This window comes from Amphiura filiformis, chromosome 9 (assembly GCF_039555335.1).
Source record: "Amphiura filiformis chromosome 9, Afil_fr2py, whole genome shotgun sequence".
Taxonomy (NCBI): Eukaryota; Metazoa; Echinodermata; class Ophiuroidea; order Amphilepidida; family Amphiuridae; genus Amphiura; species Amphiura filiformis.
Window position 1 is genome coordinate 61288621 of NC_092636.1, and position 208085 is coordinate 61496705.

General features: G+C 35.3%; 3 protein-coding genes across 3 annotated transcripts; 1 reads left to right on the top strand and 2 right to left on the bottom strand.

Moving 5' to 3' along the window:
* Positions 1-314: 314 nt before the first annotated feature.
* Positions 315-115780, bottom strand: LOC140160203 (uncharacterized). The gene is given in 17 exon segments (XM_072183481.1): positions 315-9350; positions 9898-9972; positions 17270-17378; positions 19670-19737; positions 20563-20678; positions 24545-24631; positions 26777-26915; positions 26918-27029; positions 67972-68099; positions 71401-71559; positions 74846-75025; positions 76632-76859; positions 94263-94346; positions 94349-94492; positions 94494-94829; positions 94832-95676; positions 115386-115780. Coding segments are annotated over 17 exon segments (2952 nt in total). The 5' UTR covers positions 115444-115780; the 3' UTR covers positions 315-9266.
* A 26388-nt stretch (positions 115781-142168) lies between these two features.
* On the top strand, positions 142169-150688 carry LOC140161272 (coiled-coil domain-containing protein 169-like). The gene is given in 8 exon segments (XM_072184744.1): positions 142169-142390; positions 145724-145810; positions 146445-146464; positions 146467-146597; positions 147589-147687; positions 148643-148696; positions 149349-149497; positions 150152-150688. Coding segments are annotated over 8 exon segments (807 nt in total). The 5' UTR covers positions 142169-142265; the 3' UTR covers positions 150294-150688.
* Positions 150689-172014: 21326 nt separating this feature from the next.
* On the bottom strand, positions 172015-201145 carry LOC140160204 (uncharacterized). The gene is made up of 16 exons (XM_072183482.1): positions 201026-201145; positions 197987-198207; positions 197137-197355; positions 195066-195170; positions 194062-194184; positions 193319-193420; positions 191749-191814; positions 187436-187531; positions 183977-184069; positions 183351-183685; positions 181753-181923; positions 178882-179086; positions 178397-178441; positions 177378-177641; positions 175480-175742; positions 172015-172140 (listed from the first exon to the last, which is right to left on the bottom strand). Exons 1-16 carry the CDS (start codon positions 201037-201039, stop codon positions 172102-172104), a joined length of 2361 nt encoding a protein of 786 aa, XP_072039583.1. The 5' UTR covers positions 201040-201145; the 3' UTR covers positions 172015-172101.
* Positions 201146-208085: the final 6940 nt, after the last annotated feature.

Consider the following 208085-nt stretch of genomic DNA (forward strand, 5'->3'; position numbering starts at 1 on the left):
GTGCTTAAGTACAGACTCATCATTCTCATGCGTCAGTCGAAGTACTTGCATTGTCCCATTACATGATGTTAAATGACCTTATTACATATTTCAGTATAATTCTATCCTTACAAAGTATTAGTACAACATTACAAACCGGTCATTTTTGACCTGTTTTGCACGACTGAACACACTGAATTAGGAGAACAATCTAATTTTACACCATACAAACAATAGCTTGTATGGTTTAAACACAAATTGTATAAATACCTTGTAAATGTTTCAATTTTTCACTTGATTTTCAACCACTTCTTGTAACAAAGTTTGTGTTTGGTCCTTATTATCACATGTATCAGAAACCAGCTCTGATTTTGGACTATTACCTAGATATTTTATCGAAGGTAATCCAAAGTTTTACTACATACAGTTATGTTTACGTTTCTAATACATCCTTCACTTGTGACTACATGCACCTGTAATATGGACTCATATTGGGCTATTCCATTTGATAAACACTCCCCTTGAGAAAAACTTTGGACAGCCAACTAAATTCAACAGTTTTAGCCATTTCAGATCAAACAATTTTCATCCCCCCAAAAGCAGAATGGTACAGATGATTTTGTAATTCGAACAAAGTTCCATAAAAAGGGGCCAGATTGTGTAACATTCAATCGGATTTCAACATTTGTAGAGTTTTCAACTGGATTTTAATATAAGCATGCACAACATTCTACTGGGATTGACCATATTGTTCAACTGGAATTCAGTTAGCAATGTCATCTTCAACAGGGAGTGTGGATGGAACAACCCATTGTGAGACTCTGAACTTGGCAACACACACTTTGAAATGTATATACCCAAGTTCATTGTATACAAGTAACTGGAGTCCAATTTTGAAGTGCTGAGTAAGAATTATTGGACTTTTTAAAAGATACATTTCCCGTTAAAGTCTTTGTGTGCTCAACATAATACACTTCTCAAGTTGAGCTTTAACCCAATCTGGCCGGACTGTATGAGCACAGTTAGCCGAGTTACTTATTGTGATACAAGTATTGTATACTGTACATATGTATGTTTATTGTACCCCTATACACTTCAAATTTACTCACAAATGTACCTGTTTTGTATTCTTACTCAAAGTTGCAGTTGAGTCAAATAACTCTTTGCATTAACTCCTAATTGCCTCCATAACTCACTCTGACAAATCTCTACAAAAGCACATCCCCCTCTGCATAGAAAAAAACAACTCAATTCATCACAAAAGAAATTCGTTAAATACCACTGAAAATAGCGTCGTCATTATGATACACATCTTGAAATACCACCTAAAAATAATATTGCTCATAACAAAATAAGGGTACTATATTTATAATAACATTTTATCTGTACATGTGTTTACTATTTTAAGCATGCAGCAAACAACAGCTTACTAAAGTTTTGATGGAGTTAAAATAAAAATTTCAGATATTTTTTTTAAATTGCCAAAAACATATGGAAGCAAAAACAACCTCAAGGTGCAGTAAACTTGCCGATAAAAGTGAGAAAAATTATTTAGAAAGTATTCCTTCCAACAATTGCCGTAACACTACAGCATTCTTTCTAATTAGCAAAATAGGAAGAGGAACAAAGAAATGACCATTCTGATGTCCAAATAAAATATATGCACCATGTACAAGCTTCCGTTTGGATGCAGAAATGGGGTCAACCGATATCTAAAATATGAGATATCATCTTTATATATTAAAAAAGGGTTTTGGCAGACCCTACAAGCAAGCGCACGCACAACAATAATACTCAATTCCGTCAGTTTTTCTCTTGTTAAAAAATACCGACAAGACATTTGCAAGAAGTTTTATAAGCCCAGTAAAAATGTAAATATATATAATTATATATATTTATATCATCTGAATATCTCTCTTAGTGCTAAAACTGAAATCTATCGGCTAATCAGTTAGTCTAACTACTATGTAGAAAATAACAATACTATCTACTTCCTACACATTTGCCATATTTCATCTTAAATTCCATCCAAAAAATCAATCGCCTTCTATCAACCAATCATTCCTAAACAAAAATAGTTTTCTTCCACACAAAAAAGTCTTGTTTTACTCTATTTAGCCAACAATTAAAAATGTTCTCCAGGACTATGTCTTTTATTTCAAAAATTCTTTGTCCAAATGCAGAAACCATTCATATATATATTAAGGCAAATGTAGATCTAGATTGGCTATGTGATGACAGTGTTCCTCTGTGGTATACAATAAAATCAACTAAATACCATCAACTCCATTGCTTTTCAGTTGGGTAACAAACCACATAAAATATACATGAATCAAGTCCTACTGTACATGAAATTTGACTATAATGCTAGTGATCGTAGACTATATTTGGCGTCCAATAAATATTCATAAAAATTTGTCGTCAGGTTAACCCACCATCGCACAATCTCTCCTGCACACATAATTTTGTATACCAGCAATTAACATACTATTAAAATACATGTATGTTTTTATTGTCATGATTTACCATATTCCAAGAAGCACCTGGGAGACTTGAGACAGTTGGGAGTAATTGTAAGCTATCTGTGACTAGGGTAACTTCCTTAACCATTTATGACTATATACTAACGAACACTATCTAACATATACTATGGGTAGTTGTGAATGACATACAATATAAAGCCAACATACGACTAATATTCATTGAAAAGTTTTACAAATATCTCACCTTACATACAAGTTTGGATAAAAATGTTACCATGGTGATCGTTGTCATGACAGCCAAATGTTACCAGCTGCAGTGTATAAATAGGCTGTTTTTATGTTAGATACTAATAAAGCAGCTAGAATCCTTCTAGGATACACCAGTGGTTGATATAATACAACATTAGCGATACTGTCTACAACTTTCTAAGATCTACTTTTAATTTTCTTATTCAGAGAATAAATATCTACTGTGCACTACAGAGACGGAGACTACGGTTCGAATCTAAGATAGTATATTGAGTCCTTTGGTGAAAGCCGTGATGTTGTAACATGAAGTGAACTACGATAATATTACAAGACTCATTTGCAAAGACAATATAATATATTCTATAAATATAATGCTACCTGTTATGTCTGTCGCTCTCTCTCACATATTACAAGTCTACATTATGGTATTAAAACAGCTCAATCGTCGCACTGACAGTTTTTATAAAATTGTACATATCGTAGTAATGGAATTATAATAATGGAATGATTTGGAGGAAAAATACCATTTAGATTAAACATACAGATAAACCCACCAAGCAAGCAAAGAAATCGTCATAATTAATTTATTGTATAAATGTGGAGTACACATCAGTTTTATATTTGTACAGATTGCTTGTTCAGGGGAAAAAGAACTTTTTTGTAATTGTTGCAGATTTCTATTATTTCACATGAAATATCTTAGTTTATCATGATAACGTCGACGAATATGGTTAAACCGAGGTAAAACATTTAATGGAGTACTACTTTGCATCCACTACAGAATAGAGTTGTGTCAACAAATAGTGGGGCTTATACAAAAACCTCCTTAAACAGATGCATTGAAGTATTCACCTCTACACAATACAAAATGAGTCTTTGTGTATATCATGGCGTACTTACTACATGTATTTTCAACAAATTTGGTGTTTCTTTTTTATTTTGTACAAAAAGACAGGCACACATTTTGTTACTCGCCAAATCACCACATCCTCATCATAAAAATCGGCCAATTTGTTTTATTTACATTGTAGTCCATTGCATCGAAACAAGCACATTCCTTCGAGTAGTATATATACAAATGTGACATTTTGGGGGTAGGGGGTGTTGTGACAGAACTTGAGCTGATTTTGGAAATGCACTTAAATCAGGTTTACCACTTCAGAATCAAAAAGACTATAAAATAAATCTTACCAGATGCAAAAGTTGATGCTCAGTAGCATCGTATGTAAAACATTCAACACCGGGCACAATGACCCTTCCATTTTATGCACTGCTGATCCAGGATTGGGTTATGCCAGTTGAAATTCATACACCCCCTATGGAAGACATGACCTTAATTGCCTACACAGTGAGTGTGAGTGTAGATTTCAAATGGAGTCATCCATTCAGGTAACCCCATTTTAAATTCATACTACCTGTGTGGACGATCAAGGTCATGTCTTCCATTGGGGGTGTATGGATTTCAACTGGAATAGCCCATATGACAAATGCTTAATTACCAAGCACAGAGAGTACCTTATGTTATAGACTTGATTGCACCTATCCTGATTACAACAGCTTACACAAGTTCATCGTCGTTAGTATTCACTGCCTTTTTGAAAGATATGATAAACACAATGATCTCTCAGAACTCCATCATGAATGTTAATATTAACATAAGAAATTTTAGCCAGCAGAAATGATTTGGATCTTCAGAGAAACCAAAATACCAGTGATGAAGATTCATCTTGCATTGATTACGATAATTTGATTCTTAAGAAGAAAATAAAACGCCCATAAATGACTAGATTTTCAATTTATTTACCTGAATAAAGAACAAGCTCAATAAGTACTATTTTGATCTACACCAACAAAAGGTAATACCACGGCTGAATACCAATCAAGTGTTATCATTCTTGCTTTACATAATTGTGTATGCAGTCACTCCTAAATCTATCCCAACAAAATATACACATTTCCCATGATGGAAACAATATGGTAGTGATTGAATAATATGATATTTCACCATCTACTTGGTTCTGCAACTTCTGTGAAGTGGTGGTGCTGTATCTGTTTGTATGATGTACATATGATTGGCAACTTGGTCTTCTTGACCAATTGAAATTTCAAAACTTTTTTAAACATCAAGCCACTCAAGACGATGTACTGAACATAAAATTTGATAGTAATCATCAATTTCAGTTTGTTTACTTTTACTACAACTCCCACCAATCAAAACATAATGTGGTAACTTGAGCTTTGCCTAACTCACTAAGTCGAGCCACAATGCAATGAGCAAGGGACAGAGAGATGGGTATTCTGTGATGCAAGAACCAGATCTAAATGAACTATGACCTTTAATGGCCTCATTCCCAGTGGCATAGTTCAAAGACCATTGAAAAATCATTGCTCACAAGTTTACATCGAATTAATTGTGGAGTAAATGAGTTTTTTTGTACCCAACACCTTCAAAGGTAATTTTTTTGTGTGCACAAACATATTGGGATTAAAGAAGTGTGTTTTAGATCCTTGTGATGTACCACCAAATTTGGATACAAACATGCTCATCTGTCATGCAGGAGGATACAGTTCTGTAAGTTTAACATCCAATGTTTGTGCATTCATAAAATGACTTTTTAAATGAGTTGGGTACAAAGTCTCATACTCCAAGGTCAATTGTTGAGCTATTTATTGTTAAACTGATGTTAATGAACTATGCCAATTAGAATTAGACCATTTTAACTCATAGTGTAATACTAAACTGATCAAGACCTAACAGTAAACTGCATACCCAATAATGGACCCACCAATATCTTATTCCAACATGTAGCACCTAGTGCCCCAGGCTCATAGTGCAATACTACACTGATCAAGACCTAACAGTAAACTGCATACCCAATTATGGCCCCACTGATACCTCATTTCACCATGTAACACATAGTGCCCTGGGTTCATAGTGCAATAATACACTGATCAAGACCTAACAGTAAACTGCATACCCAATTTTGGCCCCACCAATAATGTCATTCCAACATGCAGCACCTAGTGCCCCAGGCTCATAGTGCAACATTACGGATTACCTAATAAACTGCATACCCAATTGTAGCCCTACCAACATAACTTATTCCACCATGCAGCACCTACTGCCCCGGGCTCATCTACCAACATAACTCATTCCATCATGCAGTACCTAGTGCCCGAGCTAATCATTAGTGAAACATCGCACTAATCAAGACCTATCAGTAAATTGCACAACCAATTATGGCCCTACCAACACAACTCATTCCACCATGCAGCACTACTGTCCATATAATGCCGTAAATACTGATTTGTATCACTTCACAAACTGTAGTGTGCTTGATATTATTATGTTCTTTACGCTACACCTAGTTATTTGTAATCCCACGTCCCAATCAAGTTATTCTTTCTTTAAATATCGATTTCAATCACCTTCTTTTCAAGCCGATTCATACATACTCACAAAAAAAAAAAAAAAAAGCAATTATACTCTACTAATATAACAAATAGACTAAATCTACACATTACGTTATTCGTTGTCTTTCAGAAACCTCCATATAAGCACCGCGTGCTACAACGACTTATCGTCTGACGATGTTATATCCCGTAATAATAATACATAATTGTTTTTTTTAAATCCAATATTCGAGGAATAAATTACTGATAAAGAGTAACATATTATCATTAATATCATTATTTTTCTTCTATTTATATTTTTCACATATTTACATAATTTCAACTATACATATGTATTGAAATATTCTTGATTTTTTTGACTGCTGGCCATGATTGTTTTAGTGCGAGCACAATTTTTGCATGTGAGTTTAAAGTTAATGTTGTGCCTTGTATGTATGTGCAACATAAACGGCAAGTTATCAAAATCTGAGAAAAAGTTGAAAACCTTGACCCACACTGTTGACACCTCCAGTTCAACCAACAATGCAATGATGTATAATTCAATTGCACAACCTGTTGTTGTAATTAACTTTAATGATCGTTTCTCTTTTTTCAAAGTAGTGGTGCGCAATCTGTCGCTTATTGCATCACGGACTTTTGACTTCAGTAATCTCTCTCAGTGACATTTAGAATGATACATGTTTATTATTTGTTAATTGGAAAGCATCAATGCTCCATATGGCACCTTGTCCAAAGTGGCGAGTCTCAATGACCTGGTATCATTGAAACCTAAAATTTGAAATGTCTGTCAATATGAATAGCAAACCATTTTCATTTGAGCGAACAGAATCGAACTTACGTACGCGTACTGCTTCATTCTACACCACTATTTCTATTGGGCATTTTAAATATGGAACAACATTCAGGCATTTAAGAGTGGTCATTTGATGTCCATGTGATGTACAGTTAGTATACATGTGACGCACATGTGACGGCATATGTATTTGTCTACATAATTGTGCCCAGGGTTTCTCCTATTGAAAGGTTAATGATCTCTTTACATGTAAATCACATCATTTTAAGTGTCTCTTCTTGACTTATTCCTGTGGCAAATTCACATTGCACAGAAGCCACCCACAAAACATAACTTTGTGGGTTACAGTTCAACCTGAATACCATATCTGTGGTTTGAAAATGACCACTATATTTGACTCCTAAATGGACCCTTATTAGCATAGCATTAATGCATCTAACTTGCAATTATATCAGACTTGGAGAGAGAGCATAGGGTTACATATCTAATGGAAGTCCATACAGGCTGCACACCACAAAGATATAAAAGGTACCAACCAGGCCGCTAACTTGGACACTTCAATTAAGTTAAATGCTGAACTCGATCACCTGACTTAGCCTTCTTGACATTTAAATCTACATTGTGCACCGCTGAGCAAGCAAAAGAAATCAGCAATTAGAAGTGCTAAAACGAGCCATTTCATTTAAATCCAAACTACCTTTGTGGAAGATGTTAGAAATTCTTCCACAGGGAGAATAGAAATTCGAATGGAATGAACACATTTGGCAACTCCATTTGAATCTCATATGCTCTCTGAGAAAGATTCAACCTGAATCTTCCACAGAGGGAGACCGAGTTTCAAATAAAGTTGGTTAATGTGTTACTTCCATTTGAAATTCATACTCCCCGTATTAATAGAAGATATTTCCAAAATCTTCCACAGACGGAGTGTGGACTTTAAACATATTAGCCTAATCGAAGCATGCATATTTCCAAAAATTCAATTCCCAATCAGTCCCAATCCATAATCAGATAGTTGGCACCAAATTCAATCAAGAAAAAACAAATAAGGGTAAAAAAAGAATATTCTGATAGTTTTTATACTGGCTATGTAATCCCAGAGATTAATTAGCTCTGATCTTAATCACAACAAATCCGGTGAGGATTATCCGCAAGTGGGATAAATCCTCTTACGGCTGTTCATAAGAACAGGCTGCATCAATCGTTTGATCCTGAAACCTCAAGTTGCACTTGGGTTACCATGGCAACACCCATGTTTTACAAATTACAAGTTTGTAACAATTACTTTTTAAAAAGCCAATTTTCTCCTTCACCGAGCACACGTTTACACACACCAAATAAAATAATTGTGCAGTCGTAATATATAGCATCATAACAGGAATTCAAAATTTAATCGCTATTCAACAGCGACTAAAAGAGTTGTGTTTGCATCGATAACCAAATAGCATCATATTAGGAATTCAAAATTTAGTTGCTATTTAACAGCGACTAAAGTTGTGTTTGCATCGATAACCAAATAGCGTGTTTCCGTAAGTTAATTCATTGTGCACGTTTTCCTTGCAGAATTTAAACTCCAGCACCATGTGAAAAATTGCAAATTACATATTCTTTCGTTGATTAAACTGGGTAATGTAAATGCTTATAGTTATATATAATATGACGAATGGATAAATATATATACATACAGAAAGAGCCACATGTATCATACTGCTGGTCACATGTCACGCTGTGTCCCCATTGGGTTGATTCTTCTGCAGGTCAGGGTGATCCACAAGAAATTATACATGTATTTTATGGAACTTGGGTTGACACCCTATATGCTGCCAATTGTATAAAAACCCATATTGAAGTACATGGCTTATAAAACATGCCATATTTGGCAACAGCGCACCGATAAATTTGGTTTATACAATGGTTACAGTGGCACCTTCCTGCCTATAAATGCTGTTTTCTTGTTGCAAACGAAGTTAAGGCAGACCCCGTTACGGTCTGCACATTTGTATGAATACTGGGATAGTAGCACAATATAGGTAGCGGTCATCATATTTGCACTATGTTTATGTAGCAAAATCAATAAAATATCACCTCAATCTGGCTTCCACGCATTTGATCACCCTGTATTCACGCTCACATTGCTAAGCACACCGACGAATATCACACGTAAAATTTCAGGAAAGTCTCTTTGTTTATAAATACATTATATTGTTTAAAGCTTCCAAATTCGGCAACTTTGTTGGTCAGTTCCATTTTGTTTGTTTTTTGCAAAATATCCTCATCTCCAATGACAAAAGTCATTACAATCACTTTGCTGGCATAGCGAACCATTCAAGACATTTGACCTCTGACCTTTATACAGCAGCAATGGGAGCTTCTTTAGCTTTGAATTTGCTGAACAGATTTGAGACTCCACTTTTGAGTGCACCACCCCAGCCCTGAAAATAAAAGAGATACATTCTTATTATTGGAGATACATTACAACTAAGAACACGGTGTAGCTGATATTTCTTTGTAAATCACATACCTCAAGATCTAACTTTAAGCTTAATGAATTTCTTTTTTAGTACCACTCAAAATAATGATAAAGGAAACAACAAATCAAAGCAAGGGGATGGATGTATGCATCAAAACTGGCCTGTGTCAACACTGCCCATAACCAGGGATACATCTCCCCCATTACCTATTATTTGTGGGTTAACTTTAAGCATATATGTACCTATCTATTATTGAATGACAGAGATGATGGTAAGTGACTGATCAATGGGTATATCGGGTGGGGGTGGGTGGGAAATTCAAATTTTTATTGTACCAAATGTTTTGTTTGCCCCCACAAGTGTGCTCAAAAACAAATAGCATTTCCTCATTTGCTGAAATTTATATATTTAAGTTTTCATCATCCTGACAAATTCCTATTTTTCCTGAAAAACGTAATTGTCCCTACCCCACCCCATGTGACACATTCCTCCTGATTGGTTTCCTTACCTTGCCATTTGCATGATGATCTGACCGATAAGAATGGCCCTTGGGTTTTGCATCCAGGCACTTCTGGTATCTCAGCTAAAGAGAAAAAGAAGAAATAGAAACCATTACATACAACACACAACTACTTGAAGCAGCACTCATAGAATACATATTGTAGCGCAACTATTTGTGCTACATTTCCACATTTTCCAGTTTTCACACTACAGGCAGTTACCATGAAAATTCCAATGAGCAAATATATTCCATTTGTGTATGAAAAGATCTATGTAAGGAAGTTTAAAAATAAGTAAAATAGGTCAAATCAGCAATACGCATAAATATCATCACAAACATTTTCACTTTCACAGAACAGAACATCCTCCTCTCAATAACCAGATTTTCATGACATAAAAGCTTCACAGAAGTGGAAGTCATTAACATACAATATGTAAAGAAAGTATCTCCCTTTAATTTTCTTTAATCAGTTAGTTGCAGACAATTTAAACATCTCATGAGGGTTGTAGCTAATTTAGTACTCATGTTGTAGCCAATATTAAACATGGCTAGTCTTATCATCACAGATAACATCAATGTTTGGTGGAAAATGTAAAATAGCATGAATGGATTAACACATTTGAAGTAAGAAGTAAAAGAAGTAAAAAGAAACTAATAAAAGAAGCACAGATAAGGAGAAGAAACTATAAACCCCCTGAGCACTACCTGCCGACCTAACATTGCCTCTGATTGGTCAATTACATGATATTTTCACTTTAATCACCAATCAGAATTAAGCTTTGCAAATAATTCACCCCAATTTTTCTGTGTGGTGAAATTATTCTAACAATGTTGCTGATTGGTCCAATTGATAATGAAAACTTCTTTTTGGCCAATCAGCAGGTAGTTCTCATGGGTTTGGGTTTAAAGTCAAGAATCACAGATAAGGAGACATTCATTGTAATAATACATCAAGAAGGTAGAAGAATTAATGTCAGATCTGTGATGCAATCTTGCTAAATGAGTCGCTGGCCTAGCAAAATTTATTTCAATTTTTCAATTGATATTTTAGCCCATTCATCAATTTACAAAATGCTGATAATTCAATCAAAAATGGACTTGCTCTACCCAAAATAAAAATATTATCTCGCTACAGAAAACAAAAAATAAATTCTTTTGGTTGTATCTAAAAAACAATTATTTGTAACAAATGACTCAGTTTGCTAGATCGTATTGATTTCACTTTAGATATCAGTATAGAAACCCATCTCTTGTATCACAGATCTTCATAAGATATTTCAGCTGCTTTGGCCTCTCGCTAATCGATAAGAATAACATTACATTTTTTAATTAGAATTTTCTTTTCTTGTAAAAATGAATTGTCTGCAAATCTTCAAAATCTCAACAACTAATTAAAACTTCTACAAAATATTATCAATGTATTGTACAATGCTCCAGCAGGGTGATATACTCAATATTAAGTAACTATGGAATACTCTATACACCATAACACTAACTCTGCTACCTAATCCTAGCTCTAATCATAAAACACAGAGTAATACAGAGTTATGCCGTTTGTCAGTAAATTTTGACTGTCCTAATTAGCGCACCCTGGTGAATCAACGTTATATGTATAGCTATATGTAAAAACTGTCCTATTTTTCATGCGCAATGAAATAAAACACCACTTGAGTGAAAATTTGAATCTCAACAACACAATAAACTGATTGTTTCCCCATACCAACTCCTCAACTAGTATCCTATGCAATAGGATACACAATATGTAGTAATTTGAGCCAAAGGTAGATTACCTGATACCAATACTTGAATTCTATATCCATCTCTTACTAGGAATGATACACAATGACTATGCTATAAGGATGAGTCAATACAATTAAATAAATCAGAAAACTAGATCAGCTCATGTGTAATCCACATATATCTGCGCTGTATAAATGATTTTATAAGTATTGATATTAATTATTTTCCAATCCAATATATATATTGTCCTATTCTCAGCAAGCGGGACTAGCAGTCAGGGCCGTAGCAAGTGGGGCGGCTGGGGATGCCATGGCCACCCCACTTTTTGAGAAATTTGTTCTGTTTTTCTTTATATCTTCATTTCAATTTGGGCATATATTTGTATTTTGGCTGCTCCACATTTATGATGGCCACCCCACATTTTTCAACCTTGCTAAAGCCCTGCTAGCAGTAAAACTTAGTCACTCATTTGATGATATGCCCCCACTTGAATTGTGAACACTATGACATGTACACTGCCTACGGTAAATTAATTTATAGACCAATTAAATCAAAATGTTGACATCATCAGCTCAAATTGACCCTAATGAGACATAGACACATAGATGAGAACCAAGACTGAACGGGACATCCTCACCCATATCTATGGCAGTGACGACTATAAATTAATACCCAAACCGGCACTAAACCTATCAGAACCAAAAACAGCAGTATATAGTCATTCAAGACCCACTGGCACCACTTTGTGCCTGTACTAATATCCCCACCATTTAATATCAACTACCACTGCCCATCAATTAAGACCTATTGGCACCACTGTGGAGCCTCCACCAAAATCACATAAAAATCCATATATCCATATATACAAGTGAAATATCCACCAAGACTCTCTGGCACCATGGTACCCCTAGCTATCTATCCAAACTCCACTGGTATACAGGCTGGCTATGACTACTAATAGTCAGGTGACTACACGATTCATATTGCCTACACAACCAAATTCCTATCCACAGCTGACTGGAACAAAAACTGCAAATTGTCTGGGCAAAGACATCTGAAACTTGCATGAAACTACCAACTCTAGCCAACAACATCCAAAACAACACTCACAAGGAAAGGGACATACGAGGGGGTATCCAAAAGTTTTGACATCACCCAGAAGCGAAGGAGCTATATCGATGAAATTTTGTCAGTGTAATTACTGGTCCTTCTCTACATTATGGTCCAAAAATGGTTTCATAAGTATGTTTACTTTTTTTTTTACAGGTGGCGCTAGATGGGCAGTAGGCGCATAACCTGTAAAATGGTGAAAATTGAGGCACGCAGCGTGATTAAGTTCCTGCATTTGAAGGGTTAGGCCTACAATGCTCAGAAAATCTATGATGAAATGAAAGCTATCTACGGTGATGAATGATGATTGCTCATCATATGGCACTGTTGCTTTTTGTAAAAGCAATTTCCAAACTGGCCACATGTCCCTCACAGATGAGCCAAGAAGTGGGCGTCCATCACTTTGGGATGATGCCACAGTGAAGAAATTCAAGAAAGTGGAGGATCTTATCATGAAAAGGTTATGCGCCTACTGCCCATAGCGCCACCTGTAAAGAAAGTAAACATACTTATGAGACTATTTTTGTGAGTGTAATTACTAGTCCTTATGTACATTATGGTCCAAAAATGGTCTCATAAGTATGTTTACTTTCTTTACAGGTGGCACAAGATGTAGGCGCATAACCTTTTCATGATAAGATCCTCCACTTTCTTGAATTTCTTCACTGTGGCCGCATCATCCGAAAGTGATGGACGTCCACTTCTTGGCTCATCGGTGAGGGACATGTGGCCAGTTTGGAAATTCCTTTTACAAAAAGCAACAGTGCCATATGATGAGCAATCATCACCGTAGATAGCTTTCATTTCATCATAGATTTTCTGAGCATTGTAGGCCTAACCCTTCAAATGCAGGAACTTAATCACGCTGCGTGCCTCAATTTTCACCATTTTACAGGTTATGCTCCTACTGCCCATCTAGCGCCACCTGTAAAAAAAAGTAAACATACTTATGAGACCATTTTTTTTCCATAATGTAGAGAAGGACCAGTAATTGCACTGACAAAATTTCATCGATATAGCTCCTTCGCTTCTTGGTGATGTCAAAAACTTTTGGATACCCCCTCGTAACTACAGTTCTACACAACCAAAATAATCCTCTATGCCTGACTGGTATCCAGTAGGCCAGTATCCAATCCATGTATTATCATAAATCTACACAACCAACTTCATCTGTGTCAATCACTGGTACCAAGCCAGCACTTTAATGATAGTTGAACCAGACATTACAACCTCCAGCTGTAGCCAGCGAAAATTATCAAATTGATTCCTATAATAATAAAAATCTACATGATGACACTAAAGGTCGTTCTCATTTGATACCACTTGTACAAGCATCATTATCAGTCTTAGCTAGTGGCGACATCATCAATATATTAGCTGTTTACAATCTATAACGCATCACCATGTGAGAATAGGAAAATGTTATCGGTACAAGACCTATAGCTGCCTCAAGTTAACTGGTTCATTCTTCAGACACAAATACTTTCTATGGACACACTCCAAAGTACTGAAATTCAAACTACGTCATAAGCAGAAATGTCAAGATTCTCAACAAGACTCGCAATGCATAATGCAATATGAGAAGATTGTCATTTGGATTATCACATTGGAGACAAAATGCTTTTATCAACTTCAAGGCAGAAATGCTGAATTTGTATCAAACAATTATTGACATCTTTATAAGTATGAGTGTTACAAAATGCTTGTCATAAGTCTTGAGGTGACACACTGCAATAAAGCTTGGTATAGGAGGTATTTGTGGTTTGCATATAGGTGCCTACTGTTCAACTAAATGTAGCACTTATTGCACATTATTAGCACGGTCATTTTACATGCAGATTGCAAACAAGCAAGCACTAAAATGCCATTCCTAGCTTTAGTTTAGAGACATGGAAAAATCCAAACTTGTCCAGCATCAATTGACCTTTTCGGTAAATCCCATAAGCTTTTGCGAGTACACCTGAGCTGTCATCATTTGACGTCACGCCGAACTACACCGATGCACACATTGTTTAGCAAACATTGTTACTGTGCATTGCAAGTCGGCGTGATGTCAAATGACGACATCTCAGATGTACTCGCAAAGGCTTATGGGATTTACCAAAAAGGTCAATAGCCAGTAGTATCCAGCCTGAGTCAATCTAAGCTGACGCGTAGATGTAACGCTCCATACTCAGACTACGCGCTCGCGCTCACACTTTGGACATGGAGATCAGTGGGAGCTGAGCCAGTTCTAAGCAATTCCATGAGCCACAGCAGACGATAGCAAATAACCTGACCTAATGAGTTGTGGGAAATGTGCTAATAGTATTCATCATTTTAAGGTTGAAATGAACAGAAAGCAGCTATGGGTTGATACAGCTTTCTTGCCAATCACAATACACTCTCATAGGCTGTCTGTCCAGGTGTAGTCTAGTCACTACACCAACATAAAAACACAGCTGTGATTCACACACTACAAGATAACTGTCTCCACTAACCGGCATTTACGCTCAAGATTTTCATCATTAATTGAGCTTGCCTCTAAATAATACACATTTGACTTGTTTTCTACGCCTATTTAAGCAGCAGATGATCAAATGACTGATTTTGGGTGTGATGAAGAAAACACTAGGGTATACTTGGAATAGGTTAATTCTTATAACCTATATTACACATTATGCAGACCCACTCCCACTTATTAGATTTGAAACACATTAAGCACAGTAAGCTTGTTTTGATCACTTGATGTGAGTTTCCAACATGGCAACTTGAACTCATGTTACTGATTATCATTCAAATTACGTTGCTGAGGGAAAATGTGATTTTTAAAGATGAAATTCAGTTCAATTTGATAAATGATGTAATAAGTCTCTTTAATTTAAATGATTTATTTGAGTATTCATGACACGTTAATGACACTTGAAATAAGGCTAGACATGTGAAAAGGAAAGCAATCTACATGCTACAGGTAACAGGAACTGACACCTCACACTCTGCCTGCAAAAAATGGTTCAACTTCAAATGTACCTACAATTTATTGGTACTATTTTCCCTTTATATCAGCAGTTCATGCATTCTGAACCCCCTCCCTTTAGGTTGCTTACTTTTCAGCTTTTTAAAGGGCAACCATTATATTTGTCATCAAAAAGAAGGAAAATAACACTAAAGAAAGCTTAACTCCATGCTAGAAACACATGAAGGATTAAAAAATATACATTTATGGCAATTTATTTTTTATCCTTTACACCCACATCCCCATGGGAGGTTGCCTAATCAATTACAATTATAACCCCACATCCATCATTTTCTTGCAACTGCAGTAATAACAGATAAGAGACATCGCTTTAAAACGTCCCTAGAATGTCACAAAAAATGTATTATTTATGTGATTGATAGAGGCACTTGATCATGTTGTCCTGGTTTTCATTTTAGCACATCTTGTCTCGTCGTCGGCAGGTTATGTACGGAACTCCTTAATAATTCACCAGCGGATGTCGCTTGGCTGGTATGTGAAGCACATCATGTGCTGAATAATAACTAGGCTATATCCATAAGTGGCATTTATGCTACAATTAATTATGATGTAGAAATCACATAAATCTAAAATCTAACGGTCACTTTCAACTATGACAAATGGTTGATTGAAGTGGTCATGAAAAGGGATATTTTGAAATTACATTACCCCCTGGACACTACTGGTCATCTAATAGCATTTCTGATTGGTTGATAACTTGAAATGCTCATTTCAATTGCCAATTATGAACAGAATAACCATACCGGGTTGTGCCGCTAATGTGGGCCACATTATCTGCCACCTTGTATATGAAGGACCACTTAATCAAGGTCAAATTTTGTTTATAGATGGTTAATTTTTTCAAAATGTTCTCAAATTGTTGGACAAATTGTCAAATTTTGCCTCATTGAATCAAAATATACTGACATTACTTGTTTCCTACCTAGCAATGCTAGAGTAGCATGTTAAGTTTATTTATACACATTGGGTGGGAAGATGCAACCAAGATGAAAAACCTTCCCCTAAGCAGTTAGGATTGAACCCACCCCTGTCATTATGTCCCAGCACCATCACATTTTCAAAGGTTAGAGTCAATGAAAAGGTTGAAGATGGAAGGAAGGCAAAGAAGTTATCTTACACTTCCCAAAATGCATTTCTCCCATTTCAATTTTTTGTACTGATTTGCTATCCAGTGCAACGTGGGCCGATAGCGACGAAATGTCCCTCAATGAACAGAGCACATCCAGATCTTGCAAAATATGTTTATTTCTTATCTACCGACCCATGTTTAGCCAGTCTAATTCTCAAAATGAAAATAAAGGGAACCTCAAAAAAGTAATGGGAGTGTCATATGATGAAATGAGGTGATGTCCTATCATGTTGCAAAGTATCCTGGAAAGGGTAAGATATCTTTTGTGGAAAGAAGACAACAAGAAAGAAGTATTCAAGCTAAACAAAAGGTACATCGAATGAGATAACATAAGTTCAATACAATCTTTTTTTTTACACATAGCTCATGTTGTGGTTACCTACCTTGCATGCAGCTTCTATAGCCTTGGCCAACCCCCCAGCAGAATGCTCACAACAAAACACATGACTCTGAAATTTATTCTTCCCTATGCACATGATGTATCCAAATTGCCTGCAAATGAAAAACAAATGGGAAAGAAAAGAGAGTGTCAATATATTATATGTACTACCAGTAAGTCATGCAGTACAAGACAAAACTAGAAAATCGGTAAAAAAAGTGTGTAAATGTATGGTACTTGTGTGGCATAAAAGATAATGTTATTCAGTACAATGTTAAGTTACAATGACAAATGAAGGAAAAATCATATTTCATAGATATATATATATGATGCATACATTTAAAGCTAAGCCTGCTAAATTAAGTCCTTGCATATCACATGCACACTATGTAACATCGTACCAAAAAATATTGTACTGCATGAGTCCAATTTATTCCAAAAAACAAGCTTGACAAACCACAGAAATCATCATTTACCAACATATTTTGCTATGAACCTGTATTTTCTATATTGTCTGTTTGTCTATTTTTTGTTGCCTCTGGATGAATTTTCTCCCTCAATGCTATATCATTACCATGATAGCCACCAAAAAAAAAAAACCTGACTTTTTCATAACGTCATCTTCAACTTATATCAAATTAAAATCTGTCCAATTTGCCTTACCACAAAGCCTAAACACCATAAAGGTGTAGACAGATTAGCGATTTTAACCCAATCTCATCACACTAGAGACCTACATTTAATGTCATTTTTTGTACTACCACCCCCACCTGCCTCCACATATCTATGGCATGTGTGACTCATATACCCCCATTATTACATTACTCCCAAAAAATCTGGCTCTAATTGACGGGATTAGTCCTAAATTTCTAAATCCCAATCGCTATCCTTGTAACAATGTATCTAAGATTTCAGCATGTGCTGGCTTGTTACAAATGCAGGACAGAGTTGCTAGAAGTTTTGCAGACAAGGTGCATTTTAAGCAAGGCATGTGTCACACAGCACATGCTTAAACCTTCAATTTAGGATATTTTTACCTACTTACAAAAAAAATCATATTAAAGCAGGTTTTAAAAGCAGGCAGTATTTATTGAATAATTACATTTCCACTATTTGGCAGTCAACAAATCAGAATATACCATTACCAAATTATAACCAAATCATCATAAATCTTTTAAAACCTTTCCAACAAAATTCATATTCACAAAATACTTTAATCCATAAAAGCATTGATATTAAGCCAGTTGGGACTTCAGATAACACTGTCCCTGATCAGTTGCTGATGCATTCTCAATTACATGGTACGCAGACATGGCAGGAATTCAAAAGGAGCCCAATTGGGCTTGTTTGGCACTACCTGGCAATCCATTGAACAAGGTATCTATTCACCTGCTAATATGAATGTGTTGAGTGCTGCATAGATTATATGATTTAGGAATAGTTAACCCAATCATTGAATCCTGACAGACCACTCTGCCGTGTTTTGTATTTGATTTGAAACACCAAATTTTGTGTGTGACAAATCCGTAAGTAGTTTAAAAAACACCTACTCTTTTACCTACCCAGCATTGCACTGATCCTACATAGGAATACATATGAATTGAATTCAAAGATATTTAGGCAAATAGAGTATGATAAGTGGAAATCAATGAAATAATTCCTACTAAAGTAGCTTTTAATTTCAAACTCAAATTTCAAATAATCGTCCATCTTAATTATCTAATATTTATGATTGTCTTAAATACGTCAACATTAATGAGAGCATAAAATGGAATATTACATATTGACTCATTATGCTCAGACATTCTGGTGGGGATTATGACAAAATCAGGCTAAATTATGCAGACAATTGTAATGAACAAAATAATACCAAACATTAATGAATGAATCACTGGAATTTCATGTCTAATCATAAAATCCAGGCCAAATGAATGAAATAATGTTGCTAAAACAGAGCTTGATTATGCTGATGAAAAGTGACTCTTGGGAAAGGGATGACAGTAAAAATTGAAAACTATAATAAGAATGGTAATCTCTGCATTTCATACTTCATAATTGGAATGCTTTTGTGTAATTTAGGGGTTGTAAGTACTTATCTACAGATATTTTGTAAGAAATATAGAGAGAACAATTTAGAAAAAACAGACTGAAGACATATAGAGGAGAGATATGAAAATGAGAGAGAGAGAAAGAGAGAGACAAAAACAGTCACAGACGAGGAAGACAGACAACACTGAAATAGACACAGAATATAATAATAATGAGACACAGAGAGCCAGGGAGAGACAGACAGACACCCTGACATACATACAGACAGACAAACAAACAAAAAGGAACAATGAAAGAGACACAGAGATTTGGAAATGAAGCCAGTGATTACTGGAATTGATTAGCATCTGCTTACCTTATATCAGGTCCAATACCTAAGAAGGACAAGAATCGTATCCTATTCTCAGCTATCACCTCTTTGGTCTAAAATAAACAAACAAATATAACAAAGATACCATTAATGTTGTACACAAGATTGGAATACATCTTTTAACACATGACAATATAATAAAGATGTAATTCTAGACCTTAATTGGCAAGACAGCAGATGTTTAATAATTATACAAAATTGCGTCAATTAACTGTTAATCTATATCAAACGGAAATGAATATTGCTAACATTTGACGTAATGACGTGCACATTAAGCGTCTTTCAATTAAGGATTGTTGCAACATACTTTAATGAAAACACATTCTTTAATAAGTTTCACTCTGATAACTACAATATTAATGTATCGTATGCTATAAACATCAGATGGCAATGAAATCAAAGGGGTGTTACCTGATTGCTAGACTTGTCCTTGACGTTTTAGTTTTCCCGTAAGTAAATAGAAAAGTGGAAGTAGGCAAAAAGTTTTTTTTGGTATTTTATCAATGCAGAATAAATAGGTTGGCATTTTTGAGAAAAGTTGAAACAAAAAAGTTCCTTCGAAAATGTGTTTGTTCATAAGAACTATTGAACATCATTTTTTGTTCAATTTCTTTGCAGGAAAAATCATATTTGAGATAATACTTTGATGTTAAGTAGAATTTTATCAGCTTTATTTTGAGACATTGCTTGTCAAAAGATGATATAATTACTTTTTATGTTTTTATTTTCATGCATGATTTCAGCAGTTTTGTTGATGTGACATGTCATATTTTACTAACTTGTGGTGTTAGTGCACTCATACATATCAAACTTTTTCATATGGTACAAATGGGATCATTATGAATAAAGCGAAGATGACACAGGCATGTAAGCGTTACCTTGATATTTGTGACTGTGACCGTTGACACTGCTACTTCAATCCTTGCTGGTATCCAGTTCTCCTCTGGTATCGTCTCAAATGCCTTGTTAATAGCCATGTTCAGTGTTTCCATACCTATAATGGTACAGAGATCAAGGAGTGAATTTACCATCTGCTTAGGACAAGCTTGATATGGCCAAAAATAAGTACAAGTTACAGCCTTTTTATGAGAAACATGGAAATTTAGGCGTAACATTACTTGGCAATTGTAAGTGGTAAGAAAAAAATCTTCATATTTGTGAAATTTGTTAAAGCTACAAATAAATATTCGACCTAATTTGTTGTATGTTTGAATTATATATAATCTTTATATTCTTTATACATTGCATGTCTGCTACTGCCTCCCTGTACCTCTTCTCATAACAGACATTACTGTTTTCTTTGTAAGCATACATTACACTGACTCTCCTTGATCTTTAAAGCAAATACTAGAAATAAAGTTTTAAACAAATACCGAAATTGACTGTTTGGAATATGACATTTTAAATTTTGAAATAAACATTAAAAATGCATCTGCATAATGCATAAATGTGTGTGAAATTGTCTAGTGTTGGTATCATGCTTTAAGAGGTCTTTGTTGATAAATAAATGGTCATGCTAAGATTTCTTGAGCCTATATATTTATATTCAGAACATTGATAAAATGCTATGCTACATTTATATCTATGTCTCTCTCATACATTTTATAGCCATGAAAGAAGTCATGGTACATTGCAAACCTGAATCAGTTAAGTATGCTAACATGCTTCAAATATTCCACATATATGACGTAAACTGCACTTATTGAATACATGTCTGCTTTGAGATTTTGGAGGATCATTTCCATGTGTCTGCCTTGAATTTCAAGATTTGAGCATCAGCATTTGATTTTATGTTTGTCATGTTGTTTTGTTAACTAAATCAACATCAGAGAAGGGTCCATAGTTTTTCCTTGACTGCAGTACAACCTCAGTTCAAGCTGCTTGAATTCAAAGTAAACCAAGAAATGCTTGGTATTGACTTAACTTTTGTGTATTCTCCAAATGTTGTGAAATCATATAAACAGAATTTCTCTGCTTTCAGGTTATTTGCCAAAATATTGCAGCGGAAAATATGCTACCCTAAGCAGTTATCTCTTGTCTGTTGTATTTTAAGAATGCACCTCCACATTTTTGCTGCTATTTCAAACATCAGGGTTGTAGCTAGGATATATTTAGTGCTGGGTGGCATTTAATGAAAATCTTGCATATTTGGCAATTTGTTTTCAAAATTGATCAAATTCTTGACAAATTCGACAAAATTGTGTCATTTTTGACTCTGAGTGGTAGGCTTCAATATTACAACTGCAGCTTAGTGGTGGGCTCCAAAACTGAGTAGTGGGCTCTGTTGACCACCTACTGCAGCTTCAACCCTGTCAAACATGCATGCTCTTTACTTCTAATAAACAAAATAAATATCTGAGTCATAATGCTATTAAATCACATATATCTTTCAGCCCTCCAAACAGTAACACCATGGTAGTTTTATAGCTCACATAAATATAGATATCACAAATGTACGATGGTCCATATTTGTATAATATAATCAGCATAAATGCTGCTACACATTTAAACGTTTTAGCCTATATACATGCTGTAAAATGCCCTAGTTCTTTTCTCCCATGTAGACACTATAAAACATTAAATATGCTCTTAATTGGCTTTTCTCTATGGAAATTGATGTTTAGACCAAGCACTGATCTATATATTTGTCTGTTGCCTTGTATGTTACATGACTGAGTAGGCGGTGATAAAAATGGATTAACTTTACACCTGAATATCCAAATAAACCCTTGACGATATAACCCAGCATGCAGTATTACAGGAGGGGTCAGTATCAACAGAAGCATTCTTATCATTATGACATTAAAAAAAAATATTTTCACACTATTATAAAAAATTCTTATTTTTTATGATTTGTTTATAATGTTTATAATGTGGTTGTGCTTTCAAACGTGTGCACAGGACATGAATACCTATCACAATGCAACCACCTGGAATGGTGCATGATGGGATAGATGGGAAAAGGGTCTTTTAAGTAGGTCATTTGTGTGATATGATTTACGCTTTGATGATGCAAATTCATTAAGCTACCTCTATGTTTTATTAATAAATGTCATCAATTGTAACGCTCCTGCTAGGATTACTCACACGATTTGATGCTGTGACAAGGTATACTTTTGAGGGACATTGGTTGGTCACAGTGTTATTATAAACAGTATCAGGACATATTTGCGAAATTTATTTTTTGTACTCTTCTGATTTTGAACTGCTTCAGTTGCAAATTTGCAATTTTAAGCTTCCTCAAATTGACCGATACAAAAAGGAATAAATATTTGGGAATAATTCCAAAATATCCCAAACAATACCCTAAATATAACTCGTAACCCTACGTAGCTACTTGAATTGCGACAAGAACAAAAATAAATGAATTGCCAAAATTCCACCTTTACAGTATTCCGTTTCACAGCACAATAATAGTTATACTTCATAACCATTATTGTAACAAACAGCAAGCAAACCGAGATAAGCATTGAAAGCATTTCACCTCAAGCTACTCCAAGTCTGATATTAGTATCGATAATAGAAAGAAAGAAAGCATATTGTATTGGCTTGTTTATATAACAATATCTTGGAGCAAATAGCTTTACAAATGTTATAGATTGTACCAATATCTTTAAGCAAAGTTTATCTGACTTTCCTAAATCATATGACCTCCTTTACAGGAGACCCCGCCATGAAAGTACTGGTATAAATGTGTCATATTTATCAGAAAAATTAGGTCAATATTTTGATATGCAAGATTATTTTTTCATTCATCTGTACTTCATCCATATTCTCTAGCCTATGGGATATGCATGACCCAAGTACTACTTCAAATTTTATTTTGCATGAACAGGAGATATAGAGAATAAAATCTGGGACACTAGATGCTGACAGGAATATGATCAGTATGTATTTGTACAAATGCATATATTCTTTTCATTTTTCCTTTTACTCTTTTAACCAGAATATGATTTGAATTTCAGTTTAATTAATGAGTTTGCTGCTGGCTGGAAGAGCACACAGGGATGAAAGCAAGTACTGAAACTGCTCCAATATTGCTTGAAAATGTGTATTTCCCTATACTCGAATGTATGTGTATTTCCCTGTACATTTGTACAGGAAAGATCCAAGCAAAATGCCTGAAACTGCTTCAATATTGCCTGAAAATGTGTATTTCAGTATACTTTAGAACAGGAAAAATCCCAGCAAATGCCTGAAATCAAGCAAATACCTGAACACTTACATCCCTTATTATAAATAAAATTTCATTTCAAAGTTTCATCTCAATTTCAGTAGTGACAATAGAACCAACAACAAACAATCCTTTATGATACTACCAATAATTGATGAATACTGAAAATATCTTTTGGATGGTAAGTGGACATTTTGAGAAGGCCCATCTGCAATAGCTGCCAGGTGTCATATCTTTAGATGTGTACAATATAGAATGCAGAAATTATCAAATGTCTATAGGGCAGCTATTGCAGATAGGATCTTGATGTTATAGTTCAATCTCAAGAAGTTCTGATGAATGATGTGTATGCTGTCAAGATTATACTAATTTCAGTGAATTCTCCGTATAGGTATATCAAATATAGCTCACAAAATGCTTGGACTCTTTTTTTTCTGGAAAATTCTTATTCTCTTTGCTGCACCCATGAAAAGAAGGTAAGGAAAAGAATGAAAAGTATTGTGTTTCAAATATCAAAATTCCAATTATAATGAATCAAATTTATGTTGTATTGTGACATCTTCCTTTGATATAAATATGATAATTCCTGAATGCTGATCTGTCTACAAGCCGAGCTATAACAGGTACTTGTGTCTTACAGTTCCCCAAAGTGTTTGAGAATGTAATGTTTGATAATTGATAATTACCTCCATGTTTGGGGACGTATGCGTTGCCTACATAATGTGCTCTGAAGACCGTAATGGGTTCTGCCTTGGGTGTAGGAAAATCAATAGCTGAAAAAACAACCAGATAAAACAGAGATATTTATTAGTTATCAATGTCACATATAAAATTATGAATTCCACCAGTAAATCAGTAGACTGAACTGAAATTGAAATTAATGCTAAATACAGGTGATCATAGTCAGTCCAGTCATGAATTAACTTAGCTTCATTTTATACCAGCAATCAACTTAGTTTCATTTTAGTAAGATGCAAATTGAATTATCCACCTTTCTTGAAATGTACTAAATATTATGTCTGATTGGTCAAAAAACTCAAGTGTTTCTAGATGGCAACACTTAGTGATTCTATATATTACCACTCTTGAGTGTTTCTAGATGATAAAACCACCTTAACCATAAAAACACCAAGTTTCCCTGACATACAGTTTAAGTCCATATGGTACATAAACAGCACATACATAAAATAATGGCTGATAATTTCAAAGAATCCAGCGGCAACTCATCAGTCCAATCCATTCTGCCTAATAACTCATCAAAATTGTCAAACATGGCATCATCACATTCCATACTCGCGTCACATCCTGCTCCACTTTATATAATATTCCCATCTCAGTACATGAAGCTAATGAATTGTCTGGTACATATGGTGCATAATAATAGCCCTGGTATAGTTAACTCTTTGACTAGTTTCCCCATCTCTGTTTGTTGATGGTCTGGCAGTATGACAGACAGACAGGTAACCCTTCAAAGCATACGTTACATGACTGAGACACTACGCAGTTCATATGTATAAAACCCCCGTTGGCGGCCATACTTGTCTGAAGCAACTGTATCCAGTTGCTGTGTTCGCTTTCCGTTTGTATGATCATTCAAACTTACACTACTGAGGCACTACGAATTGGCAAGTTCATGAATTGTGAGTTGTGAATTCATGAATTGTGAGTTAATTTGAAGCAAGTCAACATAAAAACCCATGTTGTCAAATCATTCATACCATACAACACACAAGATATTCACTACATGGAACAAGCACCCAAACAAATCAAACTTGGAATATATTTCTTTTCAACTCAATGCTTGACATTCACTTAATATACAAAATGTTCAGTGCATATGTCACTAGAGCTAATATCAAGAACTCCCAGACCTTTCTTTCAATGGGATGTGAAAATATTTTTCAAAGACATCTCATCACACAACTTGAGATATTTACGGGCTCGCAAACAAGGCTTTTGATAAAGGATTGATGGCGGATGTTGAAAACGATCCATTTTGCTGATCTCAAAAGCCATCTCCGCTCAGTATACCTTGTGGCCTCCATGTTTTGAAAAGATATTCAATTTATTTGGTTAGACTCACATATACCTACATGAATAAAGTGAATCTGTTATGTCTATATTTTCTTTCAAATCGCCTTCTTGCGTGATGCGTAATATTTCTTTAAAATTTACACAATGGATGCCATTAGCAATAAACCTGTCAATTCATAGTGCCGCAAATACAATCATACATGGTATGAAACATATTTTTGTTGAAAGAAATTTTCACTTTTTGAAAGGAATATCTTTGATCGCAGTATAAAATTCTTACAAATATATTACAATTCATCAAAGGCAATTTTCACAATGGATGACATGAGCAATTAACCCCATATTTCATAGTTAGGAGTGGCAGTGGTGTAAAATATTATTTTGTCTGACATATTTACAATTTGAAAGAAAAACCTTTATAGGCATGGGTGAAATTTTCAAATATATTTTACACAGATATTAAAGCCCTATAGAACGAATAAAATACTTGTGAATGTGATATTGTTTGTGATATGCATGCATATTTGAGATATTTTTGACTTATCTTTAACATCTTCTTTTCATAAGCAATATTTGTATAGGAACCTATCAGTATTGGTACAGCTATGACATCTGTGTTTATAATGCTGATTGCTCTCTGATTTTCATCTCTCCTACTTACATATATTCAGATGCCCCAAGCAAAAAGATTCTGTCAGAGTTCAAACTTGCTATCTATAAATCAATAAGCAAGCGTTATGGCATGTTTCTACTGAGAACTAGCATTTCTTAGCTGAGAATTAGCATGTTTCTACAGAGAAACACCAAAATAAAACTTTCTCTAAGTAGGTTTTCACCATGTTGTATACCAAATGTTCAAATGTCAAAGGTCATAAATGTCTTACCTGCGGTTGGTGTAGGTGCTTTGTTGCTATCCAATGAAATACTCCTCATTTGCATTAGCTGTTGTTGTTGCTGTTGTTGGATCATCTGACCTTGGGTCACCATGGAGATAGTATGACCTTTCTGCCTCTCGCTCATCACCGGGCGCAGATTTCGTGTAGTGCATTTGCGATGGCTTTTGCGGGAATGTCGCAGCGGAATACATGACATTTGTAGCGTTTGGTAACTTTGTCACGAGCCACATAAGCAAAATCTCTGTAACAATCAAACAAAACAATTGCAAACAATTTACTGGTTTGTTTCAATTTATTTTCCCAATTTTCAGATTACTGGCATTAGGACACAAGTGTGTCTCCACATGGAGCAACCATTTAAACATACAAACAAACAAACCATATGCAACAAAAGCATTGATACAAAAAAGCATAGCATATTATTGAATATCAAATACAAGTATTTTACAAACACATTTTAGAGGTCAGAAAGCATCCCATGCACATAGTATATTCATACTTACCTGGTTTATACAGTGTAAAAACACAATCATAATATTTGTGAGGAAGAATTTTTGAAACAATTTGGGAAATCAAAACTGCATTGAAGATGAAATCCAATTACAGTTCTCCTACGAGAACTAGGAATTACAACCTGTGCTGCATGTACCTACAAGACATGTGTTATGCTTTGATATCAAATAGATTGAGCATTTAGGAAATGTAGTTTTTCATAACAATTCTTGAGGGGACATTGTAACAGGCATTTTTGACTTTTAATGGTGAACTGTGGGATTTGTGACTTTGACATGAATATGGTATACTGCATACACCTATAGCTATACGAGGTATGTTCATTGAGAGAAAAAAACCCAACTAGATAGGTATTGTCTCATAGCCTTACCAGAAGTGCATTACCGGCAATCAAGGGAAAACAGCATACTCAACCTTTTGAAAAGGAAATTGTGAATAGGAAGATGAAATGGGAAAAGATGGAATATGTTAATGTCTGGTGGTGAAAATTATCAGGTGCAAAAAGTGTTGCAAAGGAAGTCACATTTAAGCGAAAAATATGTGTTAAATTTAAGTCAAAAAGCAAAACGAAATCATTTTTATCAGAAGGATCACAATAAGTGGTGAATGGGAACCAGTAGCAGTGCCAGGGGATGGGGTACTCCATAGGGGGGGGGGGGTCCCAGTCAGAACTCTTGGCTTCTAGATTCCCCTCAGTAAAAATTTAAAATAATTTTCCCTTTTTGCAACAATTTTGCACAAAATTGTTTTATTTTTACCCTCCCCACCATCTTAAAACATTTTTCTGGTGTTAACCACTGATGGGCACATTTGCACAACTTTGAATTTTGACCCTACTCTGTGTGTGGGTGGGGTGGGGAGGGGTGTGTGCATTGTGGTGTATTCAATTTGTTTTGTATGTGTGTGTGGTGGGTGGATGTGCATTTGGGTATAGATACGCATGCATATGTGTGCATCCATACTTGCATGCATTGTCTGTAGGAGTATAAAGTGGGAGGATAAAACCGCAAAATCCTATCACCCCAAAGCTATGCGAGACAAGAAAATTGAATTTTTAAAAATATATAAAGCAAAGACTTGACTGACAAGAACCTGAAAATGGTAAAATGTTCAATTACATGACTTGTTTCATCATGTTACGTATTTTCATGAGGAGTGCTCTTCATCATTATCACTACAATTTGGCATTTAATCACTACTAAGATGCTACAAGCTACTCGGGGTGTTTCCTTTCCGCTTTCCTTCTTATTATGTATAATCCAGAATATATCAGTGTGAGGTGCAATACAAACATGGCAAGGAATCCTGAGCTCAATAGTAGGGATGACAAACTTAAATTGATGATACTCGACATGACAAGTAATTATTACAACAAAGATGACAGTTCAAAAACGCTCCACACAAGGAGTGAACAATCCTTCATCTATAAAACCATGTTTGTTTTGCACGTACAACATATTGTTGCTGCGAGTGTTTTGTGTTAAGTGCCTGGATCTTATGAGTACGGGACTTTATACATTGTTATTACATGTAGTATTATTCTGTACACTCTGAAATTGATTTTAAATTGTTGCCTATTGGATTGACTAGATTTGCAGGCTTTTTGCAGATTTAATGTATGCGAATATATAAGCAGCATATGGCAATTTAAAGTTTTCTTTCTGGAAAGAGCCTAGATTTTGGATTGAACATTAAATACAGCTTTTAGCTTTGTATTAGGTTGATGGATATAAAAATCGACATAATCCATGAATAATAATGTATCATTTAATAAAAATTTGTCATTAACATCTGGCGACAGTTTGTAGCAGCGTTTTGGTTTAGTTTTAAACACACATTACAAAAATGAAACATTAGCTTCACATGTTTGCCAATCTCAAAAAGCACAATAATATAGATAAACACATGCCATGACAGACAATACGAAGCATGCGTTGCATCACAACATTAAGCCGTGTTCCAGATGCGAAAGCCATATCTTAGATTAATGTCATAACACAGGCTTGGTAATAGCTGCACCATGACAATTCCATACATGTGACTATATAGGCAACAAACCACCCTGTTCTACAGACAGAAATACTTTCCAGGTAGAGTGGGTTGGTTGGTAGGCTGGTAGCAGTTAATTTTTCTAAAAGACACTAAAAACCCTACAGCAAAAAATCACCAAAATCTGACAATTTTCCAAATATGTTTGCAAACATTTTGGAAATTTTCTACATTTTTTCAACAAAAAGGAAAAAAAAATTTTTTTAAAATGTCAAAATCAATCCACTTTACAAGCAACTGTTTTAAACTGCATACATCTAAAAACAGATCCAAAAAGTTCAAAATCTGGGTTGGTTAGGCCCATAAAACAGGTTTTTTTCATCACCTTACATAACTGTAAAAATAAAACGTTATAAAGCGTCAAACTGCAAATATAAGCAGGTAGTGCTAACAGCATACTGTTCAACAAGTAGCAATAATCTGTATTCTTTTTGACTTTCTCAAAGAAAATATGCCACATGTGTTTACCTAATTTCATCATTCACTGAGCAGCAATACCTCTTCTTCATGGTACTCATGCACCCACATGTAACTGCCATATAAGAAATTGAAATATAGTATCCGGCAGACAATTTTTTACCACTTATGTTTCTCCCACGCGTGCACTCTACCATTATACACTAGTCTTTTCACCATGCTATAACATACACATTGGTGTTTTATCTGAAAATCAAACTGCGAGGAGACTAATTCCAAAATCGCAATCTCGTTTCAACTTTGCTTGGAAAGTAAAAATGGCTAATTTGGTTACTTCGAAATAAAAGCATTAAATGGAGGAACTTTCTAAGTTCATTAAAATCCATTCCATTGATTTTAAACAGGAAGAGCTCTGCACGTACCTGATTTCTGTTGCACTATAGAAAAGTATCAGTTAAAGTAAAGTTTGAATGAAGTTAAAAAATATATCTTGATTTAAAAATAAAAATTTGTCCATTAGTATCACTTTTGGTAGTCATACTTTAAACAATATACAAAAAATCATCTTTTAAGAAAACTGTATTACCCTTTAAAACAAGATCAAGTAGATGAGCAACATATTTGAAAGGACACTGTCGATTTAATTTTGCCCATGCAACGTTGGGTCAAATATCAATATTCTGAATTAGTGGGCAAATTTAACAATGTTTGGTTAAGTTCACCCATATGGAAGAACAGGGGAATACTTAAATTTTCCCCTGAATATGGACCCAGTATAAAGAAGAAATAAACAAACAAACAAACAAACAAACAAACAAACCCAACATGAGAGTAAACCAAATCATGCAACTGTTGGGTTAGTGTTTTATCTAATATTTAGACTCTGTTTTAAGGAAGCTTTTATTGCAAATATTTTTTGCAGTGATGACATTCACTATTAAACAAACAATTTTGTTTTTGTTGCATTTGAGAATGTGGGAATCTTTAAACCAGCCATTACATGATACCGCAGTAGTCAGCATTATACTTGTGATTGCCCCCACATCTTGTATCCACCCCTGCTTAAAACATTATACTTTGTTTGATGGACATAATAATGTTATCAAATTCTCCTCAATTCTGGAATAGGACTGTACGTTAAACCTGATGAGTTGACATTATTGTGCAGCAAATACTGCATATCTAACCCCCGGGATCTAACCCAAGGGATTCTCATAATGATCATTCATATTTTTATCTCCTTAAATTCCGTCCATTGCTAAAAGGTAACGCTACATGTCTGTGCCGACGACACGTTAAACAAACAACAGTCTAGTCCGGGCTCATAAAAAACAAGTCCCGTAGATGCGACATCTTGCGTTTTGCACGAAACCGATTCCCATGATAGGTTTTGGGTTTCACTGGTGGGGCACACCAAGGTGGACAAATAATATAGTTGTGAATAGATAGTGGAAAAAAGACTGTTAGTCACTGACCATGCTGCATGCGGGCTGCATGTTTGAAAGATTTGAAAGATTTGGTGTTTGCTTTAAGATATTTGGGCTAGAAGTCTTCAGGTATAACTTTAAAATTTTTAAGGAAAGTTGATTTTTCAATTATAGAGTACAAAGTTGTACAGCTCAAATTTGGCAAATTTGGCTCAAAATAGTATGATCTTGTTCTAAACAGTAGCATGTACAAGTGCTTACATGCATGTTCATTTTCACACCCAAATCAGGGTTTTAAATAGCAGGGGCAGAAGCTAAAATGGACTGATATTAACTATACAAAACATCAGCTGATTTTGCATAATTCTGGTAGATTTACCAGGGGCCCGTCCCTGCTATATATAATTATATTCTTCACATTAAGTATGCACAAAAATATGGTGGCAAATACCTTGCATGCCATGGAACAAAATTCAAAATGCATGATTGATAACTGCAGTCTAAAATGCACATTGTAATGTTACATACATTATATCAAGGCACAAATAATGTAGTGTGATCATATGCAACAAGAATCAGACAAAAGCTTGCATTTTGTCCCATACCAAATAAAAAAGCAAAGTTTTCATTCAAAACGATCACAAACACTGCTGTTGCTCAGCATCTTAATAATTAGAGTATGCTACACAAACAAGTTTCACGTTCAAAAGAATTCTTGTGGTGTCGATTCTTCTTCCAAAAGGGCAACATTTAATAATTTTGTTTCCAATTGGCGGTGCACTTTTTATTATTTTGCAAGCGGTTTACCACAATTTTTCGGTTTTGTTCAAGTTATATAACAGGATACAAAGACAGCATAAAAAGGTAGACAATTCTTCACATGAAACATGATCACTTGTCAGACACAATTTATCAGCACAGCGACTAGACTTGATTTTACGATGCACTGCTCAATGTGTTGTTCAAAATGCCACGTTTATGCATAAAATTGAAGGGAGACTCACACAAATTAGCGGTTACAGCATATCAGTCACTTTTTTATATTCAACAATTTCTTACTTTTTGTAGAAATGGAGTGACATAAAGAATGATTGAATGCAACCGGCGGAAGTAGACAAGATTTATTATTACTTCCATGGATTTTTGTGAAATTTCATCTAAATTATCATCTCGATTATTTGAAATGCTTAAGATGATCACATGCTCATTTGAAAGCCTGACATATGGTGGCAATATAATCGTTATATGGTAATATTTATAAGATAAAAATATTGAATTCAGTTGGTGCTTATTATCTACCCTGCAATTTCAAGTCAACAGGTGTCTGCAGATAATTTTATTGTAGGGAAGGGAATCTTTTTTTCTTGCTATTACAAGCAGCCCAAGATTAGATTGATCTCATCATCAGTTTGACTCATCAATTCACTTGTTTTATTCTCTTATTCAAGCCGCTTCTTCACTTTAGTTATTTATTATTCATTCAATCACTCTTCAATTTGCCGTAGAAGTGATGTAATAGGAGGATTAACTACCATAGCAATAGATGAATACAATTTTTGAATATATCGCCCTGCACTACAAGCAGGTTGCACTCAAGGCCTAATACTGATCTTTTCAAAGATACTAATCTTGCAGGTGCAAGTGATCAGCATGTTATGAATATTCTATAGAATTACAATCCAGGTCCTTATCCCTGTTCTTTGACATCTGTGGTTCAATGCATAGGTACCGCGTGAATGTTGTAGTGCAGGGCGATGCATTCAAAAATTGTATTCATCTATTTTGCTTGTTCATTCATTCATTCATCTATTCATTCAATCCTTTTCATTTCTTTACTAATGTTAATTAATTTGCATCCCTTACCCCTTCTTATACCCACTCATTTTCATATCATGTGTCATGAGAGCTCACAAATCTCCCCCTTCCCTAAATTCACACGCTAAAGCGTCAACAAAACAATAGCACATCCATGTTAACTTCATCCATCCACGACCATTCCAACCAAATCCCTGCAATTCCTTGAATGCTCACATCCAATTCATAACACTATCATTCAATATCGAACCTACCTCAATTACATCATACAGTAAAAGCGCAACATGAAAAGACTCGCCATGTTTGGAAATATAATGAAGTATTGATGAGTCTCAACTCTCCTACGCATAACATAGCAATTTAATATCGCATTGGGTTGCATTCAGGGGTGATTTAATATCATACAGTGGCCCAAGTCTATAACAATATCTGCAATCGATACAATTCTTTTTGCTAGAGTTTCCTGCCTATTTTTAAGGCTAAATATGGTTGTCGACACAATTTATTGATCCGATTAGCACATATCTGAATGTCTTACAAACAATTTATAGAAAAAGTGGAGAGGTGGGTACCGGAATATGCTGCAGTTTCACAATGCTTTTGTAGACTCTTGGGTTTAGAGTTAGGTTTCAGAAAACTAGTTTACAGAAGGGGTGCTTTTTCAAAATTGTCTCCAAATACCTAGATAAAGTACTTGTTTTTCACTTTTTTTAGCAAAATGTATCAATATTTTCCAGAATTTGGTCAATTTACCTAATTTTGATCAATAATTTCCAGAAAATTTGCATATTTGGGTCTTGTTTTCATCAAATTTAATATATTTTTGTGTCAAGTTTTCAGAATCCCAGCTGCAGATCTTCATCCCATCCAAAAGCAAGAATACCCCTGGGATAAAAATGCAGACACTAATCAATAGCTATTAAAGATATTTGTAAAAAAATGATGCTTATAAAAAATCATTCACATCTCAATGAATTTACTGTTAATAGTTTGCAAGCCCAAAGGCAACAGTCGTTATTGTCAATAGCGAACATCAATAGAAAATGATGTAGCTGGTCTGATCATGTGACTTATGTCAATTGTCTATGCTTATTTAATGTCTGGACATGATGAATTCAAATATTTTATAGTGCCATATTTTAGCGGCATTCATTTTTAGTCATTTGAACTATTTTGAACAATTTTGTGATTTCTTTTATTTGTGATTTATAACAGTTACACATAGGCCTATATGAGTCAAATATATTTTTGCAGACTTTAAAATTTGAAGTTCTGAAATTTCCTGCAAAAAGTGAGAAAATTAAAATGTCTCGAAATATATCCCACCAAACAGTATTTTAAATTCTATACATAATTGCCACTTCCCAAGCATGCTAAGAGAACCAAGTCTAAAATCAACATCAGTTGTATGGTTAATTAACACCAGTTTCAGTATGTTACAAACTGCATGTGTGAAAGACTAACTATTGAAAGTGTATAAATACTAATAATTAATTTAGTGACAATTTGTTTGCAACATTTAGCCCAACAAAAGCTAAAGGGCTGATGAACTTCGCTTTAAATTTGCATATCCACAGATACTTGAACATCAAGAAAGTGCCACTTACACTCAGGATTCAATTGATGTAATTATTCAACACCCTTTTTCATGAAAAACATGCTTTTTTTTTCATCACCTTTTTCACCCTTTCTCTTTTTTCATTGATTGGATGGTATAAACCTATAGGCCCACATTATGATATAGGAACTTTGTGCAGCACAGACTTTTATCTCAGCATCTAATTTGTTCTGCTATTTCTTGCAGCCATCAGCTGCATCGTCTGTCAAATAACGTCCACAATTTGCTCGGATTCTAAGGTTTCAGTTTTCGTCAAGTGTTCCTTATTTCCCCAAATTTGTCTTCATTTCAAAATATTCCCTCAGCAAATCAATTTAGGAAGTCTTTCACAATAAGTGACTGCAATGTTTTGTCAGAGTTTTCTTCCATTCACCAATGATTGAAAATGTTCCTAAAAATCTTTTAAAAATCCATTTTGTACTTTTCAAAATACCAATGTAAATTAGCAAAAAAATACATGTACTTATTATTTCTTTTATGCTTTTGGTTGCCACAGATTCTCACTTTTTCCACATACCATTGAATATAAATTAGCACAATATCTCGTAAATGAATTGAATTTTTGAGTGCAAAGATTGTAGAGTTTGGGTCATAGATTTATAATTTCAAGTGAACTTTTTTTGTCAAACAAATTGTCAAAAGGCTGGTATGCTAGAACAGCGACAACCTGATAATATTTTTGTAAAAGTGCAGAAAAATAATGATCAAATTGACCAATTTATGTTTGTTGATCAGTTCTTGGTGCATTTAAGCAAATTGTTGTATACAGAATATCTCTGATTGCACCTTTAATGCAATGTATAGCGACAGTCCCAGTAGTTCAGGAGTCTCCTATGTGTTAACTTCACAGAGAATATTATCTCTTTCTGTCTGTCTTCATTCAAGCCCAATAATGGTTATGGTTTCATCCATGTGTTATCATGCCTTAAAATGCAAGCAGAACACTGTCTATTTGGATGGGCCATAGATGTTGAAACTGTAAGGAAGAAAGCTCAGGAAACCACAGATTAAAGGATTTCAGGTCAAATGTAAATTTCAACATGATGATACTATTAATTTGTAAAATGTGACACTATCTTCAGAAGACAGGTCAACAACACAAAAGATAAATAAATTGCTAATGCTCATGTTTTATTCATCTTTTTAGTTTAAATTTCTTTTGGTCACTTTTTTCCTACACCTAAAGATGGTTTGAAATTGGCCAAAGGCCTAGGTCTAGGCAGCAAATCATACTTCACATATTATGTGTGAGCAGGTTTCAAACACAATTTCTGTTTTTGCTTGATTTCAATTTTAACTAACAAAATTCTACCTTGTCAGTAATACTGGATGACTAAATTGTTAATTGCATGGCATAAAACCTCAGAGCATGATTCTGCGCTCTGATCAAAAGATCTAAATTGTAATTTCATTTCTAATTGTTTCTCAATTTTTAATTTACTGGGAATTCTGTCAAAGAATATTTACTTTCCCATATATATTTGAGTTGAGTCACACATTTAAAGCTAAAACACAAATTGAAGTGAAAAATGTGCATAATTTAGCACAAAATCAAATAAAATTATTGATGAAACTTTCATTGATTTTACAGTTGTGTAGAATTAACATGACTAGCGCAGCAGCTAGCACATACCTTGATGAAAATGCAGTCTATTTTTTTTAGTGCGCGAGAAACTGCGACATTAATAAACCTGACCCTGCAGCGGAAATGAAAGACAAAACAACGTTGGTCTAGAAATATTGATTTGAAGTGTTCACATTGAAGGAAGGAAATATTTCATTTTATCAAGAGGTGACTCACTGCACCAGACCACTGTGTTATATGGCACCAGTGACAGTGTTGTCATAGCAACCATTGACATGGCGGGAATGCGACAATAACAGAATTGTGTGTAAAGGAAGGCTTTGGTCAAGATATTTCATGAGATATCAATCTTTCTATACTAAGTTTTGATACTAACACTGTAAACCAAAATAGCCTCATTTCAATGACACAGTATACAAATATTGACTGCTATGAGGGGCATGGTTAAAATTATAGGCCCAAGGTGATCTCAAAACCATGACTATGCCCGAGGCGTAGCCGAGGGGCATAGTCATGGTTTTGAGATCACCAAGGGCCTATAATTTTAACCATGCCCGAATAAAAAGCAGTCAATATTTGTTTTATATACCAAATCTTAAGATTCTTGTCATCTGTTTGGTTAAAAGCATCGATTTTGGGAAGAGAAATTAATAGTTTCAATGCGAACGGCACACAGATTACAATCTGCGATTTCTGCGTAATTATAGCGCGTGAAAACATTAACGCGGCGTAATCATTTTACGCTGGGAAAACGCGCAGTTTGGTGGTGACGACGTGACCGGTCCATAGTTCATTTCCATGGACCGGTCCATAGTTCATTTTGCGGGCATAGTTAATTCAATGACTGCACTTTCAACCAATCAGATGACAGGAATCTATATATGAGGTATATAATACATTATTCACCATTTGACCATCATAGCTAAAATATGACCAACATTGTGGGAGTATGAGTTTCTGTACCCAATACACTCAAAGGTCAATTGAATGATGGTACTAACATATTTATTATAGTTAAAGAATTGTGTCCATGAGCATGTTTGTGGTCCTCGCCATTCTCAAGCAAGTATAGGTACAACCTGCCGGTTTTGTTATGTGTTTGTTATCATTAAAATGATTGATTTTAGGGTTTGATTTACTTTGAAAAATTTGTGTAGCAACTTTTAGCGAAAACATTATTTAGGTGTTTACATTGTCAAAAATTGCTATACAAGCCGAAATTTGTGTAGCAGGATGTCCAAAATGGGGAGCATTTTGCTCTGCTACACCATGCAGGTAAATATCTCAAATATCTTCACCATAAAATGCTAATATGTCTGCATTAATAGCATTAAAATCTACCAAGATAAAATGAAATATTAAAATGTGCTAAAAATATTGGTAAGCAATAGAGCATCCTGAAATGTCAGGATTATTAGCCAATTTAGAATGTTTAATTTGAACCTACAGATTTTCAGTCTTTTAAATGAACTTTAAGCCACATCTGTATAAATTATATGTGTATGCCAACAAAAACTGCTTAATACACTGCTCCTGATCTCCTGAAAATCATCACTAATGTTGCCAAAAATTGTTAACAACATGTCAAAAGCATGGCACAAAATCTATGTCACTTGGGCGGAGGTCGTGTCAAACTGTTGCTCTCTTAATCACAACTTGATGCTGTACAATTACCCCTGCCACATCTTCGCACATCAAAAGCATCATCAAAATCCTTTGAGGGAAGAGTTGAAATGTAAATTAAAGGCACTAGCAGTGTGATCCTCGCAAGAGTATGAAGAAATTTGAATTTTTTAGGAACTGTTCAAAAAGGATAAGTTGGGAAAAAATCCCATTATAACTGTACATTTTCATATGAAAAATTGGTAGGAAGGAAACAGAAGTACTATACAAAATGTGCAGCCCCATTCAATTGTGTGCAAGTGTCCATAGGGACAGAGTCCTGACTATGTCATATTTTACCCCTATTTAATTAAGGTGCTTTTGATTGATGAGATTGCAGGGTATGTTAGCACACCTACATACAGTACACCCTTCATTATATGCAAAAATCTGATTTTTGATGATTTTTTAGATTTTCTGATTAAGCAAATCCCTGAGTGTCTTTAATTTAAGCAGTTAATAATGCACAACAAGTCATATCTGACAGCGATATGAGAACGTTTTAAATAAAGCTGAAATGTTTGATTGGATTTTCGGTTTGTTTACAGCTGAGAATTCTCCCCGGGATGAAGAGGATTTTCGAAGTGACATCACAACCGTACTTCAGTAGCTGGTACCTGGAAACTCTTGTCAACAGATACAGGTGAAGAAGACACTGGGGATTATCACAAGCCAGCAGAGGCTTACATGATATGAAGTAGATACAAGGTATTTGGATGGCATTTTAAAGAGGGGGGATAAATCATGTAGGGAATTCAAAATATAATTTTGTGAATGACCCTTTTTTCAACTTTCTCTTTTGAATAAAGGTTGCCTTTATTTGAATGTAATTTTTAACAAATACTTACACCATTTACTGCAAATACCAAATTGTTCATATAAATGTGCAAATACTTGCATAAAAACACACACTCTTGCGCATGTTCACCCCACACACGCAACGCATTCATCCAACATCAATTCATTTATAATCCACGCACTGAGAGTCATACAAAATTAATATGAACTATATATACTCAAATACGCATGCATACCCACATATACACAAACATCTACACAAATCACAAGAGAGTACATATTCAAACATGCACACACATAATACGTACCCCCACCCACACTCCCAACCTTCACACACAGTGGCGTAACCAGTGGGGTGGCGGGGGGGGGGGAAGCTGCCCCCCGGCACAAAAAAACTGGGAAGAAGAGCAAAAAATTGGGAAGGGGAAAAGGGGAGGAAGGAGAGGGAAAAAGAGGGAAGAAAAAAGGGAAGAAAAAAGGAAAGGAGAAGAGAAAGGGGAAGGGGAAGAGAAAAGGAAAGAAAGAGGGAAGAAGATCTATAGGGTCCTACATTACTTTCATTGTGGCTCCGCCCCTGAAGCCCCCAGACCGGGCTTTGCCCCTGGACCCCACTAGTTTAATGCTTCATGGCAAGCCGCCGCACATAAATACTACGATTTTTTTTCTTTTTTTGGGAAATTTTACGATCTTGCCCCCCCCGGAAGGTCAGGTCTGGTTACGCCCCTGTTCACACACCCACATAAACACCCCTATTTACACCTATTTTAAGGACCTTGCATTGCTATTCCCATTACATACCAGTATACATATAATGCAGTCCAAATCAGGCAAACATGCAAGCAGACTTATATGCAACGTGCATGTATTTAATACCTGTCCTGCAGTTCTTATTCCCAGTCGATTTCAAGTACCACTTTTTTCTGACAGTGGAATGGTTGGCGTGCGTGTGCATGTGTGCGTACCTCGGTGCGAGGGAGTATCCAGGTATATATATGCATACATATACTCCTGAATATCCAGGTATTAAATAATACTCAGTAAATATGTATGTAATCCAACCTTACAGCTCCATCATATTCATGTAATATTTACAAATAGATGAATGCTCTTTAGATAATATTACCATATTTGGAATATAAATATACCGAAATGATCAATTTGGATGAACACATTTAACCAATGCTTGATGAGGCGCTAAATTAAGTTATAATATTTCTAAAATAAGATTCATGTTTAATATAACAAAATAAATGAGTTATTGGAATGTATAAGGCTGAAATTTGCCAATTGGCCTTTTCGGCAAATCCTATAATTTGTTGCAGTTAGACCCGCGATGTCGTAATTTGATGCCAATGCGCAGTAACGATGTTTGCTGAACATTTGTGCGCATCGGTGTGACATCAAATGACAACATCTCGGGTCTAACCGCAAGGAATTATGGGATTTACCGAAAAGGTCAATTGATATTCTACATGGAAACAAAACAAGACACTGTCAATACACTTTCACATCAATTTTAGAAATACATCTTTTACAAATGATGGAGTTCGCAATTCTTGTAAAATTATGCTGGAATTTGTAATTCCTGTAAAATCCTGGGGAAAATTGCTTATTTTTCACCGTTGCTGGGATTTGTGATTCTTATAGAATAATCATGCACAAATTGTTATTAAGCTCTTTATAAATGATAATTAAAAAAAGCTTTAGAATTGCACAAAATATCCGCAGGGCTATTTTCATTGTAACAGCTTTAAATCGTGTTTCATTATATTCTTCTGTTATCTCTGAACAAAATCAAAGTGGTTATCTGATGATTGACTCGTCTTGTCTGACCTCCTCTGTCCCTTTATTCACCAGACTAATATAAGAGGTTCTTTGCCTTTCATGCTTCTATTTCCTTCATACTCAATGGGGAATATAGGCCACAAAAATAACAAAATATCAGGACTCAGGACATGTAGTTGAACCGGTGAAAGCATGCACTAGGCACTCTATGAATCACAGGACATTTCATATGCACATAATTCATTACGATGCACTATACATAGAGCATGCAGCAGGCTTAATCAAGAAGCAACATGAATTAGGTATACATTTTCTGCTCTCATTCACCACCGATCTAGGTTGATTGAGAAAGCATTGGACTTAAATGACGGCTTTGCATTATATCAAGCTACGACTTGTATTTCATCATTGGCAAACATGACACAATCTTAAATAAGATACAAAATGCACGGCATAAGGGAAATAGGGGTTGCTTCAAAACTGATAGTTCAGTCAAAATTATAATGGTAACCATCTAGCAAACATAACACAACCTTAAAAAAGATACAAAATGCACAATGACATTTATTAGGAAAATAGGGGACTGTTTCAAAACTCGACTGAAAGTACAGCAAAGATTATTGCGGTAACAAAATACACATGACTTGAGGAAAATAGGGGTTGCTTCAAAACTGGACTGACAGTTCAGCGAATATTGTGTTCAAGATGATCATTAAGATGCAATGACAGAAATTATTATTTTTCTTCAAATATTCAACTAAGATCAATTTGTGAAATTTGAATGATCAGATAAAACTAAACATTTTGTTGCATCTTAATCAACCATCCATAAAACTCTGGCTACAAAAGAAATCCAGTAGTCATTACGCTTGAACTGTAGCAACACACATCACTGACATCAGTCTTTAGCGTTGAAGCTTTCCCAAACAACATCATCCATTTGAAATGGTTCAGTACATCATCCATTTTTTTTAATTTAATTTTTTATGTCAATACTTGCACAAATATAATTAACCAACATCTAGGAGATAATGCTGATGAAACTTCGGCCAGGCACAAGTGCCCTGGTGAAGGGGGTCGCCGTAGATAGCTGGTCAGGGTATTTTTACAGGACAGGTAAGTGTAGCTGACAATCGGGCATTACCCTGATTGGAACCGATGGTTACCGACTGTAAATTGACCTCCTTTTATACGTCATTTGCATCTTCACATGATGCAGCATGCAATAATGATGCAAATTAGATTTGTTAATACTTTTGTTTTCATAATGCATTATTTACCCATCTTCTGGACTTGCATTATCCCACATCCTGTACCAAAAAGTAGTTGAGAATTTAAAATCTTAAGTTGAATAGCATTTCAAAATAAATAAATGAACAATTCAGATGAACAAAATGATATATCCAAAGGCTGCTTAGTGAATTAACCCCATGAGAATTTACTACCTGCCGATTGGCCAAAAAGAGGTTTGCATTATCAATTGGACCAATCAGCAACATTGTTAGAATAATTTCACCACACAAAAAAATTGGGGTGAATTATTTGCAAAGAGATACCTTTGTATTCGCTATAGTTTGTTTAGTTTATAATTGGCAAAAATTGTGGTTTTTTGTTACTGCGTTTGTCAATTATGTCCCAACTTACACTCACATAAATTCACATAAGCGTATGCCAGTCAGGCATTACACAACATGTAATTAGTGTAATGTTACACCTAACACCGTACACATCATTCTATCTTGTTTTTTTGCCAATTATAAACCAAACAAACTTAAATTAAGAAGTGGCACTATTAGGTTAAAAGCTCATTTTCATTGAAAAAAGAGAAGAATATGAAATAATATTGATAACACTAAGCAGCTCATAGTATATATCACCTTTTTCATCTGAACTCATCTCAATAATTCTGCATTTATTAAACCCTGGATGTAAATAAGCTGAACCATTCAAATGTTGACATTGTTAAAATATTAATGATTAAAACAGGGTTAGTTTACCTTTCTCTGTATATGTTAGAAGACGAGCAGTTAGATATCAAGAAAAAAAGAAGAGAAAAATCACAACAATCTTGGTTAGTTAAAGATTAAATGAAATCGTACACCAATGATAAAGGTTAGGTTATCACCTGTACAGTAGGATAGATACTGCATAATTGGGCCATTCCATGTGAAATCCACACCCCCTATGGAAGATGTGATTTTTAATTTCCACACAGGGAGTATATATTTCAAATTGAGTAACCTGAATGTGTGACTCCATCTGAAGTCTATACATCCCCTGTGTGGGAGATTACGGTCATGATATACATAAGGGGTGTATGGATTTCAAGTGGAATAGCCCAATTTTCATACATATAGGTCATATTATAGGTGTTTGTTATAGTAGTATAAGTTGCAGTTGCTTACACTCTTAAAACAATGGGTATTACCCAACATATGATTCCACTATGAACAACACAACTGCTACAGTAGGTATGACTTTGTTATGTTATTTTACAACATATTTTTACCCAGAAGTTGTGATGAACATATTAGCAGAACCAATGTTAGGTCAAACTTACCCAAAGTTTTAACAGTGTATGAAACATGAACATTACTAAATAATAGACAGTGAAAGTGCATTCTTTATGATAAGCACTTAGTTGATGCATTTTGCACCAAAAAGTATCCCATGTGTACACTGTTTCTAGCACACATTTTAATAAGAAGCCCTTACATCTTACATGCATATATCGGTACAAAATTATTTCTTAATTCACATTGACATGACCATATTCCAAGCAAATGTTTGTGATATGAAGCATCCAAATTGATTGAAATTAGTAGTTTATCATACAAGAAAGGATGATTGACTAGTCTCATGAACAGGTGGACTTGAATGGGACAAATATATATGTTATTTAATGGAATATATAGAGAATGCTAAGGTTATATATTAATCATGGCTAAATACATTAGTACTAGGGAATAAACTTTAACATTTCCACATTGTTAAGTCAAAGAGAACATAGTGAGGTTCAAATTCAGGGACCAGTAGAAATCTGATTGCAAACCTTCAATATATTGTGGTATTATGTGTGATATTTTTGCTTACTAACTATCGTAAATATTAACCAGTGGAAATTATTCAACAGCTATTGGTTCAACATGCAAGTTTATTTATGTAATGTATAATTTGTAATATATTGCTTTGCATTTTGTGGTATGTTATATTGTTAACTTATCTTAAAATAAATCCATATAGCCTACTGTAAACATGTTATACATATTTCCTGAAAACTGACACAGGCAATGGAAGATAAAACTTTATGTATGCTACATGTACTAAGTAAAATATGGTTGAGGTTGATCCATTCCAAAAGCTATGTTTGGAGAAAACCCCACCCACTATTTTATATCTGTATTTCATTGTTGCTTTGAAAAACAAAACCAAAGGAATTGAAGTCACTTTTCTAAATAAACAACTTTTTCTTTTAATTGACAATTAATTGTCTTATATAAAACAATAATTTACCAAGATTGTATCTATTACTGCACCTGTTAAGAATATGGATGCAATATCTTAACAAAATACCATTTGAGAAACCAGTCTGTAGTGAATAGTATACACAATGTAAATGTCAATGGAGTGATTATATTCTAATACAACACGGCGGAGTATCTCTGCCAAATCGGTATCGTTCATCTTAAATGTTACTTGAATATTTACTATGATGTGTAGTTAACTAAGCTAATACAGCCGAGCATAACAACTTGCTATTTTAATATTACCTCAAGCAAGTCAAGTGTTTTAACAGAGTAGTGGTATATTCATCAAATTGCTTTATGGTAAATTTAATAATATCTTGTATGAGGCCGCTTTTGCAATAAAATTCTATATAGCTACTGTAAGTTTAATTTTCTTGTTATAATTATTTTCATTTTTTCCAACTCAAAGAAGCGCAGCAAAATACCAATGTTTACATTTTATTTCATTTATGTTAAAGGTCCGTAACCCGATCGACAGCATCATCCCCGATTTTTTTTTCATTGTTGATGAGGTTTTGGTATCACATAATAGATACTATTTTTCTCATTACTATCCTGAAATTTGACGCCCAAGTCGATGTATTTCGGAGAAATCATGAAACACAGCGGTTTTACAGGTATACCAGTTGTTCGCATTTTACACGACACGGGAGTTTTGGGTAGTCATAGAATGAAATCGGAATAGATTCGGAAGACTTCACCCCAGTACCAATTAAGTCAAAAAATACATCAAATAGGCCCCTAATGTCAAACTATAGATGGCGCTATAATGATATAAAACAAAAACAAAAATAAAGAAATACATAAGAGGCGTAAATAAATAAGGAAACATGACCTATATTGTCAAGCATGATACGAGGAATATGAAAAAAATTATGAGAGCACCTCCCCCCCCATTGAAAAATTAGTTAAAAAATTAAACAAAGAAAAATCATAAATATGTGAAAATGTGCATCATGTAGCTAAAAATAAAGAAATAATTAAGCGAAGTAAATACAGCATGGGCTATCTTGTCAAGAATGATAATGAGCGCAGTGATATGTAATGTTTTTAAGATTAATCAGTATGAATAGAGGGTATAAAAGTGTACAGGGCGAGCCGGTTTTCAGTACCAAGGCGAACACTTCCTGTTTCCACCGGGACATGCGCTCGGCCGTTGTTTCGTGATGCCTGACCAGAATGCAATGCACGCGTGCCAGTGTATTGGCTTGCTAATATGCTAATTATTCACATTTATGCTGAAATTGTTCCCGTTTTCTCACATAGATTGATAAAGGGGACAATATTTGACATTGTGTGTAAGTTTGAAGAGAATCTATATCCAAAACCGATAGGGTTACCCCCCTTTAAGGTATAAGGAAGCTTAATATAATCACAAATTTATAATCAAGTGGAGCAGTTCAAAATGTATAAAAAATTAATTATGCAAAACTATTCAGTTTGACAGTACAAGCTATAATGCTGCATAAAAGTTATGCAGTGAGTATTCATATCATATCAATTTGTATTATAATAATAATAGTTGGGTAAATTACTGTTACAGTGTGGTATATTGCAATACAGTCATAATACATGTCACATTGGTCCATGTAAAGTGACACTTTTTTATGTATGTGTTCAGGGTTGTAGCTACAGTGGGCGGTGGTGGGCGGCAGAGTCCATGTCAATCAGTATTGGAGCCCACTACTCAGCTGCAATTTTGCCATTGGAGCCCACCACTTAAGAGTCCAAAATTGCCCAATTTTGTTGAATTAGTCAAAAATGTGATCGATTTTGACAACAAATGGTCAAAAATGCATGGTTTAAATGCATTGGCACCCAGCACTAAAAATGTCCTAGCTACAACCCTGTATGTGTTTGTAAACATCAGCGCTGCAGCAAAGGAGGACACACACATGACAAATATGTGCATGTGTAATTGCAAATGACAGAAACTGTGGATGTCCACAGATCATGGACAGTGTTTCTAGATTGAGCATGGAAACACAATATAAAACGACAACATTAAGGTGTAGTGTCAGTTCACATGCTAAGGTGAATGAAACTCAAACATGTGTGTCTGCAGTTAGATAGTAAAACTACATATGCAACTACAATCATAATATTACCTCTTTCAAATATAACTCAATATTCAATGGTGGCAAACACTGAATGAAGATTAAAAGCACTAAATGTATTTCATATAAAAAGTGTGATCATAATCACCAATCATGGTGATTATAACATAATAATTATATTATTTTAAATGATTCCAATTGCTATATCAGTTTGCTTTGAAAAGATTTTTGAATGGGATCACAATATTTCTGTTGAATACATGAGATGCAAAATAAAGAGATACATGTAACATTTAATACCTATGTGGCTAACATGTTTATTATCAAGTTATAGTAAGTCAAATTTCCAAACAAATTAGTACACATAACACTGCTTATGCATCTTTTCACAAAATGGACAAGAATTTCCAAAAAGGGGCTCCCTGAGTTTTTCAAGTCTATCTAGCACTATGTTATAAACACCTTTAAGTCTAGCCCATAGAGCAAAAGCTTATAGCAAATTATGCAACTTTTAATCTGACACTCCTATTTCTCCAACACCTCTCCTCTTCATCTCTCCTAAATTACAAAACATATGCAAATGAGCTAGCCGTCTGATGCATGTATGATGGATGGAAATCAACCCACGATACACCCAGGGGGCGCCGGTTTATGCGCATGACAGGCACACCGGCAGGAATGAAGCTAGGTCAGAGACTGTATTATCGGAACTGAGGCAGCAAGCTTGAGTACAAGTGCTTTTAGAAGAGGTGTTTGTGTGAGACCGGCAGCAGAAATGAAACCTACCCAGAATGCTTTGCAGGAAAGTGGGCTAGATTCACAGATAGGCTTTGAAATTGGCTATAGATTACAGTGCATTGACCATTTTTGAGTGCAGTAGCCCGGGGGGGCCACTGGTCATTGACAAGGGGGTATCATGCGTGGCCAAAAATCACGTAAAAGGGTCTTTTTCACGATCAGGCACTGTACGTACGTATCGTGAATAGGGTGTCAAAAACATGGAAATTAGAGAAAAAGGGTATCTTTTTCACAACAGATTTACGTATTTAGGGTCCGTCCAGACTCCAGTCCTTCATAAGTTTCATATCCTTCATGTTTATCCCTAGACTTGACTGTGTAGTTCTCTGTTTAGTCTCTTCTTTAAGTCCATAAAGATTGCCGACTTCGCCCAGCTGGCCCTGTTAATGTTTCCATTAACCCATTCAATGCTACACAACCCTACAACATTCAATGGTGATGTACACATGCAGTACATGTACAATGTACATGCACAGCACGTGTATACTCTGATTTTAAGAGTTTCTATTCTCCTTTATCATGTTTATAAAGTCCAAAGTTTCTCATTTCATTTAAAAATATTTTTACTATTATTTGAATTTTCTATCTTGTATTATGGATAAAAATAAAGATTTTCAAGCTAATTTTCATTTTCATACCATTATTTAACCACAAATATCTACGGTAGAGGATTGATTGATTTGACCTGTGACCTATTATCCACAAAATAAATAAATAAAAACATTGATGTTATTATCGTCAAAGCATCATATTTTTGTCAGAATTTTGTCACAATAAGTGATCTTGATTTTATTTAAACAACAAATTTTAAACTTTTGAATAAATTGTGAAAACATCAAATGAATATTAAAAGGTAAGATGGATATGGTGCAGAATTAAAATAGGTTTTTGGATTGGTATCAAATTCTGCAGTCATACATTTAATCCTGCAAGTCTTGGCTGAACTGATTGAGCACTATGCATCTCAGTCGCTATTTACCGACTTATTTTCATCCTAATACTTTATTCAACTTATGAAATAATACCACTATTATTCATCCGATTCCTTCCAGAAGTAGGCCTTAATTGTTGTCATTTTAAGCTTTTAAAATAAATTATTAATATTATGCACTTTTCATCTTTTCGCAATAAGGCCTAGGTCATAAAAAAAAAAATCTGACCACTATTTTATGATTTTTGTCTCACTTTGAAACATGATTTGTAGGTCTATAATAATATTTGGAGGATGGAGAATAAATTGTCGAAACTTTAATAGGGCCTACAAAAATGATATAAAAAACATTTCTTGACTTCTTTTTCTCTATTTGCTTTTCTTCATTGTTGTTTTTTCTTAGAGTTTTGTAAATTTTCTTTTCATTTAATTCCCTCTTAGGCTCTCTGATACTATAAATCAGCTTAAAATAATGTAACGTTTATTTTGTAATTTTAAAATAGCTCATATTCTGCCCTGGTAGCAGAGCCATTCTGAGTTACTATTAAAGAAATCAATGAAAATGGAGCTTCAAGTAGTAGGCCTATTACTTGCTTAGGGAGCGATCGTTATTTATGGCGGGGGGGGGGGGAAGGGGTAAATTTAGGGGGCAACATGAAATTTTTTTGTGGTCTTGAGGGGGAACCTGAAATTTTTAGTTGAACCAGGAGGGGGATTGTTAAATTTTAAATGGAGAAAATTGGGAAAACAAGGGGGAACGCAAAAATTTTGAGCGGACGCGAGGGGGGAACGCGAAATTGTTTGTCGATATTTTTGCCAAAACACCCATTCCCCCCTGCCGTAAATAACGATCGGTCCCTTAGGGTGTCGAAAATATATGTTTTACTTGCTAAGGGGTAAAAAAACGCCAATACTTGTTTAGGGTAGGATATTACACTTGTTATACTTATTTAGGGGTGTATTTTCAGTCGTTGCACATACTTGTTTAGGGTGCTTTTTGAAACTCCATGGCCACTTACGCATGATACCCCTTGTCAATGACCAGTGCCCCCCCGGTGCAGTAGTCACAGAATATCCACAACATCAGTTATACATCTCAGAAATACTACCTCATATTTGAAAACAATTATCTGTCTTTGACAATTTCACATTAGGTGATAAAAAAAACATGTTCTACAAGGTCCAACCGACAAAAGAGTGTGTATTTTGCACGTGTTTGCCAAAATTTTTTAGATTTTTTAAAGATTTAAAATTCAGCTTTTTAAAAAAGATTTTTCAAGCTTTCTGGATGTTTTAGGGTCATTGTTGATCATCTTCTAGAAAAATAAACAAGCAAACAAAACCGACTGACCCTATTGGCAAGTCTGTCTGCCCACGTGAACAGGGTTTGTATTTGTCGGCTTATGCTGGCTCTGACACAGGGCATGATGGGAAAACATGAGTCTCTGCAGGGATGTGGTGATTCACTAATAAGGGATGATCTTTCATAAATATTATGCTATATATTGATTTCATGGGTTGATAATTACTACCGTAATTAGCAAGTAATCTAAACAGGATTGACTTACTAATGTTTCTGAAAGGGGTATCATCTTACTAACATTTATGAATTTAATGACAGATATGCTACTACATAATAATATTGTATTGCACCAGGATTATTTGTAAATAAATTTAATTTGTTCACAATGAAGCCCACTTATTGACAACTAGTGAACTGACAAGGGCATAACAACTTTGATAATGAGAAGGTGGGTGGGTGGGTTTTAGCTGGCAGGCTGTCCCCCTTGGAAAAAATATCTGCTAAAATTGGGATGAAAGGAATGAAAAAGAATGAATGGTGTTAAAGTTGGGGTGGTTGTGTGACTGTATATTTTTCACCCTAACTTGATCCTTAAACCCTTTTCCATGCCCTTCTAGGTGAGTTTTAGGGATCGGACAATATTAAACATGGGGGGATTTTAGAGGGGCCTGGAAATTTTGTGGAACTTAGAGGGGAATCTAATTTGTTTGAACTATGAAGGGGGTGTGCTCAGTGTTACATGGAGAAAATTGGGAAAACAAGTGGAACCTGAAAATTTTGAATGCATCCAAGAAGGAAAATGGAATTTGCTACGGTATCACTTTTTTATTTCTCCCATCCCACAGCATAACCATTGAACAGTCCCTTAGAACATGACAAACAGACAGCAGAAAACACTAAAGAGTCCAAATTACACAGATCCATTTTGACAAATCTATCTCCTGGAGATGTCCAAGTTCTCATGTTCCAGTTGTGACAGTCTAACTGTAAGTCAAGTCCATGTCAACATTGTTTTCTTTCTATCTACTATCTATTGATCAAGCCATCAGTAAATGCAGAAAACACTTGACCCATTGAAGGCAACACTACTTTGTGTTGCTTTTTCCTATCGACCAAGTGTCCCTCTTGTATGTGCTTCGATTTCGGGCTTTCTTGCTGTTTAAATTTACTGCAGATAAGGAAAATTTAGGTCAAATTTAAATCTCGTAATATTTGGATAGGAATTGTAAGAGAATATTTAATATATTGAATTAAATCTGTAAATTATGAAAATTTCATCTATTGTAACTCCACTTTATTATAATGGAAATAAAATGTCTTTGTGTGTTTATTTTCGCAATCAAATTCAACATTCTTTCATTTTTAGTAACTGTTTCTATTTAAACAATAGAAAAAATACATGCTAGCCAAGCTACATTCAAGCTGTGAAAGTTAGAAGAAAGTGAAAAAAAAACCCAGATAAGTTTAATTATAGTTTTAATTTTTGTCAATTTCTATTCAAAAATGCTATATATTATCAAATTTAACCAATAAAAAATATACAATTTCAATATTTTTAACAAAGAAATTAGGTTTTCTTAAAATGGCTTGACAGGACAAAATGAAGGTAAAAATATCCCCCAAATGAGTTTCCCTAGTATAAAGCTTAAAAAAACATTTCCTGACTGTGTGTAGCTAAGATCTATCTATCATGACCAAATCTTCACAGTTTTGAATGCAAGACGAGCCCTGTGCTGACCTTTTGCTGAATTAATCATACACTAGGCATATACCACGGGTGAAATCTGATGCTTTGGAAATAGCCTCAGGCTGGAATAATTACTCACTGCCAATTGAAATTCTGATGGGTCTGAATTGAGAATAAATCGGCAGCATTAGCGATTCATCAGCAAAACTTTTTGTAAATGAAAGTGTGTTCTATTTGCCCCATTATGAGTTCAGATTCAACGAGGTACGCACATGACTGACACAAATGATGATGCATTTTGCACCAATTATCTCAGAAAATTCTCCATTTACTTTTATTAGTGGTCGATACACATGTTACATGTAGGCAATTTATTTGCAACTTTAATGTTTTTCTTTACAATGCTGACATGACAGGTTGTCCCTATGATTTAAGATTTGAGGGATAGGGGTGTAACTGGTTCATGGCTTACAGCGATGAAACTTGCATTTTTGAAACTCACCACGCAGATAAACACTAAAATATGAATACTAAGCTTTTTTGTAACACAATCAGGATGATGTATTTAAAGTCACAATTATGATTTGAGGTGCAAAAGGTAGACCAAATGGAATTGCTTACAAATGAAAAAAATATGCATTTTGCTATTGTTTCTTACCAAAGTTCAAGTTGGCATTTTATGTGATTTATTCTCTTTCTTTTTAAACTATGTAAACAATGTATAGGAGAGGAGAGGAATATTGGAAAAACCTAAAAAAATACTTCCCTATAGCGATCAAGGTACAAATCCATATAAGACAATATCTATATACGTCATATTAATATCTTGAACCAGTTTTCAGTTTGTCAAAAACAAAGGTCAGACCTAGTGAAATTGACTTCCTCAATATTACTAGCATCACCTCCTCCATACTCCCTAGGCTATGGGCCCAACTTCTTCCCCATCCAATATAATTGGCTCTAGCCGTACTATAGGTGCTCTCGGGTCAGTTGCAATTCACTGTCTTTGCAACTTATTTTTTTCGACAGCCTCTTGACTCTGGTTGTCCATTTTGACAGCGCTGATTCTGCGGTACCTCAAGTGGCCATCGTAAAAATACCTATGATACCTCTTTTCCTTCTTTGGGAAAAACAAGAAAGATGCTGCTCTCAATCCAGGGAAGTGCTCACTCCGACACCTCATCACAGTGGGTTATATATAATCTAGTTGATATTATTTTCATATTGGAAAGTCGGACAAGGTGTTATTATTATATGATGCTCCACTTGTGCATGTCTAAGACTAAACAAGTCCAATGGCCTGGTTTTAGACATGTGATGATTTGGCAAATAAAGAAAGGGATTTCTGTAACACTGGCTGTCTCTACTAGAATCTTAAAATTGCTAATCCAACTACTGGTGGAATATCTTAGATCATCATCATAGGTATCAGAGTACAGCACCTGTGCTAGGGAATTACCTGCACTTTGAATCAATCAGTCAAAATCTGTCATATGCAATATCACATTTGTAATACAGCCCTTACACCAGGCCTTACACTTGTTATCATCAATTTTTTTGAGGGAAAGTCTCCTTTTCAAAGTGAAACTGACAAATTCATCTATAGTGCCTTTCTAATAACCTTTCAGTGGCCGCATTCCCCGAGGCCAGTACCCTATTGACCGTGCATTAGCCAGCGTACAATCACGACTCTAATGGGCTTTATTTCTATAAACCCGTTATTTTCCAACCATACTCGCCAGCATTTGGCTGTACTTAGAATCAGGACGTTGTGGTCATGCTAATGTGGACAGTTGGATTCTCCGTCTGGACTTAATTTACTTTTTGAATTAGTTGCGGTTATGTGACATATTAAACAGGTCAAGAGAGATATTTTAGTCAACAATCTTAGCGCTTTATTTTGGTCCCTAATGTTTCACAACAGCAGGTGCTGTCCTTTTTGATATTACTTGATTTAATTACAAAGTCACCTAGGTGATGGAGTGATAGTCTGCTAACTTTGATTTCATTTTTCAATAGCAGGATCAACCTGGAAGCAAACTTTGGAAGCAACCATAGTGACCAGACACTTTCTTTATAAAATTGTTGTGGAATTCCTTGTAAGGCCTTACCTAAACTTGCAAAGCTTATACCCTAATGTTTTTGGTGTGATTTCAACATTTCTAATGGTATGAAAGGTAAACAATTTTCCTTTTTCTCTTCCTTGAGTTGTTGCTCATAGTTCAAAGATTCATGGATACTTCTGGCTCCCAAACTTTTTCCTTGTTTTTTGCACAAAACCACAAATCAATTGACAGATATTCATTCCATGATTGCAGCCACAAAGTTTCTACGCAAGTTAAACAGTCTGTAATGTTAAGTAATGCACCAGTAGAATCATAATACTGCAATTTTGTCACATGTTAGGATCTCTACAAGGATCATTACCATAGCAACACAAGTCTCCATGCTCATCTAGCTCATCTATATAATGCATAATGTTCGACAAGACGTTACATCGTGAGTGAAGTGCAACATCCCTGGGACTCTACCTGTCCACTTTATCATTACAAGCATAGATAAGCCTCTGATGCATATTGAACATTTTCATCAAGAATAAACAAAAGTTTTCATCTTGGCTAGCATTGATGTTGACAAAGTGAAATCAATGCTAATATTAAGACTGTAAAAAACAAAATCAATAGAGATAATTCTAAAGATGCAAAGCAGAATTAAAGAGATTCTTAGTGATCTGCCAAACCAGAACACCCATGCATTTTTGTACAAACATATCGATGTACAATGAAGCCAACAAAATCAATTAACAAAATAACATATTTGGTTGATTTTGTTCACTTTCTTATCACATCTATATCAAAATGTGAAAGCGATCTGATAAATACAAAATCTGACATAAAAAAACTGAGGTGGGATGCAAGTACATTGATACTTATATTAACGTGTGAATGAGGCTGTGGAATTCGGAACCCATTGTTAACCTACATTCACTAGCAGTTAACGTTAGGGACAACAATTTTTACTTACAGAGCAAATGATTTGGAATGTTTTATGAAAAAGACACGAGATATTATGTTGATATTGCCATTTGGTATGGTAGTGTAGTTATACAAAATATCTTGTACAGATCCCTGATAATCCAATAAGAGAACTTTTATAAGAGAACTTTTATAATAAGAGATTTTACATTTCAAGGAAGCCGCATGTTGTAATGTAATTTACTAATTGCGGCAATCGCTTTAGGTACTACATATTGATTCAAGATTCACTTTCATTACCATTTTTTAATTAAATATTTAATTACAAGATACTGAATATTTAAAACCATCTCAAGTAATCTTGAATCTTTGTGGTGATTCATTAACAAGGACAAAATCCAATGAGTTAGTCAAATCTGCTGATAGGCTTAAATATGTATAACTTTCCCCTTGTGAATTTACATGTAATATTATAGTAAGGATTTGTTTTAATACTTAAAATATTAATACATAACAGTGTGTAGCTAATAGCATTTATGCACAATTCTAACTTAAACGCCTATGGGATTAGTTCATCATCATGCTAAACTCTTATCGGCATAAATCACATATTGTAGAAGCGGATATTTTCATGGAACATTTATTTCATGCTTGTGGTACTCAACATAGCTGCCACGAAAATTAAAATGCCAAATAATTTTCTTTTAATGTATAATTATGTAAAAAATCTCAAAATCCAGAAGTTTAAATAGGAAAATAAGTTCAAACTGGGAAAGTGGGGAAAAATACAGGTGCAAAAATCACCACTTTTAAAGTAACTCCCGACTCAAGTCAATTGAAAGTCACTCTTGAATAACCATGATGAAATGATTTCACATAATTGGCCCAAATAGTAAATTTAAGAAGAAAGTAGCACAACTGGAGGCACTGATTCCAAGTTTTAATTTATAGACAAGTGGATTATCACATAACTAGGAAGCCAAATGAATCGGCAAAGCTCTCTAAAGGGTTGCGATCATTGAAAGCTATCTTCAGTAGATAGCATAAGAATGAAGTCATGTGGAGATAACCCATTTGTCTGCATTTCCCCAAGTCCAACATTACAAAATGTGTAAATGCTTCCTATTCTTCATTGAGGGTTTAAAGCAATATTTACTCTTGAATAAAAGACCTTTTCTTTTTCTAGGATCTATTTCCATCAGTAAATTCTTAAAAATGATATTAAAATTAAATTAAAGGTACTATCAAAGAAATCAAATGGTTCTTACAGGCATATCAGTGATTTGCTATAAATCATAAATCAATTGCATTTTTGTAAAGAGAATGGATGTCATAACATACCCTGCATGCCCAGCTAGTGATAAGTCAAACATGGCATCAGAGATATCACTCAGTTTCACTCAAAAAACCTGAAACTGGTGAGAAAAACCTGAAAAAGCAGGTGAATGCAGACCAAAAAGCCTCAAAATGGACTGAAAATAAATAAAAGAGCTGGAATTTGGACTAAAAAAACCTGAATTCAGGTTAAAACTGGAAAAGTGGCATTTCTGGGGCATAATAAGGATAAAATGTCACATGCTGGCTAATGTAAGGTAATCATGGTAGTTTGTTAATTAATGTTCCAAGAAAATGCCACTCTTACATTACTTCTATACATAATTGCCTATACATGTAGTTCCAATTCATGGTAATGAAACAACAGCAGCCTGCGTAAAGTGTATTGTGGAATATGTAATGAGTTAAATAATATATAAATAGCTTACAAGTGAGAGGCGTGTGTTAATTTCAGCACTCCTTCATTCTGTTCCATTATAGTTTCTGTAGATCGTGCTCAACTTATAAATCAGTACTCACTCCTCAGAATTGTTAATTTTTGGGGAAACACAGCATATTGTACCATAGCAAGATACAAACCTGAATAATATGGGTATGTTTATACATTCTTTTTGTAGCTGTACAACTGTTTCCCGTCTTCGTTTTTTTTTTTTTTTTATACATTCTTTTCATGTTAAGAATGCAAATTACATTATATAAAATGTTCCTTCAGGACAACTTTTGCATGATTATAAGACAAATACCAACATTAAAGTTGATTTATTTTCATTATAGCCGATTTCAAACAAGGGTTGGAATGGATTGCATTGATGAGGAATGCATATGCACTATAGTTCATTTAAATATTATTAATGCGTCCCCTCGCACATGGAAGTATGCCAGTGGCTGAAGATGATGCTCTTGAATAGAGGACCATGGTGATGTAATAGCCTAGCAGCAACACCTGCTGTTAAAGGCACTCTAATAGGTTTTTAATAATTGCCGCAATTAAAGGGACATTATTGATATACTTGTAAAACTAATATTTATGAACAGGATTGACAGGAGGAGTTTTAATACAGCCTGTATTGTACAGGGCATGAAGAAAGTGAGCAAGTAAAAGCATCTAAATTAAAGGTACTCTCAAATTTACTCTTCGATATTTTATACCTCATTTACCCTCTAAATTAAAGCCTCTCTCAAAATATGTATAGCATCCAAAGTTTTGGTGTTCTATAGTTTAGACCTATTACTATTGGTCTTAGCTTAAAATTTATCAAATTAAAGGCACTCTATTGTTCATTAAAAAACCGACAAGTGTACACAAACATTTGTAGATGCTTCCTAAAATAAAGGAACTACAGACTATAGACACCCACTAGCTACAGACATCCACTGCTAAAGAAATGCTTTGGCAAAATTTTCTAATAAAATTTGCTTTTGAAATTCAAATTTAAATTATATTATTCAATGATGAACAAGAGAAATTATAAAGAATTTATTATGAAATGAGGCTATATTTTTTAAATTTTCGATTGGATTATTGTCATTAATCCAATCAAGATGGCGGTACTTTACTATATCAGCATATGACATCTTTAACTAAGTCCAATAACCCCTCCTAGATTGTCATAAGATCACATATGTGAATATTTCAACCCTCGTCGCTCCCGTCACAAACATATGCAATCACCACTTACTAACACCCGTCACTGAATTGCCATACCCACGATGCCTCTCAGGCATAGAGCTTGCGCTGAAAATGTGCTGAACTCACGGACACCTTGATCACAAGTGCAAAATCACTTACTTTTTTTTACGTATTAAGTAATTTTATTTCACTTGCTATTATCATTTTTCTTGTAAACTCTCTGTATTATTTGTCTCATAGAAATATCACAAATTCAACTAGAAATATATCCAGTGCATTTGCAAAAATACATTAAACAAGTTTTGTTTCCACCTGCAAATTTCACAAATTCTATCGCATCAAAAATCACCATGTCACATGATTCCGTATCTCCAGACTACCCGTTATTCGCAATGTATTATTTTCCCAGCAGAAGAAAATGATGAAGTGTTGAAAACCATTTTTTAAATTAGGTCCAGCGTTATGTGACCGATTCGACACAAACATGAGCCGCATGGCCCTAGGATAAGGAACTACTTGATTGAAAGGGCTTACAGCAATAAGCGTATGTGATGGGCTATACTTGCATTTCAATACGTAATAAAAACTGATATATAGCTATGACAATAACTACCTCTGCGATAATTCATAATCATGTACACGTGAATCACCACCATTTTTATCATGCCTTTTGGCATCTTTTCAAGGGTATGCATATATGCATAATAGATAATTTTACTGTATGTGTGATTTTACATTTTGTGTCATAAGTAAAAGGATCTTGGAGTCTTGTGCTGAATGCAAAGACAACTATTACTTTATATTATGTACTACCAATGATTTGGAGGCAGTTTATGGTTTAGAATGCTGAAATGGCACTTTTTACTTTTAGATATTGATGCTTCTCTCCCTGAGGTATCGGTGCATGATATAGAAAGTTTTGATATGTTATGTATCCTTTCAATATATATGCAGCGTAGCCGTATTTGAACACACATATTTCAAGATACTTTTGGGTTTCATTAAAGTTAGCATTTTTCAAAGCAACTGAAATCTAACCAGCACCATACTATTAACCCTAATCCCAGTCTCTTATGGTGGCAGCAGGTATTAACAAGTCTTGCCAAAATTCGGTCTTGATAATGTCTGCATTTCTGCTGGATTTGACTAGTTCCCTCCTCCCCCCCACGTGTTTTTGTAAAATATTTTTGCATGTTATTGCATTATGTTACTGGCTTGAGATATATCATCCTGCATGATATGAAAAAAACACAGGTGGATCAAGTCATAATCTAAATTGCTCCTTCCTTCAGGCCTTTAATTTTCCAAGAAATTGCCCATCTGTAAAATACTATCTACAGTAGATGTACATCTGACTTTAAACTATGCCCCATCACAAGAATTCCTAACAAAATATATCGCACACTCTCTATCATACATCTTATCTCCTTCCCTCAGACAGAAAAGGTGAGCTTGCACTTATCAACCGTTAGACGTAGGTAAGTTGTTTACGATAAGGTAGATGATGATAAAGGACGGTGTAATGAAAAGCTTTGGCCAGTCGGACAGTCAGCTTTCAAACTTAAATTGAATATTAGCTTGGTAATCTTAGTCCAATATGTCTGGTTTGTAGCATGTATACAACCACGTAAGTAGCTACATAAAGCCTTTACAAAGCTAACCTGTATCCCGTGTTTATTGAATTCCTGTTGTACAGCAGCTACGACTTCAACATATCATGACATAAATTTCACATTCCCTTCTCTTTGTGCTATTAATTTTGTACTTTTCCAATTTAAAATTGAACTCCAAGTTTTTTTTAATTGAATATTATTAGTACTCTTATGACAAGGACCAATTTATATTTTTGTTTTCAGCAGAAACGAAAGTTGGTTTTTTGTTCATTTTCACAAAATTATTTGGCCTTAAAAATAAAGACTTGCAGCAAAAATACATTATGCACAGACTAGGTAGGTTTGTGTATGCACAGGGAGAAAGAGAACCGTGTTATTTACAGTGCGGACTTGATTTAACAAGAAAATATCTTGTCCCATGGCCAAGCAGCAAAGTGCTTTCATCTCTTCAACCGATATGCCGAACACCCAAGTGCATTTTATTTAATTATTTACAAGATATATCACCTGGACCATTAAACTAGTGCTCATGTCATGGAGTTAAGCCTATTTTTTCTTGCATGGGACATTACACAAAGCTACAACTCCGGTGTTCGCTGTGTCTTTCTGTATCTATTTGGTCATTTTCCAATGGTTTGCTTCATTCTACAGCAAATGTTATAAAAATGTTGGTAATTAGGATCAACATCCATCATCATTTATGAGGCAGGATAGCTCAGATGGTAGAGCACTGGACTCGCAATCTAGAATTCAATGGTTCAAATCGCTCATCAGAATCGCTCATGGAATTTGGGTGCGCCAAATGAAGCATTTTCCAAAAAAATTTGCCCACTTTTGGCTCAATAATTCCTCAAATTGACTAATTGTAATACAGCATTGCAAATTTGTGTGCGCCAAATATCATTTTCACTGGGCCAAAATTGCGCCATACAGCCTCTGAGTAAACACTGGCTATTAACTCTGATGTTCACTCTATATTTCTCATTATATTAATTAACATTATCAAAAGGTAGACAACAAAAAGCAGCCTTTAGAAATCCTGTTTTGCATCTGACCTCTTCTTCAATTGCATCTCCATTAACAAACAAGTTGGGTATTACTGTTTCTTTCATATAATGCACCATGGCAAGAAAAAATGACAAAAAATAAAAATAAACGTAAATTTGTCCCTGACATGATATTACCACATACGGTCAAAGCACTAACAATATGAGCAATTCTTAGAAAAGATATTTTAAAACCTGCCAATATGCACATTTCAATTTTCAGCTGCACATAATAATGGCATGGAATAACCTTTTTCCCTCTTAATTCACCAGAGTAGATAGAAGCCAAATCTCTCAGCAACTTGCCTATTGGGCTATTCTAGTTGAAATCCATACACCCCCTGTGGAAGAAATGACCTGAATCTTTAAAATAGGGTGTGAAGACTTCAAATGGAGTCAGGTAACTCAATTTGATATACATACTCCCTGTATGAAAGATTAAGGTACAGTCTTGCATGGGGGTGTATGTATTTCAACTGGAATATCCTATTCCACCTGGATTACATGTTCTATGACTACCAAATTTGGCTAAATGACTCGCTGTTTCATTGCATCACGCCTGTACATGAAATCATCAATACAAGATACGTGCTGGTGTGTTTCTAGCGGGAATATTGCACTTGTCAGTGCTTTTTCACAGGTGTTTTTATGTAAATCTACATCTCATTTTGGTTCTCAAAATTTGTAAAATGTGTGAAAATGTGTTTGGAAGGTGCTGATGACATCATTGATAACATGGCATAAAAAATATTCCATCAAAATGTGTAAAAGAAAGTTATGTTGTCAGGCAATTTATTACTTTTTCTAAGGAATTATATAATCATATCAGAACACACACTGATATGCATCTTCCGGGGCATCTTCTAATTAGTAATCAAATTTGAAAGCAACATTTCCCAAACAAAATTAACAAATAGTTTTTTGAATTCAGAACACATTTCATGCGCGGTGAGCATCAACACTTGTTCCAAAAATAACCATCACCACCACGCATCTCTCTACCGTACAATTTTAATTTGCACGTCTATCCTGGCATTTACACCTAGGATTTAGATATATATAAAAGCTTTTGCCAGGATTGTGAAAATGCGTTTGAGGCCTTGGATAAATAGACAAATCACATCCGAGAGAGTCATCTTATTGTCAGATTCACACCTGTCTTGCATCAAACCTAACTCTAATCAGGGTTGCCAAAACATTTCACCCCAAATTGCGAGTCAAATAATCTAAAAGTCACCCAATTTTTCTCTTAAATGGGTTTCTATGCGCTAGGAAACAGCTGAGCGTCAAAGGCGCCAATGTTGAAAAGTCACTCATTTTTTTTCTTAAACATTGTTTCTATGCGACAGGAAATGGTTAAAAGTCATTGCGAAAATCTACAAAAGTGGCACAATTGGGCTACCAAATCGCAGGTTTGACAACCGTGTCCCTACTCTGTCAAAAACCTGCAGGTGGGGCTGCTACAGAGACACCATACATGCATGTACATACACATGCATGTATGCATACCTACTGATGGGTTACTAATTTGCTATATTTTTATGCACAATTGTATTTTTGATTCAAATTGATCTAATCAAATTTTACACATTTTTTGTTTCATTTCAAGGGAAGAACAATATTTTTATGAAAAATTATTCAATTTTATATAAGAAATCTGCTTAAAGTGAATAAATGTGAGAAATTATATAAAAACTGCTAAAAAAAACAATAAGGCAACTATATCTCAATTTTTGTTGCTATAACTTTCAAAAATCAGAGCAACAGAAGCTCACATTTCATAACTTGATTGGATGTCTTAATCAGCTGTTGATGAAGTAATTTCTTAGTACATTAATCTTCCATCCCACAAAAAAAAAACCAGACCTATTTCAGTTATTTTGTGTAGACATCACGGCTAGATTTTAATCAGCACTAGTACTTTTCCGAAACACAAAGCGAATCTCTTTTGACATGCCCGAACTTCAGCACATAAACAGGCATCGTATCAATACATCAAGCTCCAGATTTTCAAAACAAAAATCAACACAACATGTCAGTGTCTGACATTTAATTTCCCAAGTAGCTTGTCATAAAAACTAGTCTCTTACACAATACCTTGGTTCCTCACTTCTATCCTCAGGAAACCAGTCTCTTACACGATACCTTGGTTCCTCACTTTTAACCTCAAGAGTCAGTTCCGCAGTTGTGATGTAATGCGAATAAAAGAAAGCATAGGGGGAATAGTCCCAGAGTTAACTGACTGTCGTTCACAGTACGACTAAGGGTGATGGGAAAAATTCTTGTCAAAATAACCCGAAGTTAAAACTATCCATTATGTAATTTCTACAAATGTATTTCCGTTTTCAAAAATTGACGATAAAACTTGTCTACAGACACATATAAATTTATATAGTCTACATGCTGCTACATACAAGTTCATAAATATGTCTGTCTTCCGACGTGAATAAAACTGAAGCAGAACAGTATTTTTTCCCCTTCATCTTAACTAATAACTAAAAGATATATTGCATATGACGAATATGCAATGTGTAAATATGAAAATGGAAACATTGCCAGTTGTCTTAAATGTCAATCATATTCAATGTTTATTTTCACACAATCTTGCGCTATTCTCTGCTTTGAAAAATACCCGCAGCAAATACTTGAAATTCTTATCCTCAGAAGATTCAAACACTTTTGATATTTGGAGTCTACCAAAAGCAGATTACTCAAGCATTGGAAAATGTCAAACAGTCCTCAAATAATATTTTTCTTCTTCTTCTTTTACTTCATCAAAATCATATTTTAAATATATATTCTTGGCACTTCAAAGAGCGGTACAATTTCAATTTGGTACAGCATTTTATTTTCATCATGAACGAACATATCAAAGTGCATTTAGGTAAGATTTCATCACAAAGCCCAAAGTCAACTCATTTTCGCTAGTTGACTGATGAATTTCACACATGAATGGTAGTTCATTTATGATGGCATTGAGCTTATTTATTATTACTATTTTGATTGATTTTGATGAAAAGTATATATGAAGATGATTTGTCATCAGGTTAAAGCCCTGCTCAGTACTGAAAGGATAAATGTATATTTTTTTATAGACACTTAAGTGGTGAGTTTTCCCACCCTTAGCTATTTCTTTTTGCCGTTGTCAATTTTGAACATATTTATATTGCTTTCAGATTTGTAGGAGTCCACTGAACCCTTGTTATTTTTCTTATCAGATTTGTATTTTATGCCATGTTTGAGATGTTAACATAATTTGTGAAATCCAATCTTTCCCACTGCCTTTTGCTGTTGTTTATAGATAAAAGTGTGTATGAGTGGATACTTTTGTAAATACCAGCAAACACAGACACACAAACATTAAATAAAAATCTTAAACTGCGCAGATGTACCAGGAACTTCAGAGGTGTTTTTAGATTAAAAGAGCCGAAAACGCATTATAAACAATGATAGTAGTTAGAGGGCCATATTAGATCACTCTGCATTTGGATAATGGACAATACCACAGACAGGCATATAAAGTACAAATGATAGTATAACTCAGTAGGTGGGTTGACATCCGCAGTTGTGGACAGCCCCCCTCCCCCAATTTGGAAAAGTATACAAAAGTCCCAAAATTTCATTAAAAAATCAGGTTTCTTACGCTTTTTTGGACCAAAAAAGATTCAAATTTTGGGAAGAATTTTCACAAAATTGCCCCTCCCCCCTGGAAAAAAGTCCCCTGTTTCAAAATCAGCACCCCCAAATGAAATCCTGCGTACGGGCCTGGTTGCAGATGATTGTAAGTATGTATATGCCTGTGATTGTATTGTGCTTGTATGTGGGTGAGTGTATGGGGGGGTGGTGGTTGCATGCATATGCCCCCTGTGTTGGGGTGTGTGAGTCCCTAGCTATGTTTGTGGATTGATATGTTGATGCCATTGATGACTCCATTAAAGAAAAAAACACCCCCAAATCCTCATTTCATACCAAAGTCTTTTCCATGCCAGCGTGATGTTCTGTCTACACATTACTGACATATCACTCTATCGCATCCTCATATTATGCACAAAAAATCCCTGCAGCCTCAAACAGCCTTGACAAAACAACACGCAAACATCAAAATACTCTGAGCACCGTATGCTGAACATGTACGTTATCTAAGTGTTTACACCTGCATGCTAAATGACAAGCAAAAAAATTAACCCATTGCATTATGCCTGCACAACAACCAACACTATATGTTAAATATGCAATTATCAAAGCTAAATAAGATGATTTGTGTATGGCTTGAGCTAATATGAATTGAGTATTATGAAAACGGCATCTTAGGCGTGAGACGTCAAGGGGGGGGGGGGGGTAGGGGGATGGGGGAGAGTATAAATCAAGAACTATTAATTCATTAATCCTGATAAAGGTCTTAGAACAACTCCACTAATAATAATTTGTGATTCAAATAATACACAGTAACTTATTTGGGCATTTAGGTGTAACACTTAAGGCACCATTTTGGATCCATTAAGAAGGGACCATTAACACACTCATTAAACAAACCCATGTTTAGATTTGACAAATATTTTAAACAGCGTATGTATCATCCTCTTCGTCATTATCATCTAGCCACGAGCAACTGGTTGAAGAGAAGGCATTACTAATACTTACAACATCGTCGTTGACGCAAAATGATTGCAGTTTTGGCACACTGCCAACCAATACTGACTAATGCTACGACCTTTATCAACCACTATATCATCTCACCATGCTTTTCCTCCATAATTTTTCATGGTCATGTCAGTGTCATTCTTCCTCAATATATTGCTTATGGCTTCTTTTAATAAAAGGCATCGGACTAAAACGACTGATTATTATTGGCTTCTTTAAGTGTGATGCCACAATTAACAATTAAGTATCAATTGGGCCAGTCCTAAGCTTGAATGGGTTCATTATATTCATATATTTGATATCAGTGGTTATAGCTAAAAGCTTTCTACATTAATTATTTTTGTAAAATAATAGGTTATAAAGATTTTTTTACTGTAAAAGATACAGCATCAGTCACTTATTCTTTTGGTTCTTTTTAATTTTTTGTTTGGTTTTCAAAACATTATGTTGTATGTATCTACAACACTTTATAGAATAGGTAGGTAGATAAATCGATTGATCAGTCAATCAATCAATCAATCAATCAATCAATCAATCAAGCAACTAATCAATGTGTAGTTTTAAGGCAAAGGCTATAAACATTTTTCCATCTATTGTTCATAGTTAATAATAAACATTGTCACATCCAAACCCAAATTAGTTTATTTTTTTATACCAAAACAAACGAAACAAGTAATTAATCAAACCGCATTTGCATTGAATGCATCAACCAGTATTTCAAAGAATGGTATCATTTACAAATAGATACCACCGTAAAGCTCTGGGGCACAATATATCCTTACAAATTGGACAAAAAAATTCAATAATTTTGCAATTTCTAGGGGCAATTAGCGGAAAAGAGGAGGGATTTGATACCGATTAGGACAATGGTAAGATCTATCAATTATACCGACATATACGGGATGGGCGGGCTTATTCAATTACATCATCAACCATTGTGCCTAATTTAGCAACTTACGGTATCTGTTGTTGAAAATCCATATGGACCCTGCAGCGGGTCTCTATCAAGACCCATGTCGGGTCATGAATTGAGAACTTACTCCGAGGCATGAACCACTCAGTGCATTTATAAGTGGAATTCAAAATGGTGGTGTTGTATTAATTTGCAATTGGAATAAAATATGATTAATCATTATATATGTAATTAGCTGAATATCTAGATATCTTTCTTGTTGAAATTCAACACCATTAGAAACATGAAAGGAGCTATGTATACAGAATATGACTGTTCCTAATTTGTGTATAGTTTTATTGATACATGTAGCAAACTACTATTAATTATGGAAAAAATTGTAATTAAAATAATGTTTACGTCACTCATGTGATTAATCTATGAGAATATTCATTCTTCTCAGAAATAATGTGTCTGATTGTTGATATTCTGTTTTGAAACTTTTTGTAATAAATGTTTCATACAATTTTGTAATTTCATCTACTTTTTAGTGTGGTTGTCATGTGTGGTTCATGTGATCTTTGTGATATGCAACAATGTCATGTGATCTACGATGATGTCATGCAATATACAAGAGGGTGGGTAGCCTATGTAGGGGTGTGTGTGTGTGTGTATACATGTGCACATTAAATGCATGTCATGTGAATGGTATTTATTATGATATGATATGCATATATTAAAGACTCGTGTGACAATATGTGGAATTTGTGTTAGATTCATGATATACACATTTAACATTAATATGGGATCCATGTGAATGTCACATGGGAGACACATGACACCTATGTGACATCCATGTGATTGTCACATGGGAGACACATGACACCTATGTGACATCCATGTGATTTACTCATGCAGGATCTAGATGAAAAGTTTTATGGGATCCAAGATGTATGAATACAACTGTTATATAACATGTTAACAACCATTAACTATTCCACCCACTTTCCTGATATGGTCATCAAAATTTGCCACTTTTGAAAACTGTATTTAATGAAAGTAACACCTAAACATAAAATCCTGAAAGCATTTCTCTACAAAACACATGCTACAAAATATACATATTTATCAACTGACAAAATGTCTATGAACGTGCTTGGATATGAAACATTGTGGGCGTCTGAAACATCTCTGATTACGTGTTAGTACCTTGCATGGCATTTCAACATTGAGTGGTGTCACTTAATTCTATCATCATCAATAAATTATTATATAGAGATTATTTTCTTTATATATTCTTAAACAACATATATGTGACATTGAAAGCGTTCTACTCATGCAAAGATTATATAGATAAATATTTAAGACATGTTAAGAATTTGCAAGATTACGAGAGAAAACAGTGAGGAGAAAAAAATATTATAGAGAGCTGAAGTAGGAGTGAATCTTGTAAACTGTTCTTTGCTTATTATAATCTTGGCATTGGGTGCAAAGAAAGAACAATTCTAAAAAGATACAAGTTTATGGGTCAATGCAAAGATACTCAAATAATAATATTTTTTTTTTTTCAAGGCCAAACTGCAATAATTTGATGCACCAATGCCGAAACATTCCTACGCATATTTATTTGTTTCACAAGTTTTGATGTTTGAGATTACCAGTTACCTCCTTTGAGTGTCTCAATTCAAATCTGAAAGTACTATATCAGGTTAACAAAACACCTGCCTTAGAAAACTCTGAAGAGCATAAATGGCACAAAATATATCATGGAAAAAGCCATTTCCATGTGGCCATGCAAACAGCAAAGAGTGTCATACAAGCTCCATCTTACTACTAACAGCCCGTACTATAGATTAAAAAAAAAGAGTTGTGAGGGGGCATGGGTTAAAGTGTTTCTAGAATGTTAGTACTCACACGGCAATGATCGAAGCATATCCTTTAGATTGGACTTGCTTGATGCTACATAGGTGATTGGAACTGAGCGCCTTGCCAAAATTGGGGTCTCTGATCTCCATAACAATACTGTGACAGAGGGAGTAACACAGAAAAGGGCAATTCCACGTGATCCACGCTGCCAATAGCCTCAACAATTTTTAAAAATTAAGTTTACAGAGTACGCTACGAGGTTTCACACACAGACTTTCGAGATTTTACAAGACGTGTGAGGTGCTGACTTAACATAGGATTTTTTTTAATATATTAATTTTTATGTTATTTACATATTACAACTAGAACTATTCCTGGGAATGGTGTACGTGTACATTACAACATAACGTTCGCTCACTCTCATGTACATGGATTTATACACGTATTTGTAAAAGTAAAAAGACAAAAACAATGTAATGATCAATCAATACAATAAACAAACGCTTTGTGCACGTTACTATAATACTGAAAAGCTATTCTATTCTCACAATACTATTATCAAAATGATTGATTCTCCTTTCGTCAAAAGTAAAATGTTCCTGTTTCCACTTAATTGAATATTCATGTACAATTAGCATACACATTGCAGGCAACATTACTATGCAGACGATGTCGTTGATGTATGGTTATGAATGTCTCGAGAATGCATCATGAATGTATAATCTGTTGATCAACTCCGTACTCTGCTAGTGACGTACATCACATGAAATCTTAGTGCTTTAAAACCAAATTAACTTACAATTCTTAAATTATTCACTTAATACTCGTTAATTATTTTCTTTTTAAGAACTAGAATCATCATTTAACAAATTTTGCAAAACGAAACATGTCACACTAATTAAAATGACTGATAATAAACAATAATACATACGTGGAATTGCCCAAAAAAGTGCACTCACAGTATCTACTAATAACTTGAAAACAGATGTCTAGCTAAATCTAAGTCAATTGTGTGACGTACATTTTCTACTTTTTCCACAATACTCCATGAATTGATTCAAACAGCTGCTGACAATCACTGATAGATTCTAAGCATATATGCAGCAATAACAGAGTGATGTTACAAGAGTGCGAGAAGTAAAGACAGACGACATAGAGCGCCCTCACTCAGTAAGCTTAAAGTAAGTTATGTACAAATTGCAATGCACCGTACCTTCCATTGTCTCGGCCGACACCCCAGACTCGGATACTGCATACGTGTTGAGAATTGAGAACTGTGCCGTCGTTTGGATCGGTCAACTTCAGGTATTCGTCTTCGAGGACCATGTACATATCTTTGCCCTATGAAGGGGAAAAAGAAGAAATTTAATCAAATGAGGAAGAGAGCTGTAGAAAGCTCTCCTTAAGTTTCCAGAGAGAAGTTAGGAGAGCTATTTGGACTAATGACCAAAGCAAATGAAGACCATGCAATTAACAGAGAGCTCAAATTCACTCTCACATACTGATCGAGTTTAAGGGCAGCTGTAGGATCATTCTTGTAACTTCATAAAAGATTGAGAATAATATAATAACAGTTTATACACACACTAAATCAGTTCAATTACAGATTTTTTAATGAATATTAACTTTGTTGACTTTGATTAACATAGCTGTTGTCACATGATGAAGATTCTTTAGTAAAACCATAAGATGTGCCATTGCACATGACATATTAGACCATAAACCATTGTGCATTAATAAGCCACATTTTAATTGTGCAAGAAAAAAATCACACTTCATATTAGCTGTCTAATTATGCATAAATATATCGAAATATAACTTTAAATATCCCTTTCAGCGTGGTCATGAGAGCATGTGATATGAAGAATATGAATTACTCAACAGTGTGAAATATCACTCCCACATATGGTATTTCAGAATTGTGATATTCTGTTATAACAAAAACCTGACTAAACTTCTTTTTGAACATACACAAAATTTATTTAAGGTATTAGTAGCATTTGACTGAACATCAGGCCCGTACGCAGGGGGGGTGCGGGGGGGTGCGACCGCACCTCCCCAAATTTGCAAAAGTATACAAAAAGTCCCAAAATTTCAGAATTTGCGAGCGTTTTTTACGGTTTGTTGGTCAAAAAAGGTCCAAATTTGGGGAAGAAAGTCCACTTTTCACAAAATCGCCCACCCCCCCCTTGAAAAAAATCCACTTTTTCAAAATCAGCACCCCCCCAAAAAAAATCCTGCGTACGGGCCTGCTGAACATCATGTGTGATTCACTGAATCATCATATGTTTCGTCCCATCTAATGACAAGCACTAAATGTGACCTTGACTTACAAGCAAGAAATCCACTTTGCTAAAATAGTAAGCCTGTTAAAATCAAGTAGAGTCGGTACCATTTAATTGCCGGTCTTTATTGATGATACAGCAATCAACTGTGCTTTGGGGCTTCCTCCCCATATTTTAGGATTCAATTTCCTAACAACATGTCAACGACATTCTATATAATGTAAAAACACTCTGTGCAATTCATAACCAGGCTTTTGCCATTCATTATGGGCCCCCTCGCAAGAAAAACAAACATCTTCCGTAATTTGCCTGGAAATGAAACCCCCTATGCATCCCTCCTCATAAAATTTATTGATGGGGCTTCTTTTATAAATAGATAATATCCAAGCGAAGAATGACATCCAGCAATAAGAAATGATTGTACAGGACTTGGACAAATTCTCCCCAGGAATTTTTGAAGTAGATTTTTACCTGTGTTCCCAGATCCCCAAGACAACAGCATGTACTGTACTTGAGCGTATGAGACAGACAGTTGTTGACGTCATACACCATCTCGCTTACACCAAGCTTCTATCATAACGGGCTAAATGGGCTATTCTGTTAGAAATTCATATACCCCCTATGGAAGACTTGACCTGAAATCTTTCACATTCACTCGGTCGGACATCCGGGAACATTGTCCCCTTCGTCCCCTTTGCACAAGCTCGCGCATAGCAACCAGCTCGAGAAAGGGGACCTGCACATGCGCACACTGGTTTTACAAGGCTATTTCCCCTTTGTGACGTCAGCCCAACCAAGAGAATAGGGAGTATGTATTTCAAATTACGTTACCTGAATGGGTGACTTCATTTGTAGTCTACCCCCCCATGTTAAAGATTAAGGTCATGTCTTCTACAGGGGCTGTATGAATTTCAATTGGAATAGCCCAATTTGCTCACAACTCAACACTGATTGGAATCAAAAGAACTTCACACACACAAAACAAATGTACACATGCTTACAAAGAACGAGAATAGGTTCAAAAGGACACATTGGAAAATGGTGTTTAGCATGCCGCATACTATGTGGTGCCATTAGTTAAATGTATACCAACCACCTTGTTTATGAGTATTGACAAGTGGAATAGACATTGTTTCAAATGAGATATTTGCATGCGTTTATGCGTATTACAAGATCGATAATCTTAGTTTGCTCATTTGAAAGTTAACTGTCCAGTCCAATGATCCAAACATCTCCATTTTGACAATTTCACGTAATGATGGCGATAGCAGCAGTGTGAGGTTGTCAGCATTGTTTCAATCGACATTCCGACATATTGTTTGCTGTTAAACACTCACACGCTTTCGAGCACGCACGAGCACTTGTGCTACAACATGGGATAGCTTGGTGCATTGATGCAAAGGTTAATTTATACCCGAGGCTTAGGATGGTGCTCAAAAGAAACAATGTATCATCGACGCTGCCTCAATGAAATTTTGTGTAAAGCTTATTGAATAAAACAACATATCCTTCACCTTATTCTTACACATACTTGGCAATGTTATATAACATCCTCTTCCTACATATACTTGGCAATGTTATATAACATTCATTCTTGGTATAGGGGGCATAGTTTAGCTGTATACTATGCAATTTTATTTGGTTTTTTTGGCTATTTTGCATCGGTGTGTCAACCTTTTGACATTGACACAATATTTGATCATGAAAGAAAAATATAACCCTGCATTCCTTTTACTAACTGAAACAATGGCCTCTTTTTGTTTTTGTTTTTTGGGTTTTTTTTGTAGAAAACATTTAAAAACTTTTGTAACTAAGTTACAAAATCTTGAATGTTAGTGGACTAAAGTCTTGATCCTTGGAAATCCAAAGGCATTTGTTTCTCCACTTGTTTTGTTTTAGAATGACAATTTGCCCTAAGTATAGATTCTGCTATGATCAAAAGCTCAAGCTCTTACAATGTTTTGCATTTTACCACAAATTCCTTTTCTGTGGATAAGCCTTATAAAACCAGTTTGTCTGTCTTATGCAAAGACGCCCGGTTTCTATGGCTACCATGCGTTTCTGGCGTAAATCATGTATAGATCTATGCAATCCCCCCAAAAAAATTCTCCCAAACTCCACTATTTGTAGACATGCTAAAATATGCCCCTAAGCTCCAAACGTTTACGTCACAATAGGTGGGTGAAATATTCAAAACGAAAGCAAATCTTTTGAGGAGTGAAAGTCCATTTTTACAAGGAAATCATTATATTTCCAAAACAAAAAAAAAGACATCACATTATGGAGGTCCTGCACCCCCTAAAAAATTCTGCCTTCAGGCCTGTCTCTGTCTCTTTTTTTCTATGCATCGTTCTTACCTCTCCCCAGATGCCTGCTGTATCTCTGATGTCATTTTTGCGATATGACAACTGCCTGATACAGTTATTGACTGCCAGACTACTCTTGCCAGGTGAAAGGTCAGAGTCCTCCATTTCTACCCATCCCAAGGATCGCACATGGAATCTGATGCCACGAGGCTGAAATGACAAAAACAATACATTGACAACTTTAATAGTTAACACAAGTGGCTGAACTATAATAAATGCTCTGTTAATTGAATTCAAGTAGTTGTGGTGGGTTACTAACTTGCACAAGGCACTTTGCCTCTCTTGCTGCCTTGTACCCAGATGTATTGGGTAGCTGTTATAAGATTGGCATAATCTGACAGGATGTAGACACATTACCATCTATAAAGGACAACATTAGATCACCAGCAATAACGTTTTTATGTGATACAATGGCCATCTTGGAATTGAACCTGGGATCTTGGTGTGTATTTTTTTTAAACTATTTAAATTGCTCTTACTATTTCACACCTTCACGTTTTAATAGTTAAAAAAAAAAGTAAAAATAGAAATATCTGTGCAATATTAACAATCAAGTTCTTAAGGGGTACTACACCCCTGTGGTAAATTTGTGACTAGTTTTTTATTTTTCTCAAAAACTAATAACACACTGGTAACAAAAGTTATGTATATTATTGGGGCAAGGACTCCAATTACTACACTGAAATTTCAGTGACTCAAGACAAGCGGTTCAGTATATATGATAGGAAATGAGGTACATCCTAGCGGTACCTCATTTCTTATCATAAATAACATACCGCTTGTCTTGGGTCACTGAAATTCCAGTGTAGTAATTGGATTCCTTGCCCCTATAATATACATAACTTTTGTTACCAGTGTGTTATTAGTTTTTGAAAAAAGTGCAAAAATAGTCACAAATTTATCGAAGGGTGTAGTACCCCCTTAAAGAGGACTATAGAAACAATTTTATTCTTAAAATTAATTACTTTTTAAGAAAATAATTACAAATTAAAGAAAAATGTATGCAAAAGAAAACATACAGTGAGCAGACTTCATGGCACCGACATAAAATAGGCGGGTAAATATATATAACGCCAGAAAAAGTCGTCTGCATATTGATATAACGACAGGACGCAACGCACAAGTGGTGTGTGTAGCAGACAGGAAGTGGTTACGAGTAAACCGGGAGGAGAGAAACGGGATGAGAAAAATCATGATACAAAATGTATAGATTTGGTGCAGAGTAACAAAACAGTATTGCCTGCCACACCACAGTTTACCCACACAATTGGGCTAAAAGACCAAGGTCTCAGAAAATGTCATGAATTAGAATAAATTTGGCTAACTTTGTCAGAATTGCGTGCTTCAAAAAGTTGTAATGCCCTTTTTAAGTCTACTGTTTGAAGCACAAAGATGATAACTGACAAGGTTGCTTTGAGCACAAAAAGGTTATCTGCTAAGGTTAAATAAAGGTGGTTAACAGTTCTGTGCTCCAAACAGCCTTAGCAGTTAACCTTTCTGTGCTCGAAGCAGTCAAATTATTTTATGTCCATTTTATTGATCAATCACTGATTAGGATGTGTAGTAAATCAAGTGCTTATACGCCAGTCGAAATTGTGCAAGAGTGGTCCCCTTTCAAAAACCTGGGTTCGCCCGGGGGGTTCGCCCCTGGGGTTTGCCCCTGTGCTTGTGTGCTGCCCGCCACCATCTTGACGGGGTGATCACCACATCTAGGTCTGAAAAATCATGGCAACTACAATAACTATCAAGATTTACAGGTATCTTGCTTGGTATTGACCTTGGAATTCTATCGCTGGCAATTGTGGTCTATGGCTGATTAAAATATTCTGCGGTTTACACTTCAAGGTCTTTATTTGATTAATTTTGTATCGCTTTGGATAATTTGTGCAACAGTTCTTGAAATATTATTCTCTATATAATCATCAAACTAGCGATTGCATTGTGGAGTACATGTACAAATGCACGTCAGACATTTGCGCTAGGGGGCATCATGAAATCTCACAAAGAATATACAAAAAAGCATCAACGTTTAATTATTCTTTGAGGCGTAAAATATGTATTTCTTCATTTTATGCTATCTCTACCTATAATTTATTTTTCCCTTCAATAGAGTAGTAATGAATTGTTGCTAAGCAATATGCAAATTTCTTTCCGCTTGCAGTAATATTTCAATAAAAGAATCCTTAATTGGTGATTTATCATATAATTAAAATGCTGTAGTTAATGATGACACCACTTCTGATTTTGTTGCTTTATTTTTTTCTTTGCCACCAATCACCATATTATCAATCTTTACATGAGATTGGGAACAGAATGGCACCTGGTAAATTCAAAGACATTTTGTACTTAGTGTATATAAAAATGATGTAACATGTGACAAAATGCTAAAAATATCTGCATAATGAATGCTGGAAACACTTTGCATGATACCATGTCTTCATCACACCTTACTATTTTCTGTTTTTCAAGTTGCAAAATTATAAAGATAAATTATCCTATCTGGAAAACAACTGGAAAACAACTGGGAAAACAACTGGGTACTACCCCCGGGGTACTACCGAGCAAAACAATTCACACTGATGCTAATATGTCCCATTTATTCATTCTATAAATTTAATAAATTTCTATTCTTATTACGATTTGAAAATCAATAAAATCTAGATTCCTACGAGAAAAAAATCAAGACATGGCGCACAAAAGCAAAATTGTGTAACGTTAATGTTAACGTCACTTTTGTTTCATCTGGATGTAAAAGAAAACACCTATGGGGCCAGCCACCATAAAACTAGCGGTTGTATTGTGGGGTACACATAGGTATCACGTCAGACATTCTTAGCCCCGGGGAGCATCGTCAAATCTTGCAGAGGATCTACAAACAGCCTCAACCTTTAATGTTCTTAAAATAAAGTTGCTGAATTTCATGGACTGGAGGCTAAAGGGGGAGGACCTTATCGCGATGTTGGTTGGTTGGTGATGATATACCAAATGATTTATTTGCTCTTATGCGGCTTCCTACCAAACACTGAGTAAAGTAACTTCTGGGGCTCAGATATTGAATGTTAAAATGGCTCTAGAAGCTAGACCACAGCTGTGTCTGTCGGAATTTATGGGTTATATTTTGTAGGTTGAACACATTCACACTAATTCCATCGATTGCGGCTTTGTCTGTTAAATGTTGCCGAAAATGATAAAAACAGTAGAACTTGAACACTTGTTGCAAACACATGTCCACAGAATCAATTTCAGTCACAAAAGAACATTATTTGCTTGATTAAACTACATTGAAACCCCCTTCATAACAGCCAGCCAGTACAAAAAAGTGGAAAACAAACAAAAATATAACCTAATACCAAGTTAATCCATCAAAATGACAACCCAAAGTATTTTCATTAATATGTGTTTCCTCCGATGAGGCATTGTAACCATGGTAACTTACACTGTCTGGTTCTTCCACTGTTGGCTCTTCTTCATCTTGACTCTGGTCTGGTACCAATTTAAGATTGGCATATCGCAATGTAGACTGTTGAAATGCTTGTAAACTTGTGTCTGGTTCTGTACTTGAGCTACCACGCCCTGAATCAGTTTGGTCTGATGATGTGCTGCATTGAGCATCCAACTGTGGAGGAGTTCAGAAAGAGAACAATCAATCAATCAATCAATCAAATCATATTTTATCAAAAACAAACCAATCTGGTTAATCAATCAATCAATCACATTTAATCATATCAATGTTTTCACTTATTGATAAATCAATTGATCAACAATCAATGACATTTTATCCAACTACAACTCAATGTTTGGACTGATCAGTCAATCAATCACTTTGTATCAAATAACAAATCAATCAATCAATCAATCAATCAGATGCATTATTACAAGAGCTCTTCATTATTACACCCTATCATAATATCAAAAATCCATGATAACGTGAAAGCAATTGGGAGAGCGTTAGGGTAATTGCCTTTAGTGCATGAGGTCCCTGGTTCAATTCCTGGTGGTGATTTGCTGGGATATTGACTTGGGGAAAAAATATCTGAAATTAATTGGCAACCTCTGTAGATTAAATTCACACTTCTGCTCTCCCCATGGTTCATTTAGAATTGAGTAAATGAATCATGAATGTACTCTGTCCTTCGGAGCGACATTAAGCCATCGGTCCAGTGCAAAGAAAGTCAAACCTGTACATGTATCTCGCAGCCAGTTTAGAAAAGAGTAGGGTGTTAACCCCTGACTGTTCCCAACACGTCCCGGTGTTCAAATGGACCCCAATGGAAATAAGATTCAATACAGGCTTTCTTGGGTTATCCAGGGTTGCCAAAATCCGAACAAATCAAATCAAAATCAAATCAAGAAATTTCAATTAAAAATTGCCATTCATACTACCTCAACATACAGGAAATGAACCTGGGGAAATGATTCATATGAACACAAACAAATCATTTGATTCATCAATACCCATGCAGCAATAACAGGAAATACCAGTGAGATGAAAACTATAAATAACAAAGGAAACTAATAATAACTTTGGAAAGAGATAAATTAAATACATCCTTGCTAGCAAAAACCATCCCCCACATTATCATCTGTTCTACCCCAAAATGATGTTTTTTATTGGTGATTTCAGTTTGCAAACATGATATGCCAATATCTTGCTTTGCTACTAAAACACACATTAGGTATGCTGAAATGGCATAGTAAAAAGGCTTAAATGTGGTTTGAAATAGCGTAGTTAGCATAATGTAGGGAGCGCTTGTGCTTACACGCTTTCATTAATATTAGTTATCATCATTTATAAGCATGCAATTACCATACTACTTGATATACAAACCCATATAATTTGCATGAGTTACAACACCAAAGTGTGATATTTATTCATTTGAGGCATTTAAATGCACCCACTATAAAAACAGATTTAATAATGAGTCCTAATTAGTACTTGTTTATCAATTCATTTGTATTCAATGTTTGGGATGTGGCACAGATATCACATCAGAATTACATAATCCAGTAACATTTCATATTATTATGTGTGCAAACGGTACATATGTGACAGAATAATTATTACTACTATTGAACATTGAATAATCCTACTGAGAAATGTGTACGTTAAGAGTAAATCCATAACATGAATCTGTTGTGTATTACTTGAGTTTTAAGATTTAAAATTAACTTTTGCATTTTTATCCAACAAGAACTTCTCTCTCCTTGTGACACTAAGTCACTCTCTTCTCCCTCCTCCTTCCTTTTTCTATCTCTCTCTTCCCTCCCTTTCTTTCCTTCTTCCCTCCCTTTCTTTCCGTCTTCCTTTCATCAATCTCTCTCCCTCTTCTCTCTCTCTCTCTGTCTGTGGGTATGCATCTCTCTTTCACGTCTGCCTGCACATCTGCATGTCTGTGTGTCTCTCTAATGATGTTAGGTAGATTGGTTATTGCATTACAGTGAATAGTAGACTAAAATGGCAAATTTAACAATGAAATAACCCACATTCTGTATAAACATTAATACAATCTGACAACTCCCACAACAAACTCCCACATCATGAAAGCATGCCCCGAAAACGTCCACCATGATATTCCTCATCATACCATATTGTATGGGCGCGGGCTGTTATTAGTCAATCCCACGACACATGTCAGCTAGGGACATGGGGACATATTCATTTCAGATATAGTTTATTATGCAGGCAAAATGCATAGCTAGGCCATCCTATGATCACAATATCATATCACACGCTGACATGAAATTATTATAGCTCATGAAGTTACACCTGCAAATATCTCATTTGAAATGTATTTTACTTGGTATTATTTAAAGCATACTATTAGTATCAGTAGAATCACCTTTAAACGTAACTAAATAATTGATTGGGAACTCAAATATGTATTTGAAATAACTACCATGTTTGCATGACATGCAGACATGCTACAACATAGGAATATGGAATGTATGTAAGCCAGGCAAGAGTGAACATAATAAAGGACTACCTCAATATTAAGATGGACTTATCAAAAGACCTAACTGAATAAACAATGGAAATCATCACTAAAACTATACTTCATGTTAATGATCATTGATTATTGCATAAAATGGACTCAATGTAACTAGTGTGATGAATGCAACTTAATTGTAAAATTGTATCAAGTCCATCTATGGTTACTATCTACTGATGATAGCAGCATTGTGTGAAGAGAATGTAAGAGTATCATAAATTTACAACCACTTCCACTACTCTTACATTCTGACAACAAAGGTAATATAATTATAATCTACATACAGCCACAGTAGTGACAAGTGTCTTGATTTTCAAATGTTTTTGATTTCCTATAAAATCTAACTTGATTTTTTTTCCTTTTAGGGCATCAATTTGGACTAATGTAACAATGCATATTACACACCTTTCACATGGAAAACCTACTAAATAATACTGTATTGTATTTCGTTATCAGAAATATAAAAGAAAAAAAATCAATGTGCATTACTCAAAAATTTTGTTGCATTAAACTTATTATGGAATATTTTACCTTATGTACATTGTATAATCTTGCCTTGTGTAGCAGTACAAGTACTGCTATCTACTGAAGATAACCAAATGTAAAATGCATCTAAAGTGCATCTTAACACCTTACAGTGTGAATAGTAAGAACATTTTGCAGTTGAATAATGTTTATGGTTTTTTGCACACACTTCTAAATTGGTATGGCAATATTCGTTTAACATGCATGTAATTTTGGGTATAAAACCTTCAGGAAAGGTGAATTTAAAATCCGAAAATATATTAAAATCATTGCAAAATGACATTGAAAGTAAATATACTTACAGTAAGCTAAGGGGTAATGAAAATAAAATGACATTATAATGCTAGTTTACTCAAGATGACCACTGCTAATTATACACCTAAAGTACACTTTCACACCAAACCCCCATGCAAACAGGTGATGCCTATTTGCAATGTTAATTCTATGTGTTGGTCATACTAATGTGCTATCTTCTCAAGATCACACATGTCACTTTCACAGTGGCTATTTTCTTTTAGCATATTCATGAATCATTAAGCTGAATTTACACTCTAATCTCTAGTGACTACTTTGACCAATGAAGTGGATTGTTATTTTCTAAGCAACAATAAACTATCATGCTCATTGGTCAGATATCAAAGGCTCATCCCTAGCAACTGCACTATAAATATTTTTACTTTATTTGCTATCTACCGAAGATGACCTAATGAAAATACCATTTGTTGTATGCTTTTACACCAAATGTTACTGCGCAATAGATGAAATAATAACGTCATGTTATTTATCCAGCCTGTGTAATGAATAATTACTACTATCTACTGAAGGTGCCCATGTAATTTATACATGATTCTAACACTTAACCCCATGGCATAGTGGCAAAAGATAATATTGACATATTATATACTTTTCCTGGCATGATCATGAATTATTACTGTATGTACTACCTGCTACATGTAAGATGAGCAATTGACATTTAACACCTTATGCTGCAACACAGCAGCTCCAATGAGGTAGAGCCAAAGAATACCAACTCCGCCATGTTTTCATATCGCTCATGGAGGGCAAATAGTGTACCGCTCAATGAGGTAGAACCAAAGAGTACCAATTTCACCATTTTGCACGTGCTCATGGAGGGCAAATGTACCTCCCAATGAGGTAGAACCAAAGAGTACCAACTCCGCCATCATATTTGTGTGTCATATATGGAGGGCAAAACAGTGTACCTCCAGACTTTTTGCTATGCACGCGGCACATTTCGATACTAAGTGCACGGCTGTTTGCGTTCTGCATGTAACACCGTGTGCCAAAACACATGCTAAGTACTGTACATGTATGCATAAACCTTTGTAATGCTCAAGCTAAAAGATGCAAATTATTGTTCAATTTTGAGCTCTTGCCGATAAATGTCAGAGATACACTATTTGCCTTCCATGAGCGACAAATCCATTATGGTGGATTTACCATAGCGTTACACACAGAAAAAAATTTTTGAATCTGTACTATTTCAGTATAATCTCTTTCAGTAGCACAGATAATATAGCCAATGTGTTTTGGCATTTGAAAAAATTATCACTTCTCTTGCTTCTCCTGAGGATTACCAAAATATCTAAAGTCTATACTGTTTTTTAGAGTTGTAAACATGACATGATTTTGCTGCTGATCCTTATTGCTAGCATGTGCTATCTACTGAAGATGGACACATTCAAATTACCTATGGACAGCATTTTCACACCTATCTTCATGCTTGTTTGTTTGTTTGTTTGTTTGTTTGTTTGTTTGATTTCATCTTTAAATGGCATACTCAAGCAGTGGATTATACAAATAATCCTCTGTTCTTCCATGAGGCTTAGCCACCTGATGTATAATGCCCGGGGTATAATGGCTACTTTTTTTTTTGGTATAGTCATGAATTACTAACTCAACTACTGGAGACAACCAAAATGTTAAAGAAGTTTAATTTTTGGACATAAAGGGTAAGATATATAAATGTTGCAATTTTAGAGAATTGTTTTTGACCAGAAGAAAAGGGATATCACCATTATATTTTCATTGGTACTGTGTAGCATAATGTTGTCCAAGTCAGCATTTTTTGTTATTGATTTACAGCTTTTGTTTTAAAGTGACAGTCAATACTGGGGCAAACCATAATTCACCTGCTCCAATTCCTATAGGCTACAATTCAAAGGATATTGATCACACAAACCTATAGGAAGGTACACCACCTAGGATTTTCTCTTTACTCTAAAATTATCATATCTTTTGATGCAGGTGCAGCTAATTGAGTGCTTTTATATTGTTTATAACGATGTAAAACCTGAAAATGCTGAGGCTGTAATTAATATATTACTGTATACAAAGCAGTAATGTGCTGTCTACTGATGACAGCAAATGGATGCAATAATAACAAGGCATCATCAACCAAATCCCTTATTATATATCATAACAGAAACAACCAATTAACGTTTACATACAATTTCATTGAAAAATACACTTAGTATGAACAAGAAAACATCTTTGCTATCTTAGGAAGATGCAATTACTCCCTAAAATGTTGAGACTTTGATATTTCAGTACAAGGCATTAATGTGCTGTCTACATGGACCAAATCCTTTTATCAATGGAAATTGCAATTTAACATTCACATAAACTTGCATTGAAAAATACACTTGGTGTGAACTAGAAACATTTTCAACTTGTCATCTCGCCATTTTAAATTTGCGATAAATAATTTGTTTTCAATTGGGCTCAATAGCACAAATCTCATAATGGCCTATTTTTTTCTTGATATAGTTACAGGCTTTTCATAAGAATATGTTGTGAGAAAGTAAGCTCCCACAGTACTTAAACGCATACACCTGCTAACACATTCATGTTTAATGAAGGTTTCATGCTTGAGTGCTCAGTAGATACTTATATCGCTTGAAAATGTATACATACATGTATTGATGTTAGCACTTTTTAATTAAAATTAGATGCGTGTGCAACACTAATAAAACCTTATGGTATCACCACATTATGTTGTCATTCACTATTGAAATCTCTGGCATTTTAATAAAGTAGTAATATTTCTAAGCTTACAGTTCCCGCATTTTGATTAATTTGAGTCAATTTTGATCTATATTGGCATTTCTTAAGCTTGATCAGAATCAGATTATTGTTAAATGCTCATGTAGGATTACTCTGCCAGGAAGATATTCTTTGTGGAACATATATAGTATAAAGTACAAGGTACTTCAACATGTTTCTTTAGTATCATTATTCTAAATATGACATTTTTGGTATTAGGTTCATGATGGCCTTCTTGTGTGACAAAAATGCCAAAATAAAGTAGATTTGGTGACTTTTACCTCTTTACCTTTGCAGAAAGTACCACAAAATAACTGATTCTACAAATGAAAAATGAACGTTGTTGGGAAGTATTTTTTCATATATGTATAATGTATGCCAATTGTAAAGCTAATTTCTCTTTAAGCAACACGATATCCCTCCTACTCCTAGCAAATTAATTGAAAATCCTTTTCAAAATAAATCTAAAATGACAGTACAATTGTTGAATACTACTAATTTGTCACCTGTCTACTACTTTAATTTCTTTGAAGTATTTTATATGTATATCAATTTGAAAGATCATTTCTTGATTAAGCATCACAAATGAATTGTCATCTGCTCTTGAAAATTCTTCACCTTGAAAATCCTTTTCAAGAGAATTTTTCCCCAAATGTCAGTAAAATTGCTAAATGCTAGTATAATTTGCCACCTATCTACTACTACTTTCATGGTCAAGGTCATGCCGACAAAATCTCTGGCTAGGCACGCCAGAGCTCAGGTTGTTGTAATATTAAAACCAAATACGGTGTTGAATTTGTGCATTGCTCATATCCTTCATAGTCTACTCAGACCATCCGTGCACGCAGCTAGCTAAACTATCATGCTTTATTAAACATTCACATGCGGTTTTGGAGTTAAATTTGCTAGGCGACACACTGTCGCCAACACTCATAATCTTTACAGATGGTAGCCTTGACAACCGAAAAAGGCAATTTTCTCCTTAAAATACATACATATAAGGGTTTTCTTTACACAGGCTTTCAATATTGTGCTACATTGATTCAGACTGATGGTATGTGTGTTGTGTAAACATGCAAGTAGGATTCTATGTGTACAATGTAATAACCGTAATTATTGCATATATTATACACCTTGCCAACGAGTACACTTTCATTTTAGAAGCAGAATAATACAAAATTTAAAAATTACATCCTAATTTTAAAATGCAAGAAAAAAGACTTAAAACATAATTGTTTCAGTAAAATTTGTAAAATGCAGACCTACAATAACTAAAAAATCCCAATAATAAAAAGTTGACATCATTTATTTCAAAATGATAATTCTTATACAACAAATAACAAAATATTAGTGTAAAGTGTGCTGAGGCTTGTGGATCAACGTCTAGGCGTTGTGCCTGTGAGTAGCACACTATAAATCACTGTTTTGGTTTTTTTAAATATGTTACAAAACAAATGTTGAAATGCTGGTACCAATTGAAGACATGGCAAAGGTTGTAAAAGGCAATCAAGTACATAATTGGGCCATTCCTGTTGAAATCTATACACCCCATATGGAAGACATGACCTTAATCTTCCACCTAGTCTTCCATAAAGGGAATGTAAATTTCAAATGGAGTCACCCATTCATGTAACCCCATTTGAAATTCACACTCCCTAAGTGGAAGATGATGGCAATATCGTCCACAGGGGGTGTATGGATTTTAACTGGAATGGCCCAATCTTTATGATGACAACCACTTCAATACTACTGTAACGACATAAAGAGCATGATTTGATACTAGCCAGACCCAAATGTTACTCTCAACACATTTGATCTCTTAGCCACAAGATAACGTTTCCCATGAGGCTATGAGGAAAAAAGTAAATTACTGCTGTCTACTGAAGATAGCTTTTGCCATTACCACTTTCAACCATAGTGGTTAATTCAGATGGCTATTATTAGGATTGGCACCATGGTTTCTACATGTAGGCATAAAAGAAAGGGTGCAGTTTTACGGCACAATTTATGTTTCACAGCTAACACTGGGATTGCAAACAAGCTCATCTGTCAAGACAAAGTTCTTTACCTCCAATTCGTTTCTACATGCACATAACGACCTTTGAATATATTGGGTACAAAACCTCATACTCCATAATTTGAGGTCAATTTTTGAGATATGATTGTTGAATGGAGGTGGATGAACTGTGCCCTTAGTGTTGATGTCATGAGTGTAATGGTTTAGTGGCTATTATCAGTGGAAGGGTTAGGGATCTATTGATTAGTGTGAGGGTTTTAAAGTATAAAGAGCAGTTTACTTTAAGGAATATATACATACTCAGTTGGCTAAGAGTTGACATTTCTCAGTATTTTAAACAAGATGGGTAATTGAGAAAAGCAAACAGATAATTACTGATATTAAAATGGCCGGTCTTTCGCTCATTGTTTCATTAAATTTTTTTAACTCAGCATGTTAACATTTTCTTGTCAGCTGGAATGGGCCAAAGATAAAATATTCTGAAAACGATGCAATATTTAATGACCATTATAAAATAGAATTATGCAATAAAATATAGAAAACATTACGGATTGCTGAAATATGTGCCTTTATTATGGTAAATTGGACAGAAATATTGATACACAGACACCAAACAATCAACACACCCATCTGCAAAAACACTCAAAATTCCTATGGCTCCAATTATTGAACTCTCTCACTGGTTTCCAGAGTGGCCGATGCAAATTATATCAGGAGCCAAATCATCCTATACATAATTAACCAATCTTGGTAACAAGTAATAAGCTACCTCGTTAACTCAAGACTATATGTCTACTAAGTCTACTAATAATGGTTCATTCTCAGCACTGGTAGGATGGATGTCCATGCAATGAATCCAAAAGAGGAAGAGAGCATTGATTGATTGGAGGTGGTCGTCTACCGATGATAACCGACTCAAGATTACATCAAATAAAAGGTCATATTGTTTTATTGATGATATAAATGCAAATGAAGCAATTATTTTGAAGTTAAATATTTCCATGCATCAAAATTTTTATTTGATTTATTGCAGGCTGCCAATGCAGACCTACTCATTATAAAAATATTTGGTAAATATGTTAACATTTCTTTAAAGCAGCAAGCAAAAATGTAAAAGAACATGTAGAAGTATTTAACTTTTTCCAGAATGATGAGAAGAAATGCCAATGATCATGAAGAATATTTTTTTTATTTAAGCAACTTTTTTCTTCTCAAAACCTGAAGTAATATGGGCTGCTTTGTAGCCACATGCTATGAGTGATTTCTTTTGTATTGCATTTTGGCCCAATCTTAATTTTCTTACACTCACAGACAAATTTTAATTTGTTTCTGACAATCAAAAAGGTGAACAAAAATGTACGGTAAGTACTAAATGTGAATTTGGAATCTCTGTTAACGGAACCCCAAGGCGTGACAAACCTTTTTTGGTCTTACCATAAATGGAACTTCTCCTCTATCGCTAAAGATGTATTTAGTTAATACTACAAAATGGTACATTTTCCCTTTTTCTTGTTTTCACATTATATAAAATTATTTTAGAGGGATAGACAAGCGAGTAAAATATCAAAATTAATATTTCACTTAACCACAAAATGTTGTTTTTCCAAAAAACAAATATTTTCCTAGTTCAAGTTACATGAATGTATAAATTTACAAAAGAATTCAATACATCATTATTACCGATGGGATGACCAACTGCATTTGGGTATTTTATTTCTTACTTTTTACTTTAAAATGAGACAAGCTAACAACTTTTAACTTTGCCCAAGGTCTGCACATGTTACAAGAGGAGTGCAAATTAAATTTGTGGTTGAAACTGTCTGACATGTAAAGCTTTCAATTGTCATCGCAGATGTTCAGAGGTCGGGAGGGAAAATATTGCAGCCACTAAATAGTTTGAATACACACTTAAACACTATGTTTTTATTCCACTGTGACTTTATACCTGTAAATATTAACCATAAGACACAAAACTCTGATCTATGCAAAGTACAAATGCCATCATGCAGGTGTTTGTAGGAAACAAATGTTTGCAATTCAAAGCGATTTGTCTGTGCTTCCTAGAAATGGTTCCAAATTTAGGTGATGCATCAAGCATCTCTAAACTATACTTGTCTCTGTGGGAATGGAATAGATATGGAAATCATCACTCATTTTTTACCATTTTCTGAATTCTATTTCTAAATTTGAACAAATTTAGCTAAAATTTGTAGCCTAGGGATGTAGCACACACTGTAAAAGTAATGCGATTATGAGCATGTGACTATATGTAATTTGAAATGTTTTGCTTTTGCTGTGAAGGCCCACAATTTAAAGTGAAATACATATAATGCTGACAAATTGTGTGTTAAGTAGTACAGTAAGCAATAACTAGACGGCAAAATAAAGAATCAATTTTAAATTAGAATTTGCTTCTTTAAAAAACAGCACAAATTATGTATGTGCCTGCACATATGTCAACATTATGCACGCACATGTGCACCCCTGCACGCACGTGTGCACATGACTTTGTTTGTTTGTCAAATGTGAGAACAACCACATACACAATGCCTTTGTATATTATTATTATCACACTTCTTTCTTTGGAAAAAAAAATCAGCAAAAATATCAAACTATCATCCACTTTCGTCATAGATAATATACAGGAAGTATAATCAAGTATCAAATTCAGTATTTTGGGGATCATAGTAAATAAAAAATTCCATTTTTTATTTATTGTACTTATTATTGTTTACTTATTCATTCATTCATTCATTTACTTTATAATATAAAGTCATATCTCTATTTTATTTACATCTATTATTTTTTATAAATATAATTCCATCCTCTCAAGTAAATAAAAGCGCATGATCTAAATTCTAAATGAAAAAACAGGTTGATGAACCAGTTTATCTGTGGCAGCATTTTAATGAAAAATTTTGTGTCTGTGAGGGAAGAAAATATCATATGAAACTTGCTTTGAACAAATACACCGCATCACATCAGACCATCACGTTGGGTTTACTTTAACATGACTCATTGTTTTCTTCATCTCCACGATTAAATTCACCATCTTATCCCTAGTATTTATGCCCACAAATCGTTTTACTTCCGTGTAACTAAGCATGCAGCGAGCTAAGGAGAGAGAGATCCAGCCATGGGGTTCAGTCATATAAACCAGCACTACTAACGCTACAGTACTGTATTGATTTTGGGCCCCAAAAACAGCCGTGGGCGAGTTTGAGCCGTGCTTAGTATGAACGGTATATTACTAACACAGAACAAGCAGGGATGCGATACAAAATGTGCCATTCTTCCAATAAATGTATTCAATTGTTCCACCTGTCCAGCAAAATATGACTTTTGTCTGTAAAGCTTACCTCACCGCCCCAGCACCATTAACCCTAAAAGAAACACGTTTTGCATGTCAAATTTCCTCCATTGTCTTTTTTGATTAAAACTGATATTTGTAACAATGATACTTTTTGAGATGGTTTCTAAGTCCTATCTGGGAGATATGTGAGTCACAGTTTTCTTTCAAAACAGCTACTCGATCCAAAGTTTCATTTGCGGTTATTGTAATAGCGATCCTTGTCCGGCATAATATGAATATGATTGCACTGATTGTGGCCGTCATGTCATCTCAGATTGAAAATTTACGTTAGTTCAAGGAGTTGGCATATATAAATTTAAGTCTGAGTAATATTGAATATGATACTGCTTGCATAAATTGCATCTTTGTGAAAACTCCGATTTGTCATAAGCTTTGAATTGAGAAATTTAGCATGGGATAACATGTCCAGAATACAACCTGAAATCTTCATCAGTGAAATATGATTAATTTTAAGGTTTACTGCAAAAATTAAGACCTTTAAAATGAAGGCAGTCCAATATGATGTTTTGCAGAAATTTCACTTCTTTCTACCAACAGGTATGATGTTTTAGCAACTCTTGTGTCCAATTCTATCACTTTTGTCCATCATTATAAAATAAATGTCAAAACAGATGCTTACACATTAACAATTCTAAAACAGAAAGTCAATTATCACACCCACAGTATTCATAAGAATAGATTTCATGTACTGATATACATGTACATATGCTTACAATTTACATTTCATCTTTTGAATATATACCGTAATCACTCAGGTATAAGCCCACCCCCCTAGATGGCAGATTTCACTTCAAAAATGGGGGTGGGCTTATAACCGGGGAAGGGCTAGTGCTTGAATTTAAAAATAAGAACAATCACCCTTATTTGTATATACCCAATGTACCAGTAATTTTCTATGTCAATTTTTAAAATTATACGTGTGGAATGTTAATTATCAACTGATGTTTTTTATATTTGTTCTTAAATATGAGAGCAAAACATTGATTTGATTTAAGAACTTGGCCAAAATTTAGTACTGGGCTTATACCTGAGTGCACCCTTGTTCCCAGAATGTTTTGAAAAATAGGGGGTGGGCTTATAGCCGAAGGTGGGCTTATACCCGGGTGGTTACGGTATATACATATATCTTCTTCCTTACACAAATTCAACACACATCTCAACTTCACGGCAACTTAAACACAAACATGGACACTTTATAATCCACGTTTAATGACATTTCAGCATCATTTGATCTGAAGAAGACCATTTTAAATGTTCGAAAGCTAATCAACTTCGGATGATTTTTTTGCTACCTTTCACCCTCATCAAATCTCTTTCAAGCATATATTAACAAATATTTCAATATGTTGTAGACAGATAAAAATGAGATCTTATAAATAGTGGTTTGACCTTTTCTATCTCTTTCTATCATCCAAGACATTACTGCTGATAGCTATCTACATGTGTTTTATTTTGTTTGTGTCTTCTCTCTCATTATCATCAAAATCCAGACATAGCAGCTTCATTATTACTGGCATTTTACCAGAGTCATTTGAGGTATATTGTGGGGATATCAATAAATGTTTTGAGATATAGCAACAAAATTAGTAATATTATTGCCTCCTTGGGTGTGATTACTTTCAAAATTGGATACAAAACTGACAACTAGGTCTTACAAACAAAACTGTTTACAAACAGAATATCATATAAATTTTATGGTGCACACAAATGTTGAACAACATGAATTTAATACTAGAAACACTCATTTCAAGATATTCTCAAATTAAGACTCGTTGACATCTACCAGGTACAAGTTTGACAAGCAGAAGACAGTTATAAGATAGTCTGAGATTTCTTTCTTAAGATAACTACTAGACTATAACAACTACGCCGCATTTGTTGGATTTAGCTGTAAAGCCAGACACTTTCTGGCGTTACTCAAATAAGTTACCACGTAATTTCATAACACCTGCATGCCTCCAGCTCTGGGTCGCCACAATTTGAGACGAAATATTGGATCTGTATAGTTACATAAGGTACCATACCTTTGCATTTTGTGTTTGCACAATAATATTCCTTTTGGTTGAGATTGCGAGTATAAGAAGATGGTGGTTGTATGGGTGTTGGTGTTAGTGGTAGCAGTGGTAACAGTGGCGAAGGTGCCACCAAAGTACTTTTCTCTTTCACTGAAGCAGTGAAGCTACATTGTATTACAACTTAATTTTGAAAGCCATCAATTTGAGTGACCTTTTCAAATTTGATATTCAAATAACTATTTAGAAACCATAAATATTTGGCCTCATTTCTACTTTTCTGTGCTACAGACCACACGATATAGGGAAACATTTGACACCATCAAATTTGACACATCCATTTCAACCTTCTTGCCTATTTCCCCCCATCAGTTATTTAAATATTTCACGTTTCCCATTCAAATATTTATCGAAAATGCCTGGCACAGAAACATTTACAACTGCTGAGTTTCAGTTGAAACAGAAACCTGTCTTAGCAGTATAAATTTTTCACTAGTTGGAAAGGATGTGAGAAGAACACAAAGAGGATTTCATTGTCAAGGGATAAAATACAAAACTAGTTTGCAAAGAACACTGATCAGTGTTTAAATGAGAATTAAGGGGTTTATGGTGAAGAAGGCCCCCATATGCAATAGCTGCCAGGTGTTTTATTTTTTAGATGTGTACAATATAGAATGCAAAAATTGTCAAATGTATAAAGGGCAGCAATTCCTTCAGGCATAAACCTCTCAAAATGGATCAGGTATGTATAATTCAGCACCTGAGAGCATCTTTACAGATATTTGTTTAGAACTACTGGTTCAATATTGCACAGTTTAAATTCAGATTCAGGAACAGTATAATAGGGAACGTATTCAATGCATTTTTTAGTATTTGTAATTGTAAGTTATACTGTACATGTATAATTAAGTATGTTGTATTTTTAAGAATTTATGTAAAGCGCGTTGTTCAAATCCCTAGTATATAAAGCACTATATACGTTCCTGCTGAGTTTAAGTTATGTTATGTTAGGTAAAACCTGATACATTATGTGAAATATTATACAGCAATTGCTATCTCGTCTTATGGTGACACGGCTGTGAAAGTGGGTATATGAAAAATATTAGAAATTTAAATAATAATTATCAAATCAATTCATATCAGGAACAATCAAATTTAAAGCTGGTATAATACATATCATGAAAACCAATAAAAATTTCCTTCTGATCTTATAAGCCATAATATGTGATTTGCTCACAACAACACCATCAATTTTTATTGAATTCCTACTTTTTGCATGATTGTCATACCCAATGATTATACTTTTTTTAATAATGTTTTTACTTGCATAGAGCTAAAAAACGCAAAATCTGGGTCGATCAGAGTCTCCTAAAAAAGTTTTTTTGTTGTTGCCTAAAAACAAGGTCTGCTGACAAGTTGCAGGTTTTGTAGGAATGGATCACAAATTATTTGAATATGTCTGAATTATATTAGGACCTCTGCTAGAATACCACTTAAAACGCATTCATTATCTCCTTATCCATTGATGCACATACACATCCACCCCTGCTGTGTTGAAACACCTCTCTGAGTAAATATCAACCTTGCAATTGCATACTGAAATTCAGGAAGGATGCTACCTATGAAATGATTACCTAATTGCGAAAAACTATCTCCATACTATCTTTGCCCATTCAATTAATGAGTATACCCCGCTGTCAATTATGTTAAAATCGTTGTGAGTGTGACGAAAATGTGAATGCAATTGCTGCCTTGGGTTCAAATGATAACATTTTCAGCACAAAATCCTTTTGCCTCTGATTTGTTATGTATTTTAATATAATTACAATAACCTCATAATTTTTCTCTGTTGGACTCCTTCAGTGTACAACCTTATTCGCCCTTCGCACAGATCAGCGACCAAAACGAGGTTCTCCCTGCAAACGCATGTGCAAAATGTGCATTTTTGTTTTTAGCAACGCCCCAGAAGGCTTTTGCAAAGCATACACACTAATTAAAGCACATGTTTGAGATGACCATGCGATCGGCAAATAGACCCTGCTTTCTTTCAGGAATCACTCTCCCCTCTCCCTCCTGCCTGATTAGCTAACGATTCTTTAGGTTTAACTCACGGCAGCCATCAAATGTCTGCAGGTCAAACTGAGAATGTCTTGGCTCCTGATCCTAGCATTGGTATTTCATTAGAAGACAGAGTAAACACAACCTGAATGATGTATGCTAGATGGACCTAGTGGCTTATTAAACTGAATCTTAATCAAATTTGGACACTTAATTGATAGTCCGAGCACATGCATAATTGCCAGTACACAACGACCATACAGGCCACTCAACTACAGCCATTTGAAATTCAATCCACACCATTTTTTGGTGCATTTTCAGATCTTTACTTCCAGTTGTTTGGTTTTTAATTATACCTGTCACACTCTATTGGTGATATTTCTTTAATCTTCTTTAGAATTTCACTCATACACTAGAAAAACTAAACAAATTGATTCAAGCAAAATCTTCTCCTGAATTGAATATTTGAATTTCAATATAGAATGACTCAAGATGCGCTGTAGGTATGGATGGAAAATTTTATCCCCAACAACAAATTTATCTTTCTTATATCTTAACTTGATATTATTATTAAAGAAAATAAAATAGTACATTTTCATGAAATAATTGACAATCTGTATTTTCAAATTTAGAAATATTCACATTTACATATTACAAAATGCTTTACAAAGATCTAGAAACATTCCAATTTCTACTCTGCTCAAAATTAAACACCGGTGTAAAAATATTCTGTGTGATCTACTCCTGCTATCGTGAAAGCGAGGCTAGGAGAATGAGTCATCGCTAGCTAGCTTGCCATCGTCGGGTAATTGAAGCGACATGGCTCACGGACTTGCGGTGAATATTGGTAGTCAACTTGTGGATTAATTATCAAGCTGAGACCTCAGGTGATTTTTTTTCTTAGCGTATTCTTCTTCTTTCCACGCTCCACTATAGGAAGTTTGCACGGCCGGAAAATGCCGGCAGAATCCCGAGCAACTCAATACCTGATTCTACATTTAAAAAACATGGCACATTTTTTGGCGGCTGGAATTGTTCATGTTAGTGAATTTAAGAATGAATTTTGAATGAACATGCTTTGATTTAATAATTTGGGATTTAAGATTTTACTTCTGTGATTTTATATTTTCCCTTTTTAATGCAAACATGTTTTGAATCAATAACTTGGGGTTTAAAATACTTGTATATATCTTCTTGTAATAAAAATGTGCTAAATAATCCAACTTGTTTTTACCCCTTTTTAACATCTTATTTAACCTGGGTAGATCATTCAGTGTTGAACACTGCTCGCACATCGTGCACAGAGAACATGATAAGGTTGTATACAAACAGCCAGGTGTAACCCTGATTGAGATCTACCTCATCTACTGTATCTGGCCTAGAATTCAAATGCGTACTGGGCCAAAATATTGCACACATGACAGAAGATTTTTGAAGTTCAAATTTAGCATTAATTTATTTTGTATAATGTACTATTTTCCTTCTGGAATGAAAGAATCTTCATCTAACATGTAAGCATAATGTATGCAATTTGCCTCTGCAGACCTTAACTTTCAACTTCATAATTCTGTGTGGATGCATGGTGTGTGGGTGTTATGGTGGGGGTGTGTGTATATATGTGAATGACATGGGTTGCATGTGCAATAGCGTGTGGAGATTTCTAACAGTGCATTTCAATATTCACACTTTTTCTGACACTAAACAAAACCTGCTATACCTGCTTTGAAAAGCATTTTCCATGCTGCTATGTATACATTTTGTATCGCTCAATGTACTTTTTGAAAATAATTTGATACACTGTGCAAATATTAGAATTTCATGACCCTTTCAAACACAACAAAAACAAAAATAAGGAAATAAACTGATCACAAAATATCCCTCTTTTTTAGTATGATTACTTCACCTACAAGCATGATTTTACAAGAACCTTATTCCATACCCAGGTGAATACATTAAAGTTGAACCTTTCTCCTGCCCCCTTTTTTAAGCGAGCATCTCACAAGGGTGTGAGTCACCCATGCTCGTACGTACATCTCAGAAAACCTGCACGGATGTAGGAAGAGAAGTAGCAGGAGCACTCTAACATTACAATGTCAAACATACTCAACTCCCCTGCCACAGTTCTGTAACCTCAATTCATTTGTACATTCATGAAATGACCTTTGAATGTGTTGGGCATAAAAATGAATACTCCACACCTTAAGGTCAACTTTCAGCCATGAATGTTAGCTGGCGGTTATATTGGACTATGCCTCTAGGAGTGAGATCATTTGGGGTCGTAGTGATGAGGTGCTTGGCATGGAGAGATGGAGGAATGCAAATGTATAAGGTGAGTAATGGGACTAGCAACCGTGACAGATCAACTCGGAGATGATGAGAATAAAATGTCACGCTACTTGTTGAACAAATGGATGGCTTTTAACAAAAGGTGTCAATGCATCGCTTTTTATCTCTTAAAGCAAATTTCAGTAAATTTATTCAAATGTTTTACAATTTTTGGAAATATCCTAAATAATTTGAACCAGGTGCCCTTAAAGTGCTTTCAACTGCCACATAAAAATGCAGGTACATATGTAGCAATAAAATAAAATATTAAACTTGGCTGATGCTACATACATAATATGTACAACACCCTGGTAGAATTTCATTTCACGATGTGAGAATCCACTTTGATTCTGGCAAGAGCATTTTACACAAATCTTTAGATTCACCCCCATTTACTAAGTGTGTACGCTCAAAAATATCTATGAGAATCTCTGTAGATTCACACAAGAGAATCTCTGCGAGAATGAGTTCTCGGATTTTCGCTAATTTCTAGGCATCATGAATAAGTATGAAATGGAAGAATGAAATTGGCAGTAAGTAGTACCCAGAAATCGTAAAATCCTTCTTCATCACAGTATTCAAATAAAATACAATTTAAGATAACATGACTTATTCTGCAAAAACAATTGAATTCTAAATGAGACATTATGTCTGCATTATATACCAAAAACATGATAATTAACACTTACCCTTTTGAGTGCAACACATGCACTTTCAAAACAATTGTCCTTCTAATGGAGTGTAACAGCTTGAAAAAGTAGTTATGTCATCAAAATATGGACAATTTGTTGTCTGTCTTGTTTGTTACCAGCACTTACACATACATTTGAGTATCTATATATAAGAATAATAACATCTAACCCAAGGAACTTGTACAAAAATCAATATTCAAATGACCCATTTTTTTCGGGGGCAGTGTTTTCATAACATTAAATGGAAGGTTATATAATCAAGGTCTTGAAAATGTTTTAAAATGTTTGGAGGAAAAAACACTACAACAACAGTTTTAAAATGCTATTGCAAAATATTTTTTACAAACATTTGTACAAAATATTTGTCAACACTAAAATTATTTTAGAATGTTTGCAGTAAGTTTTCAAAACATTTTTGAATGTTATTAAAACGCTTTATACCCTTTATATAACCCACTATTACACATTACACATACAGATAGACAAATGTGATCTGCTACCACGAAATGAGTGTTCAGTAAAGTCGCAAGTTGGAAGTTTTGAGATGTCCTGACTACTGCGTTGGTGTTCTTTGTTTCACACACACTTGTTCACTATGTATATGCACCTTTATAAGCCAGTAGTATGTCCTAAGTGAATGCCCCATTGTACCCCCATTCACAAAGGACAAACTACTGGCTAATAAAGGTGCGCAGCAAGCAAAGAACATCAATTTAGTAGCCAGGATGCCTCGAAACTACCAACATGAGACTTTACGCTCATTTTGTGGTAGCAGGTTACTAATAAATTACTTACCATGCGTGCAGGTTTCTTAGGAGGACTACTGCAATCATCCGAAGATGGCGACGGAGGGCTCCACTGTGTCGTACCACTAGACGTGCGTGCCAATAGTATGTCCCTGGCGTATCTGCCACTTCCCTCCAACCTGGTGGAAGAGATGTCGGTTTGGAAATTGCATTCTTTTTGTCCAATATAGGTTCCAAATTGCTTTTAGGTTCCGGGGTCACTTCAATTCCTGACTCTGCCCCCCTCAACAGTAGGCGACAATTTGGAACAATGTGAATCAGGCGAGGAAGCTTTGGAATCCTCAATCAAAGTACTGAGTGATGGTTTGGAGCTTTCATTGACCAAAAGTCCTGGTCGCTTGATGGGGGAAGTCTTATCATCTGTGGATGTTTCACTTGCGTAACCATGGTCAGGCTGACCTCCCATAGGTGATATAAGGTCTTTGGACACCACTTCCTCTTGTGTGCGGAGGCCAAAACTTTTGTACAACATATCATAAGTGGATTCACAATCAGTACTTTCCTCGTCCATAGTGGAAGGACCAGAATCATAAGGAGTCGGTGTGCTGCGGTGGTTCAGTATAATCCTTCATGGTTTTCGCTCACGTCAGAGTCACTTACACTTTCATTTAGCGATGCTTCATCATCATCAAGTTCGTCAACTCTGCTCTTTGCAAGAGACTCCAAGTTGGCATAGTAGCTGAGAAAGCCACCAAGTTTAGCTGCAATGACTTCGTCATCTGGTGACACAACGTCAGCATCTGGATCCTTTGGGGATCCAGTACCACTGACATCATCTTCATCAGAGTCTTCATCATCCTCATCGTCATCATCCTCATCATCATCTTCTTCGTATTCAATCACATGTACATCTTCTCCTTTGACTCTCTTAATGTCCTTTTCCTGTTCACAATCTTTAGAATTATCTTCCTCTTCCTCCTCGTCGCTTGATTCCTCAATGTCATCATCACCATCATCGATAAAATCAATATCGGCAAACATTTCCGCCGCCTTTTTCTTGTTCCTTTCTCGCAAAATGTTATCATCCGCTACAGTTAGTCTCCCTTCCCCACTGTCCGGTTGCGAGTTATCATCACTAAAACTTTCAAATGGATCCCCGACTCCCATCGCAGATAAATCAGTGGAAGCGTACTTTGTGCGGCTTTTACTGCCACTACTCGAGCCACTTGAGTTCCGCCTTTTAACTTCATTGTCTTGTTGGTTATCCACAGTCAAATTAGAATCGGTATTGTTGGACTCACCATCCAGTTTCATACTCATGGTTTTGAGTTGGTTGCCTAGCACATCGGTTACAATATCAGACACTGACACGGTGGTGTTTGCATTAACAGCGTCTACTGTCGGGGAATCTGCGTTGCTGTCGTAGGATGGATTGATAAGGGCCGTCATGGCTTCTTTGGAGCCTGTAAGCAAACAAAAAACACACGCAGGAGTTAAAATCACATTAATAATATACATCCACATACCCTCAGTTCTCTTACTTTCTTTCTTGTAAGTTCAGGAGTTAAAACTTGTGCCATTTGTGTATGAGTACAATAAAAGATTCAGCTAACATCATATCAATTGTGAAGTTCACATAAATTAATCAGTTATTGAACTGAGTAATTGGAAAATGGGAATACATGGTATTCAAAGTGTTTTGCTAGTTGGTCAATGTTTGATTCATGAGTAAAATGAGGAAAAAATTACACATTTTGTCCAAAGCAAATTCAGTGAATTGTGATGAGTAATGGGTCAATGTCTTTCCATGAGATCCTTACTTAATCTAAACACATTATACAGGAAGACATAATGCTTTAATAATCCAAACTCAGACAGACACTACAGTCATTATGCTCCTGCATACAAAAATAACAACAAGAATTACACAAGGAGTTAAAACTAATTTTCTTTCCCACAAATGAAGCTTTTGAATCCAATAACTAATAAAAATGTTAACTACCCAATGTACCTTTCCAAGCAAAATGTTAGGTCAACAATAATCCATTAGCTTCATATACTCATCATTTGTATGAGTGAGAGGTATGTTTAGGAGCTGAAACCTCATGTCCCTATTGTGTAAATATTGTATACTGCAATGTTGAGGAGTCATTTTGGTAAGCAAATTCCCTCATAACCCCAAGTCTAACTCTAATCTAACACTGGAATCTGTGTTCAAAATAGTTGGGGCTAAGGGCAATTTGCCCAGGCTGAAAATAGTCCTCAAAAATTAAATTACACAGGTGATTTTCAATAGAAAGTAGTAAGCTTCTGGTTCAAAATAAATGGGGATTGGGGGGATTCAGCCCTAAAAATACTGAAAATAGCCCCGAAAGTTAAATTACAGGGGAAATTTGTTTCAAAAGTAGAACCCAAAATAAAAAAATTATTTTGAGGCCCGAGTCATGAATAATTCTGGAATACCCCACACACAACCTTAATTACATGTATATAACCCTTACTCTAACCCTAATCTCACACACAAAGTACAAGGGGTAAACCAGAATTTATAACCACTCTCTCTTGCCAAACCTAAACTATTGTTCAAAAGTTTTCAAGCCTTTCTTAAAAGTCACAATATTGTGTATGTCACTTTTTAGTGTCATTCCTCTTCATTACAAATCCAGACATGACTAAAGTAATTCCATCCTCTTTTAGCAAGATGCGCAAATTCCAAGACAAAACTAAATCGAAGAAGGCATGCGTCAAAAAGCACAAAGGCTGCATTTAAACACGCAGAGATTAATTATCTCTCCACTTTGGACCTCACCAATCTATCACGCAGACAATCTCCTCAACTCATAAAATTGTATGCGTAACACGGATGTGAGCAAATTACTTGTGAGAGGAGAACGAAGGGGCAAAGTAAATAATCTCAGAAATGAAAAGATGTTATTTGTGATTGAACTGACATCATGCTAATAATTAATCATTTGACATTTATTGTTCACATTATTTCCCCTGAGATGTGGTCTTTACAATACGTGCGTGCATGTGAGCATCATCATGATGTTGTAAGTACCGGTAACACAGAGTTATATTAACAGCATTTTGAAAACAAAAAAGACTGACTACAATCATAATAAAGTGAACAGTTGTTTTAAATGGTATATTGGTAAATGTTATACTTTGTAATTTCATCATGCAATTTTGCATCTTAGTCATCAAATGTTAATTGAACATTATCCCATTTATTGACAAATTAACGCAACCTTTTCAGTATATATTTTCATCAGCATGTTGATTCCCAAAGTTAACCATCCAAATCTTGAACTTTCACGAACTTTCACTCCAAATGTTTAAAAAATTTACACTTTCAATATTACATTCCAAATCTATCGTAAATCGAAATTGAGTTTACAAGTTTACAAATGCCTCATAAATTAGTCGGGTGGTTCTTGCCATCATGCTCCCTTATTTTCAAAGGTTTAAAAAATGTGTCAATGCATGGTTAATTGTACAACACTGGCTAATTAGCACCATCTGCCAAATCGGCACTTCAAACATGCTAACATTTCACCAAAGTAACATTATTACACACTGCACATACTGATGATATGCGAAATAAAATTATTTTTGTTGATATTTTAACATAAAATATCATACTTAGATGCAACTGAATAAGACGAGTCATTTGATTTTGACACAGGACTTAATTATTCAACTTTTTATGAATGGATTATGTATGTTAAAATGTGCTAAGAAGTTTAAATTAAGAAAAATGGAAATTGGTATTGCTTGAATAACAACCAACTATAATTTTCCTTGAAATGTTTCAAATTCTTACATGTATTCTTACCGGTACAAAAAGTCATGCTCCACACACCTTGATTTTAAATTGTGAGCTATGAATAGTATGATTATTAATTCTATTACCCTGCGGGCCTGCTGTATATTAGCGTTGTTACACATTCTACGCAAAGCATTACGCTTGGTTGCGCGTTCTGCAATACTCGCTATCACTTACGCTTTGGCTACGCGTAGGCGCTCCACCTTGAGGTAAACAACTTGAGATATTTGGGCAAAAAATGTGATATCTTCTCTTTAAATCGCACTATTTTGTGGTAATAGAATAGAAATAAAGGGTGCAGCATTATCCTTTACGCATAAATAATGTGTCTCGGCAGTAAAAGCGTTTAAATAATGGGTTCGGCTGCGCCTCACCCATTATTTACGTTTTACTGCCTCGACACATTATTTTTGTGTAAAGGATAATGCATTACCCGTTATTTCTTAAATAAAGATGGCCACCTGGTCGATCAAATTTGATATGCAATAGCAGACTAACAGGTATGACAGAGATTCTTTGAAAATATTGTTCTAAAATAAGACTTTATAACTTCTGTCGGACTTTCAACATGTACAAAATGAACACAGCATTTGTTGTAAGCAAGATACCAGTAATGATGTGCTATATCATGCTGTCGACATGCCCTACTTTTGTACATAATGACTAAATACTTGAGGTCATCTTCCTATCATTGCCTAACACTACAAATAAATAAACAACTCATTCTGATCAAAATAGCTATATAGCAATAGCTATATGGCAACTTCTTGTGTTCACTCTGAAATAAAGTGAACCAATATAAAATTAGTAAAATGCAGCTAAAATTTAAAATCCTTACCATCAAAACCATTGCATTTTAAAAACTATAAGCTTTAATAAATTAGTTCACAACAATTTTAAATTGAACTTTTTATCAAATTTGACTAAGAAACCCTTTTTATTCTTTCTTTGTTTGAGACTGACCTAAATATAAAGGCAGTTCATTTGTGCATGGTTTGCCAAGTTACTAGTACACTCTGCTGAACTATTTCATTGCAAAATCGTTTTCTTGAAATAATAGCACTCTTTATTGAAAAATACTAAAAAATACCTATGAAACATCTTCAATTTTGCAACCTTGCCACACAATTTGTGTTTTTTTGTAGTAGATTATGCAATTGTACATGAAATTACTTAAAATATGATTAAAAATATATAAAACAAAGACATCTTCTTTTTCACAAAATTGCCACAGAGAGTGTTTGCAATAAACTAATCACACTTATGCCATATATCTGCTTATACAGTCAAGTCATAATTCCCAAGTTATAATTCCATACTTGGTTTAATTAAGTGTAAAAACTGACCCATATTCTTAATAAGAAGACCAATTAAGCTATCCTAAAATATCTCACGACAAACGAGCAGCTATGATTAGTTTAGAGCTAATTAACGCTACTATATCAATCACTGAACATTGACATCATTGTGTTTTTTTATTTGGTTTAGAATAAGCTATGAAAATAAACTTTTTGCTTTGATGCCAGGGGATTTTATCAGTTTGCTACTTCATGTTTATGCAAGGGTTTCTTTCTTTTTTCACAACATTGTCTTAATCACAGAGATCTTACGTAAATTCCCTCACAGGGCCTTGGTACCAGAATAAATCAAGACTTTCATTTGAAATCTACACTCCCCATGGAAAATTTAACTAAAGTCTTCCACAGAGGGAGTATGGGTTTCAAATAGAATAGACAATTTGGTAACTTCCATTTGAAATACCCACTCCAGTTGTGGAAGATATAGATAAAGCCATATAAAGGGGTATGGGTTTTGAAAATAATTAACCCAAATTCATTTGAAAAACATACTCCCTCTGTGAAAGACTTTTCTTAAAATTTCCACAGGGGAGTGTTGATTTCAATTGGAATAGCCTAATATACTGGCATAGATGAGCTAAATTAGGATAAGAGCGAGGCCATCCATATGTTTAGAATAGACTATGCAAATAGAAATTCAATCACAGATAATCAGGTTTTGGTTTCCAATGTTATTACCAAGCTCTGCTTCACTGCTTGTTGTATAATTTGTCCCAGAATTTTGCTTCAAAATATTCACAATAAACTGGAAAATATTTAGAAACCTTCACAGAATGATGAATATTCAAATCATGTCATTCTTTGTCGGTGTAATGTACTAAAACAATAAAAAATAATTATGGGATTATATTACAAATGATCATTATATTTTCCCTTTCACTGCTAAATATAAACGTGAAGATGATTTGATTGGTATTCATAATTCTTATCTTTCCCAATTATATTCACGCTAATGCACAGAGCCCTTCAAACTTCAATCTTCAGAAGAATCAATTTTCAAAATGCTCAACATTTCGTTATGTGTCTAAAATTATGTGAATTTCATCATTTATTAATTCAAATCAAAGGAAACAGAGAACCAAATTTACAGCTAAGCTTTAAATCTAGTTTTTTTTAAGGCAATAAGCAAATAACAGTTTTTGTGACCAAATTTATTGTTTAAAATTGGGAGAAAAATATATTTTATATCCCAAATTTAAAGTATTTGTAAAGAAAGTAATAACATCTGATATTATTTCTTCAATGGATCATGTATTTAGACTGCATCTGACCAGTCTCATATCCCTGATCTGACACTGCATCTGATTTGTGAGAACAAATTTTTTTAAAGATGGCCACTTTGCTTATATTTCAGCCATCTGTACCCAAAGAAAGATGTTTTGAAAGCAGCAAAACAAGTCTTGATCTTTAGGGTTTAGGTATCACCTGGCTTTTAAGGAAGCTAATTAACTATTCAAGACTTTCAGAGGTGTATTCACTGCAGGATGATGTGCATTAAAAGCACCATTTACAGACACACGATATGGTCCAATTTAGCTAGACTGTATTCTGTATGCCCATGACCATGCTGTAATTGCTCACTCACTGGCACTATAATGTATGATGAACGAATAACAGTGATCATGGTGATGAGAAAGAGGATCAACTTACCAAATTGTAATTGTAAATATTTTGTTTAGATCCTCATTATTTTCATGATCATCCGTGACTTGAACAAATATTTTGGGTTAAAACTTGCTATTATTTCCAAATATATAGGCCATTCATCATAAATTAGAGCATAGAAGAAGGTCAAAGACCAGTTTAGTTTGTTCACCACCATCATTGTGCGGTATAATTTATTTGTGTTGCTGTTATTTGGCTGAAAAATACTGAATACTGATATCATTTCAATTAAGTTCATGATATTTTTCTGTTACTTTTATCATATTAATATTATTATTATTATTATTATTATTACTATATCCTATATTTGCCCTTCAGAAGTCTTCCTGTTTACCATCATGATTTAGTAAATACTGTAATTTCTTCGAGACAAGGTACCACATCAAAAGCTACAAAATAACGGCCATTAAAACCAATTATCCCATAAATGTTTGGTAAGCAAATCAATCTCTGTCACCAAAATATGCCTTTTTATCAGAAAAAAATTCTATAAAATCCATTAGAAACAGATACATTAAAATTTTTCGCAACAAAATCCATCAACAAAACACAAGATGGTTGTAATATTATTTTTACGAAGGCATTTTACAGAATCCCATCATATATTTAGCGACGGACCATGCGTGACAAGCAAGCTGGTATGACTACTCTACCATGACCAGTTGTCACGGAATATGCAGATAGAATATGGCCACATGTCTCTGTATCAAAATAAACTATGAAATTGATAAAGGTTCATGTTATATTTGTAAATAAATGATAAATTATTAAATTATTGAATTTCTGAAAGAAAATTATAATAAGAATAGACTGAAATGAGTAGGTGAGTTAAAGGTGACTTACGAATTCCGCCTCCAAAGAGCGGGTCTCCTCTTGAGCTAATCATTTGCATCCTATCTGAGTAAGAATAAATAAATCCAGATAATCCAGGAAAATGGAGGGAGAGCAAATGTTAATGCTGCTGGGTCACACTGCAGATAGCTAGCCTCCCAAACAGACCTTTAATCCAATGTAAGCTTAAACTTGAAGCTGGCTCTTTACCTAAGTCGGCCACAACATACATAGCTAGTTAAAGGGCAACACATCTAGTATCTGCCCACCCCTGTTATACCAATTCTACACCACCACTGCCATCCGATTTCAACGTAGTCAACGTCGTCAAACCGGCCTCACGCTTCTTTCCTACCAGAGCTACGTACGTACGTAACGGCTGGCTATGTCCTCACTGAGGAAACTGCTAAACTAATTCAATGACATCATCTTTCTCCCCAACCTCATGAATATTAATAAGATGCAAGCTGATGTTGGCCTGTGTATGCCTGTTCACAGTGATACGATGCAGCAAAGCTTGGCTGCTGTATTACTGATGCACTCCAATTATTCATTAAAATTTATGGGATGTGCTCCATTTTTATGATGGGGTGGGAGATATACCACATTATGAAACTGGCAAAATGTATTTCAATAATTAAACTGCATGTAATGCTGAATGGAACAAATATTCATCACTGCACCAATAGCATCTACATGTCAATTCTTATTAGTTTTTAAAATCACACAAAAACTACCAGACAGAACTCTCCATCCATTTTCAGCATTCAACCCCTCTATTACAATAGTATACCCTATTTAAATGGCAATTGAAAAGTGCGGTGCTTCATCATTGCATGAAAATACAGACAATTTCCTGCATGGTAATGTATTAATGCACATATAGCAGATATCCTTCAGATCTTCATCAAAATACAGGAAGCAATAGTTACACTATAATTCACACTCTTTTGTCCATTCCATTATTGCTGATTATTTCAATTTTTTTTAATATTTGAAAAATTTGCACAACAGTAATGGATATTTAATTGTGGTGATGATACATGTACATGTAGAAACAAAATTTCAATTTTTACAGTATAGCGAATTTTGAAATTATTCTAAATGTTATTTTAGTTTTCGAGATATACTTTCAGATGCTCTAATGATTTCCCATTTTCAAATATCCTCTATTATTGCTATCATTTCAATAAATTATTTTCAATTACATATATGTAATTTATTTTCCTTTCTTTTTCTTTACATTATTTTGATCATATGTATGTAATTTACATCAAACTTTATTTCACTACTTTATCATTTTTGTCATGTTTCTTGCAAACAACAACAATATAATTTCTCTTGTTCACTATGTTATCACCAATTTATTTCTGCAAATATACATAAATTTTAAAAACATATTTTCTGAGAATTATGCAGGTATCAATTTGAGTATAAATTGATTTCAAACAATCTAAATATTAGGTTGTAAAGATTTACTGACTTTACAGATGCATTTGCAATAAATGAGTTCATAACTTACCATTTTAATTGATGTTTTATTACCTTATTTTATTTTGGTGTTAATTATATATATATATTACATACATTTTCTTTTTGCATGGTATATTTTTTTTCAATTTAGTAATAAGACTGAGGCTTATTACTCTTTAAGCCACCGGCCCATGGAGAAAAACAAAGACAATTTTATACAATATTGTGTTTGGAGGACTTGATACAAAAGCGATATAAAATGTCATTTTATGATTCAACTTCCTGCTAATTACATCCTCTGATTTCCACCTAATGTTCTACATAATTAGTTACTTTTAGTTTATAATCAGCTTATGAACCATGCACTGGAAATGCATCTAAATAAATTACCCATCATTCATTTGGACTAGAAGTCATACTATGTGTGCATAATTTAAAGCGCAGAAAAGGTTAGGCTATATCCTATCCATTTTATCATGCAGTATTTTTCTCAAAATTTCTAGGTACCCTATTCAACCAAATTAACACCTCTTCAGAATTTTTCAAATGACAATGGTCTAAGTGCCCCTATTCAATTCACCTGTACAACTAAATTCAGTCAAATCAGAATACCTCTACTTAACATAGGATCATGATGATTTGTATTTCAGATACACTTCATTTTTAATGATTATGTAATATTATTACAGTATATGTAGGCCTATGTAAAATTTCCAAGTTTGACCAGTTTTCAGTCCCATGACATGGCAAATTGGCTCACCAGATTGTGGTGAATGGCTCCAAAGTGTAGCCCAATTTGCAATACCGTATTCCAAAAAAGTACCTCTAGAATAACAGATATTTGGGTGGTTTTAGCCAAATTTAGAAATTAAATCACTCAACCTTAATTTTGAAAATACATTTTCAAAATCCAAAGCCCTGAACTACATACAAGTATAATACAATATGCCTACACATTTTGATTGTACATGTATGGCCAAGGCTAAGCTTACACATAACTCATTAACTTCTACTACAAATCAATGTTATATGATGAATAGGTCAAGCCTGTATGCCAGAATGGATATGTATTGTGATGCCAGCTTGCTCGTGTGTAAAAAAACAAAACAACAAAACTTAAATAGCAACATATGTGATAACTTCAGGCTATGGTTATAATAAAAAACAACAACCATGAATAGTAGTACTTAAAAATAGTTCCATGCGCCAGCTGATACAGCACATTATGTACAAGGTTATTTTTACGCTGAAAACTTTTCAACATAGACAAAGTACTCTACATACGTGGAACACTGATTTAGTCTTTAGGCTTATTTCAGGTGGAGAGTCTAAAAGCAATGATATTAATGCAGTGCAGTAACTTTAAACTGATATATATATTGGCAATGAAGAGCAAATGGCGATGTTAAAAATTTCAATGTGTCACTTACAGCTTTTAAAATAAATGCATATCACTTGTAAGTTGTAGGGAGAGAAATTGTACAAAATAATGCACATGTACTGAGATGTTGATGCATCTCAATGAACGAGCCCCGCAGGGGGAGTGCATTAGATGCATCAACATCTTCGTACAAGTGCATTATTTTGTATAATTTTTCGGCAACAAGTGATACGCATTTATTAACCTATTTCATACACTAGAAAAAAATCCTGTTATTTTTGTTATTTTTAAAACAAAATTGTCACTAAAAAGGTTGGAAAATACAAGCAAATAAATGCATCAACCCGCAAGAAAAATGAACATGCCCGAAAGCACAATGTGTGCTATGCAAAGTGCGCACCCGTGCAATTATACAATATTTATGCACACCTTGTATTTTACTAACGTTTGCTCTGATTCGGTTCTCACTAGGAGTGTATGAAATTGCCTTCAACATTTAGTGCATTTCACATGAGTTTGTATCCGTCTTGGTACCTCAGTCCCCCGTCACCGTGTATATCCATGGGTAGGCATACTGGCATACTTTATTTCATAAAGGTGATTTCTGATGAAGAAACACAATTTGAGAAACACACAAAAAGGGGACATTTTTCAAAACATTTATAAAATCGTAAGAAAAGGGTGTTCTTCATCTACGAATTAAGTAATTAATTTAGTAAATAAACAATTACAAATTTGCATATATATATAATATACAATTGCCCCATTTCAACCCTTATTCAGTTTTCAGGTTTTGATGCATTTGTTTCTGTCACAAAGAGGTATCTTTGAAACATTGTTTTGTTTTTTAAAGCTAAAAAAGTGTTATTGTTGAAGGGCAAACACCTCATATGAAAACTTTGCAAAAAGAGATGCAAAAGGGGACATGATTTCAAAATTCGAACATTAGCATGCCTACCCATGGATACATGGAGTTCTGGGACAGGGCTTGGTATACAGATTTACTACCCTACAAAATTTACTCATCTATAAACTAAATGGATTTGTCTGGTCGTTGACAATTATGATAAATGGCATGTAGATGAGGAGGCTTATATTTCCAGGAAGCGATTGGGAATTGAAATCACAGGACATCTATCCAGAGAAAATATCATACCCTTCCCAGAATCCTTTGCAACATGATACATCACCTCATTTCGTCAAGACACTCCTATTACTTTGTACAGGTTTCCTTTATTTTCAGTTTGAGAATAGACTGGCTGAACATGGGTTCGATTAGTCAAAGAACAAACATATTTTGCTATGTGCTCTGTTCAAATATTAATACTGAAGTACATTTCGTCTCTATCGACCCATGTTGTACTAGATAGCAAATCAGTACAGAAAATTGAAATATGAGAAATGCATTATGGGAAGTTTAAGCTATCTTCCCTACCATCGTTGCTAGCTTATGTAGTGATACACCATGCTTGGACATGTTGACATTTATAACATTAGACCAGATATGATTTATTATGATAAGCTGTGATATTGAGATGGCACATTGAATTAATGGGTATACAAATAATACAATATACATGAAGCTGCTTCTTTAGTTTTAAATAACAAAATAACATTTCATCAATTGTCATGTCATTGTTATATTGTCAAGATTTGTCATATTCATTGTTTTTGTAATTGGCATCTTTATAACCAATATCATCACCAAATACGATATTTCATCTTGACAAAACCAATTTGTTTTACTGACCTGACAGTTTCGACCATCTTGGACGATGGTCATCTTCAGAGTTATGTTTTTTCCGACTTCTGTACATCATGAACAGAGACGAGGGGGCCCATTACCTTAGTCATGTGTATGATCCACTTCTGGGCGCTGGTGCGCCCTCTGTTGGTGTACAGAAGTCGGAAAAACATCACTCTGAAGATGACCATCGCCCAAGATGGTCGAAACTGTCAGGTCAGTAAAACAAATTGGTTTTGTCAAGATGAAATATCATATTTGAGTTTCTACAAACCTAATGAACCTCTTCAAGAATAAGAAGAATACAATATCATCACCATCACATAAGCCTACATTATCCTCATCCTCATTGTAGCTGCCATCATCACCTTTGTCATCCTCCTCCTCATGTTCATGTATACTGTCTTTAATAGTTAGCTTTGATGAATTATGGTTTCAAATTGGCATCGCATTTCAGCTGGAAGATGTTTGCCAGCCTGTTAAGCATTTTGTCTTCATTTTCTTTCCTGAGCTACTTGATCCGACTCTTCTATCTGCAAATTTGTGCAGCTGAGAGAATGCCAGCTATCACCTGTACACATAGTTTTCTCTTTTGTTTCTGCCTCCTTTCTCAATTCTTCTCCAAAACAAACTTTTAGAGGTTGGATAAATTCTTCACACCCACCAACCTGCAGTTCTCTCTTTCTCCTCTTTTCTTTTGATTTTCAATATCTCATATTAAAAACTTTTTCATCATTTCTGCCCCTAGTTTCCCTCAAAAACCCAAGTCTCATAGACCTTTGCACGTACTACTCAAGATGAAGGAAAAAATGAATGCAATCATTTTGTAAAAATCAATCAAACCTTTTTCCCATCATCACTGTAATATTTAATACCGCTAATCATGATGATTACCACGTATAACTCACAACCTTGACATCTTCCATTACCATAGTAACAAGAATGTAATTAAAAAGTAATTATTAATGATACATTTTGCACACATTTCAATATTTTTGTGAAATACATGTGTTGGATGAAAATTGAATATTGTGCCAGAACTTTGTGTCATTATTTTTACGGCGAGGGCAACATTTAATGTGCTTTCTACGAAGTCCAGGGCAAAATATTATTAAATTTATTATTATTATTAATTATTAAAATTATTGTTATTATTTCATTAAAAGTTTTAGAAAAATTTTGTAAATAAAATATATATTTTTTACTTTGTTGCCAGTTTATTAACTTAGGTTCTACGAGCATTTTTCCTCAATAATTCAAATGCATAATTCACATGACAAGCCCAATTTATTACGAAAAAATTAGCAGAACTCACGTAAAAACGTGCTATATTCATGATTGATTCAAGGGTTTAAAGTCCTACAGTTCAGGAAACATAGTGGGCAATTTCCGTCATGCGCAAGTGCCCATAACATATTGAAATGTCATATACTGCACACCCAGCTATGCCTGACATGCTATACGACTGCAATATTAATATGCGGTCTGATCATCCTACTGAGCACAGTATAAGACACACGTTTTTATGTGGAGAATGAGATGCACCCCTGAGATGAAACCCCAGGTGACTTCACATCTCCGGTCATAGACACAAGTGAAATGTTACCAACAACACCTGAAATATTGGCATGTCATACAGTGCCGCCGAGAGCCATTACGGGCCTGAAAGTAAAATGATCGCATGGGCCCCCTTCTCTTACAGGCCCCCTGAGGTATCTTTTCTTTGCTTTTACGGACCCTTTTAGGTATGATTTCTTTATTTTTTACGGGCCCCCTAGGACCCCAGACCCAGGGGTAACACACCCCCTTAACCCCTTTGATGTCATATAGGTAGACATATTTACATGTGCTGCCCAAGAGTAATACATGTATGTACCTAGCACAATATCCTGCCGTTTAATTGGGATTCACAAATGTTTTAGGGGGTTGGCACATTTATAGCATTACCAACAGATTTTTAATAAGTAACTAAATAAAGATACAGACATAACAACAAACAACAAATTAAAAATGACAATGTTAATATTGACATTTTAGACTTTTGAAATATTCGCAGAAAAATTGGGATACTTCCATGCATGCTTGGAACACATTAGAAGAATCCCCCAGACTGCTCAAAATATGCATCTTTTAAAACATGCTCACGTTGCTTTTCTTTACTGTATTCAATGTATCCCCAAAAAAACCAACAAGATTTCAAATTAAATAACATGACGTATGATCAAATAAAAATATGTTCATTGGTGGGTTTAAAAGCTTTTGCAGGTGGATTGGAGGAGGTGAGCCAGCTTCTTACTTGTTCTCATGCTTCACAAACTTCATACTACTGTATCTTTTTTTTCTTAAAACTGTGAACATATGTGTCTTTAATCGCAAAAATTCTGCACTTCACAGTGCAAAGCCTTTTACAAAATTGGCATCTTTTCTCACAACAGCTATTATGCCTAACAGCTCCTAGTATCTATGGTAAAATGTCTTTGAAAAGTTTAAAAAAAATTCAGTTAAATATAATATATTTTCTGTTTGTAATTTTGCTTTACTGACATGTAATATGATGTATTTGTACATTGTAAGTATATGAAGGGTTTAATTATGCAAAACTTTATTTTCGCACTTTTGCGTTAAGGCCACCAACATCTGCCCTATAATGCTAGCTTAACAAATCCAATCCAAAGCACATTTTTGAAACTATGATCAAAATTAAAAAACAGCACATATTTCCATATTCATTATATTTGCCTAACCATAAGGTTAACCCAGGTTAAATAAGAAATAAATAAATAAATAAATAAATATCTCAAATCGAGAAAAGTGATTGGTTTTAGCATCTGAACTCTTCATATTCCAAGTTATGAATCATGTGTGAATTTCTAAGAATATTTATTTATAATGCTTGTCTGGAAAATAAATGCATTCTTAAACATAGAGCATGAACAGTCAATATTACGGGTTTTTTTTTAAAGATTTTTAATGGATCTCATTGTTTAGCCAAAAATAAATTCCATAAAAGAACCTACTACTTGGAATAGACAACAAAATCTATCAGAGTTGGATTTTATCTTACATAGTACCGTATATTAAAATTGGTTAAAGTGTAAATTTCTAGCTTGTGTTACTGTCTGGGTTTATATTGTTGGCACTTTGATTAAACTGAATGCAAACAAAACAATTATGAAACATATCACATCCAAACATGGCAGTTGCCTTCCTGATTTCTTAACTAAGCAAAATAGTTAGAGCTGCTATAAATACTGGGGGCACTCCCACTTTGGAGGTGATGCGTATGTAGGGCTGTTAAGACCCCTTTTTCAACATCGCTGTCACCCAAAGACCCCATATTTTTTTACAAACACATGCTCTGTCACCCGAAGACCCCCTATTTTTCCATTTGATCTGATACCCAAAGATCCTTACATATATATATTTTTTTTTCATTACTATCTTTAAATGGAGGCTTCTGATAACTATATGGATCACATGTATGGTGTGTACTTCAATCCCAAACATGATCAATGAAGTATTTTATATCAATCCCATTTAAAACCTTTTACAATATTCTCACACCAGTTTTGTAACAGTCACCAAAAATTTAAGTCAAGTCACATGGCATCGTTTTTGAGCTCAAAGTCAAGTCACTCAATTAACTGTACACATTCAATGGGTCAAGTCACTGAATATCACTGAAGTCACTGGCCTCATAAATGATACACAAGTACGACTTGTTATAATCACCGATTCACTTTATCATTAACATTATGCAGGTTCATTATAAGTCATGTACCTATATTGCAGGACATCATTTTGCCCATATCCTTTCCACTAAATTTATTTTAGAACACAGGTGCTTATCCAAAGTCTGGTGAGAACGATGATTTGCATAATTATTCGCAGCAGACAGTGTCCTGGTCAGATTATATAAACATTGTCAAGCATCTTGTGGTTAATTTTTAAAACTCGATTTTGCGAGTTTTATAACAAAACAGATGAATTTGTTTTAATTATAAACAACCAATTTGATTTAGATTTTTAACATATCCTAAATATATCTTCTCTTCTTATGCTATTAGCGATAATTAAAATTTTGTAAATTAAAATATTATGACCGCTTAACGTTACGACCACGTAGTAAAAAATAGTACACTACAAAAGTGCTGGTAAATGAAACCTAATGCTGTGCAGTAAGATCGTAAGTGGTCACTGTCAGGTTTCATTACACCCAACGTTTGATGGGTACTAATTTCCAATTACGATGAGATGAGCCAAGATAGTTTCATTGCTAATGGCAGGGTTCTATAACCTATATTGAATAATCATACCTCAAAATTTAACCTCCAAATGTGGAGTATGAGTTTTTGTACCCAAACCATTCAAAGGTCATTCTATGCCTATACAAACATATTAGGGTTAAAGAACTGTGTCTAGCAGATGAGGATGTTTGAGATAGTGATAGGATATGATGGCAAGGGGAAAGGCAACCTTCCATACTTGTACATTGTAACAGATATTATACATGTACATGTAGTAGTGTCTGAAATTAAGCAGACGACTTACCGTTTCATAAATATTGAATATAAGAGTGCTGCATCAATCGTATGAGAAAATTGTTGGAAATATTTCAATTCAAAGGGATAAAATTGCAGTAAGGCCAAAATAAATTGTTATGTTGCCAGCAGTTGCCCTGATGCACTCAGCGGCTGACCCTAAATCCTGAAAAAATTGCACTTATTCTTTTTTGAATGACAATTTTTGCAGATGTGTTCAAAAAATCAATGTTTTTTCACTTAAAATTACTATTTTATTGAAAGACTAGTTAATTATCTAACAAGTATCCAGTAGTCAAAATTAGGTGTCCTTAGTTGAGCACAACACAACAATTTTTATGGCCTAATTAAGAAAAGATTTACCATAAATTATCAAATTTTGCAAAGCAATGGATAGGTATCATCTTGGTTTACATAATGTTAAATTTTGTTAGACTGGTATTTTTATTACACATGGTTATGAAAATAATAATTAAGTATTAAATCTCAAATGAACTAAGTTAATGAAATCAATATTGCACCTAGCAATTTTCCTGGTCAAGTACCATAACACATTGGAAATCATTCAGTATCATCCAGTGACATATAAGTCTGCACCCTTATCACCCTATATCCAAATAAACCACCGCATCCTGAATCAGTATCCAGATGTCCATTTTTTTTAATGTAACTTTTACTTAATGTTCAACAAAAAATATTTTCATATCCTTCCAGACCATAATTTATCAAGCATTTTTAAATTATCACTTAAATGTTCAATTTATATATAGCAAGAGTAATCGAAACAAATATTAAAACAAATAATGAATGTCCAGGAGTGGATAAAGAATGCATGATTACTTCCAAACCAACTTCTAAATAAACCAATTCAATATACCCCATTGATTATCCACACTTTTGTTTTAATTATATCGACATTCATTAAACCCAAATAATAGGAAATGTAATCGGATTTCGCCAGAGGTTATTTCCACAAAACCTATTCTCCATGGACAATCCTGGGGCATTCTCCGCTCCAATACAAGCGACAATAAGTGCACCTAAGAAGATCGTATTCGGTGGCCATTCTGTGGCAATCAATTTCTGGGTGAATATCTCGCATGTTGAGTGGCATATAACCATTTGTGAAGAGAAAGTGCATATTTTTATCAGCATCAGTTTCACTCAAAAAATTGAAATTGTAAAGAAAAGGTGTGAATTTAGGTTAAACAGCCCAAATGGACTGAAAATAAATGAAAATTTGGACTCACAAAAGACCTGAAAAGTTCTCTAAAAATTAACCCATGGGTACTGTACAGGTGAAAAAGACTAACAATATATAAGTATATGATTCTGAATGAAGAAAATAACCAAATAGGGTAATACCTCTCCCCAGCTGCCCATACCCATATATACAAAATTAAAATGAGTCTGTTTCTCATGCTAACATCCGATTTCATGTAATTTTCAGCATTTTTAAATCCTGGACCCACCCCTGTATAAAGATGAGAAAGTGTGAGTAAGAATTAAAATAGTTGCACGTATATTGCCTCCTAATGTGAGCACTGGACCTGTTTTCCAGTGTTCTTGATACCTAAAATCATTTGGGTGATATTTAAAGCAATATAATACATCTGGTATTTTTTGCAATCATTTTCAAAATTCATAGTAGCAGGGTAAAAGGGGTAAGGTAATTAATATATGGAATATCTTGTATAGATCTAAAGAATAGAAATACTTCTTTTTAAATCTCAAAAGCTCCAGCATGGTAAGTGGTTAGTTCTTGAGACATTAAATCAAAATATGAAACTCAAGAACCACATAACCTTCAGAAATGCAAGTTTAAGATCCTTGATGGTCTACCCATTCCATTGCCAGAAATATTATTTACTGTCAAGAATTTGTCCCAATCATATATCATTAGAAACTGAGATTGAATTTAAAAGAATTTCCTTTCTCTTGAACCAAAATGTCAGTAAAATTGTTCATTTAATTTGTTGGGAGTTTCTGTCCTTTTCTCTTTTAGTCTTGAGCATCATCTATCACCTTGTGAAAATTGGGGGAAATTTGGAAAAAAAGGGGGAAATCCAGGTCTGATCATGGTTTTTGTGCAGTCCTGCAAAATAAATTTTATTCAATACTAAAAATTATAATAATTAATACTAATTAGTTGAGACAGACATATAGTCTACCTGTCTTTGACAACAGCTGTCTGCATATATTCACCCATGCCTGATTTCACCGATTAACTAAATCCATTAACGAATGCTTATGAAATATCATCAACATAATGACCAGGCCTTTGTAAGTGATCAATAAACATATTATTTGGTCAATATAAAGTCATTAGTCATGACTGGTATTGGTCAATATTGTGTTTATGTCATTATGCGTTAGGTATTGTTTCTATGACCCGAAGCAAGGATAGTGTTGTCAAAAAGTACACACATTGCACTGGATTGTGGGCGGTAGTAATATGTGCATGGTAATTAATGAAAGTAAGAATTGATCTATCTAGGTGACCTACATTAGGGTGTACTATTGTAACGATCACTAGCATTCTCACTAGGATCCACAACATGCTCATCTATCAAGGCACAGTTCTTTACCCTAATGCATTTGTACATTCATTGAATGACCTTAGACAATTTGGGTACAAAAACTCATACCCTGCAACTTGAGGTTAAATTTTGCACTATGAGTGTTTAATTGAGGTTATTGAACTATGCCATTGAGATGAGGCCATTGTGGTCCATAGTGTCTGATCAAAATGGAAATACGGCAAAAACCTCTGCCACAACAACATTACTTCGGAATAGGATCATATTTGAGTGTAAGGATCAGCATTCGGGTTGGGTTTTTGGATTGGGATTAGGGTTAGATAATAAGAGATTAGTACCAAGATAAATGTACATGTATTATCATTAGGCTTAGGATTCTAGTTGGAGCTAGTGACTACTATTTTAAACACTAGAGCAATAATGGTCTCAATCCCTACATTATTTCTCTCTTCTTCTCCCCTAGTTCTTGACATTTTCATTAACCTCCATTTTATCAATCTTAGCTCAAAATTTGACCCGAGGTCTAGGAGTAGGTTTAATTCTGAACTCACAGACCTGAAACAGGGTCTTTATAAAAAAAGAGGAAAAAAGCTGAAAATGCTCAAAATACGCTGAAAAACAGCATAAAATTGGGGTAAAATGACTCAATTTGGGCTGAAAATAAAAGAAAATGCGTAAATTTCAGGAATAAAAAAAGAGGAAATCAGCCGAACAGAGGAAAAGTTTCAGATCTGTTACTCAATACAAAGGTCATTACATGAACATAGAATTATATTGGGATTAAAGAACTGTGTCCTGATAGATGAGCATACTGTTTGAAATCCTAGTGAAAGTTACTCCCAAAATGGATAAAGCACTTTAAAATGACACAGAAATCCATATCTAGAGAAAACCTGTGAGACACAGGGCCCATTTGATAAAGATCTTAAATTTGATCAAACTTCCCGAGTAAAAAGATTGATATCCTGCCTTTAAGAAATATGCTTACCCTGGTAAATTTTCTTCATACACTAAATGATGAATATTGTGTAAAAAGCAGATAAGTGTAAGCATTATTTAGGTAACTGCTCAAAATATGAACATATAATTTATAGCTTGACTTTGAAGCTCGAAAATTACTTATTAAAAGTTTGTGCAGTTTTTACTAAATTTGTCCTGAAGCATCGGCAAATGTTACAGTTGGAATATAAATATATGTGGTCATCTTTGTAATACATACATTGTATGTTTAATTGTTCATAAAAATTAACATCTATCTCTGCTACATTATAATCCAATTTATAAGTAAAAAGCAAAACAATAAACAATTTAGGATGTAAATGTAATCACATTTAATTCAATTTCTGTTACAAGCAAACTGAACAAAATACGCTGAGGCATAGTGGGCTTGGCCAAGTGTAGTCAATTCATATAGCCATATGGAGAGTCACGCAACAGGAACATCCATCACATGACCTCGCTGACCACAAGAAAAAGGAAATGGGCAAAATTAACAACACCTTATATAACATTCTCCTGTTATGATTGCAAGAACGACTTATAAATTTAATCGATGATCACATCTGTTTTAAAATAATACTTCTGCATGAAATAAAATCTTTAAATGTGAAATTATATATGATTTGACCTTAAAAGAAGACACACTATTTCACAACATAACATCTTGACTCATGAATATGCATCAGCTTTGACGCGTCAATAAGAACCGTCTCAAGACGACGAAAAACCCATCCCATACCTGTCAAAACCGATAAAAAGCAAGTTTAGAGCAAAAAATTTCAAACATCAGCACGTTAAATCACAAACTCACCTAGTGTCTGTGTTTGATGTTCTTCATTTCTTGAAATTCTTTGGACATGGCCGGCCATTTATATGGCTGAGACAGATTCTGATGTTGTTATGGCTAGTCTGGCTGCCTGCCATACATGCGTTGATGACAGTTCTAAAACGCTGGTTGTACATGCATGCATACAGCGCTGCCTGTCAGCCCTTCGGGTGTGCCTATACCTGAGCACTATCCCACGCATACACGATGATGGCGTGCTGTGAATTACACATGAGTGCTATCCCAAGGTGCTTTGCGTGTGTCTTGCTGCTTATGTACCCACACATGCTAAACCTGGTCTTCCTTAGTGCTTTGAGACACCTCTTCCTCACTATGCCATAAGAGCTAGGGTGTTGCCATCCATTTCTTCACGAGCAAATATCACTAGAGAAGGGAATGAGAAATCACTAGATATTAGTAGCATGCAAAGAAAAATGTGGAGATCAATGGAAGAGGATGCTGGTTTTGGTTTTGTTACTTTGCCAATCTGTATGTAGGGGTGGGTGGGGGGGGTGTGGGCGGGGGGGGGTTGGTGCCTGTCCGTCTAAATTGTCTTGATTACAGTAAAACACAACATCATTCATTTTGTAGTTACAAATGTTATTTAAATTTACAATGTATGCTATTTAATAAATAGCTCAAGCCTATCCAAAACAGACATTTAAAACTTCCAAGGAAAACAAAAAATCACACACCGGTGGCTGAATGTTCATCACATGGCATGGAAAGATTGTTCACACCAATCACATATCGCGTTGCTCTTATTTGATGCGCAGCACGGTCTCACAGCATGATTGAATACGCTTTCAAAGCACCAGAAATTGATTGGTTGAATGTTTTGGCACACAAAATCTTTTCCGATCAGCTGCTGAAAAAGGTCTATTGCAAACCAAAAAAGTAAGGGGGTGTGAAATTCCCTGCTGCAAGGTTTGTAAATCAGATCAGCACTGAGCAGAATTTTGTCAAACCCAAATTGAGGTATAAATGTAAATTTAAGAGCCAACCAGTGGTTTGCTAAACCGGAATACTAGTGCTGGTATCAACAAGGCGTTGTCGACAAAATTGTTGACAAGAGCACTTCTGCCGATTGGTGACAAGAGCTTTGCATGTATCAACAAAAAGAACAAAATTGAAAAATTGATTGGCAGAAACTAATTTCCTACTTTTTTACCAGCAACCCACAAGATCTCATGCGACAAGAAAGTTATGAATCTTTTTTATCTAAATATCAATGGATAGTTCATAATATAGCATCCAAAATGGTCGAATCCAGCAAAATTGTGACCCCTTTCCATGCTTTCCCATTTTCGTCAATGTTGATTTGGCTTCAGCCAGCTTGTGTTTATTTTTAGAACAGCCGCCATGTGACGTCAGGGGGGCTTGGCTGAATAACGATCGTTGATTGGCCAAATGTCAAGGTCGTTCTTAGCGTGCAGTGTGCACGCTTGGGATGACGAAATTTATTTTGTGTGTTTACTTGGTTGAGTATTTGTTTATTTATATGTTTTTTTACGTGAAAAATATGCTTTATTTTCTTAGTTCCTCTCACCCCACATGCAAATAATATAAGCAACTATACCATGACTATAGCGTTGCCAGTATGTATCATTTTTATAGTCCTTGCAGCATGTTGACTGTAAATGTGCACTCTGTAGGTTGCCGAATTTTGAACCTTGATCGTCGGAATTTGCCATGGGGCGATTTTTTGGGACATTAATTAAGCCTGATTGTCGACAATTGTCGACGTCAGCTTTTTAATTTTTGTTGATTGTCGACAATGAAAATGCTTGCCGATACCAGCACTACGGAATACACCAAAATTCATCAAAACTCTGATCTTGGCATTTTTTGAACAAGCATGCTTAAAGTGTTTAACAAACCATACAAATGGCAAACATAACAGCTATAAAATAAAGCCAAATCTTACATTTAATTTAATGGGATGATAACAGACAACTTCTATAGTTTCTCAAGAACCCTTGTGGTGGATTTCATACATGTATGCCTCTTGTATGAGCTTGAAATCTCACATTTTAATAAATGATCTTCTTATTCTCTTTATTTCCAAGTATTCTTGCTCCTTTCCCCTGATCAGCAAATGTTCCTTATCAACAATAGATAGTAGATACCAAACTGGCATAATTGAATGAAAGCAACTGTCATAAATATAGAGCACTGGTAATTTGAAATGCTGTGTTTCCCCCTAACAATCTGAATTATTTTCGGGAACAGGGAGGAGGGAGGTTGTAACCTACAAGACATGTCGGGTACTGAAAACTTGTTACATGTGATCTTGGAAGTTGGTGGATTTTATGTCAAAACAGAATCTGTGGTCAACTCAAAAGAAACATGCCAAATGCACATATGATATTTTGATGAACCACAAGAACTAAACAGATGAGCAATGAATAATGGTACTCAATTGGACCAGCAAGTTGAAAAATTGGCTCAAAAGAATTGGACTCCTGTTAGACACCCTCTGATTCTTTCAAGACAGTGCATCATACATTTTAAAAACAAAGAGCAGCTCCTGGGTGGGTATACCTTATTGTAGTTGTACCCTAACACAAAAATAACATAATTTGAATTTTCATGGCTCAAAGGGCCAATCTAGGGTTAAAATTACTTTTGTCCCACCTGAAAATATGAATAAAAATATTTAAAATTCATAAAAATATTTGAAAAAGATTCCTCTTGCATGCATACATCATTTCTTGGGTTTAGTGACAGAAGGCCTTATCTGCAATAGCTGCCCTATAGACAATTGACCATTTCTGCATTCTATATTGTACATTTGTGACATGATCAAGGGGAATGAGTCACATGTTGACCAGACCCTGGTCGAAAATGAGTTTTACATAATTATGTTAATAAAGAGTACATTTATAGCTTCCAGAAACAGAAAACCCCTTGTTGATACGACTTTTCTTTGCAAAGTTATGTCAATTCATCAATCGCTGAAAACAATATAAAACAAAAGAATTTTAACTCTTTCTTTGCCAATATCTCAAAATCAATATTACTATTAGCAACATCTGACCCATTTCCCTTGAAAGTGTCACATATAATGACACAGGCCAGCTATTGTAGACAGGCCTTTTTTGCATTAAACCCTCGATTTGTTGTTTACTAGTAACTTTCTCTCCTTGCTATGAATATCACTGTGCTAAATCATCAATTATTCAACAACTAATGATTTGTGGTGAGCTGATGGAAATAGGATAAATATCATGGAGTCAATTGAGTTGCTAAAATGGGCTAAGGTGTGAAAGGCAATATCATTCACTGGAGCTGGATGGCTTGGGCTAAATCATCATGCCACCATCTACTTGGGCTGGCTATTCCAGTTGCAATACATACACTCCCTATGGAAGACATGACCTTAATTTTCCAAACAAGGGGTGTGAATTTAGCCCAGTTTGTGCAATAAATATTATTAGGTACCAAGCTGTACATATTTATTCATGATTGTTCATCCTGCAAGAGGCAAGTCCAAACTTAAATACACCCATATACATGTAAGCAAGCACCAACATGCATAAAGCGCACTTAGTGTAGGACTGTAGGTGCTGCACCAAACTGTGTGCATTGCCATTCTGTATCAATCCTTACAAGTCTCACAAAGAATGCAGTTTATGTTGCCAAATTAGTTTTCCAAACCAAGAGCCCAGCAAGTTGCCACTGCCTGGAATTGAACCGGGGACCTAACGAACCACAGGGGAAGTATGCCACACTCTATAAAGGAACTAACAGTTTAATTGATACATTTAGGCCTATTTGAGAGGTTGTGATTTCTTACACCAATGCTAACTATAAGCCAGAATCTCTGCCAGATACATCAACTCAAAATCACTCTGTAACTGGTCAGCATTGGAAAAAATGGCCTATTCCAGTTGAAGTACATAATATGGAAGATATGACATCCCACAAACGGGATGTAGATTTCAAATGAAATCAGCCTTTAACTTTATATGAAATTCAAACTCTCTGTGTGGGAGATTAAGATCATTTGTTATCCCATATTTAGTACTTATGACTTTCTGTGCAGAATTACACAAAATCCACTTCAGATTTTTCCCCTTACGCGACCAATGCTTGGTCCAAATATGGTAGGACAGCTAAGAATATGCAATTGCGTTGATATTTTTTGACATTTTTGAAAAAATCTAATAAAAAAAAAATGTTTTTTTTTTTCCAATTTATTATTTATTTTAATGATGGTAGCACTTGATGTTAGGTCCCCGGACTTTCCAAATCCGTGGAAAAAAATTAAAAATCCCCACCCCCCCAAAAAAAATTAGATTTTGCCTTTTTGGCGGGAAATCACAGATGTTTGCATTTTTATTAAAATCGGGGGGTGCAAGTTTTTACCTCCAAAATAGCGTATTTTTAGCAGCCCTACAATATGGCCAGATAAAGAGGTTGGACTGAACAGTCTACATTTGCGAAAACAAAGAATAGGAATTGGCTAAATGTAACTCTGTTTTTAGAGAAAAATGTTTATGGGATTTTGAGTTACTAGTACATTTCATCAGCATCTAAATTTAGAGCAATGCCACTCAACTAGGCAACAGCAGTGCAGCAAGCAGACTTTCCCTTTTCCACCGAGACTGGCCTCTGTAATTGAGTTAAGAACAAACCCTCTGGGTAAAAGACGCAGCAAGATTTGCATGCTTACTGGGAAGATACCATTATCTCATACAGGGGAGGTCATGTCATTTATGTCAACAAAACAAGGCTAGAACGATTTGTTTAGAATAAAATGTTAAAATATTTTTGCAGTGATAGTTTTTGTACATGTGTAGTATCGTAGATACATGATTTCAGTGACAAATATTTTTCATTCCCACATTTTTCAAATTTTTCAACAAATTTCACATATTTTTTAACAGGAATATATGCCTGTCAGAAAGAACAGAAGCCTGCAGTAAGAGGGGGTCTGGCACTGATACAGGTGGTGAATAGGAAGATCACCCCCACCTAAAAAAAAGGGTCTGTACTGATACATTTTATGTGTTTATGGAGGTACTTGAAAATTACACTAGTAACACTACACATGTACACGTAGCACCGTAGGTGTTCCCAAATACAGGCTACCCTGGGGGCAAGCCTCTGAGTATATCCAAGAGGTCGAGTAGCTGAAATGTGACAATATAGGATGATCTTTCAAAATACCTGAGGCTGAAACCTCTGAATCCACCCCCTGGATACGCAACTAGACACAGCCCCCCCCCCCTCTTTTTTTTAAAGGCACACTTTAATTCCGTTTTTGAGGGTGGTTTACTTAATCTTTTAAAATGTCCAATTGTCCATATTAGGACTTCATGATGTTTTAAATTGCTAACTTAACACAGAAAATACCTGCAGCCAATCATTCACTTTTAATTCCAGCTTGGCAAATGAAACAAGAGAAACATATAAGTTACAAACAAATCTTGTTCCTCTGACAGCTTAGAATAGTTCATCTTTTGGGTAGCTTTCTGTCTGCAATTCGCTAGACTTTCTTCAGCCCCTAATAAACATGTGGGAGCAATGTTGGATGTGCTATTGAGACTCAGCACTGTTAGACAGTGCATGACATCTCAATAGCGAGGTGTACACTGCTGGTAGGTAATACCAGCCTCCGGCCCTGTTCAGACTGCTTCTGTTGTGCCTGATGTGAGCCGCTTCCCGGATGCCTCTAACGACCCATGAAGAGTCAGTATCCAAGATTTTGACATCTGCAGTGGGGAGAGAGTGTCCAGTGTTCTTTGCATGTTCAGCTACCGGGGATGGCTCCCTCCTATGTTCTGATGCTTGAATTCTTAGGGCGCGTTTGGTTTCGCCAATATAAACGGTGTTGCAGTTCTGGGATTGAATGTTATACACGGTATGGCACTTCTCCTTCTTGTTGATTTTGTCCTTTGGTGACACAAGAAATTGCCAGAGAGTATTTCAGCGAAGTCCTTCCAAAACTCCCCTAACATAGGGAAGGGTGATGGATGCCTTTGACACAGCAGTAGTGGGGGGTTGATAGTTAAGAGGGAACTCTAGAACTTTGTCCACTTCTTCTACATTGTGTATGAACCAGTGTTCTGATGACTCCCAACTTAAGTTGAAGTGGGTAGTGCAAGTCCATGAGTAAGTACTGGTCGGTGTGTGTGGGCTTGCGGTAGATGGCGATTTTGGTAGAGCCGGTCTCCTTCTTGTGTGCTCTTAAAAGAGTGTCAAGCATACATGTAGGAACTTGATGGTTTCCTCCCGTTCCATGGTAAACTTGATAGTGGGCGAAATATTGTTGATGTGGCTGGTAAATTTGATGTATTTCTCGCATATTTATGACTAACGTATCATTGACTTATCAATGAATATGTTGGAATTTTTTGATATCATGTATGCAATTATGTAATCAATTATCAAATATAAGCGCTCACCCAAAATGACTTGCACCCTGGGTGGTTAATGGCATATATACGATACATAAAATAAATCTCTCACTCTGCTCACTGTTAAATTAAACAGTTATCTACTTCCAGAATAATGTAGAACGAGGAATAGGTTTGCACAATGGTGACAACAAGAGGATTAAATTGATGAAACAATATCCTGTGATGTTTGTTAGCTGCCAACAGTGACACTGGACTGCCCATTGCTGCTACAAATCGCTGTCTGAACATCTTCCTACAATAAGTTAAGTTTGTAGTAGACAAGATGAAATCCAGTAACTCCACCACATCTTCTGTTGTAAGATTGTAACTGTAGGATTTATTACATTCTTTGAGCAAAATCTCCTTCTGCAGCAGCGCAATTTTTTGCACCGGAGGTTATTTATTCTGTTAATGTTGAAATTTGGATGAAAGTTATTTCAATGAGTCAACTTTATCTTTTGAGCAAGATTTGCCTATTTTGGACAGTGACACTGTCAATCACAGTCTTCTTCTTAATAAGCTCAAGAAATTTGGCATCAGGGACATTGAACTCAACTGGTTCAAATCTTACCTAAAAAATAGAATGCAGTCAGTAAAAGTAGGTAGTCCCTTATCAGATTTAAAGCCAATTAACATTAGAATTCCACAAGGGTCTATATTAGGTCCTTTATTATTTATTATTTTTGTAAATGATCTTCCTGATAGTGTAAAACAGTAATGTATGCTGATGATACTTCATTGCTTGTCAGCTCATCAAATCCTTTGTGTCTTCAAAACAGCCACAATCTTAACATGTGTAAAATTGCCAGCTGGTTTAAAAAGAACCACCTCACTCTGAATATCAGCAAAACAAAATTGATGCTTTTTGGTCCCCCACAAAATCTTAGTAAGTACCAAAATATTTCTTAATTTATGATGATGAGACTATTGAGAGAGTTGACAACTTCAAATATCTTGGTATTATTTTCGATAGGCACATGACTTGGTCACATCATATAGATTCAATTGCTTCCAATGTTTCTAAACGTTGTGGTCAGCGTTCGAAATAGGGCCGGTCAGCCGGCCATTGGCCTGTAACTTTTTGGCCTGACTGGTAACTTTTCTGACTGGCATCTAGTTGCCGGCACGGGCTGGCCGGTAACTTTTTAAGGTCAAGCCCGGCTGGCCTGTAACTTTTTGAGACATATTTCGAACACTGGTTGTGGTGTTATTCGTCGTGTTAAATATTATCTTCCAAATTATATTCTCAAAAAACTTGCTGATTCTCTTGTCATGCCTCATTTTGATTATTGCAGTCATGTTTGGTCCAACTGCTCTCTTACTCTGTCAAGCAAGTTACAAATTCTCTTGAACAACCTTGCCAGAATTATTCTTTCTTCTGATATCACTATCAGAACTAATATTGATTCAATGATGTCTTCTCTCAAGTGGCTCAAACTAGATAATAGGTGGAATAATCATATTCTTATTATGTTATAATAAGTGCCTTAGAGCTCCTGATTATCTTTGTTCCAAATTTTCATTTACCAAATCCGCTCATGATCCTGACACAAGAGGTACTTCCTCCAATTCACTTGTTGTTCCTCAATTTTAAAACAATAACTCTGGTAAGAGATTGTTTCAGGTGAGAGCAGCAAATCTGTGGAATAGTTCTGTTGATGTTGACACTCGCAATAATTATATTTCCTTGAGCCTATTAAGTGAATTTAAATCAAGAGCTCTCACAAACCCCACTGTTCATCATTGATTTTCACTTTTATATAATTGTTCATGATTCTTGTAATTTCTTTATAATGGTTTTGTATGTTTTCTTGTAATATTGTGTAATATTTAATTAAATTACACCCTGTATGTCACAGGGCCTCCAAGTATAACATTGCTCTTACACTGAAGGAGCTACCCTGTATAAAGAAAGTTGAAATAAATAAATAAATAAACAGTGTAAATTTTTGCTGAACGGTTAGTGTAATTTTAGCAACATTTTTGATGCAATCGCCAGTCGTGATCGGCTGTGTTTACTTCTAAACTTCCATTGCTTTACACAGTGTCATGCTTCAGCGAATCCAACTAGATTTTGAATGCAATGGTTTCTAGCCTAGAATGTGAAGCTATCGGTGAGCAAATTCTTGGCTAGACTTCTCGAGCAAACTAGTCATTGTGTATTATCTCTGAATAGATGGAACAACCCCGACAGATATTCGCAATCGCTTCATTGGCTGGTCTAGCTCGAGATACCCTAGCTACAAATGTAAAATGCCGGTTTACAGTTTACTATCTTATTATCTTGCTGTATATCAGCTACACAGGGTATCAGCTAGCACCATAGGTAGAAAACATGTAGGTTTTTTTCTGATAACAATACAAGCACGTAATCTTTTCATGACTATAGTGACATGATCTCCATGGCCATCATTTCTATTCACCATGTCTACATGTAAATTGAAGTGAGAGAGAATTGAATAGATGCGTGTTCGCTGTTCGTCACAACAACAGAAATCAACACAATAGAAATTAGCATCTCGTGAATGCGCTACCAATCTTTGGAAATAAGAAAACCCACTTTTAGACAGTGATGAGCTCGTGTCTGGGTCAAGCGCTACGGCCTGGGTGACCTATAGTTTTCAGCATAGCACTTCAGCGGTCTGCCAATTTGGCGCAGTTTATATGACGTATAGTATACATACGGATGTGTGGTTCTGATTAGCTAATTGAATCATGTCATTATCACATCGGCACCTCATTCGCTGGTCAAGCTGTGTAGCAACGTGTGACCGTAGTTCTTTTTACGCGATAATCAGAGAGAGCAAACGAACACCGCTGAAGTAATTTGCTGAATGGTATAGTTCTTTTTAAGCGATAATCAAACAGAGCAGATGGACACTGCTGAAGAAATATGCTGACTATAATTATAGCATAGTCTAGATCTAGGTATGAGAGGCAAACCTCAGTTAACACATTTGCTAGTCAGCCAAAATGGCCTAAACCGGGGCCCAAACACAATATATATTTACATAGAAATTTAAAAGAACAGCTTGCTCAAGGAAACCTACATAAATATGTTGTCTATACTTCACTTGACCCAAATATATGATTTTTTTGGTGATGAGACAATCGCACATGGAATTTTAGAGGGATTTTGATAGCAGTTCCACATAGAAAAGCTTCATCATGAGACTAAGATCTAGAAACACCACCGAAATGCTGTTTTGTTAGCTGAATCTTTTTGATGAAAGTCAATCTTTGACAAGATGTAACTTTGCTACGGAAAGTTTTCAGTTTTGGCTTTCTTTAATCAAGGGCTGTAATTTGATATAAAATGATGTGGTTTGATGGCAAATTTGAATTCACCTTTCATACCTAGATCTACTAATTTTTAAAATTCTATAAAAGTTTAGGGACCGTTACGTTCACAAACACTTGTTGGGGGGACCTGATGCAAAAAATATTTCATCGCAAACATTTTTCGACCCCCCTCCCTTTTGAGATCTCAAAAATTTCAGTCCCCCCCTTTTGACATGAAAATTATGGGTCAACCCCATAGACTAAGAACACGATCATGTCAGAAATTTATATTTTGTTCTGGGACTGATTATTCGGACTACCCATAGACAAGCATATAAACTAGACTCGCTTGCCACTTGCCAGTCCTATATACGCTGTACCTATGTATATTTAGGACTGGCTTGCGCCATTTTGGATGTCAATGGGAAATACACACTTATAATGAAAGGCAAAGATAAAGACAATTTATCGCGTCTGACGTCATCTGTCAATCAAACTCGAACACGGTTTGTTTACAAGTGTTGTGATGATGACTTGCTGAACGCGGATTTATAACCGGTCGCCGTATTGTTAATTTTGCACCTTGAAACATGCAAACCATCTCAAAAGTTAGGTCTTTATAGTAGGAAACTTTCTTAACCGAAGGCACCATGTCCACAATGCCTACAAAATCTGCTTTTTGCCTTGTAAAAGTACGTAATTTTTCGCCATTTGCTGCTATTCCTTTTCTCCGATCAGCACCAGATAGATCGGTCTTCTTCTTTTACTGGCGCTGATTAACCTGTGTAAACCAATCAAGGATCGTAATTGACAGTGACATCAGACGCAATAAATTGTTTTTATCTGTCTTTAATTATAACGATTTGCGCAGGTTAGAAATTTGAAAAAAAATCTTTAAAATTTCATCAATGTAAAATTGTATACATAAAAGTGGTACCAACCTTATTGTGCTTGATAATTTAAGACTCGGTTGAAACAAACTTAAGGATCGAATGCATTTTAGTGTCCAAAAATGCAAAATTATCGTCAAGGTTGAGTTATGTACGTCATCCACCAGTGGAGCTCCTGCGCCCCTCCGCAGAACTTCCGGTAGTGGATGTTCTGCGCTTCGAGGCGCAGAGAATCCACTGTCGGAGTTGCTGCGCTGGGCAGTAAAATAATAGATTTTAGTATTATAATACTGGTGGATCATTGCTGCGCTCGGGCGCAGAACATCCACTGTCGGAGTAACTGCGCCGGAAGTAAAATAATAGATTTTCGTATTATAATAACGGTGGATCATTTCTGCGCTCGGGCGCAGAACATCCACTGTCGGAGTTCATGCGCCCGGGCGCAGTCCCTTATATGTAACGGTGGATCATTGCTGCGCCGGGCGCAGAGAATCCACTGTCGGAGTTGCTGCGCCGGAAGTAAAATAATAGATTTTCGTATTATAATAACGGTGGATCATTGCTGCGCCGGGCGCAGAACATCCACTGTCGGAGTAACTGCGCCCGGAAGCAAAATAATAGATTTTCGTATTATAATAACGGTGGATCATTTCTGCGCTCCGGCGCAGAACATCCACTGTCGGAGTTCATGCGCCCGGGCGCAGTCCCTTATATGTAACGGTGGATCATTGCTGCGCCGGGCGCAGAACATCCACTGTTGGAGTTGCTGCGCTCGGAAGCAATATAATACATTTTCTTATTATAATAACGGTGGATCATTTCTGCGCTCATCCACTGTCGGAGTAACTGCGCCGAAGTGAATTATTTTCTTATTTTATTAATAAAATGCAATATGCATGCGTATAATAACTAATATTTTCTTATTATATAAAATAATATGCATGCTTATAATAACTAAACGCCGAGAAGTATATTTTCGTATTATAATAACGGTGGATCATTTCTGCGCTCGGGGGGGCACAGAACATCCACTGTCGGAGTTGATGCGCTCGGACGGCAAAATAATACATTTTCTTATTAGGCCTATATTTATAAATATACATGCGTATAATAACTAGTATTAGGCCTATTATAACTCCAAATTGAAAGCAAAATAATACATTTTCTTATTGAAATTACGGCGGATCATTGCTGCGCCCGAGCGCAGCAATGATCCACCGTTATTATAATAAGAAAATCTATTATTTTGCTGTCAATTCGTTATACTAATAGCAATAAACTTCTCGGAGTTTAGTTATTATACGCATGCATATTATATTTTATTAACATAATAAGAAAATAGCGTTTATGATTTCCTTATTCGTCTATATATCGTAGGCCTTGGTGTAGCCTAGATGCGGCGACATGAAACCACGTTTATCGGTTCCTTTAATCTCTAACCACAAAAGGACGCATGCATAATTATCCTCTGCCGTGGATTTAAAATTGACATTGATCTTCGCTTATGCTAATTTTTGGACCCCCTCCGCTTGTTTGGGAATCCACCTACTTATCTGTTGACTAACAAAGGCCGAATTGCAAGTGGTCATGTGTCAATCAGAATTCTTATTCAATGGGTGCGTCTTGTAAAGAATTCACGTAATTTGATTGGTTTTCTGGTGTATAATATCTCACAATAGTTGATAGTGATATTAGTCAGGCGCGCAGCGCCGCCACGCAATGGCACGCTTGTTGCTCCTCAATGATCACGCGATAATGCGTTCGCGTAATACACGTGCGAGAACTAAGAACGCGATTCGGGCGGCTTAGATGTTCGTGATGGTTTCGTTCATTTAAAACAACGGGATGTCCTCACAAAAGTAACTTTATTTTTGTCTGAAAAAGGCAGTTTTTCTCGCAAAAATTACATTAAAACTGAATAAGAATGAGAATAAATGATAGGATTTTGTCTTTTGCCTATCAATATCGTGTCATAATGGATGGGCTGGCCAATATTTTTTATCGTAGTGGATACGGCTGCGCGGCATCCACTACTCAAATATTGGCCAGCCCATCCATTATGACACGATATTGATAGGCAAAAGACAAAATCTATCTTTATTCTCTAATTATATTTGAATAGGAATTATCAGAGAGAGCAATTGCAGATACAAGAAAGTACCGACAAGGAAACGAAAACAGAAAAAAAAAAGGAAAGAAAAAAAAGACAAAAGAAGAAAAGAATGAAGATGAAAGAAAACAGAAAATAAATGTAAAATGAGAAAAAAATCCCAAAACAAAACAAAAAACATATTATATTATATTAGACTCTAGACTTTTTTTTTTCTTTTTATCGCACTAACTCAAAAAAAAAACAACAGTGGATGTTCTGCGCCCGAAGCGCAGCAATGATCCATCGTTATTATAATAAGAAAATCTATTATTTTGCTGTCAGTTGTTATACACATGCATAATAATATTTTATTAATAAAATAAGAAAACAATTTATTTGACTTCCGAGCGCAGAAGCTCCGACAGTGGATTTTCTGCGCCCGAGCGCAGCCCGCAGTAATGATCCACCGTTACATACATAGACATACCAACCTAGACCTATTACTGCCCATCCTTTACCACAGCGGGAGGTGAAGCCCCGTATCCAAGGTGATATTGACGGATTGACGGGGTTACTAGGCGCCGAGAAATATCGCATACATGTTTGACGCGCTCGTTTGCGTGATTACTGCGCCGTTATCGCCGCGTCAAATGCAACATGTTCCATAGACGCGAACATGTCTGCTTGTTTGCGTCCGGGTATGCGTCCTTGTCAAATTCGTTGCTAAGCAGTGTCGGCTTCACTACGCGAGTAAAAGTCATTGGTCTAGGTTCTCGTTTGTCTGGGGTTACATATAAGGGACTGCGCCCGGGCGCATCAACTCCGACAGTGGATGTTCTGCGCCCGAGCGCAGAAATGATCCAGCAGTTTCTTCCTGATAAGGACCCATTTCAAGTCAACTTGGGTTCAGAGACAGGCAATTTCTTTTCCTTTAAGGGGGTACTACACCCCTGTGGTAAATTTTTGACTATTTTTGCATTTTTCTCAAAAAAGAATAACACACTGGTAAAAAAAGTTATGTATATTATTGGGGCAAGGAATCCAATAATATTACACTGAAATTTCAATGACTCAAGACAAGCGGTGTAGTAATTGGATTCCTTGCCCCTATAATATACATTAATTTTGTTACCAGTGTGTTATTAGTTTGTGAGAAAAATGCATCAACTCCGACAGTGGATGTTCTGCGCCTGAGCGCAGCAATGATCCACCGTTATTATAATAAGAAAATCTATTATTTTGATTATTTTTATTAATATAATAAGAAAATATTAGTTATTATCGCATGCATATTGCATTTTATTAATAAAATAAGAAAATAATTCACTTCGAGCGCATCAACTCCGACAGTGGATGGCGCAGAAATGATCCACCGTTATTATAATAAGACAATCCATTCTTTTACTTCCGAGCGCACTTATTCCAACAGTGGATGTTCTGCGCCCGAGCGCAGCAATGATCCACCGTTACATATAAGGGACTGCGCCCGGGCGCATGAACTCCTACAGTGGATGTTCTGCGCCCGAGCGCAGAAATGATCCACCGTTATTATAATAAGAAAATATACTTCTCGGAGTTTAGTTATTATAAGCATGCATATTATTTTTATATAATAAGAAAATATTAGTTATTATACGCATGCATATTGCATTTTATTAATAAAATAAGAAAATAATTCACTTCGGCGCATCAACTCCGACAGTGGATGGCGCAGAAATGATCCACCGTTATTATAATAAGAAAATGTATTATATTGCTTCCGGCGCCTTAACTCCAACAGTGGATGTTCTGCGCCCGAGCGCAGCAATGATCCACCGTTACATATAAGGGACTGCGCCCGGCGCATGAACTCCGACAGTGGATGTTCTGCGCCCGATCGCAGAAATGATCCACCGTTATTATAATACGAAAATATACTTCTCGGAGTTTAGTTATTATAAGCATGCATATTATTTTTATATAATAAGAAAATATTAGTTATTATACGCATGCATATTGCATTTTATTAATAAAATAAGAAAATAATTCACTTCGGCGCAGTTACTCCGACAGTGGATGGCGCAGAAATGATCCACCGTTATTATAATAAGAAAATGTATTATATTGCTTCCGGCGCCTTAACTCCAACAGTGGATGTTCTGCGCCCGGCGCAGCAATGATCCACCGTTACATATAAGGGACTGCGCCCGGGCGATGAACTCCGACAGTGGATGTTCTGCGCCCGGCGCAGAAATGATCCACCGTTATTATAATACGAAAATCTATTATTTTACTTCCGAGTGCAGTTACTCCGACAGTGGATGTTCTGCGCCCGAGCGCAGCAATGATCCACCGTTACATATAAGGGACTGCGCCGGGCGCATGAACTCCGACAGTGGATGTTCTGCGCCGAGCGCAGCAATGATCCACCGTTATTATAATACGAAAATCTATTATTTTACTTCCGAGCGCAGCAACTCCGACAGTGGATCTCTGCGCCCCGGCGCAGAACATCCACTACCGGAAGTTCTGCGGAGGGGCGCAGGAGCTCCACTGGTGGATGACGTACATACATGCAAGGTTCTGCCGAATTCTGCATCCTTGCGAAGGGTTCAGAATTAGAATCAGGAATAAAAATATTCGATCTTTGCGATCAAAAACACAAAATTACTATTGGCAAAAGACATTATTGCCAAACAATATAGAATAGAAAATTTGACGTCAACTTCTCAAAATATTGGAGAAATATGCTCACCAAACATTGAGAAAGTACGCAATCCAATTCCCATTCAAACGCGTGGGAAACTGAAAGTGCATATAAATCCCCACTAATATAAACTCAATTTTCCCAGGAAAATTTGTGGTCATTATTACAGACATTATTTTCAGGGCCCCCCTAGGGCCCCTTTAGTTCGCAATGCAAACTTAAAAAAACGGGCAAAACAGACACTTCATTTATCAGTATGACATTTTCGTATTGGTGCTGCCCAGAGCTACTACGGTATGGGTTCCCTGTACTAGGCCCCTTAGGAGAGTCAAATTTTTAAGTAGTGCTGTAATCGATTGTCGTAAGTATCGATAGTCGGAAAATACATAGACTTCCGACATGTCGAAACACTCAATGTCAGTATCGATACACAAACGACATGGCACACATTGCCAAAGTCATGTAAAATTGCGGATTTGCAATACCACTTTCGTTTGTTTGATGCATGATCCATGTAGTTTTAGCTGTTAGGCTTCAATACACTTGTTGTTAACTTGTTTCTGGAACTTACTGATAATAAAATTGGTAAACTCAAATCCGTGTTTCAAACTGCGTGAGTATCGATAATAGTATCGACATGTCGGATGTTTGCCTCCCGACATATCGATACCCAGAAAGCTTATCGATTACAGCACTATTTTTAAGGGCCCTCCTTTTTGCATCAGGCCCCCCCTTAACAAGTGTTTGTGAACGGTCCCTATAGTATATTGTATGATTTGCTTCACAGGGACACTCTCAATTTTACTCCGATTTCTACTTTTTGCATAATTATAATGCCCAGTCAGTGGTATACTAAAATACCACGTAAAAGACTACGCCTGAAGTGCTTTAATAACAGTAAAATTTAACTTTTTGTATTAAAACCGGGTCGCCCCGGTTTTATTCAGAGTTCAACGATCGAGTGCTTGCTAACATGTACCGTGGATGTCAGCTTGTATGTACACACGTCGAGCGCGATGCTCCGTGCAGTAACATGTAATACGATCGGCGAGCGTAGTACTATAGTATTATGAACGCAGCTTTCAACAGCTGCACTCGATCCAACCGCGATCGTATATCGCGTATTTCAAACTCCAACGCGAACGCACGACCTTGGATACAATGCTAACCAATCATGAGTGCGTTGGCATGGTTGGATTCACTTTCGCGTTACTCACGCACAGTCGCACACGCTGGCGTACATCACGCAGTGTACGCAAAAATTCGTCACGCTATTAAAAGCTGCGTTCATTCAATTATATTTATAGTAGTAGTAGTAGTACACGCATTGTAGGCGTTGGAATGAAATCGCAATTTTCTTCGTTATACCTCATTTATTTGGCTCGGAATTAAAAGGGGATAATGAGATCAGTGAAAACAAACATTTAAATAAGAATATATATTCTTTATGCAAATCACACATTCATGACATTTGACATTATTGCTTTTTAAAGCTTAAAAATTATAAAGCTTCATGAATACAAACTCGTAAAAAGTTTTACCTACCCCTGTGTTTCAGCTATGCACGTACCTTTAGCTGAATTTATACTCAATCGCTTTTGCAGAAAAGCGATTTTCACGCATGCTCAATGTTTACTTACATTTCCAGAGCGTCAAGCCGATCAATCGATTCAAATCGCGGAGGCAAAAACGACGTCGCTTTTGCAAGTTGAAGAAATCTCAACTTCCCAGCGATATCGCTTGACACGTGAATGCGTCAACCAATCATGTACAACCAACTGGATCTATTATTTTGCTAATTAATTTACCTTTCTCGATTTTTAACTTTTGATGATGAATTAATTCAAAGCAATAATTATTGACAGCAACTGATGTTTTAAAAATGTATTTTGTGGCATTTAGAATATTTTAATTGTCGTCTGCAATCGCTATCGCCGTGATAAGTATAAATGCAAAAGCGACGGGCGATGCATCGCAAAATTCGGCGATTGCAAATCGCTTTTTCAAAAGCGATTAATCGCATCGCTCGGCGATCGAGTATAAATTCAGCTTTTTGCGCTGATGAAGACACTTTCTGCCTCTTCGTTGTTATCAACATCAATTAGCAAATGGCTAATGTTTACGTTTGAAGGCGATAAGTCACACATAAACATTCACTTTTCACACCCGACTTTTTTTTTTTTTGTTTTTCCATTTTTATTCACCTGTACTTGGGCCTGGTGGAAAGGAAAAAAACATACAGTCATGGTCCACCAGACCCCATCTTAATTACTGTAACCAAGATACATACAAAGATCAGAATATGTATGAGATTTTAAATAATACCGCCCCACCATGACAACAGGACCCAACCAATACCTCTGTTAAAAAGAAAGAGCAAATGCTGCGCACTACCAATCCAAGAGTGATAAAAAAGGCAAGCAAAATAAGAAGTGGTAGCCCAGCAAAAGCATGAAAAGGCCTACACAAAGGTAACTGTTGGGTCCCCTGCCATGGGTGGGCAGAATCAACACTATACAACATATACTTGTATAATATGAACAAATTATGTTGGTTACATGTACATCAATAAACTAGACCAGGATTTTCTACACAAAACAAAAATCCCACCCAAACACGCCCTCAACAGTAAACACACCCATACCCCAAACACAAATACATGCAGACAAGTGACAAAACAAAACACAGATAACTTTCCCATATCACAGTGCAAATAAAAATAACACACAATGATCTTTGAAAATTACATCCCATTAAAAACCAAGATCAAAGGAAAATTTCTTGAAATGATTACCCAGTTTTCCTTTGCTTTCCGAAATTTTATATTCTGTGCCAAATTTAACTTTCACCATGTTCTTGTAAGCTTGAAAACTAGGGTTGACATCCTGAAATTTGCATCTATGAATATAATATTTCAAACATAATACAAGAAAGTTGATGGCATTTTTATGCGCAGAATCTTCAACATCCAAACCAAACATTTTCTGAAAATTTGAGAATCCAAAACACTCACCGGTTTTACTTTCGATCCAGGCACTCAAGCAATCCCACAAACAAGTAATTTTTTCACATTCACAAAACAAATGCACCAGGGTCTCATCATTTTTTTTACAAAAACAACATAATGGAGAATCGGTTCTACCAATCTTATGAAGAAATTTATTAGTACAAACAGCTCTATGAAAAACCTTAAAGTAAAATGCTCTCATCTGAGTTTCAATACTGCAAGTAAAGTTGTTATCATGAATTTTACTCCACTCAATATCATCATCAAGATTCAAGCGTCAATCCAAAATAGTTCAGTGTTTACAGGGCTGTACTTTGCTTTCAAAATATTGTAAGAATACTTGGTAATTTTGCCATTTTCAAACAAAGTAGCAACTATGTTATCAAAAATATTCACCTGAACCGTTTTGGGACTGTAGAACCAATCAATTAAAATACCGTTCATAAGTGAGTTGTATTTTCTTCTGTCCCTAATAGAGATATCAAATTCCATAACAAGATCTTCAAATGTTTTCACAAAGTTATGTCCTCTATTAAGGTGATTCAGAGTGCAAATACCATGTTCAAACCAATCCTGATAAAAAAAGAACTTCTTAGTTTTAAGACGCACCTTCCGGTTCCACCAAATGGAGTTCTGAAGATGATAATCATTGTACCCAAGGTTCTCTTTCACCTTATCTCTGAACAAATACCAAACCCTGAGGGATTCAGCTAACTGTGACTTTTTTAGCAAAGCAAGAACACAATTTGGCGCATCAGCTTTCCATAAAACTGTAGTATCGTTATGAAATACCTGAAGAACCTGTGTCTCTAAAAGTTTCCAAAAGCTATCATAATTGGGGTCTAGTAAATGTCTTGACCAAACTAATTTTAAAAAAAAAAAAAAAAGCTTCAACATCAATCATACGCAACCCTCCATCACTGTAGTCATTGAATAAATAATTTCTTTTAACCCTGTCATTCCCACCATTCCAAATAAATTTAAAAAACAAAGTGTAAAAAAAATAAAAAAATGTCTTAGGAATTGTAATACACAAAACCGAAAATAAATATAAAAGCTGTGGCAGCAAAAGGCTCTTAATAACAGTAATTTTACCAATTAAAGACAAACTTCTTGAACGCCAACAACTCAAAATTTGCTGAATTTGATTCAATTTAGGAATGAAGTTCAACTCGTACAAAGAATTCACATTTAATGAAAAATTAACACCAAGTGTTTTAAAAGTATTCTCTTTCCAAACAAGACCCTCATTACTGAGGGGCTTAAATTCACTACCCTTCAACCTACCAATATGAATAGCCTCACATTTAGACATATTTATCTTGCATCCAGATAACCCAGCAAAAGTCCTAAGTGAATCAAACAAATTTCTAAAAGACTCAAAATCCCCATGCAAAAAAACAAGTTGTGTCATCAGCCAAAAGACTCAATTTTTTCTCAACATCACCACCAATCCTAATGCCATTAATGTTCTCATTGTTCCTGATTGAAATTGCAAGCACCTCGATAAGCGCAAAAGAAAAACAGAGGCGAAATCGGACAGCCTTGAAAAATGCCACGTTCCATAGAAATACCTTCGGAGAGAAACCCATTATTACTGACATAACTTCTCCTATTATAATAAAATGTTTTCACCCATTGAATGAAATCTGAGCCAGAATTAAAGGCCTCCAAGACCTGAAACAAATAATCATGCTCAACAGAGTCGAATGCTTTTTCAATATCTAGCAACACTATAGAGCCAGGAATGTCATTTGAGTCACAATAATCAATCAAATCAATAATAGTTCTAACATTATTGCCTATATTCCTCCCTTTCATAAAACCAGTTTGATCATCATGGATGATTTCATGCAAAAAAAGCTTAAGACGGTTAGCCATAAGTTTAGCAATGATTTTATAATCTGTATTAAGAAGCGAAATAGGGCGATGATTTTTAACAAAGAGAGGATCCTTATCTTTTTTTGGAAGTAAGGTAATCACACCATTGCGTTGTGAACTAGACATGAAACCTTGCTCAAAAGAGTAGTGATAACAATTTAAAAGCATGTCGCAAATGTCATTGAAAAAACAATGTAAAACTCAGCTGGCAGACCATCATAGCCTGGGCTACGATTCATATTCAAAGACTTCAAAGAGGTTAAAATTTCGGCTTTGGAAATAGGCCTATTCAGCTTATTTTTACTTTCATCCATAAATTGGGGAATATCAAGTTTATCTAAATAAGAAATTATATTATCCTTATTGCTAGGAGAAGATTTGGAAGTGTACAAGGTTTCATAAAAAGAGTGTAATTCATTGAGAATATCTTTCTGATCTGAAATGATGGAGCCGGTATCATTTTTCAAAATATGAATATTTTTCTTCTCACTGGAACGTTTCTCAAGATTACAAAAATATCTGGAACTTTTTTAACCATGCTCTGCCCACTTAATCCTTGATCTAATTATCAAACCAGCCGTTTCCTGATCCACAATTTTGTTTAAATCCTCTTTCAATGAATCCAATTGTTCAAGCAAATCAGAAAGCTGCTGTGGAGCATCAGGACTAACATTAGGAATTTCATTATTAATTTGGTCAATTTTAGTTTGAATCTCCTGCTTGTTTTTGTTTTTTTTTCTCTTCTTTCTGCTACAATACTGAATGCAATGGCCAGTAACAGTACACTTAAAAGCATCCCAAATGATATGGGGGTTACAAGAAGTATCCCTATGGATATCCTTGAATTCAGTAATTTTGTTTTTAATAAAAGAAACAAAATCTGCATCGTGCCTGAGATAATGGCAATTCAATTTCCAATAGCTTTTTGCCTCTTGGGGATCATTAATAGAAATTTTACATTTCACAATTGAGTGATCAGATTTAATCCCACAGACAATTTCAGATTGTTTCACATTATCAGCTAAATTTGAGGAAACTAAAATGTAATCTAGCCTAGAAAGAACAGGAGGATTTTTTTGATGCCTCGTAAAACCACGCAAAGTTGGATGCTCATTCGCCAAACATCAATCAAATTGAATTCATCCATAAGGGCACTCAATGCTTTGGAAGCATTTTTATTACTATGAGTTGGGCATGAGCCACGGTAGTCAAGCGGGCCTAATGCAACATTCAAATCACCAGCAATTACCAACCGAGACGAGTCAAGATTGTCTAATTTAGCAAAAACCTCAAAATAAAACTCAGGATCATCATTATTAGGCCCATAAATGTTCACTAAAATCATATTAAAATCATCAATTATAATATCGAGAATAAGAAATCTACCTTCAGGGTCCCTCTCAATAGTATTGACAGAAATTTTGTGATTAGACTTGATCAAAATTCCAACACCTCTGCTACTAGAAGCAAAATTTGAAAACCAACAATGACCGCCCCATTGTGAACTCCAGAATTTTTCATTAGAATCAGACGAGTGCGTTTCCTGAAGAAAAATAATATCATCACCTTTTTTATGAAAATAACTAAAAACAGCTTTACGCTTAAACCCATCCTGTAACCCTCTGCAATTGAAAGTGGAAAATTTAAGAGCCATTAGTCACAATTTTACAAAAATCTGAATTGCAAAAAACATTCAAATAAGTTCTCATTATAATCAGGGACCTGAATCATTAAAGAAAAGAAATTAAGAGGCTTATTATTCCAGATCAGCATAAAGAAATAATTGAATTTAACACATGAATCTGCAACATGGGAAAAACAAACAACAAAACAAAGACAAAACATACAGACAACACTAACCCCCACAAATAACACATACACAATCTCATCCATCAGTGACAATCCAACAATTAGATCGGAACTTCAAGCAAGCACACAGTTCCAACCTGTCGGTAACACACGCCACAGGGAGTGGGTCCCCAAACCATAAAAAAGCACATTTTAATCATCAAATCTAAAGCAAGAAATAGCCTACATGTAAAATACCTTATGTGAAAAAAAAAAATGATGCAAGGCAATTAACATGAAGAAAAGTTTGTGATATGTCACCTTCACTCACATAAAGACATTTTGAATGAATCCAAAAGAAAAGTTCTATTTCAAATTGTCAATCAAAGTCCATTTTCAAACAATGTTTATGTTAAAGTACATGTACATACGACACCAGTGCAATTTACATGCACAAAGAAATGTCCTGATTTATAAAATGAAAACACAATGAATTATGAAACACGGCTTTAACATGCAGTACTAGCCTGCAGAGTCTTAAAATGTTCCAAAAGAGTTTATCTTCCTGATGGTTTATACTAGCTCTTTCAAGGTTCCGTCACCATCAACATACTTCAAAACTGCTGGATACTTGAAAGCCTTTTTACCTTCACCTCTCAATTTCAAAGTTCTAATTCAAATTGTCAATCAAAGTCCATGTTCAAACAATGTTTTATGTTAAAGTACATATACGGCACCAGTGCAATTTACATGCACAAAGAAATGTCCTGATTTATAAAATATGAGAAACTCAAGCTTTCAGTTTCAAATGAAAACACAATGAATTATGAAACACGGCTTTAAAATGCAGTACTACAAGCCTGCATATTTCAAAACTGCTGGAAACTTGAAAGCCTTTTTAATACCTTCACCTCTCAATTTCAAAGTTCTATTTCAAATTGCCAATCAAAGTCCATGTTCAAACAATGTTTATGTTAAAGTACATACACTGTATACGGCACCAGTGCAATTTACATGCACAAAGAAATGTCCAGATTTATAAAATATGAGAAACTCAAGCTTTCAGTTTCAAATGAAAACACAATGAATTATGAAACACGGCTTTAAAATGCAGTACTACAAGCCTGCATATTTCAAAACTGCTGGAAACTTGAAAGCCTTTTTACCTTCACCTCTCAATTTCAAAGTTCTATTTCAAATTGTCAATCAAAGTCCATGTTCAAACAATGTTTATGTTAAAGTACATATACGGCACCAGTGCAATTTACATGCACAAAGAAATGTCCTGATTTATAAAATATGAGAAACTCAAGCTTTCAGTTTCAAATGAAAACACAATGAATTATGAAACACGGCTTTAAAATGCAGTACTACAAGCCTGCATATTTCAAAACTGCTGGAAACTTGAAAGCCTTTTTACCTTCACCTCTCAATTTCAAAGTTCTATTTCAAATTGTCAATCAAAGTCCATGTTCAAACAATGTTTATGTTAAAGTACATATACGGCACCAGTGCAATTTACATGCACAAAGAAATGTCCTGATTTATAAAATATGAGAAACTCAAGCTTTCAGTTTCAAATGAAAACACAATGAATTATGAAACACGGCTTTAACATGCAGTACTAGCCTGCAGAGTCTTAAAATGTTCCAAAAGAGTTTATCTTCCTGTTGGTTTATACTCTTTCAAGGTTCCGTCACCATCAACATACTTCAAAACTGCTGGATACTTGAAGAAAGCCTTTTTACCTTCACCTCTCAATTTCTTCAAAGCTGGCAAAAGTTCTTTCCTTTGCTGCGTGATCCGCTTGCTGAAGTCTTCCGACACAAACAGATTCTGACTTTGGTTTTCATACTTCTTAGATTTAAATACCTTAATAGCACTCCTACGAACTAACTCCTTGGAACTCCAGTTCAGAAAACAAACATGGATAGGGCGAGGTTTTCCCTGACTTGCTCTTGGAGGACCAGAAGGTGTTCTGTGGGCTCTCTCGATGATGAGATCGTCAACGCCAACAAACTCTGCCAAAAAGTCAGTCATAAAATCTGAACAATCAAACTGGTTCTGCTCACGACCCTCTGGAATGTTGAAAAAGACGAGATTGTTTCTGCGTGATCTGTTCTCCAGATCGTCAATCTTATCGTAAGCTGACTCCAGCTTCTTCTCCATCTCTTGAAATCTGTCATCACATTGAGATGTGTGAAAATCCAAAGCCTGTTTCAAATCTTGAATTTCATGGCCTATTTCATGACGTGTTGTGGTCATAACACGATTAAAACGTTCCTCAAATTGTGTAAACCAAGCTGGTGCTGCATCGGAACCATGGGCGCCGCCATTTTGTGATTCTTGGACATGCGTAGTAGATTCCATATCGGTAAGCTTACCAATATCCATGACTTCACCGTCTTCCTTTTTGCGTTGTTTGGCGGTACTGTCTCGTTTCGGGCTTTCAAAAAGCCTCTTACCCGTGCCCGTGTCCTTCTTATCACCCTTCATGTTGTAAAAGGAGACTAAACTTGCTTCAAATCAATGAAAATAACTACTAAATTACGGAGCACCCACTCCACACGTTCACTCACTCTGCGTACATCACGTGACTCCTTCACACCCGACTTGACCCGGCATTGCATTGTTCCCGTAGCAGGTTGATTGTCAATCAATCAGCTAGAAATCGATCTTTTATGGAAAGCCGTTTGTGCAATAAATCCAAAGATCTGACACACCAGTATTCACCATGTTCACTGACTTGCAAGAGATTGTGCGCTTGGCTCCCGAAGTTGTAGACAGGAAATACTATAGGTTAATGAAAACATAAATAATCATCTTTCTTTTGTTTTGTGTTGTTTTGTGAGTGAGGAAAAAATCTTCAGAATAAAATCGGCTCATCATTAAACAACATAAAACGTAAGAAAATATTTTTACTTTTTTTTCCCAATAAGGCTCACTCACAAAATAACAGAAACATAAGAAATCCGCTCACGTACAAAACAATATAGAAAACATAAGAAATAGTTTACTTACTTTTAAAATAATTATCTCACTCACAAAATAATAGAAAACATAAGAAATAAATTTCCCTTTCTTTTAAAATCAGCTCACTCACAAAATAACATGATATAAAGAAATCCATTTTACTAAATAAATCTATTTTGCTTTCTTTTAAAATCTGTTCGCTCACCAAAACAATAGAAAACATAATCCATTTTACTTTCTTTTAAATTCGGCTCATGCCACAAAACAATAGAAATTATAAAAAAATCAATTTTACTTTCTTTTAAAATCTACTCCCGGCTCACAAAACAACTTTCTTTTGTTTTCAATTGTTTTATGAGTGAGGCATAAAATCTCCATAATAAAATTAGAGTATCACAAAACAATAGCATAAGAACTTCATTTTGAGATCACGCCACTGCACTAAATCAGGTCCCCGCCTCTGCCTTAACAAATAACAGCCACTTAAAATTTGATTTTTAATGGAAAAAAGTTTAGAGTGCCAGGCTGATCATCGCTGATGTCCCCATGTTCTTGTGATAGTTGTGCTCTGTGGATGTTTTGCTCAAAAAGGTTTAAAATATTACAATTCTGAAATATTAAGAACGTTTTGGGGTTATTCACCAAATGATATTAAATGCTGCAGAGATTGAATGGTGTTCATCGTGTTCGAAGCACCACCGAGGAAATTCGAGTCATTCAACTACCAAAAATAACATCATCTTTTAGCAAAATAGTGTTTATGCACGACGCGTTTTAACCATGAGAAAATGACGAATTCTTCTGTGCCTTTTTAATAACACATAAAAGAATAGGAACCTGATCAGTGATGCATGGTGTGATACTTTAAAACGGCTCACTTACAAAACAATAGAAAATAATTAGGCCTATAATCCATTGTTACAATAGGTTTGTACTTTCTTTTAAAATCGGCCCCTCAAAAAAACAACAGAAAACAGAAATCCATTTTACTCGCTTTCTTGTGAGGGCATCCTCACAGTAAAATTACCCATGACATGCATGACATGGATCGTGCCATGATGAATTTTCATATTATAACACATTTGGCTTGTTATATATTTTCACTTTCGTCTAAAAGTGGTGGCGCTGTAACAGATCAAGATTCAATCAGCGGGTGCTTGTTGCTGATGAAGCGAATTTTCAGATTGATGCATGTTTTTTACACATAGAAGAAGAAGAATTATTTGAAATAAATGACATTTGACTCCTTATCTCGCGGATCCCGCTATTTAATAGATTTTTTTTCTCAATTTTTTTTGTTGAAAAAAATAAAATCAATCTAGGCAATCTGACAATAATGGCATAATAGTGGCATATATTAAAGTAATTGATTGTTTGAGAGATCAATTCATTGATTAATTATTGATAATGCTGATTGATCGATTGATTGATTGATTGATTAATTAATTGATTAACATGTTGATTGATTTATATTGATTAACATGTTGATTGATTGACATAATACAAATAAATTATTATTGATTGATTGATTGATTGATTGATTGATTGATTGATTGATTGGTTGGTTGATTGATTGATTTGATATGTTGATAGGCCTCGGATCTTACCCAACATGCCAAAGGATGATATATAACAAACATATTTCGGTGTGCTGATCTTAATTTCTTATGTAAAAGAAAGCTATTCCAGAAGGGATTCTACAATAAAACTAGATGCACGGTTTATAATTATTCCCTATAAGGTTTCTATGGCAACTCCACGCTATCCAAAAGTTTTGGTCATGACATAGCCTCTTTATCATGGACTCATTACGAGTCTATAGTGCAAGAGTGATTGTATATTGGACGATGCCCTTGTAGATGATGTTACAACTCTATAACAAAATGGCGAACAAGAAAGAAAGAGACACAGCAGAAAATAATCAACAAGCAAGTCGAGATTTGGAACGGTTAAAGGCTGAATTAGAACAAGAGAATCAAATGAGGTAATAAAACTGTAACAATGTGAAATACTCACGTGTCACTTTGATAGCTCGTATTTTAAAGTAAGAAAAGCTGTCAGTCATGTCATGGTTTTGGTAAGCTTACAAACACAATGGATGCAAACAAAATGCTTAATTAAACCATATTCATATAATTTGAAGTTGGTGAAGTACAGCATGTCTGGCAATGCCGACTCAACCAGAACCAGAACCAGAAATGTACGATCTTATAATATGAAATTGGTTATTTTTTAAAACCTGATTTTTTTGCATATTTGTAATGTTTACACATGTCCCAACTTGCACCTAAATGGAATCGCCAAATTTGTTGTCTTTGTAAGTCGACAACAGAGCAAAGTTCGACATATTTCATAAACATAATTTAAAAATGATATGTCCCCTCCCATTAGAACTATGTGTTAAATGGCCAAAATAACCAGTGGATTTCTTTCACTTTACCTTGTTATTTCAACCTAAAATGGACAGCAACCCTTCGCGTCAGTTATTACTGATATTATTTCAACATTTTGAATAAAGAACAACAAAATCAAAATTTGACGGAAATCGTACATTTTAATTGTACGATTTCCGTAACTTGTCTTGACTTTGTTATAACCTGAGACTAGTATGTACCTAAATACTAGTCTCAGGTTATAACTTGTCTATGTTTATATAAACTTAAAGCCTATGTTATAAACTTAAAGCCTTAAAAGGCTTTAAGTTTATAAACATAGACAAGTTCATGAGTTATACTCACTGGAATTTTAATTGAATGAACACAGCCTGACATAGCCTGCAGAATTTTTGCGAACACTGCACGATGTACGCCAGCGTGTGCGACAGTGCTTGCGTATTAAACACGGAATTAAATCCTATGTGTATTACATCCCAAGGACTTGCGTAAGCCGTAATGTATGGAAACACGTTTTTGTGCACATAATTTTTAGGCCTATATTTGTACAATCACCTCTGAAATCGCCTCTCGAAAAACCTCCATGTCCACGAGGTTGTTAAGGATCGAGCACGTTGACCCCGGGGTACTCAAATTTTTTTTGGGTAGGGGTGTGCCTCCGAAGATTTTGAAGTAGGACCCATGTCTATACCACTTCAAACCTGATTTTTACTACCGATGCATATACCAACACAGAATAGACACCCATGACTATACCAGTTGAAAAGACAAAAATACCACCCATTGATATACCAACCCCATATACAGACCCATCCATATACCACTATACGTTTAGAATACCGTAAAAAAAATTCAGATCATATTTTTTATTATTTTCTTGTTTACTGTATTTTGTTTTTTTTATTAGAACTATCAAGGGTCTATCATTTATTAATTATTATTATTTTGTTTGTTAGGGGTGCCGGTCCCCGGGTGGTGAATTATAGGGGAAAAGATTTTTGGCAGGCCAAAAGGGGGGGGATTTTTGGCAGAACATTTTGAGAATTCACCACCCCGGGTACACATAATCGTTGCACCACCCCTTATTTTGTAATGAATAAAAATCCAAAATATATTTATTGTTGTTTTGTTTTCTCAGTTTCCAAATTTATGTTCGTTTGTCTTGTAGGGCCACTAGTTTGTAACAAGTATTGTGTAGGGAAAGATGAGTTCTTGCACTTATTTAAGTTTTATTTAACAACATACATGTACAAAAACCACGAAAACAGTGGCGCAACCAGTTGGCCCCCCCCCCCCCCCCGCTCATCATGGCCTTTGGTTCATGCAAGGCAGTCGATTGACGGAAGATATCTGTGAAAAAAAATTGGGCCGGAGCAATCGTAATATTTGTACCCTGCATGGTGAACGGAAGAACAGAAAAAAATTAAAAATTAATAGAAATTTTGAACATGAATTTTTTATAATATTTTTTTTTTATGCGGTAGCTTTTTTTCTTTCTACTCATGGTTTATTGAAATTTTAAACTAATTTAATATTCATGCATTTCTGTTCAATGCAATTGCAATTATCATTGAATTATCGAACCAAAACAACATCAATTTGACCCATGCATATCGATCGTGTATGATCTTGGCAGTGCTGTCGCGTGTCATGTCAGCTGAATTCGCACCAAAATAAAACTGAACTTTTCACTAAAAACTTACCCGATTGTTGAAAAAACCTATTTATATGATTCGATGCATTTAAAAATCGGCAGTTAATTTACTTTAGTTTTGCGATCCAGAGTTCTGAGAGGCAAAACTAACTTAAAAAACAGCGATGAAAAAATTGCTGTTGCAACTTCGATAACGATATTATTTCAGTGATTTATCAAAATTGGCTGGGGTAAACAGAAGTAGTGCTGGGCTCGTATATACTACACCGGAAGAGTGTCGCCATCTGTTTGCAATGACAACTCAACGTTTTGCTAATCGGACTATCAATTGATTTGCCCAGCTCTGAATTTATTATTCTGATTTGCCTTATTTGGATAGCGATGTACCTTATTTGGACAATTATTTTTGTGACATTCATGCAAGTGAGTTTAAAGATTTTCGACCCATTGATATACCAAAATCTGATTTAGACCCCATTTGAATACCAATTTCAACTTACTACCCATGCGTATACCACAAAAACGGAAAAAATAAGGGGTCATTGATATACCAAGCGCCGAAAATGCGACCCATGTTTGCACGCCCCCGTATGGCCTTTTGTCCGGAGGACCCCCCCCCCCCCCGGGACGTTGACTGACTTAGCAATAATTGTCCGGGTCTCCCGCTAGTTCTGAATATTTCGCATGTGCGCATTCCTGATTTGCCATTAATATGCTAGTTTCATACTGTTGTGCCGCTGGGCATCTTGATGAATGTGCATTGCAGACATACGGACACAATCAGATTTGCATTGAAGTACGGTCTATTAATTTCGCCGCAGTCTGGGCCACCAAATACTTCCTTATTCTGGATTAATTATAGAGTATTAATACATGTACATTGTAATTACAATTTCAAGCATAGCATTAGGTAAGACTTGTACAACAACCCAAGCAATTAATATTCAATGATTTCAATCAATCAAATTAATTTTATCCATTCATCATGTAACAATATACAATCAGTTACAATGAAAATAGCAAATATAAATATATTAAAATATAATAATACAATGAGAAAAGCAATAATTTTTATGAAAAACGTTAATAAGCTAGGTGATGGATGAGGACACTGCTAAACGCAGAGCGTGAGGTACAGTGCCCTTGGCCTAAATAGGCAAACCGGCAGGCAAATATTTAAGCTCCAGGAGGCCATTTATTTTTTAGTAGACGACTCGAATTCATACTGCGTGGAAATTGTAAATAAAAATTGTTTGATTTGAACTTACAGAGAAATGTTAGACCAATCTGTAGCCGAACTCAAAATGACAGTGGAACAACTAGAGAAGCGATATAACACCATCAATGATGAGGGTAAGCAATACATGCCTATAGTCTCATAAAACAGTAACATTAGTGTATATATTTATTATTTAATTCCTTTTCTTTTCCCTCTTTTTCTGCACATTAGGGGCTGGGCAATAATTATGAGTCTTTGGGAGGGTACATTAAGCGGGCAAGAATTTGCTAGCAAAGGGGATGGGGCAAGCAATTTTTGGCAGGTCAAAATGGGCAAGTTTTGGCATATATTTATGGGACACCTTTGAAATATAAATGCTTTGAAAAGGCTTAGGAAACCAGTAGGGAAACGATCAACTACGCTAAATTTCCTACTCACTATGCATATATTGCATAATCAAATATTTAATTACAATGTGTGATCCCAGCTGGTAGGTCTTGGAAGGTACAAATGACAATATACTCCATACATGCCAAAATATTTTTTTTTTCACTTTGCAGATTGTGTAAATATGATAAAAAACCATAAAACCTTGTCCCTTTACATCGTATAATAATGTTGATACATGTATTTGCAGATAAATTATGGTATCTATATGGTATCTATATAGACAGGTCCCAGGTGTGTCTCTATGATATATAGCTCCATATGGAGCAACCGTTTAAACAAATAGACATGCAAACATTAATGCCATGGCTTGTTTTGATCACAGGAATGAATGGAAGACTGCGTTTTGAGGCAAGAGGAGCTGAATGAACTACTTCAGAAGCAAATTGATCTTCTCAAGGATAAACTTGAAAAGTCCAAAGAGAGTGCTAAGGAAGGCTATGAAACTGATATGAAGACTTATGATGAACTATCAGAGGTATTATTTAAAAGTCTGTGTGGTGGGAGGGGGGACTGCATGTGTGCGTATGAGCTTTTGTGAACAGCATCAATCAGGGACACGCATGATCACAAATAACTTCTGCAGTGGGGTGAAGGGTTAGCCTGTGCATGGGCAGAAGAAACTCCATGGGGTTTCATAGTGACCGGACAAAAGAAGGGTGTTTTCAGAGAATCCCTGTTTTCTAGAAAAAGTTTTTAAACTTCTAGTTGGTGTGTTTAGGGGTCATTTTTAAAGTTTGTTCAGCTTATATAAGGCGGAAATTATTAGGTTTTTGTTACTGCGTGTGAAAATAAGTTCCAACTCGCACTCGCATAAATTCACATAAGCGTGCGCCAGTCACACATTACACAACGCACAACTAGCATAAGCACTGCGCCCAACAATGTGCACGCCATTCTATATCAATACACAGTGTTATTATTTTTTCTGCCTTATATAAACCGAACAAACTTTAGTGACTCCCCTATTTCACAAAGTGTGTTTCTTGACTCCTTTCAAGGCTTCTCTAGATTTTCCGTCAAATGATAAAAAATGTACGATAAGGGGTGTATTTGATCCAAGAACCTACAAAGGTTGGTACTTTTCAGATCATGTCTTCTGCCTACAATCCTGTTTAGGGTTAAAATTTGCTTAATTCCTGATTAGTGTTTTTTGCTCAAAAGGGCAAATCCTGTTTAGGGTATATTTTGAAAATCTCTGCTCATGCACATGCACACTATGAATCTGAAAGATGGTATCGCTGCCCATGTTTGCCACTGGTTGCATGTATCTGTAGGTGTGCACATGTTACTATTTGTTGATAAGTAAGCATGTTACTCAGTAAATAGTATGGTACTTGTATGACTGGCAAGAATGTACAATTTTATTTTGTTACTCACAATGGCAGCAGCAACAACAACAACAATAATAAAGCAACAATAAATTGGTTGTAGAAACTTTAATGTACAATTTTAATTTTACATTGCAGGCCAGCTTGAGAAAGATGTTGAAACAACTTGAGCGTGAGAAAGCAAGCATGGAAGGACAATTGAGGGATTTTGAGTGGAGATTGGATCAAGAGTCTAAGGTTTGTTGCACTTCATTTTAATATCATATCATACTGGTGCTTTTGTGGATAGAAGAAGGCACAATTATTACATCAAAGTGCCATTTTCAATCAAACAAATATCAACCCCTCAGCATCTACAATATTTTATGTGTGACACGATCTGGTCCATGGGAGGGCCAAAGGAGGCATTTTTGAAAATTGAGTTACTGTAATTATTACATTATACATACAATAAATAGCCTATCATTTACTGAAAACACCAAAGGTGTAGCATACTTGGTTCTAAAGTTATGAAGTTTTTTTGATGCCTATTTTATTGTTTTTTACTCCATATTTTTGCCTTTATCTCAGTTACAAATTTGCCGCCTTTGGCCCCCATGGACCAGATCATGTCACATATGTTCATTTGATTTGCCCACCTGTTCCACTGGAGTGAGAAGGATTTTCAGATATCATCTAAACCTTACAGCCTTCTTTTGAGGGCTGCCACAGTCAATCAATTGGAACCAGGGTATAGATAATAGGGGATAGAAAATATAGAGGAGCTATGTTGGGATTGGTAATGTGTACATGTATACATGTATACTAACTACTTTGGCTTCAAATTCAACATTTGTTTTGCTATGAAAACTTTAAATAGGTTAGACAATACTATATACATTTATCTTTGAGTATAGTCAAGTTGAGAGTAACGCCATGTTGGATTTTGAAGTGGCAGACTCGAATCAGTGCGTTTATGCGGTTGCATCACCAGCGTATGAACAAATCGCCCTTCTACGCGTGTGTATAAGCCCCGCCGGATTAGGGTAGTGCACATGATTTGAATCTGCCACTACAAAATCCAACATGACGTTACTCTCAACTTGAGACAAGACACAGTATAGTGTGGAAGACTACATCTACATTGTTGTATAATAAACTTTGTGTAGAAATAATTCTTATAATGATTCTCTTATTTTTCTGTTTTTTATAGGCTTTTCACAGGGCTCATGATGAGAGAAGAAATCTGTTGACAGAGTTAACACAGGTGAGTTGTTTATCTATTTGCAACCTGAAAGTTCTTGTTCATTCTATTTAACCAATAGACAGGCAGGTACAAATTTTGACATAATTAATACCCATGCCTATGTCATACCTTTGAGTGAGTGAGTAAGGCATTCTGCTTTAGCTGCACCTCCATCCTTTGTTCATTGTCATTTTGATTGCAAATAAAATTGACATCCCAGTCTGCCTAACATGAAAGTTTCTCCTGTAAGGGGGGGGGTCCTGTTGGTGCATGTTCAGACTGGTGTTGTGGCCCCTTGAACTATCACAGTATTCATCAGACTTGCTGCATCTTGGATCCATATTGTTGAAATCATTTTGGACACACAGTTTGCTCCTGGGACACGCAAGATTAATGCTTCTGGCAGATGCTAAATTCTAAAAATAATACTTAAATAAGTTCTGTGAACTCAAAACAAGACCAGACTAATAAATCAAGGCTATAGCAATATCTATGTGAAGTGTCTAGACCCAATGAAGGTGTGGAGGTCTGGTTCGTTTTCAGGGACAAATTTTGGACAGGGAGTTGGTGGAAATGATGGACACTTATTAAAACCTACCTAAAACCCTGATTTGTCATATCCTTTACTTCGTTTGTAGCAAGTTCTTTATTGTAAAAGTTTTCCTATTCACAGGCAAAAATGAAACTGGACGAGATCAAGCTCGCTAGTCGTAAAGTACGCAAAAACCCAACTTCACCACGCAATCCAGCAACCCCTAGAAGCCAAGGCTTATCTGGTGCTCCTGACACTAAGACACAGACATCAAGACAAGCTGATGAAAAGTAAGAAACTTTGAGATATTAATTTATTTTTTAATAGTATGGTGGATGTGTAGTGAAATTACCCAGTGGAAAATAGCACCACGTTTTCTGTGAAGATTCCTAGGAGCCCATTATTTACAAGATGTTTCAATTTGTCTTCACACTGTGATAGTACCACTCATAGATAGACTTGATGTGTGAAGCTGTTAACAAGATCCCAATTTTGAAAGTGGAACAGTAATTGATTTTTTGAGGGGTGATTTGCCCCATTTAACTTATAATAATCTAATAATCAGATCCAAACTTCACAACTAATTATTGTATCATGGTTCTCACATGCAGTATGTGTATAAGTGTTTTATAGTATCGGTGGAAATTTGTACCAAAATTAAAATTTGTAAGTACCCCAGAAAGTTACGACTAGAAACGATTGGCCTCAGTCATGTTTACCTGTCACTGACAGAGAGCACATCACCTAGAGAGGTCTAGGTAAGGCTAGTCTGCTGGCTTAGGAAGCCTGGCCACTAGCCAATCTTTAGAAATCAGACCTATATATGTCTCTAATTGTAACATGTATGATTTGCATCCATTGTTTGAGGTTGGATGTTTTTGTTTGATCCTATTAATCCGTTGTAGTCTTTCTAAACACTTGGATTCCCCTTTCTACACCTGCAGTGTACCTGACAACCAACGCATACTTGATCCCAGGAAAGGACCCATCAAGAAGACTGCTGCTGTGAGGAAGCTACCCAAGTTAGATACTACAGGGTCTACATCATCTAATAGTGGCACCCCAGATAGTCATCATAGCAGATGAAAACAAACAAAGTAAAAGCTAGCGAGGAAAAATCATTCTTGGAAAGTTATTGGCTTAATTGCATCAAGCCAAATGTACATTGGTGTATAAGACTAGTTTGGGCACAAATTAATTCAGCACTCAGTTCTGCCCTCCAAGATGAGCTACCAGTCCCCTGGGGTTGGAAGGTTTCTGGGTAGTGCCAACATACAAAACATAATGTACCACAAACTGCAGATGCTTGTGTATGTTAATGGTGACTAGTGTTCACTTATGTCTAGACCCTCTGATTTTTACAAAAATGTAAACTTTTGCACCGAGATGGCAACTCTGTTGCACTTAATATTGTTTCCGCTGCATCAAAATTGTGACATATTGCCTCATAGACCTTTTCAAATCAAAATCTGAAACATTCAGGTCATGTGCACTTGGTGGATAATAAAGCTTGTGTGAGCTATCCTTACACTCCTGTAAATTCACATTTGCCAGTATAATGCACACTACGCAAAAACAACAGTTGTGTGATAACCCAGAATATTGTTATAGACTGGGTGAACAGCTGTCCTCAGACATCTATGATTTGAAAATATCTATAGTGAATACCAAAGTTGATGTCATCCAAGAATGATTTTTTTAAATGTAGGAAAATAGACTGCGGAATATCAAGAAAAATATATGTGTATCATAGCACTCCGAATGTGTCAAATCCCACCCAATTTTACATCAGTATTTTTAAAGTATATGTAGGATGGGACCTAGGAGGGGTTTAGAAGTTGTAACTTGCCATGTTTTAAGTGTGTACTAATAACAATCCTGCCTATTCTTACGTCTGCCAATATGACATTCCTGCCTTACCTAAGTGCCAATCTGCATGGCTGTGTAGTTGTATCATGTTGTAAACAGTTGCCTCTCTTGGTGATGCTGCCAAGCTCGCACACCACCCGTAGAACATGTATAATTGTACATGCAAAATATGAATAAACAAGCTGTGTTAATTATCAGTTTAAGGGGGAGAGAGGGTCTTAGATGAAAGATAATTTTGTAAAAATGATCTAAAGTGCAATAATGTATATAGATATAATGGTGTATATATTATTAGTTTGTAAATAGTAGCCAATATGGGACATCGAAGTAAACCTGTAGAAAATAAATGTGAAATAGAGTTCAACGACAGGAAGAATGTTGTGTCATCACAACATGGTTTATTCCTCAAAAAATAAATAATAATTATATTTATTAATTTATCTACTTGTTTATTCTCTTTTTAATTAATTGTTTCATTGTTACTTGAGTTGTATAATTGGAACCCCATCAGTGGTCATCTTTTGTAAATGCTGTTAAAAATTGTGCACTGGTAGAAATGTGTCACAGGTATAATCATCTGCACTTGGATTTTGCTATTGATTGTTCCATGTTGCTAAGCAACATTTCTAATGATATATGTGCTGTTCAGTTTAGCCAAAGGTTAATTACAGCACCAATTAATCAAGATATGAAAATAGGAAGTTATAAATAAATTCAGAAGTAACAGTGATGCATGCAGTATAATTCATGGGTGAATTAAATGTGAAGGTGTGGGAAAGCATGAAAAGAATATTTCTTTGCTTTATGGTCAATGGTACATTATTCATCCATGACGGATACTGCAAGTGGATGAATATTGGAAACCTTAACCCCCTCATTAATACCTGCCGAATTGCCTCTGATTGGTCAATAACATGATATCTTTACTTTAATCACCAATCAGAATGGAGCTTTGCAAATAATTCACCATACTATTTTTGCGTGGTGAAATTATTCCAACAATGTTGCCGATTGGTCCAATTGATAATGAAAACTCCTTTTTGGCAAATCGGCAGGTAGTTCTCATGGGGTTAAGTGACAGCACATGGACCTATACAACACCTAATTGACCAATCCCACACCTATTTGAATAATGTGTGCAATTGCAGAATGCAATCTAACCCTAACTTGGGGTAGACTAGATTCTACAATTAAGCCAAATATTGTACAGTACTTTAGGGTAATAGAATACAAAATAAGGACTGGGAGAATCAAAGGTGTAATGCTTTCAAACAAAAGGAGTTGTTTGTTTCAGTTAGAAATCTTGCCTGATTTATACCATAAATTGCATCCACAACCGTTTCATGTTAATGACAGTTTGTTTTAAGTTTAAGGTCATATCGGTATTTTTTGTCATTTTACAGATGCATTTTCCCCCACACACAAATGGAGCTTATGTTATTATCCAAATGGTCGTCTGTTTGGTTGTTTGGCTGCATGTCCGGACGGAAGCATACGGATTCAATCATGTTTCACCGTTGTTCATCACCGATTAATAACGATGTGTTCACAAGTTGTTAATTGGTGATGAACAATGGTGAAACATGATTAGGCCCTTTCAACAATGAAAACAAGCTAAAGATCGTCTAATTCACATGATTCTTTCATTCGGAATGTCTATTGCCACTCAACCTGTTAACGTGTACGCCTAACCTTGCGTACATGTATACGCTACTGGACCGTAGATTCATCACCGATTAACAACGCTTGGCTCCTGTTATAGGAAGAGTTGTTGAAAATTCATTAATCCACTCTGCAGCTCCAACGCAATAATGATCAGCTTCAAACTCGGTATGGTGATAGTATATGGTGGCCTGATGTGGTGTATAGTTGTATGTCATGTTATTTGCATATTTATGAATAATAATGAGCATATTTGCAGATTTTGCCAATATTTTCATTAATCCCCGATTAACGTAACTCGGTATGGTGATAGTATATGGTAGCCTGATGTGCTGTATAGTTTTGTCTTGTTATTTGCATATTTATTTTATTTGTATTTACAAACCTTGTTATTTACACACCTTTGTGTGTTGGCCACCTTAATTACGAACCACATAATTCTAGTTGTATTTTTAATGTTTTAATTATTGAATATTTAATTTATTGCCTCTAAGCTAAAAGATATTTTCATAATTCATTAATAACTCAATTTTGCCAAAAATGTCACTTATGACCTTCTTGCACTCATGACGATGAGTTGACACCAATAAAATGCAAAAGAATTTGTCTTGTTTTCTGCCCTTATTAAAATGATTTTCTCAACATACAATGTGTAAATGGTCAGATAATGCATCTTTGTTAAACTCTTCAAACAAACTGTTGTAGGTAAACATTACAGTGAACACATTTTTTTAAAACTTTGTGAAAACAAACAGAACACAACCTTGGGATAAAGTAAACTTGTATATGTTAAAGATGAAGCCCCACAGCAGTTCTTCTGGGTGAACCAAACCTGCCTGGTTATCAAATTAATCAGTGACAAGGTTATCTCTGAATTTGACAGGTGCTAATTGATGCAATAACATTAAAACATCAACTAGCACCTATCAAATTCAGAGATATCCTTCTTACTGATTAATTTGATAAACAGGCAGGTTTGGTTCACCCCAGATGAACTGCTCTTACAGGGCTTCCTCTTTAAAATAAAATTGCATTGATAACAATGCTTAATATGCATAACATTATTTATGTATATAAGAATACTAATTTTGGTAGTATTTAAGTGTGTACTTACAATTTCTCAAAATGAAATAAATCGGCTTTCTTGTTTGAATGCTATTGCTTAGAATTGTGGCTGCATAATGTAAATGTGTGATAGTATACAGCAATTATATTAATATCCTTTTGTAAAGGGAATATCAAATCACGGAGATGCCACTTTTCCTTTTTTCTACAAAAATTCTGTTTTTTTTGTTGTAAATTTGCCTAAGATTTTGTTTTTTGTAAATTTTGTAAAAAAAAAATCTTTTTAATATTTCCCCCAGCAACTTTTTCCCTATCATGCTCACAGCCTTACATACACCCTAACCCATCCTCCAAACTTTGGGTTAGAGTAAAAGTTACTTGGGATATTGCAAAAATGGTTTGTTTTTTTCAGTGGATTTAGACAAACTTGTGGACCTGTTTTTATGTTCAGTTAATTTGAAGTTTAACAAGATTCATATTCGGTGCATGCGCACCAATATGAACCTCGCGCCAATCGATCCGTGTATAAGTGACGTATATTTTATTGCTTAAGCATTGGAGAAATAGGTAACCCTGAAAATAGGGACCCACATTGTTTTATTTTCCTATAACTATAAAACTATTAGATGTACGACCCCCAGGTGTTTTTTTTTTTTTTTTATTCCTTATTTATTTCTCATTCATTTGACACCACCCGGGGGTCTTACTATGCATTGCATCATGTGCGTTAGTGACGTCAGTGCGTATGTTTCATTAACCAATGATCCTACAGATATGCGACCACTGACTTTTTTGTTCCTTATGACCAGAGGAAAAGTTTGACATATCCCAGGACTCTCTATGATATTTGGTTTAAAAGAAAGAGGGTACAGTGCACTAAAGTACAAAAAGTGTCTATATCTCTTTAACCAATGATATTAGGCCTTGACCACCGACGTCAAAAAGAACTATAGATTGACCCAGTATAACACCCCTAATCAACCATGAAACCCTTGACCAACCATGGCACCCACTTACTCTCAATGACACCCCATGACCTATTCTGACACCACTTCACCTTCAGAGCCCCTTATCATGGCACTTGAGAACCAAAGATCCAAAATAAAATGACAGACATGGCCCTTATGTGATCAATAACTGATATTTTAAAATTGGCGTATAAGTGACGTATATTTATTGCTTAGATTTCCCTCCGGGCTTTCCTTTTAAAGGGAATTTTATAAATGAAAGAATTTCTTGTCAATTTATCACCACGCATGCTCAATACAATTAGTAAAAAAACCTCTAGTCTCGGTCCTATCCGAATTGTGCTCCTTCATCAAAACAAAGCATTTCAGTGACGGAGGGACACACACCGCCTGGGACCGAGACAAATCAACCTGTTTCCAGAAAGGAAACTATAAATTTTGTCTAAAAACAGTGACATTTTATATTTTTTATATTACACATCATCGCTTGAATATTTGTTTTAATGAAAGTATCATAAAGATTTAAATGAAGGTAAATATAATTTACTATATTTTCTCCATGTCCCCACGTTCGATTCAGAAGCAAACAGGAAAAAATCAAGAAAAGTTTACTTTTTGTTTTGTGTGCTCAACTATAATTTGTGTTTACTTCATTCCCCTATCATAGAAACCCCAATGCATTACTATATGATAGAGGAAGGAGGTAAACACATACTTTCGCACACTAACGATAATAAATTGTAAATTTTTTGGCTTTTTTTTTCAAATTAACTACAAAGATCCTAGCACTTCAAAATAGGTCCAGGGGTTCCCTAAATTTGTGCAAAAAAAAGATTTTTTTAAATAATCCTCGCACAATCTACTTTGACATTATGATAGTCTGTAGTCAGGAGGAACCAACCTTCCATGGGTCAATATTACACCTGTGTGCCGTTGATTATGTCCCAAAATGAGTGTCTGAACCCACCAGCTTAAAAACCCACACCACCAGGGGCCCTAAGGCAGCCACTGGACCCCACCAATTAAAGACTTCACACCTTCAGCGCTCGACTGGATCAGATTCTTTATCAGTTATCTATTAACATTGATGAATTTCCAGTTTTTTATCAAGACCTCAGTGGCATATCTGAAATCAGTCCAATATATTCTGTGTAACACCATCAAATTCTTTGATATGTCAGGAGCATGGCAAATACATCATTGGGAGGGGGTACTCAATACAAATGACCATACAGGGACGTGCTGCAAACATGGGTAGCATTTTTGGCAGGGCCGGATTTACCTTTTTGGGGGGCCCTGGGCCAGGCCAAAATGTGGAGGCCCCCAAACGCACTGTGAGGAAGGCATGTGCACTCAAGTGGCTAAGTTTTAGATGCCACTAGGACATTTGCGCGCGAAGTAATTCAATTTTAGAATATTTTGTTAAAAATATCCAAGCGCGGCGAATCGCATAGCCGAACAGACAGACACACACACTTCGCTCATTATTTTAGGATACAATGTAGTCGACAAAATTTACTGTTAGCATAAACTATTAAATTTGTGACTGCAAACTCATAGCCTATACTAACTTTTTAATATTTAGACTTGTGCCAAGTCTTCTGACTGAATTTGTAAGAAATTTTTTTGCCATTTCCCATCAAATTGCAACTAAAATTAGTCTTTCATTGCCAGTTAGAACTATAAAAGTATTTTAAACGACTAAATCTTTTAGTTTCATTTAGCAAAACAGTATACTTTTCAATTAATTTTGTATTTTTGTATCATAAAAGGCTTCTGAGTGAGTTTTCCTTTTATATTGAGACAATTATTCGCAAAGACCAAAATGTCTCAGTGCAACTTTTTTTAGCGTCTTTCAAATGTTCTTGTTTTTCAAATTAAATGTGTTGCATTCATAAAACTTTCAAAAACAACTAAGATTTTTGGGTGCAGATCACCCTGTATTTGACAATGAGACATGTGACAAAAGAAGCGATATACAACATGATTTATCTTTGACTCTTTAATAATAATAATAATAATAAATAACAATAATAATAATAATGATAATAATGATGATAATAATAATAATGATAATAATAATATTAATAATAATAATTATAATAAAAATAATAATAACAATGATAATAATAGTGATAATAATAATAACACTAATAAATAATAATAAGGTGCTGCAAAATAATTATGAGCCCTGGAGAGGGTAAAGTTGGGGAGGGGAGAATATTTTGGCAAGCCAAAGTGGGGGGAAGCAATTTTTGGTACACATAATTTTGTGCTTGCAACGCTTAAATTGGGTTTTAAAAAAATGGCATGTGCAAGAGGGGCAAAGATTGTTTGGCAGGCATGTGGGGTAACCAATTTTGGCAGGCTGGGGGTGGAGGCAAGCAATTTTAGGCACACCATTTGGAAATTTTACCAGGGGGAAAGCTCATAATTATTGGACAGCCCCTAATATTAAAAATAATAATATTTATAATATCCGAGCAGCACTCAGATAATTATAATAGGATTTTATAATAATTCAATTCATGTAAATTGCCACACATGACACGATCTGATCAATCTGGACATCAGTGGAAATATTTAAATGGATATACAGGCAAATGTAAAATAACCTGCTATTAAAGCAGTAGCGTAGCCAGCGGGGGGGCAGAGTGCCCCCCCTGACAAAAAAATGAAAGATTAAGTGCCCCTCTGACAAAAAATGAAAGAGAAAATCAGGAGGGCAAAAGGAAAAGAAAAGGGCAAGGAGCCCTTTTCTAGCAAAATTCAGGGCAAAAATAGTGTAAAATACAAAATTTTTGCGCGGTATGCGGGAAAATTGTAACAATAAAGCCCTTTTTTAGCCGGATAATGGCCGAAATTATGGTAAAATACCATTTTTTTCACGCTGCGCGCACACATCATCCCAATAAGGCCCTTTTCGGGAAGCTCGAAAACATACAGTCTCTATGTATTGTATGATGCAACTGCAATTGTTTTTGTCTGTGCCCCCAAAATTTTATTTTGCCCCCCCCTGACCAAGAAAGCTGGCTACGCCCCTGTATTAAAGGATGGATTAAGGGTTTCAGCAAAGTATACTTGGTTACTGGATAGGTCAATTAGGCCTCAAACAAAAAATTGTTTGATTGGCGTAACCCAGGGGGGGCACATCAAAAATTTGGTGGGTATTTTCCCCTGGTCTTTGGGAGCTGACGGCGTACCGGTAAAAGGGGGTCTTTTGGAGCTGCGAACAAGTGAAATGGGGATCTTTCGGAGCTGCGAAATCCAAAAAGGGGGGTCTTTTTGGGGGAATATACCCGTATGGCCATTGTGCCCCCACCCCGGGGGAATAACCCGACCAACCAAACAATTTTAAGTTTCAATATTGCCTTTGTTCTGATGATCAGATAGTGTCATGTGTATGTTATCTTGATTCAGATGAGTATTTAGCAAAACCGATATTCTCACAATACCTGGACATGTGTGAAATCACATCACTTTTGATAAACCACCAAAATCATGTTCATTTAGATTAATTACAAAATTCACATCCCTTTTGATCTACATTATCCAACGCATACACAAACATCACAGTAGACGTTGTATTATGAACTCTTATTCTTCATAAAAATAGTCTTCTTTGGCCTAATGAACCATATAAGGCCTGAAAAATTGTTTGATTGGCGTAACCCGACCAATCCTAAGTTCCAAGGCCTTTATCAAACGCAATTTTTTTTATTTTACGCCAATCAAACAATTTTTGTAGGCCTTAACAGTATGTATGTGATCTTGATTCGGATGAGTTTTTAGCAAAACTGCTTTTCTCACAATACTTGGACACATATTTTTAATGTTGTTATTTATGTATGTATGTGACAATTTAGCATAACACAAGGTTGCCTGTAACACAATGTTTTTTGAATCCCCAAAATCGATCCCATCCCTTTTGATAAATTCCAAAAATAACATCCTTTTTAATCTACATGGTCGAGCACAAACACTCTGATATCACATTTATAAGAAAAAGAGAATCCTAACCAGAACAAAACCAACCTATGAGAATGCACCTCAGCCAAACAGGGAGGAAAGAGAAACCTAAACCAGAATAAGACAATTACCCTATGAGACGCAGCCAAAAATGGGAGGAAAGAGAATCCTAAACCTGAAGAAGACAATCCTATGAGACTCGGCCAAAAAGGGGGAGGAAAGAGAATCCTAAACCAGAAGAAGACAACCCAATGAGACACAGCCAAAGGGGGGAGGAAAGGGAATCCTAAACCAGAAGAAGACAACCCTATGAGACTCAGGCAAAAAGGGGAGGACAGAGAATCCTAAACCAGAAGAAGACAACCCTATGAGAGTCGGCCAAAAAGGGGAGGAAAGAGAATCCTAAACCAGAAGACAACCCTATGAGACTCAGCCAAAAAGGGGAGGAAAGAGAATCCTAAACCAGAAGAAGACAACCCTATGAGACTCGGCCAAAAAGGGGAGGAAAGAGAATCCTAAACCAGAAGAAGACAACCCTATGAGACTCCGCCAAAAAGGGGAGGAAAGAGAATCCTAAACCAGAAGAAGACAACCCTATGAGACTCGGCCAAAAGGGAAGAAAGAGAATCCTAAACCAGAAGAAGACAACCCTATGAGACTCAGCCAAAAAGGGGAGGAAAGAGAATCCTAAACCAGAATAAGACAACCCTATGAGACTCAGGGGGAGGAAAGAGAATCCTAAACCAGAAGAAGACAACCCTATGAGACTCCGCCAAAAAGGGGAGGAAAGAGAAACCTAAACCAGAAGAAGACAGCCCTATGAGACTCAGCCAAAAAGGGGAGGAAAGAGAATCCTAAACCAGAAGAAGACAACCCTATGAGACTCAGCCAAAAAGGGGAGGAAAGAGAATCCTAAACCAGAAGAAGACAACCCTATGAGACTCAGCCAAAAAGGGGAGGAAAGAGAATCCTAAACCAGAAGAAGACAACCCTATGAGACTCGGCCAAAAAGGGGAGGAAAGAGAATCCTAAACCAGAAGAAGACAACCCTATGAGACTCGGCCAAAAAGGGAGGAAAGAGAATCCTAAACCAGAAGAAGACAACCCTATGAGACTCCGCCAAAAAGGGGAGGAAAGAGAATCCTAAACCAGAAGAAGACAACCCTATGAGACTCAGCCAAAAAGGGGAGGAAAGAGAATCCTAAAGCAGAATAAGACAACCCTATGAGACTCCGCCAAAAAGGGGAGGAAAGAGAATCCTAAACCAGAAGAAGACAATCTTATGAGACTCAGGCAAAAAGGGGAGGAAAGGGAATCCTAAACCAGAAGAAGACAACCCTATGAGACTCCGCCAAAAAGGGGAGGAAAGAGAATCCTAAACCAGAAGAAGACAACCCTATGAGACTCGGCCAAAAAGGGAGGAAAGAGAATCCTAAACCAGAAGAAGACAACCCTATGAGACTCCGCCAAAAAGGGGAGGAAAGAGAATCCTAAACCAGAAGAAGACAATCTTATGAGACTCAGGCAAAAAGGGGAGGAAAGGGAATCCTAAACCAGAAGAAGACAACCCTATGAGACTCAGCCAAAAAGGGGAGGAAAGAGAATCCTAAACCAGAAGACAACCCTATGAGACTCCGCCAAAAAGGGGAGGAAAGAGAATCCTAAACCAGAAGAAGACAACCCTATGAGACTCCGCCAAAAAGGGGAGGAAAGAGAATCCTAAACCAGAAGAAGACAATCTTAGTGGTCACAGGTTTTTGCCACAGGTGGAAAAAAACACCATACTGCTTGGCAAAAACAGTTTTTACCATTTTTTGCCGTCAAAAATGGCAAAAACTAAAGTGATTTATAAATTATAACTTTTTTCATCTCAAAACAAATTATTACAAAAATAATTTTCTGAGTTGGTAACAAGGCCAGATTTTGAATAATTATTATAAGTAACATATTAAGAAATTACATTCGTTTTCATTGGTCACATTTAATTAAAATGTGGCATATCAAATTCAAAACTTTACATTTTAAGGACTTGATGAGACAAAAAATATGTTGAATGATTCTAAAAATGTAGTGTATGAGCTTTCTGCTTTACTTGTTAATATTTGAGTAACTGTATGGTTTTTGCCAGGTTTTGCCACTTTGCCGGCAAACACTGAACCAAGTCTATCTTTGATTGTTTTTCCCCTACCCCATCACAGTAATAATTTCTTAAACACCACAAAACAAACCAAGTAACATAACAGCTGTATGGTGATTAAAAGAATATTTATTTTAATACATTTATGATACATTGCACACACATTGAGTTGTGTAAATCCCCCAGTAACTTCTTAATATCAAATCTAAAATTGGCATTTTTCAGGTTTTATATGAAACACTTCACACAGTTACACTTGCATTCAAGATTGCAACAATTTTGAGGTACACAAATTTAGATTCAACATGCATATGGTTACGATGCCATACAGTACCATGTAACCATTGTCGTTTGCTCAAAGACCGTTTTTGAGGATTGGCCAATCACACGGTCGTCGCGTTGCTAAGCAAGGCCAAGGTTCGGTCATGTAAGTTGCACAATCGTGTTATTCTATGAAAAGTATGTTGACGCAGAAGGTACATCCTCTCATGATTGAGAATTAGTTATTTTGCCTATATAGCAATCGTATCCCCTTTCATTCAAATTCCTTGATAAATATTCATAACCTCATTAATAAACGCGATGCGTGCGATCCAATCATATTTTATTATTTGTGATAACGTGAACGCAAATCGAGGTCATTAATATCTCACAATTGACCGCAAAATGCGTAATTGTTCCAATGTCGCACACAATTGACTTCTGCGTGCGCCGTATTGACAGCGTCCAACGAATTGTGCTGCGCTGGCTGCCGTATTTGGATTGCGGCGCTACCATATTTGCACAGATTCTGATACGCACTTTTTTGTTATTGGTCGTTTTGTTTTAGCCTGATCGATTTTGGGAAAGGGAAGATGTAAAAATTGGGTTTTTTTCCAAACTTTTGAGGAAAATTGTGTGTTATTTTGTAAAGTTAAAAGATCAAAGTGACGGTTATGAATGAGGTTAATAACTTTGCATCGGTTATATATCGGGCATTGTGAAAAATCTAAACATTTTGCTTTGGACCTCGGAATATCCCTCGGGGCTGCGCCCCTCGGGATATTCCTCGGTTCCAAAGGCAAAATGTTTAGATTTTTCACAATGCCCTCCAAAAACCCGATGCGCAGTTATTAACCTCTAATCGATGTCAATATATATAGATGTCAATGTCAGGAAGACTTGTGCAAATACACCATACATGCAAAGCACAGATATTACAAACATTAGAAAGTTTAAAGGTATTGCTATTACATACAACCTCCTTATCATTTAGATATTTCGTACATGATTTCCTTAAATAGCCATATAAGATGTAATCAAGCAAAATAAAGTGTTAATATTTATACAAATTGTTTGCTCTACTTATCTCTACAACTTGAACTTAACTAGTTTTCAGCAAATATAGCTTCAAAATCGACAAATTAGTGAATTTTTTTTTTTAAAATTTATGACCATTATTTTGATTGCATCATTACACCTGTAACCCAAATTACCCAATTAATGTCAACATGACCTCTTGACCCCTCGACTACCAATTCATGTGGCTTTAAAGAGCTACAAGTGCTAAACATTATACATAGCAACATTGAATACATTTTATCTTCTAGTAAACAAAAAAATATACAAAATACTTATTATTGTGAAAGATCATGGTTTTGATTCTACATATTATAACAAACCCTCCATTACCACCATGCTCTAAAATTAATATCGAATATATGATGTTAATGATTTGGCATTTCAAACAAATAAAAATCAAAGTCTGTGATTGTATCATACACTTAACCAGATTCAGTAAGCCTATACAAGACCAATTAGGTTGGCATAATCTCACACACTCCTTTAATTGACACCATACCCACTGTGATTGTGTTAGATAATCTAAACATGCAGTGAATCCCATCGGTTTAAGGCGACTTGGATTGGAGTATGGCAGTTGTGTTTGCACTCAAATATTGAGACAATGAAAGCTGACACACAAAGAGGAATTATGGGCTCTCTAAAGGAGATCCCCAAGGATTGATATAAGGGGTGTAATTTCTGCCCCGTGTGCATGATTTTTGATATATCATTGGCCTAACCCAAGAATCGCAAGACCTATGGAAATATAAATGTGGTTATTGGCTTCCTTTACCCATTTCCTATAAGATCAATGTATTAATATTAAGTACACGGCCATTTCTTTGGTTAAAAGTGGACAAATATGCCATCCCACTCGCCTTAAAAAGGGCAAATCTGCAGGCAAAGTATCATCTTTGGTCCACTCCTATTTTTAAAATTTATGTTGATGATTGTGGTAATAGTATAAAATATCAAACTGAAGGAAATATCAAACCTACATTATCCTATATTTATGCCAACATGACTTGACCTCTTTGGCCTTGAATTTATCACATATACATTGCATCTAGTATAAATTATAAAACCACACCAGATACTTGAGTACTTAATTTTGAAAGAGTATATCATCTACATCAGTATCCAAAATATACAAAAAAATGTTCAAAATGCATCTATTATCTGGTAAAAAAGTGCAAGTTGACCTTTAAGGTTACTACCCGAAATTTAGTACTCCCAATTCCAAAACCTAAAGGCACATAATTTTAATCAAGTTCAATGAGTTTTATACACTGCGCATGAAATTAGCGAATCCTTTAAACATGACAATGCAACACCGATCGCGCAATGGCCACTATGTGTATAAACTATTCAAAAATTATTTGTTTTTTTCTTACTTTGTACATCAATGAAGTTCCAATTTGTGCTCCGATAAATTTATAAATTAAAGTCACACAATGCAAAGCAATTGACCTAGGTGTAAGAGTCCAACTGCATGCAAGAATAGCAATCCACAGTATTATGGATTTTGTCTGTGACAAGTTGAACGAAGCATAATAATAGGATTTAATATATATGCCAATTTTGCAAAATTGTCCTTTCAATTTTCAAACCCAGAAAAATTAGTGCTGGTTTTCTGAAATAGGGAGTAGAACCTGAATTGTGTATTTCTTGAGGTCAGAATTACTGACAACGCTACCATAAATGAGTTGAATATTTCTAGGGTGGTGCAGTAATTATCTGTCCTGATGGAATGGTGAATAGAAGGGTTGTTACTATCAAGAATGGGCAAGAATTTGACTTAATAATGGGGGGGAATATTTTGGCACACATTTTGTTTAGCAGTATTTAAATATATATCATTGAAGTGATCTATTAATCCAAAAGGTGATGATCTACATTTGATATACAACAATATAAAAGGACCATCTTTTCTTTCTCTTTTTGGGCAAGCTCTTTGGCAATCAACAAAAATATTTCCCCACAGGACAGAGAACTAACTGCACAGCCCTTTGTTGCATTGTATCAATATAATAACAAATATTCAGTTTTATTCAACTTTTTTAAAATGCCCTTTTTCAATCAAAACTGAGTGCCACATGAAAAATGTAACAATTACATTGCATTACAAATTTAAAAAGCGGAATGTTTAAAAACGTTCAGTTTTCTTAAATCCCAAGAAGCAGTTAATGTGACTTTGGGTGCTTGACTATTTGTGGACTTTATAATCGAATACGATATTAGCTGTTGAGACAACACTTCAGAGAGGAGTGATATTGGCTAGTACAGATTCGCCATCAATCTGCTACATGTATATAGTTCTATATGGTGCAGTTGGATGAGCCATAAACCAGAAACTATGAGTGCACTGGTTCAATCCCTACCATGCAATTGATTTTTAATCTCTCAATTTATACACCAAATCACATGAGTTTCCTTTTTTAAAATGCAAAACAAATAATAATTTTTATGGTGAAACCTTATTTTACAAAAGTGTACCAAAAGCTATCAAGTCCTAAATTTATCACATTTTCACCCATATTTTACGATCTAAGAAACCAACTGAATTGTGAGAGCTGTATTTGAGTTACTCAAAGCCAATATTGTAAAATGTACAACTTTTCAGCATACAAGTTACAACTGTGACCTTTAGCAAACTGATATTAAAAATGTCAGTATCCCTTAACATCTTAAAAAACACAAACTAAAGTAGATTTTTTAGTCCTTTCATGGTCCAGGTACGCGCTGGTGATCAGAGATTGTATAAAAGTGGCATGCCGACGACTAATGGGTCAACCATCTTGTCAGTCAAGACCACTGATCAGCCACTCAGCATGATTATTTATCACTTCTGTGTTAACGCTCGCCGCACAGTACATCACCACGGAAGTAATAAAAAAATTACTTTAGTACTTAATATGGTAAAGGCACTTTTCACAATGTCTTGAAAGTAGGCCCGTAGCCAGGGGGTGCATACACCAAAAGATCCACTTTATTGTAAATATATATTAAAATTTGTCCCAAAAGACCAAAATTGGTCAAAAAAGGACTCCAAAGTCAACTTTGGGGGGAGTAAGTCTGTATTTTAGATGTAAGAAAATCCCAGCTACGAACATACTTGACATGTTAAAATGTTTTGGTGAATTGCACTTTGGTTAGATTACATAAATCACAGCATGAAAATGCTAGAATTGTCCCAAAAAGTTGAATGCCTGTCATTTTTTACCTAATCGATGTTACTTGTACATTGTCTTTGCTGTACATCCCGTCTTTGAAGACTTGTGCTGCTTTGCAAATCATATTATATAGCTATGCTTTTCTACACATTATTCCCATTTATTCCCTTGCTGTTCTCAGCATAATTACATTACTCTATATCAATACTGACACACAATTAGAATACAATTTAAAAATTGATGAAATACATTTGCACATTGAATACGAGTCTCAAAATTGATATAGATGGTCTCAGTATATTGCCATTGAAATAAAAATCAAATAAATCAAAATACACAGTATATTAATTAAAGTGTAAGCTGACATAAATATTGCCATGGAATGCAACAATTAACAATTATTCTATTAAATATGACAATTTTGTGATGTCATACTGGAAGTGAAAACCTATCAAATGTGCTATATTGTCACATTTTGAAATCAATCATGTAAATAACCAACTAAATTAGCATACTTAGTGCGAAAAATCTGATCAGGTATGGAACAGGTGCAAATATCCTTCCACCGGTTTTCATCACCATATGTATGGTCTGTTACAGACAAACAGACAAACAAACAGAAGGGTAATTACAAAGTCTCTTCCTGATCAAGTTTAGGCAATTAGACAAAAATGTGATTTCTATGTTATGCAAAACATAATATTTTAGGATTACATAACATTTACACAGAAAGATTTCTCAACAACATGTTCTTGAAATATGTAATGGAGGTCCCTTGTGACACTTTGAGTTTTAGGAATGGTGGCAAATAGTATTGTTATTACGATGGATCCAAATATATACATACAACTCTGCAAAAGTGATCAATTTGATTCCACATTATAGAATGTACACAATTAACAGCTTTTCTTTGAAAAATGTTTTGAAAGCAGTTTTTCCTTTTTTGATCCAATGAAAAAGCCTAATATGGAATTGTGCCAAGTATCAAAGAATGGAAAATGTTTTGTTTTACAAATCAGACAAATTATTTGGAATTTTAGAACAAGTCAATACTTTTGTCAAACTTTGACCCAGCAGTGGGGTCCAAACACCCATGGACAGTGGACACTGCTCAACACCTACACCACCACTAAATTACACCCAATCACACATTGTTTCTTGTTGGTGTTAGGCTATCTCCATCTGGATCACAAAATTGAAAGAGTTACTGAACTTGTTGCAGATTTATCTTATGTCAAACGTTCATTTTTAGAAAATGTCATTCAATAAAATTCAAACCATACTAAAGTTTTATTCAGATTTCCTTTGACAGCTTAACCATCGCGTATACGTGCGCGACGTCAAGCGTGTGCATTGGACCTTGTGCAAATAATACGTGCTGGACGGCTAGCAGTACGCTTAATTTGTAAAAGGAAATCTGAATAAACCTTTAACTAAATAACAAAACTTTTTATAATTCATTCCATTTTCCCCAAAAGTGTTATCCAGCAAATCAAAGTCAAAAATGGAGAGATGTCAATCAAAATTTGAAATTATATTAAGCCTCGGCATAATATTTTCTGTTTTCTATGATTGAGATCTTTTGATATCTGTCACAAAAACCATTATTGTTACATATATACAATATGACAGACTTGAACTGAGTCATCGTCCCCTTAATGAAAATAATGCCCATAACCTCTCTAAATGAAATTGATACAAGTAGGAGTATACAGTATTTACATCATTAAACCAGTGTAGAAAATAATAGTAATAATGAACTATTATCTAATTTTAAAATAATACAATGAACAAATTATTTTAAGCATAAATAATACAGCTATTTTTTATACTTCCTTGAAGTGCATTTATACATAGATAGTTTGGTTAGATGTATGAAGTAATTCCACTGTGTTCACAGACAGCGTTCGAAATAGGGCCGGTCAGCCGGCCATTGGCCTGTAACTTTTTGGCCGGGCCGGTAACTTTCCTAACTAGCGGTCTAGTTGCCGGCCAGGTTGGCCGGTAACTTTTTAAAGCTCAAAGTTTTAGTTTTTAAACATGATTCGTGAATAATGCATCATCTATCTGTCATTATTTATAAATCACTTACGAAGCTCGGTATTTAGATAAATTTAATAATTTCAATCCGAAAATATTCAGTCCCAATCTTGCCAGAAACATCGGACTCTACTATGGATCATAATTTAATTATGTAAGAAGTTTACGGTGGAGCGGGCGTACTTGAATAATTTGTTACATTTTAACAGGGTGTGCCGCTGGAACTTCTACCCGTATTTAGGGATTTTTATCCTAAAAAATGGCTGATTCAACCGTTCCTTGGTTTAAAACGTCACTACCCAGCAAACACAAAACGTTTTCGACATCATTCGCCAAAGGTTAGAATAGGTTGCCATAAAACGTTTAAATGTCGGGTTATATAAAGGGTATATAAGGTATAAAACCTTTTCATAACATTTATAAACGTTTGATTACTTGTTTGCAGAAAATATTTTCAATAACATTTTGGAAACATTTCAAAAAGATTTTTGTAGTGTGTTTTCATACAAAACGTTTTAAAACGTTTTCATGAACTTTATATAACCCGACATTTAATGTTATTAAAACGTTTTTACCAAAACCCAAAACCCAAAATATAACCTGTTTAAAACGTTTTAAAAACGTTTGGTGTTTGTTATGTACTGAACTTGCTGTAACGGAAATATGTTGATATGTGTCCCAGCTTATAGGCCTAATTTCCCGTTTCAAAGCTCTAAAAAGTTTTGGCCGGTAACTTTTCACCCGGGCCTGTAACTTTTCAGAGTTACGGGGCCGGCTGGCCTGTAACTTTTTGAGGCATATTTCGAACACTGTTCACAGAGTAATTCTTAATCTACACAATTGCACATATCCCGGTATTACAGGGAAATCTATATCAGCACAGATGTGTGTTTGCTTCAAAGATTGTTTTAGTACTTCACACTTCAAACCAGACTAGTTTACAGTAGCGTATCAGGCGGGGTGGGGGCAGATGGCTTTCACTTTACCTGGCTGACTAGCTCTACTTTCCAGAAACTGCCCTGTGAATTTTCTTTCTCACACAGTAAACACCACACCTTGATTTTGGGCTAAAACAGTGAACATTGCAAATTCACAAAATTTCACCTTGAATTTGGGCCAAATTAGTGTGGACATTGAAAATTTTGTGCGCCAGGCCAAAATGCTCACCAAGAATTATGATTTATTTCCCCCCTGACAACTGCCCCTAATATGCCACTGCTCTTCCCAACCTTCTCCCTTTATGGTTTTTACACTGAAACGTAAATAATTATCTCAAAATTGTATTATCAAGTTACAGGGCTGTTGAGTTAAAGGCACAAAGTAAATTGAAAACACATGTTTACATGCAGTCTTTTTAAAGCCATGTTATAACATTTCCATAAAAAATAGATAAGTATTTCTTTTCCATAAAATGTTAGCTTTTACTGTCAGATATGACCCCTTTTAATTTTGAGCCGGACAACTGAGGTAAAGCAAAGATGCATTTAACTCCTTCGGTTGTGCTACTGCACGGGCCTTATTATGATGTGTGTGTACCATCCCAAAACTACAGCAATAAAATATATTACAACCGTATAAAAGAACAGAATTTTGAAAAATATTGAGGGCATCCTCCTCGGTAAATGTTATAATATGGCTTTAAGTTAGTCACTGGTTTCAGAGGCAGTGGAGTATGCATGTTATCAAGATTGAGTTGTGTTTTTAATGTACATAATTTTGAGCAGGCATCAGAACAAACTTTCATGGAATAACCCTAAAATGGTAAAAAAATACAAAACAATTTGCTGTTGGATTAAGGGGGTACTACACCCCTGCCCAATTTTGTGCCTATTTTGGCATTTTTCTCAAAAATTATAGAGCATTGATGACAAGTAAGATATGTATATTATAGGGGCAAGGACTACAACTACTGCACTGGATATTTTATTTCAGCACAGACAACAGTTGTGGAGTTACAGTCAAAAATGAGGGAAAACCAATATTTGATCAATAACTACTTGCCTTGGGTTGCTGAATTTTCAGTGCAGTAGTTGTAGTCCTTGCCCCTATAAAATACATATCTTGCTTGTCACCAATGCCGTATAATTTTTGAGAAAAATGCAAAAATAGGCACAAAATTGGCAAGGGGTATAGTACGCCCTTAAGGCAGGAGTGGATTATTGCTATTGTTAAATAAATATGCAAGCATGATCGTGCTGTAATTGCCGATGCAAATTACCTGTGTGCACCCATTTTGTTGTTGTATTATGTTTATTCAATGGACTTGGTAATTGCCATAGCGTATGTATAACCAGAATGACAACAACAACATGAGGAGGTGCTGACTGTATGAATGCTCTCATAATTTATTTATCATGATCGTGTCATAATCAGGTAATTACGACACAATGACGAAAATATACTAGTATGGACTGGGCCTTTGTTACTGTGCTCATCAGTGAACTTATGCTCCAATAAATTCACATAAAAGTGCGCTATTGTCAAAGACAGAGATAAAAAGATTTTATCGCGTCTGACGTCATCTGTCTATCAAATTACAAGTGTCGTGATAATGACTTGCTGAACGCGGCGGTATAACCAGGCGCCTTATTGTTAATTTTGTACCTTCAAACATGCAAACCATCTCAAAAGTTAGGTCTTTGTAGTAGGAAACTTTCTTTCACGAAGGCACCATGTCAACAATGCCTAGAAAAGCTGCTTTTTGCCCAGTAAAAGTACGTAATTTTTCGCCATTTGCTGCTATTCCTTTTCTCCGATCGGCACCAGATAAATCGGCCTTCCTTTTACACGCTATTAACCTGTGTAAACCAATCAAGGATCATAATTGACAGTGACATCAGACGCGATAAAATCTTTTTATCTCTGTCTTTGATAATAGTCATGCATTATGCAAAGCTTGCTTAGTGAAAGTGCTGCCTCCAACTGCATGTAGACTATTGTCTTGCCACTTAGTTGAACAGAGTATGATATTTTGTGATGTCATATTGACAATCTACATGTACCATATTCTATGTAATTATAAAGTCACCCAATTTGTCACCTTTTCACAAAAATATCAATTAAAGTAACACAGATATTCCTGTCACAACAAAGCTGTGACAAAATACATTTTCACTTTTGAGCCAATTATATTTGATGTGCAATTTATCATGATGAAGCTCACTTTTATAATTTACCTTTTTTGAGATAAATTAAAGGCCCATTCAGTGATTTGCTCATCCGGACGATCGTAAAAATCATCAAAATCCAGATTTTGGTACCTTTGTCATTGTCATGGATGTGCTAACATACAGGCTGAGTCAAAAAGAAGTAAACTCATGTTTGCGGGGCTGTAACTCGAGATCTGTAAGGAATCTGCTAAAAATGAAAATACCACTGGAAAGAACAAATTTTACACGTCTAAATACAAAAAAGAATTGTTGCAATTGCTCACAGCAAACTCAAGTTATACTCATTTGAATACAGCCACCCATTTTGTAGCTGCACACGGTTTCACTTCCCAAGTAGGGGCCTACCTATTATATTGATTGGTAAAGCGATATTCAAATGCAAATGAAGTTCTGTGGCAGGTGTGGTTTAGATCAATAATTCCTACTTCTTAAAGGGCTCTTTTCAATATGAATTTTACCTCATTGCACTATATTATAATAAACGGGCCATGACAACATGGCACCACAATTTCAGACGGGAGCGCACGTTTCTGTCGATTTAAGTATCATGAAACTAAGAGTCCCTCTGAAGTTCGCCATCTTTTTTTTCTTTAATTTCCTACAACTATTAAAACCGGGTTTCATGTAAGGGAGCAGTATATAAGAATGTGAACAAGCTCAATGTGCATGGGACACTAAGGAACAGCCAGCCGGAAGCTTCAGGCAGACCACGAACTGCTAGATCACAAGTGAACATTGCTAGAGTTAGACATGCGTTACAGCAAGACCAAAGATCAGCTCAATCCTTTACCCAATATTCCCCAATCAAGCTTCTGCCGGATCGTTCAGTAAAGACTTGAATTGGTATCCATATAAAATATAGTACCGTCATACACGTTGTTTAATATTAATTAAAAGCAAAAGTTGTCTTTTCAACAATAAATCCTGTTAGCACTTTGCTGATGCGTCGAAATAGCCGTGTGCAGCTAGAAAAATGGGTGGTTGTATTCAAACGAGTATAACTTTTAGTTTGCTGTGAGCAATTGCCACAATTCCTTTTTTATTTAGACGCGTTGAATTTGCTCTTTCCAGCGGTATTTTCATTTTGAGCAGATTCCTTACAGATCTCGAGTTACAGCCCCTCAAACATGAGTTTACTTCTTTTTGACTCAGCCTGTAGCTTACTTGTGGTTCAGCTGAAAGCTCTGTATTTACGACAAAATTTTTCATTAAAAAAATACCAGATGACAATTTGAATGACTTTTCCTTCACTTTTAAGCAATTTATAAACAATTTAATTTTTTTTACACTTCTGTTGGGATCACTGCATGGGCCTTTAACTTCATACTGCTAAAAGTATTAAACTACAGTAACAAACTATAAGGTTGAGCCTCTTTGTCCATTTCTCCAAATCTATTTGACTGATATCCTACATGATATGATCACATAATTTTAATAAAGACTTACTTTTATTGGCGTGAACTGTGAACAAAGTATTAATGTTAGGCCATGCAATACAAAAATGAGTTTCTTTGTGTGTTACGATAACATGAAATATTGGAAAGACTTGTCATCTACCTTTTTTGGAATTCACAGGTCCAGACGTTGTATAGAAATACAAAAATAACACATTATGATTATTTTTCATGACATTTAGGAATTTTGATAATTTCATTCTTAATCTGAGTATATACAAATAGAATTACATAGAATATTTTTACAATTATATCCTTACAATGTTACATTACCTACAGGATTATGTTAATGAAGCAGTGGTCTGAGACTTAGGTTTGTTTGCACAAAACAAGTTAGACCAGGTCTAACTTCAGACCTGGTATAACCATGGAGATTAGTCTTAAGGAGAAGAAACTTTTTGGTATTTACATACCTTATTATAGATGCTGTTAAGGGCAAATACATGTAGCTTAATATTAGATGGCTGCAGTTCAACTTTTGGACTTAGCTAGGAGTAAAGGAGGAGGAAAATAAAAGAGTAAAAGGATCCCTCCCTAATTCAAACCTCCATGGGTAGACCAGGTCTAATGTTAGACCAGGTCTAAGTTGTTTTGTGCATATATGGACCTTAAAGTCTATAAATAAATCATGCACAAGACCCAGAGAAGATATCTTTCCTTGGAGCAACTTAACTTACTTCAATACATATTCCCTGAGACATTCACTGTCCCTACCCCCACCTCAAACATTGGGTACCTCACCTGGAGTGGGGTAGGGTGAAGCAGGACAACACATGGGGCCCCTCCAACCACGCCACTCCTGGAGCATTAAGGTTAACCTACATCAGTGGTTAATTCTGATACATCAATGTGCATGCAAGTTTTGGTTATTTTCAACCTATTTAGGTCCATTTTTCAATTATGCTCATTGTTATTCATGCAAACCTATGCTTGAAAAGTTAACAAAAGAAGATGGAAACTTATAACATTTTCACAAATATTTAGATTACTTTACTCTGGTGCAAAGCATTATGAAACATTCCAAAGGTGTTAAGAACAAAGTTTCATATCTAGGAAAGAGATTGTTTCATCCATAAACATAATTATGTTACATTTTTATACCAGTTGCACTGGACTAATACCTTCTCTACAAAAGATCTACATAATACACAGTTGCACAAATGTATTTACAAGCAATTATTCACAGTGATTTAAACAAAACATCAAATGAAATGTTGATAAGCACACTATCATGCATCCATAAAGCAACTTTTATCCCCCTCTCTTCTAAAATGAGTTAAAATGCCAGTCTAAGATAAATAATTATGGTACATCAGCCTTTTGTGACTTTATGCTTAAAAGTATATAGGCAGCAAATGCTTTTACCATATGTTGACCCATATAATACATATAGAGACATAATGGGCTACTAAATATGGAGCAAATTATCTGCTGTAAATGCAAGGTTTACCTTTATCCAAACTAGAATACAATCATTTTGAAAATGAAATTTTATACAGTGCCGCCTTTAAAACAACTTTTACAAAAAAGATTGCACTCATGAACCTTTTACTTTGACGTTTTGAAATATTTTCCTCAAAGACTGATTAATTTCCCTCAATACAATTTACATTACATAACAAATCAATTCAACAATGCAAATAATAAATTATCTGATTATTTTTTCTGAATAAAATTTAAATGGATGAACAATGTTTTTACATCCTAACCAATAGGATAGTGACTATATAATAAAAATGAATAGTGTCTGATTTTAAGCCAATATACAAAACAAATCAGAATCAGCACAAATATAATACAAATATGTTGGAATCTATTTGATAATGTAACATTACTCTGTTTGGTTAAGCCAGTCAAGCATACTATTAATTGCACCAAAGGGGCCATACTGCTACCCAAGCCAAATTGAACATATCACTTCCCAAATCAAAGGGAAGCTACTGTTCTCAAAAACAAAGGGAACATGCTAACCCAAGCCAAGGGAGACATACTGCTACTAAAAACCCAGCTAAAAGAACATACCACTACCAGCCAAAAAGAACACGCCACTACCCAAATCAAAGAGAAATACTATTATCCAAATCAAAAGGGATAAGAACATACAACAAACCAAACCTAAGGAACATACTACAACTCAAAACCAAAGAGAATTATAATACTTCAAGTAAACTAGAGGGAAATACTGCTAGCCAAATCAAAAGGATAAGATCATACTGATAACCAAACCAAAGGGAACATACTACAACTCATGACCAAAGGAAACATACTACTTCAAGTAAACTAGAGGGAAATATTGCTAGCCAAATCAAAAGGGATAAGAACATACTGATAACCAAACCAAAGGGAACATACTACAACTCAAATCCAAAGCGAATATAACACTTCAAGTAAACTAGACGGAAACACTGCTAGCCAAATCAAAAGGGATAAGAACATACTGATAAACAAACCAAAGGGAACATACTACTTCAAGTAAACTAGAGGGGAATACTGCTAGCCAAATCAAAAGGGATAAGAACATACTGATAACCAAACCAAAGGGAACATACTACAACACAAAACCAAAGGGAACATACTACTTCAAGTAAACTAGAGGGAAATACTGCTAGCCAAATCAAAAGGGATAAGAACATACTGATAACCAAACCAAAGGGAACATACTACAACACAAAACCAAAGGGAACATACTACTTCAAGTAAACTAGAGGGAAATACTGCTAGCCAAATCAAAAGGGATAAGAACATACTGATAACCAAACCAAAGGGAACATACTACAACTCAAAACCAAAGGGAACATACTACTTCAAGTAAACTAGAGGGAAATACTGCTAGCCAAATCAAAAGGGATAAGAACATACTGATAACCAAACCAAAGGGAACATACTACAACACAAAACCAAAGGGAACATACTACTTCAAGTAAACTAGAGGGAAATAATGCTAGCCAAATCAAAAGGGATAAGATCATACTGATCACCAAACCAAAGGGAACATACTACAACTCAAAACCAAAGGGAACATACTACTTCAAGTAAACTAGAGGAAAGACCAATAGCCAAATCAAAAGGGATAAGAACATACTGATAACCAAACCAAAGGGAACATACTACAACTCAAAACCAAAGGGAACATACTACTTCAAGTAAACTAGAGGGAAATACTGCTAGCCAAATCAAAAGGGATAAGAACATACTGATAACCAAACCAAAGGGAACATACTACAACTCAAAACCAAAGGGAACATACCACTTCAAGTAAACTAAATACTGCTAGCCAAATCAAAAGGGACAAGATCATACTGATGACCAAACCAAAGGGAACATGTACAATCAAAACCATAGAGAACAACTACTTCAAGTAAACTAAAAACTGTTAATAGCATCATAGATATGGCTTACAAACAGAGCATTTATTATGCCATGGAGAAATCTTATCAATCACCTGCTTCATGTCTAGATAACCCAGACACATGATCAGAATGGACAGTGGGAAATCCTCTCTTTCTTGAAGCAATTTTTCAAACACTGTAGTTGGTGCATTCCTATACCACTTGTCACTCCTGTGTTTCTGCTCCCGATCCGTGAGACAAGCTAGTCTCCTCCTTAGCTTTTCACCATTACCTTTGCAATGGACATAATCATGAATGGCTGCCATCACTTTCACATTTGCACGAAGATCACCAAACGTTGCTGTACAGGCCTCATCTGGAACAAAATGTTTCAATAAACAATGAAAAACTCTTATTAAAAATTTATTTTAGACTAAGAATTATTCACATTGTAGACAATGCAATACAATTAGTTTACTTGTTGGCCTGTTTGCTTGTATATATGACATAATACTGTTGAAGTATTTGTGAATAGTAAAGGTCTGAAGACTTAGTCTGAATACAATACAACACAGAAACATATAATCTGGTTTGAAGATGACAAATCTAATGGTGCAATTATTAATTTTTCAAATAAACATTATTTTTCATCAGGTTCACTGTCGCAAATAATAAAGGAGACAAGTAGAAACAGTGATCCCTTCTGGGAATCGAACCCAGGACCTCAGGTTTACGAGACCTACTCCTTAACCACGGGAGCTTCATGATTAGGCTGGTTGAAATTCGAACCCATAAGCGGTCACTTAAACTTATCTCCTCCCCGCAAATAGCCCATAGTAGCTAGGGCTGTAAATGCGAGAAATAAATTGCCATCCTCCCTGTGAGGAAATATTACACGGAAAAACAGTGGCATGATCGACGGGAATTATTTATATAAATAAACATTATTTTTCATCAGGGTAATTCCTTAATTATCATTCCTATAATAGTATGATGGTACCATAATGTCGTCGACTGGCATTTATTTATGAGTATATTATAGGACAAAATGCCAATTTGCTTCCAAATAAGGTCAATGAAGGAGGTTGATCTCATTAGCTGATTTTTATACCAGATGTTATACCTCATAATTCTCTGATCACGTAACCATGTGAGATATACATGTATGTGCATAGATGTGTTTCATTGCATGAATCAAACAATACATATTTTAACTGCGTATCCTCCAGTTAAAGGAACAGCTAAATACAGTCAATTTAATAGCATTTATGCAGTAAAAGCAGCTGCAATGATTAACCTAAAATGGTCAAAATGTGATTCAACATTCTGGCTCAACCTAAATCTCCCCAGTGGAAGTGGGTTTGAAAGAACCCTCATGTTTGCAGCATGTAATTTTTACAGAATTGCTACATTTTCTTAAAGGCATATATTCAAGAAATATTTGCGAGCAATTTTGAGTACATATAGGTTTTACTGCCTAAACAGAATTGATCATGTCTCATCTCCTTTTTCAACCAAATTGACGGTAATAACTCTTGTAGTGAGGGATCAACATTTAACCACAAATTGCCTTAGGCAAAATTCACTTCCTGGACTCACTTCCTGGAAACTAAATACCACACAAGGTCATTTTTATGTAACTCATTGACCCATTTGTGTCATATACTGCCTCTAGCTATGACAGCCTCGTTATCTGGTCAACTCATTGACAGATACCAACCTTAGGAGAGAATTCAATTTTTGATCAATTCTCTTCAGGTAGTGAAACCTAATGAACCCATGTCTCGCAAAACTTTCATGCACGCCAACATTTTATGCTTCCAGTATATCATAATAATTATGAAATTGAATGACATAAGTGATGTTATTTCATGACAATGAGACAAATGAAAGATTAACGTGGTCAAATATTACTGCTCAAATACACTTTTTTCACTCATCTCCACAATACCAGCAGACTGCAAAAAAACTCATAAATCACACTCAAATATTGAACAAAAAAAACCCTCACCTGTGGTTTTGAACATTTTGACATGGTCATTCAGTCCCTCAAACTTCACTTTCAGCTTGTATGAATGATTCACTTTCAAATTCTGGAGAAGAAAGGCCCTTGGAATACCCAGTTGTTCCTCAGAGCCACCCAAGCAACTTCGATCACATCTGATATTATCACACCACCACTGGAAACTTGTCTCCACCTCTTTGAAATACTTGTGCTTGCACTCAATGAGTACCATACACATAGTAGCCAATTCGAATATATGTACACTGGGTGCTGTGATAGAAATAATTTGCAGGTTAGTCAAACATACACAACAATGCTAATAAACAGTTTAGGTTGTGGAAAGGAGGAACCTTTATTTAAAACAATTTGGCGGTCCCAGATAGGTCGTCCGAAGATATGGGTAGTGAATACATACACCATGCATAGTAAATATTCATGTAAAACATTTTCCCCCATTTTTGTGAAACACTTTTTTTTTCATTTCCAGTCAATTTTACAAGTTGACCATCAATGACCTTTGACCTCAGTATGTGACCTTGGATATCACCAATACAATAGGAATCCATAATAAATGCAGCTATACCCAAGTTCTATATAAAATTGGATCAATTGAGCCCATATTTATTGATCGAGCTATGAGTTTTAAAATATTGGACAAGACATAGTCAAGTCCAAGCTTTTAAAACTCATAGCGAGACCAATAAATATTGGGCGAAAAGTATCCGATTTTATCATTATTATGTGTTGGATCCAATATTTTCACACACTTGGATTCATCAAAACATAATAATGGTTGCAACCGGATTTGAACAGTTCATGAGACCAAATTTCAACCAAAAACCAAGGCATTTTTCTCCTTTGGCAATTAAATTGTGGTTCATCAAAATGTATAAATATGTAAATTTATGTGATACAAACTTCACAAAACTTATAAAAACACAAAAAAAATTTTCCAGCCTCATCCATGTACTGCATCACCCTTTAATTAAATACATGCATGCAAGGCAACATAAAATCATAGTTACCTTTACATTCACCTGTCTCACCGTCATCCAGACGATTCTCGCAATCTGAAAGAAAATACCAACAGATTTAACAACATTAGAACCTGCGCTTACAACTTTTAGTTATTACAACAAATTGTCACACAACTCATAATTAAGATGTGACTTAACATCACTTTGACCTGGCATCTGGGTACATGAAAGGGTTGTACCATAATTTAGCTATATCACTATCATTTAATAGATTGTGCAATAATTGAAATTAGGGGGAAAGCAAGTTTTCCAGATCTTTGGCACATATTTTGGAGCATATATGAAAAACGTTGTGAAAATGTTCAAGTATACACAATTTCCTGCAAGCTACACATCCATTATACATGTAGGCCATATAAGGTTTGAACAAAATTAAGTGCCCAGTACTCCCCTCCTTAGCATGTGCTAAAGAGGGGAGTACTTTTGGCATGCTATTCAGAAATTACAAACACAATCATCTTACCATACACCACGCTCTTCAAGTCCGTCAACTTGAATCTCAAATCTAGTGTTGATTTTATCTTGCGCAGCATTTCTTTCTTCTTGCTTTGCATTTGTCTCTTCTTGCTTTGTATTTGTCTCTTCTTGCTTTCTTTTAAATTTTTCCAAATGGTCTTTTATATCTTGTAGCTCTGTCTGGATGTGCATGTCCGCATTTCCCTTCACAAGATCTTTTAACTAGTAATGAAGAGCAAAAAGTCATCATCAAATTTTATGCCATAAAGTAAATGAGTGTTTAATCCAAATAATGTTTGATGTTAACATCACTTGCACATTTAAAAAAAAAGCAAATATTAACATCACACCCCATCCCATGGTTTAAGTCAGGAGCAATGTTGTTTTGATGAATTATTGACAATTTCACCACATTTTCTGTGAAACCTTGTTAGACAGGACTTATTGTACTTATCAATATTCAGTTAAGGGATCTGGAATGAGTGTTTTGACAGAATTTTTTGTGGGACATGAGAGCACATCAGACATATCGAATTGCATTCTGAATACGAAGAATGTCTTTCTGATATCAAATAATTTTCATTTTTGAAATTCACGATATAATACAAATTTTATGACAAATTATTAAAATTTGATATTTTTTCACATTTTTGATATATAACAGTCCTCGAAGTAAATTTCATAAATCTAATGATATAATTATTCTTAAAGTGTATGTAGCTGGAAGGAAAAGCCGACGATCAATTGAAAATTTTGACCTTTCATATTGAAGATATGGATTTTTTTCCCAAAAGACCTAATTTTTTTTGTGTTTTGGGAAAAAATCCATATCTTCAATCTGAAAAAAGTCAAAATTTTCAATTGATCGTCGTTTTTCATCCCACCTACATACACTTTAAGTATAAATCATCAGATTTATAAAGTTTACTTGAGTACTGTTAAATATCAAAAATATCAATTTTAATCATTTGCCATAAAATGTATATTACATTGTGAATTTAAAAAAATCAAAATTATTTGATATCAGAAGGACATGCTTCGTATTCAGAATGCAATCCGATATGTCTGATGTGCTCTAATGTCCCACAATAAATACTGTCCAAACGTTCATACCCATCCCTTAATTTATAGTAAGAAATATACAAATGTACAATTACAAATTTGTCATGCTTATTAAGAACAAAAAAATAGAGGAACAAAATTTTGAGACTTGGATAATTTCCATACCAGTTTACTTTCTGAATTATAGTGAACTTCCTTCATATTCTCTGCGTCCAATAATTAAAATAAATATGTGACATGATCTGGTCCATGGAGGCCAAAGGAAGCATTTTTGAAAATTGAGTTACTATAGGCCTAATTATTACCATATACAAACATAAAGCTATCATATTACTGAAAACACCAAAGGTCATACTTCGTTATGAAGCTATGGAGTTTTGTGATGTCTATTTTCTTATGTAGTTTATTGTTTTTTTACTCATATTTTTGCCTATATCTCAATTTTTTAATTTTTTTTATTTATAACATTCGGCGAAACGCCAGGCAAAACCCAATATTGACAAGCAATAAATTGAAGGGATGCCTATACATGAATAACATCAAAAACAAACATAGAGAATAAATAAAAACACAAAAAGGTACCAAAACATGCCAAACAGACAAAAGAAGCAAAAGGAAATAGCTGGGAAAATACACAAAGAGACTGGCTAAAAGAGGTGGGATTGGACAGCCAATTTGAAGGCTTGAAGGGATGTGGACTTGACGATGGCTTCAGGGAGGTAATTCCAAAGCGAGGAGCATATGGATAAAATGATCTCTTGGAAAGAGTCAGGCGGCAAAAAGGGGATCAACAGCACAGGAATTTAAGTGACGAGGGGGGGACGAAGATGGGGTCTGAAGGGGTTTGGAGACGAGCACAGACTGTGGAAGATTTTATATAGATGACAAAGGGTGGCTATGTCACGGCGCTTAGAGAGAGTTGGTAAATCAGTCTCCTGGAGAAGCTCATCATGCGATAACTTCCATTGCTGAAGTATAACACGGCAGGCAAACCTCTGCGTGGACTCAACCCGATTTGTCAGTGTTTTGTTGAGAGGATGCCAGGTTGTACAGCCGTATTCGAGGATGGGACGAACTAAAGCAATGTATAAAAGTGCGTAGTATTGATAGGAGCCGAGTGGAAGGACCTGTGGATGAAGCCCAAGATTTTTGCGGGCCTTTTTACAAATGAGGTCAACATGGATGTTCCAGGAGAGATTATCAGTGAGGTGGATGCCAAGAAATTTAGCAGATGATACCCGCTCAATTATCTGATTGTTGAGAGTGAGGGTCACATCTGGGAATGGATCTTTCTTGGTGGAGATGATCATAAGCTTGGTTTTGGATGCATTTGCAGTGAGATGATTAAGAGTGAACCAGTTATGAATAGAATTAATATCAGACTGGAAGTCAACCAAGTCAGACGTATCGTTGATGGGCTTGAAGAGAGTGGTATCATCTGCAAATTTGCTGCCTTTAGCCTTCATGGACCAGATCATGACAGATATATTCCAAAGTGTAAAATTATTTTTAAATATTGAAGGTTTGTACATCTAAAAATTTTGCGACTGTTGTATTCCAAAGTAGATAGTTTAACATATTAGTGAACAATTTTACTGCTGTGTGTATTGGTTTAAAACTCTGCCCAATATGATAGTTTTGACTTTATGGTTTTTTGAACACATTGAGTAAATACTAAGATGAAACTCATCTCATCTAGGTCTAAATAAAGGGCGACTATCCAATGCCTTTGGAGAATGATATTTTTAATTTAAATTTCTTTTCATTTTGAATATTATTTTTGAATTTTTATTTAATTATATATGCAATTAAATATCTGTACATACCATACAAATATCCTTTTGCACTGCAGTTTGTATTCTGGTGAAACCAGGGTGGTTTTCTATAATTGCTATGAACTCATTAATATCTCTACTCTCTTCATCAGTCAAGGTTGTAACCGAGTTCCTTGAACCTCTACTCTGTCCTTTAGAAGTACCATCAACAATCTTCAAAACCTGAAAAAAGGGGGAAATTAAGGTGGATAATTTTGAATTTTTTTAATGAATTTTTAATACATGCAGCAATAACAATGGAAGCATTTACCTTGGTCCTATATGCTTACAAAAAAAACCAACAACACACAACTCAAAGACAAATAATTTCATATAACTAAACAGCATTTTTCAACGTTTCTTATTTATAGTTTAACAAATACGCACATCTATTCATATAAGGTTGATCAATATTGCTAGAAGCTATATTTGAGCAAACATATTGATCTTAAATGCTTTAGAATTGAAATCGAAAAATGTACTGTGAAGTCCTCTGAAATAAATTTAAAAATATATCACGAATCAAAGAAGGAACCAAGTCAACTTAAATGTTGTATTTCAGCTATCTTAAACATATACTGTAGATCACATCTACCTACATGTATCTACCTCAGCCATCATCGACCCACTGCAGGGGATGAAGGCCTCCTCAAGCAATGGTGTCATTTGGTCCTGTCTTGTGTTATGGATGATATATGTATTGAAATGTCCTATACATCTAACAGTTGTCTTCCATCTTTCTGGTTTTTGTTTATCATCTTGCTAAGCTTAAATAAAAGATACCGATGTTGGAGACCAGCATAATTTGCATCTCCACTGATCTTCTTATACTGACCAAGGCGAATAATCGACACCTTGACACTTGTAACTTTGTTTGTTGCAGTTTTTGCACAAGGCTCACATTCCTAATTATTGCGTATTTCAAGACTTTCTTTTCATTGAAACCCAAATTATCCCAGTGTTACTTAATTAGTGTTAAATGCATGTTACTTGTCTCACATCACTCCTCCACCTCGTGATTGCGGATGCGTCTCTCTTTATGGTATGCATTATGCAGCAGAAGGGAGACACAACTGCAATAAGGGCCAATACAAGAGGTGACAGCAACACACTGAGATGCATCTGCCACTCCTCAATTGATCTGTGTTGTTGCTACAGTTGGCTGGCATGTGAGGGCAGCATGATTGGCCAGCCAGTCACAATGTAATTTCCCTTTTTTCGATGGAGCTTGCTCTGTGAACACATACATTTGTTTCTGTGCCAAGATTGCGTGACCATTTGTTTTAGAATCATGACCTTCATTATAAAGCAGCAGTCTCTGCATGGTTCGGATTCGTGTTTTACAAAGGTAATATCTTGTGATTTGTACTCCTTCCGTTCTTTGTGTTATTTATCTATTTATTAGAAAGCATGCTTCATCCATATACAACAACCATTACGCCATTGCACTTAGATAATTTAGAGCCGACTGTTTTTATTCATTTTTATGGTCCATATGAGTTTTTTTTAAATAAATCCATGTGATTTGTGCTTGATAATTATTTTTCTTACATATAAGGCATAATGTTATGATTGCCGGAGACTCCCTTTAAAGTATGTTTAATTCTCACCTTTCCTACAGCATGATAAGACTGGAATACTTTTGATAATTGCATGGACTTCAGTGAAGAAACCAATCTTTCTTGAGGTGTCTCATCAAATGACTCATTAATAGAATCTGGCTTTCCCGATGAAAGGCCTTCAAAACTATCTACACTAGCATCAGGAAGAGCTTGTTTATCATGGACTTCAGATACAAATTTGGTGCATATACTGGATAATGGAGTAATGATGCACTGTAGAGATGGTTGCATTTCTGGAGAGCCCTCTGCTGATGATGGCTGCTGTCTGGGTGTGCTCTCTACAGATGGATGGACAGACACCCCTGATTCAAACCCACTGTCATCTGCAGAAACATTCAAGAGAAAAGAGCTGCTTTTTAGAACTGGATGTAGGTACAGAGCATAGCTTTTCATTGGTAAAAAGCTAATGACTGCAAAAATGATAGAATACAATGTAGCTTTAAAGTACTCTGAATTTATTAAAAATAGTCACATTAATGATGCAGAACCTTTTTTTATAACCAAATATTTATAATGGTAAATTTGACATCTACTTTTGTAATAATCTTCAATCCACACTATAGACTTATCCAATATAATTTTTGAAAATCAGTTCATTAATGTTTGATAAATACCTGGCCACGGCTGTCGGATATCAGATATTTCTGCCTTAGTTTCAGAGTTGATTGAATCCAAGGTATTAATGCTGACATTATCAGCTGGAGGAGCTGAAATTCACAAGCAGAAATTAGTATTCAGATAAAGAGACTTTACTTAAAGGCTTAATGTACGATTTCCTTCAAATTTTTAATTTGTCATTATATACTCAAAATGCTGAAATAATACTAGTAATAATGATCGGGAATGGTTTCTGTCCATTTTGAGCTGAAATAACGAGGTAACGTGAAAGAAACACTGCTTGTTATTTTGGGCCGTTTAACACACAGTTCTATAGGCGGACATAAAGTCATAATTTCTTGAATTATGACTTTATGTCTAACTTTGCTCTGTTTTCCTACAAATACAACAAATGTTGCTGTTTCCTTCTATGTGTCTGTAGTGACATGTGTATACATTACAAATATGCAAAAAAATCAGGTGAAAAAAATTAACCAAATTCATATTATAAGATTGTACATTATGACTTTAACTTTATTGGTACTGCCCAATTGGACAGGTATCATAAAAGTTACCATAATCTGAAAGGAACTTTTACCTGCCAGACATACTGGTTGGCATTTCAATGAAAAGACCAAATTACTACTAGTACAGCATGCAATTTTTCAATTTTACCAGCCCAATAACAAAGATATGGTCGAACAAGATGGTGTTAAAGTAGTACAGGGTATTCGGTGTTACAGTAGTGAAGCGTTATATCTTTCACAAAGATTAGCATAGGGAAAATTAATATACATATTTAGAAGAAATAAGGACATCACAGTTTCTGGAGCAGCGTGGCACACTGGTTACGGTCTTTGCCTTTGGTACAAGAGGTCCCGGGTTCAATTCCCCGCAGGACAAAAAAATATAATTCCGCTCTCCCCGTGGCTCATCTGGTAAAGGCGGGGCAGACGACCCATGATAAAAGATTTCATTACAGTCAGTTCCAATCAGGGTAATAAGCCCAATTGTTGGCTACACTTGCTTGTCCTGTAAATATGGTAGGAAAAATCTAATTCCGCTCTTCCCATGGCTCGTCAGGTAAAGGTGGGGCAGATGACCCATGATAAAAGTCGGTTTTGATCAGGGTAAAAAGCTCAATTGTTAGCTACACTTGCCTGTCCTGTAAAAATGCCTCGACCAACTATTATGGTGATCCCTTTTACCAGGTCAATTGTGCCTGGCTGAGGTTTCGTCAGCATTTATCTCCTACATTTTAGCTGATAATGCCTAGATATGCTTGACATAAAAAAAGTGTCATCTGCTTTTACATTATTTGGTTGTAATGGATGCTACTAGGGGTGTCTACGTTTACACGTTTCACGTTTAAACAACTGTAAATGCACTATCCGTTTAGGAAAATCACTAACTGTTTAAACGTAAAATTAATTTTTTAATTTAAAAAAAAAGTTTTAGACCCTAAATTTCTTGTTATTCAAGGTTGGAACCAGAGAAAAACTGTTATTTAAAGAGCAAAATGACAATGTACAAACTTTCAATGAATAGTTTATTTTTTGCCCCGCCTCTCATTGCTCACGCAATAGCCCACAGCAAAAGCACATGTCAAAATTTTGTTATTAGAATATATATCGTGCTGTTGGTGGATGTCAACAAAAACCTAACAAACCTTGTAAATTATTATTGTTATAATTATTATTAATTTATTTTACACATTTAATATTTTAATTCATCAATAGGCCTACATGCTTCTTATAAGATTCTTACTTTTAAATTCTTTATTTGCAATTTTTCTCAAGTTGTTTTCTTTCAAAGTGTTTCTTTGTTTTTTCCATTCTTTGCATGTTTATTGGTTTCTTCCTGTTTATATATTTCTTATTTTTTATTTATTTAGTTATTCAAATAACCACCAATTTAGAACAAAAATGTATTTTATTCATCATTTATTGAATTATACTTTGTTTACCTATCATGTTTATTTCTTTTACTAACAAATTTATTTTATTCATCTAATATTTCCCTTATTTTTAAAGTTCAGTTTGCAATTTCCCCCTCCCTAATCCCTTAAAAAAAGCAAGAAATAAAGAATATTAATTGAATGAATCAAGAGAATATAAAAAATATGGCAATAAAAGCAAAACTGGCAACCCCAAAACTCCGGTACTGAGCACCCAGGCCCAGTCGGGTAGTCACACCGGTGTGACTCTCCTGCGAAGTCACCGCGCCGCGTAGTCACAATGTAGAAACCTAGGAAGCTGGCTACCCAGCTATTTCGGCCCGGTGAAATGGAAAACCGAGATGTAGTCTCCGATGGAGTGACATTGTGGTGACATCGGCGTCACACAGATGAGAATCTCGCAGTGTAACCACATTGACGCCACACGACGCGTCACATGTTTCAAGTTCTCAACATGTGAATTGGGTGGATAAAACGTGATATTGGGTGTTTTATCTTTTTTGCTGATTTGAAGGGTTATATAATGGAAAATTGTGTTTATTTTTTTAGATATTGATTCTATATTTTATGGGCTTTATTTTGATACCAAATAACATTTTCTTTCAATGTTCCCTTTAACAGGAGCAATGGAGTTATTCTGTCACATGCTTGGGTCATCAAGCAATTTCTTCGCTGATTGACCACCCAGCTGAAGGCCAAAGGTTTTGGTCGCAATGTCGGTGATAACAAAACCAAAAAGTGAGTTTTTCTGGTTGACATGATATAAACACCTCAAAAGAAATAAGTCCCCCTCTGAACATGTCGTCATAACACCGTAAGGTTTCATTTTGTACCAACAAAACTAACTTTGAAATAATTATATGACTGTTTACTAAGTGCTGTGTGAAAATGAGAGATTTCCATGACTTCAGGGCTGAATGAGCCTAAATTGAAGGCAAAAACTGCTCTTTTCAAAAGTCACAAAGTAGGCCTATGCTTGTCACAAAAGTTAATTCATGGCTTGTTACTAATGGAAAACCCCATGTGTTTGAGTGCAGTTTAAAATCCTCACCAAGTGAACATTTACTGTAATGTGTATCGATTCTTGATCATTCAGCCATGCAAATCCCCTTGGTGCAGAGTTCACCACAGTGAGTTGTAAGATGGTCAGTTCCATTCCTTGTCCCAATACGCCTTGCAGTTAACAAGCATAGGCCTACTTTGTGACTTTTGGAAAGGACACTTTTTGTCTTCAATTTAGGCTCATTCAGCCCTGAAGTCATGGAAATCTCTCATTTTCACACAGCACTTAGTAAACAGTCATATAATTATTTCAAAGTTAGTTTTGCTGGTACAAAACGAAACCTTACGATGTTATGACGACATGTTCAAAGGGGGATTTATTTCTTTTGAGGTGTTTATTTAATCACAATCTCATCATGACAGTCCAAAATCTGACGTCTTTTGTCAACCCTACAGACTAGTGTATAAGTATCATCATTTATGTATCACTAATGTACAGAGTGCTTGTAGTCAGTACCTGCAGTATTGGTAGTATCAGCTACAGCTTCTAATTGTTCAGAATCTAAGTTGTCTGGGAGCATTGGTAATTCAACATCATCATCTTGGCTGTTACCTGTTGACAAATTGAAATAATTACATTTAATACAAAAATCATAACCATTAGAAGAACCTATCACATGTGTAATAAGGTAGTTGCAAACTCTGCAACTACCGGGTACCTTATTATTACATGTGTTCTAAAAGACCTCTGTAATGCAGCACTTTAAGCACTACTATAACCAATTCCTGTATTTCCTGACAATACAATTATTCCTCCCTGGGGTGAATTCTAGGTGGGAAGTATTTTTCGGCAAGCCTCACAATTAAGGGGCAAGCAATTGTTGGCAGGTAAAAAGGAGGGGAGAGCAGTTTTGGCACACATTTATGGGGTACTTTTTCAATATTACGACCTAAAAAAGTTTAGAACAGTAAAAAATGCTAACCTGTCTGCAGAAATTGATACATATAATAGATATATAATTAGACAATTTAAGGTTAGAAATTTACATTCCAATGTGGCATGTGTAAAGGGAAGAAGGCAGGGCAAAATCATTAAATGATGGGAGAGGCAGTTTTTTTGGCATACTAACCTGATGATAAAGACTGAAACAGACTAGGGTGGGGAGTGATAAAGACTGAAATAGCCGTGTGGGGAGCGATGAATACTTAAGCACCTGGGAGTGATAAAGATTGAAGCATCCTAGAGTGGGCATGATGAAGCACCTTCAATCAACGAAATTAATAGTTGGCACACCTTGACAATATATTGGAACTCTTCATTGCCGCTCTTCATCAGCATAATAATAACAATAATAAACAAAGATATAGCGCCAAATGCAGAAAAGAAAAGCCTCAAGGCGCTTTACAGAGGAAACAATGCAAAACCTTAAAAACTACCAAATAAAAACAGAGAAAAAGGTTTACGAATCATACACTGGAACATGGAAACATTCGAACATTACAAACTAGCGCACAAGATCAAATTAATGATGCTTAATCGTTATTCTTAATATATCAATATACAGGGGAAAGAAGAATTACGCATCGCACACTAGCACATTTAAACATGAATTTATAAATGGAAACATAACATACATAGGCAGATATTCCAGAGTAAAAACTCCGGACATACCTGCGCTCTACCACTGAGCTACACAGACTGTCCCTGATAAACAGGACTCAAGTCTGGTAATTATGGATATGAGCAGTCAAGGGTGAACAATACAAACAACACATTACATACCAGTGTACGAGATCAATTAATGATGCTTAAGGCAGCTGTGTACTCTAGACATTGTTTCTTCGCAAAATTGATTTAAAAAAAAATATGTTTGTACTTTGTTATGTTTTTTATAAATACAAGGAATGAAAATCAGATTTGTAAACTCCAACTGCAATATTTTAAGGATTTTATTTCACTATTCCACTCGTGTTTGAAATTGAAAAGGAAAGAAAATCTTTGTTGTACCAGCAGGGTACACGCGCGCAACAACCCATCGCGTTGCGTATCGCGCAATTTGTTAACGCACAAATACGCGACGCTTATCTACATGCGCGGCGCATCTTATGGAAACACCACGGAAGCACAAAAACCTAGTGGTCAAATGGCTCCGTTTTAGCTGATAAAATGTGTGTTCTTTCCCCCGATTTAAATATCAAGTTATGAATGGATTTCGCTCAAACTTCTCAAGGGGCCATGGATTTACCCGATGTTTATGTAATGTAAGGTAGAAAAATAAAACTGCCGCATTCTCCTGCGAGATTCGATGAAAGTGCAAAATGTGACCACTTTAAACTTCAACGGCCATTATTTCAATGTTCATTTTCTCGGTAAAATGACGATTTAGGTACACAATAACTCAATAATACAGCATCTATAGGTAAGCAAATAAGAAAATCGTAAAAAGCATGATCGACTCAAGAAACGGTTTTCTCATTTTTTTATATTTTGGTCTATTTCCGATTTTTGGCATCATTTTGTGCAAATAGGCGTTTGTGAATTTTAAAAAGTTCAATTTGATGCCTTATATGGTCAATATCTCAAAAAATAAGGCCAATATCAAAAAAATAAAAAAAAAGTTTTTGGAATGGAGCCTCAAGATTGAACTAAAAACAAAATAAAATATTTTGGAAAGAGTGTTTTTTTGTTATGATGTACTTAACAAATATTGCTAAAAATTCACTTTTTGTGATTTTCTTCATAATTGTTGTTTTTACCCCAAATCTGTATTTATATTAAGATTTATTGATGTCTTGCCTTCATAAAAATGTATACTTTTATATGTCTTATGAATAATTACAAAGTTATTGCACTTTTTACTACATGCATGTCTGAGAGTACACACAGCCTCCTGAATCGTTATTCTTAAGGATACGATACATGATTTACCGACAAGTGACTCATTTCGGAATGCGATCATGAATTTTGAAGAAAAAAAGTTTCCACAGGCTTCATTGGGACTCGAACCAGTGATTCTAAACTTCTTTCGATTATGTGTCTAGCGCTTTACCGCTCGGCCACCGTGGCAGTTGAGCGGATGAGTGTAATGATAAAAGATAAATCTCATAATAAAAAATACTAAAAAAAGACGCGTTTTTGTCCCCTTAATATATCAATATACAGGGGAAAGAAGAATTATGCATTTACAAATGGAAACATAACATGCTTAGGCAGACCAGAGCAAAAACTCCGGACATACCTGCCTGTGCAGGGTCAAGGGTGAACAGTACAAACAACACATTACATACCAGTGTGCGAGATCAATTACATGTTTGTACTGTTCACCCTTGACTGCTCCCCCCCCCCCCTCCCTGAGTAAATGGTCTAGTGACGGCCCTGGTAGGCGGGCTGGAAGGCGCTTGCCTAAAAAAGCACAGTCAGGTCGATCAGAAGTAGTACAGGCCTATTATAGGCCTGTGATCCCGGGCAGATGGTGGGGGGATAAATACCCCCCAATATTTTGCTAGGGGGGATGGTCCATACAATCATCCCCCCCAATGTTGACACCTGTATGTGTTTCTGACGAAATTTACCTCATATTTGGTCATTTTAAGCAAAAAACCCCAATTTTTTACCCGCTTCGCACACATTTTTTACACATTTGTACCATATTTCACCAGTTTAGCTTCAATATGCCAAATTTTTTCCCAAACCCCATCCCCCCAAATGTCAAAAAAAGAAATCTACGGCACTGCTGCGGGTCCGCCGATATGCAGGGCCTGTCACATTTTGTCACCAAAGTCAGTATTAAGACGGATTCAATGCTCAACATCAGCATGATCAATCAATAACTTAAATTATACACAATAATAGTGTCAAAATCGCCCACCAAATGGCTTCAATTGGGCCATGATTTTGCAACCTTTATAAAGCAATAATTTATACAATAATAACAGTGCGAAAACTTGTCCACGAATGGCTTCAATTGGACCGTCATTTCAAACATTTTCAGCTTTTTCAAACTAAAATTTTATACAATAATAGTGCCAAAATGGTCCACCAAATGGCTTCAATAAGGTCTTCGTTTTGTAAAAGTTTCTCACTTCTGAGGACCATATCCCTCTCAGACACCCCCTGTGTAGTGCACATGCTCCGGCATGGCCGCTTTGCATCTACATTGTATTTCACAAAATAACCTAATTTGTGCCCCCAGTCAACAAAATCCTGCATAAGCGCCTGGTTTAGGGGGTCAATCGAAAATAGTTTATTTACGTTTGAGCTGGGTGAATTAATAAATAATGCTATTTTCTATTGTTAGCAGCAACCTCTATTTGCATAATTTATGCAAAGCCATTAGGGGGGCAAGTTGAGTAGGCTAGAGAGCTAGAGATAGCCATTGACTGATTTCTTTTGACAAGTGCGGACTGCTTACTTTATTCTTAGTTTTTATTTCCACAGGTATTGCAAGAGACACAAGGTAGAACAGAATTATAGTTCCAGAGCTTTTTTTGTTGCTTCTCTGCTTTGAGATTGGCTTTGGCAATGGGTGAGAGACTCAAAATACAAGGTCTGGAGGAAATATTTCATTTTGCAATATATATCACTTTCAGGTATAAGATAAATGCTTCAATTGACAGCATATTTCCAAGAAAGTTTCCATTAGACCTTTTGCTTGTCAACAATAGTATTTATATGTGGGGCAAAAGAAACAAAAAGCAGACACCATTTTCTACACTGCATTTTGTGGTTTAACCATCACCAAATGTACAATTTGTCAAAAAAAAAACCCTCTTATTATAGTCTCCTTCAATGTCTGACCTTCACAAAGCTTTTGATTAAAGCATACTTACACATAGTTTCCATTTCCAAACCATCGCCACCAAGTGATGCTGCCCGAGTTTCAATGAGAACATGTACTGTAAAAATAAACATTTAGGCAAGAAACTAATTTATAATCAGTACAAAGTTTGAGATGCAAGGACCCAAATTTCGCCAAGAAACAAATCAGTTGTTGTAATAGTGTTTGCTTTCTATTCATAGGCAGCAGAAGTGGGGGGGAAAGGGGGGGCACACCCCACCTAATATTTTGAAAGTGTACAGTGTTTTGGGTACAAATAGGTTAAAATTTTGCATGCTTTGTGCGCACTGGCCCATCAAATTGCAAAATACATCTTTATTTGGGGCTAAAATAGTCTGAAAATGCATGAGCAAAACTATAATGCTTCCACCGCCAGTATTTCTATCATACTATTACCTATTCAGAAATACTGTAGGCACATTTTGAGATTTAAGTGCACATTAAAATAATATACTTATCAATAAATGGTCCTTGAAACAGGTTTGAAAATCTACAGGCCCTCACCTATTTTTACAGGGAGAGTGATAGAATTGAATACCTGAGTGGAAGAAGGGCCCAAATCCAATTTTTTACAAAAATGAGTTAGACCCAGCATTTTATTGCCAGCAGACTATTCTTCCTTGTGTGTGAAAGATTTGCCAAAATCCACTTTCTAAATAGTCTTCCACGTACACTTAATCATGGTTTTCATGGAAGAAAGGCCCAATTCCATGAAGTTACGCCCTTCTTCCACAAATATTGGGTTAAAGAGGAATTTTGTTCATCCATGAAATCTGCTGTTCATTACAATAAACTTTATTGCTAACATAATTTATTACATGCTTCTACTTGTGCAATTAATGGATAATTATCATATTTCTGTAGCTATTTATAACACATCTGCTTACGGAACTGAGCCTTGCAGTATATTAGTGGAAGAAGGGCCCAACTCCAGCTTGTATTAAGACCTGCACTGTTGCCATGGAAACATCATATATAATTTCGAATGTGTGTAATATTGTATGTTCATGTATTAAAGGTCCCCTGCAGAAGAAAACATTCTGTCTATAAAAGTAAACTTTTCCTAATATTAAGTTTTTCTTAATATCTCAAAAACAGTTTTGATGGAGTTGGGCCCTTCTTCAACTCAGGTATTCAATTGTAACATTGTCTATGTTTCTTTCCTTTCCCATTTCAAATTTAATAACACACTTAAAAAGCGAAATGTTTCACATTTCTAATAAAACTGACATCAGACTTGAGGCTGCAACCCGGGGGAAGCAATTTGTTGGAAACCATCCATGGCATCTTCTACTGATAGTTTTGCACTAAACTATTCTATTTTCTTTTCAGATTTTAAAGACTCTTCTCTTTTCTTCTCCTCTCGGGGCAATCTTAACCCTACTACCTAATTCTAATCCTAAACTGTAATGATGACAGTCCGAAATCTGATGTCTTTTGTCAATCCTACAGATTAGTGTGTCAGGCACAATGTCTAATTTGGTATTATAGAGTCATCAGTGCCCAACCAGGGACCCCAAATGCTATAGGGTCAACATGGATAGAGTGATTATAGTCAGTACCTGAAGCATTAGTAGAATTAGTATCAGCTACAGCTTCTAATTGTTCAGAATTTGAGTTGTCTGAGAGCATTGGTGCTTCAACATCATCATCTTGGCTGTTACCTGTTGACAAATTGAAATAATTACATTTAATACAGAAATCATAAACAATAGAAGAATGTGTAATAAGGTAGTTGCAAACTTTACATTTATGACATACTGTTTCAATATTACAATCTAAAAAGGCACAGAAAAACAGTACCATACAAAAATGTTCAAAAGTACACAATTGTCTGCAGCAACATGGTACATGTAATTGATATTTACCCCCACATTGGAAATCATCATTTCCCAGGATAATAGCAGATCAGACCACAGCCAGAAGGTAACATGAGTAGGTTTATTTCACCTCTTGCAAATATGGGCTAACTTTCCCCTGGGCCATCCAATATACCATGAATTACATTGTAGTAGGACTACAGCTGGTATCTACTGGTCAGTTTATACTCTCACTTCCACATCTGTTTCTTCAAAGTGTGGCTTTAAGGTTAACAATTTGCATTCCAAAAATTTGGCATATGTGAAGGGGAGCAATGGTTTTTAAATGATGGAAGTTTTTTTGGCACATTGAAGGATTGCAAGCAATTTTTGGCAGCCTACTAGGGTACACATATTTATTACACAGCCTCTGTATGAAGCATATAATGTCTATGCATACACTATCATACCAGGGATGTGGGACTCACATCCCTGATCATACTAACCTGATATTTGGGCATCACCTTGCACAGCATGTGGTTCAGTAATAGGACAGGCAATGGTTATGGATGATTCTGATGGAGATGGTGAAATCAGAGGATCAACCACTTCTTCTTCAGCTAAATCACCTGAAAACGAAATACAGTATTAACCCCAATTGCATTTTAAAATTGATTTGAAAAATTCCAGACACACAGGCACTGCAAAGACTTGATTTACAATTTTCCACCTAAAAGTTTAAAGGGGTTATTTTATCTTTGAACAAGTTAATTTTTGTAAATAAATGTTACTTGAGTCATGCCTGATTGGAGATAAACTCACAAAGCTTCAACAAATTAAAAATTCAGCAGCTAGACTGTTTCTTGTACTCGCTCCTATGATCACATCACTCCTGTGCTTTGCACACTTCACTGGCTATCTGTTAAAAGTATCCTATCATGTATAGAATTTTTCTATCAACTTATAAATGTCTTCTTGGACTTGCTCCAGATTACCTTGCTGACTTGATTCAAGAATACAAACCATCTTGTAGCCTACGCTCATCCTCAAAACTAAATCTTGTTTCAACATTGGTTTCTAGTACTTCTTATGGACACTGATCTTTTCACCATGCTACTTCTGAACTTTGGAACTTACCTCACAATTAAGCCTCTAAAACTATTGAACAATTTAAATCTTCTTTGAAACCACTGATATGTATATACTCTGCCATTTTGTATTGTACTCTGCCATGTTTTAATGTTTTGTACAGTCATGTTATTTTGTCCGTTTTCTGTTTTTTGCATTTTGCCTTCTTTGTTAAGCGCATGGGACTTTGGTGTAAAGTGCTATGAAAGAATTGTTGTATTATTATTACGATGGCTGTGGGAACTTACAAATGTATTGTCCACCTCTCATACATAAAACAGATTGCTAAGTGATCCTTCAGATGGCCCACAAATAGCGAGGTAAATACAGCTACACACCCTTGTATGACTTGTATTGGAATCCAGCTTTTTCTGGCACTTACCATTAGATGGGGATGTGGCATGTCTCCTCTTCTTCCAATATCTTGGACACATTATTCCTACAGCTACTACACCAGCTAATTGAAGGACAACTCCAATGACTGTTCCTAAAAATGTGTAAATTCAGAATCCAAACCACATAAAATGTTTGTAAGTGATCAAATAAGGGAATTGTCACAAGCTAGCTCAATTCTCTCATTTATTACAGTTTAACTACTCTGAAATAAAGTTTGTGGCAATAACATTTGCAATAATTTGTGGGTGACACCAGTGGACTTACCAATTGTTCTAGACAAGGCGGTTCTCGAACCACGAGTCTCGCCTGCTTTCGCAACCGCCTGCTTTTGTGATTACTTTTGGTAGAGGTAAATGAATTTGGCGGTTATCGGCTAGGCACGATTATCTGGCTGATGGTGACTGTGCCCACCAAGTTTCATGCCCATGCAACAGTTTTTACTAATTTGACCCCTGGTGACCCTGAAATGACCTTCCAAAACTTTGGCTCTAAATGTTGACTGTATCCACTAAGTTTCATACCCACACGACAGTTTTACTAATTTGACCTCAGATGACCCCTGGTGGCCTCGAAATGATCTTCCAAAATTTGGCTTTAAATGTTGACTGTACCCACCAAGTTTCATGCCCATCGACAGTTTTTACTAATTTGACCTCAGATGACCCCTGGTGACCTCGAAATGACCTTCCAAAAATTTGGCTTTAAATGTTGACTGTACCCACCAAGTTTCATGCACATCCGATAGTTTTTACTAATTTGACCTCAGATGACCCTGGTGACCTCGAAATGACCTTCCAAAATTTGGCTTTAAATGTTGACTGTACCCACCAAGTTTCATGCCCATCCGACAGTTTTTACTAATTTGACCTCAGATGACCCCTGGTGACCTTGAAATGACCTTCAAAAATTTGGCTTGAAATGTTGACTGTACCTACCAAGTTTCATGCCCATACGACAGTTTTTACTAATTTGACCTCAGATGACCTCTAGAGGTCCTCAGTGACCTTGACCCACTAACCAATACAAACCGGTTTTGTCTCGGGTCAAGATGCACCCACCCACCAAGTTTGAGAAACGTGCGACTCCTAGTCTCCGAGAAAATAGGCGAAAACCAAAACTTTAATCAAATTTGTCACACACGCACCCCCACACACACGCACACACATACATACGGAAAAGTGATTATATAGTCTCCTGCCTTATCAGGCGAGACAAAAAATAAAGAACTAATTTTTTGGAATGTAAAAAAAAATCCGTTTTGCAACACAAAACATAGCTCAATTCTAATCCTTTAATAGTTCAACCTAACTTGGAATAATAGTTGAAATTCCATATTCCTCCATTTTTAGTGACAAAAATATGCATTTTTGGGTGTTTTTAATGTTAGAATAAGCATCCCTACAAAGACTTCAGTCTACACATTGTAGAATTTTGGATAAAGGTGCTTCTATTTTCATTTATAGCCTATTAATAAAATAAAGCTATTTTAGACTGCACATAAAACTTTGAATGCTTAGGCTTGTGCCAAGTCTGTGGTGAATTTTGTGACTGCTATTGTAAACTAGAATTACACGGTTCGTAATTAAGGTGGCCCCCACCACAAAGGTTGGAAAATATAAAGAATACTATCACAAGACCAAGACCAAAATATGCAAATGAACTCATGAAATATTCATAAATATGCAAATAAAATGACACAAAACTATTCAGCACATGAGGCCAGTCACCATATCCTATCACCGTACCAAGTTTGATATAAAATTGGATGGATTGAGTGTGATACCTGAATTTATCGGTCGAGCTAGAGTTTTCAAATATGATATTTGAAAACTCTAGCGAGATCGATAAATTCAGGTATCATGCGAAAGTATCCGTCCAATTTTATCATTATTAGCCGACCCAGTGCTTGGCATGCGAGGGGTCTCGGGTTCGAATCCCACCCAGAGCAAACAACTTCTTTCTTTTCTCTCTTTATTCCTTCCTTCTTTCCCTTCCCGTCACCAAAAAGCCCAATGCGGGTTAGGGTTAATACTTGATAATATAAACACATTACTTACCAGCAATGGCTGCTGGAGTCCAAACCCAGGATGAGCCGGGATCTGTTGTAGCTGTAGTAGCTGCCCCTATTGGAGCGTGTGCCGGTGTGCCTGTAGTTGACTGCGTGGTTAACGGTCTGGTTGTGGGCATAAATACAGGGGTGCTTGTAGTCGATTGTGTGGTTAACAATATGGTTGTGGGCATTATTGTAGGGGTGTATGTAGGTGTAGGGGACTTCTCTGCAACGATAAGAACATGTTTTAGAATGTGTTTATTAGAGGTCAATGACTGCACATCTGTTGTGTTGAAGGTATTGTGAAAAATCTTAACATTTTGCTTTTAGTATCACCTCAAAGGATATTCTGAGGTACAAGCAATATGTTTAGATTTTTCACAATTGCACATTGTATTCATATAAACAAATAAATAAGCCTGGTTGGTCTCATTTGAGTGGAAAGTTTTCCATTTTTCTAACAGGTCATAATTCCATTAAAAAACCCCATAAAATTCACCAATTCTTGGCTCGTAAATACACAAAATGGTGCCATGGCAGATGTTAAGTATCAGAGAGCCAAAGGCAAAAAATAGTTAATTTGCTTTTAAGAGTACTATGGGCCTAAAGGCAAATAAAATGAATATAGGAATTGAGGAAAATATCAATGAGATGGGGTTTGCCAATATTTTAGGTGGAGATAAGATTAATTTTGCACAATTGCAGATGTGGACTACATGGTGCTATACAAATAGATAGAAATTACCACATTCCAATATGTGGAGTGAAGAAACATCATCAAATATCCTTGACACAAAACAGAAAGGGCATGTTTTGAAACATACAAAGCACATTCAGCTGTTAATATTTTGACTTACCAGTTGTTAAGCCATGTAACGTGCACCATTTATTTGGAGGCGTTCCTTCCGGAGGGTCTCTAGTACCATCCGTCCCGCAATCTGAGAATGTAGCATATTTACTACACTCCTTGTTCTTGTTAAAACATTCAGATTTATAGTTCCCGTTTATTATTTGCTGGTCCGTCGTGTAACAACAGTCTTTGCAACAGCAGCAGGTCCATTCAAAATATTTATACTGTCTGCAGCAAGGAGATGAAAATGTTACAAATATTAATTGAAATAGTTCACATGTGGGTCAAAAGCTCTTAAAACATGTTTTTTATGATCTACAATTTATATACATTACATGTAGTTAACATTATGATATGATGACCCTAGTTTTCCCCAAAACAGTTGTTTGCAATATTAATGTTTGTGCTCCAGACAGACAAAATCAGAACCATTTTTTACTGTACAAAAGAATACGTACCTAATTTGGGAAATTTTTGAAAAAAAAATCACACATTTTTCAATAAAGCTAATCATGCAGGTTATATCCATGATCTTAAAAAATATAACTAAAACCAGGTGTTTGGAAATCTAGCATAGAACAACATACTGGAACATTTAAACATTAACTTCAATTTATATATAACAAGGACAGAATAAGAGTTTTGTTATTGACTAATTCTGTAAAACTTCATATTGGGCAGGTGGATAAGATTCAAACAGTTCATGCTATGTAGTTTATGTAGTGATATTAGGGTGATATACTATGTCCATGAAAAATTGGGTGACTTTTTGATGATCTGACCTGCAATTTGGCAACCTTGTGTGTGAGTGTGGGGGTGGAAGCCTGAGCTGGTGAAAGGAATCCAAACTTCACCAATGTACAATAATTGTGAACAGAGAACCTGGGGGGCCACTCAAATATAATGATGTAAGCATGCATGACCAAAAAACATGTGAAAAGGGGTGTTTTTTCTTGGTTGAGCCTGTTACGTGTGTGACGCGGTAAGGAGGCAAAAAACAGTGATTTTCATAAAAAGGGGTAGTTTTAAAATCGTTTGTAATGCATTTAGGGTACCATTTAAGATTTTAATCCGCTTTTCAAATCTGCTGAAACTCCGATTCCGAAAAAGTTTATTCCAGTGCTGGAATTCCCCGTTCATAGAAATGTTTACAGCATACTCCAAACCTAGAGTGTCACTATGTTATGCAAATATATTTCATGACGTGTTACATGTGATTTAACCATGGCCTCATACTTCTATGTAAAATACCATTTAGATTAAAAAACATGCATATTAATTAATGACGTCATATAAATGTTGCTTGAATTATGATGGGTATATAGTTCAGTGGATAGACAGGGAGACGAAAATATCATGTATTTCAAAAAGATTTTCAGGACTTTCAGGATATATTCCTCACATTATTTACTACTCCTGCTGGTAGATTTGTGAGTTTCCCCTTCTCTGGATTACTTTAGGAAATTATATTTGCGGTAGAAAGCATGAAAAGGGCACACGATACCGGGACACGATAATCAACTTTAGGTGCCGAATTCGGAATCAAAAACGATGTGAATACTGCTTAACGTTGCCTCTGGATAAATTACGGTGTATATTGGTATTTAATTTCTCACAAAACTACTTTACGAGAATCCAATCAGATTCATGTAACAATCTACGAATCTGAAGGCCTCATGGTACACTCTGAATTCATTGTGTCATTATTTATATGTATGTAAAGGGGGGTATATCCGGGAGGGGTAGACTTTTAGTGTTCAATGACAAGTTAGTAGGCATACAAAAAATTGTTCAAGTTGTCAAAATCCATCAAAATTTAGACAAAAACTTGTTTAGGGGTCACAATTAAATAAATAAATAAATAAATAATTAGACAAAAACTTGTTTAGGGGGTTAACATTTGGGGGGAAAGCGTACTAAAAACTTGCTTAGGGGGTTATTTTGCTCACAGAGGAAAACTTGTTTAGGGGGTGTTCGAAAAAAATTTGGTCACGCATGCATACACTCTCATATTTAAGTGGCCCCCAGGCAGAGAACCAGTTAAATTATATGAAGACTTTAAAAAATAGAAGGTCTATAGACTAAGTGTTTTTATTCCGTTGATAAATCATGAACAATGATTTATCAAATTACTCTCTAGTTTGAAGCATGATATATACGAATGGATATTATTCATACACGTACCTAGTGGTAGATAAAACTGTAGCACTGATTTGGTGTTACATACAGTAGTTTTGCGCTCCCCAGAAACGTTCAGTGAATAGTGTTGACGTTAAATCTTGAACTATTTTATCTACCAAAGGTATGTGTATGAATAATATCCATTCACTGAAGTTGAACCCCAGGGAGTTGAACTCTTTAATCATAAATTCATGATCTTTGGGGAAAAGCATGTTTTAAGTTATTATTGTAATAATTCTCTATTTTATGGTAATAATATAACCCTATCGAAAGAGTAGATAAGTTTTGGCTATAACATTACATCCACTATTATCATGGAGTAAGCATATTGATTACATTTCTTCAATTGTTTCAAAAAGTATTGGTGTAATTTGTAGAGTTAACTTTTATGCTTTGATCTACACGTACCACATTTCAACTAATGCTGTACATCCTGGTTGGTCTAATACTGCAATGTTGAATATTCAAATTCTCCAAAGTAAGATTGATTCTGTTCTGTTGTGATGTACTGTTATGATATCAGAACCACAATTGTTGTGTAATTCCAACTTGGCAAATCAAACCAGGGAAATGTACTTTTTGGAATAACCTATCAACTGATGTCAGATGTAACCTTTCAATTAATATTGAGCATACATACTTTTTAATCCACTGTAATCAAGTAATGATCTATTTAAGTTTGTTTCAATTATTATTTTTAATGATGACTATTATTATATTCACTGTTTATAGATTTTGTTTATGTTTTTATCAGGGTTTCATGGGAGACCAGTATACTGAACTGAATAACCCTGAATAAATTTACTAACACTACTTTTACTAACACTATTTATTTACTACTTCCATATATTGAAATTTAACTTACAAATGCATACACATGTTGGGGTCACATGATGACGTCTGAACAGCTCCTCTTGCTGTCCTCTTCTTACTGGAATCAGCATAAATATTATGTAGATGGCCTGCAACTTGGTTCTGGAGAAACTGTTTGATAAGATCACATAATAGAGCACATGAACACAAAGTGAATGGAACACTGTAAGCCCCCAAGATATTTTGGTATATTCCAAAAACTACTTGATCAGACTGATTAGCTAGATATCAAGGAAGCTGGATTCTTTCTTACCTTTAATCATTTTCACCAATAAATAAAGCCATCTACTTGATGTGTATGTCTTTAAAAAGGCCATAGAAATGCCTATGTTGAAAAGTGCTTGTTAATGCATGAATATATTTCTCACTGAACCATAAAACATGTTTCGAATGTTTTATTTTAAGTTGTTTTAACAAAAAACAGAAACATTAAAAACATGAAAATGTTTCTTTTTGTTTAATTTACTTAAAGTGAAAAAGCTTGACACAAAAAGTGATTCATAAAAAGTCTAAATGAATGAAGAAAAGTGCAACCTTTTTTTTTGGCCGGGAATTTCATAAACGCTGCATTTCTCGCTGAAAATGACAATGGCCTCTTAAATTTAAAGCCACTTGTTTCTGTATACATGTATGTCACGATGATGAGAATCTATATCATCTGTGCAATGATATTTCTTTTACAAATCAGCAAAGGTCTGCTGATATTACTATTCAGTATTTCTAACAGGGAGGGCCATCAAGTGTGTAATCACTAATCAACAAGATTCTCACTAAAAGATTCGATTCTCACAATTTCATCCACCAGGCGTGTATCATGCCAATACAAGAATCTTGTGATCATGCTGATATTCTAGCTCTGGTTAGACTTACCAGAACAGATTAAATGATTTTGTTTTTCATACTTACATTGTTGATTGCTCCATCTTGTTTGGCTTCTGTGAATATTGATCCAAGCAGAAGTCCAATTAATATAAACCGTCTCATATTCCTTGCAAACTAGTTCTCTTCATCAACAAACCACTTTGAAACATCTTTCAAAGTTGGCTGCTCCAATGATGATTTGTAGTCAATTCTAAAAATATAAGAGAATATGAAACTCAAACATTAGGACTCGTATTTTGTACAGTCAGTACAGTAATATACAAAATTACATTTGTAAGGGCATTTTAAGCAGTGGCGGTGCCACGGGGGCATGGGGGGAAATGCCCCCCAGTCAGAACTCTTATGTGGCGTATGGTCGATACGCCACTATGGAAAACACAAAATTTCACTTTGTAATATACACCACATTTAATTACTTAATTACTAATTAATTAGCTAATTTTGACCATGAGACTTAGAAAAATGAAAAAGAACATCATTAAACACATGTGCCAATTAAAAAAAAAAAATCACTATACGCCACTATGGAATACAGTCAACAAATTTGGCAATGAACTGAATGGAAGTTTTTAAGTTAGAATAGGTAGTGATCATGACGGACAACACTGACATGACTGATGCAAATTTTAAGCTTACTCACACAATCCAAAAGAGAGCCTGTAGAACAATCCTGGGAGGAGATTACAGTTCATATCATGATTCGCTGCGTAAACTTGACTCCCTCTAATAGGAGGGTGAAACACTGTCGTAGGTTTCCTGAAGGGCTGCCTAAAAATGAACAAACATAGTCATTAATCCCTCCTACGGAGTCCTACCAGACTTCAGAGACATGGTCACAAGTTGCGTAACTCCCACAATTGTTCCCAAATCAGTGCCAGGACTGAGTGCTTTAGGCCGAGTCATATCCCATATTTTGTTAAACTTTTAAATCAGTAATCTCCTCTTGTGATTGTTCTTCAGTGCTATGAATGGCCATGCGTTTTAAACTGGGTACACCAATAGGGTGGAGCGGTAATTTTGTGCGAGATTTTTTAAGTCAATGGTGTCTGTCCTGCTGACAGTCAGCTACCTAGACAAATTACCTATCAATTTAAAGCTTTTGATTAGACCTTTGTATTGATACCATAACCATTTACCATTCTCAAGTTATTTTGATTTTAGTGAAAAATTGACAGGGTAGAGCCGAGGATTGATATGGAGGATTGATATGTAAATTTAACTAAAAATTTCAAAAAAATGGGGCTATATTGATATATTTGCTTCTTTTAATTGGTTTTATGTTGTAAAGACTTAAGAACAATTATTTAGAAACTAAAAAAGGTAAATCTGTCCCAAAATTTAGTGAATTTCTAGTGCAAGTCACTTGATTACAGAAAATGCCTTAAATTGCACTGTTTGTGTGTAAATCCCTATTCTGAATGCCTCAAATGTGCGTTTCAAATGTTTGCACGCAGTGAAACCTGTAGCAGGTATCACATAAAAGTATACATTTTTTTAAAGCTCTTGAGCCAAGGAACTCAAATATAATGTTCTTTTCAGCATAGGGTATAATATGTAAAAAATATATCCCACAGAAGATTTTTTATCATGTGGAAAATGTTGCTATTCAACTTCCACTACCTCCCTAACCAATCTATCTTGTTTGAAGGAACTCACCGCTTACAATTGGTTTTTGCGGCATAACAATTTTAAACGTCTTATTTTCTCAAAAAAGGAGTAATTTTCATTGTCCTCATAATATTAGCTTGCCAAAGATATGACGTAGGTATGCTAGGTGAATTCAAATTTGCCATCAAACTGCATCATTTTATATATCAAATTAAGGGGGTACTACACCCCTTGCCAATTTTGTGCCTATTTTTGCATTTTTCTCCAAAATTATAGCATATTTGATACAAGTAAGATATGTATATTTTAGGGGCAAAGACTACAACTACTGCACCGAAAATTCAGCAACTCACGGCAAGTAGTTATTGATTTATTGATCAAATACTGGTTTTCCCTCATTTTTGACTGTAACTCCACAACTGTTGTCCGTGCTGAAATAAAATTTCCAGTGCAGTAGTTGTAGTCCTTGCCCCTATAATATACATATCTTACTTGTCCCCAATGCGCTACAAGTTTTGAGAAAAATGCAAAAATAGGCACAAAATTGGGCACGGGTGTAGTACCCCCTTAAAGCCCTTGAGTAAAGAAAGCCAAACTGAAAACCTTTTTGTCGTAGCACAGTTATATCTTGTCAAAGATTGACTAGTCATGAAAAAGATTTAGTTAACAAAACAGCATTTCGGTTGTGTTTCTAGATCTTTTTGTCATGATGATAGCAGCCATAGCTGGCAACTGCTATCAAAATCCCTCTAAAATTCCATGTGCGAGTGTCTCATCACCATAAAAAATCATATATTTGGGTCAAGTGAAGTATAGACAACATATTTATGTAGGTTTCCATGACCAGGCTGTTCAATCTGTTCTTTTAATTTAAATTTCTATGTAAATATGTATTGTGTTTGGGCCCCGCCCGGGGGCCCGGTCCAATTTGCCATCAAGATTTCATATGGAAACAGTTCAGTATTTGAATGACTTATCCTTCACTTTTAAGCAATTTAGAAACACTTTTCAGCCCATTCACTCTTGGACTCGCCGATTTAGTTATGGGGTGGACCCTAAAATGTGAATTATATCACTGCAAAACATGGTGTTATGTTGATGAAAAAATGTATATCCTACCTTAAATAGTATTTTAGTAATAGAATTTATGCATGAGTGCTATAAAACAAATATTAACTGTCTTAAATTTGTGTAATGGTCGAAATATAATCACTCGGTGAAAGACGTATTATTCCAATACAATCCATCTTTCACCTCGTGATTATATTTCGACCATCACACTCATAGACAGTTAATATTTGTATAATATACATAGGTACGGCGTATATAGGACTGGCAAGCGGCACATTCTCCGATAAAGTGTTCAAAAAGCCAAATTTGTGTCGCCCATACTTTCAAGTCGTATTCAGACTTGTTTCGTCAGAAAGAAATGATTTTTTTTTTATAACTAATACTTAGGAGTTGCTTTCTAAAATGTGTGGGGCTAGAGGTTCTAACATGCCTAGAAAGTATAAAACAATATGCATATCCATTGTTTTCCTCCATGTCGCCAGCCAAGGTGCATTCCGTATAATGTGTCCCTGTTCGCTATACATGCGCGCATAATAATGGATTATAGGTACTTTTCATTAGCTGGTATCATGCCCTAATTATAAAGTATAAAACATCACAACGCAGGTTATTAAATTTTTTCAACAGGTCTTTGAGACTATGTCGCCAATATTGTTCACAGATACGTTACCATATTTCTAATGGATAGCAATCTGTCAAAATAACTAGCTGTATGAATGTTCTCATATGTGATGGATCAAGCAGGCTCCATAGTTATATTATATATGTGGTACATAACACAATGGTTTCAAAGTAAAAAAATCAGGTCTATTAATGGCAAAAAATCCTGACGTTACGTTCATGTCGTCACAGATACGTTACCTAAATTCTACTCCCCTCGGAAAAAACGCTGCACAGATAAATGAAGCCAAATACCATACCAGACTTTAGTACTTTTGGTGATGACTGATCAAGTATGAGTATTAAGTCGGTACGTTTTTACACTTGCACGATTAAGGAGGCACACAGGGTCACTAATTATCCATTATTATTCACCTCATAACTCGAAAACTATTAATGTAAAGTATATAAAAGTATACATTTTTTGAATGGAAATGAGCTCATAAATCCATTTAAAATGTCAGTTTTGGGTCAAAAACTACAATTTTCGAAAAAATCCCAAAAAACGGCTTTTTTGACCAAAAATTTTTGGTCCGCCATAAAAAAATTATTTGAAAATCAAAAACTGTAAAACATGAATTTGATTAATTTAGACAAATAAATCTAGAAAGTGTTTTTTTTTTTTCGAAATTTTGCTTAGTTTTTAAAATATAGGCAAAAAATCAGTAAAAACGTGTGACCCGTGTTCAAATTTTTGAATCATGGGTGATAAAAAAAGTTCTAGGCCCTAATTTAAAAAAATTAAAAAACACTATCTAGATTTTGGCCATATCTAAACGTTTGACTTAAAAACTTACCTCAGTGATGCTTCATTTAGACGCTATGGCGGACCAAAAATGGTTAAAAGTGGTCAAAAGTGAACTTGCCGAAAATCGCGATTTAGAAAAATACAGCGGATTTTAGGTCCATTTTGAAGATTATTCCATAAATATATAATCCGTGACTTGTGACGTTTGGTCAAGTTAGAAAATGAGAAGGGTGTCCAACTGCAGCAGATTGGCATTTTTTGGTGATTTAGAAGGTAAAAAATACAATATGACAAAATTATCCGTGCACATTCGCAGATGTTTATCCACATGGTGCAGCCATTTTATTTACTGCAGTCTTGTTTCCATGGTGCAGCAGAGCTTCCGGCAAGGTCGCTGCGTGTCGCGTCGGCGTTTGAGGAGCGACAGGGCGCCAGCGGACAGACAGACAGGTTACGCGAATAAGTTGCACAGTGCATGGTCGTGTTGCCATGAATCGAAACCATGATTTATATTTAAGCACAATTTTGTCCTGTTCCGTATAAAAAAAAGATCATGCTCTGTATCAAAATTTGCGGACACCAGAACATTAAAATTAGCATAGAATAACTGACAAGCAATTATTTTAGCAGATAATCAGGAAGTTTTATGAATAAATTGAGACATAATCATGATAATTGCGATTTCTGTTTTGTACTAATTTTCATAATATTGCTTTAAAAATGCAATGTTTTTAATTTATCGTTTTTGGTGATTTTCTTTGTTTTTTGTTTTTTTTGGTGTTGACAAATATTGCATTTTTATGTTCATTGTCCTTTTCTGAACCGCAAACATGATGTTGTACTACTCGTTGCTTTTTCTTTTTAGTTGGTGCTTGAGAGGCACCACAGCGGCCCGTCCGCGCCAAAGATAGGCATTTTAACACCCGTTTGAATATAGCTAGGCCTACACCACAGGAATCCCAAGTAAAATTTTAAAGGATTCTGATGTGTCGCATTTATACTCAATATTCCGTTTTTGTTATTGTAGGCCTAATTGTTTGTTGTTATCATATTTTATTTTTAACTTTTTACGGAATATCAAACACGTACAAAAGTCATAGGCCTATTATAGGTTGTAAAATATTTTGTACCGCATAAAAAGTGAATAAAACTACAACAACAAAAACAAAAAACAAAAACTGTTGTTGTTTTCAATCAAATAAACGTGTAAAAAGTGGGGTAAAAGTTGTCTTGAATAAACTTCTTGTAAAACGGACAAAAAGTAGGCCTTTATATATGTTAAACGGGCAAAACACGGAGAGGTCACAAGAAAACTGAAAAAAAAAACACGGACATTTACATAGCTTAACAAAACCGAATTTCAAAAGTAGAAAACGGAACACTTATGGCTTTAAATTATAGATTGTGGTTTATGCAGTAGGCCTATACCGTATATAGGCATCATGCTATAAAGAGCGTTTTAAAACACTGCATGAAAACATTCACGAAAAATGCTTTAAAGCAATTTTTTTAAAGTAAGCAGAAAACATTATAAACGTGAAAGTTGAAAGCCAGACAAACATTGCAAATAAAAAGGCATTCGCCAAAACATTCGCATAAAAAGTGTTGTAAAACCAAAGGCTTTTATCGCAATCATGGTATATGGTAGACCTAATAGGCCTACTAATGGAAATGTAGTTAAAATGGGTTATGAAAAAAGCACAATTTATGTTTTCGATAAATATTTCTCGTTTGAAATTATTATTTAGCATTAAAACATTCATGAAAATGCTTTCATAAGCGCTATGCTCGCTTATGCCGATTTCAAATATCGACATTTTTGACTTAGAGTTGTAGGCCTATGCCTAGAGAACGTTTGAAAACGAATCTTAAATCCGTGTTTTAATAACACTTTGAAACATTATTCTAATAATATTTTTTTTTTAATTATAGGCCTACCGGTATAGTAACTGCTTGCCTATTTTTTATGGACTTCAAAATGAAGACGAGACTGAACGACCGCAGAGGCTCCCGAACCAAGGCTGGGACTGCATTAAATAAAAGCTAATATAATAGGCCTATATTCTTGTCCAACTACACCAAC

Excerpts from the sequence above, each read along its gene's own strand:
- LOC140160204 (XM_072183482.1), bottom strand. Across the intron at positions 197,356-197,986 it reads GTTACATGGCTTAACAACTG|AGAAGTCCCCTACACCTACA; the intron begins GTAAGTCAAAAT and ends TTATCGTTGCAG. Across the intron at positions 181,924-183,350 it reads CTTATCATGCTGTAGGAAAG|GTTTTGAAGATTGTTGATGG; the intron begins GTGAGAATTAAA and ends CCCTTTTTTCAG.